The sequence below is a fragment of the Mus caroli genome, unplaced genomic scaffold, assembly GCF_978045245.1.
Source record: "Mus caroli unplaced genomic scaffold, Mus_caroli_1 scaffold_16, whole genome shotgun sequence".
In the NCBI taxonomy this organism is placed as follows: domain Eukaryota; kingdom Metazoa; phylum Chordata; class Mammalia; order Rodentia; family Muridae; genus Mus; species Mus caroli.
In genome coordinates this window covers 23,220,005-23,498,090 of record NW_028227271.1, presented here as the reverse complement: position 1 = coordinate 23,498,090, position 278,086 = coordinate 23,220,005, and the positions used below count along the sequence as shown (strand labels likewise).

Below are 278,086 nucleotides of genomic sequence, written 5' to 3'. Positions count from 1 at the left end.
GACAAGGGATGAAGTAAATGTCTCTTTTTAAAAAGCAGTGGAGGAAATGGCAAGTGCATCTTTCCATGAAGACAAATAGAACTTGTGGAAATTCTGCCTTCTATTGGTAAAAACTTAAACTTCTTGAATTTTTGTTTGTCACTTGTTTGTTTTGAGACAGGATCTCATCATGTAGTCCTGTCTGGCTTGGAATTCTTCATGTAGACCAGGCTGCCCTCAAACTCAAAGAGATCAACACCTCCTCTACCTCTCCTGTTCTAGGATTAAAAAGTGAGCCACCAAGCTCTGTTAACTTCAAGGAATTTACATTTTAAGACCTTGGGGCTCTCTAGCTCCATGTCTGAACTTGGAATTTGGTTCTTTTTCCTTCTCTTTCTTTATATCTTTTTCTCTTTCTCTGCTTACTGGGTATGAAACTTAGGGCCTCATGCATATGAGGTGAGTGCTCTACCTCTACACCACATCCTCAGCTGCGTTAGTCTATTCTTGGTTTGTTGTTGTTGTTGTTGTTTGAGACAGGGCTTCTCTGTGTAACAGCCCTGGCTGTCTTGGAAATCCCTTTGTAGAGCAGGCTGACCTAGAACTCACAGAGATCCACCCGCCTCTGCCTCCAGAGTGCTGGGATTAAAGGCATGAGCCACCACCACCCTGGCTGCTTCACTGATTCTTATGCTCACCCCAAGAGACATTCCTCAGTTTCACACCAGTGTATCCGGTTTCAGGATGCTCATCAGGCCTTTCTCATCAGATATCTCATGGCACCTCCAATATTGCATGTTGTAGAGGGATCTACTGGTCCCTTTTTTCCAACATCCAAAATGCTTTTTACCATCATCTTCCTCTTCTCACAGTCACTGGACCAAAACAAAAAAAACAAAAACAAAAAAAACCTTCATCTGTATCTGTCTTGTCTTGTTCCCTTTGTCCCATCCATCCCTGATTCCACCCTTCTTCCCCACCGTTGCTATTCTGCATTATTTCAAGAGCTTCTTCACCAGTCTCTTGCTCCAACCCCCACCTCCGTGGCTCATTCTGCTGGATAATGTTCCCTATTGTCCTTGCTCAGAGAATCCTACTGTGAAAACACATTTCTTGCTTGTCTACTCGAGGCTCCCCAGGTCCTCTGTCCTCACCTAGTTGTCACTTTCTCCCAGGTGTCTTTCCTGAACTGGGTTTGGTCCCTTCCTGCATAGGTGCACTGTGTTAGTGCTCAGACAGCGGCTTGAAGGTCTGTGCCCCCAACAGCAAGGTGCAAGGTCCCTGTTAGCCTTGGGGACGGGATGTAGCTCGGCACTAGGGTGCATACCCACCTTGGTGAAAAGGTGGAAGGCAAACAACTCAACTGAATATATGTCTTTTTAGCCATTCAAGTGAACGATGAGACGTGTCTGTGTCTGGAGGGAGGGGGGTGCACACGCACATGTGTATTTATGAAAGTTGTGTTGTCAGAAATATGACATGGTGCACATTTTCAATCACTTTTTATAGAAAACAAAGTGCTGAGCAGATGGCTCACATCTGTAATCTCAGTACTTGGGAGAAAGAGGAAGAAGGGCGGGTGGCCATGAGTTTAAGCCCAGCCAGATACATCGAAACACAAAACAAAGAAGAAGAAAGGCAGCAAGCATTTGGAAGGCACAGACTAAATGAGGCCCTCTTCCAACTGATGGAGGAGGAACAGGACCAAAAAAGGACAGAGTGCTGCCTTTCTATGAATCTCCTGCCTCTGCCCCTCTCCCAGCCCAGATCCAGTCTTCTGTGAGAGTCGGCCCACCATGAAGGACCATGCAGGACCCGAACTGAGGTCTCACTAAAAGGAGATAAGCTATCAGCCTGAGATTCACCCCCCCCCTGGGGTGCTGTGCTTCTTATCTGGATACTGCTGCTGGCTGGGCATCGGGGTAGTGGGGAGGGTTACCATATGGTGAACGTGCCAATTGTCATAGAAAGTTATTTCAGAGAGCATTGGCTGTTACAGAACTCAAAAGAAGAAGAGCTACCAGGGGCCTGGGCATTTGGAAGGCTTTTCCAAGAAGGTGAACCTCAAGCTAGTTTAGTTAGTTAGTTAGTTAGTTAGTTAGTTAGTTGTTTTGAAACTGCAAAGTCCTGGCTGTCCTTGGAACTCAATTTCTAGACCAGACTGGCCTCGAACTCAGAGATCTGCCTGCCTCCATCTCCCAAGTGCTGGGATTAAAGGTGTGTGCTACCACCACTCCCCAGCACCCACCCATCCACCTACCCCCAATCCCCAGCACCATCTCAAGCTAGTTCTTAAAGGGCTTAGAGACTTGGAAGATAAGTGTTGGTCATTCTAGAGGGAGCTGAAGGTGAGGACGCAGAACATTCTGCCCAGCTATGGAACAGACATGGGGAATGACAGAGAGATGGTTCAGAGAGATTTGTTTGAATTCTGTGGGTGGTTGAGAGCTAGAAACGAACTGGCAGGTTAGAAATGGTGCTCGGTGGTGCTAGAGAGATGGCTCAGCAGTTAAGACTCCAGCACCCATGTCCAGGTACTTGGAACTGGGTGTGGTAGCACTCATCTATAATCCTACAACCTGGGAGACAAAGGCAAGAGGCTCACAAGTTCCAAGACCAGCCTGGGTTACATAATGAGTCTTAACCCAGAGCAACAGCAGCAACAACGGTGCCTAGGACCAGAACTGCGGAGTGTCTAAGACAGATGCTGGCAACTTTACTGGTAAACAACAACAAAAACAAGAAAGAGGGTGTCCCCCTTTCTGAGATTAGGGGACACTGGTTAGGAAGGAATCTTTAAGAGAGAAAGAGTCTTTTCTTCCCTCCTGTAGGCAGGAACACAAAACAGGCTCAGGGACAGAGCACTCTCATAAGCAGAGACCAGTCCGACCCCAATCTGGCAGACAGCCACTACAGTGGACTGTCTCCCCTCCCTGAAATCTGGTGGTCCCAGAGACATTTGAAAACAATTTCTAAAACAGCTCTGATCTCAGCTGTATTAGTTAATTATCTTGTCACTGTGACCACACACCTGGTAAAATCAACTTAAGGAAGGAGGGTTTACTCTGACTCATAGCTCCAGGGGACAACCTGTCATAACAGGGAATGCATGGCGGTGGGCGACTGTGGCAGTTGATTGCAATTCATTCATACTCAGGAGGCAAAGAGAAATGAATGCTGATGCTTATCCTTCCCACTTTTCTATTTTGTTTTCTCTCTCTCTCTTTCTTTCTTCCTTCCTTCCTTCCTTCCTTTCTTTCTTTCTTTCTTTCTTCCTTTCTTTCTTTCTTTCCTTTCTTCTCTTTCTTTCTTGTCTACAACAGCATCCCATTGGATGGTGTCCTACACATTCATGGTGGGTTTTCCCTCCTCAGTGAAACCTCTTTGAAAATGTCCTCAGAGGTATACCTAGAGAAGTGACTTCCTGGGTACAGTGATGATTAACAATCACCACACCAACTGAAGAGCCTGTGCCAGAATGATGACTTCCTGAGTGCTTGTTGATCCCTGTCCCGGTGACCTAGAGCCTGGATGTCACATGCTAGAGGCCCCTAGGTTAGGGCCAGCAGAGTACACTCCGGAAGAAGGGTCAGACGGAAGGGTGAGGGTAGAGGCAGAGGTGACTTTAGGAAGCCTTGGGAACTGGCTAGGATATAGATCAGCAGCTCTCAACCTATGGGACCCGACCCCTTTGGGGGTTGCCTGTCAAATATCCTGTACATCAGATATTTACATCATGACTCGTAACAGTGGCAAAGTTATAGTTATGAAGTAGAAATGAAGATAATTTTATGGTTGGGGGGGTCACTACAACATGCAGTATGAGAAAGGGTTGCAGCATTAGGAAGATGGAGAACTGCTGGTGTTGATGGAGGTAACTAGAAAGGAAGGTCACCTCCAGGTGGGGCGACCTGCCCAAGACAATCAGAAGAGCATTACGTGGCACTTCACAGCAAAGTTCTGGGGTCAAGCGAGAGTCATCCTGATGACCTGCCTCAACACAACCTAGTCTCTAGAAGGAGGCTTGACACTTAAGGGAGTGACAGGGGTAAGGTTGTCTAGGCAACAATGTTCTTGATCTGGGTGGGATGCTCTGTAAAACAATAGAGCCCGGGGGGGGGGGGGAAGTTCCCAGTGACCCAGGCTGGTGTGGTCTCTTTGAGAGTAATTCCTTCACTTGGTTGGTATCTGCTAAGGAAATCATCATTCACAGATGCGAGGTAAAGCATGCTGAGGGAGAATGCACTCACAGAGGAAGCAAGGATAACTACTGGGATAGAGTGATGGGGCTGAACTAAACAGACTGTAAAGGTGGGAACCTATAGAAAAGGACTAGTGTATGGGGGTGTGGCAGGCACAAAAACATCGAAGAGGAAATGATTTAGTAGTATGTGTATAGGGCGAGGGTGTCCTGGAGAAAACCAGCCTGACAGGATTATTGGTAAATGCAGACCAAGGTCATCACCAGAGGATTGGTGAAGGGTAATGAGATATCTGGTATGTGGGATTCTGGTTGCATGTATACCTATGCACACAAAAGGTCATTCCCCCTCCCAGTGGATAGCCAAAAGTTTTAGGGGCAGGTGAGAGGTCTCCATGTATTTGTTTCTTGGAGCTGCAGAGAGGGTGAGGGGACAAGGTTACTCCACTGTGGTCCCGGGATCTGTGTTCCTCTGGATATAAGAGAACCTCTTCCCTCACTCTCTCTCACCTTCTCTGGGAACAGCAGCAAAGGAAAAAAAAAATTTTTTTTACCAAGGTGTGAGTGAGTCCCCAAAGTTTTATAACAGGCGTTCGTGACACAAATTGCTACAGAGGAAAAAAAGTCACCCCTGGGAAGCTTATCTAAGAATATATCATGAGATGGGTTATTTTGGGACTCAAATTACACAGGAGGGCCTAGCAAAATAGACATGCATGGGGCTGAACACAGCTACAATTAATGTTAACTATAAGGTGTCATATCTTTACAAAATGCAGAAGGCGCAGCCTGCAGCGAGTGCTGTGGAGGGTGAGAGGAAGGTGACTTGGAGCCAAGTATCTAGGGGGAGGGAGTTAGTCCTCCAGAGGAAGGGGGGAGGGACAGCAGGAAGAGACTTGTTAGGGGAAGCAGAATTCTCAGAGGGCAGCAGTCACCTTGGTCAAGGTGGCCTGTGGAGTTGGAAATGCCACCAGGTGGAAATTCCCACCTAACTCAGGGAAACTCTAGACCCAGACCTAGAGGGACCAACAGAGTATCAGGGGTTTTCCCTGGGAGTCCCTGGGTCTAGGGGGACCCAAATTATATAGCTATGAAGATTACTACAGGTACCTAAAGGAAATCAGGGTATTTGGTTGCTGTTTGACTGTTTGTTTTCTTTCATTTTATCTGTACAGGAATCTACAGTGTTTAGCTACAGGTTAGGGTGAAGGTCTGGAGGTGAAGCCATATGACTAAGTGTCCCAACATTTCCAGTTGGCAGCATTGACCTCAAAGGGGACATCTCACTTCTAAAAGCCTCAGTTTTCCCACCTGTAGCATCTCACTACCATCCCTTTCAGAGCCAGCTTTAACAGATTCCGGGAGAGGAGGCCAGATGCAATTTCCTAATTGTACATTCTGCCTCCCTATGCACAGCCCTTCTGCCACTATGTCCCCTTACTGCCCACCTTATGAAGATCAGGGCTGGGGATTGAGCTTGGGGCCTCACACATGCACAGTAAGTGATCTACACTGAGCGACCACCCCAGCTTCTTGTTCTTGGGAATATTTACGGCCTATCTGAACTGCATACAGGAGGCACCAGAGAAGCCACTCGTGATGCCCCAGTCTTCTTTCTTATTCCTTGTGTCAAGCATGTTGCCTGGTACTTATTAACCTCTCAAAACTGTGGAGCGTACGAGTATGTCTTAGGTATGTAAAAGTGAGTGTTACTAAATAACCACCATGATTCCCATCAGATGTAGAAAGATCTGTTCCAATGTAAGCTGTTTCTAAAATATTCTAACCTTCTGCCCAAATCCAAGTCCTTGCCACATAATATTTGTGGCCCTTGAACTGGGGGAAACATGTTTTAATTCTTCTACTTCAATGTAGGCCTGGGGTGAGCTTGGCTTGGCTTGTAGCTGCTTCCCTGTTCTACAGGGCCTGATGCTCAGTCAGGGTCCATAAAGAGTTGGGAGAGTTGGTGGGCTGACCAATTCAGTTACCACCAAGCAGGCCCAGATCCAGGGCTTTGAGTTGGCCCGCCCTAACATCTATCCCATCCACGAACTGCTGGAGTGCATGAAGGGCTGGTCCAAAGCTGCAGGATCTCCATGACACAGGACAAGAACAGGATACCCAAGAGGAGTCCCAGTGAGAATCCAGCACTGACAGCGTGGCAGAAGCCAGAAGCTTCAAACCACCCCAGGACTCATGAACATTTGCAGGTGAAGATGTGTGGTCAAAGGGGTGTACTGGGGGACACACTGTGACACACTACAGCTTCCATGACAAGATTTTATTTTTATTCTTTTTTTTTTCTTTTGAAAGAAATTGGGGGAGGTTGCAAGGGTGGAGGGGCCATATGAAGGGACTGGGAGATGAGTGGGATTGGGATGCATGATGGGAAATTCACAAAGAAGCAATACAAAGTTAAAAAACAAAAAAAGAGCTGGTAATTAGAAGCACAATGCTAAGCTCTTAGCAAGTGTCTACTGAAGGGGTAAATTGCCAGACAAAGCAAACATGTTTTCTACTCTCCTTTTCTCATATCTTCAACTAAGGCAGCAGAGCAACCTGAGGAGGTGGGCAGCCTTTGAAGTCAGCCAGTCTGGCTCTGAACTCTGGCTCCCCTCCTTACTACGTGGACGAGCTAAAGTGAGCGCTAAACTTCTCTGTGTTCCCTTAATTAGCATAGAGAACACAAGGATGGGAGATTTTCCAATGGGACTTACAGTTCATTTGAAGAAAACATCAAATGCTTATTTAGCATGGTGTCTGGCAGAGCAATTGCTGCTGTATTGTTAGCAGCCCTATCAGTCTCTGGAGCCTCAGTGGCTCCATGGTCGCTATAGCATAGAGACTACTAAGGTCAGGTCCCAGACAGAGGTGGCTTACCTGTATGTAACCCACTCAATCAGTTTGGAGGCCGAGACAAGAGGATCTTGGGTTCAAGGCCAGCTAGGGCCACATAGCAAAGCCCTAACTCAAATCAATAAACAAAGCTGAGGTCTCTATTGCTTGTCCCCCTCTATCTACTCTCCTCTTCCCAGGCTCCCTGGCACTCTAAAAGTCTTGGAGCATCACTATAAATCACTTTCTGCCAGTAAAAGTACTAATTTCATCAACTATGTGGCCTTGTTTCATCCCTAGGTCATGAAAGGTCAGCATCATCACCCTATTGTTCCGGTGCCGAGCAGGCCTCTCTCTCATAAAGGCTGCTAGTCTCCTTACTATTTATTGCAGCTTCTCTCCCAGCAGCCCCTTGGCTGCAACACTAAGCTTCCTGGTGCTCCCCTTACTTCTGAACTGTACATTTTGTATTCCTTTCTACCCCTTGCTTTTTGTCATTATAGACTTGTATAAGTCTTATCAGTAACAACTATTCCACAGTGTTGAAATTTTTTCTACCACACGCTGGAGAGATGGCTCAGTGGGTAAGAGCACTGATGGCTCATCCAGAGATATGAATCTAACCCCCATATGGCAGCTCACAACTGTCTATAACTCAGTCACAAGGCCCACTACATTCTCCTGGCCTCCCAGGGCTCTCTGCCTATATACATGGTACACATACACACATGGTATAAACACTCAAACCCACAAAGTAATAAAACAATTTTTAAAATATTTTAAAGAAATTTCCTGTGACAAGTAAATTAGTCAGTCCATTGCTTTAAAATTTAGGCTCAGGCAAGTTCTTAGGACAAGGGCAGAAGGTAGCCAGACTCTCTATAGCTCATTGCTAATGTTGTTCCCATCTGAAATCTCTTGAGCCAAGTCTCTGCCATCCTCATTACTATCGACCCTGCTGTCTTCCAGGATCCCATGAGAATAGACCACTAAACTACACCTACAGCATTCACCTGCTTTTCTTGTCTAAAGTTCCAGAGTCTTCCAAATTTCTCCAAAACTCAACATGGCCAGGTTCTTTCCAGCAACAAGACACTCTCAGTACTGTTGCAGTAAATCTCCAACCCAAATATGCCCCGGCAATGAAAACACAACTCAATTAATATGAATACAAGCTGTGCACCTAAATTGGGCAGATCTACCACTATACTACCATCTTCCCCATCTATGAGACCCCTTATAACTTGTGGTTTCGCTTCTGTTCCACTTTCCTTCTTTTTCCTCCTCTGTCCTCCTTTGTCCTCTTTTCCTTTCTCTCCCAAAACCTTCAGCTCCACCTTCCTCTCTTTCTCCACACAATCGCCAGCTCTAGCCTTTATTTTATACATTAAGTGGGAAGCAGGTTTACAGGAAATCACCTGAGTGCTGACTCATTCCTTGTTCGCAGCCCCTCACAGGAGAACGGAATTAACATCAAATATAATTAGCCCCAGGGCTGTCCACAACACAGGACCAACTTTTGTATATGTTATTTTTCTGGTTTGTTTTGCTTTTGTCTACAAATTGCCACGATAAAGGCAACTTATAGAAAAGAGAGTTTATTGGTGCTTACCAGTCCAGAGGAGTAAGAGTCCATTGTGGCAGGGGCCCATGGCAGGAAGTAGCAGGCCTGTCAGCCAGATGAGGAAGCTGAGAGATCCCATCTCAGCCACAACCACAAAGCAGGGAGGGTCATCTTGAAGTAGGGAGAGGTTGTGAATTCTCAAAGTCCACCCTCAGTAATATACTTCTTCCAGCAAGTCTCTATGTGATAGTTAGAATGAGATGTCTCCCATAGTCTTGGACATTTGAAAACTTGAGTTTCAAAGAGTATCTAGTTGGTACTCTTTGGGGAGCCTTAGGAGATGTGGCCTTGCTGGAGGAGGCGTGGCCTTGCTGGAGAAGGTGTGGTCTTGCTAGAGGAGGTGTGGCCTTGCTGGGGAGGCGTGGCCTTGCTGGAAGAGGCGTGGCCTTGCTGGAGGAGGCGTGTCACTGGGGGCAGGCTCTGAAAGACTGGCATCATTTCTATCTTGATCTGTTTCATGTTTTCAGTTAAAGATGAGCTCTCAGCTTCCCGCTCCTGTTGCCGAGCCTTTGCTCTTCCATCATGAACACTAACCCTCTGTAACCACAATTTCAAATAAACTCTTCTGTAAGTTGTCTTGGTCATGGTGTCTTACCACAGCAAAATAGAAATAGAAAACAACACTATATCACACCTTCTAAAGGTTTCATAACCTCCCCAAACGGTGCGACCAACTGAGGACCAAGTGTTTGAGTCCACATATTGGGGACGGGGACATTTCTTCATCAAACAGCCCCCAGTAGTAGCCCAATGTTTGCCTTCAATTCCTGCCTCAGCCCCTCAAGTGCTAAAAATACAGGCATGAGCCACCATGCCCAGATCCTTGGTTCATTCTCTTAGGAAATATACACTGAACTTGGGAGGGTGACAGAAGCCTATAATCCTAATATTTGGGAGGTGGCGGCAGGAGGATCGGGAATTCAAGGCAAGTCTCCTCTACTTACAATGTGTTTGAGGTCCTGGGCTGAGACTCTCTCAAGAGATAAAATAAAATGAAATTAAATGCTGAGCCTGAATTGTACTAGGCACACAGTAAGCACCAAGTAAGTGCTCATTAAATCAGTTTCCCCTCTAAGCGTACGATTGCCTTTTGTGGCAGTAGTGGTTTATTTTTTGAAACAGGGCCTTGTCGTGTTGCCCAGGCTGGCTTCTAACTCACCATCCTCCTATCTCAGTTTCTCTGGTGTTGGGTGACAGGTGCATGACATCTGGCTTGCCCGCAGTTACAAACGCACATTTGCTACACTCAGGCTGTCCTCCTCAGCTGTATTAGACTTGGCTGTCTTTCCCTCCCCTTTACTGCTTCAAGCACCTCTGTATTCCCTAAGCAGAGGGCCTGGCCTCCAAAGCAAGCAAGCGCTCTCCTAACTAATGGTAGACTGTGCCTATCGTACTTTTAGAGTGGAGTGTTAGCAGCGGGAGACCATCTGGTTCTCATGAGTGGTGAAGGACATTTGAGGGAACAGGCATGTTTGCTGTTACTCGCCATCCCCAATGCCAGCAGTGACTATTGTCACAAACCCTGAGGTTTTTTTTTATTAATTTTTAAAAAAATGTTATGTGTATGGATGTTTTGTTTGCAATTATGTCTATGTACCATATGCATAGCAAGTGCCTGAAGAGGACAGAAGAGAGTATCAGAGATGCTCTGGGACTTGAGGTATTGGTTGTGTGCCACCATACAGGCCCACGTCCTCTGGGCAAGCATCCAGTGCTCTTAACCATGTCTCCAGTCCCTGCAGACAATCTAAACACTCATTTCTCCAGACCATCAACGGGGCTGTGGGGTATAGATCAATGAAAGAGCCCTTTCCTAATTTTCCAAAGCCCTGCGTTTTATCCCAAGCACAGAGGAGAAAGGGAGGGAGGGAGAGAGGGAGAGAGAGAGAGAGAGAGAGAGAGAGAGAAGGAAGGAGTGAGAGAGAGAAGGAAGGAGTGAGAGAGAGAGAAGGAAGGCGTGAGAGAGAGAGAGAGAAATGCCTATTGACTCCTTCATACACACCCCTAATAACCCCAATAACCTCTGTTTCTTTATAAGAACAAGCAAAGGAGGCCACATGTTGGGAAAGGACCTCCCTCACCGCAGAGAGCGTAGCAGTTCCTTTGCTTAGCCTCTCCTTTCTCGGGAGATATAGAAAAGCATTTATTTCTAGGCCTCAATTTCCTCGTTTGTGAAATGAGGGGGTTGGACTCATTTCTAAAGCTCCTTCCAGCTCCAAGTCGCTGTGCTACAAAATGAGAGAAATGTGAACCTTTGGTTGCTATGATCTGAAAATATTTTGAATGTGGAGAATCAAAATTGTACAGCAGCACACGAACAAAATAATATGTTAATGACTAAGAAGATTGTATTTAATCCAATGGGAAACAGCAGATCCTCTTGTGGTGGTGGTGTGCACGCGCGTGTCTGTGCTCAGCTTCCTTCCTTAGGCTCAAACATGTATTTTGAATCGCTAATATAGTAATCAGGCCTCTGGCAGCCTATCAGGCCCAAACACACGCACACACCACTTCAAATTAAAATGAGGGGCAAATCCACTGCCTCCTGCTTACATCTTTGCTATTTGGGTGATTCTTTTAGGAGAAAAAAATTTTGTAGTGACGGTGTTGGCGTTGAATTGACAGCCCCTGGAGGCCTCTGATCTCAGAACTGGGACGCGTGGGCGGGAGAACTAGGGATTTCATTAGCATCTTTCCTTTCCCACACAGACTGCCCCCTACACAGTCCGACAATCTAACCCAACAGCACACATACTTGGACCCTGAAGGCCGGAGGGGGTCAGGATGCTACTAAACCCCGCAGGCGTCCGGACTAGAACACGTGCTCTGGGCCCTACCTGCGGGAAGATGAGGCTGGACCCGCGGGGCTGAGTCCCGAGGGTGCTGGAGGCGTAAAGGGGTCAGATCGCCGACCTGCTCTCCATGGATGGGTCGCAGCTAGGAGGCGGGCGTGGCTCAAAGGCCGCACGTGCCTCTGACCACAGCCCGGCTCCAAGTTCACTTCCACGCTGGGACTCTGCACCCCAGCCGGGCTAGGTAGGCCAGAGACACAGGGTGTCGGCTGAGCCGCCCGTGAGGTCCCCGCAAGCCCTGCAGAGGCGGAGGTCCCTCTCCGCCCGACGGCCGCGCCCGCACCGGGGCCCGCGCCGATTGGCCGGCTGGCGATCGCTGGGCGGGCCGAGGCGGACCTCGCGGCCAGGTGAGGCGCCCCGCCCCTCGAGCGCTCCAGGTGCGGCGGTGGGGACAGCAGGGTCCGAGCCCGGGGCCCCGGGACAGGGCTGGGGCGTCATGGCCGAGTCCCAGCTGAGCTGCCTGGACGAGGCGCACGTGAACGAGAAGGTGACCGAGGCACATGCAGCCTTCTACTACTGCGAGAGGCGGCGGGCCGCGCTGGAGGCGCTGCTGGGTGGAGGCGAGCAGGCCTACCGCGAACTGGTCAAGAAGGAGCGGCTGCGGGACTTCCTCTCCAGCCAGGAGCGCCAGGCCCTCTGCGCCGCCTGGAGCCCCTACGAGGAAGCAGTCTCCAGCACCCGTGCCAAGGCCAAGGCCAAGGCCAAGGTCCCGGCCCAGCCCACTGAGTCCCTGGCCTACTGGCCAGATCGCTCGGACACCGAAGTGCCCCCACTGGACCTGGGGTGGACGGACTCCAACTTCTACCGCGGTGTGAGCCGAGTCACGCTCTTCACCCACCCGCCCAAAGAAGAGAAGGCACCGCACCTGAAGCAGGTGGTCAGGCAGATGATCCAGCAGGCCCAGAAGGTAGGCCTCGGGCCCAATCCTGCACCAGTGGGACCCCACACACACTCCCCTGCCTGGTCTCACTTGCTGGCCACTCTCACCATCCCCTGGGAAATGGACCCCCGCTGGCGCTCACTTTGTGCAGCTGTGGTGAGACCTTTTGAGAGATGGATGTGTAAGTTTGTGGCAGAGCACTGGTCTTTCTTACTATAGTGTCCAGGTGTGCTAGCCTTGTGTTGGTATACCTCTGTGTCACATCCATCTTCCTTGGGCAGTGTGACAGTTGTGAGGCCCTGTGCTAAACTAGCCACTCAAAGGGCTTGATCATGACCTATCACCAGGGATTTATTTACAAGGTGTATCCTCGGCCGTTTCCCTATTTGATCTTCACAACCTCATGAAGTAGGTTGTTGGTAATGACCTCCCTTCCCCTCCGGGCCAGATGAGCTTTTCTTAGGAGCCTTTCTCCCCCCAAACAACCATTATCATCCTCTCCTGGGCTTGGTACTAGAGCCCAAGCAGGCTCGAATGAATGAGGAACGCTATTTTAAGCTCTAGCAGTGGCTTGGCCCAGTGTTGGGTGCTCCCACAAAGCACTGGACCAAGCTCAGGAAGAGGCTCCTACTTAGCCCATCTGCTCTGCTTGGGTGTCGAGAGAAGATGTTTCCAAGGAGCCTGGTTAGGATACCAGTTGGACAGCTGGCTGTGGGGTAGGTGAAAGACTAATGTTTTCCTCCGTGCCCTTGGGTACTTGGGTAGTTTCCAGATAAAATGTGGGCTATTGCATTAAATTCAAACTTCAAATAGGTCTTTTTGTATCAGTTTATTCCAAATAAGCTGCACGGGGCGCATTGATGCTAAAAGTGACTTTCCATTTACCTAAATTCAGATTTAATGGGACAGATATTATTTTACCTTCTAAAGACTGAGAGGTGATAGACGTACTTTTATCCCACACATGTAGTGTGTTTGGGGTGTCCTGGCACATATGGATGTCAAAGGACATCTTTGGGGAGTCTGTTCTCTCCTGCTACCATGTATGTGGGTTCTTGAAGTTGAATGCAGGTAGTCAGGGTTGAGGGCAAGCATTCCTCACCCCCCAGGCCACTGGGATTTATTAAGCAACACCAACAACCTTTGATGCCCAGATCAGAATGTGCAACTAGAGGCTTGGGTCCACTGTCGTTACCTAACTTTGTGAGTGTAATTACAGCCATCTTTATCCTGGAGGCCAAACAGAAGAAAGAGATGCTAGGAAGGACAGTGAAGGCCTCTTCTTCCTGGGAGGTGTGGCCTAGGCTGCGGACGAGATGCTTGCCAGAGAAGTTAGCTTTTCACCGTCCTTCCTTCCACCGTCCCTCTAGATAATTGTTCCTTGTGTGACTAAGCTTTCTTTGTGTGCTACACTCTGCTGAAAAAGAAAAAAAGGCAAGACTGAACACACACACACACAGGATAAGGAAGTGGGTGGCAGGGGATTGTAGCTGGAGTCAAGGGTCAGGACTGATGGCGTAACATTCTGTAACATTCACCAAACTAATTTACTTAGCTTGTGATATGTCACCCACTGTGTTTTTGGTCATTTGCTTTCAGAAATTGACCGAAATTGTGTGTGTGTGTGTGTGTGTGTGTGTGTGTGTGTGTTGGTAGGTCAGAGGATAGCTTGCAGGAATCTATCTCTCTTTTCTCTTAGTGGGAGGTGAGTTGTAGGTTAGGAATGGCAGATTTAAAAAAAAAAAAAAAAACCTGGGATGGGCAGTCTCAGTGGAGTACTGAGTGGGAAATGAGAGAGTTCTTTTATTTCAAAATGCAAAGCAGTTTGTTTGTTGGGAGCTGAGCCTTGTGTACGTCGCTCTCTTTTATAGTAAGGAAACTGAAGCTCAGAGCACAGATAGCATCTAGGCTGTCAAGTTTAGCAGCAAACCTTCACTGCCCAAGCCCAGTCTCATGCTCTGGGCAAGACAGACGTTTTCCTTATATTTGGAGAAAAAACAAACAACCAACAAAATGCAGGACAGTTTGTTTTTAATGTATATGAGTACACTGTAGCTGTCCTCAGACACACCAGAAGAAGAGGACATCAGATCCCATTACAGATGGTTGTGAGCCACCACGTGGTTGCTGGGAATTGAACTCAGGACCTCTGGGGAGAGCAGTCAGTGCTCTTAACTGCTGAGCCATCTCTGCATCCCCATTGCAGGGCAGTTAAGTTACTAGGACAGTTAAGTTATTTGCCTAACTTAGTAAACAGCAGAGCCAGAATCCAAACACTGAAGCCCTTGCTCTGAACCACTGCACTACCCTAACCTGCTGTCCTTTGTCACGGTATGGTGGGATTCTGCATGGAGTTTGAATGGATATAGTACAGTCCACAAGCTGTGGTATCCATCCTGTTACCCCAGTTAGAAGGCAGACACCAGGCCCTGCTCCACAGTGCCTTCCATGACCTGTATGGTAGGGTTTTCTTAACTCTTTAAATAAATATTTAACAGATTATTTTGCCAGTGAACCCATACTGTATGTGCAGATTGACCTGATAACATGTTTCCAGAGAGCCTTCTGTGTGCTGGGCACTAGCCATAAAGATCCAAGCTGTGGACTTTGTCCTTCAAGTATTTGTGTAAACGCTGAAGCTTCTGCTAGAAAGAAAAGGGAGTTTTGAGGCTGTACCTGGGAGGCTGGCCGCCTGTGGCAGGTGGGTTGCAGGTTTGGAGGGAGGACTGAGAGGAAACTGGGCTGTCAGTCTCTCCCTTAGAGACTGCTGAGCAGGAAGTGGGAAGTTGCTCTTGCTTCAAAATGCAAAGCAGTTCGATTGGAGGGAGCCGAGGACTTTGTGGGGTGTGGTAGGGGTATGTACAGGAGAGGAAACTGAGGCACAGAGCGGGAAGGAAGTTTGCTTAAAGGTCACCTGTGTACTTATTGGAAGACCCAGATCTCTACCCTGCACTCCAAATGCAGCAGCATGTCCTGACCACTGCCTGACCCTGCCCCTTGCTCATCCTACTGGCAAGCCGATTTCCTTGGCAATCAAATCAGATTCTCTTCCCTGCTGGCCCTGAGGGAGGGAGTTTCCCATGTTTCCTAGGAGTGTCTGGCAGCCTCAAGGCTGAGAGATGATAGGTGGTGTGCTGAGATCTCATGGCCTTGGAGGGAAGGCAGTCCACTTGGGTGCTAGGGATTCTGGGTTTTATTTCATTTAATCCTCAGAATAACCTTATAAGATGCTATTATTTTTGTTCCCAAAAGACAGGTAAGAAAGAGGGAGTTGCCGTGACTTGATCACACAAGGGATTCTCCCACTCCAGTAAAGAGAAAGGGAAACGGAAAAAGGAGCCTAAGGGGGCACTTTGAAAACAATTTTGCCTTTATTTCCAGCACTCTCAAGGCAGAGACAGAAGGATCTCTGAGTTAGAGGCCAGCCTGGTCCAAGAGAGAGAGTTCCAGTACAGCCAGGGCTACACAGAGAAACTCTGTCTCCAAAACCAACCAACTAACCAAACAAACAAACAAAAACAGAACAAGAAAACACAATTTTGGTTTGGGGAGGAAGACCCAGGTATGACCCCAGTGAGGGTGTGGGTCAGTATGGTGGTGGTCCCTGTCCATGGAAGAAAAGCCTCCGAGGAGTTCAGCTTTCACTAGCCACTCTACGGACTTCTGAAAATGGCAGAAAAGCTTTCCCAAGCTGTGCTGCTACCCAGCATTCAAAGATCCAGCTGTGTTTGCTTGTGGGGTGGTTTCTGTTGCTTTTCTGCCTCGAGAGATCTGCTTATTCTGGCATCATTAATGATGTCCTTTGTCTACGTAAACTCTAAGCCTTTTAGAACCCCTGACCTGTGCCATGCTAACAAGGAAGAGCAGGACAAGCAAGCTTCTGCTGCATGGGCAGCTCGGACATTCAGAACTGCCAGGGAGTATCTATCCTGCAGCAAGACTCCTTGGAAAACTGGGAAGCCAGAGTCAGAGGCGCAAACCACCTCACTCCACTGGGCTGGCTGCTACGAGGCCTTGCATGCCTTCGATCATGGAGGTCTCCTGAGTGTTACAGTGCATTAGTGGAAAAGAGGTGGACGAGACTTGCCCCTGCTCTTAAGTAGTAATAGCCTGCTAATCCATCCTTATAATTCAGTATGACAAATGCTTGAGAGAAGGTGTGGCGGGGGAGACACCAGTCCCACCCCTAAGCCAGGTTAGCAAAGGCTCTTTGAAGCTGTCCGAACATCTCATCTAGACAGAAGAAGGGTGAGGTGGCACCAAGCCTGGGCTTGTCCTTATGACCAGTGGAATCCATTTGACTCCTGACTCCAATATTCCCGGATCTCACATTCTAACTACACCAGCTTCCCACTACTCCGTGAACTGTTGATTTCCTTCTTATCATAAGACAGGCATTATTCTCATGGAGAGAGGCTCCAGGCTCCAAAGCACATGGTATGGTAGATAAAGCAGCTTTGGCCAGACAGGTGTCGGGAAGCAAGGGTGAACAGCTGGGATGCCGTGCCCAAGGAATATGCAAAGTCTTGGCCATGTCATCAAGAGACCTGGTGACAGGCTTATCTTCTCCCATGGCCATCAGTCTCCAGCCATACTCAGTAAATGGTACCAAGTTGAGTGTCTTGTCTGCACTCGGTTCTGTGCTAGCGGTTGACATACAGAGAAGTAGACGATGTCACTCCCTAGGGGAGCAGGGGACAGGCAGGGAGATGTCTATGGTCAAAGTACTTACTGGGCAAGCATGAGGACCAGAGTTCAAACCACTGGAGTCCATGTAAAAGTGGGTGACTGTAGTGGCTTACATGTACATTTCAATCAAAGAAGGTAGAGACAGGCGATCCCAGAACAAGCTGGCTAGCATGACTAGCGTTTGATGTGCTCTGAGTTCAATTGAGAGACCTTGCCTCAAAGACTAAAAGTGGAAGAGTTGTCAAGCATGATTCCCAGCATCCACATGCATGTGCACCTACACATGTGTGCAAATAACATGCATGCCACATATGTGTGGAAACTGAAAAAGGAAGAAGAGACGTCCATGATAACATTGGAGAGTTGGATACCATGCTCACTTACACTGCCCTCACCGCTGGTCCTGTGCCCAGCTCCCTGTCTCATCCTTTTCCCTTTCTACCTCAGCAGGGCAATTGATTAGCTGAGCTGCCCCTCTCCCCCACTTTTCAAAACAACCCAGTCTCTCTATGTAGCCCAGGTTGTACTACTACATAGTACAAGCTGGCCCAAACCTGCAGTGATCCTTCCACGTCGGCCTCCTAAATATAGGCATGTGCCACCATGCCCCAGCCTGAGCTGCTCTTAGAAGCTAATTTAAATGCCCAGAGCCAAAGGCAGCCTCTCCGAGCAGCCCAGGGGTCTGCGGTTCACACATACTGCTCCCTCTCTCAACTCTTCTGCCTTCCCACAAGTGACTATTCTACATGGTTGTCTCAGACACACGTGGGCAGTTCTGGGGTCCTTGTTTCATGAGGGCTCATGGGTAGTGGCCCTTCTACATTTCCAGTTCTAGCTCCACGGGCCTCTGGTTCTTGCCCCAGCTTGTCTGGGCTTCCTCTGAAATCTCTAGGCATGTTGGCTGTGGAATTTTAAGTCTGTCTTTGTGCTCAGTCATTGTTTTGGGGAGCTGGGATCTGTGAGTAATGGAGCCCCGACTTCCATGACAGTGACAGAAGCCAGGCTTTGAAGTTGAAGGATCTTATCTTCTGTCTTGATCCAGCCATCCTCTTAGGAGCTGGGCTCCTTTGGACAGATCTCTTCCCAGTTGAGTCTGCTAACCAATAAAATAGATGGGACAGTGTCTAGGTTTCTAGATACTTTAAAAAAGGAGGGGATGTCTGTGGGAGCTAAGCTTACCAGCAGCAGAAATTAATTAATTAATTAATTAATTAATTGTCCTGAGAAATAGCTGCTGCTTTCTGTGAGCAAGAGAGGGGAGCTGCACCGAGAGCTGCCAGACTCAGGGCCTGGGACTCTGGGGAGATACAGTTTCTGTTTCTATATAGAAACTCAGCACCTGCCTCTCAGTCCCCCTTTTAGTGTATCCCCTGGCCTTGCTTTGGTGGAGGCAGAGGGAGTTGGCTGTTAGCCTGTGGCACCCAAACCCTTAGGCTGGGATCCCTTTGGACTCCGCTGTGAGTAGGGAGTAATGAGACAGAAAAGCAAGGAAACACCCACCCTACCCTCTCCTAAACTGGGAAGAGATGGCGTACTTGAGGTAGTCCCTGGAAGGGCCTGACTACCTGCACAGGCTCAGCCAGGGTCTAGCAACAGCCTTCAGACCCTTTGACTATAGAGACCTACAGCTTCCGGGGAGAGGAGTCACCAGCCAGGAGTGAGCTAGGCTGCTAAGCTGATTGTAGCTTGGTTCATTTCTCTCTTTGGGGAGAGTAGGGTAGCCTCTTAGAAATCTTACACTATGGGTTCCTAAAATTTGGACAGAAGTGTGTACCCTTCCACTAGTCCCAGAATAGAACATAGGAAATGGGGCTTTAGTAAGCATATTCGTGATCTCTGGGATTCCTGGTTGTAAAGCAGGGTCTGCTGGGTAGAGATCTCAGATGATCCAAGCCATCACCGGAGAGAGGCATCTGATGACGGAAGCCGGGGTTGGGAGACTCCTCGTTCTTGCTCCCTGTGGCCGTCTCTTTCTCTTGCTTGTCCCAGGGCAAATCACTTAACCTAGCTGGGCCTTTATTTCTACATCTGTAACATGGGAGTGATTTTTGCTGTGTTGTTTACAAGATTGTGCTAAGAATCACCAAGGACTATGTCCTGAGAAAAGTGAGTGATACGGGCAGACAAAAGGGTTTCTGTGAGGCAAGGTTATAACTGTTGAGAAAGGAGAGGGCCTGCTTCCTTTATCTAATCCTGAGGCTCCTGGGACATATGAGATCCTAAGACTGAAATCCCACCCAGATATGTCCTTGGGCAAGTGTCCGTTATTCTAGGGAACTGTACTTTGGAAACAACATTTCTTCCCTCTGAAACTTCTAGAAACAGTGAAAATGTATTTGTCATCAGTATGCTTTGCAGTCGGATCCTGGAGGCTTGTAAACTGGCTTTGGAGACAGACAAGCCCATACTGTTAGCTGCCCTGATCTGGGCTGAGTCAGGGAGACAAGACAGTGTTGGGGCAGGTAACACAGGCATAAGGGGTGTGGGTAGATCCTCCATATTGTCCTCTTTGGGGTCATAGCCCCTGGTCTTGTGGGTTCCCTAAAAGGCAAGGACCCTTTTAGGAATTCCCATACTAACACTCCTCCCCCTCCACATTCTCATCCCTCTGGATGCTGCCTCCTTTTGGCTGGCTACTGGCCAGCCCTTCCTCCCTCATAGAGTGTACAAAGCAGAGCCTGTTCTGGGGCTAGCTGCCAATCTGAGCTGGGAGAAAGCAGGGAAGAGAATAGAGGTCTTGCAGGGCTGCTCGCCTGCCCTGGCTCTTGGCACTGACTAGCAAACCCTAGGTACCCCCTGCTGCAATCCCCCAGGTGCGCTGAGCAGTCAGCCTTCCTTGGAGTTCTGGCTTTCTCCAAATGCCCCTTTCCTTCTCTCCATGGAGTCCGCACTGGCTAATGATCCCAGACTCTTAGCCCTGGAAGAGAGCCGATGACTTTCTAATGATTGGTGTCTCTGGCCTGGCTTCCTGATGATCTGCGCTCTCATCCTGGGTACTGTGTTGGCTGGTCATCGTTGTGCTGGGCACGTGGGAGGCTCTGGATAAGTCCCTCTCCCTCTCCCTCTCCCTCTCCCTCTCCCTCTCCCTCTCCCTCTCCCTCTTTCATAATGAGTCAGAGAGGTGGTGGGTTGGAAGTAGAGACCAGGACTCTTCCTTCCCGTGGCTCCTGGAGGGCAGAGTGGGAAAGACCTCAGCTTCCCACGAGGGGTTTTCAGACTGTCCTGAGAATCTTCCTATGGGTACCTCTGCTCAGCGTGTCTTATTATGCGCCAACTACCAGAAATTGACAGGTGAATTAAATGTGAACTTTGCCTAGGTCTAATGGGTGAGGCCAAAAGAAAGTAAATTTTGGTACAGTGAGGAGTGGGATATGGTATCAGTAGCTATTATTTACAGAGTACTTAAGCTAGAAGTTTGGTTTTTATAAAGCTGAAGATGTAACCCAGGGCTGTGTGTGTTAGGAACATGCTTTACTCACCAAACCCCATCTGCAGCCCAACAGGCCTTTTAGACTGTGTAGTAACAGTCCAGCAATGTACTATATTATAGACGAGGGAACCAAGGGTCAGAGAGGATGAGGTCACACTGCTGGTCAGTAGTGGAGCTGGATGGTAACTGAGACAAGGCTTGCCTGTGTCTGCTGAGTTCCCAGTGAGCCTAGGCTCACTGGGGGCTAACTCAGCTCTTTGTGCAGGGCAGGGTAGGCAGTCGATGGGCTGACACGGCTGAAGGCCTTAAGGACTGAGTGACCAGCTCTCCTCCTCCGAGTATATGGCTGACTGCCTTCACGGCCAGCCCATCCCTGAGTCTACCCCTTACTTCAGCCAGGCACCTCCCTTTGCACACACCCCACCTCTCTGGGGAAGCCCTCCCAAGACCATATCACCTGACTGTGGCCTCAGATCACTCCTGTTGCTTCTCAGGACCTTCCAGGCAAGCTGCCAACCTGTTGACCCACTCTGGCAGGTCCATCAGGAAACACCTAGTCAGGCATTTCATGAGCTGTGCCTTGCTCTCAGTACCTTGCTCTCAGTGCCTTGCTCTCAGTGCCTTGCTCTCAGTGCCTTGCTCTCAGTACCTTGCTTTCAGTGCCTTGCAGGAGGGCCTGGGTGCAAGGACATAACCCAGACTAGTAGATGATCCAAAAGCTCGTTTGTGAATCTTCATTGGATTTTTTTTTAGTAGCTGATTTATCTTCCTAATTATGTTTGGCTTTAAGCTAATGTTAAAATGAGCTTGCATTAGATCATTTTCACTAATTAACACCAACTTAGTGCAGGGGAAGTCATCCCAGAAGCATGCCTTGGGGCAGAGAAAAGCTGGCCTAGGATCTTAAGTAGAACTGCTGCACTCACGCCCCAGCAGGTCACACATGCTTCATGGTGGGAGAATGAGTTGATCTTGCTCGTGTGGGTATATATGTCCTCTTTCTCTGGAGAGCCGGCTTGGGTCAGGTCTCCTTTGTATGTCCCCTTCATTCAGCCCATGTCCAGTACAGATGTCATAGGGTTAGATGAGTAGAAAGTGAGTCCCAGCATGCAGCAGTGAGCTCCACCCTGCAGGAGCACAGACAGGGTTCTGAACTGAGGCTGAGGCATCCAGAGAGGAAGTGGCTTGCCTGGGCACAGTTGGCTTCCTGTGTCTGCCAGTGCAACCAGGGAGCCTCCTGTTTAATGATGTCTAATTAGTGAGCCCAAAACATTGTAATATGGCTCCAGACAGCTGGGAAGCTGAGGCTGACAAAGCTCAGAAGTCCCACTGGTCGGGTGGCAGCAGCCTGGCAGCCACACAGGGAACAGGACCTTGTTGAAAGCCTGGTGTTGGTTCTGCCTTCTTGGTGGGTAGAATTCAGGCCCTAACCACATCATCCGCTCTGGAGGGAATCCCCTGTGTGGAGATCCCCTGCTTAGTAAGTCTGCTGTGTGCACATGGAAACACCAGCATGGGCCTAGCAGGGATAGGCCTGAGCAGACATGCATCCAAGGGAGGCTGCATGCTGCACTGGGGACTAGGGACAGAGAATGATCCTGGAACAGCCTCTGTAAGGGCAGACCAGGGACCTGGATGGAGCAGGACCAACATCACAAGGACAGAGTGCTGAGAGCCTGAGTTGAGGTGTAAGGTCCCAAGCCTGCTCAAGTGTTTGGAGAGCAGAGTCGTCTCTGTGAACTTATTGTTGGGGTGGGGGTATAAGAAGAACAAGCTTGCTTTGGGTCCAGAAAATGTGGGATACCTTCAGCCTGCCCGAGGGACTGTGGCTTGCTTCTGTAGGCACTTGGAAGCCATGGAGTAGTTGGGTCAAGATAGGGCTTCCTTGGGTTGTGTTATAAGATCCATACGCAGGAAGGGAGAATGACCTGGACAGGGTAAGCTTGTATCCAGTTAGTCAATGCTGAGAACCTCGTGTGTTAGACCCCATCAAGGAGGAAGGGTAGAGGGAGGCCATCTGGGGAGGATAACATATGCAGCTCTGTCCGGATAGTATTGCATTTCTTTTCTAAGGACCGTGAAATAGCCACATTTTCCAGATGGATGTCAGAGAAATGAAGCAACTTGTCTCTATCTCACAGCCAATATGGAACTCCAAATTCCAAAGTCTGTTTTCCCTACTGTACTTTTGGACTATGCGGATTTAGGTCAGGGTGGAAGCAAACAAAAGAGGTTGTGGTTCAGACTGGGGAGTGTTCTTGTATGAGGTAGGTCCTGCAGCCTGAATCCCTTCCTCCTAGGGTTACCTTGTCCGCTTTACCATCTTTATAGCTGGCTGCCCTCGGTTAGTGCTGAGACTCCTCATTCACATGGAGCCCTTTGCAGTGTTGGTGACAAAGAAGGCCCTTGCCGTGCGGCCAGAGCTTCCACTGGGGAGAATCATTTCCATACTCTGGGAGCTTCTTAACTGTGTGCAGTGAGCTCTCCAGGCTCTGGGCATGCACACACTCGCGTGCGTATACCACGCACAGACCAGAAGAGCCCTGTGAAGATGTGCCCTTCCCCTTTAACAGTGAGTAAGTGGTTCCAAGCCACACAGCAGAAAGGCTTCCTGCCTTGGGGTTATGTATTCTCTTTCCAACAGCAGCCTTCACTCAAGGTGATCCACCCACCTTGCCCTCAGACTACCTAGGGGAGGGTAGAGGTGCTGATCTGATGCGTTTTTGGGGGGAGCCAGGTATCATAATCTTTGGTCATGGAATCCACGTTCTCAACAGCACCGCTCCCATCCCCCATCCTTGGCATGGCTCCCAGTGATTTTTACGTGCTAAAAGCTGGTGACTCTGAGTGCAGCCCTGTAAACCTTGACTTCTTGAGGGATAGCACAGAAAGGGATTCCACAGTCAAAGGTGTTTGAGTACAGGCTATTTGGTCAGACGCAGCCAGCGTGGCCCTCGGCAGTGGGAAAGGGTAGGGCTGCTCTCTGAACCCTAGCAAACCTACCTCCCGCCCCATGTAGAATAACCAGACTGGTGGCTATGCTGGGAGGCAGCAGCTGGACCTGTTTGCCCAGGTTCTGCCTGTCTTAACCAGAAGGCTAAAGGTGTGGGGAGTTAGCCTGATAGCAAGTGAGTTTAATGATGCCTCATAACTGCACAGGTGATCTTGGAATTTCAGTCACGACCTTATCCAAACTCACAACAGCTCTGCAAGGCAGGCATGTGGGCTGTAAGTTGGACCCCAGGCTCAGACAGGGGCAAAGCACCCCGGGCTCTTTTTTCTTCCTCCACCAAGAGAAGTGGCTTTCACCAGCAGACATCTGAGGTCAGTTGTTGGATTTCCCTCTGCAGAGAAATGATGAAGATTGTGATCTTACAGGTACCTGCATCTACACCTGCCCACGGAGCCTTTAGATCCATATCACGTGAGCTAGGGAAGCTTGTGGGGAGAACTGTGTTATCTGTCTCCACCCACAGGCTCCATTGGCATCCTGGTTTTTGTGTTCCCTCAGGTGGCTTAGGGTTCTGTAGCTTGTTATGTCCATGTTGCCTGTGGGTAACAACTCCTGATGCAGAAAATCCCTGAGTCTGGAGTCAGAACCCTGAACTTCTTAGTCCCGGGTCATCCTAGGACCCCTCTGGATGCCTTGAACATTGGGACTGGGCTAATTGCTATCTGAGTCTCTCCCTTACTCTCAGAGATTCTTGAGTTTGAAATATTTCTGAACGTAGAGGCCACATACAATGGTGCCCTGCATGTGGACACGGTCAGGTGACCTTGTGGGGGCTGGCACTCACATTCTCTGTACTCCCTGACCTTGCATGCTGACTTAGAGAAAAGGCTGCCTTATAGAGTTGCACAAAGGCACTTGCTGTGTGCTGAAAAAGGCCCTGCCTCCTGGCCTGGTTTCCTTGATGTAGGAGCTCATTCTCTTGGATAATACTGTTCTCAGTCAGGGCTGGCTGCTCCTTCAGGATCTTTGGTAAGCAGAGTGAAAACAGAGCCACCAGGCTTGTGAGTGGTTGTTGAGGCTATCGCATCGTTCTCTCTGCCCCCGAGGAAGAACTGCAACTAAAGCGTCTCACCAAAAACCTTACTTGGTATCTTTTCTCTCAGTTTCTTGTCATTAATGAAATAAAGAAGGACACTGCAAAGCTGTAGCCATGCACAGCAGATATGCATATCTCCATTTAGATTCGGAGAACAGCCTGTCCTGCGCGCTTTTCTTTGCCAAGGGTGGAAATTCTGAAAGAAACCTGCTGGTGCCTGCTATCAGAAGCCCACAGTCTGAGAGGGGACAGAGAGATGACAGACAGACGTTACACTGGAGTGCCCTGAGCCTCTGTTGTTTGCTTAGAATACAGATGGGCAGGAAGCAGACTGTGGTTAACATTTCTGAGAGGAGGAGCTGAGGAAATTCTTGGAGTTTTAAAAGCTGTATAGATACTTCATTAGGTCATGGAAGGTCCAGATACAGAGGCTGAGCTGTGTGATATTACACACTCAAAGGAGACATTTATTTACTTGTTTTTAGCTAGAAATACTTGGTTTTCATCCCTGGGGCAGTGGTGCTGGTACGAGTGAGTGTCACCAAGGGTGCTGTCAAATCCCCTAAAGAGCCACAGCAAAGTGCTCCAGCGCCAGCTGTCACTAGTGCAACAGAGAGGCCCAGGATTAAGGTTACTGTAGGTCATGCTGAATGACCCAAAACAAATGGCAGGGTGAGACTTGCCCCACTGATGGACCCTGCTGATGCCAGCACTCTTTTTTTTTTTTTTTTTTTTTTTTTTTGGTTTTTTTTTTTCGAGACAGGGTTTCTCTGTATAACCCTGGCTGTCCTGGAACTCACTTTGTAGACCAGGCTGGCCTCGAACTCAGAAATCCGCCTGCCTCTGCCTCCTGAGTGCTGGGATTAAAGGCGTGCGCCACCATGCCCGGCGCCAGCACTCTTAAAAGTTTGAACCCTTTGAGGGTCATGGGACCAACTGTTTTATCAGCTTGTTTTAGGCTATGGAGGGAATCAGAGGGCAGAGGGGACAGAAGGGACCAGCCACAAAGCTTTTTCAGAAGTTAAACAAGAGGCGGGGTTCTGTGCTAGGGTGAGAGTATTCGGGAGAACAGCAAGAGGTTAGTGACCCAGAGAGGGTTCACTGAGCAAGCGCCGTGAGGAGTGAGGGCTGGTAGGATTTGGTCAGTGAGGAGGAAAGCCAGGACTCTGGCTTGGTCTGTGACCGGAAGGATGCTGAATTTGGAAGTGCCCGTAGAGCAGGCCAGAGGATAATTCCCAGCAGCCAGCAGCTCTGTGTGTGTGAACGTCTGTCAGAGCCTTCTGTAGCCTGGGTCATCTAAACATACAGGGACTGCAGGGCAAGGCAGAGCCCTCCTCATCTCTGTGCTCTGATGGCAATTAAGAAAAGAAGCTGGAAACTAGAGGAGTCATTAAAGTTGAATGGCAGATAGAAGGGCATCCTAGGGCTCCCTAACACCCTCCTCCCACTCCCCCACTCCTGCTGCCTGGGCAGGCTATCAAAGGAGGAGATGATGAGCTATGGAAACACCCCATGAGGAGTCCTGCAGCATCAGAGCCTCCTTGCCAGTATGCCTGCGACAGCTTCTAAACAACTGCCAGCTCGAATTAACCTCTCTCTCTCTCTCTCTCTCTCTCTCTCTCTCTCTCTCTCTCTCTCTCTCTCTCTCTCTCTCTCGGCCGCGTCTCGCCTCAGTAGGTGACCAGGTGAAGGATGCTGGATACGGAGCCAGCCAGAAGGGGCCGTGATTTTTCTCTCCTGACCAAATCTGTTTCCCTGGATTCTGAGTCTGTTGTAAATTTTTATTTTATTTTTAAGTTACACTTATTTATTTGTCTATTTTGTCAACCTCAACCTCCATCGTCACCAGAAGCCTTGAAGTTAGACTTGGCATGGAGAATCATGGGCTCATCCAGTGCTGTGGTGGAGGGGTAGGGAGTTGGTTTTCTGAGGCTTGATGCTGAGAATAAATGTCACGCTGGGGCCCTCTGAGACCAGAGCACAGGGTAATTATCACCCCTCCACAACTAGATTGCAAGAGTCAGTACACAATTGATTTTTTTCCCGACTCCAGATATTTCACTGTTTAATTGGTAGTGACACAGATGGCTGACTCTCACCAGGGTGTCTGAGACCCAGCCTCTTGCAATCTAGTCCTCGGAACTTGCTGCCTTTCACATTCTCAGGTGGTGGCTGGCACAAGTCTTAATGTTCTTGCTTGCTTTTTCAGTTATGAAAAAAGTCAAAGTGGGGCTCCCAGGCATGACATGGGATGACTCTGAGGTGGACACTGGGGACAGTTTAGAAATGATAGAAGGCAATGAACTGTGGCCTCAGACAGCGCTGGCATGAGGAGGTGTCATGGTAGGGATGTGGAGGTCAAACGTTCTCCCTGTCCACCTTTACCTGGATCCTAGGGTTCAAACTCAGGTCATCAAGACTGCATCCACTCCTGCAGGACCATTCACCTCCTCCGCAAAGGCCACCCTACCCTTCCCATTCACACCTACACTGGGCTGTGTCAGCCCCACTGGAGGACCTGGGCATCTGCTTTGTTTGTTTGGTTGGCCTTATATGCAGAACTGACATATTCCATAGTTCACAGTACACTACTGTCATCAGTTCACCAAAGGCCCTCTCCCATTCCCCTTCCTCACTTCTTCCTCATTCCTCTCTCCTGTGCTGTGTAAGTCCTTGACATGTTTGTATCTAGAAAAATACACAGTGTCATAAGACTACTCTATATACGTAGTATCCGCTGTAGATTTCAGTACAACATTTTCAGTGTGTATGCTGAGTGCCTCTTGTAGGCTAGGCTGTTATGGAACTTACTTTGTGGTCAAAGATGACCTCGAACTCCTGATTCTCCTCTGTGTGCATCCTGAAGCTGGGATTACAGAGATGAGCCACCCTTCTTTTGAGGAGAAGCACCTGGAGAGATGGCTCAGCAGCTAAGAGTGCTTGCTGCTCTTGCAGAAGACTTGGGTTCTTCCTGTTCCCAGCACCCACATCAGGCGATTCACAAGCACCGGTAACTCCAGTTCCAGGAGATCCTGTGCTCTCTCTGGCTTCCTCCAGCACTTGCATGGATGTGGTGCATGTTTAGAGCCACACAGATACAAATAAAATAAGTCTTAGAAAAGACCTAAGATCTGAATGTGGAACTCATTCATTGCTTCAGTCAGCTAAGGAGCACCTACCCTGTGCCTCTTTCCTTACCTTGTCTCCCAGAGAAAGATATTGAAATTGATGCCAATTCTTTGATTCCCAAGGGAAGCTGCAGAGAGTGTCTGATTCCCTCTTCCTTTACAGACCCATGCTGAGATCCAAGAGGTTGCCCGGGTACTTGGCCTGGTGTGGTTCTATTGTCTCATAGCACACACACTTTAGTCTAGGCAGTTCTCCCACCTCACCTAGCTCATGTTTTACTATTCCTTAGAGCTCCACCATATCTGTAATTAATTCTTCTTTTCATTCTGCATTCTGTTTGTATCTCTTCTTTCTGTTAGTCTCTCTAGATATTTGTCTGACTTTAGTCCTTTCTAAGAATAGGTTTTTTTGATTCGATGTCTCTAAGATATCATGCATTGGTAAAATGTGGTCTTGGGTCAGACAGCCCTGCTTCTTGCTTTGCCGTGAGCCAGCTGTGTAGCTTTAGGGACATTCTTAGCTCCTGTGCATTTACTTTCCTCAGCTGTGAAATGGGAATTATAGTCCTTCCCAATAGAGCGCAAAGAATCAGATTTAAAAAGCTCTCCAAAGAGCATGAGAACTCGGGGAGTATTTTAGTGCGTGATCACCCCCATCCTCAGCCTGCATTCATCAGGGCTTTCCAGAGAATCAGAATCAGCAGTGTCTGCCTGCCTGCCTGCCTGTGTATGTGTGTGGCTATGTGGACAATGCCGATGATGACGATGCCACCTGGTTTCCTGCCTCCACCATCCAAGAGCTAGTACAGATATGCACCACCGCACCTTGCTACAGAGATTGCTTTTTAGACAAAAGTCTAAAACCTCTGGGTCAGCAAGAAGGCTAGAGAGCTAGGGGAAAGTTGTAGTCCAAGTTCAGAGGCATGAGGCTTGCCGAATTTCTTCCTGTTCAGGAGAAGTCAGTCTTGTCTATGAAGGCCTTGGACTGATTGGAGATGCCACACACACACACACACACGCAATAGAAGACAGTCTACTTATTTGAAGCCTAAAATATACCTTTATGGAAATATCCAGAATGGTATTACACTAAATATCTGGACTCTGTGGCCCAGCCAAGTTAGTGTAGAATTAAGGACCATGGTGTTCCGTAGTGTCTATGCTGGAGCTGTGCCTCTTGTCAGCAATTTTCATGTTGTCGGTTCCTCAAAGCAAGGAAGGCACATTCTCTCAGCTCAGCTGGGGTGCTCCTTGCCAGGAACCCAGCCAGGTTCCCTGCTTCGTCCTCACCCTGTGCCTTCCTAGTGCCCAGGACATCCTAGTCACTGTAATGCTTGTTTTATTCTTCCCTTTGCCTAGCTGGAAGCAGAGCTGCCTATCTCTCCCTGCATATCACATGTCATTTGTGTAACTCTTAAGGCCTTTATCTCTTTCACCTTATGCCTTAGTTACTTTGTATAAGAGGCTTATCATCCTGGTGACAACTGTAACTTATCTGTCTTTAGATCCTCATGTGCCTATGGGGGCCCAGTCATCATCCTGTGGACGTTAATGATTGGCAAAGGAAAGAGCTAGGGAGAGCAGTAAGTGATATTGTAGGAAGTGGGAGGATAGGGAGACCTCAAAGGCTGGACTCATGGCGAGCTGTAGTGTGACAATGCTGACGTGCGGTGACAGTGTTGTAGGTGATAGAAGCCCAGCATTGTTCCAAGTGTCAATGTGTGTATTGAGTCATCAACACACTGAGGTAGATACCATTATTAGCTCCATTTTCCTGCCAGAGTTGGCCCGGCTGAAGAGTCTGTATTTAGAACTACTGTTGACTGAGGACTTACTGTGTACTAGGATGTGTGGCATCTCACATGCCTTATCTCTAATTCTCATGGCAAATGTACAAGGTTCAGGGCATCTCCACTCTGCAGATAAGGAAGCAGGCTTACTGAGGAATAGTGTCTTGCCCAGGGTCGTATATAAGTAGAAATGGTGGGTCTACAGGTCTACAGTGTTAGGAGCCCACAAGAAAACCCTTAGGGCTGGGACAGGGGAAAGTTTGTGTAGAAAAATGGAAGCAGCTCAAGTTAGAAAACTAGGTCTTCCCTGGGGCAAAAAGTATACCTGCTTCTAAGGGGGACCAATCAAGGCTGCTTTTTGTATGTGTGGGTTCCTGAGCACTGTTCTTAATTTGATGATGGGTTGAGGGGGTGCTGAACATTAGAGGTCGGGGTGCCCGGCCAACTCTAGCTCTACCAGCGTCAGGACTGGAGATGTCCAGGACTTTGCACAGCTGCTGGGAGATAGTGTGCCTAGGCCTGCTGTTCATGCAGATCTGTGGCTGATGGGCCCCTTGCACCTCTCCATAGCATCTCCTCACATCTGCTCTTTCCAGACTCCCAGTCCTCTTCTGAATGGCTTTTGAAGAGTTCTGGAAATTTCCAGAGCAAGCTGGGGTTTATCCATAATGAAGTACCTGCAGCCGAACCTGCACCCTCGGGCCCTTCACCTGAATTCAGTATGTTCTAAACTGTGGGTAGACTTTTGGAGAATCTAGGAGTAGTGGTAGGTAGGGTTTTTGACTCCTGGCCATCAGTTGTCCCAAAGCAAGGTGGTCCTCTCTGGACAGGTGTGTCTCAGAACATGTATCAGTGACAGCACGTCTCAGCAGCACCTTCTCTGTCCAGGTCATTGCTGTGGTCATGGATCTTTTCACTGATGGGGATATATTCCAAGACATTGTGGATGCTGCCTGTAAACGCCGGGTTCCTGTATACATCATCCTGGATGAGGGTGGAGTGAAATACTTTTTGGAGATGTGTCAGGGCCTAGAGCTTGCAGACTTCCGCATTCGGGTGAGTTCACCACTGGAACAGGTTGTGGGTCCTCCTCCTGCCTCCTACTAAGCTCAGGGGCTCAGACTGAAGTTCAAGATCCCAATATTTTTCCTTCTATGTGAAGCCAAGCCTCAGGAGCGTGTAACTGCTTACTTGTATATCCTAAATGTTGTCCTAGTGCTGCTGAGGCTGAAGGAGGCAGCTGTGACCCAGCCTCAGGGCGGTCAGTCTGTAGAATCATTGACTTCACGGTCAGGTTCAACATAAGGCTGCAGCTCTTCAGGGGGGAGCTTTAAGCAAGAACTCTCTTGTACAAAGTAAAATATGTAAAGCTTAAGCAAGCAGAGAATTTTGGAAAGACTCAGGCAGCAGTAAGGGTCTGTGGACCTCTCCCAAAGCAAGGCCTTGGTACAGAGCCTCGAGATCTCCCAAAACAGGGCAATATGTCTTTCTCCTCTTCTCAACAGAACATCCGTGTCCGCTCTGTGACAGGAATTGGGTTCTACATGCCCATGGGGAAGATCAAGGGGACTCTCTCATCGAAGTTCCTGATGGTCGATGGGGACAAAGTAGCTACCGGCTCTTTCAGGTATGTTGGGCCAGCTCAGGGGAGGGCCCAGGGGACCTGTATTCATGGAAATTGTTCAGGAATATGCTAGCCTGGAGCTTCCATGGGTATGATTTTTAAGAGGCATTGTCTGTGTCCTGATCGCAAAAGCCTCCTGCCCAGTTCCTTTCCTAAGACTTTCTGTTGACAGATTAGTCATTCCAGACAGAGGATCAGCTCTTCCGAGGCATTAAACAATGCCAGCTCGTCACGGTCCTCTGGCAGCCCATTGTACTTTGAGAGTGGTTTTGGGGTGAGATAAGCAGGAAGTAGAGAGGACAAGATCTGGGAAAGGGTATAAGATCCTGTCTTAGTTACTTTTCTATTCCTGTGACCAAACACCATGACCAAGGCGACTGAAGAGAAAGCTTTAGTTTGGGGGGATCATGGATCCAGAGGGTTAGAGTTCATGATCATCATAGCAGAGAGCATGGCAGCAGGCAGGCAGGTGTGGCGCTGGAGCAGTAGCTGAGGGCTTACATCTTATCCACACGCACATGGCAAAGAAAGCTGATAAGGAATGACATGGGTTTCTGAAACTTCAAATCCCATCCACAGTGGCACACCTCCAACAAGAAGGCCATGGTCCTCATCCTTCCCCAAAGTTCTACCAAATGGGGACTAAGCGTTCAAACAGACGAGGCTATGGGGGCCATTTTCATTCACACTGCTATAGGGTTAGCACAGAGCGATGGCCCCAGAATTTGAATAGAAAGGCAAAGTACCAGGTGCATGAGAGCCTGTATCTGAGTCATCTATTTCCTCTGAAAAAGTCAAAGTCAGGGTGAGTCTTGAGTACATTGTAGCCATGAGTAAGTGATCTGAGTCCTCTCCTGCAGTTGAAGTAAGAGTTTTGCAGGCACTGTACACTCTAGGAAGGGTCAGCAGCAAGTTGGCGACGGTGCAGTTTAGTTCCCATGCACTGCATGCATCTGTACCAGGTATTTAGCTGGCTCTTTCATTTGAGCCTCAAAGTCTTGAGTTAAGAACTTGCTACCTTCCTGTGGCGTGTTCTACCTTCTTAGATCCTATAAGCCCCACTGTACAGGACAGGGTAGATGTGGCTCCGGGTCTGACTTCTCAAGCCCCAATGGAAAGGAAAGGAGAATCTGGCCTAGTGGAAGGAGAGTGGTCCAGTGTGAGGGCCAGGGGCACCTTTCTCCAGACATCAGGCAGTGTGCCCACGGGGCAGGCTGAGGCTGGCAGTGAAGGAGCTGCTGGTAGGACACTGGAGAAAGAGGTCTGGGCCCATCCATGTCTCTGCTTTTCTGTCCCCAGCTTTACCTGGAGCTCCTCCTATGTGGACCGGAATCTCCTCTTGCTCCTGACAGGACAGAACATGGAGCCCTTTGACGTAGAGTTTCGGGAATTGTATGCCATCTCGGAGGAAGTGAACTTGTACCAGCACCTGGGCCTGGCAGGCAGGATTGGCCTCAACTACTCCTCCACGGTAGCGCGAAAGCTTATCAACCCCAAGTACGCATTAGTGGCAGGCACCCGCCCTCCTCCAGGAGAGATGATGCGCTGGGCGGCCCGGCAGCAGCAGGAAGCTGGTGGCAACCTAGAGGGGCAGGAGGAGGGCAGTGGCGGTGGTGAGTCTGCCCGGCGTCTGGAGAGCTTTCTGAATGACCTGGTCACAGTAAAGCAGATATTGCCCACTGTGGAGTCCATTTCCCCAAGATTGCAGAGACCTACCAATGGCAGAGCGGTCTCTCATGCACACACAGATGCGAAGCACAGGTCCCGAGAGGCATTGCCCCAGAATGGCAAGGGAGAAACTGCCAATGGGGAGGCCACCCCAGCCAAGGAGGGCAAACGCTTCAGCAGTAGGCTCTTCAGCCGTCGAGTGAAGAGGCCTGCAGTGCCCAGCAGCATGGCCAGCTCCCCCTCCACTGAGACGTTTGCCGATGTGGAGTTTCCTCTGGGAAAGAGGCACAATGAGGGTTCCAGTGCCAACATATCAGGTGAGCTCCTGGCCGCACACATGGCCCTTATGGGCTGTCTGCCTCCCAGCCACAGGGTACAGTTTGCTGGCAGGAAGCAGGAAGGCCCTCCTGGGTATGAAGGGCCTCCCTCCAGTCCTGGTCTGTCTCATTGAACCTGGGGACCCTGGGCAAGTCTGCAGGTCGCAGTTTCAGATCCTGGTCTCTGAGGGAAGAGTGATGTGTAGTTTGCTTAGTGTTGAGCACAGCAGTGGGTCTGGACGGCCCTTGAGGACTCTTACCTCCATGTTTTCAGATCACCTTCACAGGAACGCAGTAAAAGAAGGAAACAGGACAAGCTTTTCTATTATAAATAAACAGAGTCTAGGGCTCTTTCTGGCCACCTTGTTCCTTGCTGTCATCAGGATCTAGCCAAACCAGACATACCCCACCTTTACCTGGTCTCACCGATGCCCTGACCCAGCCTCCCAGTGTCTGTGGTAATATGTAGAACTGTTTTCCCCCATGTCTATTTGAAAAGTGGATTTGCCCTCTGGGAGAGATTGCTGATGTGGTGACAACGTTTCTAACCATCAATCTGGGATCTCCTTGAAGCCCTGTCTTTTTTCTCTCTGGAGCAGTCTCCGTTATCATCTTTCAGGAGTCTGGTGATGACGCCAGACAGAGCAGGTCTGGGGTTGCTAGGATGTGACACAGGATGAGCACCAGGACACCCCTCCCTCTTCCCCTGCCTCTAGTGGGTCCGCGCTCTCTGAGCAGCAAGGCAGGCCAGATTCGGCATGGGCACGTTCCTTCCCTCACCCTCATGACCAGGGAGGCAAGATGCAGGTGGAAACTGGGGGAACGTGGGAAATGACTGTAAGCCTGACTCAAAGCCAGGCCTGGACCTCTTCCTGTCAAGGAGGAGTGCTTGGTCTCTCATTCCCATTCCCCCTGGGCTTCCCTAGCTCCCCAGCACCAGATGCTGATGTGCTGTGCCTCTTATTTGGAAGGAGGGTTGCCATGGTGAACACCTGGCAAGAAAGAGGAGGGGGTGAGGCCAACCACAAAGGGGCTGTTTCCCAACTCCTGACTGGGAGTGAGGTGGAAGCTCTCTCTTCCCTTGCCCCTCACCCTGAGGTGCTGTTTCCATAGAAACCCAAAGCCCATTGTCTTGTCCCTTCCTGCTGCCTCTCCTGTCAGATTCCCCAGCTTAGATGACTTGGGCAGTTAGCGTTTGCCACTGCCGCCTATCTCTGAGCATTTGTACATGGTGCTCTGGAGCCAACAAGCAGACCCCATTGTGCGCCTTTGGGAGCTCTGAGCAGAAGGGCTGGTGAGAGTGGCTGACACTCATAGGAAAGTCTGAAGTGTCCAGCTTCAACCTTGGGAAGAACATAGAGGTGGCACGCACACACACACAGACACACACACACACACACACGTACACGCACCCCGCCACTCTCATCAAGTCCCTGAAGTCCCAGCGCTCTAAAGACCTCTGGCCCCTGCTTCATTCTTGCTCAAAGGCAGAGTTGAGACAGAGTTTCTCCTCCCAAAGGCTCTTCCTAACCCTCCTCTGCCCCCCAACCCCAGGCTGAGGAACCTCCAGTTCCCTTCTTCAGGGTGGCAGCAGCTGAGCAGCTGACTACACACCTCACAACACAGCATGGCCCAGCCCTGGGGGAGCTGGAGCCGGGGTTGGATTGGAACCACTTCAGCTTCTTCCTCAGAGAAAGAATCCGTCCAGGGAGGGAATCCCCTTCCCACAGGGAGCATTCAAGCGACAACAGACAGTGGTGGCACAATCGCTGCCCTCCCCTCTCCCGGGCTGTCTCCTTTTCTGGAGGAGGAGGGGTAAGCTGGGCTTCTGAGGTCCCTTTGAGTTGATGCTGACTGTCCTATCTGTCTCTGCACCCTCTTGTCAGAGAACGTGGGTGGATGACAGGGTGGGCGAAAGAGGGAGAGATAGGAAAAGCCGAGAGCTGACAGCCTGTAAAATTGCTTGATAAGAAGTATATAGTTGTCAAACAGCATGCAAATTTTTGCAAACCCAGGTGTGGCCCTGGGGAGAATCTCACAGAATTTGGGGCTGAGGGGGCGGGGGGGGGGGTGCATAATGGAATCAGCCTGGCGGTTTGAAGACCCAGAGCCCCCTCTAGTGGCTGAAGCTGGTTGTCCTTTGCAGTTTTTCTTTTTCTCTAAGCCTTGCTCCTGCACTGCTATTAGCTGCTGCCTTCCTGGCCACTTGCCACCACCTGCACCTACACAGGCTCTCTGGGACAGAGATTTCATAGTCTCAGGAAGGCACAGCCAGGGGCATCCTTGTTTAGAAATTCTGTGAACAGAGTCTGAACTGCTGGGCTGGGCTCAGAAATCTGCAGTTAAAAAAAAAAAAAAAAAGAAACAGTATGAAACAGGATTAAGTCAAATAAATCCACCATTCTCTGGATGACATTCTCCATAGAGGTAAAAACTAAGGGACTGATAGCGTTCAGCAAATGTGGAATGCTGGTGATGCTGACTGATAAATAAGCTTTGGAAACCAAAGCTTTAATCGCAGCTATTGCCATGAGGATCCAGTTCATCTTTTAGCCAATCCCCACTGCAAGTATTTAACATTAAACAGTGAATTAAATCAGAAACAAGGCACGGAATGCCAGTATCAAAGAAATTCATGTAACAAAATGTGGATTCCAGTGTCTCCAACGCATGAATACTCTCGCTGTTGTTTGCTTAGACTATGCTGGCTCCGGGGCTTCAGTGGAAGAAGACCTTTTCCTGGTTAGACCACATAGTAACAGATACATTAGCAGCGCATGAAGCACTGAATGTAGATATCTGCATTTTGAATAGGAACCCTGGTTTCCCCCAGAGCTGTCCTACACATGGGGGTCTTCAGATCAACACCAATGCAGGAGACTTAGGCCAAGCTCTGTCCTTGGGAGTCGCTAGGTTTGAGGAGGGAACCCCTAGGGGATCAATTGGAAATGAAGACTGGTTTTCAAGTGTTAAAGAGATATAGTGTGAAATTCTGTCACGCAGAACTCAGGTGGTTTTCCCAAGTGTTTCCCTGATGGTGGTACCCATGAACAGGATTCTTGCACTCCGGTAGAGCCAATCCCTGTGTCCCCAGACAGGCTGTGAGGGAGAGGCAGCATAGTCTCTCTCCTAGATTCCTCAAAGCAGCTGCAGGACATCTTTGATGTCCTTCCTGGAGATCTGAGTCCTCATCAGGGTGGACTGGTGGGGAAGTACTTCCAGAGCTGAGGGTCTGTGACTGCATTCTTGGGAATATCACTCAAGTGCTGCTTCTAGGAGCATGGCTCAGACCCCAGCTGGCGTGTGGAACCTGTAGTCAGGTCTGTTTATTCTGGCCTCTGACCAGCAGAGAGGCCGAGGTAAGCTAACTCTGCCCCAGATGAGGTGGCTGTACTGTTCACACATGTATCATTTACTTCATTTTATGTGTATGAGTATCTCGTCTGCATGTATGTATGTGCACTGTATGCATGCCTGGTGCCTTTATGGTTCAAAAGGAGGCACTGTGTCCCCTGTAACTGGAGTTACAGGTGTTTGTGACCCGCCATGTGGTGCTGTGAACGGAGCTCAGGTCCTCTGAACGAGCAACAGTGTCTTTAGCTGCTGAATCGTTCCTCCAGCTCAGCTGTGCTGCCCTCCCAGTTCCTCTGAGGCTGCTTGGGCCCTGGCTACTCTCTCAGTAAGGTGTTAGGTAAGCGTGCTTCACTCAGCGCTGCTTGTATTGGTCTGAACTCCAAATATCTAGTCATTGCCTACTTGTTTCGAAGTGTTTGCTCTGTGGGGCACTGTTCTAAATTGAGCAGGGAGTGGAATGAACTAAAGCCCTTACTTGTGGTGCCATTGCCTTAGGGACAGTTGGAGGCAGGGAGTGTCGTCACTGCTATACAGGTGCCCAGGGTATGCATCACTGGTTAAGGAACACTGGAGCAGAGCCTAAGATGGACACATGGACATCAGAGGAAGAATGTTCCAGATAAAGAATGTGACGCCCTAAAAGTTATAAAAAGAGGGGACTTACTGTCACCGCAGTGCTGTGGTGACTTTCCGTGTTGCTGCCACTGCCCCTCTCCTGAGGCACCTTCCAGCTGGCTGTCATCCATGTGCCCCAGGCTGTGGTATTCCCAGTCCTCCTGCTCGCCAGCCAGCTTGCATGCCTTGTCCCCTCCCTGCTGCCCTTCATTCCTCTTCGCAGGCTGCAGGATGAAGATCCTCTTTTGGGTTGGTTTAGTTTTTTGGTTTGGTTGGTTGGTTTGAGACAGGGTATTGTCCTGGAACTCGCTCTGTAGACCAGGCTGGCCTTGAACTCGGAGATCCACCAGCGTCTGCTTGCCGAGTGCTGGGATTGAAGGTGTGCGCCACCACGCCTCAACAGTACTAATCCTCCTGTAGCTTGGCTTTCTCCCATAAGTCGTCTTTGGTCATTCACTACCCTGCCGACATACTTTATAAAAAGAAATAGTTTGGGTCGTTGGTGTCATTCTTCCACATTAATCTGCATGGGTCCGAGGCGCCTGCCCTTGGCAGTCTCCTAGTAAAATGAATGTGGAAGGAATGATGGGACACAGATGATTTTCCCTCAAGCCTGTTTCCTCTGTCAGAGTCATGGCAGTGAACCCTGAGGGATATCATCAGGCTGCCATCCAAACCCAGTAAACCAAAGGGTCAGGTCCTGCTAAAGACTAGCTTCTCAGCCGGGCAGTGGTGGCGCATGCCTTTAATCCCAGCACTTGGGAGGCAGAGACAGGCGGGTTTCTGAATTCGAGGACAGCCTGGTCTACAAAGTGAGTTCCAGGACAGCCAGGGCTATACAGAGAAACCCTGTCTCAGAAAACCAAAAAAAAAAAAAAAAAAAAAAAAAAAAAAAAAAAAAAAAAAAAGACTAGTTTCTCTGGGAAGGAGCTGGCAGGGCACAGGCTCCGTCAGTGCCCCTGTGCCCCTGGCACTCTACTGCCTCATTTCTGGATCCAGAGATTGATTTTGCTTACCTGTCTTCAAAGTGCTGCTGCCTCTGGAGAAGTGCTGGGTATCTGCTTGCTGGGCCAAAACAAACAGAAAAAGCCGCTGAGGGAAGGAAGTGGGAACTGCGCATCCGCTGTTGCTGCTGCAGCAAGGGGCTCAGGGTGGTAGAATTTAATGACTTTCACAGAGTCGTACCAGACACAGCCCTCAGCAGCACCACACAAGGCTGCTGGTTTCCTGTTCTACCTCCCCCTGGGCAGTCATCTGCCCGAGTCTATGGGACACCCAGGAGGGAGGGGCTCAGGCAGTGTTTTGCAGTAGGTCCTGAGGTGTGAGTTCATTATCACCCCAGTGAGGCAGTGTCTAGTGGAGCAAAGACAGCAGACCTGGGCAGTGTGGCCTTCAAAAGGCATAGGGACTCACAAAGGGGCTGAAGCAGCCCTGCCTAGCCTAGGCTCTGCCCAGTGCCTCTCCTGCTACTACAACTCACAAGAGGCAGTGTCACCTTAATTAAATTCACAGTTGAAGTGATACAGAGGGTGGTGTGAGCGGGGAGATTGTCTTTACTGTGTAAGGGGGATAGGCAGGAAGTAACACAGTGGCTTCCACCTGGGAAAAGCAGCCAGCAGGCATCTGAGGAAGTGGACTCTGCCCCCAGGGCCAGCCGAGGTGTCAGGGCTGCCTCGCAGCTCCCCTTCCCCAGAGTTCAGAGCAGGGTTCAACCATGAAAACTGCCCGGGCCTTTTCCTAGGATTATGAGAGAGGTAGAAAGGCTGGAGAGGGGACAAGGGGGCGCTCTAGAGAAAGGCAGCTCTCCCAACCTCAGGGCCTATGCTGTTCCATCATCTCCCTGGGTCACCCCATAGCACTGTGACCACCCTGCACACTGGGACAGCTGGCCCTCGCCAGGGCACTTCTATAACTTAGCTATAGAATGGCTGAGTGGCAGACAGACAGGAGGCTGGACTGGAAGGCCAGGGCCTGGCTCTGACCAATGAGGAACAGGGCTACTCCTTGCTTCAGCCCTGCAGTAAGGCAAATAGTTGTGGCTCTCATGCTTGCTACCCCCATACCTGTGACTGCCTTTGATCTCACTTTGAGAGCTTGAAGCTGCCTACAACATTTAGCTGCTAGTGACAGGAATCTTTAAGTCATTGGTATCTGACTCTAGAGTCCCCTGTCTTTTTTTGGTCAGAAGACATAGATCACTTGATGTCTCCAATCATGGGGATCCTGTGATCATGGTGAGGCCACCAAAGTATGTTTGCTTTCCTGGGTTTCCTGTTGGCCTAGATTCCAGATCAGCAGCATGGAGGTATTAGCCCTGAACACCAAACTCATAGTATGGATGGTTCAAGGTTGGACTTGCTACTTATGCCCTTCATGTCTGCACTGTCTCCACAGGTAAAGGAATCACCAAGGCCAGCAACTGTGTGATCTCCTGAGCTGCAGGGCATTGGTGGGCAGGACCTGCAGATGCCCACCCATCCTGTCCTATGCTGAGGAGAACATGGCCTCTTCCCTGTACTAGGTCACACATCACACCCTCAGCAGGCCTCCTACCCTGTAGCCTCCATTCCAGTCTTAGTGCTGGAATTCCAAACAGCAGAATTTGAATCTCTTCTCAGCATCTAAACCGTCGCACGCCTGCCGCAGACCGCGGTGGCCTGACAAGGAACACCGCTACCTTGTTTACATGAAGTAGACGCCTGCCTAGTGTCTGCTTTCCTTGTTGCCATCCTGTCATCCTGTCCTCCACTGGGCCAGCCCTCCCTACAGGTCCTCGGTGGGACAAGGGCCATTCTTTCTGCCTTGGTAGGACAGAATGTCCGAAGCAGCCCCAGCCACTTGGACATCTGGTGCTGTCTAGTTCTCCATACCCCAGAGGTTGGTGGGAAAAATGGAAGAAGGTGGGACTCTGAGCCAGTCTTGCTCCAGGTGGACTATGCAGCTGGAATGGCTGGAATATTGTCTATTATGGTCTTCAGATGCTCATTCCTGATGGCTCCTGAACTAGTCTGCTCCTGGAATTGCGGTGAGGATAGGAAGACTTCTGCCTCCCTCCAGTCTGGGGCAGGATCTGACCGTGCTGGCAAAGAACCCCTTTCCTTTCTACACTGTAGCCTGCCTGAGTGCCCTGGGACTCCCTGGCTGGTGCTGTTGAAAGCTAGAGCTTGTAGAGTGCCTTTCTCGGGCCTGCTCCTTTCAGTAGGCTTTTGTTTACAGACCCTGTGGAGGATGGGAGGAGGCTGGTCCCTAAGGACAAGAACATTTGTGGTTCCTCCCAGCCCACTCCCCTTTACCCACTAGGGCTTCCTTCATGAAACTTCAGCTGAAGATTAGCCATAGCCTCTTTCAGAATTGCAAGCTGTTCTCAGAAGCCTCCGTTTCTCTAAATCAGGTTGGCTTAATTTCCAGGACAAGCAGCCACCTCCCCTTACAGTGACCTGTCCAGGCAGAGGGAGAATGAGTGTGACATAGAAGACATCTCCGACTGTAGACTCTGGTCAACCCTCTTGAACAGGCAGAATGACAGAGGGGCAGAAGGCCACACAGAAGCCCTTCTAGGCCTCCAAGCCAAAATCTTCTCCCCTTTCCTTTCTGAAAAGACCTTGGGTACCACTAGTACCAGGGAGGTACAGGGGCATCTGCAGAGGCAACCGGTGAGAGGCAGGGAGGAGGCACTGTGGACTACAGAAGTGGGCAACACATGGCAGCCTGTTCCTGTATCTGGCCTCCCTGCTGGTGGGGAGGGAGAAGGAAAATAATGGATGGCCTCAGTCCAGAGTCCCCTCTGCCCACCCCAAGGTTAGCCCCACCGTGGCTTCCCAAGCCTTTGTGAGGATTAAACACTTCTGGTAAGTGCTTCCTGATACAAGGCTGGCAGTGTGGTGTGTGCTTATTCTGGAGGGGTGGCAGGGAGGCCTGGGTGACATGGGAAGCCTCTACTGTGGTGGTCACCTTGAAGATGTGGGATACAAGATACTTCAACCATGGGGAAAGATGTAGAGAGAATGTATTGTATGGGTGGATGCGTCACCTGCCAATTAAAAAAAAAAAAAAAACCTATAGAAAATGATAGGAGGTAGGACATCCAGGAGGCAGAAAGAATTCTGGGACAGAGCCAGGCACAGGAGATGCACCAGGGAAGATGTGATGAGACGGACACATGGTACCTGAGCACAGATAACGTGGGAGAATGTAGGTTAAAATAAATGGGATAATTTTTGATGTAATAAGAGTAGAGCCTAGCTAGCTATATGGCCAGGGTATTTACAAATATATTTTGAGTCTGAGTCTTATTTCTGGGAGCATGGAGCTGAGAGGAAGAACTGGACTAAACATTTACAAATGGTGCCTCTTTGGGTGCCAATTATAGATCATTAATAGTCTATATATAAATTCTGGAAATTGATAGGTGGCAATTATTCCTTAACCCCCAGCTTTTTCCCAAATAGCCACACAGAGACCTTTTAGTATTTCAAAGCCCATGCAGCCATGTGGCTGGCTTTATCTTCCAGGCTTGTAATCACGTCTGTCGTCTGTCGACTCCATGTCTCCTGGCTAAAGGGCTTTCCTCCTCCTCTTTCCCACAGTTCCTTTCTCCTTCCCAGGAAGTCCTACCTTCAACTTCCTGCCTAGCTAATTAGCCATCAGATTTTTATTAAAGCCAATCAGAGAATGCCTTGGATAGGTGAGGAAGGACAGAGACAATTTCACACAGCGTACCCCAACAGAAAGAAATGAGACTCCATGTAGAGTGGTGACCTGAGACTAGGAAAGAGCTGCTCCAAGCCATTCTGCTCAGGCCATCTTCTCTCTCCCCAGTGAGTGAGTGACGCTACCCTCTCTCACCCTGTCCCTGGATCAGGCCTCCTGGACAGGCAGGCAGAGGGAGAGTGATCTTCTCTACCGTGCTGCATTTCTCTCACTCCAGTCATGAAGCTTTGAAAGAGGAGCTCAGGAGTGAGTCCAAGTGAAGGCCACGGGCCCCAAGCCCCACCTCACAGTCAGCAGTGGCCAGCACTGCAGCGTCTGTTTGGGGAGGGGCTGTGCTGTGTGCTGTAGGATGTGGCCCAGGCTGACCTCCAACTGCCACTCCTGTTCTCCTGAATCCTGGGGTTACAGGTGCGTGCCGCCACACCCAGTTTACCTTGTGTAGCCTTGGCATGGGCCTGTGGCTCTAAGATTGGCTGACTTGCCTAAGATTTTCCATCCTGGGGCAACTTCCCCCTCCTAGTTACCTTGGTTAACACTTCACTGTCTCGATCTCCCCAGAACAGGTGTGTTTTATGTGCACACATCTGCCTTCTTTCACTTAGCTCTCTGTCAGATTTCCTCCCAAGATGTTCCCCCCCTTTTTTTCTGTCTCAGCCATAGAAAGCACCATGGGACATACTTCTGTGTGCCCTGGAGTGCCCTCCCCCCTCCAAAAAAGAGCCAGAGAAAACAGCAAGAGAACCTTCAAACTCAAGTGAGGCAGGGCGGAAATTCCTATCCAGCTGTCATGGTCGTAGTCTGAGTAAACAGGACAAGGTGCCCCTCTGCAGCTAATAAGCCCTGTCTGTGCCATGGCTGTGGTTTCTCACCTGGCACTCCCTACACTCAGCTCCTCTTGCCTATGGGGCCCAGTGGCTGGCATGAATCACCTGTGCTGATTTTCCAGAGGCACAAGGTTTGCTTCCGCATGGCACCCTAGGCTCAATGAGTGGAGCCTGATCTAGGTGGAAAGAACGCACTCTAGAGAAGAGCTAGGGGCAGTGGGTGCAGAGACACAAGTGCTCACACGTGAAGTAATTGCAGGACGACGCACCGGCCTCACAGAAGTAACCCCAGACTTCCACCCCTCCCATCGATGCTTCTGCCTGCCTTCCCAGCTGTGAAACAGGGACGACACTGCTTCCAGATAGCATGCTCTGCTGTCTGGCATGATGGGTGCCCATTCTTCCTTGGCCAGGCTCTGAGCCAAAGCAAAGACCAAATCTGTCTGGCTCAGTGCCATAAACCACAGTATCCTCTCAATATCTGTGGGCTAAAGGGTTGAAAATTGGACGGCAGGGGCCAGCAAGATGGGTCAGTGGATAAAGTCACTTGCTGTACAAGGATGGCGACCTAGGTTCAATCCCAGAACTAAGGGTGAAAAAGAACCAACTCCCAAAAGTTATTCTTTAAATCTCCATATATACACACACAGTGTATATGTGGACGTCGTCATTCACATATACATATCCGTGTCCTTTCAAAGGGAAGCTAAGAATGACCTTGAGATTGGCAGGTTAGTACAAAGTTCCTGTAAAGTCATGGCTGGGGTCCAGTCATGGGGACATTCTAGTTAGTGCACTGTGTCTCTGCCTTTCCACAAAGGCCATTCAGACAGAAATTTTTATCCAGGAAAGTGGTTAGATGCTACGGCAGCGTCTAAAGATACCCAAAAGCAGCTTTGGGAACAGGAGCCTGTGTCATCGGAGATAAGCTAGGACCTGCCATGGAAGCCAGCAAACATGTGGGAGCCTGCAGGAGGAGAAGCACAAAAGACAAGAACAGAAGGCATGCCCACAGTGCCCATGGCTCTAAAAGGGGAAAATCCATTGTATGCCAAGAATCTTGCTTTATGGTTTAAATTTCTCCACCAGCAGCTTTGACTCCCTTGGATATGGCCTGGAGCTTAGGAGACTAGATAAGGAAAGGCAGCTCACTGCTTGTCTGCGGTGAATTGTTTAGTAAGTAGATGGTTCCTGGGTGCCAGGCGTGGGGACCCAGGGAGACAGAAGAAGGCAATGTTTGAAAGCAGAGTGGCTCAAGCCAGGTGATGGTGATGAATGTCTTTAATCCCAGCACTTGGGAGGCAAAGGGAGGCAGACCTCTGTGAGTTCGAGGTCAGCCTGGTCCACAGAGTGAGTTCCAGGACTGCCAGAACTACAGAAAGAGACTCTGTCTCAAAAACAACAACAAAAAAGAAAAAGAAATGAAAGCCAAGTGGACTTGTGCTGTTTGTGGTGTCTTTGGTGGGACACAAAGTAGAATAGGTTGGCCCAGGCACTGTCTGCTGAGGACCCAGCAGGCCCTACTTCTAGAATTTGGGTTTCTTTATATGTCACATGGAGAACACCCACCTGGGGCAAAGCACCGAGCATGAGAAGCTACAGGCTTGGAGCTGCCACAAGTATTTTCTGACAGATTCTCCTGTGCACCTACCTACCCTGGCAGTTAGTCAAATTGATGGTTCTTGGCTGCACACTGGACTCAGTACTCGTTCACCTGGAGGGAGTTTCAAGGCCCAGGTTCTGAAAGTAGGGAAGAGAAAACCTGCCGAAGTCACTCAGTTGGACAGGGACCTGTGCTCTCCATGTGTATCATGCCCCCACCTCAGAAGGCAGCAAACGTAGCTGGTCTCCTGAAAAAAATCTCACTTTTCTAGAGTGAGATGGGTGAGATGGACAATTTTAACTTCTTGTCTGGAGAGAATTCTATAAGTACAAAATACAGCTTAAACAAAAGTCAGGCTTCTGTACTGTGGAGAAGCCAGCCAACTCGGTGACACACCAGCGCGGCATTCTCTCCCCCCCCCCCTCCTGCCCCATGCCACTCCCTGCCCCCCCCCCACTCCTCCAATAAACTTCAAGCTCCCTCAGGTGTGCTCACCGATCTTCTCTGCCAGTGGCTTCCTGATTTACCCTCACAGCTACTATACTTGGAGGAGCCTCCAGCCTTCCCCAGGAGTCCTGGATGCTGAGGCTCCTGAGGAGCCCGTGTGGATAGAGGCATTGGTGGAGAACGGCTGACACCTTGTGGCCAGCTCCCAGCTTGCAGCATCCCTCTCTGTGTGCAAGCTCTTTCTACAAAGGGTCAGAGGAATTAATACTCTGAACTTGGACCAAACCTGACTGTGCACACTTCTAATCCCATTACTTGAGAGGCTGAAGCAGAGAGGATTGCTGCCACTCTGCATAGTGAGACTGTGTTCCACACTTAAAAAAAAAAAAAAAAGCTTTAGGCATTGGAGACATGTGGTGCCTGTCCTGACCTCAGAGCGACACTGAAGCAGCCACACACCATACATAAATAAGTGTTCACAGTTGAGTTTCTATAAAACTCATGGGTACTGGAGATGTCCGCACGTACTTGCCGAGTATGCCAAGACGTGTTAGTATTGTGATTCTTTTTTTTTTTTTTTTTTTTTTGGTTTTTCGAGACAGGGTTTCTCTGTGTAGCCCTGGCTGTCCTGGCACTCACTTTGTAGACCAGGCTGGCCTCGAACTCAGAAATCCGCCTGCCTCTGCCTCCCGAGTGCTGGGATTAAAGGCGTACGCCACCACGCCCGGCTTATTGTGATTCTTTTAATCATTTAAAACTGAAATCTCAGGGCTGGGGTGGCGGCTCATTTGTTAAGAGCATTTGCTGCTCTTCAAGAAGAGTCAAGGTTGATTTCAGCTCCCACATCAGGCAACTCCCAGTCACCTGTAACTACAGCTCCAGGGGCTTGGACCCCTTCTGGCCACTGCAGGCGCATGCACCTGCATATACATATATGTAACTAAGACCAAAAAAAAAGTTCTAAATAAAAATGTAAAAACTCAAGCTGAAGATATAAAAGTTGCAGACTGTGAGCCTAGTGTTCTAAGTCCTCGGTCCAATTCGTGCCACTAGAAATCTAATGAAAATGGAAAAACCATCCTGGACTCATAGGCTGTAGTGACAGGTGGCAAGTTGGATGGGGACAGCACACTCCACTTTGCTGGCATCTCCCCTAGGACACTCCTTCACACCTGTGTTCCCACGGACTCTCAGTCATCGCTGATGACACGTGTCGTTGTTCTGCTGTGAGGGATCCTGACATCTCCTCCCAAGGAAAACTCCGAAGCAGGGGCTGATTTTCCTTTATTTCATAGGTTATGAGATGTGCCCATTGGGTGCCCAGAGCGAAAGGGGCATGCGAGAGCCTAGAGTTTTAATATTTACTTGTAGCTGTTCACTTATTGGTTAAAGACAAAGCAACTCGCCGAGAACTCATCGGATCTGAGGTACTATGTTAGGTATGGCCTGTATCCCAAGGACAGAGGGAGACAGGTCAGGGACGCTGATGGAATATAGACACCCAGAGAAGGCATTTGACCTGGGCGTGGAGTTCAAGGGGAATCGTGATGGAAGAGGCAGTTCCTGAGATACCCTCTGGGGAAACCGTGGAAAAGCCTAGAGAGAAATATTTTAGAATTGGAAGCATTAAAGATGGAGCAATTAAGGACACAACTGAAGACTCAGATGCAACATCTGTCCCCAAGACCTCTCTGTTCTTGACAGCAAGTTGTTTTGGATCTGTGGTGGGCATGTGAGGAGGCCATTTTCTTTCAAGTCTCGTGGGGTCTAGCGAACACCTGTGGCCAGCCTGTGTATGGGATTGCTTTCACCTAGGACTAGAAAGAATTCGGGGACCAGGGGCAGGGGTGGGGGGAGCTGGAGTGTGTGGGAGAAGGGTAGAGGTGAAGGAGCTTAGACAGTGCTTCGAAGAAAGGGCAGATTCACAGAACAAAGAGGATGGAGTGTGCTGAGCTACAGATTAAAAAAACACAACACAACACAACACAACAGGAAGGGATGGCATGGCCAGGCTGAAGGCTTCTGGGGAGGGAGCCATGCTTCGCAGGATGTTTTCTTGTGAGTTTCACACAACCTCGACAGGCAGACATGGTAAATCTGTTTTGTTTTGGGTGACAATGGTTGTTGTTTTCCAGCTTCGTCATTGTCGATTTAAAACAATATGTCCCTTGGCAATTACTCCCTCTGCTATCTTACTTTCCTCAAAAGGACAAAGAAACTAATACATGCATGCTTGCCATGACAGCCAGCTTCATGTCCCACACAGCCACATATCCAGAAAGTGACGTGTCCATATTTAATATTCTGCTAGTACCCCATCTTGGAAATCTTAATAATTTAAAAATAAGAATCCTTGAGTTTTTCCGTCCATACCAGCCTTATAAATTATGTAGGCAACCATGACTGGCAGAAATCTTTGCTTTAAAATGTTATATTTGGGGCTAGAGATGAAGCTTGGTGGAGTGCTTGCCTGCCATGCATGGAGCCTTGGGTTTGACCCCCCCAGCACTTCATAAACTGGACATGATGGCTCGAGCACATAATCTCAGTACTCAGGCAGTAGACAAGAAGATCGGAAGTCCAGGACAGCCAGGGCTATACAGAGAAACCCTGTCTTGAAAAAAAAAAAAAGAAGAAGAGGAAGAAGAGGAAGAAGAGGAAGAAGAAGGAGGAGGAGGAGGAGGAGGAGGAGAAGTAGTTGTTCAAGGTCATTCTTAGTAGCTACAAAAGGAATCAAGGGCATCTTGGGATACATGAGACCATGTTTTTTGTTTTCTTGAGACAGGGTTTCTCTGTATAGTCCTGGCTGTCCTAGAACTCTGTAGACCAGGCTGGCCTGGAACTCAGAAATCCGCCTGCCCCTGCCTCCCAAGTGCTGGGATTAAAGGCATGTGCCACCACTGCCCAGCTGAGACCCTGTATTTAAAAATAAAAAAAGTTAGGTCGTATCATTGTCTTAGGGTCAAGAGTAACAGATTGGACTTAATATATATATTCCTGCACAAAGAGGCTAGTGGCCTTAGAGGCGAAGGAAGGATAAGGACCTAGCGCTTCCCCATGAAAAGCCTGAAGAACACGCAGGTCCTTGGAAAGGGCCTACCGAAAGAGATGGCAAGGCAAGTTCATGAACAGTTGTGGAGGTAGGAGGGAAGCTGGCTATTTTGGGAAGCAAAGAAAGAGCGAAATCTCAGAGTAAGACGTAGTGGGGGAGTCATGGAAACGGGCCTGGGAAAGTCTCTTGGATCTTGGCCACAAAACAGGTTAGAGAAAAGCTTAGAGAAACCGGCTTCAGTCGAATTAATGAAAGCCTGGGCTAGAGAAGGAGGGTACAGTGACCGAGGTGGAGAGAGCCACAGGCTATTTATTATCTAAGAAGTTGGGACGAGGGCCCGGAGGGAAGGAAGGCTCTTTGAAGAAAACCCGGTCCCAGTTGGAATGCAAGGAAAGGCCACCAGAGGGCGTAACTTAGCCAGGAAGATGCCTGCCTTTTTCACCTGAGTTTGTAGGGAAACAACAGCGTGACTGGGAGTTAGTGCTGCGGTGGGGGATGGGGGTGGATGGGTCCAGTCAACTGTTCCAGTAGGGACTTATCTCTCCAGCGGCACGCGAGTTCTCTGGCCACCGTAGCTTCATGAGCAAGAGTTCACTCGTTTTGAGTCAGACTGCCTAGTTTCAGCCGCTCCCTGTGGTAACCTGGAACAAATTGGCTAACCTCTATTTTTCTATCTGGAAAGTGAGAACTACTATTGTGGGAAAGATTGACCGCTGTAATCCAAGCAAAGCTCGCAGTACAGTGTCTAACATACAGCGTGTGTCAACGACAGGGATGGGGGAGTGGGGTGGGGGAGGGGTGTGTGTGAACTGCTCTTTTGTGTCTTAGAAGCGGCTAACACACCAAAAGGGTCAAATGTCCACTGCTCAGCGGAGTCGCTTTTCAGGAAACGCAGTCATAAAAACCTACAGGTGATTTGGAAGTGACACAGCGTCTATCTCAAGGGCTTTTGTTGCATAATAAATGCTACCACACATGTAATAAAAGCCTGTGAGCATGTCCTCTGTCATCTACACCCTCCAGCTTGTTCCCTTCCCCTCATTGCTCCTGGTTATTGGTCACCAATACGCCCATGCTCCGGTAATCGGCATCAGCTGTCAGCTGTCACCTTGACTTTTGGGTTAGAATCCCTTACGGGGATCACCTCATTGCTACGAGCTTTGAGAATTAACGAACTCTTTTACACATCTTGCCAAAAGTCTCAGAGCATTGAAAGGCCAAAGTATGGAGGGTGTTCGCTTGTGCCGCAGAAGTCAGAACTGGAATCGATCCAGCTGGCTATAACTGCCCCAGGCCTATGGGTCATTGCAGAATCCTTTGCAAAAGTTCCTATTGGTTTGGCTCTTGTCCAGGCTAAGGGCAGAGACCGAAGCACAGTCTCTCAAGGGAGATAAAGGAAGTCTGTTGCTGGGGATGGCTGGGAAGCTTTTGGTCGCCATCCAAGGCGGCTATCACTCATTAAATCTGCCTTCTCCTCCAGCAGAAAGCCAACTTACAGAACACCATATACAAAGCTCCCAGAATAGTACAGGGCTCCAGGAACACGGTGCACGTGGTCAGTGTACAAATGTACAGGGGCTGAGGACTCTTTTTTCCTTCAAATCTGGGTGGGTTTGAGCAAACTAAAGAGCATTTCTCCATGTGGCATCCTGTGAGGAAATGAGAATATACTAGCCTGGACTGCCTTTCTGGATTCCAGTTGATTCTGCCGTCACCAAAGCATGCTAGGAAGCCGCTGACAATGACAGTGAGGGAGCTCAGAAAGCACCTTGGACCAATTCATTAGCTTTACTGTCCCACCAGGCCTAGCAAGCCTATAAATCCTGACATTGACTCCAGCAGGAATTTGAAACCTTTGCCTCCCATCATAAATATGTTATTGATTTGTTGGCTTCCTTCCTATCTGTATAGGATCAGAGGAGAAATTCTGGCCAAAGCCGTAGTTTGTGGGAATGAGGGATCTCAGCTCCCAGACAAGACTGCATCACATCCCACTGTTTGCTGGAGGATGAAACCTATGTGTGTTTCTATTCCTGAAAGACTGCAGGAAGGCACGCTCCTCTGTGTGTGTGTGGGGGGGGGGGGGGGCTATAGGATAGCATTGTGGGAAATGTTTATTTCCTACTTTAAAACATCCTGTAGTGTTGTATTGAACAAATGTTCCATTTACTCAGTGCTACTTTTTAGATTTTTTTTTCTTAGACCCAAGTCTTACTATATATCCTAGGCTGGCTCTGAACTCTACGCCTCCCCCCCATGCTGGGATTACAGGTCGATGTCCTCTTTTTTTTTTTTTTAAGATTTATTTTATGTATATGAGTACACTGTAGCTGTACAGATGGTTGTGAGCCTTTATGTGGTTGTTGGGAATTGAATTTTTAGGACCTCTGCTTGCTCTGGTTGGCCCCATTCACTCAGTCCCTGCTCGCTCCAGCCCAAAGATTTATTATTATAAATAAGTACACTGTAGCTGTCTTCAGATGCACCAGAAGAGGGCGTCATATCCCATTACCGATGGTTGTGAGCCACGATGTGATTGCTGGGATTTGAACTCAGGACCTTCAGAAGAGCAGTCAGTGCTCTTACCTGCTGAGCAGTCTTCAACCAGACCACAAGTCTATATCCTTATACTGGGCTTTTCAACATTAATAATGTTGTCAGAAAAACAATCTTATATGGAAACAGCAAAGACATGGATTATAGGAAGAGCAGACTTGGGGCCACTCCTCGATGTACCTATGGTTTTCCTGATCCTCTTCCTCTCCTTACCAGGTCACCACCTGTCACCAATCTCTCCCTGGCTAACCACACATGTCCTGTAGTTCTTAGAGATGTAACTTCTACTTGAAAGTCAAGAACCACATCCTTCCCAGACTGGGTCCCCAGTCCTTTGACATTCTCCCAGGACACAGTCTCCAGCAGTTCACTGTGATTGCTCTACCTGCTGCCCACTCCACAACAGTGAGGTCCCTGGCACAAAGGAGATTTTATTTTTCTTAATCTGTGGAGCCACCCTTGGACCTTAGGAAAGTGCTTAAAATAAACTCACAATGTAATTACTGAACAATAAGTTATTGGGGGGAATCTTTTATAGACAGATCGATATCAAGGGACACAAAGATGAAGAAAAAAAAACTATTTCAAAGAACTTATAACAGGGATTTGCCCAATAATTCATATAAAACCAACCATTATCTTGAGGGTTAAGTCTGAGGTGATGGAGACAGTGGCTTAGCGGTTAAAAAACATTTGCTGTGTTTCCAGAGGACCTAAGTCTGAGTCTCAACATCAGTGCTGGAGGCCGTTCATAATGGTCTCTATCCCAGTTCCAGGACACCCAGAGTCATCTTCTGGCTTCCATGGGCAACACACACACATACACACACAGACTCAACATAGATACAAATGTACATACATGTGAATAAACATAGAAGTAAATATTTTTAAGTAATATAAAAACAATCAACTCTGAAGGCTGGGACGGTCTGAACCCTTAACATTTCTCACTGTGTTTTTTGGTTCCTGATCTCTGTTTTGAACGCTAGTGTGAACTCTGTGCTTGGAGTCATCAGATTTCACCTCTTTAGGTCCTTTATTAGACTTTGACTTATGATTTCCCTCCTGCCCTTGAATTATCCTAGGAATACCTGCCATTTGCTCTTAGTTGATGCTTGTGAAATACCTTGTCTTCCTCTGCTGGGTGGCTTCCTCTGCTAGAAGGGTGTAAGTGCTGAGCCTACTGCTACGTTACAATGGCTGTTTCATTGTTAAGCCAGTGCCAGTGAGATTACACAACAGCTTGGATAGCGATGGGAAACAAGGGCTATGAACCCCCTCACCTATAAGGGACAGGGATTTGGATGGTAATACGCTAACATGCCCAGGTGTGGGTTAGAGTCCAGCAGTAGGTTCCTGGAGATCGTTTAGGTCCAGAGGCTGGAGGCTGGTACTCTGGCAGTAGTAGGTCTTAAGCATTCTGCCCTCCCCTGGCTGAAATGTGGATTCGCTTCCATTAAAGCTGTCACAGAGAAAGAATCCAGTGGCCAGAAGCCAGGAGCACACACATGGCTTGCTCGACATCAGCGGCTCTGGAAGCTTTCCTGGAGGCAGAGGACTGTTCCATTTGCATGCAATCAATTATTTCTAAAGGGATGGATTCTTTTATCTCACTCTAGACTTAATTTCTCCTAATTTCAAATTCTCGGGTATTCTTTCAAAGGAACAAGCTAAAGATGGTCAGAGGTGTGTATGAGTGTTGCTTGGGCACATAAGGATGGTGAAAAATGGCCATTTACAAAGACGAAGAAACAATATAGATTTTTATACGTGCTTCTTGTCAGGAAAAACATACTGTTTAACTTAGGAAGAATGGTGCCTAGGAGGATATCATGACAATCTTTCTAAAGTTAGTCTCCAATAATGTTAATGACAAGGTTTCTAATTGCCAGAAACTGAGTAATTTGGGTTCTGAAGGAAACAGTTATAAGATGCTGGGTTGACGGACAGATACTATTCAGAGATACTAAGGCATGTATAGAAACGAGTCAGACAGGCCTTGAAACCACCTTATGTCCCAAAACTTCTTTTTTTTTTAAAAAAAAAAAAGATTTATTTATTTATTATATATAAGTACACTGTAGCTGTCTTCAGACACTCCAGAAAGGGAGTCAGATCTCGTTACGGATGGTTGTGAGCCACCATGTGGGTGCTGGGATTTGAACTCCGGACCTACGGAAGAGCAGTCGGGTGCTCTTACCCACTGAGCCATCTCACTAGCCCCCCAAAACTTCTTTCTAAATGGGTGACCTTGGATAAGTCTCTTAACCTCTTTTGGCTTTGCTTCCTGTAAAATTACTGTTTAATCAGAATAGTTTCTGTAAAGAATTGGGCACTGTATTTGGAATAAAATACAATAAATGATAGTAGTTATCATTGTCAACTTCCAATGACCAAAGACGCTCCACTCCTCAGCCAAAACATAGTGTGGAGAATCCGGATCTGACGGACAACACCGAAGTGCCCAATAAGATGCCCGGGTAGGGAGGGTGGGGGAAACAGTGGAATCAAACCAATGGCATGGGCCCTTGTTGTTGGCCGCTTTCTGGCTGATCCACCAATAGCTTAAGGATGTGACTTGGGAGCGACACCCTGACAGTCCAATGACGCACAACCAACCCACACTCAGCAATTCGGAGGGGATAAATCAAGGAGCCTGCACGTATAGATTCCGTTATTAGTGCAGTCTCGAATGGTGAAAGGAGCTTGGGAGAAACAGCCCCTGAGAGAGGCATTAGTGAGCTAAAAAAGGGGGAAGAGATGACTGCGCTAGGCGATCTCGGCCGCCATCATGCTCTAGTTTCCCCTTCGTCTCTCTGGGTCCGCGACCGAGGAAGCGGCCTCTGGGATGCTGAGGGGGTGTGTCCCCTCATGATTGGCGCAGGCCGCTCAGCCAATCCCAGCTCGGCAAACGGGAAGCACTTAGCCAATGAGGGGAGACGGCAGCGGCGAGGACTTAAGGGAGGAGGACCAGCGGCTTGACGGGCACGAAAGCTAACCAGTGAAAGCTAGAGGCATCCTGCCTGCGGCCAATGGAGCGGGGCTGTGGGCGGGCGCCAGAGTGTTTGTGTTGTGGTTTTGGGGGAGGGAGGCGGAGGGGAAAGTTTGTTTATTTTGTTTTTAGTTTCTGGGGTCCCCGAGCTTCGGGAAGGTGAAGCGAGCGACCGTGACCCCCCTCGCCTCTCTGCCTCGCCGCGACGTCGCCTCCACAGCTTGCGGAGGAGCGGAGACCGCGGTCACCGCTGGGCTCCACAGCGGAACGCCGCGCACTCGGAGCCGGCGCGGCTCAGCGGTGAGTGAGGATCGTGGGCCGCGCGGGCCTTCTCCTTTCTCGGGAGCCGCCAGGCGGAGCGGAGCGGGGCGACCCAGGGTGGGCGACTGAGGACGCCCTCGGGGGCGCGCGGCACGGCCCGCTGAGGTGCAGCGTGTGCGTGTCCTCGCGCGAGCGCGCGCGACGGGAGCGAGCCGGGCGGGAGGGGCGGGTTGGGGGGGGGCGGGTGGAGAGAGCGCGCGCGACCCGAGTGGGCCGCGGCGGGCCCGGGCGCTTGGCCCGGGCGCGCTGTGGGATCGCGATGTGCAGACGTGAGGCGGGGGAGGGGTGTGTGAGGGACGCGCGGTCACGTCGGTCGCGAGGGCCTGGGTGTCCCCAAGTATTGGGGCCGGGACAGACCGGCGTCACGCGCCTGCAGGTGTGAGCCGAGGAAAGGGCTTCCGGGTGGGCCGGCGGCTGTCCGAGCGCTTCGTGTCACCTAGGGCCCTCGGAGCTGCAAATGCCAGGCGGTGGGGCGCGAGCATCCGGTATCCCCGCGCGGCGGGCGTGCAGGCTCATGTGCTGGACCCCGATAGCGGGGTTCCACGGGCATCCCGCGAGAGCTGCGTGCGGGGTTGGGGGGAGGGTGCTGTGGTGAGGCGATGCTCACTTTGGATGAGGAAACAGATGAGGGGCGAGGGGCCTGGAGGGATGACAGAGTTGGAAAGAGCCTTGGGAAGGGTTTGCTACCTAATGCTGGTCCGTGGCCTTTAATTCCAAACTAACGGATTTGTTAGTCCATGATGGCTAAATAAATATCTGGTCCAGTGAAATTCACTACAGTGGCTATCGCGACACCCAAGAACAGCAGCGTCTCATCCATCCTTAGTCTTGGACGCAGGTCACCCGTCTGAGACTTTGAGCTTCAAGCTTTCTCCTGTGTCTTTTGGCTGCTTGGATTCTGAGTAGAGAGTACCAACCAAGACTCCGTGAATAAAAACATCATTTGTACCTCCTTCACAGTTAAACATAGCAGTAAGCTGTACAAAAATCACACATCCTAGCCTTTTGTGAAATGTTTCTCTTCGCTTGTGGGAGATTTCAGTTCTTGACTTTAAAACTATGTGTTCGCGGTGGTTTTTGAACGCTCCTTAAAGAGCAGAGCATGGAGACACTTGTATAGTGTGAGTATCGATGTAGTAAGTGGAAGGGATCTCTACAGGTAGGCATATACTGGATAACCAGTATCCAGAATACAGATTAGACTGGTTTGTCCCACTTGGAATGCATGCCTCCGTGTGTTTTGTTTTGTTTTGTTTTGTTTTGTTTTGTTTTGTTTTGTTTTTGAGACAAAGTCTCATCATGTAGCCTCCGCTGGCCTCGAACTGCTTTGTAGACCAGGCTGGCCTGGAACTTAACAGAGATCCACCACCTGCCTCTTTCCAGAATGCTGAGTTAAAGAGGCTCAGCTTGTTCTTCATGGTTTTTAAGGGCTTGTCTTAAACTTGATTATCTGAGTATGTAGTTTCTAATAGTACTTAAAGGAGTAAAAAAACAAAACAAAATAAACTGTCCGTGCTACATGGCTCTTTTAACCCATCATATCCTTGGAATCTTCCCTACAAACAGAAACTCTTCTTTTTTGTTTGTTTGGTTTTTGGTTTTTTGGTTTTTTCGAGACAGGGTTTCTCTGTGTAGCCCTGGCTGTCCTGGAACTCATTTTGTAGACCAGGCTGGCCTCGTACTCAGAAATCCGCCTGCCTCTGCCTCCCGAGTGCTGGGACTAAAGGCGTGCGCCACCACGCCCGGCCAAACTCTTAAATGGTTTTTGGTTTTTATTTTTGTCTTATAAGACAGGGTTTTTAAAATGTTTTAGAATCAAAACAATACTTTTGCTCCCTGTTAGTACTGGCTTACGCTGTGCATGTCTTCCTCTCTGTTGATTTTTAAATCCTTGCTTGAAGCCTGTAGGGCAGAAACTCTCATTGTGGGAGGGATGAGGACAGGGCTCCCAAGAGCCATGCAGCTAGGTTTAATCTCCGGTCTCTTTGGTGTTTTGTCTTTGGCTTGTCCTATTTTCACCTACTGAATCATCCAGAGGGAGAGAAGCATAAAGACCACCGAGAAGCAGAGAAAGGGAGGGAAGGAGAATCCACTGACTTCACTGCCTGAACCCGGCTTAAGAAAGAAATGTTAAATGGAGACTATTCTTGTTTTAGAACTAAGCACCTTTCATAAAATATGTCCAATCTTTGGTTGCTTTTTTTTTTTTAATTGACATACTCATTGTACATAGTACTGCAAAGCTCTGTTTTTGTTTGAATTTTTACATTTCTTTCTTCCTTAGGTCTTGTTATGTGGCCTACCTGGTCTCGTACTCGTGATCCTTGTGTCTTGACTTCCCCAGTGGAGGAATTACAGACCTTTGCCACCTCAAAAGAATCAGTCCATCACCTTCTCCCTTTTTGGGTGGTTTTTTTGTTTTGTTTTGTGTTGAGATTTCACTCTGGACCAGGATACCCTGGAGTTCATTATGTTGCCCAGGCTGGACTTGAACTCTTGGCCTGCCTTAGCCTCTTGAATGCTGGGATTATAGGAGTAAGCCACAGCGCCCAGCTTCTGAAGACTTTTTCTTTCTGATTTGTCCACTAGTTCCTTATTCCCATTCAGGTCTCTTAGAGCTCCTTTTTATTTTGTAGTTACCAGCCTGTGATTCAGGGCCATGTCTGTTTTGTTTGCCACGAATGCCAGAGCCTATTCAAGTGTCAGGTGTACAGCAGACTCCTAGAAAATATTTGTTGACTTTGTTATGAATTTAACTTTTATTATTTATTGTTATTTTTAAATTTCTTCTAGCCTTGGCTGCCTCCCTCCCTCCTGAGAGTGTCTGAGATTTGATGCCACTCTTAAGAGAGCTTTCCACATAAAGATAGGTCTGAAATCACTGTGGAGCTTTCCACTGAACGAGTATTACACCCTGGTTGTTCAGGCTGGCCTAGCGTTGCACCTGTTACTCTTCTCTGTCTCAGCTGCTCTTGATTTCTCTCTCCTCTCTGCAGCATGTTGATTCTAGAGACCTTGTATAGGTTCCAGCCCAGCAGCCTGCTTGCCCTTTGACATTTGCTGCCTTTGACATTGACAACTGCCTCTAGTGTTTCACCCCTACACATTGCCCCCACACTGATCTTCCTGAAAGATTGCTTTATGTTTTGTGCTCCTTCCCAAATCTACCACAAACACTTAGGTTGGAAATCCTCAATGGTGTTGGATTGCCTAAAGAGTTTAAGTGCCTTTGCCTGTTATTTACAGATCTTTGCACTGGTACTGTCCAATAGAAATAGAAAGCAAACCACAAACGTGGACCACATATGTAATTTAAAATTTTCTAGTAGACACATTAAAAAGTAAAAAGAAAGGGTGAAATTGATTTTTGTAACATTTTACTCACTTCAATATATTCAAAACCTTAGTATTTAAATATGTTATCAGTAACAAAACAAAAGTACTAGTAGGGTATTTTAAAAGTCTTTTTTTCATGTTAAGTTTTTCAAATCTAGAATGTATTTTTCACTTGAAACATCTCAAGCCATACTAAGCAGGTTTCAAGTGTTCTATAGCCATGTGTTGTTTGTGGCACCTTATATTGGACAGAACAGATCTTAAGTATGTTTTCAGCTTAGTGGAAGGACCAGACCTAGGTAATTGCAGCCACTGTCCTTTGTACAAATCAGTTTCTCTCACCTAGAAACATCTTTATAATCCAAACATGCTAAATCTCTTTGAGGGAAACACAAGGAAAACTGAGAGCTCTAATCTTTAATTCTTATCATCTCTGGAACTCTGTGTGTGTGTGTGTGTGTGTATACATATGTTCCAACAGAGACCAGAAGAGAGAGAGCACATTAGAGTCCCAGAAGCTAGGCAGAGGTGGTTGTGAACCACATGTGGGTGCTGGAATCTGAGTACTGGGGAGGCTGCTCTTAATCTCTTAGCCATCTCTCCAGCCACTTCTCTAGAGATTTTTAACATTGTTTTTATTAAAGATGCATTCTTCTTTGTTGTCCAGGCTGGCCTGGAACATCTGGGTTCAAGTGATTCTTCATCCTTAGTCTGCTGACTAGCTAGGAGTACAAGTAACAGGACACTGTATCAGATTTAATGTCATTTCTTCTCATATTATTTTATATTGTAACAGTTTACAGTCAATTTGTGTTGTAATCACGGGTGATAAGGCACAAGCACTGACTAATGGTTATCTGATGAATTAGAGCCAGTGACAGTAGTACATAGCCTCCCTCTTCTTGTCAGCGTGTGCCTGCCGAGCCGAGTAACAGCTTGGTTGTCCTGGACTGTGTGTGTTGACATCTTCCTCCTTGGATGCTCTGAGAACAGAGCTTTGCCTTCCTCATTTTTGCTCCTGACCTGGCTTGTGCTAGGAAATCTATAGATCTATATGCTGATTTTTGTGTGTTTTGTTGTTTTCAAGACAGGGTTTCTCTGTGTAGCCTTCCCTGGCTGTGTTTGAACTCACTTTGTAGACCATGCTGGCCTCAAATTCAAAGACCCACCTACCTCTGCCTCTTGAGTGCTGTGATTAAAGGTGTGCACCACTGTGCCTAGCCCACATGTACTATTTAAATATTTCTAGTTAGATAGTAGTTAACACTCTGTCCTCTGAAGACAGAAGATCATAAATTGTGAGAGGCTTTGGGTCAGTGCTAAGGATTGATTGAATCTGGGGCTTTGTAAATGCTGAGCACTGACGTTTTGCCATTAGGCTAAATCTCAAGCTCTCCAGCATATTTTTATAGTCCTCCTTTTTTTTTTTGAGTGTACATTTATGTTTTCCCCCTTTTTTGAGGTATTAACTGATGTTCAGGAAGCTAAGGATATGTAGTGTATGTAACTTGTATATTTGGAGTAGATTTGCTTCTTAAAACAAAACTGTTCATACTGGGCATGGTGACAGATGCCTTTAATCCCAGCACCCAGGAGACAGAGGCAAACAGATCTATGAATTTGAGGCCAGCCTGGTCTATGTAGTGAGTTCTAGGATATCTGGACTATACATTGAGACTTTTATCTTAAAAAAAAAAAGGTTAAAATTAAAAATAACTGTGATAGTCAGGCATTAGTGGTACATAACTTTAATCCTAGAATTTGGGAGACAGGCAGAGAATCTCTGTGAGTTCAAGGCCAGCCTGATCTACAAAGTGAGTTCCAGGACAGCCAGGGCTACAAAGAGAAACCCGGTCTCAAAAAGCAAGCAAGCAACTGTGCAGGGCTGGGCGATGACTCATTTAGTAAGGAACCTTTATAAGCATGAGGGCTTGACTTTGGATCTAGAACTCATGTAAACAATTGGGCTTGGCTGTGCATGCTGTAACCCCAGCCTCGGAGGGAAGTTGAGAAGAAGCTTTGCTGAAACTCACTGGCCAACAGCCAGCTTAGCTGAGTCAGTGAGCCTCAGTGGAGACCCTGTCAGAAAAATAATGGGGGCAGGCAAGAGAGGCCTGATATTGGCCTTTGGCGCGCGCACGCACATACTACACATATATACCACATGCATACACAGTCTCCTCACACAAAATAAAAAATGCAGAAACAAATAACTGCTTAGATGTTACAGTTTTCAGGTTGGATCAGATATAAAGTTTGCAAGTGTCCATATAAAGTTTGGTGGTCCATGTCTTTAATCCCAGCACTCATGAGGCAGAGACAGGAGGATCTCTGTGAGTTCTAGGCCAGCTTGGTCTACAGAGCAAGTTCAAGTCCAGCCAGAGCTGCATAGTGAGACCCTGTCTCAAAACGAACAAACAAACAAATGTATTAATAAATAAATAAATAAATAAACAATTAGAAAGTAGTAGTAATTTTTATTTGCATCCTGGCATGGTGATCCACATCTGTAATCCTAGTACTCTGAGGGGGAGGCAGGAGGGTTGCAAGTTGCTCTGGGCCTATACAATGAGACCTTGTCTCAGCCACCATCCCAAAAAAGATGTTTAACTTTCCTGAGACTTGGTTTCCTTGTGGTCTGTAAACTGGCTGTGAAAGCAGCTTCAGAAACAGGGCTCCAGCGCAGCTCCCTGAGTATTGGCACCCATGCACATGCCTGTGCAGAGCCACAGCCAAGATGCAAAGTCAGAACCAGGAGCCAGAAGCCAGAAGCCCTCAGTTTGTTTGTGTTGCTGATACTTGCTTTTGTGCCAGCTGTGTTCCAGGCACAGAAATGACTGAGAATTCAAAAACTACAGTGAAAAAAGTTTTTAAAGCCCTTTTCAGAGAGAGGTGAAGTGATTCATTCTTCCTAGGAAGACTTCATTTCTCACTGTTCCTTGATACTTTACTTGTTTATACGTTAACATATATTCTGTTTCTAGGTCTGTCTATCTAACTAAATTGTAAGCGTTAAATAAAAAAAAAAATGTTTCCTGCATGTTTGTGAATGTGCCTTTGCTAACGTGTGCGTGGAGGTCCGAGGAAGCCTTCTAGATGTAGAGTTGGTTCTTCTCTTCTACCTTTATGTCGCTTCTAGGGATTGAGCTCATTTGTCCACGCTTGTACAGCAATCACTTTACCCACAAACCCTTCTCACCAGCCCAGAGTTTAAGCTTCCGAAAACCAAGACTATTTATTTATCCCTGCATTTCCAAGTACACACTGTACTATGCCTGCCATATTTTAGGCAATCAGAATTCTAGTGAATGCCTCAGACAAATTACTTAGTTCTGCGGCTGTACATAGCTTAGTTGGTAGGGTGCTTGTCTAGCATACACAAAGCCCTGGATTTGATCCTTAGCACTTTCTTAAACTAAGTGTGGGGAGTGGAGAGATGGTGCAGTGGTTACTCTCCTAAAGAGCCTGGGTTTAATTTCCAGCACCTACATAGTGGCTCACAGCAGTCTTTAACGCCAGTTTCATAGGCTCAAACAAGACCTTCTGGCCTCTGTGGGCAATGCATACACGTGTACAAACCTACACAAACAAACTCACAAAATAAAAAAAATTAAGACCCATATGTGGTAGTGGTTTATATTTGTAATCCCATGCATCCTGGCATGGCGCTCCACATCATTAATCTCAGCACTCTTAAGGCAAAGGCAGTGGGGCTGCAGGGTGCTCGGGTGGAGGCAGTGGGGCTGCAGGGTGCTCGGGTGGAGGCAGTGGGGTTGCAGGGTGCTCTTAAGGCAGAGGCGGTGGGGCTGCAGGGTGCTCAGGTGGAGGCAGAGGCAGTGGGGCTGCAGGGTACTTTTGGTTTGTTTTGTTTTTCGAGACAGGGTTTCTCTGTGTTGCCCTGGCTGTCCTGGAACTCACTCTGTAGACCAGGCTGGCCTTGAACTCAGAAATCCACCTGCCTCTGCCCCCCGAGTGCTGGGATTAAAGGTGTTGCGCCACCATGCCCGGCTCCATGGTACTCTTAAGGCAGAGGCAGTGGGGCTGCAGGGTGCTCTTAAGGCAGAGGCAGTGGGGCTGCAGGGTGCTCTTAAGGCAGAGGCAGTGGGGCTGCAGGGTGCTCGCTCGGGTGGAGGCAGAGAGGTTAAAGCTCAAGGTCATCCTAGATTAGCCTAGGAAACATGGGGATCCTACTTCAAAACCAAAACCAATAACCACATTACTTAGCTTTATAATGCCTTCATTTATTTTTGTACCAGCTAAAGAATCAAGACAGCCTGGTCTACAAAGTGAGTTCCAGGACAGCCAGGGCTATACAGAGAAACCCTGTCTCGAAAAGCCAAAACAAACAAACTAACAAACAAACAAACAAACAAATGCAAAATCAAAACCAAAAAACCCTACAGATCTAGTCTGTTATGTGTTTTACCTCAATAGAAAACATTTACTTAGTAAAACAAATATACTTAGGAATAGGAGTGCATGCTTGTGACAGGACTTTTCCTGGGGGGATGTAACACACAACCCCAGATAAAGATCCCACCGCAGACCAATGTATGGATACCACCCAAATCTAACTTGGTGAGCCAGTGAGTTTTATTGGTTTTATGGGAACACAAATGATGAAAGTACAGCTGCATTACCAAGGCTCACCCCAGCATGGGTAACAGCTCACAAAAGCTGGAAACCTGGCACACACTGCAACCTGCAGGCGGTTGTACAGGTTGGAGAATGTCCTATCTAAGTGACTGTTGAAACCTCTTCTAGGGAACTCAGCTGGTTTCTACTGCTTCCAGGCAACAGGAGGGACTTTCCACATTAAATAGATAGATCCATCCTCCTTCCCTTTCTCCCTCTCTCCCTCTCTCCTTCCTTCCTTCCTTCTTTCTTTTCTCTTTCATTCAGTCAACATTGTCATTATTTTTATTTATCTGTTTTCACGTTGAATGCATGTGGAGTCAGAGAACAAGCTCCAGGAGTTGTTTTCTCTTCCACCATGTGAGTCCCAGAGATGAAGTTTGGCAGCAAGGATCTTCAACTGTTGAGACATCTCTAACTCCTCTTTGTTTTTGAGCAGGGTTTGACTACATAGCACAAGCTGGCTTCAAACTGGTAATCTTGCTTTGGCCTTCTAAATGCTGGGATTATGCACATGGGTCACCATGCCTAGGTCCCAAGTTCTTTTATTATTACTACTTTTAAAATAAAAATTTAAAGATTTATTTATGTGTATGAATGTTTTGCCTACATGTATGTTTGTGCACACATATCTTCCTGATACTCATGGAGGTCAGCAAAGGCATCAGACCTCCTGGAACTCAAGTCATGGGTGTTAATGAGCCACTATGCAGGTTCTGGGAACTGAACCCAAGTCCTTTGCAAAAACAACAAATGCTTTCAACTGATGAACCATCTCTTCAGTCCTTTCATTACTTCTTTAATGCTGGGATCAAACCCAGCATGTTGTACATGCAAAGCAAGCATCTACCAACTAGCCTTACCCTGAATCAACTTTTATGTCTGCGTATGTATGTACATGTGAGTGTTGGTACCCATGGAGGCCAGAAGAGGCATTAGATCCCTTGGAACTAGAGTTAAAGGCAACTGTGAGCCACCTGATGTGGGTGCTGGGAACTGAACTTAGGTCCTTCACGGGAGCAGCAAGTGCTCTAAACTGCCAATCCATCTCTCCAGCCCCTCCTCCCAAATATTAGAACACTTAAAGTCATTCTGAAGTTCTCTCCAGGGAAGCCAGGCATCACAAGTCAGAATGGAGCTCATCTCTTCTGGCTAATGCACTTGTCGGAGACGAGTACCTGTAAACTGTGCAAAAGCTGTCAGGTGGAATTAGAAAGTGATGACTCACGCCAGCTTATCTGTGAGAGCTGTGCAGCACAAGTGACCTCTAGGTCACCTGAGTGAGTGCTGATGCCATCTCTGAAGGGCCAGAGACTGAGCAGTGAAAAGGAGAAAGGTGGAACAGGAGGGACTGCCCAGAAGGGCCTCTGGGCACATGTCTCGGAGAAGATGATTCCTATAGCTTGGCAGGCTTTGTGTAGTTCCTTCATCTCCCAAGCCAGTGTGAGTTTGATTTGATTCTCAGGCAGAGGTGGAGAAAGGGAGTTGACAGTAGAAAGTCAGCCTGCTTTCTGTCAGCTACTCCTCTGTAATTTCAACAGCTCTTTCCTTTCTGTCCTCTTCTGTGTTAGTCTGCTTTAAATTGCTGTAACAGACTTGAGATAAATCAACCCCCCCCAAAAAAAAAAGAAAAAAGAAAAGAAAGAAAGAGAAAAGAAAAGAAGAAAGGGTTGAACCTAGAGGATACTTACCTAGCATTCGTGAAGTCCTGAGTTAGATGTTTAACACTGAAGCAAACTAAAATGTGTTTTATCTCACATTCTCATCGTTTGGGTGGTTTGGGTCCATGATCTGTTGGGTTGATGCTTTTGGTCTGAGGCAAGACTGCACATTATGGAGAGTTTATATGATAGAGGAAAACTTCACCAAGTGAGAAGCAGAAAGTAAGGAAGAAAAGGGGCCAGTACCATAGTGTACCCTTCCAGGGAACATTCCTCATGACCTAGTTTACTTCCACACCTATTCAGAGTGTTGTGAGCTGGGCATGGAGGCACACATCTTTGATCCCAGCACTCAGGAGGCAGAGGCAGGGGACCTCTGTGTTCCTGGCCAGTCTGGTCTACAAAGCAAGTTCCAGGACAGCTAGGGCTACACAGAGAAACCCTGCCTTGGAGAACAAATCAAACCAAGACAAAAAGCATTCTGTGTTAGAGACAGTCCTCAACAGGATCCAGACTGTAGTACTATAGACTGCCTTCCTTTCCTGTACCACTCCTTCCGTGGCCATACCATATTTTGCTTCTTTCAATAATCACTAAGCTTTTTAAAGGAACAACCATGGTGTGGGATGTGGTGCACACATGTACAATCTTAGCGTTTGTGGGATAAGAATTCTTTTCAGGACGGTAGGTTATTAAACACTGGTGGTACTGATTCACTCATATGATGCTATGTGGCTGATATTAGGTAAATGTGTGTGTGGTCTGGGTACTTACTTATTGTCCCAGATTGAAAAGGACTGAAGAGATGCTAGATAGGCACAATGTGTGTGATTTATTCTGTAACACGGTTCTGGAGTATCTTATTTTTTAAAAATATAATATGCAATCTGGGAACTCAAAGCTAAGAAGATGGCTCAGTTGATAAAGTTCTTGCTGTGCAGTTATAAGGACCTGAGTTCACATCACCAGCACCCAGGTAAGAGAGAGACAGGCATGGCAGCATACTCCTTTAACTTAGATGGGGAGGAGGAAGCCGGAGGATCCTGGACCTCACTGCCAGGCAGTAAACAAAAAAGTGAGAGACTGTGTCTCAAAATGAGGTGGAGTATGATAGAGGAAGACACCCATAGTTGACCTTTGGTTTCCATAGGCACATCGAAGAGGTCACCACTCACACGTGCACATACCACTAACGTTCAAAGTAGAAAGTGGGTCTGTCTTGCTAACATTCACAGCAGAGCAGGAGAAATGTCTAAAGCAGTTGCTAGGTACAGGGTTCTGGTCTGGAGGAAGAAATCCAGATAAGAACAGAGACTACTGCTCTGAAAGAATTGTCACTCTCCTGCACAAGCCCTGTTGATGGTGCATCAGGCTCAGCGACAGTCTTTTCATGGGATGTTTTTTACCCAGGGGTATGTGTCTGTCCTAATATATAAGTCTCTGAGTAGATGAACTGTGAACTACTGACTTTAAAATACTTGTTCACCATCTTCTCTATCGTGTTTTACTCCAAAAATTTTGTATTTTTACAACAATATGCTTAACATTTATGATGATTTATTTGCATTTTGGCATAGTTCCTTTAAAAAACAAAAACCCCAGCACATTCATTATTGCAATTAACCAGTGTGGGAAGCTGGGAGACACAAGTCTCCACAGAGAGGGGGCTATGCACTCCCCATGCTCCTGATTTACATGGCTGGCTGGCTGGCCAAGGGGAAAGTGTTACTTGTAAAAATACACACACACACATACACACACACACACCAGAAAATACTCTTTCCCCACTCCCTCCCTCTCCTCCCCCCTTTACCTCTCTCCAAATCACAGTGAAAGGCTCTTTGTAAGACTAACAAAAACAAAACTAGAATGAAAATGTGAAAGGCATCACATTTTAAACCAGCGAGGGCTGGCTTGCAATGTTTAAACAGGGGACCCTGTGCTCCCTGCATGGCTTGTGACTCTGCCGCAGCACTTTGTGCCAGGGCCTGTGCTGATGCCCTGTTTGCTTTGGAAGCTGATGCACTCCGCTTCTTTGCTGCCCTGAGGAGTGTGTACGACACTTTCTTGTTTGCCTTTAACCTCCCCATCCTTGAGGCCGAGGACTCATTCAGGTGGCTTCTTAGAAAAGTGACCCCAGAGGCTGTAGCACACTCTGCCTTACTTGCTTACAAATTGTCGACTTTCTTGGATACCCTCACCAGTCATTTCTCTCTACCTGGATCCTAAAATCTGCTGATACTGATCTTGAAATGGTGTCCTGTTCTTTAGTTATTTTTGCTGTGGCTTCGAGCTGTATTTATGTTTGTTCTGCTTTGGTTTTTGTTTGTTGGCTTGCTTGTTTGAGACTGGGTTTCGCTGTGTTGACCGGGTTGGCTTTGAACTTGAGGTCTTCCTGCCTCGGCCTCAAAGGTGGCTCAGATTGTACACTCCATACTCTCGAAGCTTTGTGGACTTCTGGCTTCTGTTTCCAAGCCACCAGGCTGATTTGAAGTCATCCTCAGTCTGTGTCTATAGATTGCTGAAGTAGCTGTCTGCCAGTTGTCCCATTTCTCTTTGCTCAGAAAACATTTCCTACCCATTGTTTTCTTTTCCCTCATTGAAAACCGCGTGCTTTCTTATTCTAGGAAATTAATTCTTGCCTGAGCCAGGTGCCTTTACTTTTCCAAATCTACCAACTCCCATTCCCAGTTTTTTATCCCTGACTTATCTGGTACAATCTTTACTTCATTTTCCATATGATTTTTTTTCCTTTTGGCTCTCTCTTTTTTTGAAGGTTTGATTTATGTAAAAATTCTCTCTGCATCTGCCTACCAGTTTATTTTTTTCTCTTACTGTCAGAATTTCCTGGGCTAAAGAGACAGTGGCTTAGTGGGTAAAGTGCTTGCTCTGCAAGCCTGGGGACCTGAGTTGAGATGTGCAGTGCATGTCTGTAACTCCAGGAATAGGGGTCAGAGATAGGCAGGCCCTGGGGCTTACCAGCCAACCAGTCTAGGAGACACAACAGCCCCAGGTTCAATGAGAGACCATGTCTCAGAAAGGACAGTGGAAAGCAATGGAGTAAGACACCTAGTGTTACTCTTTGGCACATATGGCCTAGTGCAAACATATATACACATACACAAAGGTTTCTGTAAACATTATCTTCCTTGAAATATTTCTTAGCCAAAGGCCCTCCACATTGTGCATCCAGAGGTGCTCTTTTAGGCAAAATAATAGGTGCAGTTTATTATTACTATTAATTATTATTACTATTATTATTATTAAATGTGCAAAAATATAATTTTATAAAAGAATACAAAAGTGATAGATACTATATGTTGAGGTCACTACATTAGGCCAGTATGAAGAGCCTGTTCAATGTCAAGATGAGAAGACAGTTCACATACTCGAAAGAATAGTGAAAAAAGAAACTAGCATATGGCAGTTTTGCTCAAAATTGAATATTTGAATTCTAATTTTTTATGTGGTACAGAGGATTGAACCCAAGGTCTACCACTTGCTGGTCAATGACTCAATACCGAGCTGTATCCAAAGGGGCTGGTGGCCTTTTCCCCTCCTCCTTTTTCTTCCTCTTCCTCCTTCCTTTTTTCTTTTCTTCTTTTTCTCCTCTTCCTTCTCCCTTTTTCCTCCCCCTCCTCCTTCTTCCTTCTTCTGTTTTTTGAGACAGAGTTTCTCTTTGTAACCCTGACTGTCCTGGAACTTTCCAGGCTGGCCTCAAACTCACAGAGATCTGCCTGCCTTGACCTTCCAAGTGCTGGGGTTAAAGACGTGGAAACCACACCCAGTTCCAGAGGCTTTCAAAAATACTTTATTTTTTAAGTGTGTGTGTGTGTGTGTGTGTGTGTGTGTACATGAATGGAATGCCTGGTGAAGATCAGAAGAAAGTGTTAGGTCCTCTGGAGCTGAAGTGTTAGGCAGTTAATAGGCAGCTATGTGTTGCTCCAGTGAATACTCGGAACCAAACTTGGTTCTCTGCAGGAGCATTATGGGTACTTAACTGCTGAGTTATTTCTCCAGTCTCACTTGTTTGTTTGTTTTTAAATTGATATAATGAGAGTATATTGAACTAGGCAAACTTTGTTCATTTCATTTACTGGTTCTAGTGACATTTTACTATATATACTTTATATGTACATTTTACTATATTTTTTTACTATCTACCTACCTATATTTAAAAGATACATTTTTTTCTGTATTTGTGAGTGCCTGCATGTTTGTCGGTGTGCTACATACAGGCTGTGCCCATGGAGGCCAGAAGAGGGAATTTGATCTTCCTGGGACTAGAGTTACAGATGTTGTGAGCTGTGCTATGTGGATTCTGGGAACCAAACACAGGTTATCTAGAAGAGCAACCCATGGTTTTATTCACAAATCCATCTCTCCTGCCCCTGCAGATATTTATATTTTAAATATAAATATTGGGTCAGCAAAACTGGTAGGTAAAGTCACTTGCCGTCAAGCCTGACGATCTCAGGCAGTCTCTGGGTCCCACATAGCTGAAGGAGAAAATTGACTCCCACAGGTTGCCCTCCATACTGGCACCTAACATAATAAATACAATAAAACTTTAAAAAAAATATATAGACTGGGTGTTGGGGACACAGCCTGTAATCCCAGCACTTGAGAGGCAGAGGCAAGTGGATCTCTTAGTTTGAGGTCAGTATGGTCTACAGAGTGAGTTCCTTAACAGCCAGAAATACACAGAAAAACCCTGTCTAGAAGCTCACACACACACACACACACACACACACACACACACACGTACACAATTGACAAAGAACGACACTTTTATTTTTTATTTCTCAAGTCTGATCCATTCCTTAGTCAACTGGCTTAGACTTCAGGTATTATATTGAGCAGAAGTGATGAGATTGATCATCCTTTCTTTTACAGGGTAGGAAAAGAACGTTTAATTTTGTACTAATAAATCCTTTACCAGATTACAATATATTCATTCATTCATTCATTCATTCACTCATTCATTTTTTTTTTTTTTTTGAGAAAGGGTCTCATGCAACCCAGGTTGGCCTTGAAGCTACTGTGTTCAAGTCCAAGGCTGGACTTGAACTCTTGACACCCCTGCCATCGCTGCCTGACTGTAGTCTGAGTATAGGCACAGGCCTCTTGCCCCAAAGAATTACTTTACCTTTCCTTCTACAACCCCCCTCTCATTCCCTCTAGCCTCTTTCTCTAACTCTCTTTTACTCTTTCACTGTTTTTAAGAGCTCCCCTTAAAGCTGTCTTAACATGGTAGTTTCTTTGTGGGAATGTTTTGGTACCAAATTCAGATTATCTAGCAGTTATATTACTGTTCATGTTCTCCATCTTCAGCGAGCCTTAGTGATTTTCTGTCTTACTGAAGTTGTCAACTTTACTGGTATAACACTGCTTATAATTTTCTCTTACCACTCTTTTCCCCCCTTTGAGATTTATTTTGTTTATAATTGTGTATGGTTTTGTGCATATGAGTGCAGGTACTCACAGAGGCCAGGGGATGAACGTCAAATTCTTTGGCGCCTGAGTTTTAAGCAGTTGTGAGCCACCCAACCTGAGTGTTAGAAACTGAACTCAGGTCCTCTGCAGTGCACTATGCACTCTTAGCTGCAGAGCCATCTCCAGACCTACCTGTCTCTTAATATATCAGTACAGTTTGCAGAGGTGTGGCACCCTTTATTCTTGTATTGGTAATTTACAGTTCTGTATTTTTGTCTTTAACTGGATGGGCAGTAATTTTATTGTTCTTCACAAAGAAGCAGATTTGACTTTCATTTGATTTAATTTATTAAATGTTTGTTTATTTAAGTTTTGGTTTATGATACAGGTTCTTATAGTCCAGATGAGCCTTGAACTCAGCACTCTCCTGCCTGTACTCCTGGAAGTGTACCCCCACATTTGTTTACATTTTTTTAATTTAACCAAAGGTTTAATGTGAAAATGTACCTGACCTGAGTTCCTTGTCACAGTAAACAGATGCACTGAGGAGAGGACGTGTTGAAGTGTCTGCTGTTTCAGCTGAACACATCCATTTATTTTCCTGTCCCAAGATTTCCTCATCCCATCCCAGCAAGTGCTCTGTTGCTCATGGCTGTCATCTCCATGTGGTCAGTCATACACCAGGATCCTTCATAAAGAAATACTTACCGGACATGTCTGCCATCATTTAATTCAATGATAAAGTATTTTTTTGTTATTACTTGTTTTGTTTTCATTTGTATTGGGGATTGGACCTAGAGCTCCAAGTTATATTTCCAGTTATTTTTTAATTAAGATTTTTTTTATTTAGTGTATCTGTGCTTTTGTAGGCGAATAGCATGTGTGTGCAGGTGCCCAGGAAGGCCAGAATAGAGTGTCTGGTCCCTTGGAGCTGGAATTGAGGTGGTTGTGAGCAACCACCCACTGTGGGTTCTGGGATCTGAACTTAGCCTTTAGAAAACAGCAAGTGCTCTTAATCACTGAGCCATCTCTCCATCCCCTTCTTTTTAATTTTTATTTTGAGAAGTTCTCATTAAATTATCTAAAGTATCTTTGAACTCTTCTACTAAGACAGGCCTTGAACTTGTGATCCTCCGAAGTAGCTGAGTGGTAGAGCTGTGAAAGCAGGCCAGCTTCAGTGTGAACTTCTTACCCACAAGTATTAACTCAGCAGGGTGACTTTGTTATACAGGGCATCACATTAGTGGACCAAGAACTTGGATCCAGGTTTTTCCTATTATGTTTCTATGTTTTATTTTATTAATTTCCACTCTGGTATTTAATATCTTAATTTTTGTGATTGAATTAGTTTCCGTTTGTCTCTCATTTTTCTGGGTAGACACTGAAGTTAATTGAGAACTCACATTGAGCATGCTATAAATCACCCTTTAATTTTTGCTTTAGCTGCATCCCCAAAAATATGAGTTTTCATTTTCATTAGTTTAAAATCTTCCTAATCTTTTTCTTCCCAAAGAGTTGTTTGCCTTTGAGAATATTTGGAAGTTTCTACACGCCTTTCTACGATTGATTTATAAACCCACTGTGGTTAGAAAGCATCCTGTGTGTATGTGGAGTCTTCCAAGTGTACCTCCAGCTTTGGTACCGTCTGGAAGAGCCCACAAGACTAAGCCTGCAGTTATATTCATTATCAAGATTCAGTTAGGTCAAAGATGGAAAGCATAATCAGTGCAGGGAAAACAGGCGTAGGCTCCAAGAGTGGATTCAGATAAAGCGCACTTTAAAGTTTAAAGTTCTAGGATCAGATTGTGTGAGGTATGGTTTACCTAGGAGCTCGTCCTATGTTTTAAAAAAAGAAAACAACCTGGGGATTTTAATCAGGACTCTATCAGGTAGGAGTCGTCTATCTAGTATGTTGGAGACCAGCTTGGGTTATAGAGTTGAGAACTCTACCCCCTCTTTGGTTTGTCAAGATAAGAGTTTCTCTGTGTCTAATAAGTCCTAGAACTTTCTCTGCAGACCAGGCTGGCCTCAAACTCAAAGATCTGCCTGTGTTTGCTTTCCAAGTGCTGGGATTAAAAGTGTGCACCACCACTCCCCAGCCAAAATATTGTCTCAGTCTTTTTTAAATTTTGTATTCAATTCTTACATACCAAGTCTGGTATTTTCCCCAGCAGTCTGAATTCATGACCTCTACATGGTAAGGAAGTGTTCTGCCACTGGGCTAACCCCTTATCGTGTTGCCTTTCTTTAAAATGAGTACTGGGGAGCAAGGCATAGTGGCTCACACCTTTAATTCCATCATTTAATTTTGCTTTAGCTGCATCCCCCAAGTCCCCAAAATCAGAGGCAAGTGGATCTTTGAGTTAGAGGCCAGCTGTCCTGGAACTCAGAAATCTGCCTGCCTCTGCCTCCCAAGTGCTGGGATTAAAGGCATGTGCCACCACTGCCCAGCTTAGCTTTTCTTAATAAAATGGATAGACTATAAATAGTCTGATATCAGTTAAGGTCAAATTATGTAGCTAATTAAATTCACATTGAGTTTTGCCAACAACAAGTAAATTTACAGAAAGCATTTCTGTAATTTCCACAATTTTTTTCATTTGGAAATTATGAATAGGGGAGATTCTGTGGACTGCGTTCACCTTCTTAGCTCTCACGTTCAGTTACATTTGTCGCCTTCAGAAAGTAAAGCCTGTATTCCTCTCCTTTCTTCAAGAGGACGAGGTTAAATCTGTTCTCTACAGTCCACTTAGGGTTCCTGGGACCCCTTCCCAGCTCCTTCCTGACAAGGCAGGCTCAAGCAAGGACTGCTACTGCACTCTTCTGCATCCTCCTCTCAGAGGCCCTCCTCGATAATAGGTAGTCAGAAACAAAGACCTTAAATACTCATGCATCATCTACTAGATCTCCTTTCTCATTGTTAGTCTATGTAGTAGCTTAAAAATAAATCTTTGTGGGCTCTGAGAGGTAGCTTTCTGGCATAGTGCTTGCCTAGCATGTGAGAGGCCCTGGATTAACCATAGTCTGCAAATAAACAAATGTTAGTTAAAGAAATTCATGCTGGGGTAAGATTCCAAGTAGTGTAGAAGTATAATAATAATAATAATAATAATAATACCATACTTTTTTGTTTGTTTTTTCAAGATAAGGTTTCTTTGTGTAGTCCTGGCTGTCCTGGAACTCAGACATCTGCCTGCTCCTGCCTCCTGAGTGCTGAGATTAAGGGCATGTGTCACCAAGGCTGACTTTACCCCATTCATTATTGACCACTTGTTTTTGTAGCAGTTTGGATTTTTTGTAACTGTTTGAGGGATTTTTTTTTTGTAACAGTTTGAGGGGAAAAAAAAACTTTTAAAAGACTTAATTATTTAATAGGAGATAACAACTCAGGCCTTTAATCCCAGCACTTAGGAGGCAGAGGCAGGCAGATCTAGTTCTAGAACAGCGAGGGCAACACAGAGAATTCCTGTCTTGAGAAAATAAATAATTATTTATTTTAATTGTATAACTGTTTTGCCTGCCAGTATGTATGTGTACCAAGTGTATGCCTAGTGCCTGTGGAGATCAGAAAAGTATGTAAGATGCCCTGAAACTGGAGTTACACACCATGTTGGTGCTTGGAACCAAATCCAGGTCCACTGCATGAGCAACAAGTGTCTTAATTGCTAGATCCAATTCTTCACCCCCAAGAAAATTTTTATTGTTTTTATTTATTTTGTGTATGAGAGAGAGAGAGAGAATATGACTATGAATGGGCTTACACGTGCCACAGTTACCAGTGGAGTTCAGAGGCCAACTTGCAGGAGTCCATCCTTTCCTGCTGCCGCATGGGTCCTGTAGATTGAAGGCAGGTCCTCAGGCTTAGCAGCAGGTGCTTTTACCTGCTGAGCCATCTTCTCAGCCCAACAGTCTGGGTAGGGATTATAATCCCTACGTCGATTTTGTGTTCATTTTATAGGTTAAACTATGGAGATACCTTTTCCAACACCCAAAATAAACAAAGCTAAAAACATCTACCTTGTTGATGATGCAAAGCTTAACCATAATTCTTTTGTTTTATTTTTTTAATGTTGGTGCTATTGAACCCAATGTCTTATTACATGCTAAACATGTGTTCAACCACTGTGCAACACTCTCAGCTAAAATTAATTTAGGAGAAATAAGACTATTTAGTGAGACAAGTACAAGAGCAGTGTGTTTGCTTCCTTTCTACTGTTGTTTCTACTGTTATAAATCACTAGTCCATGAAAAAGAGGAGGGTGGCATAGTGGCGCACAGCCGTAATCTTAGCACACTTGTGTGGAGGCTCTGAGTAGCAGAGCTCAGGCCGGCCTGGCTATGGGAGACTGTCCTTAAAAAAAAAAAAAAAAAAAAAAGTTCATTGAGCTCACAGTTTTAGGGTTTAGTTTTAGTTTTTTGGGTTTTGAAAACCCAAGAGTCCAGCACTTTGATTTATGCTCTCCCCTGTGTCCTTGCTGTGTCATACTGGCAGATGGTAGGTACTGATGGATGAGAACATGTGGGGAAAGAGAACATGGTAAGACTGAAGACCAGAGAGGAGGAGGGCCAGAAAGGTCATCCCATCAAGTCTTCCTCCTTTAGAATTACATTTTATTTAATAACAGTAATAGCAATAATAATAATAATATCATCATTATTATTATTGGATGGGGGCCCTTCCAGTGCTGGGATTACAAGAGTGGGCAAATATGCTCACTCTTTAAAACTTAGGTTGAAAGACAAGGGAGATGGCTCAGTGATTCTCTTCCCACAACCCAGGCTTGATTCCCACGCACCCACACAGTGGCTCACAACTGTCTGTAGCTCCAGTTTCAAGGTATCTGATGCCGTCTTCTGGCCTGCATTGGTATCAGGCACGGATGTGGTGCATAGATGTACATGCAGACAAAATACCCATGTCCATAAAATAATCAACGGAAGTAAGTTAGACTGGGTATTTCTAAGCGCCTGGGTGTCTGATCCTCCCTAAGTGCCTGCATGCTGTTCTGCATATTCTGTGTCCCTGCATAAACTTCCGAGGCTCAGCTCAGTGCCCTGTGGAGGAGCCTTCTTGTCTTGTCTCCTCATCAGACTTCTCTGCTTCTTTCCACTGTGTGTAAACACCCGTGTCAGTGCACCCACATTTCTCATAGTGGTCTGCAGTACAATGTACCTGGAGGTTCAAATGCCTTATAGCTTGGCATTCAAATTGCATTACCTAAGTGCTCAACCTGGCTGTATTTCATTACACTTTGTGACCTGCCACCATTATTTAACATTTCTAAGCCTCAGTTTCCATAGGTACAAAATTGGGATAATAATTGTGGGTCCTTTTTTGTAAGTTTATTGTGAGAACTAGATGAGACAGGGCCTCTGGAATGCTTATTCCTCTTTCAGCACACAGAGCCCCTCAATAAAAGCTCCCCGTTATATCTGCTGCCACTAGACCTTGTCTAAGACTTGCTTTTATTTATCTCTGGAATTTAATCCCTCGTTCGCCCAGAGTCTGGCAGGGAGTAGACTGATGAATAAATTACCAGTTGTCCTCAAAACTCTCCCCTTCTTGTGTCACCTCTCAGTGCTACCATCCTGCTCTTCAGCGATATCTTTATATTTTCTTCGTATCAAAACAAAATTTTACTGTTTATCATGAACCAGGCACTGTGCCAAGCCCTGGGTCAGTGAAGAGAAACATATTCTCTACCCACTGGACCTTGCAATAAAACAGGGAGAGTCATTTAAAAAAGAAAATAAAAACCTTCCTGGCCCTACTTCTCTGCATATTTATAACTTTTCAAAATATGTTTTAGGTAAATATGTAAAAAATATTGTATGTTGTGAACAGAGTAAACACAAGCCGTGTTTGGAGCTATCAGGGAGCCACATCAGAGAGTGGTCAGGAAAACCCTGGAAGCTTACCTTAAAGCCGAGACTGGAAATTGAGAAGCAGCAGCCAGAGGGAGGGGGTTTCTGACAGAAGGAGTAGCAAGTACCAAGCCACAGAGGGAGCCTTGGCTGAGCCAAGGACCTGGAGGTGTGGCCAGGGGGTGAAGAAGGTGGAGAGGTGAGAGGTGCTGAAGAGCAGGGAAACATGTATACCGCCCTGGAAGACCAAGGGAAAGGGCCAGGGGGTTGGCTCAGGTTCAGGATGCTGGAAGATTCTTTGTCTTCTTTTGGTCTTGGGAATGGAACCCAGGTCCTTGGGCATGTTAAGAGTTTGCTGTACCACAGAACTGTACCCCAATTCTACTGGAGAATTTTTTTTTTTTTTTTTTTTTTTTTGGTTTTTTCGATACAGGGTTTCTCTGTATAGCCCTGGCTGTCCTGTAACTCACTTTGTAGACCAGGCTGGCCTCGAACTCAGAAATCCGCCTGCCTCTGCCTCCCGAGTGCTGGGATTAAAGGCGTGCGCCACCACGCCCGGCTCTACTGGAGAATTTTAAGTAAAGAGTAAGCCAGGCTATATATTTTTTGTTTTTTTGAGACAGGGTTTCTCTGTGTAGCCCTGGCTGTCCTGGAACTCACTCTGTAGACCAGGCTGGCCTCGAACTCACTGCCCGGCCAGTCTATATATTCTAAAGGTATGCGTCCAAAAGACTGGAGGGCTACAAAGGTTTGGAGAAGAGCAGTTTAGGGAAGAAACTATAAGAGTGAGAGAGATGGCCGGGCAGTGGTGGCATACACCTTTAATCCCAGCACTGGGGAGGCAGAGGCAGGTGGATTTCTGAGTTCGAGGCCAGCCTGGTCTACAAAGTGAATTCCAGGACAGCCAGGGCTATACGTCTCGAAAAAACCAAAACCAAACCAAAACAAAAAACCAAACAAACAAAAAAGAGTGAGAGAGATGAATATATCGAGATATGTTTTGGGAATAGACTCAGCGAGACTTACTGATAGAAAGTAAGAGAAGATGGGATAGGAATCAGGTATCTTGCCTGAGAGTACTGTGTGATGGAGTGTGCCCGAAATCCCACTACTTGGTGGTGAAGGCAAGATGCTGACGATGTCATGATCACCCTTTATTATACAGTAGATTTGAGACTATGTAATAGAAGACCCTGCCTCAGACCCACAAATTATCAAGATTTCTGGCTTGAAATGCTGTGTATTGTATTATTTACTGAGATTAGTAAAGCAAATCGCTTGTTTGGGATGAAATCAGAATTAAAATTTGATCATGTTAAGTCTGAGATGCTCTGAGGCACCTGGTGGAAATGTCCAGTAAGTAAGTGAACATAAGAGGACTCGAGGTCCAAAGTTCCCTTCGACAGATACAGGGGTGAAAGGTTTCATGAGGAAAAAGCACAAGACCACAGGAGTGGATGATGGATGCTATTTAATGAGAAAGTAAGTAAAAAGGGGCTTGGTACTGAGTTCTGAATTATTAAAGTTCAGGGATGAGGTCAGAGGAGAGTGAAACAGAGAAGAGAAATAAAAAAAACATGAGGAAAAATCAGGAGAATGAAGGATCAGAGAAGCCGCTGTATTCCCAGCCAGTGCCTGGAGCAGCGCCTGGCCAGGGCTGCTGTTAATACTTTTTGATTGAATGAAATAAAGAGTGATCATTTAAAGAAAAGGGAACAATTCACAGAATGTATTGCTACTAGATGAGGGCATGAACTATTCATTGGCTTGACTGCCTGGGTGTTGCTAGAGATGGAGGCAGGATTCTTGCTAGAATTCATTGAACATAGTGTGCATGGGCGGTAAGAAGGTGCAGATAGCAGCAGACTTCTAACGCTTGACAGTTTGGCTGTGAAGGGAGCAGAGAAACAGTGTTAGCTGAAGGTGATGTGGGGTGAGAGAGGGCCAAAGATTTTCCCCAAGTAGGCATTCTCACTACTCATATTCACCCCTCTTTTTTATAGACACCTCTCTCCTTCCTTTCTTTTTCCCTCTATGCCCGCCTCTTTCCTCCCTTTTTTGACTGGATCTAACTTGGTAGCCCAGTTTGACTTCAAGCTCTCAGTCCTGCTTCTGCCTCCCTACTCTTTGGATTACAGGTATGTGATGCAGTATCTGTCTAGGGAGACATTCTTGAGCTTCAGAGTTGTTGAGAAGAATGTTCTAAGACAGAGGGAGTTATGGCTGGTTGCAGAATTGGAGTTTATAAGGAGAAGGCAGGATTATCTTCAGAAGGAGGAGGGTCCCTTTTGTGGTATGGATAAGAAGGGGAGGGTAGATACATATTTGGGCAGGTTTAAAGAACTGGTCAGAAGTAGAAGACAGGGTACTAGTTGTGTTATATTATGACCTTTTAGTTCTCGGTGAAGGATCAAGAATATTAGCTGATAGGCCAAGGAGGTATAGGGAAGTGTGGTACAGGGAGGGGAATGGATAAGAAGTAGCCTTTTTGGGAGAATGAGGAGTTGGAAAGCCATCTTTCTAGAGAAATTTGGTAAGACTGCAAGATAAGATTGGCACCCTTTAGTAGCCTTGAGTTAACACTGAACCGTGTCGTCAGTTTTAGAGTAGACATGCTGAATCGAGTGTTCATCCTGCCCTTGGCATGGAGAAAACAGTTTCCTGAGATTGCGATTGTGGGGCTGGGGATGTAGCAAAGCAGAGCACTTGCTGGTATGCATGAGGCCCAGGGTTCAATCTCAGCATTGAGAAAGAAAGGGAAAAAAATTAACCTTAACTCACTAAGTCCAGAATTTTGGTATTTGAGAGGAGGAACCTTGGAAGAGAGTGGAGTGTTCCTTCATGGGAATGGATCTTTGATTAACTGACATTTAAGAAAAAGTTAAGTGAAAGAAGAGGAAAGTGAGGCCCAGACGTAGCCAGCATCATGGCAGTTACAAAGTTGTTTTCAGGGGCACTTCAGTGAGTTGGCCAGAAGAGCCAAAGGGCAGACTGGGGGTCAGAGAGGGTCGTTGTTGACAACGACTCCACTTTCATTCTTTTACACTGACTTTAAACTATAACTTCTCTTTTGAGTTAAGGTTTCCCAGTCACTGTTACATAAAGTCTTCTTTACAGCATCACATTGGTAGGAGCTGGAGGAAAAGTACTTGTTGCACAAGCTTCATACAAGTCAAGTGTGCCCATGTGCATCTGCAACTTCAGTGCTTGGATGCAAGGGAGAGACAAGTGGGTTCTGGAGAGGCTCAGACTCAGGTTAGTCTGGTTAAGCCAGTGAGCTCCAGGACCAGTGAGAGATGTCTCAAAAAATATGGTGGAGAAGGCAGAGGAAAGACACCCAAAGTTGACCTCCAGCTTCTACCCACTTGTACTCACACATACAACATTTTAAAAAATGGGGGAAAACCCATTACATTAGAAAGCAGCTCATGCAAAGCCAGATGGTGAACATGGAACATAGTTGACCTGCCGGAAGTTTACTATGCAGTCAGGATAGCTGCCTTCTGCAGGTGTCTTCTTGGATGCTTTCTATTTCATTTTCACTCAGTTTTGATTACTATGTCCGTGTAGTTAAGAAATTTTTGCTAACTTTATGTGAGCACGGATGTTGATCTGTTTTAGTTGGTCTTATTGCTTATGACACTAAAATATGTGCTAGAGGGTATAAGCATAAACACTCTTTCCAAACCTTTTGATTTGGTTAGAACATCTTAAATCATTTCCGAGATGCTAACTAGAGTGTTGTCAGTTAATGACATCATGTACTCCAGAAGTCATTACCACTTACACTACCACAAAAGCTGATGACCACTTGTTGTTAGTGAAAAGGAGATGCTCTTTGGCTTATTACAGCAGCCTCAGACTCTCTTTCTCACTTTTGTGTGCTTTTATCAAGGAGGTATGCATTAGACAATTTATAATGAAAATATAACTTTAGCCAATTGCTTTTCTCTTGCACATCAAAAAACTGAGAAGCAAGTAGTAAAGGAAGATGCAGGAATTCCAGTGTGCTGCTGCCTCTGTTCTTTAATTCATCCTTAGAGATGCATCTCCTGTGGTGGGAAGGCCATTTCTCTTCTTCACTCTCAGTACCACCTCACCTTCTCAGTGTGCCTTGTCAAATATGCATCTCACTGCCAAAGCTGTGACTGGTGGCCATACCTATTAATAAAAAAGTTGTGAAATGTGAAAGGTTCTGACTTCATTGAGATGTGATTTACATACTATAAATTTCACCAATTTAGGTGTAAAATTAAAAAGTTTAAAGGCCAGGTATGATGCCACATGCCTTTAATCCCAGCACATGGGAGACATAGGCAGGCAGATTTCTGTGAGTTTGAGGCCAGTCTAGGCTATGAAGTGAGTTCAGGACAGCCAGGGCTACACAGAAAAACCTGTCTTGAAAACCTCCCAGTTTTTTTTAGATTTTATTTATTGTTGTATATTATGGGTGTCTCCCCTACATGTATGCCTGTGTACCTTGTTTGTGCAGTACCCCAGAGGCCAGAAGAGGGCATTGGGTTCTTTGAAACTGGAGTTACAGTTGTGAGCCACATAGTGAGACTGTCTCAACAAAGACAAAATAAAGATTCTCCCTAAGTCTAGCTTAGTGAATAAGCTAGTTTATGGGCTTGCTTATAAGAACAAAGATGGCTTTCCAGGACAGCCCCATCACCAGAAGGTCTCACCTCAGCCAGCATGGATGACAATTTCCCCATAGTTGCATAGCAGGAGTCCTTCCTCAGTTAACTTCCAGCCCACGGTGTGCTAACACCTCCCACGAGTAGGCACAGGAGTACAGGATTCCATACAGTCGGGAGAGGAGCTGGAGGCTGGAGTCTCTGTTGAGGGTTTCTTGTGGTGATCACAGCTGTTCTGGTTAAGATGGAGTTGGCTGTTATGTTTTGAGGATAGGGTTCCACAATACCTATGTCCTTCCTTAAAGGTGTATGCCACCATGCTTTTACCCACAGTCACACAGCTAGAAAATGGCAGATCTGGAATTTGGACAGGGCAGTCTGAATCAGTCCCTGGCACAGAGATTTCCAGTAGGAAAGAGAGCGGCAGGAACATGATTGCTAGGCCTGCATGGTTTTTTGTCAAGACTGGAAGTGAAGAAAGCAAGTGGTTGGGAGTGAGTGCGGCAGACAAGGTGAAAAAAGTGAGTGGCAAAGGTCTGGGCACCTGAAGGAAGAGCGCAGCTGGAGAGTCTAGGCTCTGTGGTTTAATTTGTACAATTTTATCATGCACACCACTTACCCTTCATTTGTTTGTTTCTCTGTTGAGGAAGGTTGCTCAGGCAGTCCTTACATTGTCATCCCTCTGCCCCAGACTTCAAGAAGTATATTTTGTTATTTATTTATTTATTTATTTATTTATTTATTTATTTATTTATATTTTATTGTAAAGTATATCACACAATCAGAAATGTGCAAAAGGGCATGGGGTAGCTTAGTGGTAGAGGCTTTCATGGCATGCAGAAGGCACCACGTGAATTCCTAGCACCCTCGCATCAAAGTATGTAGGATGCAAATGTAAAATTTAGTGAATTACTTTAAAGTTATTTTTTAGACTGATTTGTAACCTTTGTCAGTCATAGTGGTTGCCCTCTGCCCTACATAATAACTTTTTTTTCTTGTTTTATTTCCCTTTCTACTTCTATCACTTATTACCTCTGTACAAAAATAAACACTTCTGATTAGATTGGAGCACATGGAGACATATGCTGTGCATGGCTTTCTCTAGTCACCGTGCTTTCAGGTTCACTCATGTTGTAGTGTGCCTACATTTTATGTCAGGATGTGTGGTGCCCCGTGGTGTCAACACCCCACAGTGCATTCCTGTTTGTCTGTTGAGAATATTTGGGATAATCACAGCTGCGGGTGTCAAAGGACAAAAATCATGTCAGTGTAATGCAAAGATAATAATAAGCTTCATTTTATTTTGGCTTTTTTTTTTTTTCGGTTTTTCGAGACAAGGTTTCTCTGTGTAGCCCTGGCTGTCCTGGAACTCACTCTGTAGACCAGGCTGGCCTTGAACTCAGAAATCTGCCTGCCTCTGCCTCCCGAGTGCTGGGACTAAAGTTGTGCACCACCACGCCTGGCTTTTTTATTTTTTGGTTTTACTTTGCTTTTTAACTTCCCTTTATGCTAGGAATGTAGCCCAGAGCTTCATGCATGTTAGATAAGCTATACTCCCCCCCCCCACTTTAGTTCCAGCCCATATCTGTTTATAGTAATTGGTACCTTTTATGTCCTATTTTGAAAATTCCTTTTCTATCTCTAAATTTAAAAATCATTATTCTTTTTTTTTTTTAAAGATTTATTTATTTATTATTATTTTTTTAAAGATTTATTTATTTATTACAGTGTAAGTACACTGTAGCTGTCTTCAGACACTCCAGAAGAGGGCGCCAGATCTTGTTATGGATGGTTGTTAGCCACCATGTGGTTGCTGGGATTTGAACTCTGGACCTTTGGAAGAGCAGTCGGGTGCTCTTACCCACTGAGCCATCTCACCAGCCCCTAAAAATCATTATTCTATAATACTTCTAAAGGCATTATTATTTATATTTCATATTTAAGTATGTAGCTTCTCTGGAATTGTTTTTTTTTTTCCTTTTTTTTACTACTGTTAAATTCCATGTATCTGTGTGTCTTCTGTGAGTCTGTGCTTGGAGTGCAGCTGCCCATGGAATCCAGAAGCGTGTTGGGTCCTCTGGAGCTGGACTTACAGACTACTGTGAGCCTTTTGGTGTGGGTGCTGGGAACATAATCAGGTTTCTGCAAGTGCCATATGTGCTCTTAATGACTGAGAAGTCTCCCGCTCCTGGCTACTATATATATTTGGCAATTCTTGAGTCATTTATTAGTGCTTACCTAACTAATAAATCAGGGCTTGCTTTTTATTTTATGTTTTGTCCAGATTTTCTGGCTGTCCTTAACAGGGCAGTTGATCTAAATCATCTAGCTTATATTCCCAGTATCTTTTGAAGTTTTGGTTTCATTTTGACTTAAAAAATGATCTGTTCTTGTGCAAGGCCCACTCTGCAGCATATACCCATCCCCCAAATCTGTTCTGTCTTGCTAAGGAACCTCATTTGATATGTTTACTAAAAAATGTTTACAGGCCTGAAAAACTATTTAATAGATTAATGCCACTTTCTATTTTTGTATATTACTTTTTTATTTAAGAGACCAAAAGAGGTTTCCTTTTCTTCAGTTCTTCTACTGGGTTTAAAATTCTGTTAGGAGAGAACTTGCTACATTAACTGGACATGTATGGCGGGATAATTTCAGAACCCTAATCGTGATGGAAATTGAAAAATAAGCTCTCAAACATGGACTTGACGGCTACAGCAGTTTAACCATTACCCCATCACAGCCGTAAGCCCCCTTTCTCTGTTTATTTGGAATTTAAACTTTTCTTTTGGCCAGAGATGGACTGTATGCAAACCATATCCAGAATGTTTTTAGTTTGTACCACAAAGTATGAAGACAATGTTTTTGGTTGATGGCAACTAGATCAGTGACATATGATGCTCCAGGAACTGTTTTTACAGCGCTCAAGATGTACAGGGATGGAATAGCAAACTCACATGATCCTTGGCAAGGAAAAACTGGCTACGTGGCTGATGTTAAATTTGCTTTTGAAGGCAGTAAGACCAACAAATATCCAAAGACCTGGAGGCTACAGTGGGGAGAGGATTTTGCAGTTAGTAAACAGTAGCAGGAACCTATAGCAAGGCAGCTGTTGGTAAGCCATTTGCAGCTTCTAGCAACCCAACACGGAGACTAGAGAGGAAAAGCTGCCACGGCCTTCAGGGAATGTTGTTCAAGGCAGTGAAGGCAAAGAGGCTCTCATTTTACAGACTTCCTTTCTGGCCCATCTTGCTGTCAGTGTGACCCTGGCATTCTTATGCTGTGAGATTTACCAGGGACTGAGTTAGCTTTGTTGATGTTGAGCTGCCCTTAGATGTTAGGCTGTACCATTGACCACACACTTCCTTCTTGCTCAGCCCTTGCTTAGATTATACTCATTACCTTCTCAAAGTGTGGCCCAGGGACATCCTCTTGCTCATTGTTAGAGTTAGGGTTCCTGTTACTATGATGACTACCATGACCAAAAGCAGCTGTGAGAAGAAAGGCTTTATCTCATCTTCCAGCTTGTTGTCCCTCATCCAGGGGAGTGCTGGGCTCATGGTAGAAACCTGGAGGCAAGAACTGAATGAAGCAGAGGCCATGGAGGAATGGAGCTTATGGTCTGCTTCTCATGTCTGTCTCAGCCTGCTTTCTTATATACCCTAGCACTACCTGCTCAGTGGTGGTACATCCTATAGTGGGCTGGGCCTTCTCACATCAATCAGTAAATGGATAACTGACTTGCCCATGGGCTAGTCTAGTAGGGGCATTTTCTCATTTGACATTCTTTCTTCCCAAATGTCTTTAACCTGTATTAAGTTGGCATAAAAGTAGTCAATACACTGAACATCAGAGTCTTTCAAGGGGTCCTCCAGGCACAACTAAATCATTTTTCTACTGGGATGCAGCCTGCCTTAGACATTCTTTCCTTAGGGCACAATAGAATTTTCTAGAGAATCCAGGACATTCTCTGCTGCCCAAGACCAAGAAAAAAAAAGCACACATTAGTGTATGTACACACACACACACACACACACACACACATATATATATAGCTGCTGTATCTTTTTTTTTTTTTTTTTTTTGGCTTTTCGAGACAGGGTTTCTCTGTGTAGCCCTGGCTGTTCTGGAACTCACTTTGTAGACCAGGCTGGCCTCAAACTCAGAAATCCTCCTGCCTCTGCCTTCCAAGTGCTGGGATTAAAGGCGTGTGCCACCACGCCCAGCATAGCTGCTGTATCTTAAGCCAAGCTTTAAAGAACCTTGCTTAAATATAAGGCACTGGTCCTTTCTCATATTAGTAATTCCTTGAAATGTGATAATTTCAATTTTGAAAATATAATGATTTATTGTTGATACCCTTCCTCCTCTCCTCTCCTCTCCTCTCCTCTCCTCTCCTCTCCTCTCCTCTCCTCTCCTCTCCTCTCCTCTCCTCTCCTCTCCTCTCCTCTCCTCTCCTCTCCTCTCCTCTCCTCTCCTCTCCTCTCCTCTCCTCCTCTCCTCTCCTCTCCCCCTCCCCTCTCCCCCTCCCCCTCCCTCTCTCCCCTCCCCCTCTCTTCTCTCTTCTCCCCTCTCTTCTCCCCTCTCTCCCCTCTCTCTTCTTTTCTCTTTCTCTTTCTCTTCTCTTCTCTTCTCTTCTCTTCTCTTCTCTTCTCCTCTCTCCTCTCCTCTTCTCTTCTTCTCTCCTCTCCCCATCTCTCCCCTCTCCCCCTCTCTCCCCTCTCCCCTTCTCTTCTTCTCCCCTCTCCCCCTCTCTCCCCTCTCCCCCTCTCTCCCCTCTCCCCTTCTCTTCTTCTCCCCTCTCCCCCTCTCTCCCCTCTCCCCCTCTCTCCCCTCTCCCCTTCTCTTCTTCTCCCCTCTCCCCCTCTCTCCCCTCTCCCCCTCTCTCCCCTCTCCCCCTCTCTCCCCTCTCCCCTCTCTCCCCCCTCCCCCCTCCCCTCCCCTCCCCACCACTCTCTTCTCTTCTCTTCTCTTCTCTTCTCTTCTCTTCTCTTCTCTTCTCTTCTTTTTTTTTTTGAGAAAAGAATCTCACTATGTAGCCCTGGCTGGACAAGAACTCACTGTGTAGAACAGGCTGGCCTGTAATTCAGAGATCTGCCTGCTTTACTCTAGAGTGCTGGAATCAAAGGTGTAGACCACACACCTGGCCTTGTTGTTGGTATCTTTTAATAAACTAACAAATTTATAAGTAATTCATACTTTTAAATGTTTGGTATGATATGTATTGGTGGTTTTAATAACATAAAATCATTTTGAAGTCCTCTAATTTTTTGGAATGAAGTGAGATCCTCGGATGAATAGGTTTGAGAACTACTGTTTTAAATTCTATCATTTTCAATTGGAATCAGTTTTTCTTTCTGAAGGTGTCATAGGTCGCCCCTCCACTTTCTGTACATTCTGTGAACTTCTGTGTGATGTGAGTGGCAGGCTGTGTATTTGGTGAGATTTGTTCGTGGTCATTTGCCTCATTATCATCCATGTCAATGTCCAGTTCACTGGTTTATCTCAGAGGCAGTACACATTTAACAACTTGCCAACAATTGGGCACGGTGGCATATACCCATAATCCAGGTACTCCAGAGGCTGAGACAGGAGGATCACAATGAGTTAGAGGCCAATCTGGGCTGTGTGAGACCTGCCTCTCAAAAAACAAAAACAAAACAAAACCAAGGGAGCAGGATGTAGCCCAGCTGGTAGATTGCTTACATATCCTGAACAAAGTGCACGCACGCACGCACGCACGCACGCACGCACGTGCACACACAGAGCCTTGTATAATGTGGCTCATGCTGTAATCTCAGCATTGGAAAGCAAATGACAAGAGAATGATGTGACTTTGAAGGTCAGCCTGGTGCATGTAGCAAACCTTGCCTCAAGGAACTCAAATAAACAATTAATGTACAGCGTGGAAGGAGAATAAAGGCCTTTCTTTTCCGTTATAAATGGGTTACAAAAGCATTTATCTGAGACACCTGTAATCTGCACCAACCTGGGCTGCACAGTATGAGGTGAGAGGTTAGGATATATAGTGAGACTGTTTTCCCCTAAACAAAACAAACAAGCAAAGTGTCAGAGCTGAAGGGATGGCACAGTCAGTAAAGTGCTTGCAAGAGGACCTGAGTTCAGTGCCTAGACCCCGAGGCTGGGTGTGGTGGCATGGGTTTGTAATATGGATAGAGGACAGAAGATCCCTGAGGCTTCCAGATGTCCAGATAGTCTAGGTTCATTGATGGGCTCCAGGCAATGGAGGACCTTGTCTCCAGAGAAGTAGACAGTGATCTTGAAGATGACACCCAAGGTTGTCCTCTGACAACCATGTGGGTACACACACACAGAGCGAGAGCGAGAGAGATCGATGGATCCAGGCATGACAAATAAGTGGAACTTGTTAATGTGACCAACAGTTACAGTGAAGCCTGCCTCCAGGCTCTTGTGTGTCGATCCCACAAGGATTTATTGAGAATGTCTCTTGGGCAGACACTGTATTTAATAATACTGATGAAGTATTAAGTGATCCCTCTGATGCAGACTGTCTTAGTTACTGTCCTATTGCTGTGAAGAGACACCAACCACAACCAAGGCTCACAAAATAAAGCATTTAGGTGGGGCTTGCTTACAGATTCAGAGGTTTGTCCCATTGTCATCATGTCAAGGAGCATGGTGGCACACAGGCAGACGTGGTGCTGGAGAAGTAACTGAGAGGTCTACATCCTGCTCTAGAGGCATGGATCTGACTGCGACCTTTGAAACTTCAAAGCCCATCTCCAGGTGACACATCTACAAGGCCACACCTCCTAATCTTTCTCAAGCAGTGCCACTCCCTAATGACTAAGCATTCAGATCTATGAGCCTATGGGGACATTCTTATTGAAAGCGTGACACAGACCAGACCTCAGGAGCTTATAAGCAGTAGTCCACACAGAAGGAAGCCTGGGGAGTAGTGCATGTACAGTTTACTAACTCAGAAGGAGGACACATTGAGATTGCCTGTGAGGTAAGATGCTGTCAGGGATTTCACAGAAAAGATTGCCTAACCTGCATCTGTCTTCATATTGAGAAGTTTGGCCTGTGGGTACTTCCAAGAGGAAATAGCTTGCACAAAGGCACATGAAACCACTGTGGGTGCTCTAGGGAAATTGAATACAGTGTAGCTTTGTAAGATAAAACAGGAGAACTGAGCAGGTACTGGGCCAGGTATAGCATGGAGTGGAGATTATATTTTCTTACTCAAGAGTTTGTACTTTCTAAATATCATTCTTATGTTAAAGGTAGTGGGTATTGAGGCTAAGAAAACCAAATTCTAAAAACTAGTGAAACTAGTAAAAATGGATGAAGTCAAAGTCGGTGGCAGCAGACATAGGTAAGAAGAGCACACTGATTAGAATTGATAGGCTTTGCTGCGAGGCAGGAGCTGATGATGTAGTCAGATTTCTGATCTGAGGGGGTGATGTTGTTTCAGATGAGGTAGAGGGGACACCCGTTGGGGACAGGATGTTTGAGTTGTAGTTGCACTGAGTCTTAGGCACCAGTGGCACAGGAGGTAGCGAAGTCTGTTGGCGTAGGCAGCAATGCATCTGATTCTAGAGGCTGGTAAGAACGCTCAGCACTGGCATTGGGGATCGTCAGCACAGAGGTGGTAGTTACATTTGTGAAAAAAAGATAGGGACATTGGAACTACAAATGCAAGCTGCGTTAGGAAGTTGAGGCAGGAAGACCACAAATTCAAGGCCAGCCTAGATTATATAGTGACACCCTCACTCAAATTAAAAGAAAAAAACTTTCAGGACAGCCAGGGCTACACAGAAAAACTCTTGTTTCAGAAAACAAAAACAAAAATGAAGTCCTGGGTTCAGTCCCCAGCAACTGGGAGGTTAGAAGCAAGAGGATCAGAAACTGAAGGTCCTTTTCCCTGATGGAGAGCAGGCCAGACTGAGTTATGTGAAACCCATCTCAAAAAATAAACCAAGCAAATATGTAGTTACAGAAATGTGTGGTGTTGCCTTTTGCTGTTGTTTTGGTGGTTTTATTTGGCTGGTTTTTGTTTGTTGCTTGTACAATGCTGGAGTATAGTATATTCCTTAACAGTCTGCATTCCAAGATGATATGAGAAATGCTGGTGACGGCAGGGAGAACTAAGGAGGGTTGTGAGGGAAGAGACTGAGTGATCAAGGGTTTTTTTCTGTGCTGCTTGAAGTTTTAAACTGAGAATTAAAATGAATCACACTGAATAGTTAAGTTTGAAAATTAAAACCCTGTCACATCAGAGTTGATACTAGAAAAGTAAGTGTCATTTGTTGAATATATATGCCTTTCAGCTTGCCATATTCTCTAGGAAACACTTAGCTGTAATTACATTGTGTGAGTTTAGTTAAATACTTGACTGTAGTCTATTTCAGTTTGGCAAAACCTGGGGATGGATGAGTCTGAGGTCTTCAGAATCTCATTCTAAGTCCCAAGATGACTCTGGTTGTTCCGTAAGAGAGTAGAGGAAGCTGCTGGGGTTGGTGGCTTACCACCCTAACAATGCATGACCAGGTGGTAGGGTTAGATTACTTCTGAGCATTTAAAAATAGTCATTTGAAGGCATTTTCCTGGTATTCATCTCTTAGAAGAAAAATACTGCTGTAGATAACTTAAGCTGTTAGAATAATCAGTGTTTATGCTTATCTTCAATATGCCAGTACTTGGTTCAGAGCAAGAAAGAAGCTTTTTTTTTTTTTTTTTTTTTTTTTGAGAAACCCAGTTTGAGAATACCTAGAAGCCAGGCCCGATCGAGCACCCAGGTAATCTCAGCTACTTGGGAGGCTAAGGTGGCACAGTCACTTGATCCTAGGAGTGCAGAGATACTCTGTCCCTTTTAAGGAAAATATGCACCTGGAAAAAAATACCTAGTTTCCCTTGCTCATCTGTCCTCTGCCATAGTGTCTTTTTGTCCTCATTAAATGCCAGCAAGTGTCTAGGATGACAGTGAAACAGAAAAAGGTCCCACCTCTTTGGTTATCATCTCCGCCTTAAGTTTGCTGTCAAGAGTGTATGTAATAATGAGCTACATTATGACATTGGTGTAGAATTTGGACTGATGATATATCTAGAAAGATCAGCCTGGGCAGAAACTCATCAGAATAAAGAACTAAGGTTAGGCAGTGTTGCTCTCTCGATAATCAGAGACTGACAACAAATTAAAGACTCTGACGATTCTCTGAAATGCCAAGGGTCGCGTGTAACTACGGAGCCCTGAGTCCTCCAGAACAACCAGATCTGTCTCGAAGGTGCATCCAGCTCCTTTAACTTTATACCCAGTGCCATTTGATGGGGAACTGCCAGCATATGTATTAAATTCCTGGGATGCAGTTGGGGTTCGCTTCAGCATGTTTGTTAGACATCTCACCAAATTAAAATATATGTAAGACTTAATCTTTGCTGTCAAGGAGCTCATGTTGCATGCATAAGACAGACCCGTGTATATTACCAATAGAGCATGCTATATCTCAGAGGAGGGCCAGGAAAGTTTATGGAGAGGACGCCAGTGGTAGAGCAGTGGAAGGGAATCAGTGAGGGTCTTCAGCATAAATCACAGCCGGTGTGGTGAACAGAGACCAGGTCACAGTGGAGGAGAAATACATCTAGAAAATCCTTTTTTTAAAAAACTGCACTGAAGGTAGTAGGTACTTACTGACTCAATTTAAGCCACAACATACACAAAGGTCAGATTTGCTTTTGAGATAGTTGTAACATCAGTGTGGCATAGCAGAAGGATGAGGGAGTGATGGAGATAGTCCTAATTCTGTTTGCAACATCATTGGTGTATTGATTTCAACAGTTAAGTGCAGTAAACAGAGGTAATGGCAAATGTGGTCATTCAGTAAAGTACCACTTTAACTGTTGTGACATACTGGGGACTTAAAGCTATCCCTTATACTGCATAGCCACGGGAATGGCAAACCCTCTCATAGATAGAGCACAAACTTGCAGATAGAGACAGTTTTCTGACAGCCTGGCCTGGTACTTGTTTTGCCTATCTCCAAACACAAAGTAGGTGCATCCTGAGCAGGAGAGAGACTTGTCATCAGAAAATAAAGTCACCTCTGCATTTACTAGCTGCTGGTAATAAAACTAAATTTGTCAGTGAGTTAGGGAGGAGTGAGAGTGGAACAGCACCTTTGAAGGGGAAGCCATGATGACAGTGAAAATGAAGAATTGTGGGTGGATCTGAGATGCAGATGTTGAAAGCATAAATGCCAGCACTCATGGCTGGGCCTGTGTGAGGGGGTGGGCAAGGTGAGATTACTTGAGGTGAATTAAGGATGAGAAATCTGGGCCTTGGTAAAGACAGTGAAGGAGAGGAACAGTCTAGGCAGGGTAAAGGTGGAGTTTGGGCCAAGTTCAGTCTGAAGTGATTATGAGACATCAAGATGGAGACATTGAAAGGGCAGTTTGGTATTTTTGAGGTAGCAGGAACAGATAAAATAAGAAATAGTAAAAATTTGTTTATGGCATACCTGTAATCCTAGCACCTGGGAGACTGAAATAAGAGGATTGTGAATTTTTGGCCAGTGTGGCTTCATAGAGAGACAGTATCTTTTTAAATTTTATTTTTGAAATTATAATATAAATGTATCATTTCCCACCTTTTCCTTTTTCCTCTCAGTCTATCCTATGCATACTTGTACTCCTTCACACAAACACATCAGGCACACAATAATAATAAAACATCAGTTTGTTTAAAAGGAAAGTCATAAAGATTGAATCTAGATTTTAATGTCACTTCAGAAACTGTTCTCTTTTCATGTGTTGCTAGGATGGGACCCAGAGCCTCACACAGTAGTCAAGTGCTGCGCTGGGAATGAGAGTATCATCCCCAGCCTTTACTGCACTTTTTTTTTTATTATGACCTGGCCTTTATTGAATGGGTCTTTGGCACCTTGCATTATATGTGGATTTTACTCATATTTCATTTAACTTGACCCTTGAGGAAGAGGTTTTCAGAGTTAGGCCACTGGCCCACAAACACTAAGCAGAGAAAGAGTCGGATCAGATAAAGCTGTCTGCGGCCTGCTTGGCTGCTGCTTTGGGCATCTTACATCATCATATCTATGGCTCAGTGTAACTCTTTTTCTCTTCAGGGTTTTGGCTTTTTGCACTGAATGTAACCAAGACTGATCGTCTCAGTTCCCCCAGGATACTGTCAGAGGTAAGTTTTTATCATTGGCAGTAAATCAGGAGTCGTCATCTTAAAAAGAAGGAAAGCGTATAGGAGAACATCCATCTATCTATCTATCTATCTTTCTTTCTTTCTTTCTTTCTTTCTTTCTTTCTTTCTTTCTTTCTTTCTTTCTTTCTTTCTTTCTTTCTTTCTTGTTTTTTTGTTTTTTGTTTTTAGAGACAGGCTTTCTCTGTACAGCCCTGACTGTTCTGGAACTCACTTTGTAGACCAGGCTGGCCTCGAACTCAGAAATCCACCTGCCTCTGCCTCCCAAATGCTGGGATTAAAGGCGTGCACCACCACGCCCGGCTGGAGAACATCTTTCTTGAATTCCTTTTTTTTTTTTTAAGAAAAAAAAAAAGATTTATTTAGGAGATGGAGATATAGTTCACAGATTAATAGCACTAGCTGCTCTTCCAGAGGACCTGGCTTTGATTCCTTGCACCCACACTGTAGCTCACAACTGTCTGTAACTCTGGTACAGAGGACCTGATGCCCTCTTCTGAAGATCTCTGGCACCAGGCACACATGTGCACAGATGAACATGTAGGCAAACATTCATACACAGAGACAAACACACACACACACATATATATAATTCAGGATTAAAAGATTTATTTAATTTTTTTAATTTATGGTTTCTTTCAGACTAGGCCTCTTTATATAACCCTGGCTGTCCTAGAACTCAACTATGTAGACTGAGCCAGCCTCAAACTTACAAAGAAGTGCTCAGATTAAAGACGCACACTACCACTTCTGGCAATTTATTTTTATAACATGTATATGGGTGTTTTTACCAGCATATTTGTCTGTAAACATGTATGCAGTGCCCATGGAGTGTGTTGAATCCTCTGGAACTGGAGTTACAGATGGTTGTTAGCTGCCATGTGGGAACTGGGGACTGAGCCTTTGTCCTCTGTAACAAGAGCAACCAATGCTGTTAACTACTCAGCTACCTTTCCAGCCCCAGATTTTCTGCATCCTTTCAGAGGACAAACTGTGGCCACAACATCAGCTTTTTTGCATTATTACTTTAGCTGTTTTCTTTAAAATATATTGGTATCGAGACTGGGGATATAGCTCAGTCGTAGAGTGCTTGCCTGATTTCTGGGTTCAACCCCCAGCACCACACTCAGACTCACCAACTGCACTAGCATTCATATTGATACTGATTTTGGATGCCTCATCCTGTAGTGAGCAGTTAGTCATTAGGATTAGCAGTTGCAGATTGAAGTTCTTACTGCTCCAGCCCACATTTGCTGTCTTAAAGGGACTTAACAGTCACTCTACTGAATCTGCTCCTGTGACATCTTGGGGCCTATAGAAACCTTCAAAACGTCATTTCAGTCTGAGTCTGCTCTCCTTTACAGATGGAGAATTCCTCTCTGTAAGCCTTGTCTTTAGTTGGCTTTTCTTTGGTGGTGCTGGCATCAAACTCAAGGCTCTCCTCCTGCTAGACAAACTCCATACCAGCAGCATTGCCCAACTCTCCTGTAAGACCTTTTGTTGTTATTTCTAGATAAGCAGTGGTTTGTTGTAGCTTTGTGTCTTGGTTGCTGCTGTCTTCTTCCGTCAGCGTTTAGACGATAGAAGAGACATTCTGCTGCTTTAGCTCCTGCTGGCCTTCCTCCTGGTTCCTCTGTGGGATCTTTCTTGTCCAGATTGAAAGGCCCTGCTGCTAGTGCACTGCTAGTCATCCATTGTTTTACACTAGTGCAGTTTAGCATCTACAGTCTTGTCTATAAACTCTGAGACTTCTTAAAAACTTTGAAGAGGTTTTTAAAAACAGATAGATAAAAATAGGAAAATCTTATGTACTTGCAAAGGTACATGTGCTGTTCTGACACACATATATACATTGTGTAATGTTTAAGTTGGGGTAAGCAAGCTTGTCTCCTCAAACAGTTCTCATTGTCTTTGTCTCATTGAAATCTTTCTTTTTAGATTTTTCTTTTTAGATTTAGTTTTATTTTTGTGTGTGAGAGGGATATATAAGTTTAGCACAGGTGCTCATAGCTAGACAAGTGCTGCAGTTACAAGTGCTTGTGAGCTGCACGTAGGAATTGGGAACTTAACTTCTTTCTTCAGCAGGAGCAATGGACACTCTTACCTTCTGAGCCACCTTTGTGGCCCCTGTCAAGTTTTTAAAACTACAGTGCATTGCATTCTCTGCAGTTCCCTGTAGTACAATAGCAAATCAGAGCTAGGAAATAACATTTTAAGACTTTTTATTCTATATGTGTAGGTGTTTTGCTTGTCAATATAGAATGTGTGGGCCTTGTGTCCACAAGGCCCAGGAGGGCATCTGTTCCTCTGGAACTAGTTACAGCTGGTTGTGAGTTGCTACATGGGTGCTCTTAACTGCTGAACCCTATTTCTAGCCCAAATATTGCATTTTTCATAAAAAGCGCTTCAGTTGGTTAATTCATTTATTTCTACATAGAAAGTCATTGAATATCCATTATATGGCTGGTGCATATTTTTTGCTGTTTTGGTTTGTTTGTTTGTTTTTCAAGATGGGGTTTCTCTGTGGAGCTCTGGTTGTCCTGTAACTCTCTGTAGACTGGGCTGACCTTGAATTTAGAGATCCACCTGCCTCTGCCTCTGTGCTGGGATTAATAAAGGTATGCACCACTCTGCCCTGCTGCAGGTGCACAGTTTTGAGTAAAGTGAATACAGAGATGAACGAGATCTAATATCTGATATCAAGGGTTCAGGAATACATAGAGAGTTACTGTGAGCAAATAAATCCAGAAAGGTGCTAAGGGTTCACAGTGGAGTTCAGGCAGGCCCCACTGAGGAAACAGTCTCTTCTGCTTGGAGATGGGTCAGGGAATACTTGACACGAGCTGACCTTTGAGTGATAAGTAATGTGTTCCTTGGTGACACTACAGGAGAGAGACAGAGGGAAGAAGATAAACAGCAATGTGGAAGCCTGAGCCATATTGCTGAAGCAGGAAGTAGTTCAGTATGGCAGGAACAATGAAAGCAAACGGGTAAGGTGGGGAGAGCAGGGCTGGAGCCTAGAAGGCTTTGAAAACTCCAGCATTGTTTCTGTTTTATAGAGGAAATTCACAGAATGTATGATTTTATTCACATGGTAATTAACAGTTACTAAGTTGTTGTCCTTTAGTGCTAAGCACAGTATCAGGTTAAGACTATCTAAATGTAAGACAAAATGGTAGACTGTTCTGCTGAAACCAGTTGAACAAACACTACACGACTTAGGGCAGTTTGTGTGGTATGGTTTGGTTTGGTTTGGTTTGGTTTTTGTGATACAGGGTACAGCTCTGGCTGTCCTGGAACTCACTTTGTAGACCAGGCTGGCCTCGAACTCTCTGAGATCCACCTACCCCCAAGTGCTGGGATTAAAGCCGTGGCACCATCACCTGGCTTTCAGTGAATGTTTATATTGACTTTTTCATTACTTTTCCAGCACTGACACCTTACACACTCCTTCGCAGTCCCCAAGTAACACTTAAGTTTACTGTATACTTCAGTATTGCCTATGTTATTCTTTTTTGTCAAAATGTCAGTAAAACTGAACTGGATCCTTAAGAATGATTGTAAGCCATATTTTGAAACAAGAATCTCATCATATTTGCAGATAGACTTTTTCTAAAGACTTATTTTTATTTTTAATTATGAGTATGTTTGTGTGCCAGTGTGTGTGTATATGTATGTGAATACACACCAATAGCCAAAGGTGTAGGTTTGCCTGCAGCTGGAGTTACAGGTGGCTGTCAGCCACCCAGTTCTGGCTGAGAGTCAAACTTGGGTTCTCTGCACTTCTAAACACTGAGCCATCTCTTCAGCCCAGTGTGCAGATTTTTTAGGGGCAGGGTTTGTTTGGATTCTGGGGATTGAGTACTAAGCACATACTTTACTTTTGAGCTGCACCCCTAGCCTGTCAAGACTGAAAAGGAAACACTTGTTTTTTTTTCTTTGGTTGGTTTGGGTTTGGGTTTTGAGGCATGGTCTCATTCTGTGTAGCCCTAGATGCCCTGGAACTAGCTATGTAGACCAGGCTGGCCTGGAACTTACAGACATTTGTCTGCCTCTGTCTCTGCCCCTCTGCACCTCTGTGCCTCTGCCCCTCTGCCTCTGCCTCCTGATAACTGTGATTAAAGATGTGCGCTACTACACTCGACTAAAGGAGACACATTTAAAACTGCTACGATTAATTCCACAGGAACATCAAAAGTTGAGAGAGAATAAGGGCAAGGAGGTAAACAGGTTACCCATGGCTCACAGTAAGCAGGCACACCACTGGGAAAATTAGGGACGAGTCTTAGAAATACAATCAAGTGGATAGCAGAAGGAAAGAATATGGATAAATGCAGGGGGTTCTCTTGGGGTATTGTTAGCTGTCTGCCACCATACAAATACACAAGGTAATGAAGAAAAACGATTTGTTTTGACTCAGGGTTTCCTAGGTGTAAGCCCACAGCTTCTGAGTACAGCAGTATATTGTGGCAATAGTGCATATCAGAACAAAACTGTTTACCTGTGGTAGTAAAAGAAGGAAGAAACCAGCAACCCTCATTCCACTCCAAGAGCATGTTCTCAAAGACCCAGAGATGTATAGGCCTGAACACCTTCCAGGTCAGGCTCTGGGGATGGGCTTCTTACTTCATTGGGGCCATGTAAGATCGAAATGGCAGGTGTGGCCTGGGAATGTGCATCGAGATGCTAGTATGCTATGTGGAAAGAATAGAGAAGCTTGCCTGAGTGACTTGCGGAAGAGGACATATGTGGGAAGAAACAAGGTTAGTGAAGAGTTTGGTAAGAAAAGGTTTGCTACTAATTCCAAGGTAAAGGACTGTCGGGAAGAGAACCCAATAAATAATACTCTCCCTACCAAGTCTTGAACTAACAGGCATAGAACAAAGGGGTGAGACAAGTAGGGATCAAAACTTTCCTTCTATTATCAATACATTTGTCTCTAGAGAGCTGGCTTATATCTGAGGGCAAGCAGGCTTTTATTATGAACTCTAAGACCTAACAAGTATATTGAGATGGCAGCCCTCATCTGAGGTAAGTCTCCTCTTAGAGGAGTGGGGAGCAGAGCAGAATGGGTCTCAGTGAGGTAAAGGTGCAGCAGAGGGGCTGAATTGTGTGAGTCCAGGTTGAGTTTCTTATAGATACACTAATCGGATAAGCCCTTTACCCTGTCAGGGATTTACATCCCTAATATTAAAACATGGCACTATATTGTGAGGAAGGAAACATCGAGTGTTGGGGGAGGGCCTTTCTTTCTGTAGCATGCCCTTTTGTCTTTCAGTGTACTAGTCGTAACCAGTAAGAAGGTCTAGGTCTGCCAGGGTATGCCCAGACCCTTCCTTCCTTTCTCTCACTAGGTACAGTCAGAAACCTCCTAATTTTCATTTTCTCTTTGAAACACCTACATATTTGTAGCACAAACAATTTAAACATAGACCTTCACTTGCTTTGTAATACATGTGCTGTTTGAAGTTTAGCTGCCTTGTAGCTTATAGACAGCTAATAATTGTCTCACCTTCTGATGTCTAAAAGGCCTGAGTGAAGGAGTCTCTTCTCTATCGTCCAATCTTTGCTTCAGCCATGCCAGCTTAGGAAAAGTTGGGCAGGCAGAATTCAAGGTCAAGCAGCAATCTCAGTACGTGCAGCCACCCAAGCCTGCTAAAGCTCTGTTCTTTTGCTGAGGCCAACACAGCTGGCATTTGCTTGCTAGTCCAGAGTGGTCAGTGTATGTGAGGCTACCTGCACAGATGACATTTAGTATACATGAGCTTTCAGTACCACCAACCACTGTGACAAGCTGTGGCTTATTCTTAGCGAGACCTGCAAACCCCTAAGCTTTTACTAAGGCTTCTGAGCCTAATGCATGCAGCCTTGTCTCTATAGAAACAGCCACTTACCTAACGACAAAGTTGCCATAACTACAGTCACTGCTGAGGTCAAAATGCTGGGTGGCCTATAGTTTATTAGGCTCAGTAGCTAAAAGCTAGTATACAGCTTTCGTTTAATGTACAAGAAAACACTTTGTCCCTCTCTAAAACCAAGCTTGTAACAGAAGCCTCAAAATCCCAAATGTAAAATGTTCTAAAAATTTTACTTTACGTCATTTTATCAAGATTTTAGTCTCAGGGTTTGGAAGTTGGCTCAGTGGTTAAAAACATTTGTTGTTCTTGTTGAGAACCCGGGTTTGATTTTCAGCACTTACATGGCAATTTATTACCATCTGCAACTCTAGTCCCCGTGGAGCTAATCCAGTCCTGACCTCTGAGGACACCAGACAAAAATGAAAAATAATAATAAAAAAATTCAGTTCAATACACTGGAGGTTAGAGTTGTTGAGACAGAGAAATGGCACTGCCTTTCTCCTGCTGGAAAGTGAGATAAAAGAGGGTGTCATCCACAGGGCCATGGTGATGCTTCTGCTATTAAACCTGTATACGTGGCAGTGAGTTTCTCAGCACTAGACTTCAGCACTCCCCAGACTTGGTGGGTGAAGGCAACATGATCAGGAGTTCGAGACCAGTGTTGGCTACATAATTTTAAAAACAAACAAACAAACAAACAACCAGAACTCAGTTGACTTTGCCTTCTGTGGGGAATTGTGAAGATGTCCCACATTCATGAGGAACCAAGAAGAATGCTGTCTCCTGGGCAGCTTGAACAGAAAAGTGTTGAGTGCCATATGTCTTTGTTTCTGAGCTCTCAGGCAAATTGCCCTTATCTACTCTTGGGCAGCTAGACTTGAAGGAGCAGAAAGATGAAGAAGCCTTCTTCTCAGGTGCACAGTAACAGGGAAAGGGCTAAGAGGTAACTGAGAATGTGAACCTGTAGTAAGCCTTAGAGTAGAGGGGATACCAGATGGACCGTCAATATTGGGTACCAGGTACAAATGATTGACATTAATCCTCAGAAATAATTATTCTTCCCAGGTTTCTTTAAGGACACCAAGCCTGAGAAAAGCAGTAATTTTCTCAAGGTCACACATAAATAAAGCATTAGTGATTGAGTCTGTGGTTATAGCTACAGCTATCTCTGCAGGTTTGTTACTGCTCCTTGCCCCTTCATGCTTAGTAACAGTAAGTCTGTTATTGCCAGCCACTGGGTGGTTCAGTGTCCTCTGTTGGTCAGCTTTAACCATTTCTGCTCTAACAAGACATCAGACTTAATTGACCATTATGAATGGGTAAGAACTTCTGAAGAAGTAGTGGATTAAGAAGTGAGTATAGAGGCAAAAGTTGAGGTTAAAGCCTTGAAGGTTGAGAGTAGTAGGAAGATCAGAAGACAGATGTATGTTTATTTCTAGGGACAGGGACGAGGAGTCACTGAAGGGGAAGAGCAGTGACTGACAGAGAAGGCAGAACTGATAAAGTCAAGCAAGTCAGACTGGAACAAGATGTTTAATAACAAAAAAAGAAGGTCAAGTAGGAGAACCTAAAAGGTAGGCTAGTAGCTTAAGTTTACCTGATAAGAACAAGTGCCATAGACTAGCTCCTGCTGGGGTTCCTGTCTACTGTCAGTGAGCATCACTGTTAGCTGAGACAGTGGCCAGTAGATAAAAGATGGCTAAGGGTTAAAAGCATTTGTTCATGCAAAGGACCTAGGTTTGAGTCCCAGGACCCACATGATAGCTCACACCCATCTGTAACCCCATTTCCAGAGGTTACAACAGGCACACATATGGTGCATACACATGCATTCAGGCAAAACATTTATACACATAAAATAAAAATAAAACAAATCTTTTATTTAAAGTGGTAAAGATAATACCTCCTAGATGGGGCTAGAAAGAGAGCTTAGCAGTTAAGAACCTTTGTTTCTCTTTCCAGAAGACCAGGGTTCAATTCTCAGCACCTACATGGCAACTGACAACCATCTGTAATTCTAAGTCAAGGGAATCTGATAGATTCTTCTGGCTTCCTTGGGCACCAGGCACACATGTGGTGGGTGCACAGACATACAGAATCAAAATGCCATACATGTTAAGTGTTTTTTAAAAGAGAAGCCAGAGATAGAGTCTTTTCGGAAGGAGCAGGGACCTAGAGCCGAAGGGGAGTAACAGTGAGCACCGAGGCCTGGGAGCAGGAAGAAGCTCTGAGGTGTGCCAGTAGTGATACATGGTCTATGAATGTGATCTGCACTTCAGCCAAGAAGGGAACACTTTGCATGGAAATCATGTCTTTCTGGACAGATTATTAAATATTTCCAATGTTGTCAGGGTTTTTTTCTCTCTCTCTTTTCTCTTTTGCTTTTGAGGCAGGGCCTTATTCTGTCTCCTAGGATGGCTTTAAATTTAAAGCATCCTCCTGCCTCAGTCTTTCAAGTGCTTGGATTATAGGTGTGCATACCACATCTAATTTTATAATGTACTGGGGATCAAACTCAGGACCTCAAAAATGCTAAGCAAGCACTGTACCAACTGATCTGCATCACGCCCCACCAACTTAATTTTCATAGAAAGAACAATTCTATTTATACATAATTGCCATAAAAAGTGATGGACATGATCAACCCCAAGAAGCTTATCTCACTGTGAACACAGAGAGGTTGAACAATGTTTGTTCATCTGGGCCTGAGTGAACAGAGATTTATAAATACAACTATGCCAGTTTTACTTTTCTTGGTACATAAATATACATTTGTTTCTTAAAAACTGTATTAGTGATCACAGTAGATGTTTTGATTCCCTTTGCCACATAACCTGTGGAAATGCAGAAGTCCCTTCTTGGCCTCAGGTTTTATGGCTTGGCTATAGAGAGGCCTACACCAGAGCAGATCTCCAGGCCTGGGTCCATTCCTAATGAGTTTCTTTGCACAGAAGCATGCATTGTGAGCATCTTTTTAGCTGTTACATAGTGGCCACTCTACTGGTCAGTTGTACTGTCCACTGTGATGGTCATCCGTAATGGTAACAGTCATGGGCACTGTGGTGGTGTTCACTTGCAGTGTCCACAGTGGTGCTCAGTTGTAGTGTTCCCTGTGGTGGTCACTTGTAGTGTTAGCTGTGGTGTTCAGGTGGTTTGAATGAAAATGGCCCCCATAGACTCATGAGAGTAGCATTATTGGAGGTGTGGTCTTGTTGGAGTAAGTATGGCCTTGTTGGAGGAAATGGGTCACTGGGGGATGGGTGTTGAGATTTCAGAAGCTCAAGCTAGGCCTAGTAGCTCACTGTCTCTTCTTGCTGCCTATGAATCCTGATAGAGAACTCTCAGACACTTCCCAGCATCATGTCTGCCTCCACACTGCTATCCTTCCTGCCAAGATGATAATGGACTAAACCTCTGAACTGTAAGCCAGCCCCAGTTAAATGTTTTTCTTTCTAAGAGTTGCTGTGGTCATGGTGTCTCTTCACAGCAATAAAGCCCTAAGTAAGTCAGCCATGATGGTACTACTGTGGTTACTGTGGTGGCCATGTGTAGTGTTCATTGTTATGGTTAGTCGGGTATTCATTGTGGTGTTATCAACTGCAGTGGTCACTGTCATTACTGTGGTAGTCACTTGTATTGTTCTCCGTGATAGTAGTCTTAGTGCTCCCTGATGGTTAGTTGTAGTTCTCACTGTGATGGTCAGTGTTGGTCATCGATGTGGGCAGCCATAGTAGTTATTGCTGTGGTTGCTGTGGTAGTAGATTTTATTCACTGTGATCCTCAGTTATAGTGGCCACTGTGTGGTCAGTGTGGTCACTTGTAGTGTCCACTGTGATGGTCACTCAGAGTAATTCCTTCCAGTTGGTCTGACTAATTATTGTTTAATAATTACATATTTGAAGGTATTAAAATATAAGCTAGATATTTAAGACAGATACTGCATATATTCTCTCTTTGGGGAAATCTAGGTTTAAAAAAAAAAAAAGACAAAGAGAGAAGGAATAGGGCCAGGATGAATGAGAGAGTTTTGAGGAAAATTGCAAAAATAAAAAGTGCCAAGGAAACTTTAAAAACTTAGCTTTGAGGGGCTTGAGCCATGATTCAGTAGTTAAGAGCACTTACTGCTCTTACAGGGGAATGGGGTTCCATTCCCATTGCATGCATAGCAGCTCATATCGTTCATAAATAGCTGTAGTCCAGAGGAGCTGACTCCCTCTCTGAGCTCCGAAGGCACTAGGCACACATGTGTACACAGACATGCACGCAGGCAAAACACTCATGTGCATAAAAATAGATAAAGCTTTGTTAAAAATTATAGGTTTTCCCACACACCTATGGTCACTTGATCTTCGACAAGGGAGCTAAAAACATCCAGTGGAAGAAAGACAGCATTTTCAACAAATGGTGCTGGCACAACTGGTTGTTAACATGTAGAAGAATGCGAATCGATCCATTCCTATCTCCTTGTACTAAGGTCAAGTCTAAGTGGATCAAGGAACTTCACATAAAACCAGAGACACTGAAACTTATAGAGGAGAAAGTGGGGAAAAGCCTTGAAGATATGGGCACAGGAGAAAAATTCCTGAATAGAACAGTAATGGCTTGTGCTGTAAGATCGAGAATTGACAAGTGGGACCTCATGAAACTACAAAGCTTCTGCAAGGCTAAAGACACCATCAATAAGACAAAAAAACCACCAACAGATTGGGAAAGGATCTTCACCTATCCTAAATCAGATAAGGGACTAATATCCAATATATATAAAGAACTCAAGAAGGTGGACTCCAGAAAGTCAAATAACCCCATTAGAAAATGGGGCTCAGAACTGAACAAAGAATTCTCACCTGAGGAATACCGAATGGCAGAGAAACACCTGAAAAAATGTTCAACATCCTTAATCATCAGGGAAATGCAAATCAAAACAACCCTGAGATTCCACCTCACACCAGTCAGAATGGCTAAGATCAAAAATTCAGGTGACAGCAGATGCTGGCGAGGATGTGGAGAAAGAGGAACACTCCTCCATTGTTGGTGGGATTGCAAGCTTGTACAACCACTCTGGAAATCAGTCTGGCGGTTCCTCAGAAAATTGGACATAGTACTACCGGAGGATCCAGCAATACCTCTCCTGGGCATATATCCAGAAGATGTCCCAACCGGTAAAAAGGACACATGCTCCACTATGTTCATAGCAGCCCTATTTATAATAGCCAGAAGCTGGAAAGAACCCAGATGTCCCTCAACAGAGGAATGGATACAGAAATTATGGTACATTTACACAATGGAGTACTACTCAGCTATTAAAAAGAATGAATTTATGAAATTCCTAGCCAAATGGATGGACCTGGAGGGCATCATCTTGAGTGAAATAACACAATCACAAAAGAACTCACACAATATGTATTCACTGATAAGTGGATATTAGCCCAAAACTTAGGATACCCAAGATATAAGATACAATTTGATAAACGCATGAAACTCAAGAAGAATGAAGACCAAAGTGTGGACACTGTGCACCTTCTTAGAATTGGGAACAAAACACCCAGGGAAGGAGTTACAGAGACAAAGTTCGTAGCTGTGATGAAAGGATGGACCATTTAGAGACTGCCGTATCCAGGGATCCATCCCATAATCAGCTTCTAAATGCTGACACCATTGCATACACTAGCAAGATTTTGCTGAAAGGACCCAAATATAGCTGTCTCTTGTGAGACGATGCCGGGGCCTAGCAAACACAGGAGTGGATGTTCACAGTCAGCTATTGGATGTATCACAGGGCTCCCAATGGAGAAGCTAGAGAAAGTACCCAAGGAGCTAAAGGGATCTGCAACCCTATTGTTGGAACAACATGATGTACTAACCAGAACCCCGGAGCTCTTGTCTCTAGCTGCATATGTATCGAAAGATGGCCTAGTCGGCCATCAATGGAAAGAGAGGCCCATTGGACTTGCAAACTTTATATGCCCCAATATAGGGGAATGCCAGGGCCAAAAGAATGGGAATGGGTGGGTAGGGAAGTGGGGGGTGCTATGGGGGACTTTTGGGATAGCATTGGAAATGTAATTGAGGAAAATATGTAATAAAAATCAAAAAAAAATTATAGGTTTTAAAATTTAGCACTATTTTTTGTTTTGTTTTTTCAATGCTAGTCATAGAACCCAGGGCAAATTGTGTGTATATCAGACAAGTGCTCTCTATATAGCCCTGGCTGGCCTGGAAGTCATCATGCAAGCCAAAATTCTCCTGTCTTTACCATCTAAGTGCTAGGATTAAAGATGTGCGCCACCATACCTGGCACCTCCAGCCTTCTTAATATATGACATTTTAATAGATTTCTTGATGCATACTCTTTAAATATTTTTTCACATTTATTGATTGATTGTGTGCACATACTACATGATATGTGTGTGGAGGTCAGAGCACAATTTTGGAGAATTGTCCTTCCATCATGTGGGTTCCAGGAATTGATCTTAGGTGTCAGGCTTGGAAGCAGTGTCACTGGTCTCAGGTCTTATTATTAGAGGAGACATTGCTACGTTTATTGTACTAGTCTATAAAAAGTCAATTTGTATGAAATAAATGAGATGACATTTAGTTTCTTAGGCATATTTTCCTTAGAAAGTATACTTCATAATTAAAGTACCTCAGTTACTGTCTTTGTTTTGGTTTTATTGCTGTGAAGAGATACTATGACCAAGGCAACTCTTATAAAAGAAAACATTTAATTGGGGCTGAGTTACAGTTGAGAGGTTGAGTTCATTGTCATCATGGCAGGAAGTATGGTAGCACATAGGCAGACATGGTGCTGGAGGAGCCAGGAGTTCTATGTTTTGATCTGAAGACAGTGAGAAGACTGGACATGTTTCACACTGGGTGTAGCTTGAGCATTTAAGTCCTCAAAGCCCCACCTCCACAGTGACATATTTCCTCTAACAAGGCCGCATCTCCTAATAGTGCCATTCCCTATGGACCGGACATTCAAATACATGAAGTCTATGGGGACCATACCTATTCAAACAACCAGTTACAAAAGCCAAGGATGTTAAACATAGTTATAATCCAAGAAATGCAATCAATTCCAAGGGAAACTCACTGTGGCATCCTTTTTGGCAGGTATCTACTGTAAGAGTCATTGAAGAGTTCCATTATCATCTTTGCCAAAAGCAAACAAATGGGTCTAGAAGTGTAAAACTATTTAATACCCCAGTGCCTTGAACCTTTCCAGCTGCCCTCTAAGATGGGGAAGCTTCCTGCTCCCCTCTCCCTCCTTTTCCTCTTCTCAGATGCCTTATGATACATACATACACACTGAGAGGTCCACCTAGTTAAAATCATTGGATATCCATGACAGATTCTTATCTAAGTATTTGAAAAAGCAAACTTTTGCCTTGACGTTCTTACCCGTGTTTTCTCTTTTTACTTCCCAGGCAGTGTTTGTGTGTGTCTGCAGAGTTTTGCACAGAGTCTGTTCCCATGCAAACCAATGAGGGAGAAGTAGAGGAAGAAAGCAGCTCCCAGGTCAGTACACTGCTCGGCAGAGCAACAGCTGGAGTAGACGCTGAGCAGCAGTGGCGGTGGATGGACTGAGCGCGTGTTTTGGTGTAGGTAAATTTAGAAACTAGACTGATGAGGTCTGTCTTCTCAGTTTTCCTCTTCATCATGCTACATGATAACTTAAAAGTAAGTCTTACTGAAGTGTGTGTGTGTGTCCATGGATTAAACCTAAGGTCTAGCTTATGCTAGATAAATTCTCTAAATAAATAAATAAATTCTGAGCTATACTCTTATCCCTTTTAAAATTTTTATTTTGAGTCAGGCTCTGGCTAAGTTGCCTAGGCTGTCCATGGACTTACGTGGCAGCCTAGCAAGTCTTGAATTCATGATCCTAAAACCTCAGCCTCCTAAGAGGCTGGGTAATGGTGATTTATTCTTAGAATACTAGCACTGTAGTGTAAATTATACTATGAAAATTGCATATACTTATGAAAGTTTGAAACTAACCAGAAATATATAATGCAAATTTTGCTTTGTGGGATGGAAGGAAACATTGGCTTTCTTGGTTTTTAGTTATTTAATGACATAATAGTTCAAAATCAGACTAAAAATGAGAGAACACAGCTAGAGAACAACAGCACATGCTTTTAATCTTCTTGAGACACTGAGACAGGAGAATTGCCTTGAAATTGAGGCCAGCCTGGTCTATCAAATGAATAGCAATTCATCTAAGCCTATCTAGCAAGTCCTTGCCTCAAATTAACAAAAAGAGAAATTGGACTTTAACTTCATTGTCATCAGTCTTTTTAATTAAAAAAATTATCTCCCTGTCTTGATTTTTTTAATGTAAAATCTTGTATTTGTAATGATTTTTGTTAATATAAAACTTTATCACAGTACTATCTTACCTTAATTTTGGATATCTGTGAATAGAAGGCTTGGAGGATAAGTGGAACATACTCTGTATAATGTGGTTTTGAGCTAAGTCTATTTCTTTTTTAATAATAACTTTTTAATGTTTTGCCTGCATGTGTATATGTGCACTCCTAGTGTACATGGAACATAAGCATGTCAGGAGAGGGTGTGGAACCCCCCCGGGAACTGGAGTTAGGGATGGTTGTGAACCACCGTGTCAGTGCTGGGAACCAATCCTGAGTTCTCTGCAAGAGCAGTGAGTGCTCTTAGTGACTGAGCCATCTTTCCAGTCGACAATAAATAATTCTTAATTGTAGGTTATAAGGTGATATAACAGAGAGTAGTTATTCTCATGATGGTCGCATTTTAAAGAGAGACCAATAAATATAAAGGTAGTAATTATAAACCACTGTGAGTAAGTACTATGAAGAACAGAAAATAATACAGAGAGTAAAAAGTGACTAGGAAGAATAGCCGGGACGGTGGAGGACGGCCTCCGAGACAGATACTAGCTAAAGGACTAGGAGGCCAGCCACGTGAAAAGTGAGGAAGGCAGTGTTCTAGACAGAAGAGAAGGCTGAAGAGCCCCGCCTGTTCCAGGAACGATCAGGTGCCCAGGTGGCCCAGTGTGATAGCAGATTAAAAAAGGGCGTAGAGCCTGTGCTCCTCAAAGGCCACGTGTGGGCCTGTTCTCTGGACTGGGCAGCCATTTACAGCTGTTTCCTCTGGGAAGAACAAAATAAATGAGTGTTTGAGCGATCAGCTTTACCATCTGGAGACTGCTGGAGAGAGGTAGGAGAGGGATTGGAACCCTGAGTTGTAGCTGTCAGGGGAGAGGGAAGCCCATGTTCCTGGGACAGTGCTGGAGACAAAGGAAAGGCAGGCTTGCAGTGGGCTTTAAAGTTAACTGATTTCACCTTAGGAGGGCTTAAGGTCCTTTACATCACAGATCAACAGGGGAGTTTCCAGAAAGAGGGAGATGGCTCAGCTGGCAAAGTCCTTGCCATGCAAATACAAGGGACACACACAATTCTTTCTCCAAACCAGTGAAGTGCTGGGATTATAGATACATTTGGTTTAGGTGGTACTGGAGAGCAAACTGAGAGCTTCCTTTATGCTGGGCAAGCACCCTACAAATTGATAAATATTTATAAGTTTTTAGGTTTACACCCATAATTCCATCACTTAGGAGGCTGAGGTAGGATTGCAAGTTTGAGCTATCCTGAACTATATAGAAAGTCTGTATCAATCTCAGCTACATAGCAAGACCTTGTCTCAGGGCACAAACAAAAATAGTGGTGGGCACATCACTGTGGACGATGCCTGCAGTCCAGTCCCTGCCTGTAATCTTAGCACTGAAGGGGCTGATAACTTGCATCCAGAAGTTTGAGGCCAGCCTCACAAGAACCCATCTATTAAAACATCAGCAAATGACTTATTAAAGTGACAGGGCACGAGAAAACCTATGAGAGATGGCTTTGCTGCAAATGCTCTTGTGTTTGATAGGATGCTGTAATTTATAATAATAAAAATTACAAATAGACACAGATCAATTGTATCCACTAGTTTGTGAAGTAATAGTCATTGAATACGGGGATGGATGAGTTGAGGTATAGATGAGACAAAAAGAACAGATTCTGGACAACTGTTGAAGCCTGGAGATGGCTGTGTAGAGGTTCATTCACATTTATTTTATACATACATAATAATTTCTCTAATAAAACATTTTAAAAGCTTTGTACATCTTTGTTTCTTTTTTTAAAAAGGTTTATTTTATTTGTATGAGTATTGTGCCTTCATGCATATACATGTACACCATGTGTATGCCTTTTGCCATGGATCTCCTGGAACTGCAGTCACAGACAGTTGTAAGCTGCGTGTGGGTGCTAGGAATGGAACTCTAGTGGAACATCCAGCGCTTCTAACCGCTGAACCATTTCTCCAGCTCCTGTTTCTGTTTCTTGAGACAGGGTCTCCTTAAGTCATCCTGGCTGCCCTGGAACTTGCTCTATAGACCAGGTTGGTCTCAAACTCAGAGACTGCCTGCTTCTGCCTCCCAAGTGCCGGGATTAAAGACGTGCACTCCCACTGCCACCCAACTCAAGCACATTCTTTTTTTAAGACTAGAGAAGGCCATGATTGCTTGAGAAAAGAAAAGAATGAGTGGAAGGATCGGAGTTGAAATATAAAATGGGCTGCAGATTTACAAGGTTGATGGAAGCTAGGAACCAGTGAGTCGTGGGATCTGAGCTCAGGCCAGTTCCTGTTCCCAAGGGTCAGGGAGGAAGAAGTTAGAGTACAGAGAGTGAGTTCAGCTTCTCTTTGTATCGTCTTAAAGGTGGAGTCACTGATCTAGAGAGTGGGCTGAGTAATCGAGAATATGAATAACAAGATTTCCTCTTGAAGGGAAAGGTTTAGAGTTGCAACTGTGGAGCAGATACAAGGATATTAAAAACAAGAATGCTGGTTATTACATTTACAAGACACCAAGAGAACATTAGATAGAAAACAACGATGCCTCAGGGTGCCCTGGGGAAGGGCAGCTTCTTGGAGCATGATGTTCCTCATGAAGGGAATCTCTGCACTTTTTCCTGGAGAGAAATGCTCACGTTCAGAGAGGATTAGAGATTATGTGTTTGTCCAGAGTTGGGAACTGTAGATTCTGATTTTTTTCTCTGCCAGAAAGAGATGAAGTTGGCAGTAACTTCCAAAATCCACAGTAGGTAAATCATAGATAATTCTAAAATTATGTGTGTACTTTCTATTGTTGCTTTCTTACTACTTTTTGATTTTTAAAACTATTCTTATTATTGATGATGTGTGGACACACATGCCACACATTATACCTGTGGAGGTCAGAACACAACTTTATGTAGTCCGCTTTTTTATGGGTTCCTTGGGCTTCAACTCAAGTCATCAAGTTTACACAAAAAGCAAGTTTGATTTGTCTCACCCACTCTATTATTACCCTTCTTTTCCTGTTGGTTTTTTGAGGGTTTCTCTGTGTAGCCCTGACAGTCCAGGCTGTCTGTTGACCAGGCTGGCCTTGAACTCAGAGATCCACCTGCCTCTGCCTCCAGAGCACCACCCAGAGTGCCTGGGTTCCTTGCTTAGTTTTACCTTTGCCTTTTTCTTTCCTCCTCTTCTCTCTCTCTCTATCAATTCAGCAAATGTTTATTGATCATTGTTGTGTCCAGGTGCTGGCACAGAGTTGTTTATTATATTGTGATGTTTGTTTTCTTTTCTTTTGGTGATTGGTATGCCAGTGTTTTAAGTGGAAACAAGAATGTTAGTTTCACGTTAGTTTAGGACTGTTGCCTAGCTTCACCTTGAATGGCCACTGGAATGCAATTTTATATGGCCAGTGAGTCTCGGAAATTTAGTGTATTTACTTGTAGGGAAGTACATATTATAAATACTAAAGATATACACATCAACAGAGTTGTCACTGCAAAACTCTAGAAGTCCTCTAAATATTTCTTTCAGAGGCACAGTGCTATTCCTTATATTTTTACCAAGGACCATTTCTTAGTTAATTTCCCCACTGTATATAAGAAAGAACCCTGAATGCATCCAACACAGCCCCACGAGTCAGTCTTTGTTCCACACTTGCCGAGGTTAAGTATGAGGAGTATGTGCGGTAAGGTGTTACTGGCACGTCCTGAAGGTAGGAGGTATGCACTGGATTCCTCATCCCCTTAGGGGCTCATGTGACCTACTTCATTTGACATTTATGTGCCTGTTGACCTGAATATATTTTATCTGTCACAGTGGCTCTCATTGAATGTAGTGATCTTTCTTTTCTGGTGCCTTGCCTAGCTACAGCAGAGTGGAGCTGTGTATTAACAGAGAGGATTAGAACTGTTGTACATTTACTGACATAGTTTAGACCTTAGCTGTTTGGTATTATCCTTTCTTTTATTGAGATATTATCAAAAATGGTTTACTTCTATAGGCATCTAATTAATTAGGTTTACAAATACTTATTGGGTACTTAGGATTCACGGTATCCTAGCTATAGGTGTAGCAAGTGAGGCATAGTGTTTGCACACTGGGGACTTGAGTCTACCTGAGAGTCAAATGTAGTGTGTGGTACTGTCATTAAATGTGTATCTACCTTAAAGCATTGTATTCTTCCTTAGAGGAAGCTTCACGGTGAAGAGGGAACGCGTGGACTGAGCTTTGAAGGAAGAATATTAGGTTTCTAGTTTACCCGATTGTGTGGAGGTGGGTAGAGACTGAGCAGTGTGATAAGTAGAAGGACCTGTGTGGATACTCCACTCTGAAGGATGCATCTAGTAACTTCCCATTCCTTTATCGTGGCTTCACATAGTAGAAAAACCTGGCAAGGGTCAGCCAGAGGATCAAGTTCAACATTATCAGTGCTGCCATGTTTCCATTATGTGCCGTTGATATAGTGTGAAGTAGCACTTCTTTCTTATGCCCACTGTCCTACTCTACTCAGAAAAATACTGCAGTGATCCCGTTGTGAGGGCATTCTACAAAATTCCTGACTACAGGTATCAAGGAAAATGAAAAGGTCTGAGAAACAGCCAAGAGGAGCCTAAGGAGACACAATGACTGCATGCAGTGTGCTATCCTAAGTGGGATCCAGGGACATGTGTAAATACTAATGAGATCTCAGTGGAATACACACTTCAGTAAATGATAATGTGTCATTATGGTTCTTTAATTGTGACAAATGGGCCAGGTTAGGATCAGGGTAATAATGAGCAGAGACTGGGTTCAGGGTATGTTTAGAAAAGCCCCATCTTTGCAATTTTCTTGTAACTCTTAATTTGCTCAAAAAAAATGCAGTTTTTTTTTAACATATATTAAGTTCCCACACCAGCTTTGTGCTGTCGTTAATGACTTGGTGGTAGTTGGCTGAGCTCAGTAGGGCAGTTCTTTTGCTCCAATATTATATTGGCTGGCTCTGCAATCAGCTGGATGCCCAGTTGTCCAGAAATGTCCAGACAACTCAACCCATGGCTGGCAGCCAGTGTCAGCTGCCAGCTGGGAGCTCAGCTTGAGGCTGTTGACTAAGCATTGAGGTGCATCTCCATGTGACCTTTCTATTTGCCTTAAGGTGGCTGGGATCCACCAGGGTATGTTCCAAGAATGCAGAAGCCACAGATATCTTAAGGCCCAGCCTCAGAAGTCCTCCATGTTCTGTCAGCTTAAACCAAGTCACAGAAGGACTCCAGAATTAAAGGGCAAAGGCAACATTACTACCTGTCAGTGGGAAGTTTGGCAAAATACTCAAGGCTGTCTTTAATCTCCTACACAGCAAGTAGAATGCTAGATGCCAGAATGAACAAGATGGTGTCAAGAGACTGGATTATTTTAGACTGCAGGGTTTCCAGATTATGGAAAAGGAAATGAAATCCTCATTTCACTTTACAGTTTTCTTTGATTAGTCTTGTTGGAGGAGATAAACTAAAATATTTGTATGACCTTGAGGTTTCCAAAGAAAGAGAATCTGAATTCCACATGGTGGCACATAACCATAACACTCAGGCTGAGACAGGAGAATTATAAATTCAAGGTCAGCCTGGGTAACACAGTCAGACTCTGTTCCAGAAAATCAGGGAGGAAGGAAGAATAACAGAGCCAACCCAACCCTGCACATCCATTTCCTTTGGGTCTTGAGCTTTCAGTGTAGGTTCTAATGGGAGGAGGGGAACCCACCACCTGCCTGGGGTAGTCTCCTGATGTGTGTGCACGCATGTATTCCCCCACACACACCCCAAAAGCATATTTGTGGAGGTCAGAGGACAACTTCACAGAGTCATCTTTCTCCTTTAGTCATACAGGTTCCAGGGATGGAACTCCGGCCATCAGGCTAGGTGGAAAATTTCTTTACTAGCTGAGTCATCTTACCAGCCCTGTATTTCTTTTTCTTTGTCCTCCCCTCCCCTCCTCTCCCCTCCCCTCCATTTATTTTTTATTTTATTTATTTATTTGGTTTTTCGATACAGGGTTTCTCTACATAGCCCTGGCTGTCCTGGAACTCACTCTGTAGACCAGGCTGTCCTCAAACTCACAGAGATCCACCTGCTTCCCAAGTGCTGGGACTAAAGGGGTGTGCCACCACTGCATGGCTATTTATTTATAAGAAAAGACTTCATTATATATCCTTGGCTGGCCTGAAATCCACTATGTAGACCAGGCTGGCTTTGAACACCTGTGTCTGCTTCCTGGGTGCAGCTGAGATTAAAGTCTGGCTCCTCCTTTATGTTTCTTTTTTTTTTTTTTAAGATTTATTTATTATTTTATTTAAGCACACTGTAGCTGTCTTCAGACACACTCTAGAAGAGGGCATCAGATCTCATTACAGATAGTTGTGAGCCACCATGTGGTTGCTGGGATTTGAACTCAGGACCTTTGGAAGAGTAGTCGGTGCTCTTAACCGCTGAGCCATCTCACCAGCCCCTCCTTTATGTTTCTTATAAAGAACGAATTGTGATAATCATTTTCAACTTCCTGCCTACTTTTGTGTAAATCATATTTTCTTCCATTTTCTTATACTAAAGATTGGAAGCCTGGACCTCATGCATTCCAGACAACTATTGTACCACTGAGTTATGTCACCAGACTTCTTCCTACTTTTCTATTTTGAGTCAGTCTCACAGTTACCCAGGCAGGCCCTGCATTTACAGTCCTCTTGCCTCATCGAGGCATTAGCAAACTACAACAAGGTTTCATGGCTCTTGAAATCAGGTAATAATGGTGGGTCTCACACAGACATGTTTAGGAGTGGGGTGGGAGCAGCTGAGGCAAGTGTGGGAAGGAGGATGCTTGGATGGTAAGAGGCAATAGAAAGGAGGAAGCATTTGTTGTAGTTGGTGTGACTAATGTTATTTCTGCAGTTCAGTTTGGTTGATCTTTTCTTTTCATGGTCGTGGCTTACAATTCCAATTCATTTTCCATCATTGAGGGAAGTCAAGGCAGGATCTTGAAAGAAGGCCTGCTTGCTATCCCTTATAGCATTGCTTCTCACTAAGGAACTTACTTCAAAGGCATAGTGGAGCAGGAACCATGCAGGATGCTGCTTACTGTCTGACAGGCAAGTTTATGCTTAGCCAGCTTTCTTTTAGGGCCTCCTGCCTAGTGATTGCTGCTACCCACAGTGGGCATCGGTTAACAGTCAAGACAATCTCCCACAGACAATCTCAGGCACAAATGTGATATAGGTGTGTAGGATTTTACTGCTATAGACAGACACAATGACCAAGGCAACTCTTATAAGAACATTTAACTGGGGCTGGCTTACAGGTTCAGAGGTTCAGTCCATTATCATCAGGGCAGGAACATGGCAGCATCCAGTCAGGCATGGGGCAGGAGGAACTGAGAGTTCTACATCTTCATCTGAAGGCTGTCAGGAGAAGACTGACTTCCTTGCAGCTAGGATGAGGGTCTTAAAGCCTGCGCCCATAGCACTGTACCTAACCCTTCAAGTAGCAGGAGAATCCATGAGAAAATCAAGTTTAGAAATGAAGAGAATGAATGTCGTTTCCTGTATAAGGTTTGAGATGCTGTATACTACCCTTATCTCTAACTCTGCCCTCCAGGTGAAGGTACCTGACTGAATGACAGGATACTTCAGGATGCAGGACAGTATTTGGAATCACCCAAATGTAATAGATGAACTTGTGAGATTATACTACATTGCTGTGACAGATGTGGAGAGAGAAGTTCAGGGACAGATGCTGGGAGAAATGCATGCTTAGGGAACAGGGGAACAAGAAGCTGTATTCATCCCTTTAGCTTTATCAGATATTTTATTTGTGCCAGGCTTACAGTGAAGAAGACATTCAAAGTGTCTGACTCATGAATTTGCATTGTTGATGTGGAGCCAAACAGAAAAACACATGAACAAATAAGAGGTCCTTCTGGAGTGATCTGTGTTACTCAAGGGAATGACTGAATATGGAAGATGCTTCAGGGAAGCTCTGCTCAAAGAGATGATACCCGAGCGGGTGTCTAAATGATGGAAAGAAAGTTTTCATGTAACAATATTGGAAAAAAAGCATTCTAAGTAATAAATCCACAGGCCCCAATATTGAGTGAGGGAGACAAAAGGAAATAAAATGGAAATCTATATGAAAGCACAAGGCAGAAAAGAATTTCAAAAGGGTAGTGGTGGCTACTCTGTTCAATGTTGGTAGAGATTAGGGAATAACAAAAGTAATAAAAATTTATTGGGGAGCCTGCAAGATGGCTCAGTGGGTAAAGGTGCTTCCACCCTGCCTGGTAACCCACATACAAGCAGAACAGAGAACTGACTCTGCAGAGTCGCCTCTGAGCTCTAAATATACACCATGGTATGCACACACACACACACTCACACTCACACTCGTATGCACTCAGACATGCAAGTGAGTACATACACATATACACACAGTAATCATTTTCATATAAATTTATTGAAAGGTGAAAGCAAGGATACAAATATTTGTCTACTTGTGTTGGTAAAAGTATCGTTCACAAGATCTAAAAGGTGGAAAGCAATCAAAATGTTTCTTAATGGGTGAATGGATAAAAATGTGTATATATAGATATATGTGTGTGTATATGTATATGTATGTATGTATGTGTGTATATGGAACGTGTTTCATCCTCAAAAAGGAAGAAAATCTGGACACATGTTACAACATAGATGAGCTTGGTAATACTATGCTAAGTGAAATAAGCAATTAGAAAAAGAAGCGTATCATCTCACTTACCTGGCGTTGTCCTGTCATGAGACACAAAGCACAGTGACCAAGAGTGGGGAATAAGGACCTGTTCTTAAGGACCACTGGAGTTCAGGTGACACACTTCTTTTGAAGTGATAGAGTATGCTGGTTACACAGCAGTGGGCTCAGTGCCAGTGTGTTCAGTTAATGGTTGTGAGGGCAAGGATGTCATCCTATAGTCCTAGTGTGTTTCAGATTCTGGATTCCTTCTTCAGAACCATGTACAAAACATTCATTTGTTCTAAGTGTTGGGAGATAAAGTTAAGAGAATCCTCAGAAAATAAGGTGAAAACTACTGGTGAGAGAGACATGGATAAATTAAAAAAGAAATTAGTGAGTCAACCCCAGGACTGAACATTATTAAATAATAGGACTTGGAGGAGGAGAAATCAGAGGGGAGAAAATTGTCAAGAACATAGAGGAAGCAAGGCAGTGGTGGTGCACGCCTTTAATCCCAGCACCGCGGAGGCAGAGGCAGGTGGATTTCTGAGTTCGAGGCCAGCCTGGTCTACAGAGTGAGTTCCAGGACAGCCAGGGCTACACAGAGAAACCCTGTCTCAAACCCCCCACCCCACAAAAAAGAAAAGAAAAGAAAAGAAAAGACCATAGAGGGAAAGCCTGGCACCTGAAGGAGCTGTTGCTTGACTGCAGGGCCTGCCCTGTACAAGCAGCCAGTGAAGAGAGCTGTACTTAGTGGTTTGCGTTTTAAGAAAAGTAAACATAATAGAAAATTGCAGAATATTTTAGAAAAACAACAGAGTACCCCCAAGCAGAATTTAGAATGACATGTAGCTTCCGTGTGGCAACTGTGGCAGCGTGCAAGCTTACTCTGCTGCTTCTAGGGGGGAAATACTTTACAAAAAAGAAAGTTGAGTTCTACCACTCCCTGTGATTCGGCTGTATGTTATTTACTTTCTAATAACACTGTTTGAAGTCAATATTGATATAAAGAAAATGATGACTCAGATTGGGAGAATAGAAAAGGAAGGGAAATAAGGATTGAGGAGGAGATATTATTCAGTATTTAAAACCGTGTATGTAAGACCTGGGCTGTAGCTGAGTGAGTGAGCACTGCCTACCTTTATAGAAACCAGTTAATCAGGCAGTCAGTCTTCATTGCAGATTCCAAAATTAAACAGTCATGTTACAAGTGAGAAATGCAAATACAGATTGTAGTTTACTCTTTAAAATTTGGGCAGTAAGAGCAGGCAGGGGGCCTAGAGAGGTCACTCAGCAGTTAGGACCACTTACTGCTCTAGTAGAGGACAAGCAGTTTGTTTCAGCACCATGGCAGCTTACAGCTGACTAACTCCTGCTCCAGAGGCTCCGACACTGTCTTTTGGCCTCTACAGGCACTGCACCATATAGTATACTTACATATGGGCAAAACACGCATACACATAAAGTAAACGTAAAAATAAGTAAATCTTAAGAAAATAAAAAAGCAGGCTGGAGAGACGGCTCAGTGGCTCAGAACACTAGCTGCTCTGCCAGAGGACCAGGATTCAGATCCCAGCACCCATATTGGCAGCTTACAACTGTCTGTAATTCCAAACTCTGACAGCCTCATACAGACATACATATGCAGGCAAAACACTGATACACATGAAATAAAAACAAATAATTCAAAATCTGGCCATGGTGGCGCACACCTGTAATCACCACACTTGGAAGGCTGGAGATTTGAGGTGCAGGTGGTTAAAGATGGGGTAGTTTAAAAAACAACAACAACAACAACAACAACAACAACAACAACAACAACAACAGGGAGATATTTGAGACCACAAAGCCAAAAATAAATCTTAGATTAAGAAAGATTACAAAATATATGTTAGTTGAAGAGACAGACTTACTGAAAATGGGCATTGGGTACAAGAGAAAAAAGAATTCCTTAGGCCGGGCGTGGTGGCGCACGCCTTTAATCCCAGCACTCGGGAGGCAGAGGCAGGTGGATTTCTGAGTTCGAGGCCAGCCTGGTCTACAGAGTGAGTTCCAGGACAGCTAGGGCTATACAGAGAAACCCTGTCTCCAAAAAACCAAAAAAAAAAAAAAAAAAGAATTCCTTAGAACCCAAGCTGCCTGTTTCCGGCTAAGGTAAAGGAGAGATAGGCCACTTGTTTCAGACAGGTGAAGAATGTGGGGTTATGAAAATTTGACAAAAAATTTCTAAACATGTATCAACCAAAAATTAATACAAAATCAAGTGTCTCATTAACACAAGGTGTTTTGGGCAGTGCATGGATTACCCAGCTTCAGGGCAGCTTGGTGACCCACAACGTGCGTGCTTTGCATTGCAGGTGCTGTCAGGTCATGCATCACCAAGGGTTACTGACCACCATCTGACCTGGGATGGAAACTGTTACAGTGTTAGGTACTCAGTGTCTTGCTTTTGTGTGTGCACATATGAAGACAGCTGTCACTGTTGAGGTGATGACTACCTTTTCCTGTTGTTTCTGTCCATGTGTGTGGTGTATGGATATGCATGTGTTCCTGTGTGTGCAGCTCAGCCTACCCACTGCTCAGTTCTGCCTTTTATTTGGCTACTTGTGGCCTCTCCACTCTGTGTTCCAGCTGTTCTGCTATTGCTGCCTCTCTGCTGCCTCTGCCACTGCTTCACTGTTGTTTCTTTTATTTCCAACTGAGCTGGAAAAGGCAGAGAAAAATTACTTGAGGAAAGTCATTTATTGAGTATAATGTTACAATCATTCCTCCTTGCTTATATAGTCATAGCAAACATCTTGTGCAAATGAGGGTTTGTGTTTGCACTAGTCAGCAGTGTCTCTTTCTAGACCAGTCACAGAATTCCTTCTAGTAGGCCATAGGGAAAGTGCACCTTCTCTGGCTGCAGAGTCACCTCGAGTTCATAATAGGTTTCTAATAGCAAAACATCTGGTACTTTGAAACAGTCCTCCCTGGGCCTTGTACTTTCAGGAGTGAAAGCAGGCAGCTGGATCATCATGTGTTTTCCTGAATGTGTCAGAGGAGTGTTTAAAGCAGCTGGTGCTAGAATAAGAGCGGGCATCTGGCTGTTTGACTGGCAGTCTCTTTGCTCAGGGAAGGTGGGGCAGCAAGGGAGAGTGCAATAGCTCAACAATGCTGAGTCAACACACTGCCTCCCTCCATATGTGCTTATTTACAAGAATGTTCTTATCAGAAGATAAGAACTTGAAGAACTCATCAACAACACCAGTAGTGATTTTAGCAGTTTTTAAAGTTCTTTAACAATGCCTAACACCTGCTCAGTGCCCCAGGTACAAGTTCCACTTGGAATCTCATTGAATGTGAGATTAAGGGAGAGAGATTAAGGAGCTCATGTATAGTACAGATTTCTTGCTAAGGGGTCTTAGTGAATTGTGATACTATTTACATAAGAATTAGAAGATGCATTGCTGGGTGGCAGTTGCTCATGCCTTTAGGGGCAGAGGCAAGCATATCTCTAGTAAGTTTGGGGCTAGCCTGGTCTATAGAACGAGTTCTGGGACAGCCAGGGCTTCACAGAGAAACCCTATCTTGAAAAACAAAAACAAAACAAAAAAAGAATTAGGAGATATAGAAGGCTAGGGAGATGGTGGCTTAGTGGCTACACAATCAAGAGAACAGGAGTTTGGTTTCCAGAACACACATACGTGCCAGATGGGTGTGGCAGCCCATTTGTAATTCCAACCTTGGAAGATAGAAATAGGGGAATCTCATAGAAAGCTGACTAATGAGACTAATCATATCAACAGATTCAGGGTTTGATTGAGAAGAGACCCTGCCTCAACGATTAAGGTAAAGAGTGATCTAGGATGATTCCTGACTTGGGCTTTCATATGAATGTACACACATTACATGTATACCTACACATGCAGATACCACACATGTGTGCTCACTGTGCACATGGAAGCATGCAAAAATGGACAACGGAAAATTGGGGGATAAAAATAGGAAAAGAAATTTAGGAAATAAGATATTGTCTAATTTTGAGTCTGTTGGGCCAGCCAGCTAGAACACAAGGGCTGGACTTGAAGATCTGGGACTGATACTAAGGATTTTGTGAGATTTTTCAGTTATTGCTGCTTAGTGTTATTATGATATTGTAGTATTGGTTACTAGTAAAACACTCGTCTGGACTTTTCTCTGGTAGTAAACAGTGGTCACAATTGAGAGGTTTGTTTTTTTTTTTTTAAACTGGAGAATACCATTTAGGAAGACAGTTTTGTGATCTAAGTGGGAAACTAGGTCTTTAAGGAAACAATTTAGGCCAAAAGTTCCCAGAAACATTACATTTCAGAGTTTTCCTTTTCTTTCTTTGTTTTTTTTTAACCCTTTTTCCACCTGATTAAAGGTGACATTTATATGGTCAAGTGTATAAAATACACAGCTCAGTACTACTTTTGTTTGTTTTTTTGAGATAAGGTCTTGCTGTATAGCCATGGCTGTCCTGAAACTCATTGTGTAGTCCAGGCTGGCCTTGAACTTGCATTGATACTCCTGCATTTATACTATGATTACAATGATTACATGAGCCACCGTACCAGTGTGATGGCTATTCCAGGTTGTCAACTTGATTACATCTGGAATGAACTACAGTCCAGATATGTAGGGCACACCTGTGAACCAGATCTTGAGGCTGGAAGACAGGTTTCTGACCTGGATCTTGACATAGAGATCTTGAGGCATAGTGGCCATGAAAATCTTAGACCTAGTACATGTCTTTAATTCCAGGAGACTGAGGCAAGCAAATCTCTGAGTTCAAGGTCAGCCTGGAACAAAGCAAGTTTTAGATCTAGGCATGGTGGTATACACCATTAATCTGAGCCATACCTTCTGCTGGAGACCTACATAAGCACATTAGAAGAAGGAAGGTTTACTTGCCAGCACATCTGTTAGCGCTTACTTCTACAGAAGACCAGCTTAGACAGCTAACCTGGTGAGACTGAGCAACTGCTAGATTCCAGGACGTCCCATTCACAGATAACCAATGTTAGGTTCATTGGACTACAGACTGTAAGTCATTACAGTAAATTCCATTAATATGGATAGAAACATTCTGTAAGTTCAGAGACCCCTGAGATACCAGCTAGTGATTTGTGATACATGTGTGCTACTGTGTATGTGTGGAAATCAGAGGACAATTTACTGAAGTCAGTTCTCTGTTTCCTCCATGTGGGTTCCAGGGGTCAAACTCATTTTGTCATGCTTTGTGCAAGTGCCTAACCCTGAGCATACCATGGTACTTGTCTGTCTTCCACATAACTGGAACCTATAGGAAAATTTTTTATTTCCTCTTTAAACTGTGATCCCAGCTCCTTGGACCTGTCTGTTGTAAGGGTCCATGATTCACCCAAGAATGATAACCCTAACTCAAATAGTATACAAAAGCAAAGAACATTCATTTTATTTTGCAGACGTCCAGCACGCTGGGGTCTACCATTAACAAGATGGAGACGCCCAGGTGAGCTCGCAGGCCCAATTTAAAGCACATTAGGGGAATTCCAGAGATGGGTAATTGGTTGACTCTACATCTAGGGACATTTCAGAACTATTGCTGGGGCTGGGGACTTGGGCGTTGGGTGGGGTTGGAAACTGTGGCTGAGGAAGCCTGGAAACTGTTGCTGACCCATTGCTCTTACCACAGGCAAGGTGGTAGGGCAGCTACTGGTGGCTGGGCAGTTTCTGATTGGCTGCCTGAAGCCTGGGGTCTTTTCAGTAACTGACTTGCCCGGACTTGCCCTGTTTTTGGAAACAGAGATTAAGGCCTAGTCTCCTTAACTGCCAATTTGAAATCTGTCATGGAGTCAGTCTGTCTCAGTCCTCTCAATTCTCACTTCAATAATGGGCCATCTTGAATGTTTGTTGTTTCTATGGGCTGGTATTATTGTTTGAGAATCATCAATTGAACAGTAGAAATCCATTCTTAACAAACTTAACTAAGCATTTCCATATCTGCAAGTCAAGGCCAACTTCTGTAGGATAAGAGGACCTGTCAGGGTGGGCAGCCAAGGAGACAGTCGAAGAGAATCATACCAATCCTGATACTGTTCTCTATTCTTCTGTCCTTACCACCCCTGAGAGGTCAACATAGAAACAACATTTCTCACCTAGGGCTGCACAGAGTCCTCCCTGCTAGAAGAATAGCAAGTCTGGGCGTCTTCTGTTCTATAAGAGTACTTCTGGGGGCTGTAGAGATGGCTCAGCGGTTAAGAGCACTGACTGCTCTTTCAGGGGTCCTGAGTTCAGTTTCCAGCAACCACATGGTGGCTCACTACCATCTGTAATGGGATCCGACACCCTCTCCTGGTGTATCTGAAGACAGCTACAGTATACTTATACATACAAAATAAATAGATTTTTTTTTTAAAGAATACTTCTTTCAGGAAGGATAGGAATCCTGCAGGGCCATGATGGACTTTTCCATCTCCTGTATATCTGCATCCATAGGGCCCTGTAATTTTTATCTTGGAGTATTAAGGCTGAGGCCCCTACGTTAGCAGCTCTGGCCAGGCCTATGCCAAGGAAAGAACCTAGAAACATAGTGAGAATGGCCATCCTTTTTACCTGATTGTTTGGAGTTACTAGCTGGTTGAAGACATCTTCCCCAGAGTAATAAATCACGCTGGATACAAGCTATACTAGGACACAAAAATTCTCAGTCATATTTACAACCAGGCCATAAATGCATGGGGTAAACCCTAAGGTAAAGCCCACCAAATATTCTCTGGAGGAAGCATATATCTTACAATAGTAGGGGTTACAGTGCAGTTGCAGAGGTAGGAATAGACTGAAAGATACCTTATTTCCAATACAGAATCCCTTTTGTGTTATTGACTGCAGGGTCAGCTTACCTCTATCTTGTTGCTACCATCTACATTGAATGCTATATGTAGTCTGTGAATAGTCTCCAGGGATAGCAATTCCTTCATAGTAGGGGGGCTGAGCATTTAAGCATCTGGAAGACTTCTCTGATGGAACCTTAACTGCTGGATTCTCTCTCCTGGCAGGCTTAACGTGGGAGTGGTATATCCATGTTCTGATTTTGTCCACCTTAACAGTCATAGGCATGGTCAGGATCATGGTGTGAAGTTCTTTCCAACGAGGTTCCAGAGTCTTGTGGTTATGTCTCTTAATCCAGACTTCGTCACCTGGTTCAAAGCAGTGGGGGTCAAGGGGTAGGAGCAGACTCATAAATCTGGGAGATGGCAGCCAGAGTTGCTTCTGGACCCTATGGAGGGCTTCCAGGGATTTTAAAAAAACTTATGTTGGTCATATTCAACTACGATATCAGACAAGAGGTTAGGCAGCAAGGGAGGGGGTCTCCTATATAGGATCCAAAGGAGTAAGCCCTGAAGTATAGAAAGTGTTCCTAGCGCTATATAAGGCATAAAGTAGGAGGGACACCCAGTCACCCCCAGTTTCAAGGGTTAATTTGGTCAAGGCCGCCTTTAGGGGATGATTCATCTTTTCTACTTGCCCTGAACTCAGGGGTCTATATGCACTAAGTAATTTCCAGTTGGCCTCAAGAACCTGTGCTAGAGATTAAGCTACCTGAGAGATGAATGCTGGTCCACTGTCAGACATAAGCACAGTAGGCAAACCATACCTGGGTATGATGTCCTCCAAATACTTCCTTTTCACTACATTGGCTGTCTCCTCCTTGGTAGGCTTATACCCATCTTGAAAAGGTATATATAAAAACTAGCCAATTCTTGTATCCATATATTCCTGGTTTTATTTTTGTATATTCTCAATTAGCCCCTGGTCGTTGACCCTCTGATTTTGGTTCCTGGAGCAGTTCCTTGATTGCGGCCCAAGGGGTTCACAGCCTGACAGGTGGGACTGTGTGAGATTACCTGATCAGCCAAGTGTCCTAAGCCAAATATTTTATATGTTGCCCTCACAGCAGTTTTTTCAGTTTTCAGTGACCCAGGTGTGAAGTTTGATGAATCTGGTGGAAGAGTTGCTTAGCAGACTCCTTAGGTAGGATGGTGCAGCCTTCAGATGTCAGCAACCATCTATCTCTTCAATAAATTCCTTGTCATTTTGCCTGATTTTGTCTTCAGAAATATATTCAGAGATGGCTGGGAGCACAGGGGGTGGCAAAGCTACCAGGATGTTGGCAGAAGAATCTTGGATGGCCTTCCTTAAGGCTTTATCAGCTAGCCTGTTCCCTCAAGCTATTTTTGATATCCCTTTCTGATGCCTGGGGCAATGAAATATGGCCATTTTGAAAGGAAACCATAATGCCTTCAGTAAAGCAAGTATTTCTTCTTTATTTTTGATATTGTTTCCTTCAGTAGCCAATAATCCCCTCTCTTTGTATATGGGTCCATGTACATGAACCATAGCAATGGCATATCTGTTGTCAGTGTAGATGTTAGATATGGCCCCTTTTGCCGGTATTAAAGCCTGGGTTAGAGCCTTTAGTTCAACTTTCAGGGCTGAAGTTCCCAGCAACAAAGCAGTTGCCAAAATAACAGAGTCCAAGTCCATTAACCACTGCCCCTGTATACCTGATTCCATTCTGGATAAAGCTGTTCCCATCCATGAAGTAGATACATTCATTCCTCGGGCCCAGGGTATGTCAGTCAAGTTTGGCGTGATGTTTTGGACATGCTGCAGGACTATAGAGCAATCAAGCTGCACAACTGAGGACAGATCAGGTACCAGGGTGGCTGGGTTTAGGGCAGAAGATGGGTTATAGCTTATGTGAGGGGGACTCAAAAGTAGAGCCTGAAAGTGTACCAGGCTGGCATTGGACAGCCATCAGTTGTGGAATCTTGAGAACTCCAACCTACTGGGGGGGGGGGTTGATAACAAGTTACTGCCCCATGTTTTGTTTGGTTTGGTTTGGTTTGGTTTGGTTTGGTCTGCATCCTTGACTAGCAGCTATGATCTGGAGGTAGGCCAGCCATCCTTGGGCTATTGGGTTCAGCTTCTTTTTCAATGGCCCCAAAGTTTAAATGAGCACCTCCTTTGCTATCCCCTTTTTCTCAACCACATACAAGTGGAAAGGTTTGTGAATGTCCAGGAGAGCCAGTCCAGCACTAACAATAAGGCTTTTCTTAAAGTCTTAAAAGCCATCTCTATCTCAGGGGTCCATTCTATTTTTTCTTCTTGGCCCCTGGGGGCCTCATCTAGTGGTTTGGCTATCTCAGTGAACCCTGGCACCCAGAGTCTGCAAAACCTGGCAGATCCCAGAAATTCCCGTGCTTGCCTTCAGGTTCATGGAACTGGGATGCTAAGGCTGGTTTGCTTCCAGGCTTCCGACAGCATGCATTGGCCAGCCCCGCCCCCTTGAGTATGTACCCCAGGTAGGTGACCTCAAGTTGACAAATCTGGGCCTGATTAGCAGATACTCAGTAGCCAAGTTGACTCAGCTCCTATAGCAGAGCTCATGCGGCCTCCTGGCATGCTTCCGAGTCTGGGGCTGCAATCAGGATATCATCTACATACTGGAACATATGTACTTGGGGGTGGGGAGATGGGTCCATTGGTACTTATCCAAGTCCTCATAGATAAAGATTGTCAAAGATGGTGGATGAGTTCTTGAATCCCTGAGGCAGGCATGTCCAAGTCAGTTGTCCTTTGAAACCTCTTTCCAAATCTTGCCATTTTAAGGCAAATAGAGGCAGGCTTTTGGATGCCAGAGGCAAGCTTTTTCCCTTCCTTGAGCTAGGCTCTTAAGCTCTCTCTCATGAGGACCATCATGGCTTATGGTAGCAATTAAGTAGCACTTTCACCAGTCCTCTGCTCTATCCATCCTTGGGGTGTCTTGGTTGTTGAAAACCTTCTCAGCTATGGCTACTAACACAGTCAGTTGCTTACCTGCAAAGTTGTCCGGATAGTGAAGCTTTTGATGGGTGTCTGGGCCGGCTTGGTTAACAAAACTGTTTACAGATGATTGGTGCTCTCTGGCTTCTGGGTCAAAAGGAGTAGAGGTGCTATAGGCTTCAAAAAGTCTTCTTAGATATTCCCTGGGGCTCTCATTCTTTCCCAGCATCACCTGGCTCACCTTAGATAAATTTGTGGGCTGTCTGGCAGCCTCTCAGAGTCCCCCATCAGAATCTGGCAGTAGATCTGGAGCCTCTCCTTACCTTCAGCAGTGTTAAAAGTCTGGATCAGGCTGAGTCAAAAGAAGGACTGCATCAATATTAGTCTGGACTTGGGTGGGGAGTCTGTTTGCTCCCAGAACCAATTTCCAGGCAGCTCCTATGATCCTCTTTTTCTCTTGTTTTTGTTTGTTTGTTTGTTTTGTTTTTTTTGAGACAGGGTTTCTCTGTGTAGCCCTGGCTGTCCTGAAACTCACTCTGTAGACCAAGCTGGCCTCAAACTCAGAGATCCGCCTGCCTCTGCCTCCCAAGTGCTGGTATTAAAGGCATGCACTACCACTGCCCGGCTCTCTCCTCTGTTGTGAAGAGTATCTGGAGCATTTGCTGACAGCCATCCGAAGTGGACAGGTAAGTTAGCATTATTCAGTCTAGAAGACCTGTGAGAGCTCATGGTCTTTCTGAAAATGGGGAGTTCTGTGACTTCCTGTTTTAAAGATCATTATTGGCAAATATGTCATGAACTATCTCCCTGAGCATCTGGGGGTCCTGTAGTCCAGAGGGATTGGCCTTAGTAGAGTTAGCCCTATGGGCAGTAAGGGTCTGAGTGTGAGGGGAACTCCAAGCAGAGTCAGGGCAGTCAGGGGCTGCTCCTCCCTCTGCCTTTGCTGCCTGGGCAGAGGCAGTGGTGGTGGCAGGAACAGGAACAGGAGGGGACAGAGATGCTCCTCTGCAGCAGAAGGGTGGAGCAAGGCACAGGGCTGAGGCCAACAGTCCTTTAAAGAAAGAAGGTCAGTGAGCAGGGAGAGGCTGGTGTCAAAAAAGGTCTCATCCAGGGGCTTTTTGACCAGGTATTGTCACATGGTGATATGTGGCACTTGGTTCTGGTGGCCCCGGATTCATAGACTATAACCTTTACCCTATAAATGGTGGGGAGATGAAAAGTCTCCTCTTCAGGCTATCCTGCTTTATAGTGGGCTGTTTGGTACTGCAAAGGATGTTTAGTTTGAGGGGACAAACAACTAGATCTGAGTCCTCTATGACTCAGTGAAAATCCTTAAAATGGTTCAGGACCAAGCTCAGTGGGGTGCTCTGTGCCTGACCCATCCTAGGAATCAAAGAAAAGTTTGTAGGAGAGAACAAAAAGCACAAACTGACTGTATACAGGCAGACACAGAAGGGTGTTCCCAGGAAAATAAAAACAAAATGAAATGGTTGTCTCAGACAGTCTTCCTCCCTGCGCATGGGAGGCCCATAGACTTGTGTTGCCCCTGGCTGGGTGACAAAATACACACGGCTTTGTCCCTCTTGGCCTCCAAATTAAAACAGAAACAAACAGAGATGGACAAGACAAAAGACAACTGGATGCCTGGACTTAGCCATCAGAAAAACACTCCACTATTTGGGTCATGGGGTCTCCAGCAAACCCAGGACAAGAGCCCCCAAATATGAGGGTACATGATTCACCGAAGAATGATACCCTTGACTCAAATAGTATGCGAAAGCAAAGAGCATTAGTTTTATTCTGCAGAAGTTCAGCATACTGGGGTCTACCATTTACCAAGATGGAGATGCTCAAGTAAGCTTGTAGGCCTAATTTAAAGCATATTAGGGGAATTCCAGAGAAGGGTAACCTTTATCTTAATTGGTTGGCTCTATATCTAGGGAAATTCTAGAATCTTTGCTTGAGCGTTGGGGGCTAGATGACCCATTGCTCTTGCCTCAGGCCAGGTGGTAGGGCAGCTACTGATGGCTGGGCAGTTTCTGATTGGCTGCCTGAAGCCTGGGGGTTTTCCAGTAACTAATTTGCCTGCATTTACCCAGTTCTTGGAAATAGAGATGGAGGCCTAGTCTTTTGAACTGCCAATTTGAAGGCTGTCATGGAGTCAGCCAGTCTCAGTCATCACTGTTTGTTTTATAAAGATTGATTGCTTTATTCTGCATATGAATATTTTGCCTAAATGTCTGCATGTATACCATGTGAGTTCCTTTGGTTTGCACAGGTCAGAAGAGGATATCAGAGCCTAATGGAATGGTTCTAGGCCACCATATTGGTAGTGGACACAAACCCTGCTTCTCTACAGAAACATCAGTGCTTTTAACCACTGGACCATCACCCATTCATTGATTTTTAAATTATCCTTTGGGGTAATTTTCATTAGGACTGATAAGCCCATTAGCAAAGGTATTCTTTATGACCAGTAAACACCTGGCAGTAAAAATGCCTCTTTTCCTTAGGAATTTACTACTAATCCTAAATGACATAGTAATCACTTTCTTTCTTAAGAGTCAAAGCTTTCTTTATATAGATTTATCTGTGTGTGTGTGTGTGTGTATATATATATATATATATCTATACGGGTCAAATTTTCATTATCTTTTTTTTTAAGATTTATTTATGTGAGTACACTGTAGCTATTCTCGGACACACCAGAAGAGGGCATCAGATCTCATTAGATGAGATGTTGTGAGCCACCATGTAGTTGCTGGGAATTGAACTCAGGACTTCTGGAAGAGCAATCAGTGCTCTTAACCGTTGAGCCATCTCTTCAGCCCAATTTTCACTAACTTTAAATGCTCAGAACCAGCAGTATCTCAGATTTTTAAACTTTTGGGTTTTGTGATTTTTGCATACATTTACAGATCATATATCTCTAATCTAGAAATCTGAAATCTAAAATGCTTTCAACACTGAAACTTCAAGTACAAGTATAATAAAACTTTCTGGTTGGGAATGTTCAACCTGTAAGTGTTTAAAACTGTAAGAATGGTAGAGAAATGCCCAGTTTAAGAACACTAGCTGCTCTTCCAGAGGACCCAGGTTTGATTCCCCGAACCTACATGGAAGCTCACAACCGGATGGAAATACAATTTTCAGGAAATCCGGTGCCGCCTTCTGGCCTGCATGGGCATCAGACACTAATGCGATACGCAGACATAAATGTAGGCACAGCACCTATACACATAAAGTAAAAATAAATCCTTAAATAATTGTATATAGGCTGAGGAAGGAGGACTGTGAGTTTGAAGCCAACCTGGATGTACTGGCTAGTTTTGTGTCAACTTGACACAGCTAGAATTATCACAGATAAAGGAGCTTCAGTTGAGGAAATGCCTCCATGAGATCCAACTGTAAGGCGTTTTCTCAATTAGTGATCAAGGGGGAAAGGCCCCTTGTGGGTGGAACCATCTCTGGGCTGGTAGTCTTGGTTCTATAAGAGAGCAGGCTGAGCAAGCCAGAGGAGGCAAGCCAGTAAAGAACATCCCTCCATGGCCTCTGCATCAGCTCCTGCTTTCTGACCTGCTTGAGTTCCAGTCCTGACTTCCTTTGGTGATGAACAGCAGTATGGAAGTGGAAGCCGAATAAACCCTTTCCTCCCCAACTTGCTTCTTGGTCATGATGTTTGTGCAGGAATAGAAACCCTGACTAAGACACTGGACTACTATAGCAAGAGTTTATATATACATATGTGTTTGTACATATTCATAAGTAAAGTCATAGCGTATTTGTTTAGACCATCCACCCTGTATGAGTTCCTCACCCAAAACACTCAACCACGTAGAGCTAGAAAATCCTTGAGGTCAGGGGAAATAGGTAAAGGCTCTAGCTCAGTCATAGAATTCTTGTCTACCAAGGATGAGATACTGAATTCTACTCTTTGTGTTAAGAAAAAAATACTAGAAAGCATTGTCCTTACACTGAGCACGTACAGCTGTTTGGTTATCCCATAAACAATGCACTATGACAGCAATTCACATAGCATTCATTTTGTATTAGATGTTAAAAAAAATCTAGTGCTGGGCATAGGGGTTGCATGTTATCCCAGCACTTGAGTGGTAAGAACAGGAAGATTAAAAGTTCAAGGCCAACCTCAAGTCCATAATAGCAAGTTCAGTTCTAGCCAGGACTACATGAGATCCTATTCCAAACAAAAACATTTTGGTCTAGTGAGATGTCTCAGTGGTTAAAAACTCTTGTTAACAAGGCTGACCACCTGAGTTCAATTCCCATGACCCACATGGTAGAAGGAGATAGCCAATTCCCACAGATTGTCTGTCCTCTGCCCTCCCCATGTATTTATGGACATACATGCATATATGTATATATATGCACATAAATAAATAATATGTTAAAGTAAAAAATACATTCTGGGCCCAGTGATACAAACTATGTTATCTAGCATAGGCTGTGTGCAAATTCTGCACTACTTTGTACTGCGCCTCCTCGGATTTTGGTATCCTTAAGAGTCCTGGAGTCGGGCTGGTGAGATGGCTCAATGGGTAAGAGCACCCGACTGCTCTTTCGAAGGTCCAGAGTTCAAATCCCAGCAACCACATGGTGGCTCACAACCATCCGTAATGAGATCTGGCGCCCTCTTCTGGAGTGTCTGAAGACAGCTACAGTGTACTTACATATAATAAATAAATAAATCTTTAAAAAAAAAAAAAAAGAGTCCTGGAGTCAGTCCTCTATAGATACCTGGAGTCAGTCCTCTATAGATACCAAGGAATGAAGGTATTCTTTCAACAAAGGTTAGATTTTTGTAACTTAGCTAAAAGTGTCTTAACCTATTTATTCTGTTGTCAGTGATATTCCTTTTTGTATTTCTTCTGTTAAAAATGTCACTGTTCTGCTGGATGTTGGTGGTTCATGCCTTTTTTAAAATTTAATTCTTTTACTTATTTACTTCCCACCCCACTCACTGAGAGAGAGGGGAGAGAGGAGAGAGGAGACTTTTGAGCACATCCCTAGAAATGTATTGGAAGTTTGTGTGGTGAGTCTGTATTCAGATGTACCAAGTGAGGACAAACTTTCTCAAAGTTGTTGTACCAGTTTTCCCTCCCACTAGGAGTAGAGAGCTGCCATGCTCCTCACTCCAGGTTGATGGGCTCGGTCATTTTACCCAATCTGTAGGTTGTGAAATGGTATCTCTTTGTGGTTTTAATTTGCATTTTTCTGATTGACATGAATTTAAGCAGCTTCTCATGTGTTTAAGGACCATATATGTGTTCTTCTCTTCAGTGGCGGGTTTTCACGGGCTGATCTTTTCTCATTGGTTCTTAGACGCTAGTCCTTTGTCACAGTTGCATGAGTTGCCGATCTTCTTTTTCATCCTGTAAACCTATCCACCGAGGGAGAAGGGCCGCGAGCAAACCTAGAAAATGAAAGTCTCACCTTCTAGACGCTGTAGTGACACCCTGTGGGTGTGCACAGGCAGGGCCTGGCACTGGAGTAAGTCACATCATGGTACTGACTGCGCTGACCTGTGGTGCTTGCCTTTGCAGGTGGAACAGGAGGATTTTGTAATGGAAGGGCATGGCAAGACTCCACCTCCTGGAGAAGAAAGCAAACAGTGAGTCACAGTTTATTAAAAGGGTCCTGTTACAGATCCCCAGAAGCAGTTGGTTCAGTGTGCTGAGAGCATGGTGGCTGGGCTGTGTAGACGGCGGAGATCCTGCAGCGCATACCAGTTGCTTTGTTGATGCATTACTTCTATTTATAGATTAACTAGAGGGACAAGAAAGTTGGCTTTGTTGTTTTTCACACTTGGCTAATCAAAATTTATGTTATGCTTAAGCAAAGGCTTTACGGCTCAGGATGTTCCAAATTGAACTAATTAAGTTTGGGTGTTTTCCAAAGAAAGTATGAAATGGTGCTTCCTCTCCTGAGCAATGTCTTCATGGAGGAGGCTCAATTAATGGGCTGTCTGCACACTCCGAGTGTGGTGCACACTCCGAGTGTGGATTTGTCTGCATATTACTTCCTGAAATTCAATTCCAGTGATAATTGAAACTTCTGATCACTATTAAAATGAAGTTCTTATCTGATGAAACAGAGGCTAAAAATATTATAACTTAGCCAACATTCTTAGTAATTCAGGATTTATCTCTTTCCACTTCTGAAAAGGCAGCTGGCTTTAAACTTCAATATGGGACCTTTGGTATAGCTCTTTAGTGGCTGTAAATAGATCGTATTTTCCCTTAATCTGTCATAGAATTGAGAAAACGGTGTTTCAAAGCAGACTGGGTTTTCATTTGCCCTTTTAAAGGAAAAACACTTGAGATGGACTTAGAGCACTGACGTCACTCTCACTCCAAGTTTCATTTAGACAGTAGTTTCCTAAATTGAATGGGATGGTGATTCATGAGATTTACCAAAATCTGTAAAGAAAACTCCTCTTCTCTGTCCGTCTCCCTCTTTTTTTTTTCCTAGAAAATAGTTTATTTTGGTGGATCTTAAGAAAATGATGTTTCCTAAACCCTGAGGAATGAATTATGCAGAATAGACTGCTGCCAGGAGGCCAGATTCATTAAAGGGGAGTGCCTTGTCTTGTGTTTGTTGTGAATGGAAACCAGGAGATCTTCACAGCCCTTTAATTTGCTAAGCTAACAGTTTTAAAAATAGCTCACAGTATAATCCTAACTTTGCTCTATTCTGTCTACTGCACTTTCATTTTAGATGAGCTGGTGGCATCAATTCCTCTTTAGGGAATTAGAATGCCAGACACCTATTTGGTTCCGTGAAAAGAGAGTAGAAATACTTCAGATGATTTTCTCATGGTTCCCACCCAACCCTTCTACCCCACAATATTGTCCTATAAAAATCACAGCTCCATTTGTCAAGGGCTTTCTGTAGTCACAGTAGATACATGTCACCTTACTGGCTCAGTTTTTTTGTTTTGTTTTTGTTTTTTGCTTTTTCTTTAAAGATGTACTTATTTTATATGTATGGGTGTTTTGCCTGCATGTATGTCTGTGCACCACATGTATGCTTGATACCCACAGAGGCCAAAGAGGGTATCAGATTCCCTGCAAGCAGAGTTACACATGGTTGTGAGCTGCTCTGTGGATGCTGGGAATCAAACTTCTATCCTCCGGAAGAGCAGTCGGGGCTCTTTACCACTGAGCCACCTCTCCAGCTCCAGAGTCATTCCCACCTGGAGTATATTGTCTCTATTTTAGTCAAAGATCTACCTGTGTCAGTACAACTCAAAGTGGAATTTAAGATTTAGTCCCAGATCTTGCTGACTGTAAGGTGCTTATAGTATTATTCTGTCAGTTCTTGAGCTGTCCCTGAGCAGTGCTCCTGAAGGGACTGTGGTTAACACAGTAACAGAAGTCAAGGCCAAGGCCTTATGAAGAATAGGAAGTTGGGGGGAAAAAAACAGTGAAAGGGCACGAAGACTTCTTCCAGGATACTAAGGAAAGTCCTGTTCTTTACAGGTCTAGCGTCCATGTCCTAAACAAACCTGTCTTTGTCTTCAAAGGCCTCTTTGGTAATTGTAACCTGTCCTGAGCTGGCTTTTTCCAGTGGTCAGGAATCCTTGAGGAGTAGATTATGCACATGTGTGTTCTGCTTTTAGAGAATTTCCAACAGCACATTAAACTTGAGTATCTTATGTGATATCTTTACCATTCTCTAGAAGCCCTCTAAACCTTGAAGCTTTGTGTGTGGTTTGGTTCGGTGCTAAAGATGGAATCAAGGGTCTTGCACTTGTTAGGTGAGCACTAAAGTAGAGTCCCTACCTTTGTTTGTTTGTTTTTGTTCATTCATTCTTTAGTTGACTCATTCATTCTGGGTCTACTCTGTTACCCTATATTGAAATAATTAGGCAGAAATGTATCTTTTCTCCTAAATATGTTTATGCTCTGTGATGTCAGGAGCAAAGTAGCTATGTTCTTTTGTTTGAGGAAAAATGGAGTTTTCATTTCTTTGTTTTGTGGGGTGTTGTTGTTGTTGTTGTTGTTTTGTTTCCTGTGGTACTTGTGATAGGACCCAGGGCTTTGCAAATGCCAGGTAAATGCTCTGCCACTGCGGTCTGTCAAAAGTACTTGGCAAAAGCAGTTTAAGGAAGAAAGGATTTATTTAGGATCATAGTTTGAGGGAGTCCATTATGGTGTGTGGAGGGAGAGTGTGAGGCAGCTGGTCACATCATGTCACACAACAGAACGATGAAAGCCAATGCTCTTGTTGTCACCCATTGTCATTTACACTCAGTGTAAGACCTTAGCCCATGGGATAAGGCCACCCGCATTCAGTGTGGATTTTCCCTCAGCTAAACATCTCTGGAAACACCTTCACAGACACACCCTAAGTGTGTCTCCTAGGTAATACTAAATCCAGTCAACCTGATGAAGGGTGAACTTGCCAGGCAGGTACTTGGTCACAGCAGTGAAGAGTAGCAACTACTACACATGGTGCAGCACAATGTCTGAGCAAGTGTCTGCTTGTGCTGTGTTTTAAAGTCATCATGCAGGGCATGGGGGTGCACCCCTTTGATCCCAGCAGAGGCAGGTGGATCTCCGAATTCCAGGCTAGACAATTTTCATCATGCTTTTGGAAAGCTTATTTTGGATAAATGTTTCATTCACAAAGGCTTTTGATTTAGTTTTTTTTTGTTTGTTTGTTTTTGTTTCTTTTTGTTTTTTTTAAAAGATTTTATTTATTTATTTATTCATTATATGTAAGTACACTGTCATTGTCTTCAGACACTCCAGAAGAGGGCATCAGATCTCATTACAGATGGTTGTGAGCCACCATGTGGTTGCTGGGATTTGAACTCTGGACCTTTGGAAGAGCAGTCGGGTGCTCTTACCCACTGAGCCATCTCACCAGCGCCCCTTGATTTAGTTTTGATACTGTTTTCTTTGACACATGGGAAGAACATTTATTACAAGTGATTTTCAAGCTAAGTGTTGGTTTTCATGTGTTAATGGGTTTGGCCTCTTTCATTTCCTTTTTCTGTTTCACTTTCTAACAAATCTACACTTTGAACCTCCATGCTGAAAATGACTCTCATCTTCAAAAGATAGGTGATACATGCCTTTAGTCTATTAAAGTCACTAAAGTGATCCAGTTTTTCTAGCAAATATTTATTGAATCTATTGATTCTTCATTTGATTTTTTGAGAGCACAAATATCTGAAAGCACGGTCTGTTGAAGAGGTTTTTGCATAATTGTGTTCAATTCAGATTGCTGTATTGCTCAGTGTTCAAAAGGCTAGTGATGGCAAAGCAGAGCTTGGCTAGTGATGGCAAGGCAGAGCTTGGCTAGTGATGGCAAGGCAGAGCTTGGCTAGTGATGGCAAAGCAGAGCTTGGCTAGTGATGGCAAGGCAGAGCTTGGCTAGTGATGGCAAGGCAGAGCTTGGCTAGTGATGGCAAGGCAGAGCTTGGCTAGTGATGGCAAGGCAGAGCTTGGCTAGTGATGGCAAGGCAGAGCTTGGCTAGTGATGGCAAAGCAGAGCGTGGCTAGTGATGGCAAGGCAGAGCTTGGCTAGTGTTGGCAAGGCAGAGCTTGGCTAGTGATGGCAAGGCAGAGCTTGGCTAGCATGTGCAGAGCCGTGGGTTTGAGCCCTAGAACCACATAACAACCTGGCCACGGCAATGCATCATGCATGAGCCCCAGCACTCAAAGTTCAATGTCATCCTCAAGTCTACAGTGAGCTCAGTCATTTTAGGACACAAAAGAACCTGTCTCCAACAACAAAAGAGTATCAGCCTACAAATAGATTCATCTTATAACAAAGAACAACTCATAAAAATATATTCGTGGTCCTACCAGGGGCCTGAGTAGATAAAAGCCCTCGCCACACAATTCCTGTAACCTGAATGTGATCCCTGAAACCCATAGAGAGGTGAAAGGAAGGAATGGCCTCCTAAGTGTTGTTCTCCAAACTCCATAGAGTTGTTCATGTGCGCACCCACAGTCACTCACATATCATTACATTTTAATAAATAGATACCCTGGATCACACTAGGCTAGCCTTGGAGCACAGTAGTAGAGCACTTACTACTTGCAAACACAAGGTCCTCACTTAGTCTCAAGCAAGGCAAAGGGGGGAAAAAGATTCCTTTTGCTGTCCTATTCCTTGCTCTGTATTTGACCGCTCTATTTAACACTATGCAGACACCCATACAAAGGTATGTACACAGACACAAAATAATAATAAAGCTGGCCACGGTGTTGTTGCCCTCCATCCCAGCAGTTAGGAGGTAGAGGCATGACTTTGAGGCCAGCCTGGTCTTTATACCGAGTTACAGGATAGCCAAGACTACATAGAGAGATCCTTTCTCAAACAAACAAAAAAAAAAAAAAAAAAGGAAAAAAAGAAGAAAAGAAAGGAAGAGAGACAAAAAGAAAAGAAAAAAGTAGTAGAACAAGCCTCTTTAAAGTTCTAATTTATAAATATAACAGTATGATAGTAGCATTCTAATTTCCAACAGTAATCTGAAGATTATTGGATTCAAGTTGTATCGGGGATTCCCAGGTAGTTTGGGATACTATTCTGCCTTCCAAGACCACAGAAACAGAACTCACAATTACATTTTTCTTCTCCTCCTTCTCCTCAATTGCATTGTTTGGTAGCATTGAAGTTAGAAACTTTAGAAAAGCCTTTGCTTTTGTGTCTATAATTTCCTTTACCTGGCAAATGGCAACCCTCCTCCTTTAGGACTGCGTTTAAGGGACTGGAGACATAGCTAAACTGGAATAGTGCCTACCTACCACATGCAGAGCCCCTGCTTCAATCCCTAGCACCTCGTAAAACTAGGCTTGGTGGCCTGCCTCCATAACTTCAGCACTCAGGAGACAGAGGAAGGAGGACCACACTCAACCACCCAGTCAATGTGACCAGACCTGGGACTTAAAAGAGAGAGAGAGAGAATGAGGGAGGAAAAAATAAAAAGAGGAAGAGAAAATGGAAACCTAGATCAGAATTTTAAATCTCACCTCTGCTGTGAAATTTTTTCTCTCATTTTCATTATAACACCACGATTGATTGATTGATTGATTGATTGATTGATTGATTGAATCTGTAGTGCTAGATATTGAAACCAGGACCTCACACAGAATAGTCAAGTGTTTAACCACTGTCTTTCCAGATGATAATAAACAGTTTTACAGCTTCCTGGACCTGGAAAATAACCTGCTACACAGTGGATATTCAAATAGTGACTGTTGAACCCAGAGCCTAAAGCCTGCCTCTCTGTATGATTTGAGGTTTTATGTGTATGTGTGTGTGTGTTGGGGGGAGTAGAAGGGTAGATATGATTAACTTTATTTAAATATTATACAGGATGCACATGCAATGAAACAGGCTATACTGCAAATGTGTAATTTTTTATGTTTTGTGTAACAGAAGAAAATGAATGTAATGTAAAATAAAATAATGAAAACAATTTTTTTCAAATAAAATAATCAGATGTTATCAATGCAATAATCAAGATAATAATTTATCAACACCAAAACAGAAACTATAAATCATGGAACAATTAGAGGCCAGGAATAAGCTCTCACGTATATGGGTAAAAAAGCTTTGACAAAGATGCAAGAATAAAATTATAAGGCATTTCCAGAAATACTGAGAAACTGGAATATCTATATGCAAAGTATGAGTTTTAATCCATAACTCACACACACATTTCTCAAAGTAGTGACTAGACTGGACTGAGCCTCGCTCTGTCTGCCTCCACCTCCAAATGCCTGCGATTAAGGTGTGCATCATTATACCCAGCTGATAAATTGTGTATATTTGAATCATTCATCCCTTATTCTTCTCCTAACTCCTAGATCTGTCCTACCATTTGTTTCCAACCTTATGTCGTATTTGTGTTACCTATCAATGCATGGATGTTGAACCATCTCCTGGAATATGGTTGACCTATGAGGGGCCACACTGCTAAAGAAAACGAATTCTTTCCCTTCTCTAACACCCATCAACTACCAGTAGCTCCTTGGCTAGGGTGAGGGCTTATGAGGCCTTTCCTTCTCTCTGCTAGAATGTTGAAAGACTTGACCTTGAATAGACACCCTAGCTGATAGAAGGTCAAGGGTGTATTGACACAGTCATGTCCAGGAGCCACTGCTTTCCCTGATCTGCCTCGATCTTCCCAACCTCGGCCTCTTAAAATCTTTTTACTCCCTCTCCCAAGATTTTCTCTGAGCCAGGAGGCTGGGGGAGCTGTATTGTATAGATATCCTATTTATAGCTGAGAACTCTACAGACATATATTCTTTACACTTTGATTACGTATGTTTCTACAGTAGCCACTGTCTACTGCACAAATGAGCTTTGACGAGAGCTGAGAACTGTAGAACTCATCTAAGTAAAGATGCAGGTCTTTAGAGAGTAATTTGATGCCATGTCAGTTTAGAAAAATAATGATAGTAGTTAAGCCCATAGAGCCTATGGTTTCCTCACCCATAGGTTCTGGATCAGTTTACAGTACCAAGTCTGTGTTTCCTCTCATAGGATGTCAGGCCTTAAATCCAACCAGAAAAGACTTGGCTACTTTTATACCATTTGTGCCACTATTTCGGCAATTCTCCTATCTTGCCAATCTGGTCCTAATGGTAGCTTGCAAGAATCACAGGTGGGTGAGACCGTTGATGACTTTCCTTCCCCAACAGGCAGCAGAGCACCTTCTAGGACTTTGAAAGCCAGCCAGCAAGAGAAGAAACTTCCCTATAGGATCAACTTGATTTCTTCATGTCCTGTGACCAAAGTATGTGGTATATTGAGCAATAGGATCTTACCATCAAGACCTGGTGTGCAATCAAGAGCAGTGCCAGTAGCCTGTATTGTTTTGGGGGTCCTTAGGAAATCTGACCAACACCTTGAGGGGCAGATGTCTCTCTTAGCACTAGACCTTTTGTTTTCTTTTTGTTTTTTCTCTCTCTTTCTCTCTCTCTCTTTCCCTTTATTTTTCTCTTTCTTTCTCTCTCTTTTTTCTTTTCTTTTCGTTCTTTTCTTTTCTTTTCTTTTCTTTTCTTTTCTTTTCTTTTCTTTTCTTTTCTTTTCTTTTCTTTTCTTTTCTTTTCTTTTCTTTTCTTTTCTTTTCTTTTCTTTTCTTTTCTTTTCTTCCAAGGTTTCTGTGTAGCCCTGGCTGTCCTGGAACTCACTCTGTAGACCAGACTGACCTCAAACTCAGACATCCACCTGCCTCTGCCTATTGAGTGCTGGGATTAAAAGTGTGTACCGCTACCACCCATCAGTACTAGACTTTCTAAATTTGGCAGTCTGTAGCTTCTGGGAGGAACATTATCCTCTGTTTAGGGTCATTCCAATTTCTCTTTCTCCCTCCCTTCCGCCTCCCCTGCACACTTCTCCCCCTCTCCCCACAGCCCATTTACGAAACAGTAAGTTTACATTTGGGTTTTTTTTTCCTTGTTTTAGATTGATTTTTATGTATATGAGCATTTGCTTGCATGTATGTTTATGCACCATGCATGTACCTAGTTCCTTCAGAGACCAGGAAATGGTGTCAGATCACCTTGAATTGGAGTTATAGACAGTTGTAAGCCACCATGTAGATGCTGGAAACTGATCCCAGGTCCTATTCAAGAGTAGCCAGTGCTCTTAACCACTAACTCATCTCTTTGGACCTATGGCTTTTCTAAATATCCCTAGTGTTGGGTGTCCTTTTCTCTTCCCTTCCTTCCCACCACCAGCCCCTCTTAACACTTCCCATAATTCCCATTCATATGTGTTCTATGGTCACTTCTACCTTAAAATCTTTCCTCCCCTCCCCTTGGTCCCTTTCTAGTTTCCTGACTTCTATAGCAGTCTAGAACACTGAGCCCGGGATCTCAGGCATGCTAAGGAAAGTTGGAGGAAGATAGCACTATTTAGGGACTGTGGCAGATCTGGAAAGTGGTAAAGGAAGCAAATGGCTTTTACCCTAGAGCACTGGGTTCTCAACCTTCCTAATGCTGCAATCCCTTAATACAGTTCCTCATGTGGTGCTGACCCCCAGCCATAAAATTATTTTAGTTGCTACTTGATAACTGTAATTTTGCTACTGTTATGTATATAACATAGTGTGTTTTTGGAGATAGAGGATTGCCAAAGGGGTTGTAACCCACAAGTTGAGAAGACTGATCAAGGGTGTGTTCTCAATAAAAAGGCAGGGAGAGCTGGAAACAATCTCACTCCATGTCTCCCGGTGCAGCTGTAAGACTGCCTAGGTTCATGGTCCTTGTGTTTGCAGACTTTGAAGGCTCTGTCCCATATTACAGAAACGATAAGAGACATGTTCTGTATAAATTCTTGATTTGATTTATTATTGCTCTCATATTTTAAAAGAATTTTTAGAATTTTGATTCTGAAATTCTTTGGCTAAAAGCAACTGATTTAATTGATAATAATCTAGGACTTTTGCTGGATTTTTTTGCTGCTGTTTTGTTTTGCTTGTTTGTTGGGAGTCAGGGTCTTCCCATTGCCTGTTCTGACTTTGAAGTCAGTGAGCCTGAAGTTGGCCTTTAATCCCTTCTTCCTTTTAGGTGCTAGTATTACTTTTGTGCTTTAGCACAGTGAGTGCCTTAATTTTTCTTTAGTTGATTTTTGATATTTTGTATTTTCCCTACCATCCATTAAATTGAATCTATTTCCCTTCATAATTTCTGACAGGACTGTGTAGCTATATAGCTCCAGCTGGCTTTTAGATCTTTTTATTTCTCTCTGCTGCAGGTATGTGCTGTAGGTAATAGTTATTGACTCCAGGGTCTCATGTATGCTAGGCACTAGCTTCTTTTTAAAATTATTATTATATTACTTTTTATGTGTATGGGTGTTTTGCCTCCATGTACATCTGTGAATCATGTATGGAAGCCAGAAAAAGGTGTGGGAGCATTTGGAACTAGAGTTAAAAATGGCTGTGAGTTGTCCTGTAGGTGCTAGGACTCAAGTCAAGGCCCTCTGGAAAAGCAGCAGCTACTCTTAACCACTGATCCCTGTCTTCAGTGCCAAGCCCCAGCTTCTCGGCTCTGTGGACTGTGGCCTTGTGTACCTGAATGGGAGGGTTGTAAAAATACTGGGCAGAGGTAAAACATTTCTGTATGCAGAATGACTAAAAATTGATTCAAAAATCAAATGCATACTGAATGTGACGTGTTTGCAGCAGCCCTCACCTGTGCCCATCATAGGGCTTCACTGTAGCCCTGCTGCTGAACACACAGCACATGCACGTTGCACTACACAGGCTTTTACACAGTACAGTGCCAGCAGATGTTGCCTGAAACACCTTGGCTCAGACTCAAGACTATTGTATGTTCTGATGGCAGTGTTTTCCCTTTCATACAAACTGTTGAACTCTTATAGGAACATAATGGTTTAATTATGGAAAACAAAGACTTAGCACTCTCTTCCTATGTCATTCTTCAGCATTAACTATAAATTGGTGTATCTCTGGATTGTATTGTTAGATTTTAAAGATTGCTGTTTAAGTCGCTGTTAATAATATATATCTGAATGAATTTTGGCTTGAATTAGAAGAGAATTCTAAGAGTTTCTAAAATGGCCCTAAATGCATCTCTGCCATTTTGTACTATGTGTCTATGAGAAGCAGTATTCTCAGTGTTGGTGATTATAAAATCAAAATATTGATCAGCTCTGAAAATATTAAAGGTTCCCCATGTCCTGCAGTATCAAATATTTAGGCAAGATTTAATTCATGTAAAACTAAGTCAGCACACGAATCTCATTAGTATGAGTATTTATTTTTATAATAAACAGTGATGTTACAGTTATACCATAGAATTATTTTAAAATATTTTTCATGATCTATTATCAATCATTTTATTTGCATACTTTTAATTTCTTTTGGGTATGTTCATACATGTGCCAGTGGATGTGGAGGCTAGTGGCCCCGGCCTCTACTGGTCAGGTGCTGTTTTCACATAGGTGATTATGGATGGCGAATGATTTACTGACAGACAGAGCTCTCCTCTCAGCCTTTTTTTTTGGGGGGGGGGCAGCGAGGGGGTTGAGACAGAGTTCATGTAACACAGGCTGGCCTCAGATTCACTGTGTTGCCAGAGGCTAGCCTTGAACTTCTGAATGTTGGAATTATAGGTGTTCCCCACCAGCATATGTTCTATATAACGATATATCTATAGACCTAGGTTGTATAAACATTGGTCAGGTGAGAAGAAAGGTTATAAGAGGGAACAGTGTAAGAAGCTCTATGTTGTAGTAAATAAAACAGGAAACAGATTTAGATATCTGTATAAGAATTGAGCATACTAAGGTTTCCGTAACTCATCTGGAAGGTACTGGAAGGATATAAATAGATTAATGTTCAGAGTTTCCAGCCTGGGAGTCTCCTGCCTCTGCCTGAATCTGCTGTCAGTCCAGGTCTCTGCACCCTTCTCAGTGCAGTGCAGACAGTGGAAGCACTTTACACCACAGAGCATCAGAGCTGCCAGACTGACTGGGCAGTGTCTCTGCTTGCCCGGAAGCAGCTCCTTTCCTGTTCTTTTCTGAGTGGAAAAGTGGAGGGGCATAGCGTAAAGGCATTAAAAGCCAGAAAGACAAACACTTAGCGTTTCGATGGATTTAACAGATTCTTTTGCGAGGCAAGCCTGCCTTTAGAGTCCTTGGTTCTCTGCTGACTGGCCACTCAGCCTAGTTTGTTTGGGAGAAGCACCTTGGCCAGCTTACTATTTCTGCTTCTTTATGTCTGGAAAGAATCCTTAAAATAGATAGAATGGATAAGGATTCCTGGAGATTTCTGGCATTCATTCCCCTAAAGTACTTATATTTGTTTGTTATTTCTGTTTAGCCCAGCTCTTCTGAGTAGAGCTCTAGGTGATTTCATTGATAAATTCATTCAGCTGCTATTTGGAGTTCAGGGTAACACCTTACTGAAGATGGGGAAGACAGTTGAATGTTTGTAGGGAAAGACCAACATTAAGCAGTTTCTGTCATAAAATGAAACACTCTGCAGTAATAAAATGTGTACTAGGAATTTAGCAAGAAGGCCTGGCTTGGACTGGGAGGCTCAAAAGATGCTTGCTTGCCGGGCATGGTGGCACACGCCTTTAATCCCAGCACTTGGGAGGCAGAGGCAGGCGGATTTCTGAGTTTGAGGCCAGCCTGGTCTACAGAGTGAGTTCCAGGACAGCCAGGGCTACACAGAGAAACCCTGTCTCAAAAAAATTAAAAAAAAAAAAAGATGCTTGTTTTGGTAGTGACTGACTTTTGGGGGCAGAGTCACATGGTATCTCTGGCTTACCTGGAACTTGCTATATGTAGAACAGAGATCCATCTGCTCCTTATACTGGGATTAGAAGCGTGCACCACCACTCCTGGCTGGTGACTAACTTAACCAGAATAAAATGAACAGAGCCAGGAAGGCAAAGAAACCAGGGGCAGTAGTTTGAGCACTGGCTACTTTGCAGAGGACCTGTGTCCAATTCCCAGAACCCATAACCACAGCAGCTCACAACTGTTTGTAATTCCAATCCCAGGGAATTCATTCTCACACAGACAAATGCAGGCAAAACACTTTATATGTACATAACAAAAAAATTTACAGAAGAAACAAATAAACTAAGGTATCATGACTTCCCATCTCCACTGCACACCTGCCAAAACGGAGACAAGGTGGGGGTGGGATGAGGATTGGGGGCTGGATTTATACTTCAAGCCCAGTGAAGATGTCTCTGAGGAAGAGGGACTTGGGCAGCAGGAAGCTAGGCAGGCTTTAATTGAGTGCCTAGTCTCTGAGCGCCTTCCTCAGCAGAGAAGGGATTAAAGATGACTCAGAGCTGCCCAGCCTGGAGGAATCCAGTGGTGAAGCCCTGGCTTAGTCTTTACTTAGGTTTGGGGGAGAGGCTACGGAGTGCTGTACTCACACAATAGGCGCCAAGTTCAGGCTCTCCCGCTCTCCCTTTGCAGAGCGTTCAGATATCAGGTGCTGCTTAAGCTCCCTGCACTGACACTCTGTTTATGAGTGGGTAGAGTAACTTCCTGTCTTTTAGAGGTAGGTAGAAATCAGCTGTGTCCTGTTTCGTTTTAATTTAAAAACTAAATTCTCTTTTTGTTTAGGTAAAGCTTTGTTTAAGCCCCCTTTTAAAGAGCAGTTTGCCAGTCTGTTCTTGCCCAAACATCTAGAGAATAACTAGCAAGGGAGCCAAGATCAGATCCAGGATCTGCAAGCATCGTTAGCAACTGAGCATATTTCTATAAACCAATAAAGGTTTTTCTATTTTGTTCATCTGCTACCCTTATGGTGTTGCCGCTTTCACATGCAGTATCTGTAGGCGGGAGTATAAGTAACAGCATTGCACAAATGAAAGCCGGTGGAAAGGGGCTGCTTTCACTTTAAGGCAGCTTCAACTCCAATTCCCTCCCCTTTCCTGATTGACAAACCTACCCGAAGTCACGTGATCCGCCTCTATTTGAAGGTCACAAAAAGCTGCTTCCTTTAGAGACAGAGAGGGAGAGAGAGAGCAGGAGGGAGAGTGAGCGAGAGAGTTAGTTCAAGCCAAAATGGCCGACAGAGTCTCTGCTGGTTTCTGAATATTTAAAATACAAAATACAGATAGACAAAAAGAATTCATTTTTTGGACCTTTTTTTCATTTCCATTTCTACCTTGTATGCCTCAATTTGCTGGATTTAAGCACTGCTGCACTTTATGAGGTTGGTAAATATTTTCAATTTTTAAAAACCAATTGATTTATATGGATCGTGTCTAACCGTTTGCACTAGTGGTGTTGCAAATCGACATTTCTCTAGCATGGAGACTGGCTTCAGACATTTCGCGAATCTGTAAATCATACTCGGGATGTACTTTTGGTTCAGCATTTTAGAAATGGAAAAGACTTGGTAAAATATTTATATTTTGAAGTGATTTAATTGCACTTTTAGTTTATATGTAGCTTTTTATCGTTTCTATCGTGCAAATAAACGAAGCTGTGAGTAATTGAAATTTGATATTTAGAAAGAGGTTTTTTAAAAACACAAGCCTCTCCCTCCCCCCTTAAATCTGCTGCAAAAATTTGCATAAATATAAATGGGTTTGCATTCTTTCCGCTGCTAAGGCCGACAAAGGATCAGGGAGGACTAGCCCTAGAATGGGAAAGCTTCTCTCTCTCTCTCTCTCTCTCTCTCTCTCTCTCTCTCTCTCTCTCTCTCTCTCTCTCTCTCTCAGACCAGGCTATCCTTCTTGGAGATGTGAAGAGCCTAAAGTGAGATACATTTTAAAATAGGGCCAGCGGGTTACTGAACACACCAGGTTTGGGGTTCTAAATTCCCCTTCTTGAAATGCAGGCAGAATGTGGCTCACCCCTCTCTTCTGCGCGCGCTCCTTTGCACTGGGTCCCAGTGTGTGTTCTCAAATGTGCAGCCAGATGCGCTTTTATTTTGATCGTGGCTTCAACCAAATGGTAGGACTGTCTTGTAAACACGATTATTTTAAAGATATAAATGGCTCTTTACTCTGTTTAGAAATTGTTTCTTTACCAGTTCTTCATGTACATTGGTCTCCATTTCACATGAAATAAAATATTTTGTTTAATGTTAGATTTTCAATGCCAGCTGAGTGTTCGACGTGTGCCTTTTGGACATATATTTGTTGTAAAGTGGTCATTTGGGATCATAAAACCGAGTGTCTGTGTGATTGTTAGTAACCCTGAAAGTGCGGTGCCTCAAGTTAAATTCCATTACTCCTAATGCAGGATTCTAGAAGCCTGCGAGCAGGCTGGAAAGAAAGCCGAAAACTTGCTTTCTCAGGGCCGCCTCCCCCTATCATTGTGAGAGTGTGATGTAATGCCTCTCGCTCTGTGTGCTGAAAAGACTGTAGTTTGTGATGTGGCGGGTAAATTACCCCCACCCCTGACAAACCCCTCCCCCTCCCCCAGCAGATCCTTGGCTCTGCGAAGCCTTGTTTTCTTCCCTCTCTTCTCCTAATTTGTGTCCCCTTTGATTTGTGCTGTGGCATATTGGCAAGAGAAAGATACCATTCTTCTAAGTCTGCTACAAAGTATAGTTTAGAAAAGACATTTAAAATATGCAAACGGTCATATCCCCATTAAATGTGTAGACTTGGATTAAAGCTAATTAAGCATAAATGGAATAATTTTGATCAGAAGGGTTTTTTTGGTTTTTTGTTGTTGTTGTTGTTGTTTCCCTTTTAATTAATCTAATTATGATATGCTAACCAGCTGGGCCTTAAAGTGTTCAAAAAATAAAATGGGGAAACTGCTGGACCAATTTGAAAATTTTGACTGTGGAAGAGGGTGTGTAGTGCTTTCAAAAGCTTTATTCACTGTTAAAATGGGTTGGCCTCTCGTGCTGAAAATGGCCTGTTTCTTTGGGCCAATTGTGTGTAGATGAAGGGACTTTTCACGCTAATTTAACAAAAAGACTTTCCATTTGAATACGTAAGGATAATTAGTCTTCTGTCTCGGAAGAGCCATCATTTTATTATTTTTTAAAGTAATGTTGTTGTTATATTAGTAATGGCTAGAAACCGAGAAGTGCCTGGAGTGCTAAAGGCTTCCATGTAAATTTTATGGTGACATAAATTCAGCTTTTGTGTGAGAGGAATTGGAAACATTACATTAAACAGGAAGACACGCTTGACCCTGAAATATCTTTACAGTTTGGATTAGTAGAATTCACCTCAGTGACAGGAAGGGTTGCATTGTGCTGGGTCTGAGGAAAATTAGAGCTGGTTCTTGTTGTTGTTTTCTCTGAAAATGAAAGCAGTCATTTGGAGCGTCACTTGCTGGGTGATTCATTTTACCCCTGTTTCCTAAGTAGTGGCTGAAGATGAGAAAAAACTCAGCTTGCCATGTTTTGCCTTCTGCTGCTTTTTGTGGACTGTAAACACGTGAATGGCAGGTTTATTCCCTCTTGCAGAGAGGAGCCAGAGCAGTGCCCGCTCCCCTGGGCAGAGAGGAGAATGATATTAAGCACATTAGCAGAATGCCATCAGAGGCACCGACAGGGTATAGTGGGGACCCTTTCCCAGAGACAGTGCAGAGGTGAGCTAAACAAGACCCGCTCTCTTGAAGGGTGAGCATGGTGCTCTGGGGAGGTTTTAAAGCTCAGCTGCCATTTTGGGTCCAAGTTTTTTCGGAGCCAATTCTTACTCTCACCAAATTGTGATAATTCAGAGCAAATAAATGAGTAGCACAGGAGTGCGCCGATGACTAAGTACTATGTCCCTGTGTCTTTAAGGTTTCCTGCTCATAGTATGAATTGTCGGGTTAAAAACTTTAAAGATGTGTTTGGTATGAGGAGCAAACCCCAGCTGTATTAGAACTCAAATATTGTGGTTATGTTTTAAATGACACGATGTATGCAGAGGAAGGGTCTCACTAGAAAAAGTTAACATAATTCTTAAGCCCCACCTCCATTCATTTGTTTCCTTATGCTACTTGTGGCCTGAAACCTTAAGTCATTATTCTCTGCTCTCTCTCTCTCTCTCTCTCTCTCTCTCTCTCTCTCTCTCTCTCAAGAGATGTCTTAGGCTCACCACTGAACCATCACAGCCTTTGATAATGTTTATCAGAAGTTTGTCTGGCCTTCCATCTGGTCTGCACAAAGCCTTGGCTTCTTTGATAGATGTGCAAATGTAGCTCTGAGTGGCCTTTTGCTATTTGCTATCACTGCTAGGACAGTCCTTTAAAAAAGAAACTTCTGGAAATTGAAGCCAAGACTTCTCCACCTCTGTCTTTACCAGATGCTGAAATGTGAGCAGGTCAGGGCTTCCGGTGCAGGCTGACCAGTAACAGTGGTGGGATGACCCTCACCCCACCACCTACCCAGGACTGAGAAGTTGAGAGAAATTTGTCTTTTATAGGGGTGAATTTACTTTGGTTAAGTGACACAGGTGACTGTAGACCATCCTTTGTTCCTCTCTACTAGTAAGGTTACTAAACCTGGTTGCATGTGGAGCATTCAGAGCAAGCACCTGGTCACAAAGGTGCCCCAGGTGTTTTCATTGAGAGCCCTTATGTGGAGAACTCAAATAATCGCTCCCCTTTGTTAGTTTTTAGTCATCATTTAGATATTAGACTTTAAGTGGAATTTACTATTTCAAGATGGGATCTTTGAGCATTGGTTAAGAGGTAACACCATAAGCTAATTGTTTCCTAGTATAGTATTGTTCCTGGGTTTAGTCTAATCCCCCTTGTCTCACCTCCTTCTTATGATTAGACCACAGAGTGGCTGGAGAGAATTGAAGTCACTTGGCCTAAAGAGGGATTTAACCCATGTTTATGTTGAGGGTTAAATGTTCTTTTCCTTCTTTTATTTATTTCTTCAGCAATCATTCATTATATTCTGATGTACATGCTAAGAGAATCTAAGAATTTTGACCCACTATTCACTCTGAACAGCCAGCCACTTGGTTTTTGTGGGAATACTCGATATCTGGTGACTGTGGTGACTAATAAATAGCCTTGGGATGAAATTCTATAATTCTATAATTTCCTTTACTGATAATCTGGGATTGAATAGTAATTTTTGTTTCTGATAGTCCTAGAGAGTGGACTTCCTAATGCTGCAATCCTTTAATACAGTTCCTCATGTTGTGGTAACCCCCAACCACAAAACTAGTTTATTGCTACTTCATAACTGTGATTTTGTTGCCATTAAGAATTGTAATGTAAATAACTGTGTTTTCAGATGGTCTTAGGTGACCTCAGTGAAAAGGTTATTTGAGACACACACACTCACACACACACCCCGGAGGGATCTCATCGCACAGGTTGACAACTGCTGTTCTAGAGGTTTTCATTTAAGGTTTGACATGATAATCTTTCCCCTTTGTTTCCAGTAGCCCTGCAGACTCTCTTTAAGCTCACCTTTAGAGTTACCTCTGAGAGCCTTACGGCCTCTGTTGCCTCCCTAGTAACTCTGTAACATTCCTTGCTTTTACTTTTTTAATTCCCCCTAATCATTTCACTGAGTATAATTACATACTACTTGTGTATGGAACCGTATACACAAATTAACCTTTTCCAGAACAGTAAGTATAGAGAAACCTGCCTCCTGTTCTGTTCCCAGGGCTTGAACCAAGAGGAAGCGCTCATGATTAAATGGATTTGAGTGCAGGGCACAATGGCACAGAGGTAAGGTAGGAGGAGCAAAGGTTTAGAGGCAGCTGCTGTAGCATCCTCATGGAGACAGATTCTGGCTTGGTTTTTGTTTGTTTACTTGTTATTGTAATTATTTGAGCTAGACCAAGTGTAAGGGTCGCTCTTCCTGTATAAAATGGGGAGAGTAGGTTGCTGTGAAGTACAAGAACATGCTGTGTGACAGCAGGTACCTAATCTTGTTGCTTTCACCTAAACAGAATCTACCTTAGTTGAGAAACCAGAAAGGCTGTTTTATAAAAGCAGGGTGACAGTCTGAGGCCCAGGCTGACTAGGAACTTGGGGCAGCCTTCCTGCCATGGCCTCCACAGTGCATGGATTCCAGGTGTGAGACATCACGGCCCAAATAAACCAGAAGACTCTTAGAGCCTGAGAAGGCTCTGGTCTTCTGTGACCCCCAGGGTCGTGAAGGAGTAGAGGAGGACAGGAACAGGCTGGTGCCTTTTTACTTTTCATAAAGCCCCCAGAGGCCCACGCTTTCATCTTATTTCCTCCTCCTCTTTCTTAAGATAATCTGTTACTTATATTTTATGGATAGACCGCATTTATTTATTTATTTATTTATTTAAAGACAGGGTCTAAGTATACAGCTCTTGCTGACTTGGAACTTGTTATGTAGACCAGTCTGGCCTTAAACTCAAAGATCTGCCTTCCTCTTTTTAAAGATTGCTTGGATTACAGGAGTCTGCTACCATACTTGGCTAATGCAGTCTCCATACTCATTCTCTCCCAGCTCTAGCCATAATAATGATTTCCTGTCTCCTTTTCATATGTTCTGTTTCGTATCAAAAGTTTCTAGGTAATTTTACCTGAACTATTATTAGAGTAGACAAAACAAAGGAGAATGTAGAATACAGTATTTCCTCCCATTTTAAATATTTGGGCCCATATATAAGTTATATGTAATCAAATTATTATTTTTTTTACTCAGATGTGTTTAATAATAATAATAAAACAGGTCAGTTGTCCACTTTACAAAATGCTGTTGAATTTATAGACATGGCTTTTGCTCTCTAAGCTTGTTTTTTTAAAAACATAATAATATTATCTACTTGATCATTAATACAGCAAATAATTAGTGAAAGCATGACAATATTAAGTATTAGCATTAGAGAAAGTATGGACTTACCAGTTGCTTTCTGATTGATTTGATTGATGCCTGTTCGGGTCCACAGGGGAGGAATTCATATCTGGTCCTGTAAACTTGGTCAAAGGAATGTGGTTGGGAACGTCATAGTCACTGCTGTTGCTTGCTAAATGGACATGGTATGCCTGTCAACCTGCCTTCCAGTGGCTGTGCTCATGCTTATAGATAGATGAGTGCTGCCATCAGCTGTGGGCAGAGAACCTGCTTTTCTTACAGTGGTCTGTAGTGACTGCAGAGACTGGCCAAAGTACCGAGAATAAGTGACTATTGAATGCGGAGACATGAATGGGAATCTGCATCTCCCCCTCCCCCCCTAAAGTTTAGGAAGCCTCTTGGAAAAGGGGGCAAAAGAATATAAGAGCTGGAGGAAGCAAAAGGGGGTGTGGGATGCTATGGCTGTCTACCTGTTGAACTCACCGAGTGGATGGGCATCTGCTTCCCCATACAAGCTTTGATCTGAGCTCTTCCTGGCATAGGACTGGGAGAGGCTTTTCAGGGCACCACCCTTCCCTGAAGACTTATGTGCATACACATACATATCCCTCCTCCCTCCCTCTCTCTCTCTCTCTCTCTCTCTCTGTGTGTGTGTGTGTGTGTGTGTGTGTGTGAGAGAGAGAGAGAGAGAGAGCGCGAGCGCCCCACTGGTAAGCTCCTGTAAATCTCTATACTCCTGTAAATAAATGCTCCCTCACACATGTTCCTGTGAGAAATCCAAGTAAAATTCATTGGTTCTCAAAGCAGAACAGCTCATGAAAATAGATAGAGAGATAGTTGGGAAGAGGAAGGGAATTATATCTGGAGCAAGATGAGAGGGTGGTGAATATGGTTAGAATACATCGTGAACATGTGTGAAACCCATTAGTAAACATAACAGTATGTTTTAATAAAAAACAAAAATGTGATATGACCATTTTCTCTAGGCACTATTGCTGAATTAGAAATTAGAATATAAATGTGAGGAGGCTGGCCAGTTCAGGATGTCGCTCAGTTACTAAGGAAGATCACCCAACTCAAATGGAAGTCAGCTTGTACAAAGGCCCTACCTGCAGCAAGAGCAGACAGTGGCACATTTGGGGAGCTTCATTGTATCATATGTGGTCATTATTGTTGGGGTGTAATTGTGCTTAAGGAAAGAGATGATCTGGGAAATAGAGAATGAAAGTTTAAACCTTGGCAGGAAGCAGTGGAGTCTGTCAGCCATCAGAGAAGTCCTTTTCTTCAGAGCACTTGGAAAGGGTTTATGCAGGAATGTCACTTGTTTAGATTGGATTTGGGGAATGGCTGAGAGGGTAGAGTATGTGACCATTCTGACCACTTGATACAATAGTGTTCTCAGATGGTGTTAGCCAGAATTGTCCGCAAAGTTAGGAGTAGATGATTCCCAGGGACGTTTGGGAAGCCGTCACAGCCTCTGGGCTGGGCTCCTGTGAGGAATAGTGAGTACCCTCACTGAGTCAGGCCATTTAGATGAGAGGTAGATGTGGGGTTCACGCCATGAGTTTAGTTTGGAGTTATGAATGTTGCGACTTTCAAATAAAGATCTGCAGAAGTTAGAGACCAGGGGCTGGTGAGATGGCTCAGTGGTTAAGAGCACTGACTGCTCTTCGGAAGGTCCGGAGTTCAAATCCCAACAACCACATGGTGGCTCACAACCATCCGTAATGAGATATGATTCCCTCTTCTGGTGTGTACTTACATATAATAAATAAATAAATCTTAAAAAAAAAAAGAAGAAGTTAGAGACCTAGTCTGGGGTAGATTTAAGAATTCGTTGTAGTTTCAAGTTTTCAAAATTCTCCTTAAATTAGTTTTCCTGGTAAGGTGTCCAAAGATGGCTTACCCATTATATGTATTATAAGGGGCAGTGGTGGTAGGAAACATTGTTTTATAAAGAAGATAAAAACCAGCCAGGAAGTGGTAGCACATACCTTTAACCCAAGGCAGGGGCAGGTGTATCTTAGAGTTTGAGGACAGCTTGGTCTGCAGAGTTAGTTCTAGGATAGCCAGGGCTACACAGTAAAACCCTTTCCTTTCTTAAGGGGGGTGGAGGGGGAAACGATTAAAAACTATATAGTTCTATTACCATTACAGTGGTGGTAGTAGTACCAGGGTTTATTTTGTTTTGTTTTTCAAGGCAAGGTTTCTCTGTGTATCCCCATTCCTGATGGCCAAAGGCATTTGGAGAAGAGAAACACTGGTTTGAGCTGGATTGATTGATCAGGAAATGCTCTGTGAAGACTTGGCATATAGGCAGGGCCTAAAGACTGGGCATTCTAGCTTGAGGGACAGGAGCAGGACTGTCCAAGAAAACTAATTGAAAGTTAGTGAGGTGAGGAGGAACCGGGTGCCTTCTGTGAGTGGTTCACATCCATGTTAGGCCACGAATGGAGGTCTGTAAGCTTGGAGACAGTGTAAACAGAGTTGCCTTTGGGGACTAGGAAAACAGCAGTAGGCTGGAGAGGAAGGACAGTGCTGAGTGTAAGGGGTTCAGAGTCCAGCAGGCCAATTAGAGTTGAACCAGGCAATGGTAGCGCATGCCTTTGATCCCAGAACTCAAGAGGCAGAGCCAGGTACATCTCTGTGAATTTGAGGTCAGCTTGGTCTGCACAGAGAAATCCTGTCATAGAAAAACTTTTTTAAAAAATGAGTTTGGTGTAAGGACTGTGGTGAAAAGACCTTGCTCTGAGTGAGGCTGACTTTGGACTACAAAAGAGCAGACGCTAGGTTTTCTAGGTGAGAGCATGGAGTCCTCTGCATATGCACTTCTCCTCATACATACAGAGTTCTTCAGGTAGAACTGTTGGGCAGAAAACTGGCTCTGTGGAGCTGCAGCCTGGAATGAGGTCAGAATGGAGATAGTAGGACAGCTTCCTGTTGAAGTGATAGTGGATGCCTAGGGGTGGATGAGGTCACCGGGACTCTACACAATAGAAGAAAATGAGAATGGGGACAGGAAGAGAAAGAAGACCTGGGAAGAATGAAAAAGAAAGGTAGAGTCAGTCACAGACACCAAGGATGAGGGAAGGACTTTTCAGTTCATTGTGGGCGTGACCAGCAGTTTCAGGTGCTGGGCAGGAAAGAAGGTATCTGGTAATGGCGCTATTCCCGAGCTGGTGTTGAGAGGGGCTCCAGCAGGCACACCAGGGGAATCATTAGATGATGCCAGCACAGTTCAAGGGAAATAGAAAACAAACCTTGTAAGGATGAAGTTATTTTGAACGGTGTTTTATTTAACTAGGTATGTGTAAAATATTATCAGTAATTGTGTAATTGATCTACAGCTAGAGAAGTATTTTACTTTCATATTGAGTCTGAAATCTGGTGTGTACTTAACAGTTAGAACACATTGTAGTTTGAACATAACATTTTCGTTGGAAATCCTTGGTTTGTATTTACATTCCATAAAATTGACTACTTTCTCAAGAAGAAGTAAGTTCGTGTACACAAGTCTTCTCCAGGCATATGAAGTTTGTCCAGTAATACAGAGAACTCTCAGTGTTTGTGCTAAGTTTGAGCGGCACTAGCCACATGTTGCTATCACAGTGGAGGCCGGAGCAGCTACTGCAGGGTTATGCAAAGTAAAGCAGGTTGTTTGTGGTGCTGTACAAAATGGCTTCCCCCGCACAGAGCCTTTCACGGGGTAAGCACCACTCTGAACACCATTTGGCTTGGCCTGTCGGGAAACTTAAGATGAAAGAGTCTGATCTTTTACATTTCTTGTGAAAAGGCAGACTTTTTATCAGCACACACAAATTTCAAATTTAAAAACACTGTTTTAGTTAAGGTCAACAGAATGGTACACTGGTAGAGGTATCTAAACACACCAGTTTGTGTCATATGTCTGAATGCCCCATGTGGAAGGCCTGTATCTTGGAACAGACTTGGGGAAGGGTATGAACATTCCTACCCCTTTCTGTAAGTTTCCTCTGAATCTGGCCGAGATGGGGAAATAGGCATCAAATAAGGACACACACACACACACACACACACACACACACACAGACACCCTCTCCCTTCTTGACTGTTGTGGTATATGAGGGAGAAAGGTGTCACAGGGTAATTTGTACTTGTGCCTGACTTCCCTTCAACAACATGCAGGTTGTTTTTTGTATTCTTGGTGCCCACCTGGGTCAGTAGAACTAATATTTACTGGAGATGGGCAGTTCTTAAGAGTTTATAAAAACGAGGTTCAGAGACTTACATTCGTCATCTGTCAGCTTAAGCTGCTTTATAGCCACAAACTACGCAGAGCTTCTAAGTAATGATCAGGAATGGTAAAAAATAGTCTTGAATTCTTCCTGGAACTGAATCTTGTTCATGCTGGAAAGTAATTGTTCTTTGGTTACTCTTCATAATTTTGTATGTATGTGTGTCTTACTGTTTTTGTTGTTGTTGTTTAAGATGGGGAGGGGTGTCTTTTTATGTAACCCTTGATTTCCTGGAACTCACTATGTAGACCAGGCCAGCCTTGAACTCAGAGATCCTCCTGCCTCTGTCTCCTTGGTGCTGGGATTAAAGACATGCACCACCATCCCTAACTCTGCACAATTTTCTTGTTGAAACAAAAGAGTTTATTTTTCTACCAAGTGTTCAGTAAGAGTTTGGGGTGTCAGCTATTAAATATTAGTTTGTTTAATTAAATTTTTTTTTTAATTAAAAGAAAGAATCTCATCCTGTTGTCCATTTTGGCCTTGAACTTCTGGGTATAGGGCTTGTTACCTTAACCTTGAAGTGCCTCGATTACAGACAAGGACTCCCACACTAAGCCATTTGTTTTTTAAAGTCAATTTGGAGAATAATCTTTTACATTTTTAAAAAAAATAGATGTATTTATTTATTATTTTATGTAAGTACACTGTTGCCGCTTCAGACACACCAAAAGAGGGTTGTCATATCTCATTACAGATGGTTGTGAGCCACTATGTGTTGCTGGGAATTGAACTCGGGACCTCTGGAAGAGTAGTCAGTGCTCTTAACCGCTGAGCCATCTCTCCAGCCCAATCTTTTACAATTTTGCTTCCCTTTAGAAGGACATTTTGGTTATCCAATTATGCCTTTGTTAAGATTGTCAATGGTGGGCTTAAATAAAGCCTTTTATTGCTGTAAGGGTGGAGGCCTAGCAAATGATTGCTGCCTTTCAGGAGTCCAGAGCAGCGGGCTTATGTTAGTAGTGGCCTTTCTAGGCCATTGTTTCTCTTACTGTGCTTACAGAAATCATTGCTGTTCTTTTTATGCTGTGTAGATTCATTCAGTGTAGACACATTTAAAAGAGGGACAAAGAGACCCAGTGACCTCTTCTGTCCACAGTCCCTCTTCTGGGGTCCTGGCATGAGTGTAGGTCTAGGTAGAGGAGCAGAGGAGGTATACATACATAGTTCAGCAGTCCTGGCCAGGGCATGGCCATGGCCCTCATCTCAGCCTCTGCTGTAAAAGTTGTCTGGCTAGTTCTGTGTGAACTCTCTTCCTAGGAGGTAGGTTCCCATCTGGCTTCCCCTGGCTTTAGCTCTTTCCTTCTCTCAGCATGAGCTTTGGAGTGCCTTATTTTTAATAGTTGAAGGGAAGGTCATACTTGTCTCCTTAAAATATCTTCATTCCTGCCAGGCAGGCCATTTCCAAGACATGGAACTACAAATAGATATTCCTTTGGAGCAGTGGATGCCACACCTGTGGATTCAGTAGTCTGTGTGTCCAAATGATTTTTAAAGAAAGTGCATTTAAGCAAGTGTGTAATCCAGAGGTGGTTCACTAGGATATGTGAGTATGATGTAGGTTATATATAAACCCATCATTATATGAGTTGTAAGTGAACATCCATGGATTTTTGGTAGCTGAAGGGGATCCTGTATCTACCAGCTATATTTTTAAAGAAATTTAAGTAGGAAACATTTTTCAAACCCTTCTTGGAAAACCTCACAAAAAACACTGCTGTGGTTTTGGGAAGAGAGAAGATACTGTTGCTGCCTTTCCCAGAGTTCATGAGAACACATCTCTCAGGAGGAAGACTTCTTCAGATGCTTTCAAGATGACTGTTTTTCTCTACTAGTTTATTTTTGTTGTTGTAGGTACTAATAGATCTGCTTGTGTCTTCCCCAAGGAGGGAGGCTCTCAGTTAACCTGCATTAAAAGCCTTTGGTTGCTGCAAGCTAACATGTTTATAATGGCAGTGTATAGATAAAGTATAAGTGTTGTCATTTTTAAAGTACTCATAATTTTTCCATTTTGTTTTCATTTTCGAAGACAGGGATTTCTCTATGTAGTCCTGGCTGTCCTGGAACTCACTCTGTAGACCAGGCTGGCCTCGAACTCAGAAATCCGCCTGCATCTCTCTCTCCCGAGTGCTGGGATTAAAGGCGTGCGCCACCATCACCCAGCATGACTAGCATTTTTTAAAAGTTTTATCTTTAACTTAGGTATATGTGTGACTTTTCCTGAGTATATGTGCAGTCACGCTTGGAGGCCAGAAGACATCAGATCCCCTGAAACTGAAGTTACAAATGGTTGTTGAGCTGCCTGTGGATATTAAGAACCAAATTCAGGTCCTCTGCAAGAGTAGTAGTGCTCTCAACCACTGAGCCTTCTCCCTCACCTAGCATCCCATTCCTAGTATTCTTCTCTAAAACTTACACTGTAGCGAAGCAAGCTGGATTTGGTATTTCCTGAGTCACCTCAACATTTTAATATGATAGTCCCCAGCTTTAGGTGTCTTAGAATTCTTTTTTTTTTTTTTTTTTTTTTTTTTTCTGTGTTGTCCTGGAACTTACTCTACAAACCAGGCTGGCCTCAAACTTAGAGATCCACCTGCCTCTACCTCTGGAGTGCTGGGATTAAAGGGGTGTGTGTGTGTGTCCCCTGGCTTTTGAATTGGAATTTTTAAGAAGACAATTTTGGAGCCTTGAGTGATGGTTCATGCCAGCAGTCCTAGCACTCCAGATATTGTTGCAAGATTAAGGCCTTGTCTCAAAACAAAGGGAAGGGAAAGGAAAAGAGGGAGAGGGAAAAGGGCATGCTAAACTCCCACATAAGTCACTGGTATTAAATTTGTTAAGTCAAGTTCACCACGATTATCATCTCAAAGTAAATAATACTAACAAAAACTGACAGATAATCTCAGACTAAGAGGCATACCATTAAATTGAATATAAATGTATAATATAGCAATATAAAGAAATCTACATTGCTTACTTTTTTTCTACTTTGCCTCTATTGGTCAGCATAGATGCTCAAATTTAGTATTTGGGAACTGCATCTTAATTACAGGTGAACTCAAGATGTATCACAGTTAACTATGTGCTTGGTCGTTTTATTAGCCTCACTCACAGGAATAAACCTTTTTTCAAGTTCTAGGACTCCTTTCATTCTTTCTTAGTGACTAAAATAGTGATTTCATTGAGTCACACTTAACAAAAGGTTTTTTGAAGGAAATTACAAGCCATAGATGTAACTCTGTAGAACAGTGACTGCTAAGAGTACACAGTCCTCAGTGCCCCAAGAACAATGCTATAGGTTTTTTTTTAATTACTTTGCTCTGTCTTAAATAAACAGATAATAGGGAGCAGATAACTATTAATGTTTGTGTAAGACAGAAAGGGAGACAGTGAACCCTATTACCTATGGAGCAAGTAGAACCTAGAGAAAAATGAGGAAACTGTGGCAGAGTTGATCTGACCCGGCAAGCGGTGATTATATAAGAGTGGCAAGTGGTGGGCTGCAGTGATGACTCAGTGGTTAAGAGTACCAGCTGCTCTTCCAAAGGTCCTGAGTTCAATTCCCAGCAACCACATGGTAGCTCACAACCATCTGTAATAAGATCAGATGCCCTCTTCTGGTGTGTCTGAAGACCGCTACTATGTACTCATATACATTAAATACATACATACATACATACATACATACATACATACATCATCTTTAAAAAGGAGTGGCAAGTAGATTGTTAAGTCATATTACAGACATTTCTTTTTTTGTTGTTGTTTCATTTATTTTGTTTGCATATGTGCACACAGGCAAACATATATGTCTGCCATGGCATGCATGTGGGGTCAGGGGACAACTTGCAGGAATCAATTCTAGGGATCCAACTCAGTTGGTGAGGCTTGACAAGCACGTGCCTTTACCTGCTGGACTGTTTCACCAACTCAAGTTTTTATTTTTGGGACATGGTCTGTATCCCGGGCAGGGCTCCTGATTTCTTCCAGTCTCAGCTTCCTGAGTGCTAGGATTAAATACTATACCTTATGTATGGTTTAGCTGGCCTGCTTGTCAGCCTTTATGAGTTATGGATAATGGCACGGCAAAATTTCTAAAATGCTACAATTTAATTTTAATTTTCACCTTCTACTGTTGTATTTTAAATGACAAAGTTTTTAATTCTGGCAACTGGACATCATTTGTCGCTGTATCCCTCTGAAAGATAAAATGTTCACTCTACTCCAGTAACTGAGGCCCTAGCTAGCAGCTCACTGGCCTACTCTGCCATGCTGACCCTATCAGCACTTGGGGGAGGAGGTGCTTCTCAGCTACCCTGAACTTACAATCCTCCTGCCTGGCCCTTTCCAGGACTTAGGCATAAATGAGCTTCTGAAGTCAGGGCTGTTGTATGTGCAGTTGGCCCAGTCACATTGCTGGGTAATACCTCAGCTTTTTTCTAAGTTACTGACTGGGCAGTGATACCTTTCTCAGGAAGTTGCTCTAGGGGTTGTCTGAGTTTGTTTTAAAGTGTTTAGCATATTGTTGGCTCTCAGTTTTTGTTTATTAGTGTTTCAGGATAGTGTTGTTGGATAGCATTGGCTATCTGGAAGAGTGGAAGAGTTGTTTAGTTTTTCTTCCTGTTCCCATTTATTTTTGAGACAGTATCTTAGCACTACAGATCAGGCTTCCCTAGCTAGCTGGAATTTGTGAGTGACTCTCCTACCTCAGTCTCCTGAGTGCTGAGATTACAAGCATATACCACCTCACCCAGCTAGAGTTGTATCTTGATGTGTTTTATAATTAAAAAACAAACAACAATAACAACAACAACAAAAACCTGGATTTTGCCAGATGGTGGTGCACACCTTTAATTTTAGCACTTGGGAGGCAGAGGCAGGTGGATCTCTGAGTTAAGGACAGCCTGCTCTACAGAGCGAGGTACAGGACAGCCAGGGCTACACATATGTGTAGAGCATATGTGGACCTACTTAGCCCTGTCTCAAAAACACACACATAAAAACTGGGTTTTAAAGAAAGCAGGGGTGTGTTTGTTTGTTTAGCTTGCTTGATCTGACATCCATCTGAGGAAGTGGAGAGATTATGGATGGACAAGTCACAAAGCAAGAGGAGTGACTGGGCAGCAACTAGAAACATGAAAAGACTGTTTTCTAGAGGCTCTTGTGACGTGAAGTCTGTCTGGGAGAGTGAGGACAGGGGTATGGTGTGCATACTCCAGGCCCCGGAAGAGTCAAGCCGGGATCTAGGGAAAGAGGTGTACAGTAAATTAAGCTTTGGGACATGGTCTACATTTGCTAGATGGTTAGTGTAACCCAAGGAAACAAAGGAAGGGGCTGGAGCTAGATCAGGCTTGGGAGCGTTCAGTTCATTCGAGACAGATGAAAACAGGAAAAAGGCTAGTGCAAGAGAAGCGCAGACAGGAAGTTGGGAAGGGCTAGGCCAAGGTAAGCCCTCTATTGCCGAGTGCCTGTCTATCACATCACCTTCTCATCTCTTCCTGCCATTACTTTAAGTAGGCTCAGAACCAGAACTTGTTCTGTTACCTACACAGCTTCCGATACCCAGTTAGTTCTCAGTGGTGTTGAGTGGGTAAGCAAGTTTATTGAGTATTGTATGTATGCAAGGAGCTTTGCTAGTATCTAGGGATAAAGCAGTGAGCAAAAATGGAGTTTTAAAAAAAACCCTGCCCTTTTATTCTCCTGAATGGGAATGCTGTCATTAAAAAGTGGACAGGGCTGAAGGCACCAAAGATACCTGTTCATCATCCATGAACTGAGCCTGTATCCCAAAAGGCACTTGTTAAAGTTACTAACTTGGAGCTAGAGAGATGACCCAGCGATTAAGAAGGCTTATTACTCTTCCAGAAGGCCGGAGTTCAGTTCTTAGCACTCCATATTGTATAGTTCTCAACCACCTGTAACTCCAGCAATCCAATGCATCACTTCTTCTGGTCAGTCTCTTCCCCTCCTTCTCCCCGCCCCCCTCTCTCCCCCTCCCTCTCCCCCTTTTCTCCCCCTCCCCCTCTCCTTCTCCCACTCCCTCTTCTCCCTTTTCTCCCCCTCCCGCTCCCCTCCCCCTGCCCCTCTCCTGCTCCCCTCCCCCTCCCCCTCCCCCTCTCCCTTTCTTTCCATTTGGAACCTGGGAAAGATTACTGGGGGGGAGGTGGAGTGTTCCCCCGGGAGGCATTCACTTGTAGCTTATCTTTTTGCTACTTTGTGGGTCCTTTCTTCTAACCTTCACCCCTTTTCTTCAACCATTTCAACCCCTAACTCTAGACTAGAGAGGAAGGAAAGAGATCCTATAATAGTCTCGGGTCAGAAAGGGGGTGATGTTATCACTAAACTATTTCCTGTTAATTAAGGGCACCAAGTTCCTTGGGGCAGGTTTGATCTTTGCAGTCAGGATATCTAATTTTTTCTTCTTCTGTTCTTTCTTTATTCACAACTACTTAACAAACTGCAACAAACCAACAACACAACAACCTCTCAGGGTCCTAGCATTTATATACCCTCTAAAAAGTCCCCAGTATTCCAAATGTCACATAATCACAGAAACTATCTGCAGCTGGGAAAATTACACTCCTGCTAGAGCGTGAGGCAAATCATAGTCAGCTGCTATGGGCAATTTGAAGCAGCCCCATATCCCATACCTAGAATTAAACGAAAAACATATTTCTATAATATTTCTGTGTCTTTTAAAGAAACCAAAATTCTCACTACATTCACTGGCTCTGTTAAATAGGAGGTAGAGTGTTAAATAGAAAAAGGGAGGCAGAGGAAGATATTTAAGAGTAGCTCCTCTCCCTGCCACAGCCCTGTTGAGAGGAGGGCAGGCTCTACTGGTAATTGCTGTGAACAGGTAAGGTTCTCTGCTGGTGTGTCAAGGTGAAAGACAGTTGGGGTTGTCTGAGTCTCAGTGAAGATCTGCTTGGGAAGATCTGCATAGGATAAGTGGGGTTGGGATGTGGGCATGTTCATGGGTGCTTAGGCCAAGTTTGGAATAAACTAAAAACCAGTATAGGAAACAGCCTGAAAGAAAAAGAAAACTTGCCCGAGGTTGCCCGAGGTAGAACTTCATATATTAGAAGGATAAGCTGAAGTGATTCTATCTTGTAATTGTTTTGTGAACCAGGCAGGCTGTTTCTAACAGATCTTTATATACTATAAATCCTTTGTTCTTACCAAAGATCTGGTGAGCTGTGCTAAGTGGTTAGATAGGAAGTGATCCTAACAGCCTTAGCTGTTGAGTTTGGGTGCTTAAGCACTGATATTTGGTGATGGGGAAGGTGGTTAGAAAGGACTTCTCTGGCCAAGGAACTTTGCAGTGGCGTATTAAAATTTTCTGAACCATCTTTTCTTATATCAAAGTAATGTTGAGAAGAATGAGGAAGGGGACCATAGGCTGTCCCCTTCCCCCAACCATCCCCCACCCCCGTATTTTAAAATATGTATTTATATTTTGTTTTTTTGAGATAGGATCTCAACTATGTAGCCTTGGCTAGCCTGGCACTCACTATGTAGACACTCTGAACTCAGAGATGACTGCCTGTGCCTCAGGAGTACTAGGATCTAAAGCCTGCACCACCACTCCAGGCTCAGTCTGCACTTACAACAACAGTGAGAATGTGGCCCTACTTAGCCATGGGAAACAAATCGAACAGCTGTATTGAACATGTGCTGAGCTTTTTGTTCTTTTTCATTATTTCCTAAACAATACAACAACTATTTACAGTTTACTTAGTAGTTATATTTTGTCAAGTATTGTAAGTAATTAAGATATGATTTGCTATAAGAAATCTAGAGATGTAAGAGGATGGGTTATGTCCAAGCACTACATCATAGGGTACACACAAGCACTACATTGTTGTCTCATTTGATTGTCCTTGGATTTGGGTGTAGGAACTAGTCCCCCACAGATACCTTCACCCAAGGGCTGACTGTGTACCCTATGTTGGGCTCTTTTTTTCCCAGCAGAAGCCTCTATCCTGTTCCAGGGAGAGTGCTCCTGGTTATTAGCTCAGACAGGCCCTCTGGAGAACTCTCGAACTTGACTAGTGGGTAAGGAGGGGATTCCCTGCCCTGTACTTTCATTTGTATCTGAAGCCTGTGCTTTGCCTCTAGACTCTCTGTAAATTCAGGGAGAACCTCTTTACGTTTTACCTAGAAGCTGTTCAGAAGCACAGAGGCTTTTTGTTGTTGTTGTTGTTTTGTTTTGTTTTTCGAGACAGGGTTTCTCTGTGTAGCCCTGGCTGTCCTAGAACTCACTCTGTAGACCAACCAGGCTGGCCTCGAACTCAGAAATCCACCTGCCTCTGCCTCCCGAGTGCTGGGATTAAAGGTGTGGGCCACCACTGCCCGGCAGCAGGGAGGCTTTTACAAGCTTTAGCTACCCAATGGCAAAAGAATGATTTATGGAGACCACAGTGGTTATTCTTGGTACCTCTGTATTTTGTATACATTTAAAAAAATACTTTAGTTTACTCTGTGGCTTTTGAAGGAACATTACTCTTCCTTCTGTCTTTCTAACATTAAAAAAAAAAAAATTGTACATGTGTCATTTCCCTTTCTGAAGACAGTGTCTACTATTGCTATCTAGCATTGGATGGCTCAGAACTCCTCTTATAAACCAGACTCGCCTTGAACTTGCAACTATAATATTGTCTCTGCCTCCTAGAGATTGCAGTCATGAGCCACCATTCCTAACTACATGGCTTTAAAAGAAACAACAAAGAGAGACTACTGTGTACTTTTTCTAAGAAACTTTAGTCAAATACTGAAAATATAGAGCAAACAGATGCCCAAGCCTGATTTGCTTACCATTTTTAGATATGCTTCAGACCCTGGTGCTTTCTGTTGAGATCGTGTGCTTGAAATCTCTTAGCTGCTTGGACTGTCCCTGTCCTGCTTTGTGCTTGTTTGTTTTTGTTTTATTTTTTTAAATCACTTATTTTTGGTTTTTGGAATAGGTTCTCACCCGTAGCCAAAGCTAGCCCAAAACTTACTATGTAGCCCATGCTGGCCTCAAATTTATAGCACTTGACCTGCCTGTCTCACAAGTACTGCAATTATAGTCATGAGCCTCCATGTTTGATGCTTCTAGAATGGTCTGTGGTACATTATATTCTAAATACCTTTGGTTTTTAAATTGCTTGCTTCTGCTGTGTTAAAGAGTTAATAGAAAATATCCCAGATGGTTGTGCATTGAGACTGCATCTTGTGGTCTGGAGACTCATAGGCTGGGATTTAATGGGTTGCTGGGACTAGTTGGCATCACCATGTGGAAGTCAGGGTAGAAAATGTAGCCTGTTTATTTCTCACCCACAACACCAGCTCTGTTCTCTTGGCTCATTTTAGGTCATGGAGCCTCTGTTGGCACTTTCCATGCCTCCCCTTGCCTTCATCAGTGATAAGATCTCCATGCTGGTGGTCATGAGATCTCTCTCAGTTTCTGAATCATGCTGTTTTCATGACACTGGTGGGGAAAGGACATTGAACAATATTCATTATTCATTCAAATAGCAGGTACTTCCCCTTACCAACCTTTCAGGGAGATTTTATCTTCATAAGGAAAAGGAGTGATGACGCTAGGAATTCAGCTGAGGCCCCACAAACAAGGAACTGGGGAAGCGGGTGCTGTAACTCCAAGGTATGCTCTTCTTCCAAGCCTTTCTTAGTTGGTTAAATATATCTTAATTGATTGGAGAAAATCCTGCTTTGTAAATGGGATGTCTTAGATAAAATAAGGATGTAAATGGTGGGAAGTAATAAGCCTTTAGGTACTGGTAGCTTTATAGGTACCGTCTTCACAGCATTCATGTAAATACTGGGGGGCGGGGGACTTGTGATGTTGGCATATAAAGGAGGTCTCAGGTACAGCCCTGTGTGTCATCCAAAGGCATTTCAGTACATTTTGTTTTTAGCGGCATGTCAGATTAAGAGAGAGACAGAGACAGAGACACAGAGATCTTTGGTGGGTTTAAAAAGAACACACAAAACTTTATTTTAGAGCATTAATTATAAAACCAAACTGATTAATGAATATTTTAAAAGATTTTTAACAGTATTGGGCTCGAGTTGCCACTCTTAATGTAATCAAATAGGGTTTATCAAAGCTATAATGAAGAAAATAGAAATTGTTTGTAATTAGACAATAATTAAAGGCCGGTACATGCCCAGTGATTTTTTAAAGTGCTTGAAAAACAATTAGTTTCTTTAAGTAGGTTAGACATCTGGGTTATAAGCTTGTGCGTAGTTAATTTACTTAGCAAACCTGTTCTTCATAGATGATGCAAAGGTGAACTTCATCTTGTCTCTAAACAATCACAAGTTCAAGTTTAATCGGTATCCTTTCATTTTCTTTCTTTTGCATTATTAGTGAGTTTTTTCTTTTAATTCTAAAAGTGGTCTTCTCTTCCTTTAAACCTCCTGAATCCTAAATTCTAGTAAGAAAGAAGAGAAAGCAAGATGCAAGAAGCCTAGACAGGACACAGGTAGTAGACCAAGAAGCCTCCCCATAGAGAAGTGTGCTGTGGCATCTCAGAATCCAAGAGATGGGGAGGCATCTGCGGTGGCTGCGCGGGTGTCAGCAGTGAAAGACTAGTTAAATGTGTTAACATGTTCAGATGAATGGGGGCCAGCAGCCATTTTTGTGGAGAAGAGTATTACAGAAACCATTGAAGAAACAACTTGAATGGACCCTACAGTGTTAAATAGTAAGCAGAAATGTTTGTGTGGAGGAATGGGGATGTAATCAGAGGTAGACCGTGTTTCCAAACGAATAAAAAGAGCCAATGAGATAGTTTGCTGGATAAAGGCGTTTGCTCCCAAGCCTATCTCTGTTCAAACCTCAGAATTCATGTGGTAGAAGAAGGGATTGAGTTACACAGGTTGGCCTCTAACTGCCACATGCACACATTTTTCACACAATAAATAATTGAAAATATATTTTTCTAATCTAGCCGGTGTTGTTACAGACATGACAGGTACCTCAAAACAAAACACATTTCCAGTCCTGTGCTACTGATACTCTTGAGCCGGGAGCCCAGGCACCTTAGTACATCATAAAGACCTCATATGTCACACAGCATGCCAACTTTCTCACCCACTCAGTGTCTGACTTGTCCCCTTAATGGATTCCCACCAGAGTCCTCTGGCTGTATGGCCCATCTTCCTCTTTGAAGGCTTTACCCATGTCTTCCCACCCAGTTGTCCTTCAGGTATGTCATAGAAATGCACACATGTAGAGTTGTCTGGTGGAATGGAATTGGAAGTCTTTGATGACTTTGGCATCCCTTTACAGTTCTAGCGGTCCTTTGGTTTTTCCTTGGCTTTTCTTTTTTTTTTTTTTTTTTTTCTTTTTCTTTCTTAGTTCTGGGAATTAAGGTCCTGGCTGAAACATGCTGGGCAATTACTTTACCACGAAGCCACACCCCTGGCCTTCTGTTACACGGAGTTCCATATTTAAGACATTTGAGACTCAGTATCTTCGTTTCTCATCTCCAGTTTAGCAGATCAGCTCGTGCTGTGAGGCCCTCTGCTGATGTTTTATTTCATTTTGTTTTCCCTTTTTTCCCACATGGCAGGGGCAGGTGAGAAGTACCTTTAAAATTTGCAGAAAATTCTATTCTCGTCTATCTTTATGTGGGTTCAGTGATGTAGAATCCAGAGGGGCCATTAGTCACAGAGTGGGAAGATAGCAGCCAGTATCAACCTCGGCCTCAGATGTGTCCTTCATTGTTCTCCGTGTGCCTCTCACCTTTCCTTCCAGGCTTGCTTCTTTCTAGCTTTCTGTCTAGAGTCCCTGTCTCTGATATTATCTTCTTTGGTCCCCTACTTCTCACTTATATTTGCCTCTACAGAAGTAAAAGAGAATTTAAGGAAAAAAGAAAGGAAATAACCAAGAAAGGAGAGAATAAACTTTATTTTTGGAGACAGGGCCTTGCTGTGTATTTCTGGTTGGCCTCAAACTCAAGGTCCTCCTACCTCAGCCTCCCAGGTGCACAGCCACACCTAACAGAAGATACATTTATAACGCAAAGTTTTTTAGCAAAATACTTTGTTTCATTTGAAACAAGACCTTTTGAAGATGAATTTTGTGTATGATCTGTGTGGGCTCATGTAGAGGTTGGAGTTGGCTCTTTCCACTGTTCTGTGGGTTATGGGCATCAGCTCAGTGTATTAGGCTTGCATCGTTAGGTAGCAAACACATTTACTTGCCTATCTAATTAGCCTGAGACAAGATGTTATGTAGCCCAGGCTCTTGAATTTACTATCTTCCTGACTCAGCCTCTCAGGTTTAACTGTTTTTTTGGTTTTGGGTTTAGACACCTGCCTATGTCTATGCATGCGCTTGCCTATGTATGTGGATACCAGAGGTTGATTTCAGGTGTCCTCCTCACTCTCTGCCTTAAATTTTTTGATATAAGATCTCAGTGAGCTCACTGATTCCAGCTAGACTGGCTTGCCAGCAAGCGGGAGGGATCCACCTGTCTCTGTCTCAGCATCCAGATTATAGGCAGTGATGGGTAAAGCCTCAACATGGGTGATTAGAATTAAACACAGGTCTTTATGCTTACATGGAAAATACTTTACAATAGAGCCATATCCCTGGTATCTTAACTGTCTTATGTTGCCTCCTATTTTATAAGCCATTAACTGTGGCTTTTTTGTTTTTTTAATCATGAGAAGTAGATAAAAGGATAGAAACTTTTATACTTAGGCTTTACTTGCAAATTCAGTCACTCTATGAAATGTTGCCATCTAGTATTTATTCATGGGTCACTAGGATAAATAAGGCATGTAAGTTGTACCTCCCCCACCTCCTACTCCCATACACATATACATATGAAGATGCTCTGGCCAGTAGCCAAACCAGTCCTTCCATAAGCACATTGCTTTCTGTAGATTGGCAGAGCCCAAGTAGTATATTTTCCTGGCTTAACCTGGTGTTTTGCTTCCTGTCCAGAGGGTGCTAAGAAATGATTAGATGGAGATTTTCCATATTGTAAAGCAGTTTGTGGAACCTGAGTTTTAATATTTGCAACATTGTGTGTGTGTCTCATTCATGGTAAGGGAGGCTGGTGGGGCAGAACTGTGGGGCCTTCTTGATACTCTTCTGTGGTGACTTCAGAGCTGCCTGACACCACCTGCTATTGTTCCCACTCATTGGTGGCTGCTGCTGCTGCTGCTGCTGCTGCTGCTGCTGCTTTTTCTGTTGTGCTAATTAGTTGATTGCTGTAGTGATGCCAGTAGTTCACTGAAATAGCACAGAAGAAAAACATAGTTGGTTCCTAACCTTTGTTCTCATTTACCAATGCAATTAACATGAAAGATTCTCATCAATTACTATTTTGAAAGCATGATGTATTTTTATCTTAGTACATAGCAGTGTTATGTTTATTGCATTCTTTTCACTGTTCTTTCAGCACCATTTAACAATGTTTGGTTAGCATACAAAATAATGGATTTCATGATGACATTTCCCATGTATGTCATGTACCTTGCTGTTATGACTACCCATCTCTGTCCTCTCGACCAAGTCCCTTTGTTGTTTCTATGCCACATATATGTATGTGTATAAATATTTGTCTGTACGTTTGTCTACATAGACATAGTCAAATCTAGATTCTACATGTGAGACAACATGCACTGTTTTGTTTGACCCTAGTACCTTCTCTTACTTTTTCCTTACCTTTAGACCAGCTCTTCTTCCCCACTCATAATCCCTGTTTTACTTTCATGTCACATATATATATGTGTATACATATATTCATACCTAAATCTGTGAGAGAAAGTTTTGTCTAGCTCATTTTACCTAGCATGTTCTCCAGTTCCATTTTCATCACCATTTTGAAGAGATTATAAACTATGTAGTTAAGAGATTTTCTTGGCATACATATTCATGTGTGGTGTATGCACGCGTTCTTGTAGGTCTGCACGGGTCTTCTTGTGTGTGCACATATGTGCATGTAGAGGCCTGAGCTCAGCATTGGATGTATTCCGTAGTTGCTCTCCACTTTGTTTTTTGTGACAGGGCCTCACTGGAGAGCATTTGTTTGGCTAGATTTGCTGGCCAGCAAGCTCCAGGACACTGCCTATCTCTCCTTCTCCAGCACTGGGATTGCATACGTGTGCCCCAGGGCCTGGCTTTTACATGAGTGCTAGAGAGCCAAACACAGGTCTTCATGCTTGTACGGCAAGCACTTTACAGCTGAGCCAGCTCTCGAACACTCTTCATAGGTTTTAACAGTTGTGTTAATTTCAAGTATCCTCAAATAGGAGCTGATAAACTGGCTGTTCTGACCACTCCAGGGATCACTGTGTCTGTTTTCTTCATTGCTTGGCATCTTGTTGTAGAATTTTTTAAATTGCTGTTAGGATTTTTAAACTGTTTGGTTCACTCATGTGTTCCAAGTCTTTAGTAGTAGTTTATAGTGTCATAGCAAGTAAACAAATGTTCTTAGTGTCTGTGAATAGTCCATGGTTTTGTATCAGTATGGGAAAGGACTATGTGATACTGATTAAAAGGCAGTTGCTGGTACTCTAGAGTGCTGATTCTGTATTTACTCATGATACAATAGTGTGATCAGTGAAAAATCATGAGCAGAGAGAGACAGAAGTCATAGCTGTCAGCCTGGGAGCTTAGGATTTGAATGAGCTCTCCTGGAGGATCGTGAACTCAGAAATTAACATTGAAGCATTGATTGTTTTTTTGTATTGTTTTGTTGGTTTTTTGACACAGCATTTTTCTGTGTAGCCCCTAGCTGGAACTCACTCTGTAGACCAAGCTGGCTTCAAACTCAGAGATCTGCCTGCCTCTTGTCTCCTGAGTACTGGGATTAAATGCATGTGACACCACTGCCTGGCAAGCATTGGGTAATTTTAAAAAATTAATTGTAGATGATCTGCAAACAACCGTTATTAGAAACAGAAATAAACGTGTGTTGTTTTGTGATACATGTAGGCATATACTCTACCATTAGAACTCTACCCTCAGCTCAGAAATGCTAGTCTTGTGGTGATTTCCATTTTCTATAGTATCTCATTATTTTTAAAATGTAATTGTCGCGGCTGGAGAGATTGCTTGGCCAGTTTCCAGCACCCATGTCAAGAAGCTATGGTTAGAAGCACTACTCTTTCAGAAGTAACTGGAGTTCAGATGTCAGTACCTATAGGTGCCTCACATCTGCCTATAAGACAAACCCAGGGAATCCAATGTACACACATACATTGAAATAAAAAAATTTTTTAAATTTGAATTTAAGAGGCTGAGCATGTTGGCATATACTTAAAATTGTAGTACTTAGGTAATAGAGACAGGAAGAGCTACCCTGAGCTACATAGTAAGCCCTCATCAAATAAATAAATAAATAAATAAATAAATAAATAAATAAATAAATAATAAGGGCTGGAGAGATGGCTCAGTGGTTAAGAGCACCGACTGCTCTTCCGAAGGTCCTGAGTTCAAATCCCAGCAACCACATGGTGGCTCACAACCGTCCGTAATGAGATCTGACGTCCTCTTCTGGTGCATGAAGACAGTTTAGATATAATAAGAAATCTTTAAAATAATAATAATAATAACTGCTATAGAAGTTGTATTCAGGAATTATTATGCATGAACTATTTCTAAAGATCAGCAAATTTGTCTTTTTTATTTAAACAATTCCCCATTTAAGTATGTAGTTTTTATGTGTCAGTAAGATGGCTCAGCAGGTAAAAAGCACTTGCCATACAAGCCTGGTGACCTTTATGAGTTTGATGCCTAGAACTCATAGTGTGAGCTGTCCTCTGACACCCCACGTGTGTACACACACACACACATACACCATGACATGTGAATAGCTATACAGATAAAACAATAATGAATAAAACCCAACAGAATAATATCCGAAGGGATCTGAGAAATACATTTGGGATTAAACTTAATAGGACATCTATGGAGAAATGTATAAAAAGATTAGAAAATACTAAATTTAGGCCTAAATAGTAGTAGTAAGTTATTAGCTCAAGAGTAAAGAAGAGTCACTGATGTAAAGATGTCAGTTTTCCTAGATATGGTGTATAAACTCAAACCCATTTTTATAGTTCCAATAACCTTTTTGAAACTTGATGAGGTGATTAAAAATTTATATGGAAGAGAGGGGAAAGGAATGAAGGGAGGAGAGCTGAGTCTGCTATATCTCAAAAGCTCCAGTGCATAGGCAGTGGTGGGTCAGTGTCAGAGTAAGCAAGTCGAAACTTTGGGGCCCCGTGGGTATGGAATCTTGCTACATGACAGAACTAGCCCCACCCACTGTTCCCTGGGGAGAGGTGACAGTTGACACCAAAGATTCGGGAGCAAAGGAATAACAGACTTCCCAGCAAATACTACACAAGCTGCACTTGTGTCTCAGGGCTGTCATACAGTGTACCACAAAGAGGGTGATTAAAGCATCCAAAGTTTACACTCTTGACAGTTTTGCCAATTAGCAGTCAAAAATTCTGCTCCCTCTGAAGTCTGGGAAGGTCGTCTTCTCTTTCTGAAATCTAGTCTGCCTGGTGCTTCTGGTGTTCCTTGGCTTATAACTGCATCACTTCAGTTTCTGTCTCCATTGACAGGAATGTCTTCCTCTCTGTGTGTGGATCAAGTCAGGCACCATATAAATAACAAGTAAATACCATCTAGATGGAGAGAATATGAAATTTTCTGTTAGTTATAGAGTAAATGTGGAAACGATTTTTATAATTCGGAGTAGGGATTACTTAAATACAATAACAAGCAAACTGAGTGAAAGAAAGTAATCCATTTATGTTCATTATCATTAAGTCACTAAATTGCACTGATGAGAGTGATAGAGAAATGAGGAGAAAATATTTCCAGCACATAGAGTCAGCAAAGGAGTTGTAGCTGTATCTGTATACAAGAAGGAACTCCAAACTGATGGTTAAAAAGAACCAGTAGGAAACACAAAGTTAAACAGTCATTTCAAAGCAGAGGAACTGCAAATGACAAAATAAACTAGGGTGGAGAAAGTCAACTTAATTAGTAACCAAAGAAATGCAAGTTCAACCACAATGAATGCCTTTATACCCACCAATCTGGCAAAAACTGAAAAGTGTTAAAATAACGTTTTGTTTGAGACCCTGGAGCAATGAAAACTCACACTCTGGTAGGAGTATTTGAAAAATAGCATAGGATGTGTTAGAAGGGAAGCGAAGTTGGACAGTGTGGGTGCTTTGTGTCTAGCATCTTCAGTTGTTGGCATGGACCTGTCCCCCAGAAGGTGAACTTCTCTGCACATAGATACAAAGGTCGTGTAGTAGGTTATTTGTGGCATAGTGGTAAAGACTGAAAACCTAGAAGCCCATCAAAGGAGTGAGACCGGTGGGGTCCTCTGCAGTATTAGTCCACGTGAGCCTTGAGCTATCTGTCTGGCTAGGAATGACTTTGAGCACATGAGACTTCTGACTCCGTCTGGCCAGTACACCTCCATGCGCACCTTCACCATGGTCTCTTTACTGTGACAGTTACGTGAACGATCAAAAGAGGATTAGGGAAAGCTAATTGTAGAAGAATAAAGTAATGTAACTCCATTGATAAAAGTGAAAATACTAGGATACAAAGTATTCCGGTACATCAAAGGGGATGCAACTAGGGTGGTAAAGGTAGATTGTAGAAGGGCTTCTGTGTGCTGGAAACATTCTGTTCCTTAAGCTCAGTAGACTTTGCATAAGCTTCTCTTGTATGCATTAAATTCTTAATAAAAATGTTTACAAAATTGTTTTCAAGAATGAGAGAATAATACAAATGTCCATCTCAAACCAGAAAAGTAGTTCAGGTGCTGAATACTTAATTTAAAATGTGTTTTGAATTCTTTATAGATGAGAGAAATTTAAAACAGGAAGGAGAAAGGCCTGGCAATTGTGGTTTGTCCTGTGCTTTGCCATTGAAGTACTTCCCACTACTATATACGTGACAGTGTCCCAGAAGCCAGTTGTAGGGTGTTTTAGCTGGACTCGAAGTTTATTCACATTTTCATTAGAGCAATATGCCCATCTCCTGTTCATTTTATGTTTCCTTGGCATTTAAGTAACTGAGCCAGACGGAACACCGTCCAACATTAGATTCTCATGTCAGCCTTTTAATTTAATACTTCAAAATGTGAGTAGTTGACTAAAATTCCAATTTATTTTAGTCAAAGTTGATTATAGGCTATTCTCAGGGCAGCCTTGCTTTAGAACATTGACTTTCCCATGAAATTCTCTTAATGATAGCTTATACTTGACCATTTCTATTGAAATCACATAGTTGATAGATAGAAATAAATAAAACTAGCTTTTGTTTCATCCAAGCCTATCTGAATACAGTATTCACAGTATTTATCAAGTTAGTAGTTGAAAAACCCCAAACCTTTACCACAGAAGACAACATGGATAACTCACTGTGAATCCTAGTTAAGATAAAAAGCCAGGAGGGAAGGGACTTGGAGCTAATGCATGTCAGCCTCTCAGTATCCAGAATCACTTTCAAACACACTGAGAAAAAAGGCATTTTGAGAGTTGGTAGGAGTTGATATGGTAGGACTGAGATGTAGTTCAGTTAGTAGAGTGCTTGTGTAACATGCATGAAGCCTTGGGTTCAATCCCTAGCACTGAGTAAACTGGACATAACACCTGTAATCTTAGAAATTAAAAAATGGAAGCAAGAGGATCAGATATTTGGGTCATCACCATAGAAAGTTAAGAGGCCAGCCTGTGTCTTCCCCACCTCACGCCAGAAAAGAGTTGACATGATTTAAAAAAAAAAAAAAGAAAAGAAAGAAAAGTACAGTCAGGGACCAGAGGGATGGCTCAGTGGTTAAGAGCACCCCGTTGCTCTTCTACAGGACCCAGGTTCAGCTCCCAGTATCCACGTGGCTACTCACAACTGTCTGTAATTTAGGTACAGAGGATCTGACATCTGTGGGCACCCAGACATACTCTCAGACAGAACACTGATACACATACATCTAAAAAGAAAAGAACAGAGTTTAAAATGTACACTTCGTCTGACCATATGAGGTACTAAGTTTGATTACCTGTTTCAGCTCACAGTTCCAGGTTGCAGTCAGTTCATCATTGTGGAGAGGGAAGCCAGGGCAGCAAATTTGAATTAGCTAGTCACAGTCACAGTCATGAGCAGAGTGAGAATACATACCTGCTTGGGTTCTGGCTTGCTCTCTCCTTTTGACCAAATCTAGGGACCTGCCCAAGAGTCGATGCCACATTAGAGTCGTTCTTTTCATCCCAATTAATTTAGTTTAAAAAAAATCCCTCCCAGGCATGCCCACAGACCCACATCATTCTAGTCATTTAAAACCAACCACCAGTATACACATCCGTTCTAGCCACAATCTTTTGTTTTTTTGAGACAGGGTTTCTCTGTGTAGCCCTGGCTGTCCTGGAACTCACTCTGTAGACCAGGCTGGCCTCAAACTCAGAAATCCGCCTGCCTCTGCCTCCCCAGTGCTGGGATTAAAGGCGTGCGCCGCCAAGCTTCCAGTCTAGCCACAATCTTTTGATTAGCCAGCCTACACAGGAAGACCTGATAAACTGTTTTGCTTTTAGCAGACAGACTTCTCAGAACACAAAAACACAAACAAACAACAACAAAAAAAACAAAACCAGGACAAACAGGAAAGCAGCATCAGTCTATAAGAGAGAATCACTACAGAGCTGTGAATTTAGAATACGTAGTAACGATAACTCTAATTCTAAGTGATCTACCTTAAGATGTTTTGGCATTTTTTGTAAAGTACTCGTTTTTTGTCCTTTTTTTGTAAGTAGTTGTAGGTTGAGGTCTAGTGTGCTTACCCCTTTTTTAAAAGGGTGGGGAGCAAACATAGCCATTTTAAAGGGTACCTCTCAGAGATTGGAGTTTAAGGATTAGATGCCACAGAGCTGGGTGGTGACATGTTTTCACAGTGTACCTATTATATTTGTTCCTGCTGGATGGCCTAATGTCAACGAGCACATTTTGTGCCTTAATTATTTGTGTTTAGCAATGTATTTGTAGTAGTGAGCTTCCAATACCTCTTGCATGCTTAACTGTCCATCCTTAGGTTATAGCTTTCTCTCAGAAATTCCTTTGACCAATTATAATATTCCAGGTTCTCTGACCCACATACCTAAGGCGTCTGTAACCTAAGCAGGCAAGAAAAAGTAACAACAAAGATAGAAACAGATTTCTTGGGAATTCTGAAAAGGCTAGCTGGAACTTGCTTCTTGCAGGGATAACCCCAAGGAATACTTTTCAGTAAGAAGTCTCAAGATTCTTTCTCTGCAATTCCCTTTCCTGGTAGCTCTGTACTTTCTTCAGGGTCAGACTAATTCTGCATTTCAAAGGCAGCAGAGAAAGAGAGGTGTTTTCTACTCAGGGGCTGGACACCATAAGGGAGACCGAAGCTCACTCTGTCAGAGTCAGTGCACCTTAGCATTGTCTTTTCTGTCTCCTTGTCAGTCACCAGAACTCTCAAAAGACAAGATTAAGCTGTGATATGGAGATGATGATGGTGGCTGCACACCTGTAATGCTAGCCCTTGGGAGGCTGAAGCTGAAGGAGAATGATGTTGAAACTCGTCTAGGCATAGCAAGACTCTAACCGGAAGAGAAGAAAAAGAGTGATCGCATCAAATTTAAAGATCTTGCTTAGCTCTTTTTCATGATTCTAGAATCAGCAATACTGCATTCCATAAAATAGAATGAGCCTGGTGAGCTAAGCAGAGGTTGGTTCATAATCTGAAGGCAACAGGAGAGCAAAATGCTCTGTTAGGATCCAGACTTGGGACAAGGGACATATTTTACATACCACAGCAGACTTGACCTCCATGTTCTCCCAGCATCCCTCAGTTCCTACCTGTTACAGGGAATGGCTGGCATATCCTATCCTTTCTGCTGAACTTTCCAGCCCAGGGGCTAGGGCTTCCCTTCCCCCAGAAGTTTTCCTCTATATAATTCAGATATTTTGGTCTCTCTTCTTTCTTCTCCCTTCCTTCTTCTCCCCCCTGCACCCCCCACCCATGTCCATGTCTGCGTGTGTGTGTTCACTTCCCCAATGGCAACTTACCTGACCTTGTTCCTTGAGAACAGTAAACCCACCAGAGAGCTGCTTCCCAATAAACCTGCCTTTATATACTTTAATTTGGCTTGAATTGGCTTATTTCATCAGTGGAGAATACCTATCAAGCACATTGGTTACTTCAAAGTTATTTTCCCTGTAGAGGTTAAGTTGGAAGGACAGGAGGCTGATACAAAAGCATTGCTGGATGTTAAATGTCAGCCTAAGTTCGAGACCAGCCTGGGCAACAGTGAAGTCCTGTCTCCAAAAAATAAAGTACAGGGTATTCTCTTATTACGCCAACTAATACTAGCTTATTTGAAGATTTAACTACTAACGTCTTACTCTCTGACTTCTCAGGTCAAAAAATAGACTTAATTAGGGTCTTGAACTGTGGCGAAACTGACTTCATGTTGTATTGGCCAGGTTGGTTACGTACAAGAGTTCAGTCTGTTGTAAGTTGTACTTAATACTAAGTGCCCTGAATTCCTATGCTGTATTTGTAAGTTGTGCTCAGTATGGTTTACTCCAAGGCTACTTTTCCTTACCAGTCCTTCATCCTAGAGAAGGACAGCAAGAGGGCACACCAGAACACAGTAGGGCTTGCGTGGTTATTCCTTCACTTCTAACAAAAATGTGTAGCTACGTTCTCCCTTTTACACATAAGGAAACAAAGGGTCTTAGAGGGTAACTCAGGGTCCAGGTTATATTAGGATGAATGGAGTAAACTCTGGCTCCAAAGCCTTAAGTTCTTGCCATTAAGTTTTTGAGTTTCATCTTTCACCCCATAGCTTAGCTTTTCTTCACTCTCTAAAGTATAAATTGTACTGCCCAATTACTTTTTTAGTAGATCCCCTTAGTGCTTCCTGCCTAAGGTAAAGTTCAAATTCACTGAGAGACAAGCCCTGCTATCTGAACATTGGAGTCTTGGCTTCCTTCCTTTATGGGCATCCACTCAACACTTTAACCCTTCACACTTCTGCAACTGCCTGGGCCTAGGAGAGCAATCAGGATCATGTACCCTGAGAAACAGGAGTTAAATTTTTGTTGTTTGAGACCAGGCTAGCCTCGAACTCAGATATCTGCCTGCCTATGCCCCACAAGTGCTGGGATTAAATCCTGGACATTGCATGCAGATAACTTGAGCATTTGAAATGTGACTAGTGTGACTGAGGAACCCATTTTTTAACTTCAGTTTTAGTTACCACATTTGGTTACTAACCACCATAATGGATACTTAGGTCTTAAATAGATTTTGGGGTTGTTTGTTTGTTTTTGTTTTGAGATATGCCTTGCTTTGGGGGATCATAGGTAAAAAGCCTATATGCCTTGCTTTTTGTTTATTTTTGCCAGGTTTTTTTGTTTGTTTGTTTGTTTGATTGTTTTGTTTTTTGAGACAGGGTCTTACTATGGCTGGCTATCCTACACTACATCACTTCAGATGATCAGGCTGGCCTTGAACTCAAGAGATCTGCCTGCCTCTATCTCCTAAATGCTGGGATCAAATGCTGTGCCACCATGCCTCTCATTAAATGATAGTCCATATTTTCTAGTTTTTTAACTTCAACTGTTCTTGTTCCTCTGTAGAAAATATAGCCTGCTGCACCTAGATATGGTCAGCTGAGAGAGGAATTGGATAAGCACAGTGGCCCTTCAGATCCATGGGTTCCCCACCCCTAGATTCAACCAATCAAACGGTGATAGAAAATAATTTGGGTAGGGTGGTGGGAACTGCATCTGTACTGAGCATGCATAGGCTTTTGGGGTCATTATTCTATAAGCAATACAGTAGTGACTTACATACCCTTTACAGTGGGTTAAAGATATCAATAATCTAGAGATTATTTGGAATATGCAGGATACCCATATATCATGCAAAGACTATAGCATTTTATATGAGATTTGTTCATCCTGTTTCTATATTTCCCAGGGGGCTCTTGAAACCAGTTTCCACAAATAGTGAGAAATGACTCTTGGTGATTTGAAATACACTGAAATAGTTAAACGATAAAAGTTTTGTCATATTTTATCACAGTAGAGGTGTGCATACATGGTGAGGGAACAAAACCTGTGGTGAAAAACCATAAAGAGGCTTTTTTGAAGGAGGCAGTATCCTGAGTCTTAGTGATCAGCAAACATCCTAGAAAACAGATAGTGTATAGCTAGCCAGTTTCTTGGTGTGGGCTTGAGGGGATCTGAGAGCAGGCATGAAGGTGACAGGCCATGAAGACCCTGCCTGCTATTGCAGGCCAAGTATAGAAGACTTGGTTAGGAAAGCCATGCACAGGCATAAGAGATCTTAAAGTAAGCACATTCCTTCATTTTATAACGGTCACTAGCTACTATGTGGCAAATCTGTCAGACAGTGGCAACTTCAGAACAGATAGGCTAATAAGTCACATGATTAACAGCAGCAGCTGGCATGCAGAGAAAGCTACAGTCCTTAGGAAATATGGGCCTCACAGAGATTTCCTCATTTGGAGAAATCTTTCCATTGGATTGCATTGCTAACATAGAAGTAGTTATCCCAAAGCTGAGTAAGAAATCTTGGTCATTAGTTACTCTTTATATTGGAAAAAAAAAAAAAAGATGCTGGGGTCCATGTGACAAATAATGGCATAATAAGATAAACCCTTTTGGGGAGGGGGCAAAAGGTGGGCAAGTCTTGGAAAGAGAGGTGACTGTGGTATGGAAGGGCAGCACGTGATGAACCTGTACTATGTGGTTGTGTTATGTGAGTGTACACAAGAGAATGTACAGAAGGGCAGCACACCAGTGAGTACGTGTACATGTGAAATCTGAACACTACCTGACTGATCACTCAAGTCATTTGGCCACAGTGCTGTACTGTAATTAGGTTACTCTTGGGAGAGCCTAAGCAATGTCATTTGTGTGCTCGATTCTAGTATTTCCTAAAATTGCATGCGTTTTATCAGTTTTCTCAAAGTAAAAAGTTAAACAAGCAAAATAATTGTATTTGGAGCTCCTATTTTACAATATTTTTCACCTCTTTTTTTTTTTTTTTTCCTCTTGGGGTTGAACCTTACACAAGAACATGTTAATACCTTCAAGTGATAATTCTCATTTCAAATCTTTTTCTCCAACCTGTTTCTTTAATAAAATTTTATGTAGAATGTGTGATGAGTTTTGTTTATTTGATTGTTTTAAGATGGATTTTATATATCATGGGCTGGCCTTTGACCCACTAGGTAGCCAAGGATGGCCTTCAACATTTGGTATTGTGCTCTTCAACTGGAATTACAAGTGTGCATTACCCCACCTGATTTGTGTGGTACTGGGCATCCAACCCAAGGTTATGTATATGCCAAGCATTTGCTCTGCTAACAGAGCTACATCCCCAGCTCCAGAAATTACATTTTGTTTGCTCTTTTGTTGCAGAATATGTGGTTGTTTTGTCCTTCAATCTTTTAGCAGTTTTGAAATATGGATATTTCTTACAGTTCATGTCATAGCATCAAGCCAGTATATTTGATGTCATCTTTTTTTTCTCATTGGTGTATAAAATACTGAGGCCTCACTACCTTTGGTTTCCCAGATTTGATTTCTTTGCTGTGATACATTTGATTAGCAAGTTGTTGGTAACATTGGAAAAGAAGAATAGATGCTGAAACTGGGCTCCTGCCCAATTTGTCACCTGGCTCTTGGCTGTGCAGTACTGACTGGGAAGGGGTATAGCTAGAGAAGAAGGAAGGCCTTTGCTCTTTCCTGGGCCCATGAGAGGCAATTGGCTAACATTTCTTTGGTCCAGCAACATCAGTTCCTTCCTGTATCATCAGCTGAATCCAGTTTCTAGTTTTCCCCACTTGTGGGATCAATACCATGGCACTGAACTAAAGTTCCCTGTTCACAGGTACTTGGCCCTGCCTCACAACCTCTTCCCTTTGTTTCCCCTAGCCTGGGAAGTTCTGATTTATCTCTCCTCATCTCCGTCAGCGACTAATAACTTTATACCTAGTTATAAATTCTTTATATTACCCTTTATGCTACAGTTTCACTGCTAACATGAGTGTGGTTCCTGTCTCCTGGGTGGACCTTAACTGATAGCTATTCCATGGGCCCACCAGTTTGAACGTGTCCTACATCTGTGCATCTCTCAAATGTACCCTGTTCCCTGCTGCCATTGACCTTTTGAAATGTAAACGTGAGATTCGCCCACTTAACCATCAGTAGGCTCCTGTGCTCACAGTAAAAGAACATTCTTAATGAGGCCTACAGAGCCATGAGTTGTCTAGGCCCTTCTACTAGACCTAAGGGACCTGTCTCATCTCATAGTTGCCTGGGAATGAAACCATGAGAAAGAGACCACTTATTAAGGAAGTCATGATGTGTCAGTGTGCTGCCTTCTGTAATAATTAAGTGAAAAGAACTATGAAACTTTATACACCCTCTGAAACTGTATTGTCATCTTTAAATAATCGGCACAAAGTCATCTGGCTTGCTTCTTGGGAGTTGCCAGTAGTCCCAAGTGAAACCTTTTACTATAGCACTAACACAGTGTGCAGGTGCTGTGAGGCATTGCTAAAAGCAGATGATGCATGTGATTATGTAAATTATTTCTAGAGCTGACTTGCCCCCTCCCTCCAGATTACTGTAAAAGGTGTCCTAATATTATGTGGTCTAACAGGGGGAGCAGGGTGCCAGGAACTGAGCCAGGAAAAGTATTACAGGAATAAGCTTACAAGACAACTAATTAGGAAGAAACCAACCTCACTTCAATAAAATCTACTATAGCTACTGTAGCATAAACACTTAGCAGGAGTCTGCTCTCCGCCAAAGTTTAGTGTGCATTACAGTTAACTAGCAATGGGCACAGTGCATCTTGCCTGTACAGTTAACTAGCAATGGGCACAGTGCATCTCGCCTGTACAGTTAACTAGCAATGGGCACAGTGCATCTCGCCTGTACAGCTAACTAGCAATGGGCACAGTGCATCTCGCCTGTACAGTTAACTAGCAATAGGCACAGTGCATCTCGCCTGTACAGTTAACTAGCAATAGGCATAGTGCATCTCGCCTGTACAGTTAACTAGCAATAGGCATAGTGCATCTCGCCTGTACAGTTAACTAGCAATGGGCACAGTGCATCTCGCCTGTACAGTTCTAGCAATGGGCACAGTGCATCTCGCCTGTACAGTTAACTAGCAATGGGCACAGTGCATCTCGCCTGTACAGTTAACTAGCAATGGGCACAGTGCATCTCGCCTGTACAGTTAACTAGCAATAGGCACAGTGCATCTCGCCTGTACAGTTAACTAGCAATGGGCACAGTGCATCTCGCCTGTACAGTTCTAGCAATGGGCACAGTGCATCTCGCCTGTACAGTTCTAGCAATGGGCGCAGTGCATCTCGCCTGTACAGTTCTAGCAATGGGCACAGTGCATCTCGCCTGTACAGTTCTAGCAATGGGCACAGTGCATCTCGCCTGTACAGTTCTAGCAATGGGCACAGTGCATCTCGCCTGTACAGTTAACTAGCAATGGGCACAGTGCATCTCGCCTGTACAGTTCTAGCAATGGGCGCAGTGCATCTCGCCTGTACAGTTCTAGCAACCACCATCTATCTCACTTTGGTGGTTGCTTTATGGATTTACCCATGGCACTTGAATCATGCCATATGTTTTACTGTGCTGAGCTTATTTCACTTAGCATTGTGCCACTTAGCAAGTTTTACCCAAGTTTTTGCCTATTGTACATTTTAATGTACATTTTACAGACTTATTTCTGTATACTTTAGCTTAAGAATGTAGGGTTTTGAGGTTCCTTATAATATTCCTAGCGACAGTGACTTAACACACTAGAACCACCACTACCCCCACCACCACCTGCCTAGGGCTCCAACTTTGGACCATGTGCATGTTTGGCAAGTACTTTAACACTGAGATACACCCTGGCCCCTGAGATAATATTTCACTCCTGTTGATACTTTTGATTTTGAGTGGTAGTGGATGTATAGAGAGAGGAAGTGCTGTTGGCAGAGCTTTGTAGGTGAAAAACTTATATCCCAAGTAGACTTGGATGGAAATTGCCCCTTTTTCCTTTGCTTTAGCAAGCAAGTACTTTTCATGACTCAAACTTGAATTTGTGACTGGAAGAGGGCAGTAATTAATCTAAAGTTTGTTCTTTTGTTTTATTTAGTTTTTGTTTTTTGGTACAGGGTTTTTCTGTGTGGCCCTGGCTGTTCTGGAGCTCTCTTGTAGACCAGGCTGGCCATGAACTCACAGATATCCACCTGCCTCTGCCTGCTGAGTGCTGAGATTAAAGGCTTATGCCACTTCATTCAGCCTGTAGTTGAGTTTTGATAATAGTGGTTGAAGGTCTCTTCAGGGAGACATGGTAGAGGAGATGAGGGTGTGAGTCAGGAACTGAGCTTGGGAGCAGAGGCTGGGGTTTTCGTTTTGATGGGGAAGACAATGTTGTTGTTTAGCTCTGGCTGTTTCAGAGGAGCCGCAGGTGTAAATCTGATCTTGGAAGGCATTCTGGGAAGAAGCTCAACCTGTCATTTGGGCTTTCAAGCTGGTTTGGGCAAATGACATCACAAGCTGGAGTGAAGTTGCTGACAAAGGCAGTTATCTGATGAAAAATCAATGCACCTATGTTATTACAGTCACCAGTTGTAGAGGATGTGTTTAGTTACCTGTCCTTCCAGGGAAATCAGGCTGAGCCTCTTAAATATGGCTGTGTCTGGTTCACCTTCTATCCCCAGACCCTGGAAACCACCTGGCAGTTAGTAGGTAGGCATTGAATATTTTCTTAAAAGGGGAGTTAGCACTCTGGTCCTCACGCACACCTTTTGAAGAAAAGTGGGTCTTGGATGGGAGGAACTCCAGCGAAGAGGGCTGGGGAGTGAGGAGGGGGTGATCCAGCAGGCGGCCAGAGACGACCTCCGCTGTTGCTCAAGAAAAGTAAATAATCTTGAAAATGACGACAGGAACTTAGACCCTTTACACTGGTTAGGCATGACAGCAACATCCTGCACCACTAATTTTCTAACAGCAGCTGTCTGCTCTGTAGACTGTGGCTAGAAAGCTGATGTCACCAACAGGGTTTACTTCTGTTCTTTGTCTGGAATTTAAGCCCAGTTTCTGTCGTGTTCTACTCATGTTGTACTGTGTGCAAGTTGTGGCCTGCAGACTCTAGGAGGCACTGAGAGTATCAGGGTGGGGAACGGTCACTAGACAGTCACTACCTTTGTTGTAAGCACTGTTTGTAAACTTTAGGAACCTTGAAGCTCACAGCTGAAGTCTTGAGGACTGCTGTAGCAGGCAAGTGTGGATCATCACCCCATGTAACTGAATGTGGATGTTGGGGAAAACTTAGCAACAGTAAAGGGGACCTGAAGATTGAGTGACCAAAAATTAGCTTAAAACCAAAAGTTACATTTTTCAAGTGTTTGTGCAATGTTCACCGATGTTGGATGTTGCATTACACAGCTTGGTCAGAACTGCAGCCTTGGTTCTGATTTGCACCGAGCATGTCATTACACCTTCAGATGCTGCCTAAAACACCTCAGCTTCTATTTGAGACTGTTTGTTATGAATTACAGTATTTTACTGTGTAGACAGTTTCCTGCTCTTACAGAAACATAATAGCGTAATTACAGAAAAAGACTTCTGATATTTTCCTTACCATTATTTCCCAGTAAAATGTCAAGTTAGTATGCCTTTGAATTGTAGTATTTTAGAATGTTTGACTTTTTTTTTTTATTTTTTAATTGCTGTTTGAAAGCTGGGGAGGATAGTTTACACCTGTAATCCCTAGTACTCAGGGGCCGAGGCAAGAGGATTGCCATGAGTTCTGGACCAACCTGGGACACAGAGTAAGGCCCTGTTTCAGTCCCTAACCTTGGTTTTATAAGAACTGGTTAAATTGGGGTCTGGGAAGATGGCTCAGAGATCAAGAGTACTTCCTATGAAAGCATGCAGACTTGTTTGAATCCCTATCATCTGCCTAGATCACAGGACATGGCCATTCATATTTATGAATGCAAGGGACATTCAGGAGAATTGCTGTAGTCTGTTTGTCTGCCAGCTTAGCTCCAGGTTCAATGACAGATCCTGTCTCAGTGGAATAAGGTGGAGAGAAAGAGTGAGACACCTGATGTTCTCATCTGGCCTCTAGAGTATTTGTATGGGCACGTGTACCCACACATGTGTGTATATACACCATATACACAATACACTCATACACACACTGAATCAATAGGTGAATTTTGATTTGTAACTTAGACAGCTTCCCACAATTTCTGAAATAATGCTAAGTATACCTCTGGCGTTTTGAATATGTATTTATGCAAAGTAGCATTCTCAGCTTTACTGCTTGTAAAGTCTAGATATCAGTCAGTGCTGAAAAACAGTGATGTTTTGCATCTATGTTCTGCATCATCAAGTAACACCAAGATTTAATTCATTTTATAAAAATAAATAAGCACAGCCATCTTGTAAATATGCAATTTTGCTTTGTTTCTTTTTTTTTTTTCCTTTAAAAAAAAAAAACCCTCCTAAGTGTCAGAGACTGCTCTTTGGATAAAGGTGTAGGCCACTAAGCCTGACAACTTGAGTTTGATTACTGGAACTCAGATAGTGGTGGGAGAGAATAGAGTCCTGCAAGCTGTCCTCTGACCACCACACTCTCTCCATGGTATGTGTATACCTAGCCTCAGTAAATAATAAGTGTTTTTAAAATGCCCAAAGAGTTGTTTTTAAATGCATTTTACTATGATTTGCTACCTGTAAATGTTTTTTTTGGGGGGGTGCGTGTGTGTATCTTCTGGGTTCCATAACAATTCTCCTGCAAAAAGATACAAGTGGAAAGGATTTTTAAGATCTTAAGTTCTCTTAAGCTCTGCCCTAATTGGCCACCTACCACCTGCGCTTTGGTAATTGTGAGGGCCATGGGGTTTCTAGTAGAAGTGCTCACTGAAGGAGCCCCACATTGTTGGTGGCTACACACAGGTTGCAGTCTGAACCATGGTCCAAAATAACAATGTGACCTGGAGCTAGGCTTGAAGGCACACCTGTGAGCGTATTGGATGCATCTCTTCAGGGGGCTTGAGGGACACTGTGCTCTTTTGCTCTTGACACCTCCCACCCTCAGTGAGAAGCCTTTGCACTCTCAGCTTGAGAGTAAATGAGAAGGAAGGCAGGTGGGGGTTGGGATGAGACTTTGATTCTGCTCAGCTGGAGGCAGTAAATAGTTTTCAGTGTAAGAACACTCTACACCGTGTCTTAGAAATTGTTTAGCTTTTTTGGCTGTTCCTTTATGGCTTCATTTTAGTGCTTGGTGTCAAATTTCTTGTTGCCATTCTTTTAAAATTTTTTATAAACAGCAAAAAATGTACACACAGAAGTGGAGAGCAGTATTGTGGAAACCCTAAGTTGGCCAGAATTGGTAGGCCAAGCTCACTTTCTTTCTTCACTTTCCCTTCCCTTTTAAAGCCTTTGTTTTAGGGAAAAGGAGATTGATATATTTGGAGAGCAGTTGTTGGCTTTCCATGACGGGACTTACTAGTCTCATTTGGCAAGAGCCTAGAGCTGCAAATGAAGTGGATGGGAAGGATAGAGCAGGCTTATTGGGAGGAAGCAAAGCCATCTTTTAGGACAGCAGCTTCCAAGTGCCTGGGAACCTCCCACTCCCCATGCTCCCAGATTAGCACAGGGAACATGCTAGGTTTTGTTGTGGTCATTTTCTGTGGTACATTGTCTTAGTTTGTGTTTTATTGCTGTGAAGGGACAACATGACCAAAGCAACTCTTACAGACATTTAGTTGGGGGCTTGCTTACAGTTTCAGAGGTTCTGTCCATTATCACCATGGTGGGAAGCATGGCATCATGCAGGCATCTTGGTGCTAGAGGAGCTGATAAGTCTACATCTTGATCTGCAGGCAGCCAGGAAGAGACTCTTACTCTCCTGGCAAAGCTTAAGCACCAGGAACCCTCAGAGCCCGCCTACACAGAGACACACCTCCTCTAACAAGGCCACACCTCCTAATAATGCCACTTAAGCATATTCAAACCACCACATACACATGACAAGAGTTTCCTTTATGACAGAGCCCCTCTTTACTTCTTTGTCTAGTACACACTTAGACTCCTCACTCTCAAGTGTCCAGTGTGAGGGTCCAACTGGTGTTTCAGGAACAGTGTTCTGCCTCAGCAAAGGCTAGGGAGGCAGGTACATGTGCAGACTTAGCTAATTAGATTTCTTCAATCTGGCTCAGCCAGCTGAAGGAGGGAAAGGAGGAGGCTGCCTTCTTGAGGTTACTTACTCTCTCCCTTCCTGTTGTCTCCTACGCAGACTGGGCATTTTGCCCGTGCCTGTCCAGGTGTACTGTGCTGGAGAATTAGATGTTGCGTGGTGAGCAGGATGCCCTTTTACGGGCTGGTTTAATTGAAGGATCTTAATAGTATCCTGATGTGAAGGTGTCCTGGCCCAACCAACTCTTTCCATTTTAAGATCTATCCAGGAGGCAGGTGATTCACACCAAGTAATATAGACACTTTCTACCCCAGGGACAGTGGAGACACCAACAGTCTTGCTCTGAAGAGATGCGTTGAGCCTCTGACTGCCTCCTGTGTGTGCTGCTCCATTCTCACACTTCCTCATGACCCCTCTTGGAGGTGATTCAGGGAGACCCTGGAACTTCTTAGGCTCTGTTGGCTCTTGTTGCAGAAGAGGACTTACCTCTCTCATGGCTGACCCGGTCAATGGTCTGCATTTCTGTGTTCCAGTCACTTCCGTTTACCTCTGAATCACTCACTAGACAGAGAACTGAGATGGGGAGATGAATGGTCCCTTCGTGGTTATTTGGCATTTTGAATGTGATAAGAATAAAGGGGGGAAAACCTCAGGGTCTTAGGAACGTGGCGTGTCTGTTCTGACTACTCCTTTGGCTTCCTCCCAGATTTCCTCGCACATACCATGGCATATGTATGCATAAATGGCACAATGCATAAATTTAAAAATATATTTAAGGAGCTGGAGAGATGGCTCAGTGGGTAATTAAGAGCACTAGCTGCTCTTGTAGGCAACCTGGGTTCAATTCCCAGCATTCATATGATGGCTTATAACCATCTTTAACTCCAGTTCTAGCAGATCCAGTGTCCTCTTCTGTCTCACAGGTACCAGGCACACATGTAGTACACACATATACATGCACACAGAGCACACACACAAACACATAAGATTAAAAAGTATTTTTCATATTTTTGAGAAAAATATTTTCAAAAATAATGAGAAAAGTAAAAACCAATCATACCAACTATAAAAAATTTGTACACACTGGCATTTGGCAATGTGGCTCATCTGTTAGAAGGACTTTGATGCAGGCCTGACGCTGGTTCCCACAAGATGGCAGGAGAAACCCTACTCTGGGAAGCTGGCCTTTGACTTCCACACTGTGCACTGTGGCATGCCTAAGGTACCTTCTCTGGTATAGCAGCAGTAGTAATTCCCTTCCAAAGGATGTATACCCCGATGTAAAGATTATAAATGCCCTTCTACTTATATATACTATAGCATGAATTATATTTTGCATCTTGCATTTTAAATTCAACTAAATCTTGAAGATTTAGCTTTATTAACATAGTAAAAGCTTCTTTATACAATTACATCGTATCCCCTAAGTAGATAAGATATAATTATTTATCTTTGATATTACACACATTGTTGCAATGGGTATTCTTTACATACACAGTTCTCCACATGTGTAATCGTGGGTAATTATTTTTCCATGATAAATAACAAAAAAATAAGATAGCTGAGTCAAAGAGTGGACTGTGATTTTGATAAATAACTGCTGGATTGTTTTTCATAGAGATTCAACAGCTTACATTCTCACCAATAGTGTTGTCTGTGGATGGTTTCACTGTTGACAGTACCTTTATCCCCAAGTGTTTCCTTTTCTGGTGGGCGCTTCCTTCATCCATTTCCCCACGAGGTTCTCTCCCCGTTGGTTTGTAGGAGCTCATGTAATGTGAACTCTAGCTCTTGGCAATATAAAATAGTGACATTGTTTTCTCACAGTACTGATTTTGTTCACAGAGAACACAGTAATTGTGTAAAAGGTTTTCTATGGTCAGATATGTTGTCATTTGTTGTGGCTTCTGAGTTTGTATCATAGAAGCTTATCCCCAAATTCTATTCTTAGAATCATGTGCTGTTTCCAGAGTGGTTCCCAGGAGATTCTCCTTCCTTTCTCTTCCCTGTTCACCCATTCAGTGTCAGTTCTTTGGTGCAAAGAGTGAGATGTAGATCTCATTTTATAGAGGCATGCTTTCTTAGGAGATGAGTGTTTCATACACTGGCCGCTTCTCTATTGACTGATGCAGGTGAGTGTGTGATGTGGGAGAGCCTGTGGCAGTGTTAGCTCGTCAGCACCAGCTATCTTCACAGTCAGTACTTTATACACACTCCATAGATACAAAACTGACTTAAAAGTGGAATAATTTGCCTGAATTCTTGCCATTAATGTCCAAAGTACATTAACTTTTTATATCACATTTTGTTTAATTATTCTTTGTGGTATATGTGTATGTTTGTGTGGGTGAACAGTGTCATGGCACACACTGTACAGGTTATAGGATAACCTGCCAGAGTTTGTTCTCCCTTCCATTATGTGGGTACTGGAGGTCAAACTGATCATCAGGCTTGGCACAAGCACCATTACCCCTGAGCCATCCCTCTTGCCCTACACTGTGATCTTAAACTCTTTGTTTCCTCCTTATCCTTGGCTGCAGTAGAGAAGAGAAGCGTGTACTTGGTAGAGGGACTGTTTGTCATGACTGGCTGCTCTGTTTGTGTGTAGGGGTGTGAGACAGGAATTCAAAGAACTTGGAAGAGTCATCCTTGGAGACTGAAAGTCCTGAAATACTTCTGAATTAAAGAAGTGTGCATTCACTAATAGAATCCCTAGATTCAAGCAATACATAGTGTACTAGCTAGCTTTTATGTCAGCTTGACACAACTTAGGGTCATCTGAGAAGGAACCTCAAAAAATACTTTTATAAGAATGGCCTGTTTGGGGCTATTTTCTTGGTTGATGATTGATGTGGAAAGGCCTAGCACACTGGAGGGTAATACAGCCCACGGGGCAAGTGATTCTGGGGTGTTATAAGAAAGTAGGCTGAGCAAGCTATGGGGAGCAAGCCAGTAAATAGCACTCCCCCTTGGTCTCTGCAGTAGCTTCTGCCTTCAGGTTCCTGCTTTAAGTTCCTGCTCTGACTTCTCTGGATGATGAACTACAGAATGTAAGATAAAACAAGTCCTTTCCTCCCCAAATCACTTTTGGTCAAGTATTTACCATAGTAGTAGGCAAGCAATTAATGTACACAGCAGGAAGACTTCTCTCAAAAGAGGGAAAAGTCCTTTCAGTAGCATAAACGTACCTCTCAGAAAAACATAAAAGTTACACAAAGCTTTGACAGAGACTGGATACTTACAAGGTTTGCTCATTTATTTTAAACATTTACCTAGGCAGAAATTAAGAGATCTACACTAACCAGATGATTACTACACTACCAAACACTCTGCCTCAGCAGACACTCGGGTGTCATTTTGAGTGGGCTGGGCATCTTCTATCTGACCTCACAGATTGAGTGTTGCCATGGTGTTACAAAAGGCTATATATAATTCATATTTTAGAGTTTGAGTCATTTTCCCATCGGTGTGTAATTTTAGTTGAAGAACTGGATCATTTGAGTTCACAAGTCAGTCTTATTCTGTAGTTCATTACTTATTACTATTAAACATGCTTATCTTTCAGAAATATACATTTCCTTCAGAGTAATTCAATTATCATTCAGTTTTCTAAATTTACATAACAACTACTGGCGCACAAGAACATGGCTTTCCATTTTTACCATTCTGAAAATAGAGTAGAAATTACAAGCACTGAGAAGTAGGGCACAACTGTCACCTGTGGAGTAGGGCACAACTGTCACCTGTGGAGTAGGGCACAACTGTCACCTGTGGAGTAGGGTACACTGTCACCTGTGGAGTAGGGTACACTGTCACCTGTGGAGTAGGGTACACTGTCACCTGTGGAGTAGGGTACACTGTCACCTGTGGAGTAGGGCACAACTGTCACCTGTGGAGTAGGGCACAACTGTCACCTGTGGAGTAGGGCACAACTGTCACCTGTGGAGTAGGGTACACTGTCACCTGTGGAGTAGGGTACACTGTCACCTGTGGAGTAGGGCACAACTGTCACCTGTGGAGTAGGGTACACTGTCACCTGTGGAGTAGGGCACAACTGTCACCTGTGGAGTAGGGCACAACTGTCACCTGTGGAGTAGGGCACAACTGTCACCTGTGGAGTAGGGCACAACTGTCACCTGTGGAGTAGGGTACACTGTCACCTGTGGAGTAGGGTACACTGTCACCTGTGGAGTAGGGTACACTGTCACCTGTGGAGTAGGGTACACTGTCACCTGTGGAGTAGGGTACACTGTCACCTGTGGAGTAGGGCACAACTGTCACCTGTGGAGTAGGGCACAACTGTCACCTGTGGAGTAGGGTACACTGTCACCTGTGGAGTAGGGTACACTGTCACCTGTGCAGTTTTGAATTCAGAGTTGCTTTCTTCCGTGCTCATTTTTTTTTTAATACCAAGATAAGTGTCACAAATAGCACCCTTTCTCGTAGCATTTCCAGAATTAGAATAACAGACACAAACTAAATGGGAATGGTGCAGTACTGATAGGAACGAGCTGTGACTGAGTTTGTCTTTGGAAAGTTAAAGGGGTAAGGAGATCGTTCACAAGACACTTTGCTTTCTCTTCTCTTCATTTTCTGGCATAAAAACCACATGTATGTGTGTGTGTGTGTGTGTGTATATATATATATATATATACATATATATATATATATATATATTATACATATATGTATGTATGTTTGTTTGTTGATTTTTCCTAAAGGCATAAACCTACAGGACTATGTAAATTACTTTATAGGCCATACATAATTGGACTCTTCTGATCATCTCTGTGACTGTTATATGGTACCTGTCAGGGCTATATGGAGGACATATAGTGGTGCACTTTATGACACGAGTGCAGCATACTGTTTAAATTTTCTTCACATGGATTCCATAAATTGTAATGTTGCTTTAAAAGTCTCTTACAATATTATTAAGCCCTCATTTCTTCTGTGTGCAAGTGTAGCCCTTGGGAGAGGGAGTGGCTTAGTGGTAGAGGAGGGCCAAGGCTCCTTCCTCTGTTGGCAAGAGGTTCCCTAGGACCATAGACCTCTTTCTCCCTTGGGCATGCTCAGCTCCTAGCTTCCAGTCAGCATCTGAAGAGAAGAGACCTTTGTGTGTGTGGCCTTGGTAAAGCACTTCTGTTTTTTCAGATCTTGGCCACTGATGCGTTTGGATACCATAAAGTTAGTCAGACTCCATGCTTGAATTGCTTTGCAATAACCACAGAGTGGAGTTTCAACTTAATTTAATTTTGGTATGAAATTGCTAACAGTCTTAACGTATTTCAAAAGCAAGTTATTACTGTTGCTGTTATTTGAGGCAAGATCTTACTCTGTGGCTCAGACTGGCTTCGAACTGTGGCCATCTTCCTTTGTTAGCTTCCCAAATGCTGAGATTACAAGCATAAGTCACCACACTCAGCTATTTAATCTTTTGTAAACTAATTAGTTTATTATTCTTGTGTTTGTGGGCATATATGTGCCACAGAAAGGGTGTGAAAGTCAGAAGACAACTTTTGGGAGCTTTCCTTTCCTCTCACCTTAATGTTGGTTCATTTAATTGCTAAGTCACCTCACCAGCCCAATATATTCTTTTAATATAAAATAATAAATACATTTGGTCATTCCCAGACGCAACAGATAACAGCACAGAAATGACCACACTTGAGTATGTGTGCCTGCATCCCATCTAATGTTAATGTGTTCCTCGGTCTTCTAGGTATGTGTGCTTGGTGCTGTTGGTTTGAAGAGATGAGTTCAGCTTCTTGCCTGGCTAGGACTATAATTATTCTTGTAGTGAGTAGTTCTTCCCAGAGCTTTCTTTTCAGTTTCTTGCTGTCAAATGTAGAAGGGAGAGGGTTTCTCTGAATTGTGGGGTTTTGTGTTTGTGGGGTTTTCTGGTCCCTGAGGTCTAAACAGGTCTTAATATTAAATTATAATATTTAATTATAAATATTAGAGTATATGGCCTTTATCACAGTCCTATTCCTTAGCCTGCTTGGATATCAGTAAAACTGCTGTTATTGGGCTGACCTAAGGAGCCTGCCATAATCATCATGTATGGGAAAGAGCTTGGGGAGTGAAATGGGAGGTAATATTAGCAGAGTTTCATTCACCAGATTTTACCTTAAAACCTGAGGTTAGGTCCTCCATCTGTGTGTATGTCTGTTTCCCTCTCTCCCTCACAACTCCTTTTCTCTGGCTAGCCCAGATCTTGATATGTTACTGGCTGGCCTTGAACTCCTAGAGATCTGTCTGCCTCTCTCCACCATACCTGTCATAGGGGGTCTTTTGAATTTAAAGAACCTTAGTATTTTAAGACAATCAAATCCACAAGAATGAAAAATAAACAGCTTTGATATACTTCATGTAGACATTGCTGATTGAATGCAAGCTAAAAATCCAGAGGGGTTAAAACAGTGACATAGGAAGGTAAAGATGGAGAGAGGAGAGGTCATTCCATTAAAAGATGGGAATTTATTATCCCCATCACCTCTGATGATGCTGCTAGTGCACAAAGTCTATGTTAGAGGTTTGTGATCTTGGCAAATAGTGTGCACACTGAAGGCAGGCTCTCACTTGATGAGATGAGACCTTGTTCATAGGACTAGAGGAGTTATTGCTCTGTCATGAAAGAAGCCATTTAGGAATTTCTTTTTAAAAAGACCTCTTTTATTTTTCTTGTATATAAGATAAAATTGACATATAATAAACCCTTTGTATTTAAGCAGTACAAGTTGATACATCTTGATGTTTATACAAAAGACAGTGAATACATTCTTTACCACTAAAGTCTTCTTTTGCCCATTTATTTCCCTGCCTTTGCCCAAATCTGTTACCCCTGTATGTGCCTACCTTCTATTACTATAGATCAATTTGCATTTCCTGATATTTTTAGGCAAGTGGACTCATACTTGTCATCATTTTGAAGTTTATTTGTGTTGTATAATCAGTACGTCATTCCTGTTATTGCTGAGTAGTCTGTTGTATTCTGTATCATAATTTATCCATTCACTTCTTGAAGTATATTTGGACAGCTCTAGTTTTCAGTAATTACAGAGAAAGCTGTCATGAATGTTTATTTGAAAGTCTTTTCCCTGGTGCACGTTTCTCTGGGAGTGCAATGGCTGCCCATAAGCCAATGCACTCTTTCAGAGCTTGCCAGACTGCTTTGCAGAGTGATCGTACCATTGCATAGCCCCACCGTGAGACAGTCCAGTTGCTAGTGCTTAACCAAGTATGATCAGAATATCGTACTAGTGGAGAGCTGCTGTGTGATGCTTTGACACATAAAATATTGTTGTTTATTATTATTATTTTACACAGTTTCCAAAAAAAGCTAAATGTTGCATGTTACTGACATATTGCCTGTCATGTCACAAGACACAGCTGAAGGCAGGAGAAATGTTTGTACCTGGCTGGATTAAAGAGAAATGGACTACTAAAGTTTTGTGGCTACAATGTTATAATTTCTTCCTGTGAATCACTTAGTCTCAAAATTATTTCTATCTCCTAGCAGTGTCTGGCCTTGTCTTCTAATTTAATATCATGTACAAATTACATTAGCATCCCATTAAATTCCCTCAGTCAGATCCAACAAATGAAAAAAATGTTAAGAACAAATCCAACACAGATATTTGGAGTACCCTACTATATAATTTCCTCTGCCTAAATGGATGTATTCCAGCAGGCTCTTTCTTATGCATTTGAAATGAAAAACACTTTCAGTGAGTACTTGGAGCACCATTTAACTCTTTTCACTGCACTTCTTTTGTTACTTTTTCTCTTCCCAAGTATTCATGTGGTATCATTAATCCTTAATTGGATTTGATTGGAAATGGTTTGTGCCTAGTTATTTTCTTTGTGTTTTATAAATTGCAAGGATTACCTTTTGTCTTTTAAGGAAGTACATACTTGACAAATCACAGGTATTAGATGTGTTTTGAAAATTGTGTTTAAATCTGTGTTGTAGAGTTCTCGGTGGGCAGACGGTGAGTGGCATGCACTCCCTTGATGAGCAGAGATAATTAAATGGTGATGTCATCTCCTGGGTCCTCCAGGAGCTGTAAGACAGGCTCCAGGGGAGCACCTTCCTCCTCATGCACAGTAAGGAGACTGCAGTGACATTTGTAAACCTCATCAGGACCACATTATTTCTGGCCTGCTCTCTGACAGGATATGAACCTGTATGTTCCCCATTGAAGTTGTACATCCATGCTCTTTATGGCAACATTAAATGACTGTCTTTGGTCATAAGAAAGTCTAGGAAATAAAGCCAAAAAGGGACTTGGAATTGATGTTGGTGTCAACAGAGCTGAGGTACATACCAGCACAAAGTGGTAGCAACTGGAAGTTACTGTGGACAGTGTGGTAGAGAAGTGTTCTAAATGTCCTTAGGGCATCTGAAATGCTTAAGACAGGAAGCACTTGGTTAATGTAAAAATGTTTGGAACATGATAGGATGAAATGTAGATTCTAGAATTTTATTTATTTATTTATTTATTTATTTTGGTTTTTCGAGACAGGGTTTCTCTGTATAGCCCTGGCCGTCCTGGAACTCACTTTGTAGACCGGGCTGGCCCTGAACTCAGAAATCTGCCTGCCTCTGCCTCCCGAGTGCTGGGATTAAAGGCGTGCGCCACCACGCCCGGCTCTAGAATATTTTTAGAAGTGAGTATCTAGGACTATTGACTAAAATTTTTCTAAAGTTCTCAGATACAACTTTTATAAATAGCTATTTCCAAAATGGTTTAAAGTAGTGGTTCTCAACCTGTGGGCTGAGACCTCTTGTGGGGGAAAACAGATCAGAAGTCCTAAATATTAGATATCTATATTAAGTTCATAATAGTAGTAAAATAACAGCTATAAAATAATGACAAAAATAATGTTATGGTTGGGGTCACCACACCATGAGGAACTGTATCAAAGGGTCGAAGCATTAGGAAGGTTGAGAAGCGCTGGTTTAAAGTTTGGGTCCTGAGGTTAGAGAGATAGCTCAGTAGTTAAGAGCACTTGTGATTCATGCGGAGGACCAGGGTTCAATTCCCAGCACCCACATAATGGCCCACAACCATCTGTAACTCCAATTCTTTGAGGTCAGTGCCCTCTTTGGATCTCTGTGAACACCAAGCATGCCCATAGTACATATATATCTATACATACTTGCAAACCATACATGAAACAGAGTAAATCTTTTCTTTTTCTTTTTCTAAGTATAGGTTCTTGGAAATGTGTTAATTAGACTAAAAGATAAGTCTGTGTTTGAAGTTCTTTTTCTTAATTGATTTTTTTGTTGAGATAATTGTAGATTCGTGTGCAGTATAAGAAACAATACAAAAGAATTCCATATGCTCTGTAGCCCAGTTTCAACCAGTGGTAACTGTGTGTAAAACTATAGTACAACATCACAGCCAAGATTATGACACTGATACAACCCAAGAATCTTATCAAGGTTCTCATTTTATTTATATTTGTGTACATGTGCACATATGTAGTTCTACACAGTTCTGTCACATCTCCATCATTATTGAGACAGAGCATCTCTTTAATGTCATCTGCCTCACCCTCACCTGCAGCCTATGGCCGCCAACCACTTGGTCTTTCAGAGATGTTACATAGAAGCCATGAGATAATACTTGAGACTGTATCTGTTCAGATCTGTCCACTAGTCTATGGTGTTGTTTGCAAACTCTGTGACTAGAAGAACTGCCACTTAGCTCAGGTGTCTGAGTTGTCTTGGAGGCTACTGATGGCCAGTTACTCAGACCTTCAAGAAGATGATTCTCCCGAATATATGCAGCAGTTTCCTGTCTAATGGAACCTTGCTCATTAGTCTAAACTGAGCTGTTCATCATTTTACTCTAGCTACCACAGCCAAGACACTGATAGTCTCTCCTTTTCTCTCCTTCATGGGTGGATTCATACAGTGTGGCTGCATGTGTGTCAGCACATAGTATTGGCTTCGTCCTCCCTGGCAGTGTATCTAGGTGGCTTGGTGTACTTTCTTTCTTCTCATGCTTCACCAAAGGCACTTCAAGCTCTCATCAGAGTACTCCATAGCGCGTTAGGAGATGAGATGTGAACATAAAAGACATAGGCTCCTACCCTGTGCGCCTCTCTGGCAAGGCAAGCCACAACAGGTTCACAAGTCTGGTTGAGAGCTCCAGCAAGGCCAAAAGCACTAGCTCTCTTTGCTGCGCAACTCTTGGCCTCTGCATAGTCCTCAGCATCAAGTGAGTACCACAGAAATAAACGAATGAGGCAAAGGAGAAGGGGTTTGGGGGGTTTTGGTTTGTTTGTTTGTTTGTTTTAATGGTGGCCTGGGACTTTTGGGGTGTCCCATAGTAAGCTCAAGAAACTGACATGAGAGAATGTCCGTAGGAGACTGGTTGTGGCTCTCTGCCTCTCAACAAAATAAGCCCCTAAACAAACAGCAGACACTCCACTGTGTCTTACACTTGTCACCTCTTCTCCCCACTCCTTTTCCTCCTCCCTCTGACACTCACAGTGATGGCCAGGCTCTCCTCAGACTCCAATGTGTTCCCACCCCGAGTGGCTACACTGCTAGCACACCCCTGTGCTCTCACATGGGATTCTTTGCATTTACATCTCTGTTCAGATGCTACTACCTCAACAGCAGCAGCAAATGTCTCCTGTTCCCTGTCCCTCCACCCAGCTTTATTCACGGTATTTCTCATGATTTCCTGGCATTGTGTTTCTTCTGTCTCTTTGTCTAGGGTGTCAGCACTCAGAAGGCTCTCTTGCTTACTGTTACGGGTCAGTAACTGGTGCGTCACAGTTACAGAGTGTGCTTATTAGATTTTCTCCATTATGCTTGAGGCTTTTCTTTAAATGAATCTCCCATCTGAAGGATAGGAAGCATTGTTTACTCTTTGGTGTTTTTTTCAGCGCTCTCTCTCTCTCTCTCTCGTTTTATTCTTTCAACAACACGTATTTACATGGAGCCCCTCTGGTGTTCTCAGTACCTGTATGAAGCAAGTGACAAGAAGAGCCAGGCTGATGCCACCTCCATACCCATTGCTGTGTTGTGCAGTGCAGTGTGCTGTAGATAAGCCCTGCTATAGGAGGTCTCAGTATTGATATCTAACGGGAGAGGGAGCCTTTTGGTTGGACGTAAGGATACTACAGGGTATTGTGAATCTGATGCTGTGTCCTGTGTAGGAAGATGTCTGCTGTCTAATTTGAAAATGCCTTTATTCTGAGCATTCATTCCTCTTATCTTGCTCCTTAATACTTGCTATTCCCGGACAGATGAGTGCCTTGCCTCAATGACCTCTGTTCCTAGGCTACCGTATCAGAGGCCTTTCCCAACCATGCCAGATAAGGCAGTACCCTCTTCTTCTGGTCTCCATCAGTTCAGCTTGCCCTGCTGCCACCCGAAGCATGTATCTTAGGCACGTATGTTGTTGTGTGCCCTGCTTATTCCCTATGCCTTCTGCAGGCTGAAGCTTGGCTTTGTTTCTTCCTTTTCCCATGCTTGGAAAAGTGCCTGGCTCATGTTAGACACCTAGTATTTGTTAAAGAGCAAGATCTGTTTCTAGGCCTCTGGGTAGGAAGGGAGGGTTGTGTAAAAATGCAGAGATGTCATGACCAGAAATGCTACATGAGGCCATCTTATGGTCTCTGAGGCTAATGATGGTGGTGGCATGATGTCTGCCATAATGCCTGTAGAGCCACACAAGAGGCAGGGCAATGGTAGTGTTGTGTACAGAAAAGTGCAAATTTCTTTGGATTTTGAGTTGGTAAGGAAGATTTCATTGAAGCAAATAGGCACGAGGGCTTGAATTTGGTGGATTTTTTTGTTGGTGGTAGTAGGTTTGCAGAATGGATGAGTTGGAAGTAGAGGTTGAATTTGCACACTTAGTGCCAGCACTGGAGAGTTGTAGTCCAGATCAGCTGTTCTTAGCTTTTCTCTGCTTAATGTCAAGAATGCCGGCTCCATTGCTCTTCAGTGCTGTGAACTTGTATGCAGAGCAGAATTCTTGCTGGGCCACAGCTCAGGCACTATCATCATATGTTTTCCTTTTTATTCAAGTACTGCCTGTTGAGGGTGTGTGTCTGTGTGTGTGTGTGTGTTGCATATGCAGCTTTACATGAGTATGCTAGTGTGTGTCTATCTAGAAGCCAGAGGTGAGCCTCAAGAATCATTCTTTAAGAGCCATCCAACTTGGTTTTGGAATGGACTCCTGTTGAAACCTTGAGCTTGCCCATTAGGCTAGGCTACCTCACCAGCCCAGGAGCACAGCTGTGAGTTCTAATGTGAGTCAGCACACGCAGGTCCTCAAGCTTGTACAGCAGGCACTCTGATGACTCAGCTACCCCAGCCATCAAGCACTGCCTTTGTGTTTGTCTTGGTTTTACTTATTCTTTGTTTTTTGAGACAGGGTCTCTCTGTAGTCCTGGCTGTCTTAGAACTTGATCTATACACAAGATGGCCTAGCGCTCACAAGATCTGCCTGTCTCTGCCTCTCAAGCACTGGAATTCAGAGTGAGTTCCAGGACAGCCAGAGCTATACAGAGAAACCTTGTCTCGAAAAACAAACAAACAAACAAAAAAAACCAACTAAACAAACAAAAAAAAGTCAACTAAATAACTAAATGGATAAATAAATTGTAACGGCTCATGAAGGTGTACCACCACTACAGTCCCCTGTAGCAGGTCTACTAACATTTATAAGGAATTTGCTAATATTCATAAATATCTTTGTCTGCTATGCTAGCCATGGTTTGGTCATCCTCTGCTGTGATTTAAAAAGTTAGGGTTCTTTACATAGATAAGTCAATCAAACTTCATGTCCTTTGGTCTGTTTGTCTTTTCAAGACAGGGTTTCTCTGTAGCCCTGGCTGTCCTGGCACTCACTCTGTAGTCCTGGCTGTCCTAGAACTTGATCTGTACACAAGGATGGCCTAGCACTCACAAGATCTGCCTGTTTCTGCCTCTCAAGCACTGGAATTCAGAGTGAGTTCCAGGACAGCCAGAGCTATACAGAGAAACCCTGTATTGGGGGAGGGGGGTGTCAAGTGCCGGGATTCAAGGTGTGAGCCACCACTGCCCAGCCTTGTTTGTGTTTGTGTTTTTTAAATAAACAATACATTTTATTTTGTGTGTTTGTGTGTGCAAGTGTGGAGGCTAGAGGACAGTTTGCTAGAGTGGGGCCTGTTCTTTCACCACAGGCACCCAGGGGGCAAGCTCAGCTGGTCACATTTGGCAGTTGTGTGCCTTTTACTTACTGAGACATCTTACAACTAACTGCCTTTTTTTTTTTTTTTTTTTTTAAAGATTTATTTATTTATTATATGTAAGTACACTGTAGCTGTCTTCAGACTCTCCAGAAGAGGGCGTCAGATCTCGTTGTGGGTGGTTGTGAGCCACCATGTGGTGGCTGGGATTTGAACTCTGGACCTTCGGAAGAGCAGTCGGGTGCTCTTACCCACTGAGCCATCTCACCAGCCCCTAACTGCCTTTCTTAAAAGTTCAACTTGGGGCTGGAGAAATGACTCAGCGATTAAGAGCACTGACTGCTCTTCTGAGGTCCTGAGTTCAAATCCCAGCAACCACATGGTGGCTCCCAACCATCCATAATGAGATCTGGCGCCCTCTTCTGGAGTGTCTGAGGACAGCTACAGTGTACTTACATATAATAAATAAATAAATCTTTAAAAAAATTAAAAATAAAAAAATAAAGTTTCAACTCATAACTGTAAAAGCCAAGATTTTCCTCCCAACCCTAGGCTCCCAGGATAATGACTCTGAAACTCAAATATATTTACAGATACCTAGGCCATAGCTTTGCCTGTTCCCCAATATCATTACCTAATATCCCATTTATTCTAATCTTAAATTCTTCCATGTGTCTACTTATGCTTCTGCATTTTTCCATGTTCCCAGTGAATTCTTGCTTCCTACCAGAACTCCCACCTTCTATTTCCTGCCTCAGCTACAGGTCAGTCGACTTTATTTGACAGGTGAAGCTTCCTGACAGTAAGAGATTTCTACAGGAAGGAATTCTGGGTTACCTTTTTAGAAGCTTTTCTAGTTTGGGGCTGGAGTAGCAGGAGCCTGTGCTTAGCATTCAGTTGGCCTTGGAGTCCATCATCGTGACAAGGGCCAGTGGGAGTATAATTTGACTTTTTACCATTCTAGATTTATTCTAGATTGTAATATCCCTGTTGTATCTTTTGTTTACTTATATATATGCTTGGGAAGACATATACTTCAGTTCTTCTAGTACTAACAAAGGAATGACAAATGACAAAAATTTGCCACCTACAGAGGCAAGTGCTGGGACCTGGTTGTACACCCAGCTCCTAGACAATGCCCCTTCACCTTCCCTGTCCAATCCCACGTGAAAGAGATGTGGGCGCAGAACATTAGAGTAAATAGATGAGGTGCACTGGGGTGGCAGCCCCAGTTTTAGCCAGGAGTCCCTAGGGTCTGTGAAGGACTTGAGGGGCCCATGATTCCATACGTATTTGGAAACAAACCTGGAGATATTACCTGGCAAACAGTAGGAACTCTTACTGTATCTTACTGAGCTGAAGCTTGGAGGGGAAAGGGAGGTGCAAGAAGACAGATCCACCTGCTCTTCATATGTAGAAACTCAGTGGTTACGTGGGACTCACCTCTCACCTGGCATTTACATTTGTGTTGTGTTGTGTTGGGTTGGTTTGAGTGTGTGTGTGTACATTGGTGTTTGACTTGCATGAATGTCTGTGTGAGTGTCAGATCCCTTGGAGTTAGAGTTATAGACTGTTGTGAGCTACCATGTGGGTGCTAGAAATTGAACCCTGTTCTTCTGGAAGAGCATACAATGCTCTTAACTGCTGAACTGCTGAGCCATCTCTCCAACTCCATCATTTGGTAAAGGGTTTTTTGTTTTTGTTTTTTAAGATTTATTTACTTATTATATGTAAGTACACTGTAGCTGTCTTCAGACACTCCAGAAGAGGGAGCCAGATTTTGTTAAGGATGGTTGTGAGCCACCATGTGGTTGCTGGGATTTGAACTCAGGTACTTTGAAAGAGCAGTCTGTGCTCTTAACCACTGAGCTACCTCTCCAGCCAAAAGTGTGAATTTTAAGGAATGCATTTGTATGGGCAGTTTTCAAGCATAGCTACATGTTAAAATCCTTGGGAATGGGGGAGGCAGGGGGTAAACAGTCCCTAGTGATTGCGGTCTCACTGAACTGGAACGCTCGCTGCCTGGGTGATATGATAGCTTTGTGTTTGTTGTTTGGGGAAACAGTCTCGAATTTAGAAGTCAAATCTGTATGGTTTTCCGAGTTGTTAGAGAATAAGCCAGTGACCTGGTGCCCAGGCATACACATGCAACTCTTTTGCCAATGCTGTAGTGCTTCTGGCAAACAGAACATTCTATACTCCTGCAGTATAACCACTAGAAAGAAGCAAAGATCTAGCCCTGCACCATGACTCATACCTGTAATTGCCATTATCTGGAGGCTGAGGCAGGAGAATTGCCTGGAATTTGAGGCCAGTCTATATAGTGCCTCAGAACAGCCTTAGGTGCTTTAGTGAGACACTGCCTCAAAATAAACCAAAACAAAATGCAGAGTCAGTATTGGAGCCTTGGTGGTAGAAGGAGACTGCCTGATGCCTCTGGCCCTGTCTCCTTAGTTCCCCTCTATTCACAGTAGGTTTTCAAATCTGCCTTGACTTTGATGCCTTGAAACCTGGGAAGCTTTTAAGCCATTTATTCTGTAGTTTGCCTCTTAGCTCTCAAGGTGCAGTTGTCTGATAGAGCCCCAACCAATCCCATATGTTAAACAGGCTATAGAATCCTTGATCGCGGTTGTATATCTAGTCTCCTATTACTCTTTTCCCTTTTAAAATTGAAAAGTATTTTGTGCGTAGGTGTTTTTAAACTCTTTGAATGTTCCATTCCCCTCTCTCATAATTTATTCATTTCTTAGGAAATCCTTTGTCCTTTGTGTTTTACTAATTTATAGAATGGTTTATACCCTCTACTAGCATTATTTACAGTGATCTTATGTTGTCCCAGATAGTTGGATCCCTTCAGTCCTTTTTAAGGACTTCCTGCTTTATGCAAGCAGTCTGTTTTCTTATTAGACTTTCCTGGCCCTAGCCCCTGAATTAGCATTTTGGTTCCCCACTGTCAGATAACTGGTTCTTTTTACTAAAGAATGGTGTTTAAAAGCTGCAAATCTTTGGCTCATTACTGTTTGAGTATTCCTTGTTTTGTAGCCTCATGGTTACAGACATGGGGTGGGTAGGAATAGGTAGCTAGATCAGCAAACAGTTTGTATATGTGTTTGTATTTATTAAAATCAATGAGTACTTGCTGATAACCAATTTACATCCAACTCCCCGTGTTTGTTTGTTTGTTTGTCTGTCTGTTTTCCCTTTGCATTTTTGTAACTTTTTTTGAGGCTTGAGAAACCTGGCCGCCGCTGTCTTCCTCCCCCCTGACTGACTGGTGCTTTCCCTTTACCACTACAGTGTGAGTCCTCCTCACCCTGCTTGGGTTCTGAGTCAGCACAGGGATGTCTCAGAGCTCCCCAATGATATTTCTGTACAGCCTAGCTAGGGAAATACCTGAATTAAGAGGCAAGTGAGCGAGCGCCATACTGGTTGGTTCAAGCAGGTCAGTGGCAGGCGAGGGAAATTAACTTCCCTAAGGAAGTGAACATAAGAGAGGGCTTTGTACCAAGACGCTGTTTGAAAATGAAATGAAAGAAAAAATCAGGGAGAAATCAAAGCTTGTCTCCTGGAAAGCTTTGAAAATATTTTCTTTGGAAATAAATGTCCTTCTAGAAAGCATGAATTTCATTCTCTTTCCCTGAATTAGCTGTTCATAGGAAAAGAATTTGAAAAAGATGAGGTTTTTTTTTTTTTTTTGAGAATGTGTCTTTTTAATGAACTTTTTTTAAGTGGGGGCATTTTTAATATGAATTTAATTTAGGAAATTTTAGACTTAGGAAAAAAAAAAAAAACAACCTGTTTTATCAGAGCACTGAATATTTAAGCAGGAGATGCCCAGACTTTGGCTGCTCCTTTTCTGTAACCAGTTTCACTATAAAATGTGGGAGCTTCGTGGTAATGACAGGGAACCTCGGCTGCTTTTGCTTGAGAGAGAAAGCACAGTGCCCCAAAGCCATCTAAATGGGGACTGTGGCCAGCTCTTTAGGTTGTCAGCACTTAACCTGTCCCACTTTTTTCTCTTTTAAAAAAAAATTATAATTTTTTATGTATAGATGTCTTGTCTGCATATATGTCTGTGCATTGTATGAGTGCCTGGTGCCCACAAAGGCCAAAAAAGGACACTGTTTGAGCTGCCCATGTGAGCACTAGGAATTGAACCTCAGGTCTTCTGCACTAAGCAGTTAGCACTCTTCCCCCACCCCCAATTTTTCCAATTTTTTATTAGGTAATTTCTTCATTTACATTTCAAATGCTATCCCGAAAGTCCTTAATCCTCAAACCCTCTCTCCAGCCCTGGCCAAAGTGGACTGCTACAGACTCACATCAGTAGTGCACACTATGCTGGTTAGGGACGCATTGCTGGACCTATAGGAGTTGGAGACAAACTTGCCTTCGGTTGTATTTTTCACATGGAAGTTAGGATTGGAGCTTGTTTTGCACATAAAACTTTTATATATTTATGTCCAGGGGTAGAGGAGAAAGTCTGATGTTTGTATCTGTGGATTCAGTTACAGCTTAACAGGAAAATAAATTTTTTTAAAAATATTACAGCTTGGGTTGGGTTTGTTTGTCTTTTTGGTTTGTCTTGGTTTTGACTTGATTGTGTTTTTGGTGTTGTTGTTGTTGTTGTCTGTTTGTTTGTTTTCGCCAGTGCTGGTTTATAGCTCAGTAATTCTCCTCACTCCCTTTCCCAAAGCATCCCCACATGCTGGGATTGCCCACTGCCACTTCTGGTATAGAAAATTCTTGGTTTTGTAGGTAAAGCATTTATTACCTATTCATGAGTGCCCACTTTAGTTCTTCCCCTGTTTCTTTTGTGTAGGCTGATTGTATCTGACTAGGCCTGCCTTCTTACCCACACTTAAGTCCCTCTATAATCATTTTTGTGTTTTGCCATTTGCAGACCTGTTAGTTCCTTAATTGTTTCTTTAGTTTCTTTTATCTTGGTCACATTTAGATGATGTCTGTGAAGTCACGATTTGATGTGTTATTACCTAAAATCCCAATTGCCATAGGCTGTGTCTGTTGTCTCTGACTGCTCTCCCCACTAAGGTTCAATAAGCTATCTGGAGCTTGTTACTAGTGCGAACCCTCTATTTGAGGTTATACTCTTGGTGAGTTGGCCTTGTTTCTCAGTGGATACATAGATTGAACTTTGGATTTGTAATATAAATTGTATGTCTTAAGATTTAGTACAATTATTAGTGTGTATAGTTTTCATGCTAACGAGTGGAGCAGATCAATTGACCTAATTTGTATTTGTAGGAGAAAGATGCAATTGTGAACCCACCCACCAGAGAGCACTTTGATTTCTAGGACTCTTAGTACCTTTCTTAAAAACATGGATATTGGGGTTAGAGAGATGGCCGGGTGTAAGTAAAGGACTTGCTGTGCAAGCATGAGGACCTGAGCTAGATTCCAGCACTGCGGTTTTTAGTGGCGGTGGTTATTATTGTTGTTGTTAAGTCCAGGTAGTGGTCCCCAACTGTAATCCCAGCTCTAGGGCATGGGATTAGGGGTGAGAGACAAGTACATCCCTGGGGCTTGCCAGCCACCCAGTCTACTAGAAACCTAGAGCTCTAGGATCAGCTTCAAAACAAACAAACCAACCAACCAATCAGGTGGAGGGGCTTACGAGTACTTGTTGCTCTTTCAGAGGACCCAGGTCAATTCCTGGCACTCACAAAGTGGCTCACAGGCACCTACAACTCCGGTACTAGAGATCCAGTGCCTTCTTCTGGCCTGCTCAGGCACCAGGTACACATAGAATACAAACAAAACACCCAACCACTAAAATAAAGTGAAATTTAACAAAAGAAAAAGATACAGTGATGGAGGAAGAAACCCAAGGTTTATGTGTACACACACACTCATAGGAAGTATGTGCAGCACATGGTTATCTATACCACAACTGAATTAAAACATATCTGTATTATTTGTTTTAAATGTTACTAGAAGTCAGCTATATACTATAGTCAAAACATCCATTACTAAACAAAAGTGCACTAATCCTGTGAGTGTGTGTATACAGATATTATAGAAATGCTTTTAGGCATCTTTGAAACCAAGCCTATGTGATGAATAGTTTGTGAAAGAGATGGCAAACTCTGATGGGGGATACCTAAGGGTCCTGGGTTTTGCTTTGGTGTAAATAAGGTATTAATACTTTGATTTTTGCTACAGAAGTGGGGTGTGAATATACATGTATAACCTTTCTGGCATGTCATTTCTTTTTACAGAGAGAAGGAGCAAGAAAGGGAAGAACAGTTAATGGAAGACAAGAAAAGGAAGAAAGAGGATAAAAAGAAAAAAGAAGCCACCCAGAAGGTGAGTTGAGCATTGGGCTTATCTTTCTGTTTGCCAGCCATCCATCAGTGACTGCCTTACTTGAATATCTGACACAGGAAGACACACCTGAGGCACTCATTAGTATATTTGAAAGTTAAAAAATTTGAAATTTGAAATTAGAAAATGTTTGAAATTTGTACATATTACTATACAAGGGATGATAAATAGTGTTGCAGCTTATTGTATGATTACATAAGTAAACAAGTATGAAGAAAGTCTCAACTCATGTCGTTTTGCTATCTGAACCATAATTTAGTATCATCTTCTCTCCAGGTTTATAAACAAACTTTTTAAAACTTGCTTGAGTATGCCCTATTGGTTTTTTGGCCTACCCATGGTGCTATAGTTTAGGAAAGTTTGCTTTTTAATAATCCTATCAGTAACTGCCCTCAGACAGGTTCTAGTAGGCCAGAGACATGGTGGCCTGTGTTTGTAATCTCATCACTAGGGAGGCAGGAAGATGCTCAGTTTGAGGTTATCCTGGGTTACATAGCTAGTTCGAGACCAGCTTGAGCTGTATAGTGTGGCCCTGCCTCAAAAATGATGAAACAAATGGTATCTTGCATAGTGCCTTGGGGGCTAGAGCATCACATAGCTTGAGGAATGTGCTTGGAGGGAAAAAGAGATACTAAATGAAAAGGCAGAGTTGACAGCTGTCAAGTCCTGATCAAAATGTTTGTGTGATGGAGCTGTTGGAAGCAGACAGCACAGCCTTCTGCATCACCCCTATCCCAGCACGCAGGCCCGGCTCCTGACTTGGCCAGGCTTGCTTTCCCTGCTCCCCTGTTCCATTAGGAATATGTAACTTGCTCTGGCTCTGCAGGGTCCCTGTGTATCTTTTTCTGGTGTCAAGCTTTGCTGGCAAGGTCTAGTGTGGTTATGTGGAGATTCAGCAAGCAGGGCCTTATTGCAGGTCAGTCAGCTTAGAGGGTCCCTGCTGTAGCACTGGTTTCAAAGCTTAAGTTTATGGAGGGTCAGAGAGAACCATTCACATAGAATAGTAAAGGCTGTCAGACCTAAAGTGAAGCAGAAGGGATGCACTGCAGGGTTTTCCCAGAATCACTGAATATGCATGCCCTGTGATTTCATTATTTGAAGTAATATATAAATAGATCGTTTATGAGGAGACCAGCATTTGAAAATTCTTGGAAATATTCTCAGAATTGGGCGGCAGATAGCCCTGCTATATTAAGTGTATGAATGTAATTTATTCTTTGTGACTTAATTAAAAGGAACAGAGACAATTATTTAGTGCTGTGTCAGACTGCTATGTGGTTTAAAATTTTGTCTGTATTAATGGTGTTTCTATCATGTTGATAGTGGTAAATCTTCTATCATATCTTCATGCTGTCAGAGCTTTTGCTTCCGATCTTAGCCTATCAGAACTGCCTATGATTCCAGAATAAAGAATGTAAATAGAAAGAGCAGGTGATGAGCCTGGTGTGGTCATGTGTACTTGTAATCCCACCATTTGGTATAGAGGCAGAATGGTTGAAGTTCAGATGTTCCTCAGCTACATAATGAGTGAGTTCTATACAAAGTGGGCTACATAAAACTTTTCTCACAGGAGATGAAGGGTGGGCCTGTAGTCCTTCACTTTGGATACATAGCCATCTTCCCTGTCAGACTGAAGAGAAGTACAGGTGCACTAGTGTTGGCTTGCTCCTATTGCCCTGTGACCTTTGAGCTCCTGCCCCATGCCTTGCTGATCCCCCAACCCCCAAAAGTCTCAAATGAACTTCGAATATTTTCCTTTCAGCCACTCACATTTCATCTACTAAATTGGTACACAAACTTCACCATCTGTGGGAATGAAGCTAATAGGGACCTGAAGAGTCTGGAGCAGGGGTTGTTGACTAGATGACAAGTAGAGAATGATTGTTTTAGTCAGTATATATTCTGTCTTGATTCTTAACATAGACAAGTTAAAATATTAATGTCGCTCTCTTTAAGCCCTCACCTTTCTCACTCTCTAGCCCTCCTTCTCTCTCCCTTCTCCCTTCTCTCCTCATGGCCATGGCCGGCCTCTCTCTTTCTACCTTCTCTCTTTCCCCCTGTCTTTCTACAATAAAGCTCTAAAACCATAAAAAAAAAATATTAATGTCACTGGGAAGGCAGAGATGGGCAAATCCCTCTGAGTTTGAGGACTTCAAAATGAGTTCCAGGACATATATAATGTCTTGTGTTTATAAATCAGATTTACTGTGGACTTTTATTATGAATTCTACAAATAGGAAATTTATTGGAAATAAAGGAGAATGTGGCTACACTGAGAGTAAATTGGGAGTATTTATATAGAGCACGTAGTTTATACAGCTGGGTGCTCTGTGTGTGCATCTGCACTGAAGACCGAGTAAGAAGTAATAACAAAGGACAAACCTGAGAATTTCAAGGGATTAATTATGACTAATATAAGAATTCAGACATCTTGGTTGGGCAGGATGATGCCTGCCTATAACCCAATTCTTGGCAAGGAGATTGGAAGTTCCAAGTGAGCCGGGGCTGCTGAAAGAGAGGAAGAGTGAGAAAGGATCAGCGAACAGAGTCTGGGCTCACACAGGTTGGCACTTGTCTTTGACAGCACTTTGTTGTACTAAGCCACTGTATAATTTTAGAATTAAATTTCAATTTAGCAATTTTAAGGAAAGAGCCCAAAGCTTACTTCATGGTCCCAGTATTATTATAAAGACAGCTAGAAGGCATAAAGTGTGCTCTAGTGGAAAGGATTGTAGAGAATGTACCACAAGTTGTGTTCTGTGGCCATTATACAGCTTTCATGGCTTGCTTGCTTTCCTCATTGTTTTTCAACCATCTCTTTGTGTCTGTCTTCTTCCTTAAACTGGATATAAATTTTTTGACGTCATATTTATATTTATGTCAACAGCATCCCTGTGTCTGTGTGTGGTAGCCAGTAGTTGCTCAGAATGCTTGTTTAGTAAGTGAATGGTCATGAATGGTGGTGGTGGGCTGAGTGTGTAACTTGGTAGAAGACTGTTCTGGGCTCCATCCTCAGCACTGGATATAGAACAAGCATGAATGATACCAGTGTCATTTTATTAAAACATTGACTTTCATTTAGGGCTAAAATTAAATTTCTCCCCCACAGAAATTAAACATGAGCCCCTTTCCACTGTGTTCCATGGCAGTTTGCTCTTTCCAGAACCATCCCTGAGTAAACCATGTTAAATGCCCATTCACCAGAGAGATGTAAAGAAGGACTCCATTCATTCATTAGGCTGACACTGCAAAAGGAGCATTGTGCAGTGTTGGCAGGACATAGGCTCTTGCTGTCCAGCTTTTCACCATCTGAGAATCGGCTGTGGCAACAGCACCCACATTATAAGACATATTGAACATGATTTAGATTTGTTGCTTACAAGTGGGGAAAGCATTGACTAATCTTCAAAGTGGCATTTCAAGAAATAGTTACAATGTAATAAAACCTAAATTGCCTTCAGGAATTGTTATGTGGATCAAACCCATTCATTCTTGGATAATTGGGGATTATAGAAAAATGCACAAGGGTGTTTCACTAGAATTGAGCTCTGTAGCAATTAGTAGTGGGGAGCGGGTTCATTTTAAGACACTTCCACAGATTTCGGTGTAGTACGGTTAGCCTGTCCTTTAATGCAAAAACGTAAGAAACACACTAGGGAATCCTAAGAATAGATGGTTTAGGTTAGACTCGGAGTCTAAGTGTGCTCAAATCTGTTTTGAGTACTGGCCAGCTACAGGGCATACCCTCCAAAGATGACCACATTTTCATGGATAATAGTAATCCCGAATGATTACTAGCCACATATGTCTTTTAGAGAAGATTGTGGCGTTCATTTTTAAATTATTTAACTATGTATTTAATTACATTTTGGATAATATATTGAAAGTATATAAAATATGCCAAATAAAAAAAGTTACTTTTATGAGTTTATCTCTCACCATATTTTTGTTGAATTTATTTTTAGTGCTTTTGAGAATTCCATACAAAACATGCACTACGTACTTTGATTATATTCACTCCTCCAGCTCCTCCCTCAGCTCCTCCCAACCCCGGCCCCAGCCCCAGCCCCGGCCCCAGCCTCCTGTCTTTCCCATTCTTTTATAGCCTCTGATTGTAATTTGTGCTGCTCATGTTGTCAGGGTGGATGGCCATCTCCTACTATGCCGATCGATTAAAGACCTACCATGGCCTCACCCTTAAGGAAAGCCACTCTAACTCTGAGCTGTTAAGTCCTGGGCTCAGGGCGGGGTCCCAAGGCGCCTCCGTCCTTCATGCTCAATTGCTAACTGGGTTGAGTTTGTTCAGGTCTTTTCTAGCTGCTGTGAAATTGTGAGTGCATTGGTTCTGTCGGTTTCAGAACAGTTTTGATCCTCATGACTCCTAGCTGTTACGGTCTTTCTGTCCCTCTTTCTCTGTGGTCCCTGGGCATTGAGGGCTTGGAGTTCATTTTTAACAACTCTTCCTACACAGTTAGATAATCAGTGTAAATGTGCTTTAGCAGGCTGACAGCTTGGAAAAGTGGGTCAGAATCTCATAGTCTTAATGCTGTAACCGTCCACAGCTAGGATTCTGGCTTACCTGCTTCGGGATGTTTTTCTTTTGTGGCTTTTTATTATAAGGAGTATTTGATGAGTATCTCCCCCACCCTATAGAAATATCAGAAGCAATTTCCATCTGGCTTCAAAAGATTTCCAACCACCCCCCCTCAAGTTCATTATTATATTTAGCCACCCATCATGTTAAGAGGTTTTCATAAAAGCTTAGTTATGACATAAAGAAATACTTTCTTTAATAAAGCATTCATAAAAATTTGTTCAAATTTTGCCCAGTTCAGTCTTACCACTTTGCTTTATGGTATACATTTTGATGATGGCAGCAGATTTCAGTTGAACTTTGGGATTGCTATCTGATTTTACCCTTAACCAAACAAAACCCTGTTGGGAGAGATGACTGTCTCTACCGAGTAAGTGAGTAACTGAGTCACATGGGCTTGGTTTGAGATCTCTCTTTGCAACTGAAATTCATGATGAGTCCCTCAGGCTTTTTAGGTTTGATCTCAGAAGTCTTTGAGTTCATACTCGGGAAGGATTTTTGTATTTATGGTGAATTGAGTTTCTGGCCACATCTATTTGACTTTCTAAAATTAGAGCAATCAAAATGGCTAACATTTCCAATACAGGGTCTATGTCATTTAGGGAGTGGAATGGTGTGGTGGCTGTTGTTGTTTTAATTTAGATTTCCTCCAAATCCTAGGTGTGTGAGTATGGCTGAACAGCTCAAGAAGGATGTCCCAGCTGTTTTGGGATTTAACTAAGCCTGCGTATACTGACAACTTAGATTGCCTGAGTTAGTAAAATTAAAATGATTGTACAATACAGTACTGAACTAAAAAGAAATTTTATTTATTTATGTCTGTTATTTCTTTTGCAGGTCACGGAACAAAAAACCAAAGGTAAGATTTCCCTTCTCTGTGTGTAGACTTCACAGTGCTGCTGACTCAGCCTGTGTCCACTCAGGAGAGTGGGTGTGCAGTAATCACGGTGGGTTGTCTGCAGTCACTGCAGAGCAGGAATGACAGACTAAAAGCACTTGGAACTGTGTTTCCAGTTGGCCTTACATTTTTAGGAAACAAAAGATTAAATAACTTTGTTTTAAAAGTGTGTGAATCATGATTTTGATTAGTAGAACAGTAACAAATTATCAACTCCTAGTTTCAGATGGAAATTACAAGAGCACTTCCCAGTCTTGGTCCACGGGATACAGTATGCATTTTGTCTGAAAATGGAATGTCACATGTAGAATGTTCACACTCTTCTGCACTACAGCCTGGAGTGTTCGTTTTTAAAAGATGCCAGATTTTGAATAAGTTAACTCAGCTTGAAAAGAGAAGCGGGTGACCCTTAGGCCTCTCAGTGTAATAGTCTGTCTGTTCTGTGGTTCTCTCTGCTTTCCTGTTTCTGTTATGTAGTTTATTTGATAATGGTCACTTTGAGTTAACAGGCCTTAAGAGCGAGAGATAGAATTCCTTTAGATAATACTTATATTTGAGCACCTTAATTTGTGGTTCTCAATTAGGTATATATTAGAATAATATGCAGAGTTGTTAGAGTGCACAAGCCCAGGCTGCTGCCAGACCTTGACGAGAGGCCACATGACATGAAAACCTTTGCCCTGTATTTTAAAAGAAAAAAAAAAAAAAAAAAACAGATAAGAATAATAGAGACTTGGACTTGATTCAGGTCCTTCTAATGATGAGTTTGGTTTTAGTTTGGTCAGTTTGACCAACAGGCCGAAGCATGTCATTCGGTGATAGACAGAAGGGTCAGTCAAGGTTGGCAGTCTTCATAGGTGTGTCATCTCTGATAGCTTGCTTAGGAAATAGAATTACGAAAATACATTGTTAGATGATTACACATTAGTGTATTGTATTTCTTCTACTCAGAGGTATTTCAAAGAAGATTGTGCCCCGGGACTTTGTAGTGATTTTAAACTGAGAAATTGTTGTTATAATTATCTTAATTGCTTTGTAGGAGAGCATTCTTCCTCATGTCCAGCTCAGCAGTTCACAACCCACAAGTACGCTTTCTTTTAGGAAAGTCCCAACAAATTCATTCTTTTCTAAGCCTATTTAGAAATAGACTATGCAAATGGACTTGGAACTAAATATTTACAGGATTTTGTGTGTTTGTGTGTATACTCGCATGGACACATGTATGCATACACATACCAGAGGAAGATAGAGACAAACAAAATTTCAGTGTCTAGCTATAGCTAATCTGAACCTCTTGGTGTTGACCTTACAGTGATCATCCTGTCTCTGCTGCCTGCGGACTGGAGTTACGGGCATGTGCTACTGGCCTATTAAAGGACTCTTGGGTGGGGAAATTGGTGTTTCCTTGACAAGCCAGGCTCTGTGTTGGTACAACATGGAGACCATGGTAGAATTTGGGGTCCTAAGCCTGGCTACTTAAGCCATGACCAGTGGTGTTTCCATCAAAAAACAAAGTTCATTACACATTCTTTCTCAAATAAAATAAATACCACATCTGTTCTCAAACAAATTAGTCTATCTTATGCCAAAGTCTGAGAGAGAGAGAGAGAGAGAGAGAGAGAGAGAGAGAGAGAGAGAGAGAGAGAGAGAGAGAGAGAGGAAAATCAAGCTTTCCTTTCTGTGCACTGCTTTCTACCTTTCTACTTTGGTCATTTTCATGCCTATTGTAGATGAAATTCACTTCCCTGTCTCCTTATTCTTCCTACTCCCCCAATCAGAAAATCAAGTCAGATAATCCTAAAGTAGCTGAGGGTGTATGTAGCTCAGGTCTCCAAGGAGAAGACAGGAATTTAAAAGAAGAAAAAGCATATACATATTTATAGTTTGAGGTGTGTCAGACTCACCAGCCTTGAGGTTTGTTTTTTTTCTTGGTCAAATCTTTGTCTGTTGGGCACTCTCCTCCTCATTCCTTTCCCTGAGCTGACATTTCTGCTCATGGTCCTCTCCCCAGCAATAGTTATCTTCCTTAAGCGAGCTCCCCTTAACTATGAATCTACTCTTTCCCCAGCAGAGAAAAAAGAAAAGACTGTGTTGGTGCCAAGTCTTGGGTTGTACAAGGACTGAAGTAAGATTTTTCTGTATTTCAGAAAAGCAGTAGATTGGTTATATGTTCTTCCTTTATCTTCCACCATTACAAACAGTATGGTGATATCTTAGTTAGGATTTTTATCGCTGTAACAAAACGCCATAACCAAAAAGCAAGTTGAGGAGGAAAGGCCTTTTTCAGCTTACACTTCCATATTCATCACTCACACAGGGCAGGAACCTAGAGTCAAGAGCTGATGTAGAGGCCATGAAGGGGTGCTACTTACTGGCTTGCTTCTCATAGCTTGCTTAGCTTACCTGATAGAACCCAGGAACATCAGCCCAGGGATGGCCCCACCCACAATAGGCTTGGCCCTCTCCCATTGATCACTAATTGAGGAAATGCCTTACAGCTGGATCTCATGGAGGCATTTCCTCACTGAGGTTCCATCCTCTCTAGCTTGTGTCAAGTTGTCACAAAAACCAGCCAGTGCAGATCAGAATTCCAGAGAGGAAAGTAGGATGGAGATGGGGGTAGGGGTTTCAACTGGAAGTTCTATGAGCATGTGCGGTGCCTACTACTCAGTGAAAAGGAAGAATAGGGACTTAGGCAAAAGTTTAGATTCTCTTTTATGGATAGTAGGCAGAAGCAAAAATGGTTTCCAGAATCATGCAATAGCTCAGGTTAAAGTGAAACTTAACAGGGAGGGTTAAGCTAACGTTAAAAAGCCCCAATTACACAAACTACATGATAGCAGAATTTGGCCATTGCAGTTTAGCCTTGTTGACGAGTGCTATAGGATAATGGTTGGCTTAATGAAAGCTATCAGTATGCAATGAAATGACTAAATACTAATGTGACCTTTAGCTGCTAGAAAGTATCCAGGGTGAGAATTGCAGGTTTGTAATAGACATCAGTATGGAAGGGGACCATGCAGGGATTGGGTCATGTCAGCCAAGGAATTTATCATTTCAGACAGGTTTAAATACATAGGTTGTGTAGCTTTCATGTCTTCCTAACTGGGGATCCTCAGATGGGGCTCTGGTAGCTAGAATTGAACATGTCCACAGGAAATACCCACTTTGTTTTTGTTTTCAGTGAAGCTTACTTTGACCCCAGAAATACCAACTCTGAGTCAAAGAAGTGGGAAAACTTGCAGATCAGTGGATCAGTTTTCAGATACTCTGGTTCAAAGCATTAAATCATAGCCTTGCCCCACACTTCATTGGCTCACATCGGAAGGAAAGCATTCCCCATCAGCATATCTGGGATTCTAAGTCATTTTACTACACTAGCTTCTGAGCTTATTCCAAGAAACATACAGGTGAGTGGATGACAGTGGCTCAGATAATTTAGCATACCCGCAGGGCCCCTGCACTAGAGGGGTTTGTATGTTCTAATAGGTGGGGACATTTGGTTGGAAATGGAAGTAGGGCCAGTGAGATGACTCAGTGAGTAAAAGTTCTTTGCCATTCAAACTTGATGGTCTGGGTTTGATCCCTAGGTTTATGATGGAAGGAGAAAACAAACTCAGAAGTTGTCCTCTGACGTCTACACGTTTTGTGGCATGTACATGCCAATATGATCTCTCTCACATCAATATATACACACACACAAATAAATAGGGCGGTAGAGAAAGCTGGTATCTGTAAGATGAATGAGTATGAGCTGTCATAAAGCGTGCACGGAGACAAGCGAGCACAGAGTTTTCATGTGGGAGGGAAGGAGAGTGGACAGCCTGGATAGAACTGCTGATAAAGAGGAGGGAGGGAAGTTCAGCTCTGGGGTCCTGGGGAATCGTGTGAGTGTGGGTGAGCACAGACGTCCTAAATAGCTCTACCAAGTTGAGTGATGCCTTCATTGTGCTATGAGATAATGGAGCTTAGGGTTGGGGGAACAAGTTTGAGGGGAAGGGAAAGGATAAAAGAGACCCAAGGTGGAGATAATGGTTTGGCAAACAATTACACACCGATAGTGAAAGCCTCAGAAGAAGTTTATTCCCAAGTAACTCAATGTTAGCAGTAGGCAGGCCCCACAGCTGATTAAGTTTTAAATGATTAAATGTGTAATTTTCTAAAAAGTAGACATAAACTCAATGCCAGGTGTGTGTGGTGACGTGTACCTGTTATCCCACCCAGCACTTGAGAGACTCAGCTGGGAAGATGGTTCTGAGTTGGAAACTGGTCTAAATAAAACTTCAGAATAAAACCCTGTTTCGAGTGTGGTATGTACATCCATAGTAGCTAATGGCCAAATTATCTGCTATTTTGGAATTATAACTAAAAGGGTGTTTAAAAGCAGAAGCTGCTAATGTCCTACACACCACATCTGACCTGCTTATTTTTTATGCTACCTGTAAGCAAAAAGAGCAAAACGAATTCTTAGGGGTTTTTTTGTTTGTTTGCTTGTTTTGTTTTTGTTTTTGTTTTTTAGTATTTTAAATAACAGTGTCTGAGAATGTAAAATTCCTGGCTCACTGTCCTTAAGTAAAGTCTTGAACCACAGCCACTTTCTATGGCTGCTTTCACTCTCCTAGTACCCAGTTGGTTTGTTGAAACCAAAACCTTATGTCCATTGAGTGCTAAACAACCACTGTTTAACCCTTGCTCCACAGTGTGGAGGACCCCAAAGGGAATGAGGGAAGACTGAAGAGCTAGGCAGAGTGAATGGCAGAAGAACCAGTAGTCGGGGGCTGCAGGCGTGATGGCCAGTGCCAGATGCCCTCTAGGCTAGCAGTGAAGACATTGGTGACTGCAGGAGGGAGATGGTGAGTGCAGAAGCCAGTGTGAGTAGAAGGTAAAGAAGTAGAGACAGTGATAGGCAGCACTGAGAATCACATAATATGGGCTAGTCACCTGTGCATAGGTTAGTCTTTGAGATTTCTAAGTTGTCATCCTAAAATAGTATATTTCCTAAGGTTTTAACTGGTTTTGCTTTAACTGGTTTTAGTTTTGGTTTTCTAGTACTGGGAATTGAATCTAGAGCCTCTTGCTCACCACAGAACTATATCCCTAGCCCTCTTACAAGTATATGTAGATGAAAAGGGTGTGTGTGTGTGTGTGTGTGTGTGTGTTTGTGTGTGTGTGTGTTTGGTCCCATTAAGATAAAGGAACCTTCCAGTCTGGGCCAGTGCCCTGAGAAGACCTTGAGTGAGAGCTTCGTAGTGAGTCCCACAACACCCAGAGGAGGCTCCACTCCCAGGTGCTCTAACATGCCCAGGATCACAGAATAACAGGATCCCAGGAGCTTGATCACACCAGGATCTCAGGATCACAGAGACAGCTGAACTGGAATCACAGGAAGGACAGGCTCTAGTCAGATATAACAAGGGCAGGTAGCACTAGAGATATCAGATGGCAGGAGGCAAGCACAAGAACATGAGCAACAGAAACCAAGGTTACTTGGCATCATCAGAACCCAATTCTCCCACCAAAGCAAGTCCTGGATACAGCATCACACTGGAAAAGCAAGATATGGATCTAAAAAATCACTTCTCATGATGGTGATAGAGGACTTGACATAAATGACTCCCTTAAAGAACTACAGGAGAACACAGGTAAACAGCTAGAATCCCTTAAAGAGGAAACAACAACAAAAATCCCTTAAAGAATTACAAGAAAACACAAACAGGCAAAGGAAATGAACAAAACCATCCAAGATCTAAAAGTGGAAATAGAAACAATAAAGAAATCACAAAGGGAGACAACCCTGGTGTTAGAAAACCTAGGAAAGGGGCTGGAGAGATGGCTCAGCAGTTAAGAGCACTGACTGCTCTTTCAAAGGTCTTAAGTTCAAATCCCAGCAACCACATGGTGGCTCACAACCATCCATAATGAGATCTGATGCCCTCTTCTGGTGTTTCTGAAAACAGCTACAGTGTACTTACATATAATAAATAAATAAATTATAATAAATAAATCTTTAAAAAAAAGAAAACCTAGGAAAGAGATTAGGAGTCAGAGATGCAAACATCACCAACAGAATACAAGAGATAGAAAAGAGAATCTTAGGTGCAAAAGATACCATAGAAAACATTAACACAATAGTCAAAATACAAAAAGCAAATGGCCCCTAACCCAAAACATCCAGGAAATCCAAGACACAATGAGAAGAAGAAACCTAAGGATAATAGGTATAGAAGAGAGCAAAAATTTCCAACTTAAAGGGCCAGTAAATATCTTCAACAAAATTATAGACAAAAACTTCCCTAACCTAAATAAAGATATGCCCATGAACATACAAAAAGCCTACAGAACTCCAAATAGACTGGACCAGAAAAGAAATTCCTCCTGTTACATAATAATCAAAACACCAAATGCACAAAACAAAGAAAGAATATTAAAAGCAGTAAGGGAAAAAGGACAAGTAACACATAAAGGCAGACCTATCAGAATTACACCAGACTTCTCACCAGAGACTATGAGAGCTAGAAGATCCTGGGAAGCTCTCATACAGACCCTAAGAGAACAAAATGCCAACCCAGACTACTATACCCAGCAAAACTCTCAATTACCATAGACGGAGAAAACAAGATATTCTATAACAAAACCAAATTTACATAATGCCTTTCCATAGATCCAGCCCTACAAAGGATAATAGATAGAAAACACCAATACAAGGAGGGAAACTGCACCCTAGAAAAAGCAAGAAAGTAATCTGCTTTCAACAAACCCAAAAGAAGATAGCCACACACACATAATTCCACCTCTGACAACAAAAATAACAGGAAGTAACAATCACTTTTCTTTAATATCTCTTAACATCAATGGACTCAATTCCCCAATAAAAAGACATAGACTAACAGACTGAGTATGTATACAGGACCAAGCATTTTGCTGCATACAGGAAATGCACCTCAGTGACAAAGACAGACACTACCTCAGAGTAAAAGGTTGGAAAACAATTTTCCAAGCAAATGGTCCCAAGAAACAAGCTGGAGTAGCCATTCTAATACTGAATAAAATCAACTTTCAACCAAAAGTTATCAAAAAAGTTAAGGAAGGACACTGCATACTGGTCAAAGGAAGAATCTACCAAGGTGAAATCTCAATTCTGAACATGTATGCTCCAAATGCAAGGGCACACACATTCATAAAAGAAACTTTTCTAAAGCTCAAAGCACACATCACACCCTCACACAATAATAGTGGGAGACTTCAACACCCCACTCTCAGCAGTGGACAGATCATGGAAACAGAAACTAAACAGAGACACAGTGAAATTAACAGAAGTTATGAACCAAATGAATCTAAAAGATACTTATAGAACATTTCATCCAAAAGCAAAAGAATATACCTTCTGCTCAGCACATCATGGTACTTTCTCCAAAATTGGCCATATAATTGGTCATAAAACAGGCCTCAACAGATACAAGAAGATGGAAATAATCCCATGCACCCAATCAGATCACCACATACTAAGGCTGGTCTTAGATACCAACAAAAACAACGGAAAGCACACATACACATGGAAGCTGAACATTTCTCTCTCTACTCAATGATAACTTGGTCAAGGAAGAAATTAAGACAGAAATTAAAGCCTTTTTAAAATTTAATGAAAATGAAGACTCATCATACCAAACGTATGGAACACAGTGAAAGCATTGGTAAAATCAACAAGATAAGGTAAACCCTTAGCCAGACTATCCAGAGAGCACAGAGACAGTACCCAAATCAATAAAATCAGAAATGAAAAGGGAGACATAACAATGAAATATATCTTAAAATTATTATTGTTTGTTGAATATTAACAGTTGAAAACATTAAAATCGTGTTCTACAAACAAACAATAAAAAAATTACAAAAATAAAAACATTTAAAGTCATTTAAAAAAACAAGATGAAGGAACTGGCAGCTTCTAATGGTCTGTGCAGTTGTTTGGTCTCCTGCACAAATGCAGAAGCTTGCCAAGTCCAGACACTTCTTAAAGAGCACTTTTCCTGAAGAAGAAGAAAAAAACCAAAAACAAACCTGGCACCTTGCTTCCACTTTCAGAAATGAGGACAATTAGAAGTTGAAAAGCAAAGTAAGAGAGTGTAGAAGTGTGGTGGAAGTTAACAGATTGGGAGTGGGAAAGCCTGGGTCAATAGTGTAGCTTTTGAAGGTGCTTGAGTAGAAATTAGAAAATGGGGCACATCGTATTTTACAGTGTTTTCATTTCCTGTGAGACAGAGACTGTTTATTTTAAAGCATAGACTTTGGTTTGTTTTGGTTTCTTTTGTTTTGTTGTTGTTGTTGTTGGTTTGGTGGGATTGAATCCAGGGGTCAGAAGCCAGGCAGCCACACCACTCCCTAAAACCTACATAGATTCTCTCTGGCAAAGACACTGAGGCCTTGAGGCTTTTGAACCAAATAAACACAGTTTGATGGCTAGAGTAGCTCTTTTTAGAGGTATTTATGCTTCAGCCTACAAATCATTAACACTGAAAAGAGAGGCCTAAAAGGCAGCACACCTGGGACTGGTAGTCTGTAACAGCTCACATCTGGATGGACACCAAGTCTGAATGCCTTTTAAAAATTTTTTTTTTAATTTAAAAAAAAAAGATTAATTTATTTATTTTATGTATATGAATACATGTAGTTGTGCAGATGGTTGTGAGCCGTCATGTCGTTGGGACCTCGGCTTTCTTGGGCCCTGCTCACTTGGCCCCGCTCGCTCCAACCCAAAGATTTATTTATTATTATATGTAAGTACACTGCAGCTGTCTTCAGACACTCCAGAATAGGGAGGACATCAGATCTCATTACAGATGGTAGTGAGCCACCATGTGGTTGCTGGGATTTGAACTCAGGACCTTCGGAAGAACAGTCAGGGCTCTTAACCACTGAGCCATCTCACCAGCCCCAATTCTTATGTCTTGACTTTGAATTTGGAACTTTAAAACTGTCTGCTCCTACCTAACAGTTGCTTTATCTCCAGTAGGTGTCAAGAGTCTTGCTTGCCTTTAAGGTGTTTTATGTTCACATTTATTTATTATGTGTGTATGTGCGGTCAGAAGACAACTTGGCAATAGTCATTTCTCTCATTCCAGCATTTTAGGGATTTTAGGCTTGGTTGAAAGCACCTCTACCTAGTGAGCCATCTTGCTGTTTCTTGTTTGCTTAAAGTTCATAAAGAAGAAGAATAAAGAAAAAAACCAAGAAGCCTCTGGCCAGGCACTCCAACACAGTTAGCTTCTCTAACAAAGCCCCAGAATTTTCAGCACCTGAGCTCTAGATCCACCACCAAGTCAGAAGAAAGGTAGTGGAGCTGTGTTCTCCTTACCATATCCATCCTGTCTTTAATATGACTGGGAGAAAATGCCACAACGGGTTGTACAAGGATTCTGGCACAATGTACAGCACCGACCAGAGTTTGGGGTTGAAGCAGCTGTGTGTATTATAAAGTTAGTCAGAGAGTTACTCTTTTTTTTTAATTTTTAATATTTTTTATTACGTATTTTCCTCAATTACATTTCCAGTGCTATCCCAAAAGTCCCCCATAACCTCCCCCCACTTCCCTACCCACCCATTCCCATTTTTTTGGCCCTGGCGTTCCCCTGTACTGGGGCATATAAAGTTTGTGTGTCCAATGGGCGAGAGTTACTCTTATTAGGCTGTGCTGTCACCATCTTATTTAAGAAAGAGCGTTAAGGCATGTGGCCAACTTTACATAGAATGCCTAACTCACTTGTAGAAGGGCAACATCACAAACTAGCTAGGAAGATTCCACCCAGCTTTATTCTCATAAGAGAAAAGATGATTAGTAAATGACATGTGGAATATTCCAGAAACAAATATTTACTAGTTATTTGTCCATCATCTGCTATATGTTCTGCAGACGGTACTGTGTTAATATTAGACAATGACTGGTTTAAGTCTTTATTCTGTTCGTCATCACGTTACAGTCATCACCCTTTTACTGGGAGGCCAATACTGTCTTGTGATTGGCTAAGAATAGATGGCATATGAGTTGCCTGGAACTTACTTGAGCCAACTATTCTTTTCTCCTGTCACTCACAGTATTCAGTAGTGGCCAGTGGTGGCTAGTCTGGGCCCCTGTTTTCTGATGATGTATCTCTCTCCTCATAAAGGAGGCAGTTAAATGGCAACATGCTGGCCCAGCATCATTTCAGCAGTCAAAGCAATACTGCTACCAGAGTTGCTTGGCAGGAATTCAGGCCTCAGATTATTCCTGTAGTATGCCTCAGTGTGCTGGGCAGATTTTCTTGGGAGGAATGGATGATTTTTTTTTTCATGAAAGTATTCAAAACTATTGTTCAAGCCTAAGTACTGAGTTTACAATAGAGAAACACACAGTGGTGGTCTTTTGCTAAGATGGTGACAGGAAGTAGAGAGTAGGAACCTCTGCAGTCAGGGTTGAGGTGGGGAGCAGCAGGTCCACCAGGGTGTAGTGATTTCAGGGTTGCTGTGCACATTTCTGTACTATTTGCCATTTTATATCGATGAAAGAGCTAAGACAGATATTTCATAAGTAAAAGCTAAACGATTCCTCATATTTTTGTTATGTAAACAGTCACAGACAAATCTTTGTGTGCGAGTGGCTGTAGCAACCAAAGTCCAGTGAAATACTGTGATTCTCTAGGCCTGTAGTCCTCTGTGGGTGCCAGTTCTGTTTCTGTTCTCGAGGAGCTTAAGGCCAATGAGAGAGAGGCCTGTAAGTAGAGACTTTAACTATAATTCAGTATTGTTGAACATAGGCAAAGTGCGCTTCCTGTGCCTAGTCAGGAACTTGAGAAAGAGTTCCCAAAGGACTTCAGTGAACTAGGATAATTGTCTACAAAGTAGCTCAGGAAGTAAAAACACCTGCTGCGAAAGCTGACGGCCTACAGCCCAGCCCCAGGACCCGCCACCTCCCCCAGACTGTCCTACCCCAGCATGTGTACACAGGACAAAAAAGTAAATACAGAACCTGCTGTGGTAGCGCATGCCTTTAATCCTAGCACTTGAGATGCAGAGGCAGGCAGATCTCTGAGTTGGATGGCAGCCAGAACTACATTAAAGGAACCCTGTCTTGGTGAAAGAAGAAAAAAGTAAATGTAAATAAATGCTTTTTTTTTTTTTAATTAAGAAGTTAGAGGAAGGAAAAGTCCTCTGCACTGCTGAGTGCTTGGCTACAGCCATCGAGGGTTTGGTGCAGTGAGTGCTGGTTGCTTAATTTTCCCCATTTAGATAAGACATTATTGTTATTTTTGATTATTTATCAGTCACCTGTTACCACCACCACGCCTACCCTAGTAAAGTGAACATCCTACAGGAATTTTAAAAAGCCTGTCCTTTGAGTGCAAAATGTAAGCTTTCTTAAAAACAGACTTTTAATTTAAAAGACTTTCCCAATTCCTGTCTTTCAGTGCCCGAAGTGACGAAACCAAGTTTAAGCCAACCAACGGCCGCCAGCCCAATTGGCAGCTCTCCATCGCCACCAGTCAATGGTGGCAACAATGCCAAAAGGGTGGCAGTGCCGAACGGACAACCGCCAAGCGCCGCCCGCTACATGCCTCGGGAGGTGCCACCGCGATTCCGTTGCCAGCAGGACCATAAAGTGTTACTAAAACGTGGGCAGCCCCCTCCACCGTCCTGCATGCTCCTCGGGGGTGGGGCGGGGCCTCCTCCCTGCACAGCACCTGGAGCAAACCCCAACAACAATGCACAAGTGACAGGAGCGCTGCTGCAGAGTGAGAGTGGGACTGCACCAGGTAAGCCCCGAGCAGGAGAGCGTTCCTTTGTTTGTTTCCTGGTATCAATTGTTAATGCAGAGATAGTACCACACAGCAGATGGGAGAGGGCCCCAACATAAAATTTGCATGGACCCTTCTCTAAGCTGGGTTGTGCTGTCTTGACATGAAAGCATAGATTGTGTCATTCCTCAGCTGTGTTCAGGAAGTGAGACTGGCATGGGGCTTTTTCTAAATCTTCCAGAATCCTATGCTTCCAGAATGGTCACTTAAGATGTTGTATAGATTCTTCAGAGAATACCAGATGATACTAATACCATTCTATTGGTTTTGGTTTGGTTTTGGTTTTGGTTTTGTTTAGTTGGTTGGTTTTGGTTTTTCTAGACAGGGTTTCTCTGTGTAGCCCTGGCTGTCCTGGAACTCACTTTGTAGACCAGGCTGGCCTCGAACTCAGAAATCCGCCTGTCTTTGCCTCCCAAGTGCAGGGATTAAAGGCATGCGCCACCACCGCCCGGCTCATTCTACTGTTTTTAAATTAGGGTTTTTGTTTTTTTTTTAATTAGTGTTTAATTTTAGAGCCCTGGATTTTGAACTATGCTAGACATTGCAATATACACATGAGGGAGTTTGCTTAAGGAGTTTCATTAGAAGTCTTGAGAGGTTCTTTCTGTCTTATCTTTTGAAACAGGATCTCAGGTATAGCCTAGGTTAGTGTCAGGCCCATGATCCTCCTGCCTCAGGTTTGTGAGATCATGTGCCACCAAGAGTTTAAGTAGCAAAGACTTTCCAGCCCCGTTTAAAAAAACTAATGTGCCTTTTTAGGTTCTATTAAAACTTTGAGCTTAAGCTAGAGAGCTAGAGAGAGATGAACAGGCAAAGGTGACCACCAGGCTTGATGCCTGAGCCCCACCCACATAGTGGAAAGAAAGGACTGACTCCTAGAAGTTGTCCTCTGACCTCCATATGTACCGCATAGCACGCATACAAATAAGTAAAAAACAAATTTTAAAGAAAAACAACTAGACTTTGAATATCATCAAGCATAGGAAAGACCAGCATAGTCTCAAGGTATTAGGATTCTGTGCTTTCTCATTTTATATGTGTTGGTTTTAATGTGTATTAATTAAAAATGCAGAAATTAGAAATTTTTTTCATTAAAACACATTATTTTTACCCTAATACATACCAGATATGCTAATTTTTTAACTCTATGTTGTGCAGTACTGATTTATCATATTTAATCCCCTTGGGAGTCTAAGCCTATCTGATGCATACTCCAGTATCTCAGGAGCTAGCTAAGGGACATTCAGAGAAGGCTTACTGAGCAGATTTGCACCGGCCACTATGTGGAATTCACACGTTAGCAAGATAGGCTCACAGTGAAAAGCACAATGTGGGGAAGGAAGGACAGGAACAGAGGCTACCGTGTGAGGAAATGGCTCCGACAGTTCCTAGGGACAGACAGTTTTTCAGTTGACAAGCTCAGAAGTAGCTGCATAGATAAAGTGGCACTTGAGGTATGTCTAAAAAGATGAATATATTTCACTGTGTGGAGTTGGGAGGAGAAAACAGCAGGTGCCAGCCTTAAATGGTAAGACTGTAGACATCTTTGTAAAAAGTTATAAAAGATACAACTGGAAAGACTGGTTGGCCTTAAGTCATAGAACATCTTAATGAAACTAACCAACGGGTTTTGTTTTTCTGTGCACTAGGGAATTGTTAAACACTCTCAGAGAGCAGTAATGGAACCAAAAAACAGCTCCAGCCTTGAGTGTTAGAATAGATTAAAGAAACATAGCATGGCTTGTTGCATTTTCTCAGGATACAAGAAGGTCCTTCTGTTTCAGTAAGAATGGCAAATAGGTAGCTTTGAGAGTGGATACAGAGTTGGATGTTGCACATGCAGCACTAGCTAGTGACAAAGAGGAAACTCTAGCATCTCCTCAAAGGCCTGATGACCTAAATTTTAGTCCCTAAGACTCACATGGTAGAAGGAGAACAAATTGTCCTCTAACCTCCACACTGGCACTACAGCATGGGCTACACAGTTAGATACTGTGCTAAAATCACTCAAGAAAATCAACTAGGTAAACAAGATAGTCTAGGGACTGCACTAAGCTTTCCAGAGGCAGGCAGAGCCCCAGATGTTGATGTACAGCTGTGGTAACAGATTATCTCTTTCCCAGAGTCAACCCTTGGAGGTGCTGCTGCTTCAAATTATGCAAATTCCACTTGGGGCCCGGGAGCCTCCTCCAACAACTGCGCCTCCCCCAACCCAATTCACATCTGGGACAAGGTGATTGTAGACGGGTCTGACATGGAAGAGTGGCCTTGTATTGCCAGCAAAGACACTGAATCTTCTTCCGAAAACACCACCGATAACAACAGTGCCTCGAACCCTGGCTCTGAGAAGAGCAGTCTGCCAGGAAGCACCACTAGTAACAAAGGCAAAGGGAGCCAATGCCAGTCTGCAAGTTCTGGGAACGAATGTAATCTTGGGGTCTGGAAATCTGACCCCAAGGCTAAGTCTGTTCAATCTCCCAACTCTACTTCAGAGAGCAACAACGGACTAGGAAACTGGAGGAGTACGAGTGGTCAGGATAGAATTGGACCTGGCTCTGGCTTCAGCAACTTTAACCCAAATAGCAACCCATCTGCCTGGCCAGCATTGGTCCAAGAAGGGACTTCTAGGAAAGGGGCATTGGAAACAGAAAGTAGTAGTTCCAGTGCACAAGTTAGCACAGTAGGTCAGGCATCCAGGGAACAGCAGTCAAAGATGGAAAATGCGGGTGTTAATTTTGTTGTCTCTGGCAGAGAACAGGCTCAAATTCATAACACTGATGGACCAAAAAATGGAAACACTAACTCCTTGAACTTAAGTTCACCAAACCCCATGGAAAATAAGGGAATGCCCTTTGGAATGGGCTTGGGGAACACCTCCAGGAGCACTGATGCCCCTTCACAAAGCACTGGAGATCGAAAGACTGGGAGTGTTGGGTCTTGGGGTGCAGCTAGGGGGCCTTCTGGAACTGACACAGTCTCTGGACAAAGCAATTCTGGAAATAATGGGAACAATGGAAAAGACAGAGAGGACTCCTGGAAAGGAGCTTCTGTTCCAAAACCAACTGGGTCAAAAAGTGACTCTTGGGACAACAATAACAGGTCTACGGGTGGGTCCTGGAACTTTGGCCCTCAGGACTCTAATGACAACAAATGGGGTGAAGGGAACAAAATGACATCTGGGGTCTCTCAGGGAGAATGGAAACAGCCGACTGGGTCTGATGAGTTGAAAATTGGAGAATGGAGTGGTCCAAACCAACCAAATTCTAGCACTGGAGCATGGGACAATCAAAAGGGCCACCCCCTCCCTGAAAACCAAGGCAATGCCCAGGCTCCCTGTTGGGGAAGATCTTCCAGCTCCGCAGGAAGTGAAGTTGGAGGTCAAAGCACTGGAAGCAACCACAAAGCAGGAAGTAGTGACAGTCATAATTCTGGTCGTCGGTCATATAGGCCCACGCATCCTGATTGCCAGGCTGTCTTGCAGACTCTTTTGAGCCGGACTGATTTGGACCCTAGGGTGCTCTCAAACACTGGCTGGGGCCAAACTCAAATTAAGCAGGACACAGTGTGGGATATTGAAGAGGTGCCAAGGCCTGAGGGGAAATCTGACAAAGGAACTGAGGGGTGGGAGAGCGCTGCCACACAGACCAAGAACTCAGGGGGCTGGGGAGATGCACCCAGCCAAAGCAATCAAATGAAGTCTGGATGGGGGGAGCTCTCAGCCTCGACAGAGTGGAAAGACCCCAAGAGCGCAGGAGGCTGGAATGACTATAAGAACAACAACTCTTCTAACTGGGGAGGAGGCCGAGCCGATGAAAAGACACCTTCCTCTTGGAATGAGAGTTCTTGTAAGGATCAGGGGTGGGGCGGTGGGCGCCAGCCCAACCAAGGATGGACTTCTGGGAAGAATGGTTGGGGCGAGGAGGTGGATCAAGTGAAAAATAATAATTGGGAAAGTTCTGCCAATAAGCCTGTGTCTGGGTGGGGTGAAGGAGGGCAGAATGAGATTGGAACTTGGGGTAATGGTGGGAATACAAACCTAGCTTCAAAAGGTGGGTGGGAAGATTGCAAACGATCCCCTGCGTGGAATGAGACAGGCAGGCAACCCAATTCGTGGAATAAACAACACCAACCGCAGCAGCAGCCACCGCCACCACAGCCAGAGGCTTCTGGTTCTTGGGGAGGCCCACCCCCGCCACCTCAAGGCAATGTTCGACCTTCTAATTCCAACTGGAGCAGTGGACCCCAGCCTACAACCCCTAAGGATGATGAACCCAGTGGTTGGGAGGAGCCATCCCCACAGTCAATTAGTCGGAAAATGGACATTGATGATGGCACTTCAGCTTGGGGAGACCCTAACAGTTATAACTACAAGAATGTGAACCTTTGGGATAAAAATTCTCAAGGGGGCCCAGCACCTCGAGAACCAAACCTGCCTACCCCGATGACCGGAAAATCAGCATCAGGTAGGTACCAACTCTTTTCTCATAGGTCCTAGTAAAATAAAAGAAATTCTGGTCTACACCCTATCTGTCAAGGTGCATCTATTTAACTTACTCTGAGGATCGTTCCTCCAGTTCCAGCTTTCTTGCTCTGAGAACCTTTCTGTGGTGCACTGGAGATGGCACCTGCTCTCATACATTACAGTGTTTTCCTTGGTACAAGGAAAAGATGATAACACTCTTGGTACCCGGAATTATTTTTCTGCAATTATATTGGCCTGTATAATTTTTAAAATAACAACAAAAAAAGTCACCAAATAAGCTTATTTCCTGCAGAACAAACTACTCTAGGTTTAAAAATAAAGAACTAAGGTAGAAAAAGACTGGCTTTCTTTCCTTCCTGGCTCTACCTATGGAAAATCCCCCTGCCCTTGTGCTTCTCTTCCTCTGCAAAGGAGAGCACTCTGGTGTTCTTCCTGAGACTGTCACAATGCTGTATCTCAGCTGGTATCTGGACAGTTGGGGTCTCCAAACTTACTTTATTTTTATAGTGTTAGGGCTGAAACCCAGAGATTTGAACATGCTAAGCAAGTGCTCTAACTCAGGCTACATTCCCACCTCATTCCAAGTGACTTAATTGTTGACTATAGCAGGTAATATGCATACAAGGATGTTCTAAGGACAGTCAGATACCCAAAAGTCAACTGTTGCAACAGTGCTTAATTCTCTTCTCAGTTTGGCATAAATGTCCCTGTAAAAGACTCACCAATTAAGAAAATGCACCTTTCAGGGTTATTAGATTATTTTTGATTTTATTTAAAATTAATCATAATGTTAAGTTTTCCAGCATTCAAAGTAGAATAATTAGGAACACTAATTAACATGCAAAGTGACTGTTTTTAACTAGCTCTTTTTTTCTAGTATTTAAAAAAAAAAATGAGGACAAAAATAGAGGCTACTCTTTAACTGCTTATCCAGAGTCACACTTCCTCGTGCTTTAAGATCCTGTGTTCAGAGAAAACTCTCCAAACTGTACAGGAAAGCAAAGGACGGTAGATGAGCCTCCAGCCTCTGGGGCTTCCCACCATAATGCATGGAAGTTTGTTTCCTTCATAAGCCTTGCTCTTATGGGTCACAAATATACCTAAGCTTTAAATATTCTTAACAGGGAAGAGCTTATACTTCTGCAGTGTTCATCTTACCTTTTTTTTTTTTTCTCAGCTTTTTTAGTGGGGAAGAGTCAGGGAGCCTGAAAGTGGATCCCAGGGCCTTTCCCTGGTAGGCAGGCAGTAGTCCTGTACCTCTTTATTCTCATATATATTACACTTTCTGTAGCACAGACAGTTCTTTTGCTTAATTGTTTCATATGGAGCTCATTTTATGAACTCAATTTTGTCTAACTGTCTCCTCTGGTAGATATTTAAGTTATACTTTATCTACGCTTGATATACTCTATCTCCTTCTGATATTGAAATTGATTCCATTTTTTTTCTAGAGTAATACAGTGAATACTGCTGTACATATAATTTCATCACTTCAGTACATTTTTTTAGGGTAAATTTTCCTGACAGTGAGTTTACTGGGTCAGAAGTCATGTACATTGGAACTTTGGAAAGTGACTTAACCAAATGCTCTCCATGAAGGTTGAATTTGTTTCTCCCAAGAAAGTATAACTGTGCCTGCTTCCTTCACTCCACTGGATCTTAAGTATTCAATGGATCCTTAAAGACACACATTTCTTTTTTGCAGTCTGGAGCAAAAGCACACCACCTGCTCCAGATAATGGGACTTCAGCCTGGGGTGAGCCAAATGAAAGCAGTCCTGGGTGGGGTGAAATGGATGATGCAGGAGCATCAACCACAGGCTGGGGAAACACACCTGCCAACGCTCCCAATGCCATGAAACCCAGTAAGTAGACTTGGCTTGCAAGTGGCAACTTGTCTCATAGGCCTGGTCATTGGAAGTAGTACAGAGAAAAGCCACTCCCAGCTCCCTACTCTACATGAAGGCAAATCCAGTTCCATACAGTATTTTTGGAGGGAAATGAATGTTTTCTTGCAAGTTTCATAGTAACAATATTTGTTAAAAGGGTGTGGTAGTAGAACCGACTGGAGACTGGTGTCCAGTGCCTTCCTCTCTAGTTGTCCCATCTGTCTTTTCTTCTCCATCTGCCCTCTACATTTTTCCTCCTTTCTTATCAAAGCCACATCTAGGATCCTCCTCAGTACCTAATGCATTTCAAATACGTTTGTGGACCTAATAAGCTTCAAGTTTCCATGGCCTTGTGGGGGTTTTTGTTGGTTGGTTGGGTTTTTTTTTTTTTTTTTTTGGTTGGTTTTTTTAAGACAGTCTTTCTGTGTAGCCTTGGCCGTCCTAGAACCAAGCTGGCCTCAAAATCAGAGATCCAAGTGCAAGGATTAACAGGCATGTACTGCAGCCATCCGGTGGCCTTGTGGTTTTTATTCCCATTTTTATTTCTGCTTCACCCCAAACAAGGTAGACAGTTGTGTTTTAGTCATACCTACTTGAAATGCCTGCATTTTGGAGTGTAAAGAAAGACTTGACACTCAGCTGCCATGCTCACTAAGGGCAACCATTTTCTTATCAATGAAATGCAACATTCATATTCACTCATTCACATAGACACACACAATTTTTGTTGAAATAGTGTCTGAGTAGTGTCTGAAATAGTTGATAACTGGCCTCAAATTCATGGTAATCTTCCTGCCTTAGTTTCCCAAGTGCTGGGATTACAGGTGTGCACCACTACCCAGTTCTGAAATTTCTTAGAATAGGGATGAGATTTTTGAGTTTTGAAACACTATCTCCTTGGTTCCCAGAAGAACCATAGAAGCAGTCCAAAGATCTTGATTGTAAGGTCTGTTGTCTGCTCTCTTAAGTATGAGTAATGCGTTTGCCTTGTGTGTAGATGGAACAGACAAAACTGCAAAGATATTCAAATGCTGCATTTGCAAGAAATCTCTCTGTTTGTTACATGTATTTACTGCAAAGAATTGATTAACTCTTTCCTTAAAGATTCCAAATCTATGCAAGACGGCTGGGGGGAGAGTGACGGACCAGTCACAGGAGCTCGCCATCCTAGCTGGGAAGAGGAGGATGACGGAGGAGTCTGGAACACCGCCGGCTCTCAGGGAAGCACTTCCTCCCACAACTCAGCAAGCTGGGGACAAGGAGGAAAGAAACAAATGAAGGTAGTGCTTTAGAAAGGCTTTAGAAAGGCTTCAGTTTGCTTACTCAATCCTAGAAGGTAAAACTGGGACTTGGTTCATGGAGGAAATGAGGCAACTGGAGTCACCGAGTATTTCCTTATAAATTAATAACTACTTCCCTTGTGTCCCCTAATCTTCCTATCCCATGACCTTGAAATCCTGAACAATTAGAAGTAGCACTATGAGTAAAATGAAATTTGTAAGGTAGAGGTAATTGAGTTTAGATTTCCATGTTATGATTGTTTTCAGCAGTTCCTGAGGCCTACTTTTAAAATGCCTTATGCTTTTGATTCTAAGACAAAAAAAAAGTCCTATGGGCAAATCTCCACAAAAAGGTAGAAAAGACACCAAAATAGTATTGGCTTTCCCAGTGGTCGTTAGTGGGTCTTGATTTTACCTGACTCATCCCAAGGCCCTTCTCCCAGTAAACTGAAAGCCCCATTTTTAGCACTGCTATAACTAGATTCTTTCCTCACGTCCTGGGCCAGGCTGTGCCTTCCAGACAACTCACTTTCCGTATAACAAGTTTCCTCTTGGAATGTTGTGGTTTATTACTTATTTTACAGTCCTGGGGAAGGAGCCCAGAACGCTGAGAATGCTAGACAAGCACTCTGCTGCTGCTGCTGCTGCTGCTGCTGCTGCTGCTGCTGCTTTTACATAGGACCACTAGTACTTTATCTGTAGCCATGATGTGTGTACCCAAGCCACTGTCTTGACAGATGCTGCTGCTGTTCTTCCTCCTCCTCCTCCTCCTCCTTCTTCTTCTTCTTTCTCTCTTTCTCTCTCTCTCTCTCTCACACACACACACACTACAGAGTAGAAAAAAGGAAGATACACCTGTATGCTTCATTTTAACCTGAAAACCCTGCCCTGTGAAATGCTTTCTAATCCTCCCAGGCTTCGGATTCCTGATACTGTCTCACAAGACCATCCCCTGACCATCACCCTGTGTCCTGAAGCTGTGGGTTTCAGGACCCTGATTTCTTCTGTAGGATAGAACAGTTGCTTTCTGTGGAAACTTTGGTTGAAGGAATTCTTCCTGGGTTTCCCCTTCCCTAATGACTTGCCTTCCTCCACTCTCGCAACTAAAAAAGTCTCACTACACTGCTCAGCATCTTGGTACTCTAATGGTATCTGGCCTGCTTTGGCAGTCTTTTGGTCATTTACAAATTAGCAGTGGATCGAAATTAACTGAGAAAAAGATCCTAATTGAATCCTCCCAACTCAGATGGCAACCAAGATTTGCTTAATTGGAAGTTGAGTATTTCAATTCCGATACCAGATGTTCTGACCATCAGCACTAAGGACTTCATTTGTTGTTGTTGTTGGTGGTGGTGGTGGTGGTGGTTTTGTTTGTTTGTTTGTTTGTTTTTTGAGACAGGGTTTCTCTGTGTAGCCCTGGCTGTCCTGGAACTCACTTTGTAGACCAGGCTGGCCTCGAACTCAGAAATCCACCTGCCTCTGCCTCCCGAGTGCTGGGATTAAAGGCGTGCGCCACCACGCCCAGCCTAGGACTTCATTTTTTAATGTGATAAAATACACATAATGTAAAAATTGTCATCTTAACCATTTTTCAATATGCAGGTCAGTGCCACTGAGTGTGCTCACATGCAGTTTGTTTTCTTCTAAAGCTGAAAGCTCTGTACTAATAAACTCAGTATCTCTCATGCTTTCCAGGACTCTTCTTTAATCTTAATGAAATATATATCCTGCCAGCCTGGTCTACAAAGTGAGTGCCAGGACAGCCAGGGCTACACAGAGGAACCCTGTCTCGGGGGGGAAAAAAAAAAAAAAAAAAATATATATATATATATATATATATATATATATATATATATATATATACACACACACACATATATATCTCCTATCACCATAATATATATTATTAATTATCAATTTATATATTATATAATTAAAATAGTTAAAATTATTTATTTATCTAACATGATATAATATGCAATGTTGTAATATATAGATATATTTGTATATAAGTATATAATATTATATACATTTATTTATGGAGCAGGCTGGTTGTGGTGGCTCATATCTGTAATCACAACCCTCGAAGACAGAGGCAAAAGGATCAAGAGTTCAAGATATTCTAGGCTTTAGTGAGTGAGGACATCCTGTCTCAACTAACACCAACAATAATAATAAGTATGACATATCGTAGCACATGGAATGTTTACCAATAGAATGTGCAGGCCCACAAAGCTCATCCCCCATCCCATTAATCCCTGCCTTCTACTGTCCCAGAGCTCAAGGATAGTGGCTTCCTCCGGGCCTCTTTCTCACTGAGAACTGATGGCCTCCATGCTGTGAACCATATGAAGAGCTCTCTGGATGCATTCCACATTGCCCCCACACAGAGTGATGTCGTGTTCAAAAAGGCTCCTTTCCAAACAACATGCACCAGTAGCAATTCTTTCCCTGTTACAAGCCTGCTGGGGTCACAGAAGAGCATCTTATGGGAGGTGGCAGTGGCAGCATGTAGACATCTTGCACAATCTGATACCACTTCTTCGCATGTAAAAAGTAAACTTCGTTTTTCCAGTTCACTATGATAAGTAGGAGTAAAAGCATGACTGGACCTAGGGCTTACTAGTCATTTAAAGCTATCAGGTTCAGGAAGGTGAACTCTCAGCTTTGCATTTTCAGTGTGGTTTGTAGTTTGGGAGATTGTGATGAGCTCTGTGACTGAGGTCATGTATTTCATTCTGTAGTGCTCACTAAAAGGAGGAAACAATGATTCATGGATGAATCCTCTTGCCAAACAGTTTTCAAATATGGGATTGCTGGTAAGTTTCATTTTTCTTCGTGTATAAACATAATCTCAAATTTCAGGCATAGTAAGTACACATGTACAGTACAAAATTACAGATTTAAATATGGGTTAAACAGTGTTCTTGGCCCTCTGAGCTAAACAGTATTTCTATTTTATTAAGTGATATATACCAACATTAAAGGTGAATTGTCTTTATATCTTTTCTCTTGGAAAGGTGGAAACAAAAGACACTTAAATGGACACTTGTTACTAGTGTTTGCATCATCATTTTTAAAAATAAAAATAATCAGAATCACTATACTGGGATTCATTATGTAGAGAAAAATGTATGCTGTATCTTTAATTTCCTTATCTCTTGGGAACACTGTGAAGACATCTGGTCATGGTTGTCAAAAGACAAATGATTTGACTACACAGTTCAAGATTTGCTCACTGACACGTCATAAGAAGATATTATCACCATTTAGCTACACTTGTGAAATTTGACTATGCATACTTAAGAAGGAGTTTATTTCTCCAGGCAGCTGTTGAACTAGTCCTCTGTCCATAGCCGTTGCTTACATGTGTAATTGGATGTTAGACATTTAATTAAGCCTGGATGGCTATCAAATTGTGATTGCAAAAATGTTACAGCCTACACTCCAGTTTCAAGGTCACAGTAGAGGCTCTTGTGGAGTGCCTGTGGTCGTGAGGCTCTCACGTGAGCAGAAGCGCCTCTTCTCTGATTACAACGTGTATCCTCCCTTTATCCTTACTCACTTGTGTTTGCTTTGTTTTGTTCAGAGTCAAACTGAGGATAACCCAAGCAGCAAAATGGATTTGTCTGTAGGTATGTGTCTCTACAAACAGGAGCGGAATGTTTTCATGGCTCTGCCAAGGCCCATGGGATCTCCAGCCCTGCTTGGGTTGAGGCAGACATGCTTGATGCTAAATGCTTTACTTTATATAAGATTTCATGCACTAAAGCAGTATAGAGGTTGAAAATTCAAATGACTGAAGATCCAGGAGAATGTGAAGGAATGTTAAATGCTAGGTTTAACTGTGAAGAGGTATGTCCACCTCAGAAGCCAAGCTTATTCTACTACATGAAAAGTGCAAACTTCACTGCACCATCCCTTATTAGCATCCAGATTTTTTTCCCAAGTACTGGGAGCTAGATTCAGATTATTTTAATATGTCTGTGATACTAGTAAACTAAACCATCAAATTGACTCTCTGTACCCCAAGGTTTTCATCTTTGTCCTACTTTTCCATTGTGACCAGAGCAAATGCAGGGATCAGCCCATCGCCTGTGAGATTTTTCTCAGGAATGCTTTTGCTCACCCCGAGGAACATAAAAAGAATCAAACTAAGAGTAAGAGGGAACAATCCTGGGTAGCAGTGGTTATGTGTAATTTGAGCTGCAACCCAGTTGTGGCATCATATAACAGATTTATAGGGCTAAGGAGAGGGAGGAGGAGATCATCATGCCTGCAGAGAGGAGAGTACATCACACGTGCAGATGAAGCTTGAGCCAGTACTGTAGAAATGCTCAACTGTGTTAAAGTCTTAAGCTTTAAATTTTTAGGCAACAGGAGTGCCTCTGATCTTTCTGTTCCCGTAATTGCTTTAAAACTCTAACAATGTAGTTAACAAGTGCTAACATAGCAAGACAGACTGGTCTCTCACTGAGATTTGATTTCATGAACCCATCACATCACACACAGTATTCTCACCCAGCACATCAATTTTAACCTAAATATTTGCTTAATCAGTTTTGCTTCAAGTCTCTCAAGTGTTCCATGGTAGACAAGCTACAGCAGATATATATTTAATTTTTGAAAAACGGTTCAGGAACAGAACAAGCACCCTGAGCCAGTGAGAATTCCTCCTAGTCTCATTCCAAAGAGTAGAGAGGCTTTGTCCCCAGGACCCTAGAGAACAGACGGGCCAGGTTACACGTGGCTCTTGAGGGAGACATTGATTCCTGACATTTTTATTTATATCCTTTCAGATAAGAAATTTGATGTGGACAAGAGAACAATGAATCTCGGGGATTTTAATGATATCATGAGGAAGGATCGACCTGGGTTCCGTCCACCTAATCCCAAAGACTTGGGCACCACAGACAGTGGGCCTTATTTTGAGAAGGTGAGTTGAATGCTTTGTTTCAAATAATCGTTTGAGAGTCACTGTGTTCTTAGTTTGTCTGTGATAGCTAATTCTAGAGAAAGCATAAACTTACAAACTCAGAGTAAAACATGAATGTCCCCTATATTAATATGGTGACAGGAAAGTAACTGACGTCAACAGGTGATTGCGCAGGAACAAGAGCCATCTGTCCTTAATGTTTTTGTGATGGAGCTCTAAGTTTTGAAGGGAGATCATGGGCATGTAGAACATGGAGAAGAAACTTTGGAGATAAATTTACTCTTCAGTCTTCTTGTTCCTGCCGCTGTGCCAGCTGCAGACAAAATTTGGACTTTGTGCAAACATTTGTATCTTGTACGAGCTTGGTGCTAGGTCTGGAGAAGCTCTCTGTCTTTCCTACTTGCCTGGTGGTCTGTGTTTAGGTAAATCAAATTCTCACTCCTGATTGAAGCAAGTAATTTTTACTTACTTGTTCTGATTTTTTTAACATTTCTAATGAAACTATTGATTCAAAATACTGTTTTATAGTATTCCTGGGCCCCACAAGACATTTAAAACCAAAACATGGACATCTGGGCCAATAGCATTGCTGCCGGTCTAGGTGACACCATATTCATAGGAAGATTGCCTGGCTTCTGCTTCAGGAGCCACACCACTAGAGTAGTGGAAATTAGACTCATAAACAGTGTCTGGCAACCCTTGTCCTGATGCAATGAATAACTGGTTTCTAATGTAGAGGAAAAGAAAGTCTCTATGGAAGAGGTTGACAGATGGTGTCCGCTGGGCAACGAACGTGTGATGATTATTATCCGATCCAAATTTCTTCCTGGGTTATTGCTAATCCACTCTCGCTTTGTTTATTCCTAGTGTGTCTCTCTTTCCCTTCTTGCATTCTGTTGCTTCACTAACCAACACTCATTGTGATTGGCTAACTCCTACTACCTTTCAGCTGACTTTGCCTTTCTCCAATCAAGATGGGTGCCTTGGGGATGAGGCTCCCTGCTCTCCCTTCTCCCCTTCTCCCAGCTACAAGCTGTCTCCCTCTGGTTCCACACTACCCAACGTCAGCCTTGGAGCAATCGGCACAGGGCTCAACCCCCAAAACTTCGCTGCTAGACAAGTAAGGAGGCCTCTCAGATTTGTAATTGCTTGGCTGTGGCCTCACCTTGGCCCTGGTCTTCTTCAGCTTATTGCATCTTGTCTGTCTTGGGAAACTTGTTGATTACTGAATGCACAGAATGATATTAAGTGTAGGTTTTTACATCTTTCAGCCCATAGTCCATCTCTCTTCATGTTTCTTAACATGGAATTTACTTTAAATCTGTTTCTTTTATCTTTTCATTTTTGGTTATAACTAACTTAGGGAATTATGAATGAGACAATAATATAATCTAGTTATACATTTGCCATTTTAATATTAAATTATATATTTTCCTGGAGAGATGACACAGAAAGCAATTAAGAACACTGCTGTTCTTGTACAGGATTTAGGCACCCATATAGCAGCTCACAGCCTCCTATAACTCCTGTTCCAGGAGATCAGACACGCTTCTGCAGTCACCAGACACACACATGAAGCACAGACTGTTCATATATGTAAACTAAAAGTAAATTTTTAAAGCCATTAGAATATATAATAAGGAGTATTTCAAGAATCTCTTTAGTATATCTGCTAATCAAAAATTAGTAAAACTAGTAAGAATAAATAAAGGTTTAAGGGTTACAGTGTTTTAAAAATCTGGCTTCTTGGGGCTGAGGAGTTGAGTGTCTTCTTTAGAAATTAAACCACAGTATTTACATAGAGAAGGAGATCTTTAATAGCGAGGCTTTAAAGAGTAACTATTACTCAAGCATTGGTGGTTGCCAAAATTAGTCCTCTAAGCAAGGGCCACACAGTAGCATCAGAACTGGCAGGGCCAATCAGGCTCTTACAAGCCTGAGGGGACACAAGGTCTGTTGTAGTTTCATGAAGAAACCCAGGAATCTGGAGCCATCAGTGCTGTTACAGCCACAGTTCCAACAGTAGTGCTTCCCTAGCTATAGTCCTGTGACTCCTCACTTGCCACTGTGCCTTTTACCTCAGGATGAGCACAAGAGCACAGTGTATGGTTGAATCCGTTCTGTTTCGTGTGGTGACTTTCACATGAATATTAAAGGCTCAGGTAAAGCAGGGCCACTTAGACCATGCATAGTCAAGTTGTATACAGCCTCTCATATGCAGATTACAGTAGATTGTGCTTTGTTCACATATTCAAATTAGTCATCTCCAGATTGGGGTCATAAGGCAGTTTTTCTGTTTCCTTCCTTTAATTTCAGCATTTTGTTTGTTTGTTTGCTTGTATGTAGTTTCCTAAACGGGGTGGGTATGTATTGCTTATGTGCACAGAGAAAAACAGTGTTTTGCAAATGCTAATTCTATATTGAGGTATAAAATATAAAATAAAAATGTGGTTCCAGGCTTGCATAAATACCTAATGCTAATAGTAGGTAAACTCAAGTTTAACAGACCAGCTACCAGCTTGGCATTGGATTTTAAGAAAAGACAATTCCAGCCGGGCGTGGTGGCGCACGCCTTTAATCCCAGCACTCGGGAGGCAGAGGCAGGCGGATTTCTGAGTTCGAGGCCAGCCTGGTCTACAAAGTGAGTGCCAGGACAGCCAGGGCTACACAGAGAAACCCTGTCTCGAAAAACCAAAAAAAAAAAAAAAAAAGAAAAGACAATTCCTCAATATCTTTGTAATGGTTAGATTACTGCAAAGTCCATTGGTATCAAATTGGTGCATATGTCCTACCCAATAGGTTCCACATATTTCAAACTGCTATCATACGGAGTTCATTAAATTTACTTCATAATTAAAAGATAAAACTTAAGCCAGACATGGTAGCATATCTTTAATCCCAGTACTTGAGAGGCCAAGGCAGAAGGATCATGAGGCAGGAGTTTGAAGCCAGCTTAGCTATAATGTGAGATTCTGTCTCTAATAATAAGAAATAATAATAATTTTTGCCAAATCACAGAACATTTCAATCAGTTCACTTTTTTATTTTAATTTTATATTCTTTTCTAAATTAAACCCTAGGGTTGGGACATAAATCCCCAATAATTCGGAGGACAGACACAGGTCATCTTAGACCTTCCACATATACCTGAAAAGCTTGAACAATACTCAGATATTGACATGTGTACAGCCTTTGAGTCACTGTCTTCATAATTCCTAGACCTAATGTTTTTGAAGGCCACATATTGCTGCCTTCAGCAAACCTGAGCCAAGAAAATGAACTGAAGTACCACGTTAGGGTGGCAGGAAAGCATTTGTATAGACTGCTATCGGCTTGCTTGTATTATCTTCAGAAACATCAGAATGCTATGTGGTAGCTTCAGACACCCTTGAATTTTGGCAGGAAGCTGAGAGTCTTCTTATCAAAGGAAAGGCTGAAGTTTAAAATAACTCTAGCTAGGTGTGGTAGCTCATAGAGGTGGATCACTCAGTTCAAGGCCAGACTGCTCTTCAAAGTGAGCTATATAGAGAAACCCTGTCTCGAAAAACCAAAAATAAAATAAATGACTCTAAGCTGGGTGCAGTGATGTAAGTTAAACAACCCTTGGGAAAATAAAGTCTGTGGTAGATCTTTTTCTGATATATACATATTTTAATTGCCATTTCTACTTTCTGTTTTTAATCATTTTTAGTTTTGGTGCTTTTTAAGTTCATTAATTTGCCTCTAGCAGTCTCTTAATCTAATTTTGAATCATTTAAGCCATCAGTGTCTTGAGTGTTCTGGAACTTAATGATGTTATGTAAATTCTTTAAGATTACCTTATCCCTGTGTTCAACTGGGAATAATAACCTCAGTTGACAAAGGCATTGACTGCTGTCTCTGCTGAAGATGTTTAGTGGGATGTTTTCAAATGAATGGTCTTGGGTCATAGATATATGCAAATGATATATGCATCCTGTAGCCCAAGGCTTTTTGGAGTTCTGAGAATTCCAGAAGGAAGGATTGAACTGATACAGACAAAAAAAAAAAAAAAAAAATAGAGAATGACTGAATCATTGTTCTAGTGAACATCGGCAGAGTCCCTTCGGGTGTAATGTTAACACAGGGGAATTCGGTCACTTTGTCCATGGATGAGGAGGCGGTGTGGGGGAAGATACCCTTGGTGGGCTCTTTAATTCAGGCCTTGAGTAGGCCAAGAGTACACAGCATAGAGAACCTTAGGATGCCGGTGTGAAGGGTGGTGCATGCCTCCAGTGCCAGCTTGAGATACTTAGTAAGGCACTGTTGGGAGTAGGGCAATCCTCAGACAGAGGAAACGGTGACAAGTTCTTTACTGAAGAACTTTCTATAAATGATTTATTTATTGGGAATCGTGGAATTAAGCTTTATTTTATATCTATAACTAGGCTGATATTTATACTTTTGAATGTGAAGTTACAGGTGAGTAATGTTATTTCCATAACCTAGAGTAATATGTAATGTGTCCCTTCCTTCTTATTTTGATGTGAGGTTGATGAACATTTTCTCATTTAGCAAAGAAAGCCAACAGATTCAGGACGGGGAAGGATGCGCAGCTAGATCAGGGTCCTTGTGAGTGGCTGATTGGCTAAGCCAGCTAGGAGAAGAAAGTGATACCCACATTACTTACACTGATAGTTTGGTTATAGTATGTGTTTTTACCCAGGTTTCTTTTAAAATGAATCTTATAAAGTCTTGAGAATTAAATTTGATAAACCCAAACTTATAAAAAGAGGGTTCTTAAGCCGGTTGTGGTTGCGCATGCCTGTAATCCCAGCACTTAAGAGGCTCACCTCAGCTGATCACAGGATGACACCCTGTCTCAAATAAGCAGTCCAGAAATCTTGCACAGCCAGTTCCTCTCAGTCACAAGAAATGTAACACTACCTCTAACATCTTGTTAAATGTAACCCTTTCAGTTTATACTTTATCAGACCACCTGTAGTAAATGACCCAGTTCTAGTAACTGTCCACCAACCTCCCAATACAAAGAGCTCCTCGATTCTAAAATGAATGCTGTCATTCCATGCAGTAGAGATCTTCATTCTTAAGGATAGAAATGAGAACTATTGCTTCATCGTCTTCTTGAATTGATAAGATGTCCTGACTGGTATGGTTCTCTCTGCAGGGCGGCAGTCATGGTTTGTTTGGAAACAGCACAGCACAATCGAGAGGCCTGCACACTCCAGTGCAGCCACTAAGTTCTTCTCCTGGTCTCCGGGCGCAAGTGCCTCCCCAGTTTATCTCCCCCCAGGTAAGAAATTTTGTGTCCCTGCCTTTTAGAGTTAAAAGACCATTCAGGTAGCAGCCCATTGTTACTGCCTGGTTGATGCACAGGAAAGGATTGGTTACAGTTGGACATTTGACAGATCCAGGTGTCAAGTGCAAGATTATTACAACAGAATATCAGCTCCCTTTTTAAATTGCATTAAGAATATAAAACAGATGCTTTGCAACAACTGATTGTCTAGTATATTGTTTTTTATTGTGACTAATTAAAAGAAATTCATAAATTCTAAGGTGACAGTATTCAAAAGCAGATTGCCCTCAAGTATTTGCCTGAAGACAAACAGAATTATGAGATTCTGAATTTTTCTGTAGAACTCTGAGGAGCTGCCTGCTAGAGTACTGACTGGCTTCCTACTCTGAGAGCCCTAGAGCTGATGAAGAGACCAGTGCGACAGGACACTGACGGAAAGGCAGCAGTTAGTGGGATAAATGGCATAGGTGGTCAACAAAGTCTGAGGGCCAAAGTGACGTTTCACTCAATTAAATGCTGCAAGCATCACTAGCAGTGACATTTAAACTGGGTCTTGAAGAGTAAGTTTAAATTTTCTATGCACGGCCACATTAAAGAGGCCTTCCCAACCACAGAAGCCTCTCACTGGTGCGATAATAGCTGGCACTTGGCATGAGGAAAGGCAGTGGTTTGAGTGAATGATTAGTGTGAACAGGTTTGGGAAGCAAATAGACAAGGAATTAGGGGTGAATGCGGCGAAAACGATGTTTGCATCTTTCAGAAGTTTGGATCTTGTACTGTAGGCCACTTTGTAAGCTTGCTCATTACTATGATCTGGGCTGCTGCTTTTAAAGATCTCTCTCCCTCTGTTAAGGCAGTTCCTGGGATTTGGGACCTGCTCGACCATAGGTAGTTTTTTTTTTTTTTTTTAAATATGTATACACTATATTTAAGCTAATTTAATAATACAAAATACACAGATATTTTGCGAGTAATCAAGTGTGCGTGTGTGAGTATGTGTATGTACAGTGCCCATGGATGCCAGAGGAGGGCATAAGATCCTCTTGAACTTGAATTACCGACCACCAGGACCTTTGTGCTGGGAACCAAACCCCAGCTGCATGTGTCCACCTCCATCCTGTCTGTCCCATCTTGTCCTTCCTCCCCAGCCTCACTGGGTTGTTTTGTGTGGTGATTACTGTAGACAATAGAATGTTAAGCAAGGTTTTTCAGGGATGGCAGAAAAGTCTGAGAGATGACACTGGAAGTAAGATGGAGTATGTTTACATGGTGGAGTTACCAGAGCTTCAGAGAGCAGGGCTAGCCCAAGGACACAAGCAAAGCAGTGGCAGTGGAGGTCAAACCCACTTGGAAAAGTCACCTCCTATCTTTGTATGACATCCCATCCTTCCTCTGAAACACTTAGGTCATTTGGCTCTTGATCAAGCACCTTACAGTGGTTCTCTGCCTTTCCCCCACCTCTCAGCACTGATCATCAGACTGTCCTGGTGCTCAGTGCTCATCCCTCTCACAGCAAACAGCCACCACTAGGTGACCTCATCTGCCTCAGTGACCTTAATATTGAGAGTTACAAAATTGTGCCTGCTGTCAACATGTTCTTTTCAGTGTCATATACTGCTAGATATGTTCAGATTTAAAAACAAAACAAAAATTCCAGTTAGACATGCTCCTATTCTGTAGTTGTTCACACCAAAGACCCACAAGCTAAAGTATGATCCTCCTGCATCACAGCCACATTCAGTTCAGGAAATGTTCCCTTCAGAACTGGAGTTACCTTTGGGAAACCTTAATAAGTTCCTTGAGAATAACTCAAGGGCACACATCTGCATGTGCAAACACACACACACACACACACACACAATGTTTTTTTTTAAAAAAAAAAAAAAAATCTTGATCCAGGCTCTGACTGTTATCACTACTGATGTAGTCCCTAAGTCCCTAGAAGGCTGCCATCATAGATAGTGTAGAGCCTTCTTGTGTCTGCCCCATTCTTCTTCATTCAGGTGTTGATGTCTGTAGTCTGAGTCACACTTGTCCTCTTCATAGCCACATTGTCCACTCTGGTAGCTATTAGCAGAAGATCACTTGAAATTTAGCTATTATTTCATCATCATTAAATTTAAGTAGATGCACCTAGTTTGTGTCTGCTTAGGCATGACAGAAAGATCTGTGACGCTCTGCTGTAAAACATACAGTACACCATGATGTCCCTTGGCTGCAGATCCTCTCCTGGCTTGCTCACCCACCTGCAGTACAGTGTTAACTGCCATTTTTAGGGTTCTTGGTGATCTCACCCAACTTATACCTTATGTCTTTCCAACCAAGTGACCCCAAAACCCCAGTCGTATTTAGACCGCTGCTGTCTGGGGCTGCCAGTCGGCATGACCTTTACTTCCTTGGCTCTCTACTTCAGAGCGCTTTAGCCAGGACACTGTCTGGAGCTCAGCTCTGAAGCTGCAGTGCTCCCCCACTACTCTTGCCGTCCCACCCTCCCGAGGTTCCTTGTCTTTCCTTCCTCCTCCACCCCTTGAGTCAAGTTTCACAGCCACAGGGGTGACAGCAGTTGTGTTGCACACATCCCGTTGACTTTGTGCACGTGCAGGCATGCTGTTCATCTCTGTACCCACCATTGTTAACACTGTGTCTTAGTGTTTTCCTCTGTTGCCAAATAGTCTTCTTACCCTCTCTTTTGATTCTTGGGATGGAACCCAGGGTTTGTGTGCTAGGTACATAAGTGAGCTATGCCCCAGCCCATATTGATCATTCTTCTGGTTTTTCATTCTTTTGTTTTTAGGGTTTTGTTTTTGGTTTTGTTTTATTATGAAACAGGGTCTTACTATAACCCAGGCTAGCCTTAAAATCATCTAGATCCTCTTTCTTTTCTGTCTCTCCAGTGCTGGGATTAAAGGAATATCCTGGCATTGTTAATTATAATCAGAAACTTGTTTCATTAAATACATTTACCTTGATTTACTTAACACTCTCTTCCCCTTTTATTGGATATTAAATTGTTTCTACTTTTTTGCTATTATAAGTAATTTGCAGAGAAAGCCTTATACAAAAACCTTCATCAATATTAGGTGCTTTGTTTCTGTGGCCTTAAATTTGATCCTTCTGCCTTAGCCTTCTTAGTGGGGACCCATGTGTGGTTCTACATTATTTCTAAACCTAGTTGTCCAGAATGAAGTGTTGGAGAATTTTTTTCTAAAGCATAAACACTGAAACTTAACATTTAACATTTATTACAAGGCTGGGAATGTCATTCAATGATAGAAAAGTCATGTTTGAAACCCTAGGTTCTTTTCCCAACACAGCCAGAAAAAAAACAAAAACAAAAAGAAGGAAGAGTTGTTAAAGCCTTTGTTTCTGCTGTTGCTTTCCCTCCTTCACTGGAGGATTCAGAAAGTAAGATTCTGGTGGCTTTTGTCATGCCTTTACATTTCTGTCATTTTCCACCTGCAATGCTTTGTTAAAAGCCATATTGATTGCTTCAAGATATTCACTTTCTCCAGCCCAGCTGGAGACTGAGGGCTTTTAAGCCTGCATAATTAACTCTCCATAATAGGAGTATGCAAACCTGCACTTTAATTACTTTGCATCCTAGGTTTGAGCAGCCATTTGCCAGGAGCATCTTGGTGTTACTTTTTGATCCTTTTGTAATTCTTGTAAGGAGCTGCTGTATCTGCAGCCTAAAGAGGCAAGGGTAAATAGAAAGACCTCGTGGGTATTGACTCTTAGAGTCTAAAACCGTCAACTTAAGGGGCATATGCACAGGTGCAGTGTAAATATAAGAATGCCTGCCAGGTGGCACAAGCCTTTAATCCCAGCACTTGGAAGGCAGAGGCAGGAAGATTTCTGAGTTCGAAGCCAGTCTGGTCTATAGAGTGAGTTCCAGGACAGCTAGGGCTACACAGAGAAACCCTGTCTTGAAAAACCAAAAAAAAAAAAAAAAAAAAAGGAATGCCTTGTGTTGGTGTACTTTTCTATATCCAGACATCTTTAAATATGTGTGGTTAATTTTGCCTTTTTTTATTTCAGACAATGAAATTATACAGTATATATGAAACAATTCACAAAGCCAGGGCTTTAATCCCAGCACTCAGGAGGCAAACAGATCTCTGAGTTCTAGCCAGCCTGGTCTACAGAGCAAGTTCCAGGACAGCCAGGGCTACTCAGAGAAACCCTGTCTCAAGGGGGGGAAAAGGAAGAAGCTATATACTATATGTAGTAATATATGAACTATATAGGAAAATTGTAGAAGGTGTATTCCACATACCTGTCTTAAGACTGGGATGGGAGCCAAATCCCGTGATTGTGATATGCTCATACTGTGCTGTGAATTTAGAAGCTCAAAGAGAGGTCAAACAAGTTTTTAAGTTGATTGGTAACACTCAGCACCATTAGTATCTCTTAGATGGAGTGGAGGCAACCAGTCTCACCTTAGAATTGATTGGGTAACTGGATGTGGCTGAAATAATGGAAAAACTGAGGTGATGGGCCACATATATAGCAAGTTTGAACTTGACCAGATAGTTCTAGATTAGAGAGTGTCAAGGAGAAGATAGATAGCCGTGCATTCTTGAGGATGTTCAGAGGTGGGGACTTGAAATGAATGCAGAACTCCCAGGTATGGTCTTTAGCACATGCCTTTAATCCCAGCAGTCAGGCAGAGACAGGCAACTCTCCAGCCTGGTCCAGCCTGGTCTACATACGTTACAGGACAACTGGCGGGGGAGGGGGTGCTACACAGAGAAGTCCTGTCTCAAACAAAACAAAACAAAAACTGAAAGGAAACTAGCCAATTTGACTTTGACCAAGATGCTGAAGAAAGTTAAAGATTGGAATACTCCATAGAAAGCAACATATTGAGCTATAGAATGGGAGATGAAGTTAAAGAGAGACAGAGACACTGGTTAGAACACAAGACTCGGAGTGGGGGAAGTAAGCAGATAATAAAAGCCTTTCAAGTTCATTTTTGTATGTGACTTAGTTCTTTGCTTATACTAGTTGTGTAGAACCAACTGGTGACTAAGGAGTACTTCTGCTTTCGTCTTGAGTATAGGGAGGACTGGAAAGAAAGATTGCTCAGCAGCACTGCACTCCCATGGTAGTTACAATTGCCTGTACTCTAGCATGGGATCTGCCACCCTCTTATGATGCACATACATACACTCAGATGTACACACATACGCATGAAATAGACTCACTTGGGTTAAAGTTAAAAGTATACACTACCAGGCCAGGCCCAGCCCAAAAAGCCTTCTGTATTTAAAAAAGGGGGGAAGGGGGAGCTAATCTGATCTACATAACTCATTCCATACCGTCCAGGGCTATACAGTGAGGTTTGGAGCCCAGTGATAGAGTGCTTGCCTAAAATCTGTAAGGCCCTGTTTTATCCTTAGCACTAAAGCTGAATAGGAGGACAACCAGAAAAGCTAATGGACTTATAACAAATTAAATCTTGTAGCAGAGGATGAATTTATGAAAAGAAAGTTAAATGTTAAGACATCTCTTTGTGGGACTATAGAGATGACTCAGTGGTTGGGAGTGCTGGCTGCTCTTATAGAGGACCAGAGTTCAATTCCCAACAACCACACGACAGCTCACAACTGTCTCTGACTCAAGTTCCAGAGCATCTGAAACCCTCACACAGACATGCATACAGGCAAAACGCCAATGTAAAGACATTTGTTTGGCTTAGTTATTAATGGGCTCGTTTCAGGGTAGGCAGAGATTTTAGTCTCATCCTCCTAGATTATTCTCAGCTCTATGTAGTTGGTTCTGCATTTCCATCCATGGTCCCAGGGGTAGCACAGAGTGGCAATAAGTAGATAAAAAGATCAGAGAATTACATGGTGAATGACTCTTCAGTTAGAATAATAATGGTGGTTTGTTCATTTAATAAGCATTTATGGAGTATCTACTTTGTGCCCCCTACATACAGATAAATGTAAGAGACCCATTTGCCTGGGTTCACTCTTACCTTGTGGGAGGATGGAAGCAGGCTTGTGTGTCTCTCTCGGTGAAGTGCTTCACTGTCACTGATTCCTCCTCACTGCAAATGTCAAACAGCTGGTTCTGATCGGTACTGAGCTTGGGGTTGAATAGTTAGAAGGTTATCACCAGACATACAGACCTGAGGCTTTGCTTGAGGACGCCAGGCCTTGACAAAGGGGTGACCACATCCACTTCGTGTAAGACTCAACTAGAAAATGACTTTCTGTTCTTGGTCTGTGTTGGGAAGCAGGTAGAGGTTGCAGAATCAGTTACGTTAGCCTGACGATGTGAGACTAAGGAACTCCCACCCTGTGACACAAGAACAAATACTTAGGAAATGCCTTTCCAGCACTCGGGAGGCAGAGGCAGGCGGATTTCTGAGTTCGAGGCCAGCCTGGTCTACAAAGTGAGTTCCAGGACAGCCAGAGCTATACAGAGAAACCCTGTCTTGAAAAACCAAAAAAAAAAAAAAAAAAAAAGGAAATGCCTTTCTAAGTGTTGGTGTTCATCTACATTAACTCAGATGTCTCAAACATTGAACTTTCTATTGGCTAGTTTAGTTTATTAGTCACTTTCTGTTATTCCTATTTTAAAAAGTTAAATAAGGTACTTGTTCTGAGTCACACAGGTTAGGAATAATAGAGACTGAGATACATGCCTAGGCATGTAGTCAGTTTTTTTTGTTTTTTTTTAATGGGGGACTCTATATATTGCCAGAATGGTCCAGAATTCCAGAGCTTAAGAGATATGTCTGCTTCCCAAGGACTTATGACAAGGCATGTGTTACCTCACCCCATCAACACAGTGTAAGCTCTTAACTCCTGTGCTATGTGGAGAGGGTTACAATTGTTCTCTGTGACCCAAATGTCACCACCGCCAAGAATAAAAGTATCACCACAACTACTGGGCTTTTAATCCCAACAATCAGGAGCAGAGGCAGGAGGATCTCTGTGAGTTTGAGGCCATCCAAGGCTACATAGTAAGACCTTGTCTCCCCCTCCAAAAAAACAAACAAAACCGTATATACATATATGCATACATATTGTCTAATAAGTGGCTTCTAGTACATATCTATTAGCTCTAAGCAGTTTCGTATGTATTTTTTGTTGTTGTTTTGTTTTTGTTTTCTGAGACAGGGTTCGCTGTCTCTATAGCCCTGGCTGTCCTGGAACTCATTCTGTAGACCAGGCTGGCCTCAAACTCAGAAATCCGCCAGCCTCTACCTCTGCCCCTCTCAAGTGCTGGGATTAAAGGAGTGCGCCACCACTGCCCAGCTCAGTTTAGCATATCTTGTATGGAATATTTCCAGTACTAATCTCTCAACTAGACAGAAGCCAATGTTATCATTTTTTTCTTAAAGATTTTTTTTCCTGATTTAAAATTTCATCATTTTTATTGCAGGAAATTAGAAAGTCTTAGAATTAAAAGGTTCTTAATGGCTTTACAGCCCAGAGCTAGATGCCATTGTTAAGACTCGGGAGTAGTTCTTGCAGATAGTTTTCAAGAAAATGGCAGTCCTTGATTTAGAGCCATCTAGTTTTTTTCACGAGGGGTCAGGGGTATTTGAATAAGTTCTAAGGATTTTCCCTCTGTCTTCTGGCTAGGTTTCTGCCTCAATGCTCAAGCAGTTCCCCAACAGTGGCCTGAATCCAGGTCTCTTTAATGTGGGGCCCCAGTTATCTCCTCAACAGATTGCCATGCTGAGCCAGCTTCCACAGATCCCCCAGTTTCAGTTGGTAAGTGGCACGTTTCCTTCCTGTTGCTGAAGAGGTCATTTGCTTCTCTTTTTACCTTTGCATTCACTTCCTTCTTTCTGTCACTTGGTGTTCAAACTTTTATGCAGATGGTTAATTATGACTAAAAGTTGATAGATCAGTTTGCCTGAAGGTAACCTTAGCTGTAGACCAAGAACTTGGCTACGGATGCTTTTGACATACTGACCTGCCCTGTAGCATGCAGTCTTTCCATGCCGGTCTTAGAAAGCTGTGGTTTCCTCATTGTTTTATAGGCATGTCAGCTTCTCCTGCAGCAGCAGCAGCAACAGCAGCAGTTGCTACAGAACCAGAGAAAGATTTCTCAAGCAATGCGCCAGCAGCAAGAACAGCAGGTATGTGGGTGGAGAAGGTTCCCCTAGTGCTCGGGGTGAGAAACACCTTTTGGCTTAACAGCTAATTTGGGATACTGGCTTATCATCTGTCCATTTCTCTTGGGTCCTTTCTTAATGGATGCTGCACCCTCAGCTGGCAAGGATGGTGAGTGCTCTCCAGCAGCAGCAGCAGCAGCAGCAGCAGCAGCAGAGGCAGCCTAGCATGAAGCATTCACCTTCTCATCCTGTTGGGCCTAAGCCACATTTGGACAACATGGTACCCAATGCGCTGAATGTGGGGCTCCCAGACCTTCCAACCAAAGGGCCAATCCCTGGATATGGTTCTGGTATGTTCTATGTTGCGTGCTTGTCCAATCCTATAGTAGTGTTTGGCTTTGTATTACCTCCTTTTTTTCTTTTTCCTTTCTTTCTTTTCTTTTTCTTTTTTTTTTTTTAAGATTTATTTATTTTATGTATGTGAATACACCATCATTGTCTTCAGACACACCAGAAGAGGGCATCAGATCTTATCACAGATGGTTGTGAGCCACCATGTGGTTGCTGGGAATTGAACTCAGGACCTCTGGAAGAACAGTCAGTGCATTTAACCACTGAGCCATCTCTCCTGCTCCCTTTTCTTATTAATGTTATTTAATTTATTATTTTTTTTTAATTTCTGAAGCTGGCAGTGGTGGTACACACCTCTAATTCCAGCACTTTGGAAGCAGAGGCAGGGAGTTTCTGTGAGTTTGAGGCCAGGCCTGGTATACAGAATGAGTTCCAGGACAGCCAGGGCTACACAGATAAATACTGTCTTGGAAAAATTTTTTTTAATTAAAAAAAAAAGTATATATTTTTTTAATATATTTTGCCAGTGTGTATGTCTGTGCACCACATATGTGCAATGCCCTCAGAGTCTGGAAGAGGCTGTTGAATCGCTTAGAACTGGAATTACAAATGGTTATTAGCCACCATGTAGGTGCTAGAAATCAAACTGTCCTCTGGAAGATAGTCAGGGGTATTAAGTGCTAAGCCATCTCCCCAGCCCCTCTATTTTCATAATATATGGTACGTGCCTATAGTCCTAGAGAAGATAGTCCTTGGCACTCACTGGTCCCCTAGTATAGCATAGTCTCTGATCTACAAGCCAGGGAGAAGCCCTATCCTTAAAAAAAAAACAAAACAAAACAAAAAAAGAAACAAGGTTGAAGCCGGGCGTGGTGGCGCACGCCTTTAATCCCAGCACTCCGGAGGCAGAGGCAGGCGGATTTCTGAGTTCAAGGCCAGCCTGGTCTACAAAGTGAGCTCCAGGACAGCCAGGGCTACACAGAGAAACCCTGTCTCGAAAAACCAAAAAAAAAAAAAAAAAGAAACAAGGTTGATATCTCCTAAGAAACAATACCAAAGGTTAATACCTGACCCCACGTATGCACATAGTAACACACATGTAAGCATGCATGTAATTTTACATGGCATGTACTCAAACAAACCAACTGAGTTTCCTTTAAATGCTGCACATGGCCGAGGTTGTATCTATGAAAGGATAACAAGGTTAAGTGTTTTACTTCACTAATGAAGCTGCCTTCTCAATGTACACAAAAATTTTAAGGCCATGCCTTTTTAAAGGCAGGTGGGGCACATGTAAGGACATTTTTGACATTGAAATTTTTTTTGTCCAGTAAATTTTCTCATTAGAAGTGGGCAACATGCTGTAATTAAAGTTCAGTCAGTGAGACAACCATGCTTTAAAAAACAATAGCTTTGAGACAGCATAGGAACATAAAATATGACATCTTATCCTTCTGCCTCCCCTGTCTGTTTTGTTTTGTTTGGGGTTATTGGTAGACTAGGCCAGCCTTAAATTCCCAGAGATCTGCCTGCCTCTGTCTCCTAAGTGCTGGGATTAAAGATGGGTGCTGCTACCACCCGGCTTACCTTAACCTCCCTTGTCAGAAGGTACAAGGGAGAGTCAAAGGCGACTTTTTCATTTTTCAATCCATGTCCATTACTCACCCCAAATGCACTTGGGAAAGAAACTGACTTCCATGACCAGGGTAGTTTAGCTTGGTGACTCTTGATACTTTTACATGCGTGAGTAAAGAACATATCACTGTGGTTGGGATGTAGCTTAGTGGTAGAAGATTTGCCTACTCAGTTCTGGGTTCATCTTCAGTAGCAGTCAGAAAGAAAGGCAAGGAGCAAGGCATGTTTATAATCACAGCACCCAAGAAAAGAGGCAGAGGGATCACAGCCAGTTGAAAGCTATCTGGTCTACTTATCACCTTCCAGGTCAGCCCGAGCTCCATAGATAGACCCTATCTCAGAAAAGAAAGGGAAAGGAAAACTAGAGTATCCGGCAACCGATGGTAGGCAAAACAAGCCTTTCATTTCCGCATATAAAACCCAGGAAATAGATCCAGAAGGATCATGAATTTGAAGTCAGCCTGGAATACATGAGACCCTGTCACTAAAAATAAATGAATAAATGAATGGATGCAGGTTTATCCCAGTGATTGTCATCATAAGATCTGCAGTGTTTGCTGTCTGCTAAGAAGTGATGTGTTAGCGATGAGCCTGCTCGGTTTTGGTTTTGGTTTTTTGTTTTGTTTTGTTTTAAACAGCATATACCTTTTCTTATTTAAACACAGTTTTTTTCTATTATTTTGTGTTTGTGTTGTGCCTGAATGCATATCTGTACACCATACCATATGTTCACAATGCCTCTGGAGACCAAAAGAAAATACTGGAACCCCTAGAATTGGAGTTACAGATGGTTGTGAGCCATCATATAGGTGCTGGGAATTGAACTCAGGTCCTCTGCAAGAACAGCCAGTGCTCCTACCTGCTGAGCCATGGCTTCAAGCCTAAACACAAAAATGTTACCAGTGTCTTATTAGGTAGTTATGCTATTTGTGATTATTTTGCTGATTCCTAATTGTTTATAAATACTAAAGATCAGAGTTCACCAGACAAAAACACGTTTTTACTTTCTCATTTTACTGAAATTTTGTGATTTGGATTCTATTCCTGTTAATTTTCTGGAGGCGGGGGCAGGATCTCATTCAACTCACTGTGTAGACCAGGCTGACCTCAAACTCACAAGAGAGCCTCTGCCTCCCAATGCTGGGATTAAAGGTGTGCGCCACACCTGATCTACTTCTTTTTCTTAAATAATGAGTGTGTTTTATGACAAGCCTTGCTACTTCACCTAGAACTTGCTCCATAACTTACTGCCCTTGAACTTGACCCCACCCCAGTGTCCCAACTGTTGGCACGATATCACTATGCCTACATGCCTGCCTGTTGTGAGCAATGTACTAAGCCTGCAACAATAAGATTTTACTGAAAATAGCTTTTAAATATAACATAGGGCTTGAGTTTTTATAAAAATATTAAATATTAGCCGGGCATGGTGGCGCATGCCTTTAATCCCAGCACTCGGGAGGCAGAGGCAGGCGGATTTCTGAGTTCGAGGCCAGCCTGGTCTACAAAGTGAGTGCCAGGACAGCCAGGGCTACACAGAGAAACCCTGTCTCGAAAAAACCAAAAAAAAAAAAAAATATATATTAAATATTAACGGTAAAGATCACAAAAAAATACTGAGCATGATGATGCATGCCTTTAATGCCAGCCTGGTCTGTATAGCAAGCTCCAGGACAGCCAGGACTACATGAAGAACAAACAAGCAAAAAAAAAAAAACAAATGCTTTAGGCTTTCTGATGCTGAGTATTTTAAATTATATGCAGAGCCAGGCGGTGGTGGCGCACGCCTTTAACCCCAGCACTTGGGAGGCAGAGGCAGGAGGGTCAGGAGCTACATGAGATCCATTTCTTTTTTTTAAGATTTATTTATTTATTTATTATATGTAAGACACTGTAGCTGTCTTCAGACACTCCAGAAGAGGAGTCAGATCTCACTATGGATGGTTGTGAGCCACCATGTGGTTGCTGGGATTTGAACTTAAGACCTTCGGAAGAGCAGTCAGGTGCTCTTACCCACTGAGCCATCTCACCAGCCCGAGATCCTTTTCAAAAACAAACAAACAAACAAAAAAAAAAAAAAATAGGACTGACAAGATGGCTCAGCAGGTAAAGTCACTTGCCACCCCTACTGCCCTAAGTGTAACCACTGTCTGACTCAGACGGTACAAAGAGATAATCAACTCCTGCATCCTCGGACCACACACATGCAAGGTGTGCAGGCACCTGTACACCATGATGAATCCATGAATGATGGCTGTTTAATCCTCACTGCCTTTTCTGAAATAAATAGTTTCTAATTCTATGCTTTAAGCAAAATTTAAAATATTCCTAGTTGGATTTTCGGGTGATAATGACCCATCTACAGTTTGTGTTGCATTCTCAGTCCAGAGGGAAGGGCCTATGTTGCGGTAAATCTCCAACCAAATATTCCCCGGCAATGAAAGCCCGACTCAGTATGAATACATACTGTATGCCTAGATTGGGCAGATCTACCACTACACTGCCCTCTTGCACATCTATGAGACCCCTTAGAACTTGTGGATTCTCCAGGCCCAGTGCTTCTGCTCAGCTTTTCTCCCTCTTCCATTTTCTCCTTCTCTCTCTCACCTTCTTCTCCACCTTTCCTTTATCTGCCTAGTCATCAGCTCTCCTTTATTTTACAAATTAAGGTGGGAAGCAGGTTTACAGGAAATCACCTTAGTGCTGACTCATTCCCTGTTCAAAGCCACTCACTGGAGAACAAAATTAACATCAAATATAATTAGCCCCAGGGCTATCCACAACATTTCCCCCTTTCTGTCCAATTAAAAGACTATTTTATCTCAGATATAATTGAACATAACTATTACTATTTTGTAATTTACAAAGTACGAGAGACCTAACACCCAGTCCATCATGTTTGTTAATTAAACAGAACCTCTGTCATCTATCCTTACTTAAAAGACTTATAATTCTACATCTGGTTATGTCTTGGCTTTAGATTGAATGCCATCTGAAAACCATCCTCTCAAAACTGTTCCTCTCAAAATAGAAAGCCTAGGTTGGCTAGGAAACTGTGTAGTTTTTCAACCCCATCAGAAATCCAAGAACAACTGATATTAACTGAAAATATATAGGAAGCCTAACACAGCTTCCAAAACTTAGCCAATCCATAAAGACGACTGATCACGTGGACAGTCCCTTACTTCAGCATGTTGGAGCATCAGCCTTCAGCCTGCTGGCCAGGGTCATCTGACAGACTTAGAGAAACAGGAATATTAAGGACTAGCCTACTCTGTCTTGGCAGAATCAAGCTGTCCTAACTTGTAACTGTGTCCTTTCTTTGGACAGTATGATGTCTGTAGATGAATGAGGCAGTTCTTGCCTAGTGGCTGTTTCTCCACAACTGGAGTAACTCAAAGATGCTCAGTTTCTTCTTTGAATCCAAGACAGGGAAAGCTGTGAGGAGCAGACTGGTCTCAGCAACAAGTGAATAAATAATAAATAATAAATAATCATTAAACATTCTGTGGACTTCTGACTTTTTTGAAAGCCGACTATCTTTGTGAAGTAATCTAGACTGTTCTCTGTTACCTACTCAGCCATTTCTAATTAAAATAACTGAAAAGTCCCTAACAATAAACTCAGAGCCATGAATTTCCTATTTGGCCCTTAACTCACAGGCTTAAACATCTCAACCCCCCCCCCAAAAAAAAAACAGCACCACCCCAAAATATGGTTTCTAAGTAAAATTCCCTCCTTAAGTTTCAGATTTATCTAATTTTATTTAAATGTTTATTTAATGTATTGTTAATATTAAACTATTTGTAATATTTATATACTAAGCCAATCGAAGGGTAGAGCTGTACATTATGGAAATTATGAAGATGAAAGTATGGCCACCAAGATGGTGAAGTGACTAGAAGTGCTGCCAGCCCACCTGGCAATCTGCATTGTTCCCTGGGACCTCCAGGTGGTAGTACAGAACAGACTCAGTTGGTTCTCTCTTACCCTCTCCCTCTCTTTCTTACTTCCTGTCCCTCCTTCCCTTTCTATATCATACACTCACACACATTTTCTCTGTCTAAGTGTATAATTTTTAAATTTTTAATGAAAGCAGAGAAATTTGTGTCCATAATCAAATACCAGTTGTGTTGGGCTCACTTTGTGGGTGACAGTTTCTCTTACAGTTATGGTGAAACAGTAGATTCTTGTATGTATTTATCTTCAGTATTGGTGGCGTCGCCCAAGATCTTACACTTGCAGTCAGATACTCTCACTTTCTAATCTATAGTGAACTGAATGGAGAATCTAAGAACGGGAGTGAAGACAGTTAGCTTAAGGACAAGTTAATTTGAGAGAGTTTCCTCCAGGATAAATGAGCCTGACCAAATGGTAATGGTGCAGTGCTGTGGGCAGAGGCAGGAAGGGATGATTCTGGCAGATGATAAGGGAGGTTGGTAATGGTGCAGTGCTGTGGGCAGAGGCAGGAAGGGATGATTCTGGCAGATGAGGGAGGTAAAGGGTTGTATTTGCAAGGGTGACAAGAAGTAAGAGGCGAAAGGAGTCCCAGGCAAGAACTGGACCAGGTCTTATCTCCACTGTACCTCGGCCTCTAATACAGGGACAGGCTTGAATTAGACTCTTTATAAATATTCATTAAGCTGAACTCAGTTGCCTCTTTGACCAGGTTTAAGGCTCTGTGTGTCAGTTGGAGAATCAGAAGAAAGCTACCATGGACTAAGGAAGTTTGGTCTTGATGAGTTCACAAGTAGGTAGAGGTCACCTGAGTGCAGCCATTAGGGCATGGTCCACATCCCAGTGCCATACCACTTACTACATGACAGCAAGAGGAGTCCTTGCTGGTGAGTTTGGTGCCTTGGCACGCCGAGCAAGCACAGGGCTGTGGACTCCATGCAGTCCCCCACGTGCCTGTCCTCACTAGGCTTTTCTTTACAGCCCTGGGTTAGAGGATGGACCTTCCCAGGGCTTGTTGAATCTCATGTGCTTACTCTGTGATGGCATTGTGCTGGCACAGACGTCCCATTTAAGCTTGGTGCGATCTGCTCAGTTCTTCCCTTTTCTACACTTGATGAGTCACAGAAAAACTCAACAGCTTAAATTAAATATCATTAATTTGCTGAGTTAAAAGACAGTTTAGAACAACTTCAAAGAAAAGGATTATATGAGGACAGCCTTCTGCTCTCCTTACCAATCCTCATGTCTTTTGTTATCCTTGCCAAAAGCCATCCTTCCAGAAGCCTGCAGCTGCTCACCTTCACTACTTTCCTTTCAGAGGCAGAAGTGTCATGTGTTTAGGCCACAAGGACTCTCAGACAACCCTCTGCCTCCCAGTGCCTCTGGTCTCCAGGCTCATTTTCTTTCCATTGTTGAAGATGAGTTTGGTGGGATGATTATCTAATCTCCAGGCTGGAGAGCTGGCCCAGAGTGCAGATTGCTCTTAGAGAGCACCTGAGGCTGAGTCCCAGCACCCAGAGCCAGCAGCACTTCAGCTTCAGGTCTCACACACTTTCTATGGCCTGTGCAGGCACTTAGACCCACACACAGATAAATGCAGTTAAAAATTAAAAAAAAATTTAAAGCTCAATTCTACTTACCACCCTTACCCTCCAACCAACCAGCTAGGCTAGTAATTTCAGTTATAAATGTGTATCTTCATAGAAATAAGTATCATTTTAGATGAAGGGAAAGTTTCAGATCCCCACGCCACCCCACCCCTGTCTGTGCATGAGTAAAACTAAGCCAGACAGTAGGATAAACCCTCAGGGGAAGCAGACCATGACGTGGGCCTCGTAGGACTTGGATCAGTAGAGCTTGAGGGAGAACCAGTCTAAGGCATCCTTTTACACTGGAAAGCAAGTGGCAACAGCTGGGCTGAGGCCTGACTGGAACCCCAAAGCCTGTTGACTGAGGTGGAATGGGGACTAGTGTTTGTCCCCACTCACCCACAGTCCCTTATCCCCAGACTCCTGTGGCTATGTAGACCCATTTTGTTGGTTGGCTTTAATCTGCAACTTACCTGTTTTGAGAGTTCATTTGAAAACTGTGTTATACCCAGGGGAGAACAGGTGACTAGCCCTGTGATACTGTGCTGGCAAGACTCTCAGGTTGTATGTGGCTTTTAGTTCTCTGGTGCTCCGTAGTAGTGGGAGAACCTGATGCTTGGGGCTCACAGCACTGTGAATTCAGAATCTCTCTCTTTTAAAAAAAAAAAAAAAAAAAAAGCTTCCTGTACCTTTGAGGGTGTTCCTCTCTGTGCGGAAAAAACTGCTCCCTCTCCCTCCCTTTCCTCCTCCCCTACCCCCCCCCCATACTACATTGGAGTATCAGTGGGCTTCTTGCCCTTCTCTAGGCACAGCTGAATGTCACGAGTCAGACCTTGTACTGGCTCCTAAACCATAGATGGTGAGGTTCCTTTGTGTAGCCTTTCCTCTCTCCCACTGGAATCCATAACAACTCATTCTCCCATGTTGGTGTCAGATGTGGTCAGAGAATGGTTGAATCCCCCTAATTGTCTGGCACAAATGATTGCTTAGAAAAATGTGGGTGCAGGTAAGCACTGAGATATACCTAATTAGATGACCCATTTTCATGCCATAAAAAAGAGACAACAGTTTTTAATCCAGAAGGACCCAGAATTAGAGTTTTGAATCAAGCGGCTGTTTCTGTATAGAGACTATGTCAAAAGGCATCCTTGGGCTCCTCCTCGAGTATTTAGTTTCTGATGGAAGAAACGTATAGACATGTTGTGATCTCTTTGCAGGCTTCAGCTCTGGTGGCATGGACTATGGTATGGTTGGTGGCAAGGAGGCTGGGACCGAGTCTCGCTTCAAACAGTGGACCTCGATGATGGAAGGGCTGCCATCTGTGGCCACACAAGAAGCCACCATGCACAAAAACGGTGAGAGAGCAGCCTCATGTTAGTAGCAGAAACTTCTGATCCCTACTCAGGCCTTGACCAAGTACCCTGCATGTTTTGTTGGCTTTTGTATGTGTGTTTGTGTTTCCTTTTTGAGACTGGGTCTTTCTCTGTATTCTAGGCTGGCCTGGAACTCCCAGAAACCTGCTACCTCGGCCTCCATAGTGCAGACATTAAGGCATGTCCCACCACACTTTTAAGGCAATATCTCAGGCAGGCTTAGTATGTAATCCCACCACTCAGGAGGCAGAGGCAGGTGGATCTCTCTGAGTTCAAGTCAAGCAAATTCCAGACCAACATAAAGAGACCCTGTCCCTCCCAGAAATGTTATTTAGTTAAGTAAAAGAATAACTGCACTGTCTTGTAGCCCATACTGCCTTGAACTCAAAAAGTTTTGTTGCCTTCATCTCCTATGTCCTGAGATTAACAGTGTATACTACCATGCCTTCTTTTATGATTTTTTAACTCTTATATGTATGCATATTTTGTGTATGTCTGTGCAGCACATGCATGCAATACCCTCAGAGGCCAAGAGAGTGTGTTGGACTGCTGGGAACTGCAGTTAAGCACCATGTGGGTGCTGGGAAGCAAACCTATGTTCTATAGAAGAGCGGTCAGTGCCCTTAAGTACTGAGCCATCTCTATAGCCTTCCCTTTTGTGAATTTTTATTTATTTATTCTTTAAGCACAAATCTTTAGCTTTTGGTAATGAGTCTCTTGGTTATTTTTCCTAAGTTTTATGATCACCTATCAGAGGAGGGCTTGGCTTAATTCATCTTTCAAGGCATTTAAAGGGTTCTAATTAAGGCTGGCATAACGTCCCACTTCCCATGGGATTGAGAATAGTTACTGTGCACCCATAAGATTAAAGCCCTGTTTAAGTGTCTTAAGAGAACATGGGAGGCAGAGGCAGGGTGATTTCTGAGTTCGAGGCCAGGCTGGTCTACAAAGTGAGTTCCAGGACAGCCAGGGCTACACAGAGAAACCCTGTCTCAAAAAACCAAAAGAGAGAGAGAACAGAATCCTCTTGCTAAGGTGTTGGTTGGTTTCGTTAGCTGAGAATTTGTGGTCCGTGCTAATCTCAAATTCCTGGCTCTGTGCTTTTTGGGAGCTCAGAGATCAGTATCAGATTTTTTTTTTTTTTTTTTTTTTTCGAGACAGGGTTTCTCTGTGTAACCCTGGCTGTCCTGGCACTCACTTTGTAGACCAGGCTGGCCTCGAACTCAGAAATCCGCCTGCCTCTGCCTCCCGAGTGCTGGGATTAAAGGCGTGCGCCACCACGCCCGGCTCAGTATCAGATTTTTAAAAACTCCTGCCCTAACCTGGGTATTGTTGTGCATGCAAGTTGCTATACTTAGTTCAAGGTTGTATTGGGAAGATAGAGTGAAACCCTGTCTCAGAAAAAGAAGAAAGATTCCCTAAGCTTCAGAAGATTGCTAGTAGATGAGAATTCTTTTTGTTTGTTTGGTTGGTTGGTTTTTTTGTTTTTTGTTTTCAAGACAGGGTTTCTCTGTATAGCCCTGGCTGTCCTGGAACTTACTCTGTAGACCAGGCTGGCCTCGAACTCAGAAATCACCCTGCCTCTACCTCCCATGTTCTCTTAAGACACTTAAATAGGGCTTTAATCTTATGGGTGCAAAACTAATAGCTAATAACTGCCTGCCTCTGCCTCCCAAGTGCTAGGATTAAAGGTGTGCGCCACCATGCCTGGCATAGATGAGAATTCTTAAGGTTTGAACTTTGTTCAGAGCCCCTTGTTCTCTGTGAGTTAGTGTCCCTCCAGACAGCATCTGAGTCATACTGTGAGTGTGGATTAGCCTTGCCTGTCCATTATTTCTTTTCAGAGTTTCTTCATTTCCCTAGAAAACAGATAAGAAGTCTAGCCCTTCTTCCAGCCTTCAGTGCAGTGCTTGTTTCATTTGTCAATATTTCATTTGGATTCAGAGTTGTCTCCATGAGAATCAATATAGATAAGTGTCTGGTGTTCCTGCTGCAGAGCCTCAGCAGGCTTAACCCAGCCAGCTCATTCAGGTTTCCGTTATAAACCCTCTTTAATAAGCCCATTATAAAACTTCTTTAATAACCCCATGCAGAGACTGGGAAAGAAGCCACCCAGAGCTCTCTGCCTGTTCCATTAAGCATGATCAAAATCAAGAATAATTTACTGAAATTATAAAGACTGTTTGTTTTATGGACTGAGTAACCCCCTAGTCTTGGGTCATCCATAGCTCTGGGCACTTTAATAACTTCCTCAGCCTAATGATTTGCCAGGTCTGGATAATAAATATAAATAAAATGGCATGCTAAAAGATACCTCAGTACAGTATCCTCTTTCCTTATCAGAGAATGTAGATCATGTTTTCCCCATTTCCTTGGCAATCCCCAAGACAATTGAGCATTTCATTCTGCACTCCCTCACTGTGCTGTACCTCAGGGTGTGAGCCACACTGTCCACAGAAAAGCAAATGTCCTCTTAGCAAAGGATGGAGACACTGATAATATTCCTTTAGTCTAAACCAGATTGCTTACTCAGTATTTATATAAGCGTTTTATTATCCTGAAAATCATTCTAGTGCTCACGATTCACCACTCTAAGACTATGCTCAAATTAAAGTAAAAAATTATGGCTTTCAACTTTTCCTCCATGAAAATGCTTCAAGGAGGTACTAACAAAGCCACAGGAATACCCTGGGGAACACAGTGACAGAGGATTTTCTCTTCTCTGTATGTGAGGCCCTGGGCTCAGAAATGCAGAGTTCATTGCTGGCGTGCTGGCAAAGACCTTGTGCAGGAATTCCACTTCATTGCCTTGGAATTTAAAGCAATTGCAGATGGCTTTCTCTCCAGTGGACTCTGCACACTGCCAATTCCAGATAACCCAAGCTCAACCAGCCTTTAAGAGCTGGGGTAAGAAGCATCAATAGAAAGATCACTAAAAACTGCCCAAGACTCTAAATTTGTTCAGTTTTTCTCATTTCCTACTTTTGAATAATTAGCTTAGAAACCTCTTAGATACTGTGCTTTGTACTTCTGTATATGTTTCACTGATTTTATAGGACTATAGAATTTCAGATTGAAAGGGCTTTTCTAGAATGAGAACACTCGTGTGGGCTTAGGTGAGAAATGGAGAAGCTCAGAGAGGTGAGGAGTCATCACGGCCAGGCTTCTATTAATGGTTGCCCAAAGTTCTTTTTTTTTTTTTTTAAAGATTTATTTATTTATTATATGTAAGTACACTGTAGCTGTCTTCAGACACTCCAGAAGAGGGCACCAGATCTCATTACGGATGGTTGTGAGCCACCATGTGGTTGCTGGGATTTGAACTCTGGACCTTCGGAAGAGCAGTCGGGTGCTCTTACCCACTGAGCCATCTCACCAGCCCTTTTTTTTTTTTTTTTCCCAAAGTTCTTTATTCCTATGTATGTGAGTGGTTTTTAGTTTTTGTGTATGTCTGTGCACATGTGCATGCCTATTCCCAACACAGGTCATAAGAGGGCATCAGACCCCCTGGAACTGGTGTTACAGACAGCTGGGAGCTGCCATGTAGGGTGTTGGAATCAAACCTGGGCCCTCTGAAGAACAGCCAGTGGTCTGAACTTTTGAGCCAACTCTCTACCCCTGGCGCTCTCTCTTAGTCAATTATGTCTTTCTTTTCTCAGGCGCTATAGTGGCCCCTGGTAAGACCCGAGGAGGTTCACCATACAACCAGTTTGATATAATCCCAGGTGACACACTGGGTGGCCATACGGGTCCTGCTGGTGATAGCTGGTTACCTGCCAAATCTCCACCGACTAATAAAATCGGAAGTAAATCCAGCAATGCCAGTTGGCCTCCAGGTATTGTTCATAAACTGCCTTTCCTAGAATAGTTCAATGACATTCCGGCTCTGAACACACCTCTTGTGCAGCTCACTGTACTGAGGAAGGCCCATGCTTTCTTTCTGCATTTAGTAGCTACTGTCTGATAAAGGTAAGGCATGAACCTTGAGACGTGTGCTACGGCAAAAGTAAAGTTCTTCAAGAAACGTGGAGTTAAGGAGAAAGGAGGTGGCCTTGTAGCTAGGATTTGGCATTTATCCTGTATGTAGAGTACCTTGGAAGATTAGCTCTTTTAAAGTGGCATTGAATTGATTGACATGCTCATCAGTCAGATCCGACGTTTATCTGTCTCCCCAGGTACACGGTGATGAGTTTGGTAAGACTCACCTCTCTCTTCTTCTCCCTTCCTTGCTCTCTCCTTCCTCTGTCCCCTCCCTGTCTCTATATTCTGTTTTCAATATAGAAAATTTAATAAAAGTCAGTAATTTTCCTTCTCTTCACATATAATTCTGACATTAATGTATATAACTACATTTTATTAGTGTGAAATGAAATAATGCCTCTTGTTCATATAATACAATTATACATATAGTACAGTCTTCTCAACACAATTAGAGGTTAATATTACATGTAGCTTTAAATATAGCTTTAACCGATCAATAAACACAGGATAAGCCTTCATTATATAGTCTATGTTTTCTCATGAACACTTAAATTATTCCCAGCTATCCCCAGACAGACTGAGAAATAATGGTCACTTATTATATTTCATTTTATTATGGCCTTGCTTCCTTAGGCCACACGTACTTTTCCTTACAACCTGGCTTCCTCTAATATCATGTATGGAGCAATGTATGATCCAGTGCACACAGAGAAGTGAATGAACAGACAGTATGCTAATAGACATGCTACTGACAAGAGTGTTTGTTCATGGTAAATTTTATTTCATGATGAAAATCTGATGCATAGTAGATTTCATTGTTTAAACTTTTCATGGGACCATGTTTTTTTCTACTAAACAGTTATTTTAACATAATAATAAAATAGTAAATGTTTAAGTTGTTTTTAACACTCTCCTATCCCTATCATTTCTTCTTATCACAGAATTCCAACCAGGAGTGCCATGGAAAGGTATCCAAAATATTGACCCTGAATCTGACCCCTATGTCACCCCAGGAAGTGTGCTAGGGGGTACAACCACATCTCCCATTGTAGATACTGACCACCAACTGCTGCGGGATAACACCACAGGTAAGTGCGGGCTGCAGGCTGCATGTAATACTACCCAGCGTTGTCATAGTTATTCGCCTGTGGCCTTGTTTCTATTTGTAATACCTGATAATTTAAGCAGAAAATAGAAGCATATTTTTTTATATGTGTATTGTTTGGTTACATTTTGTTTTTCCTTCCATTTGAGTTTAAATAAAAACACTTGCCGGGCGTGGTGACACACACCTTTAATCCTAGCACTTGGGAGGCAGAGGCAGGTGGATTTCTGAGTTCGAGGCCAGCCTGGTCTACAAAGTGAGTTCCAGGACAGCCAGGGCTACACAGAGAAACCCTGTCTCAAAAAAACAAAAAAAAAAAGAAAGAAAGAAAGAAAAAAATTACAAAGTTTCCCTGGTTATACTGACATTTGTCTCTAATATTTTCTTCCTCTTCCTCTTTTGTTACAAGGGTCTAATTCTTCCCTCAACACCTCGCTGCCTTCACCTGGTGCCTGGCCCTACAGTGCCTCTGACAACTCCTTTACCAACGTTCATAGCACTTCAGGTACTCGGTGGCGTTTCCCCTCTTGCTTAGCAGCTGACTGTGAGGCTCCTCTTTCTTACTAGCATTTACTTTCTAAGGGGTACCACTTAAGGATGGGAAACACCTAAGTCAGCACAGATGGACACACAACCTTTCTTTGCATTCAGCATCTACTGGACTCACAGAGATAGGATAGGTAACACAGGACTATATTGGACCAAGGCCAGTGGGAATAGAATCTCTCATAACTGCAGTTCTTCAGAGGGCAGAGCCCATGACCTGATGACCAAATGTTTCTGTTAACTAGCCAGCCAAGAAACCAAGGGCTATACAGAGAGCCATTTCAACCCATATTAACATTGAGGCAGCCCGTGGTAGCTCACCGACCTAAATCTGACCTAGAGACATAATGACGGTAAAAGGCAGAGTAAAAGAGAGGACCTTGGTTAATTTGCCAATAGTACTTGTTGAGTTCCTATGGTTGGTTGGTTGGTTTTTGCATTTATTTGCTTATTGAGACCTAAGAAGGAATAGAAAAGTTAATAGGAGCTGGAGAGATGGTTTGGTGGGTAAAATGCTATGCAAACATGGAGACCTAAGTTCAGTCCCCATGCCCACATTTAAAAAAAAAAAAAAAAATCAGGCACAACTGGGCATACCTTTAATCCCAGCACTCAGGAGACAGAGATAGGTATGTAGCTCCACCCTATCTCAAAAGAGAAAATGATGGCATACAAGTGTAACGCCAGTGCTGGGGAGGCAGAGACAAAAAGATCCCTGGGCCTTGCTAGCTAGCCAGTCCCTCCAGCCCACCAGAGCTACAAGCCAAGGGAGAGACACCTCCCCACCCTTACCCCCTCCACCCCCACCACACACACTCACATATTTTTGTTAGTTATTTGGAAATTTCATACAATGCACCCTGATCATAGTTGATTCCTATTTCTCCCAGGTCTACCCTCTCTCCCTTGCACTACTACCACACCTGGCATCACTTCTCCATCTCTGCTCTCTCTAGCACTCTAAGCTCAGGTTGACCCACTCAGCTGCTGCTGCTGCTGCTCTTGGTGATCATCCCATGGCACTGGCATATCTTATACACTGGGGTCTGCTGCAGCTAGACTTCACCCATAGCCTCTCATAGGCTCTCTTCATGGTGTCAAGCCTCAACTCCTTTATACTACCCCTTAAGTCCTGGGCCACCAACTGCAACTAAGGCTACATCTTTACCATTGGCCTTCCCTGGCCGCTCACAGTGCCAAGCCTCAGCAGTTCTTCATGATGCCTTCAAGTCTTCAAAACCAGTACCAGGGTGACTCTTACATATTACCAAGTCCAGCCACACAGCACGAGGTACAACCTTGGCTATCTCTGGAACACAGCTGTTTGTGCTCTCAGAAAATACTTCCCAGAAGATTTCACCTCAGCAATGCTGGTCTCTTCTTAATCACTGCTAATTTCTTAGCTCCAGCTAACCAGCAGTTGTCCCAGGAGACCCTTGTATTTTTCACTCTAAAGCCAGAGCTACATGGCCAAAGCTGCCGTTTTCTGCTGCTTACTGGGGCTAAAACATTCCCCTTCCCACCCCTCTCCAACCCCTCTGTTTCTGTTTTCTGACTCCCTCTCTCTGCCTGATTGACCTTGAACTCAGAGATCTGCATGCCTGTCTCCTGAGCACTGGGATTAAAGGTGTGGTCCACCAAGGCTGGATTTAAGATTTTCCTCACCTAGAACTTGCTCTGTCTCAGGCTGGCCTGAACTCAGAGATCTGCTTGGCTTTATCTCCTGGGATTAAAGGTGTGCACCACTATGCCTTGATCAAAATTTAGCTGGGTAGGATCTTGCCCCAAAGTCCCACTCACTTAATTCAATTTAATCTCCTTGAACACAGGATTCTGCTCCATTTCACTTCTTGGTGCCCTTTAATACTCAAACCATATATATTAGATGTTTCCTTTCTGCGCTTACTACGCTTGTTCAATATGTTCTTCATGAGTCTTAACCAGAGAATAAAGTTTCTGCTGAGCTTTTTTGAGACGTCCTTTGTCAATGCAATTAATATAAATTTCACTACCTTAGCCTCAAGTAGACTCTTCAGACTAGTGCAAAAAGCAGCCATATTCTTCACCATAAAACCAGTCTCCAGGCCACACACTGAAATTCTCCTCTGAAACCTCATGGGCCAGGTCTGCACAGTTCAAACCACTCTCAGCAACAAAGTCGTCCATATTCCTACTAGAGAGCCCATTAAGCCCCATTTAAAGCATTCCACCACTTTCTGAATCCATCTACATTCTTCTCAGGCCTATCACAGCAATACCCCAGTCCCTGGTACCAACTTCTGTCTTAGTTAGGGTTTTACTGCTGTGAACAGACACCATGACCATGGCAAGTCTTAAAAATGACAACATTTAATTGGGGCTGACTTACAAGTTCAGAGGTTCAGTCCATTATCATCAAGGTGGCTGCATGGCAGCATCCAGACAGGCATGGTGCATGCAGAGCCACGAGTTTACATCTTCATCTGAAGGCTCCTAGTGGAAGACTGACTTCCAGGCAGCTAGGATGAAGGTCTTAAGGCCACGCCCACAGTGACACGCCTACTCCAACAAGGCCACACCTCCTCTCCTAATGGTGCGACTTCCTGAGACAAGCATATACAAACCATCACAGTGTTTTTCACCACATTTTCTCTCTCCCTTACTCCCTGGACCCCAGGCCCTGTCTCTCCACAGATGAAAATCATATTTTTCATCTCCACTCCTCTTGGTCCACTCTCACCCTAGGTTTTGTTTTGTTTTTGAAGACAAAGTTTCTTTGTGTAGCTCTGGCTGTCCTAGAACTCATTCTATAGACTAGGCTGGCCTCTAACTCAGAGATACATCTGCTTCTGCTGGGATTAAAGGTATGGCCCACCTCCACCAGGCAATTTATCTTTTCTTTTCCTCTCCTCTCTTTTTATTTGGGGGGAGGGGGGGTTGCAACTCTACTGCAGCTTGCTTAGCCACGCTCCATGAAAATTCTAAAGGGATGTACTCTCACACGGAGCATATATTGAGCCTGAATTTCCTTTTCCCTGCTTTCCTGAGCCTGTCCCTATATGTGTTGTTACCAAGGTTACTTATTCTGTCTCCCTCTGAACCAGAGGCTCCACAAGATAATTACCTATAGTCTGTCCAGTGACTGAAGCTTAGTAAGAAGTAGTGATCATTTGATGGTTTTTTTAGATTTATTTATTGCTGTGTAGACAGACAGACAGACAGACAGACAGAGTCTGCGTGTATGTGTACTATATACTTGTCTGGTGCTCACAGATGACAAAAGAAAGTACGGGACCCCCTGGAGTTTGGAATGGTTGTGAACTACTCTGTAGGTGATGGAAATTGAACCCAGATCCTTTGCAAGAACAAAGCCATGGCTCCCAGCCTTATTGGTTATATTTAAAATCGATGTTGGTGTCTAATGTATCAAGGCACAAGCAATACATAGTTTTCTAGTGGTTCAGTGCTTGCGAGGGGAGTCAGTGAGCATTTATAGAGTACTCTAGTTCCGTTGGTGTTAACATTGTAGCCCTGTCTTCTTCTCGTGTTTACCCAAAAAGGAAGTAGGAGATTAGTTATATTACTGAATTTTCAATTCACAACATGATTTATCAGTTTAGAGTCATTTTTAAAATTTTACATTCAGCATGCTCAGAGGAAATTTATTTTCATACTGCTGCTATTAAAATGTATGCTTCCTGCTACTTTTTTTTTTTTTTGAAACAAAGTACAAGGAGCCCAGGGTTACCTCATCCTTAACACTGTGACTTTATAAAATATAAATATACTTGTGTTTATAAACAAACAGAATTTGTGTCTGTTGGTGGGCAGATGCCCATCTAACCCTAACTTCTTTCTAACGTTTCTCTTACAGCAAAGTTCCCTGATTATAAATCCACGTGGTCCCCAGATCCCATAGGACACAACCCCACTCATCTCTCCAATAAGATGTGGAAAAATCACATCTCCTCCAGGAACACTACACCGCTGCCCCGCCCACCTCCTGGCCTGACCAACCCCAAACCGGCATCTCCTTGGAGCAGCACAGCACCACGATCGGTCAGGGGGTGGGGGACACAGGACTCCCGGATTGCCTCGGGTGAGGATGGTCTGCTGTGGAGGAGCAGGAGCGTCTGTTTAGCACCCTGGAAGGACATGGCTAGGCCTCAGCATGGAGGAGTGTGTTGTTATCTGGTAGAGGAAAAAATCATCTTTTGACTGCAAAGTTGCAGTTAATACAGATGAAGGAACCAGGACCCCTCGAGGGCACAAGAAGTAAAAATGAGCAATTATAGAGGAAGGGGGGGGGCATTGTCCTACAAATATGCAAATTAGTTCACTGGGGTCAGGAACTAGAAAAGACCATGAAGGTCAGGATTAGGTTAAAAAAAAAAAAAAAAGAGGCCTATGGTCTGCATGGCCTGTGTGGTCCTCTGAGAGTCTGGGTTTGGGTGTGCATTAGTCTTCTCTCTCCCTCATCCTTCCCCTGTTGTCTACAGCCTCTACCTGGAGTGATGGGGGCTCTGTCCGTCCTAGTTACTGGCTGGTTCTCCACAATCTCACCCCACAGGTAACCGTGCTTTCTTGTGGATTTCTAGATAAGAGTTTGATTTTATTTAAAGAGAGAGCTGAACATATTGGCACATACCTTTAGTCTCCAGCACTTAAGGCAAAGGCAGGTAGATGTCTCGGAGTTCAAGGCCAGCCCGTTAGCAGGTTCTTAGGTTACATGGGACTCTTGTCTAAAATAAAAGGGGAGAGACAGAATGGAGGATGTTGACAGACATGAAAGCTCTTTTCTCATTGAAGTTTTTTGGTTTTTTGTTTGTTTTCATTTGTTTTGGCCCCACCCACCCCAGTGGTTTCTCTGTGTAGCCCTGGCTGTCATAGAACTCACTCTGTAGACCATGTAGACCAAGTTGGCCTTAAACTTACAGAGATCTGCCTGCCTCTCAAATGCAGAGATTGAAGGCATTTGCCACCACTGCTCGGCCATGAAAGCTCATTTATGGGACTAGAGAAATGATTCAGCAGTTAAGGAAGCTTGCTGCTAGCCGGTCGTGGTGGCGCACGCCTTTAATCCCAGCACTCGGGAGGCAGAGGCAGGCGGAGTTCTGAGTTCCAGGACAGCCAGAGCTACACAGAGAAACCCTGTCTCGAAAAACCAAAAAAAAAAAAGGAAACTTGCTGCTTAGGCAGAGCACCCAAGTTTAGTTCCCAGCACCCATAGGAGATCTGGTGTAGGAGATCTGATGCTCTCTTAGGGCCTATAAAGAAAGCTCTCTTATTTCATGGCCACTAGGCCTCACATTCACACTCATGATGCTAGAGATGAGAAGATGCTATAAAGCATCAAGAGTGGCATCATGTGGCCTGCCGATAAGACAGTGTGTTTCATAGATATGCCTGTTGGAATCTGGAACCAAATAAGACAATACATTGGAAAAAGACGTTCCCAACGGGGGCTTGGAAGATCGGTCAGTTGATAAAGTGGTAGTGTGAGGTCCTCAGATCTGTAACATACTAGTATCTGCTAGGACTCTCTGTGAGCAAATACAGTTTGCTATAAACTTATCTGCCCAGTGAACCTATTTGTGGCGAGTAAATCACAAGGTTCCTCCTATTTCTAGGCTTAAATAGTCTCTCAAAATACATAAAAGTCCCAGTTTATTTCCTTAGCTAATAGTTGACTAAACTGTAAAGTCTTGTGTGGGAGCAGGAGTGATACTGATACTGGGATCAAACCTGGGGCTCACATGCAGTAAACAAATATTCCGTGTACATCTGAACACAGCTCCAATATGAAAAATCAAATATAATAATGCTCAAAACTATATATGCCTTAGGGGGGTTGTTTGTTTGTTTTGTTTTGTTTTTTTGAGACAGGGTTTCTCTGTATAGCCCTGGTTGTCCTGGAACTCACTCTGTAGACCAGGCTGGACTCAAACTCAGAAATCCCCATGCCTCTGCCTCCCGAGTGCTAGGATTAAAGGCATATGCTACCATTGCCTGTCTGTGCCTGAGGGTTTTTTTTTGGGGGGGTGGTGGTTTTTTTTGTTTTTTGATTTTTCGAAACAGGGTTTCTCTGTATAGCCCTGGCTGTCCTGGAACTCACTTTGTAGACCAGGCTGGCCTTGAACTCAGAAATCTGCCTGCCTCTGCCTCTTGAGTGCTGGGATTAAAGGAGTGTGCCACAGCGCCCGGCTATGCCTGAGTTTTTAAGAGTTATCACACTATGTAGTGGTTATAATGTGGATAGGATGAGAGCCAATAAGAGGTACCCAGTTTTGAAATGAGCCTGGAGCCGGGCATGGTGGCGCACGCCTTTAATCCCAGCACTCGGGAAGCAGAGGCAGGCGGATTTCTGAGTTCGAGGCCAGCCTGGTCTACAAAGTGAGCTCTAGGACAGCCAGAGCTACACAGAGAAACCCTGTCTCCAAAAACCAAAAAAAAAAAAAAAAAGAGAAAGAAAAGAAAAGAGCCTGGGCATGCTAGCTAACTATTTACTCCATCCACTAAAAAAAAAAAAAGTATGCATATATTACATGTATAATAAAATTAACGTGATCCTGGCTGGGTTTGTATCAGAAAATAATTGATTTCTTTAAATATTAGAGCTGCTGGGGCTAGAGAGATGGGTTAGCAGTTAAGAGCATTGTCTGCTTTTCCAGAGGTCCTGAGTTCAATCCCCAGCAACCACATGGTGGCTCACAACCATATATAATATATAGTGTGATCTGGTGCCCTCATTTGGCATGCAGATGTACATGCAGATAGAGCACTCATACATAAAATAAATGAATATTTAGGAAAAATGTTAGAGCTGTCTTGTAAGTAGACCAGTGTTACTCCCAGTTTAAGTTGTTGGTGGAGCAAAGTGATACATGGGGCAGTGGATTTTCCATCACCAAAAATGTCTCCTGAAAAGTCATTTGTGCCATATAATGATTTATTCATGTAGGTGATGTCCCTTACTAGCGTGCCAGCAGCATTTTCTTTGATTTTGGGGGAGGAGCTAACAGGAGCTGCTGGCTTTCACCCTGGCTTCCCACTGGTGCTGAGAGTGGAACCCAGGGCCTTGTGCCTCTTACCTGCTCCACCAAGGGCTATGAAACATTCCACAGCTTTTTAAGTCTTTCCCAATCATAGCATAGCTTTTCCAACAAGGTGAAATGAAGTATTCGGATGAAGGCTTAAATGATTTTGTTGGAAAATTCATCCGGAGTAAATAGGTTTGTTCATATTACTCCTAGATTGGAGAAATTACCCATAATCCCCCATAGCCCTTGGTGAACTGGGTTAAGTGAAAAGGAGGTAAAAGTAGCTCTCCCTTTATATGTTGTCTGGGGTAGGACAGTGTTGGAGCGAGGCGTTTTAACTGCCTGGTGTTCAGGGCGCTCTTCTTGTCTGGTCTGTCTCTGTGAGAGTATTTATTGGGGAGGCAGAAAAAACAAAATCTTAGTAATGAAGTTGAGAGCTTTGCATGGTAACTTTATTTCTCATTTTCTGCCTTTTTGAGCTCTACAAATATGCACATGCTTGTTCATCTTTCTTTCTTTTTTTTTTAAATATTTATTTATTATATGTAAGTGAACTGTAGCTGTCTTAGACACTCCAGAAGAGGCATCCGATTTCGTTACGGATGGTTGTGAGCCACCATGTGGTTGCTGGGATTTGAACTCAGGACCTTTGGAAGAGCAGTCGTTGCTCTTAACCCCTGAGCCATCTCACCAGCCCCTCATCTTTCTTTAAAAAAAAAAAACAGACCATATATTAGATTTTAAGTTTTTACTTTAAGCTAATTTTATACAGAAACATCTTATTTATAAAATAGAAATAGTGGGTCTCAGTCTCATTCTCTCAGTGTCTTAGAATTTACCTTTCCCATGCCTCATCTACTTCTTAGCTCACATGTGTTGTTACCTCTTAGATTGATGGGTCAACCTTGAGAACGATCTGCATGCAGCATGGCCCACTGCTGACATTCCATCTGAATCTAACCCAGGGCACTGCCCTGATCCGATACAGCACCAAACAAGAGGCAGCCAAGGCCCAGACTGCACTGCACATGTAAGTACTGCATCCAGCATCTAGACAGGCGCACATGATTACACAAAGGCGTGTTCTGGTGCTGCTCAATTTAACAGTGACGTAAGCATGCTCAGGAGCCTCAGCTCAGTCACATACATACTTGCAAATACTGAGGTGTCGGCCTTTTCTACATTTGTTATGAAAAACATTCTAAATGCTATTGTTTTTCTTGTTAGAATCTTGCTGTTTACTGTTGCAGATGTAAATAAGAAATTTTTGGTTTTTTTAGTTGGTTGGTTGGTTGGTTTGAGACAGGGTCTCTCTATATAGACCTGGCTCTCCCAGTCCTCACTGTAGAGACCAGGCTGGCTTTGAACTCACAGAGATCCACCTGCCCCACCTTCCTAGTGCTGGGATTAAAGGTGTGCATCACTACACCCAGCCCAGAGAAGAAATTAATATCCTTGTGGGTAGCAGGGTTTTTGCATGAAGTAGACAGAGTAGGTCAGACTCTCACCAATTCTCTTTTCCACCCACTGTCAAACTGGTGGACAAAAAAGTGTAAACTCCATTTGGCCATAGCTGCCATGACAAAAATCCAGAGAGAGCACAGACAAATGATAGCAGGCCCAGCCACAAGTCCATGCTCAGACAGAATGGGGTCTGGGTGTTGGCTTGCCTGCAGTTATGAATGGGATTCTTTGCCTCATGTGGATTTAAGGAAGGAAGGGAGGGAGGAAGGGAGGGAGGGGAAGAAAGAAAGCTGACATTTTCTTCTTGCTTTTGTAAAACTTCAAATTTTTAAAAACTAGTTTAGAATCACAGCAAAATTGAGATGATGGGACAGCAACTTCCTGAGTGCTCCTTCCTGACTCCTCAGCCCACTGTCATCACTCCTACAGTTTCCAAGATCCATTAGCACCTAATTCACCAGAGTTCACAGTTCACCTTAGGGTTCTGTTCACTTTCTGGGTCACTGGTGGTGGTGGGTGTGGTGGGTGTGAACAAACAAGTGCTGATCTCCTCACCTCACACCCGTGTCTGGATCTGGCTGGATCGTTCAGGGTTGTAAGGTTGCCCTAAATATCCTCCGCTGCCTCCCTCCCTCCTTCCTTCCCTCAGGCCCTCTCTACAGGCACACGCACACGCACAGGCTGGAGACATAGCTCAGGTGTTCTTGCTTGGCATGAATAAATCCCTAGTCAGTCCCCAGTACTGCAAAAACCAAGCATGAATGCCCACACCTGTCGTCAGGCATGCAGACAACACAGTAGCAGAGGGCTGACAGCTGTACACCACCCCACCCCCACCCCCATTGCTGGTGATCCCTTGGATCACGTGACTCTCTTCTCCTTTCTCTAGGTGTGTGTTGGGAAACACTACCATCCTGGCTGAGTTTGCCACTGAGGATGAAGTCAGCCGCTTTCTGGCTCAAGCTCAGCCCCCTACACCTGCAGCAACCCCGAGTGCACCTGCCACAGGGTGGCAGTCACTGGAGACCAGCCAGAACCAAGCAGACCCCGTTGGACCTGCGCTGAACCTTTTTGGTGGGTCCACCGGGCTCGGGCAGTGGAGCAGCAGTGCTGGTGGCAGCAGTGGGGCCGATCTTGCCGGCACTTCCTTGTGGGGCCCCCCAAACTATTCTTCTAGCTTGTGGGGAGTCCCGACGGTGGAAGATCCCCATAGGATGGGCAGCCCTGCTCCTTTACTACCTGGTGACCTTCTGGGAGGAGGGTCGGATTCAATCTGAACTTAGAACTTTCAACTCTGACCTCGTGACCTTTTTTGGAACAGCAGCAGCACTAACTTGACCTTTTCGTTTTTTTTTTCAACTTGCAATAAATACATTTTTAAAAGGAAAAAAGAAAACGGAGAGAGAAAAAAGGTGGGTCATTGACAGACTGTCTGAGCACATAGTTGCCTCCCTTAAAACTTCAGTTTTTTCGTTTGGAATATGAATCCAAAAAGAGAACATATCACTCTTGAAATACTTGAATCATGAACGCCAACCTAGAAAGACAATGTGAAGCAAGTACACATACCATTTAAATTTAAACACAAAAAAATTAAAAAAATTAGTTTCTAGTTTTTCACTTTTTTCATGTTATATGGAAGTTGTTGCTAAGAAACATATATACTGAAAAAATAGCTTTTTAACTTTGTTTGCACTGGGTGTGTTTCCGTCCTTAGGTCTACCATGTTTGGGTGGGAGGGAAATTCAAAAGAATTGTTGGGGGAGGGGGGAGGGAAGACTTGACGGAGCCTCACTTTAAAAACAAAAACAAAAAAACTTTAAAAAAAAAAAAAAAAGGAAAAATTTTGTGATTGGCTGGTTGATAAATACCAGTGTGTTCTGGCACATGTAACTGCCCAGGCATGCTCGTTCTGGTATGTGTGTGCACGTGTGTTCATGTGCATTTGCGTGCATCCTTCTCTCTGTCTCTCTTTGTGTGCCTGCGTCCTGCCCTCCTCGTCCCGCCCCGCCCAGCCCCGCCCCCACCCTGATTTCTCAGAAAGCTGCATTGCTGACAGTTCCGAAGGCTGGCTGGCCGGCCATCCGCTTTTAATTATTTTTGACTATGAGAACACAGGAGCACAGGGAGCCGCTGCAACTCAAGCCACTTCTTCTGGCTGCCTTTAGATGAAGGGTGCTTTTCAGTGACAGAGCAGCAGCCAGAACGCAGGGGGGCTGGGTCCCCAGCTTCTGTCGACCCAGCTGCAGAGCAGAGCACTGCCAAGGCCAGCCAGAGGTGTGACAGAAGGCCCCTCCCTCCGAGAAGCTGCTGCTCACCTCTGTGCTGTGAAGTAAGCAGTTGCCTACCCTGCAGGCCGCTGAGCAGCAGGAGTCTAAGGACTGAGCTGGACGGTTGGCTACTTTGAGTGAGAACAGACGATTCAATAATTTTTAAATCGTGTGATGTTTTAAAAGATGAAAAACTGTTCCCACTTTGCTGTGTCATCAGGTGTGAGAATTTTTTTAAAAGGATTCAGGTAATGCAAATTCAATTACTTCTATCAGTTCTCATTATCAATGTGAGGAAGACAGTAAGTTATGAGCAGCCTCCTGGAAGCATCGCAGCGCCTCCCTCTCTGCTCCCCTCTTTCTCTCTCGCTGAGCATTACCTGTGCCAGGCCGTGGCGTGTTACAGCACCAGGCCATCACTGACAGAAACGTTTACTTAACGAATGTTCTTAAACCAGTGTGTACTTCAAGTGTCTCCCTTTGTTTCTCTGTGTTGTTTCCTGTGTATGTGGTTTTGCTTAGGCAGAAATAACTTAGCAAAGTATTGCACCTTGTTTTGGTTTTGACCTCTTTTTTTTCTTTCCTTGTAATGTTGGTTTTTTTTATTTTGGTATTTAAAGACTTTTTTAAAAAAGCATCAATGTAGTAGTTCTCTGGGCCGAACAGGAGGCAATGTTTAATCCACAGTTATCACCAATACGTATGTACTATGTTGGAATCAAAATATATCAAATTTCTTATTGTGAAGAGAGTGAAAGTAAACCCGAAGGGGATCCTCACATACTAAATAGCTGGCGGGCGGGCGGGCTGGGCGGGTGGGCGGGCGTGATGTGTGCGGGGAACATGCTAGCACTTGTGTGATATCCCAGTCTGCATTGTACTGTCTGTTCAACATGAAGTGCCGACATTCTGTACCAGCAATTACCTGCCCATTCCAACCCCTGACGGGAGCAGACCTCTGCTGTCCTCTGTGACTTGCTGCTATTGAGGACAAGGGAGTTTTTCTTTCTTTAGCATCTTCAGTGAAGGATACAACAATGCCTAATGTATTTAACTTTCAGCTTGTGTCTTTTGTGTAGGTGGGTAGAGGGGTATGGATAGGAAAAAGCAAACAGACAAAAAACCCAAAATTGCATGTAAGTGGCTTTGTAAGACAGTGAGTGGGAAATTCTGTAGTCGTCTTGGCTTACCTTGTTGGATATAAACCTACCTTCAGAGGAGGCTGACAGGGCACCATTCCCATGAGCACCTGTGCTTGCCAATCTGGGCGCCCTTGGCAGGTGGGTGGGCAAATGAGCGAGCGTGCAGTTCTGGTTTGTTCCTGCAACACCTTGTTCTCATGGACTCTGCCTTCCTCCTGCTCTCTGGTTTCCATCACCACCACCCCCTCTCACCTCTGCCCTGCAAAATGTCTCCTTCCAGCCCCACTGACTCTCAGTGTTGGAGCAGAGCTCTGTCACAGGTGATGACGTCCAGGTGAAGCGCCGCTTATATTCAGACATCTGCAGACTGAAGGCTGAACTTGAGCGTCCCCAGACTCCTGGGAGCCTGTGGGGACTGTCCACTGCCGCTCTTGGTTCATGGCCCTGCCTATCCTCTCCTCTGCCCCTGCTCCTCTTTCTGCCTGTTGGGTCCTTGACCTGCACTATGGCTTAGTTGAGTTCCTTACGATACTACGGTGAAAGCCGGGTGCTAGAGCCCCTCTTGTTTACAAGACATAAATGAGGGATTTGAAATATGTAAAAATAAACATGAGAAGCTAAAATGTTCTTCCATCATAAGCTTAAAGGGAAAAAAAAAACTAAAAACTTAAAAAAAAAAGACCAAAAAGTGTGTGTGTGTGTGTATATATATATATATATATATATATATATATATGTATGTACATATATATATGCACATACACACATACATATAAATATATATTTTAGATGAAGACTAACTCTGGGAGCATTTAACAGTGTTTTTGTTTTTTATTTTTAACATTATTTTCCTGCTTTAAAAATTTGCAAGCATTCTCAGGAATTCTAGGGTAGGAAGCCAGTTTTTTGAAGATGGTTTATTTAATCGTATCTTATCCTAGATAGACAGCTGTTTCTTTCCTGTTAGTAAACTTTTACAAGTTCCTGAAACTTCAAAAAGTTTAAACAATTTTTACTTATAAAAATGTAAAAAGAAAAGTCTCCAAACGTTATTATCATTACAGGGGATCACACATTTTAAAATACATAGAAATATTTTTTAAAAATTACCAATTTAGCAGCAACAGGTAAATTCATTATCTTAACAACTGTGGGAGAAGGCTCAGCCATTCTGAGTGTTGTCACCGCCTTGCTTGACATTGTGCATGGCTTACTGGGAGAGTGACTGTTGAGCTCGTAGGAGTGACACCACACTGTTCCCTCTGTATGAGGCTGGACTGACATCTCCCCGTCATGTTTCTGTTCTCCAGTGCAGCCCTTCTTCTCCCTGGCTCTCCAGCCCCATCAATAAAAGCAAGGAATAAAGAAAGAAACAGTAGCTTAAGCAAAAGGATCGGCTCTAAACTGTGGCAGTGCGGTTGCTGGATTGCTGAGAATCTCTGTAAAGAGTTAGGAAATATAGGTTAATAATTTTTAAACGAATTTTAAATATGAGCATTACTAAAGGAAAATTACCTATGGACTGTTCTGTTGGTGAAAAGTGTGTGTTTCACCTCCATCTGTTACAGGAGGAGGAAACAGAAGAGTCTAATAAGGAACAAGTGGTTTTACTTTTTTTTTTTTAATTTAGCTCCCAGCTACTGTTTGCTTGTTTTAAATGCTGTTTTGAAGATCTGCTGCTTACTCTCCCCATCCTGGGAGGCAGAGACGTGGAGGGTTTCCTTTTGATTTGGGTGATGTTGAATTCTGCTTTTGTATTCATTCCCTCCTGGGGCCAGAGGTCTTGGCCACAGCTTCTTTCAAACTTTAAGCTTCCCAGTGGGAAAGAAACTCCAGCTCCACAGGTAAAGTGAATGGGTGGGGTTGTTGCCTGCATTCTCTAAAACCGCTTTAGTGCCTTCGTACATACACCGACATCCTAAGCAGGGGATGCGTGTGCGTGTGCATGTGGTCCAGTCACTCCACGGTCCACGGTCGGTATGATGCTTGCCTGTAAGGGAAATTGGAGTGGTTCTGGACAGGCCCCAAAGGCAGTGGGCTAAATCAAAATAAACATTGAGGAAGTTAAATACGTTGTTTTGTCTCCATAATGCGGGATGCCAAGTTCCTTCCTGTGTCGTGTGCCCTCCATAGGTGCTGACCTCTCCATGTGTAGAAGGGTGACAGTTAACAGCCATGGGGAAAGTCTTTTTGTGCCGGGCCAGTGGAGGAAGGCTCCTGCTTCTCAGCTCCTGTTTCTGTCTTCTCTCTGCCTCTCCCCTTTGCCCATTTGTCATCTTGCTGGAAGCTTTTGTGATTGATAGGCAATGACCTAAGAAGAAGATGTGGTGAGGGGGTGTCTTGAAGGTGGAAAGCCCTTCCCTCCCCGTGGGTATTAAGCAAGAACCCTGTCCACTAAGGCATTAGGCGACTTTGTCCTACATGGAAAAATTCAGTAAGCATATAGTTCCAGCCGATTCTGGCATATATACAGAGGCTTGCTAGTCACCACTATATAGATTTGTTTTATACACATTATAAGCATGTAAGTGTAAGCTTTCTGTTTTATTCTAGTTTCTTTCTAACTCTTGATTAGTAGTAGGTAGAGGTATATATGTCTCATGAGATCAAAGCTTGTCTGTCTAACCCCCCCATGGATAGCCAAAAGAAAGCACAGGTGTAGGAAAGAGTCTTCTGTCACTGGGGAGCCTCTGCTGCCGATGAGACCCAGTGCCATGACCCCATTTAAGGGTTGAAAAAACAGGTCTCTGACACCCTCTTTAAAACCAACAGAAGAAAAAGGGCAGTCCGTACAGCATCTCTCCTCTCAGCCCCCAGTTCTTGAATTTATTTTCCATTTCCAGCATTTATAGGAATAAACTTAGCCATGCAGCAGTGCTGGTCCACAAAACAACAGCTCAAAACCATATCCCCCCCTCAGCGTCCCCATGAAGCACCCCCTGTGCTTTGCCATTCAGCCAGTTACTTTGTATTGCAGTGGCTTGTGTTCTGAGAAATGTCCCACTTCTGTTATGAATGTGGCATTGAGGATTGAGTCAAAATTCAGTGTGATGTGGAAGATAATGTTTAAGGGGGAGAAAGAAAGAATTTGGAAGGGCTTTACTAGTGTGCCTACCAAAAACTGAAAGTTCACTTACTGCAGACACTTCACTCCCTGCTTGGAGTTCACTGTGCTGGGGTTGAAACCCAGGACTTTGCCCATGGCAGTGAGCACTCTCTGTGCCTGAGCCACACAGTTCTTCCAGCCCTATGCTGTTGCTGTCCGTGCCCCCTTTTTCTTGTAAGGGAAATGGTTTTGTAGGGTTAACAGCCAGGTTCTACTTTGACCTCAGATGCTGTGTACTTTTCAATTACTTTCTCATCTTCTGCCATTTTGACTCGCGTTTCTGTGTAGAGTAAAATGCTTAAGACAAGCCCGCTTCCCTCTCCAGTATCAGCAGGATGTTCTCAGCAGATGTGGCTGAGATAGCCATCTCTAAGGTTGAGGCACAACTGAGTGGTCCCATTCTTCCCTGCCCTCAGAGGTAAAATTCAGCATAAACTGCTCTGACATGTTACTTTGAGTTAGTGTTTTGTTTTGTTTTGTTTATTATAACTATAAGGTCTTCAACTAGGAGAAGAGATACATTTTAGCTGTCCCCAAACTTTATTCTCCATGTTTTTGCCAAGTTGTGTCACAGTTTTGTGTCCATGAATTAGCTACATGTCTTAATATCACTGCAAAGAGAAACCTTGTTCTGTGATCATGTTTATCTTCGCTGAGTGCATCTAGGACTATTCTAGCCTGTGTGTAAGTGAACTGACCACCCTTAGACTCTGAAGACCACACAGAGCCCCTTTGCTCTTTACCTACAAGGACAGGGCTGTAAGAAAAACAAAACAACCCCAGAATATCCCCAGAGTTTGTTTCACCCTATAAGAATGGTCTATAGGCTTGCAGCCAGTGCCAAAGGTACATTGTATCAGAGATGGCTCCAGTTGTCAGCAATAGTATTCTTATTCTTGACCTTAACTTTGACAAAGGGAGTAGCCATACTGCAGTCTTTAGATTTGAAATCATTGTCAACTCCAGGAATCTAAACAAAAGACTGAGTATTGGACTAGACTTGGTGGCACATGCCTTTTATCCCAGCACTTGAGAGGCAGAAGCAAGTGGACCTCTGTGAGTTCAAGGCCAGCCTGTTCTACATAGCAAGTTTCAGAGAGACCCTGTCTCATAAAGCAAAATCTGAATATGAATCCTCTCTAAACGTCCCACAACATCGCCCCCACTTCCCACTGCCACAAGGAGGACATGAACAAGATACAAGATGGTGAAAGAGGAGTTCTAGTCAGAGAGGCACTCTGCCTCCCATGTATGTGGTCCTCCTGACCAGGTCCCGACAGATGGCTAGTATTTTCATCTTTTGAATGATTTTTTAAATAGTAACTGAGTGGCAGAGAATGCCAATGTTTGCCTCTGGGATTTGAAATGGGCCATACCAGGAACCGGGGTACTATCTGGACCAGAAGGCTCTTCAGAGTTCAGCACTGTTCCTCATGGTGACAGACTTACCTTTCCACCAGAGGGGAAAGGATATCCTTTCTTAAGCCAGAAGTGTTCTATTTTAAATAAGAAAGAAATAGTATTTCCCTAGGGCACTACCTGCTTCCCTTAGTGCTTAGGTTTCACGCGTGAATCAGCGCACTGGAAACAAACTCTCCATTACAGTTGACCCATTTCCAGTCAGTATCCGGAAGTTGAGATGACCTCTTCTAACAGGGAAATCCCTTCTTCTTATATCTCTCGCCCTTCTCCCTGGCTTCCTGGACCTTCTGGTGGGGCATGAAGTTTTTCTTGGGCCACTCCTGGAGGTTGTAAAAGGGACTTGAGGTGGATGGAACAGCCTTACATTCTGTGCCTGGCCTTACAGCAGGAAAAGGTGGTGGAGTGCTGAATGTGTATGCCAAAACCAAACGGGCTTATTTATGCAAAACAAAACAAACCCTTGGGGATCTTTCAAGAGGTTACGTACCTTGTAAAGGTAGGATGTTCGCTCACCAAGTGATGGCTTTTAGCATGAAACTTCTTTTTGCCAGAAGTTTGGGGTTATGTTACAATGCTTGTGTTTAAAACACTACCCCCCTTTAATTCTTTCCAAGGAATCTCTTAAGTGTAGTACTTCTGAATGTGCCTTTGTCAGCCCAGAGACCAACTGTGGTCTGTCAGAGGTTCTCCTGGCAGCCCCAGGGGCAGCTGTTGGATTTCCATGAGCACCCATTTTGCACAGTGTGAGTTGTATGGAAGAGAGTCTGGGTCTTGGACCAGGAGGTTATAAGCAAGGCCAGGGCCCAGCGGATTCCACTGTAGTCAGCTGTCGACATCTGCATTCCTTAGTGTTTTCTCTCTCTCTCTCTCTCTCTCTCTCTCTCTCTCTCTCTCTCTCTCTCTCTCTCTCTCTGTGTGTGTGTGTGTGTGTGTGTGTGTGTGTGTGTGTGTGTGTGTGTTGTAAGCACTAGAGATTTGGGATTGGGAAAGAGTGACTTTTGTGACCCATTCACTCATGTAAAGAAGGCATTTCTGGCTTTGTGCTGCGGAAGGTGCTTTTTTTTTTTTTTTTTTTTTAGTTTAATTTTATTTAATTTTTACCCTCTCTGCCTTAGAAGGTCATGATTTTCCCAAATGCAAGTCACATCAATGTTGCTATTTCTGTGAACAGGGTATTTATTGCACATAAAGGATAGGTTTTTGAAAGAATTGAGACCGGTGTTTAAAAAAGAAGAAAACCTCTGAAATCACGTTGTAGTTTTTGAGAACTGTTGTAGTTAAACTCGGAAGTCTATGGTCTTTTCATGTTTCATGTTTGTTTTCAACGACCCCACCTCTACTCCTACTTCCAGTTTCTAAAGAAGCATCTTAGTGGATGCCCAGGGCCCTGTCCACCATCCTCAGTGCTCCCTGCTCCCAGGAAAGTGCT

The 278,086-nt window shown here is 43.6% G+C and overlaps 2 protein-coding genes across 9 annotated transcripts; both read left to right on the top strand.

Moving 5' to 3' along the window:
- The first annotated feature begins 11,612 nt into the window (after positions 1–11,612).
- Sack1f (scaffolding CK1 anchoring protein F) lies at positions 11,613–40,903 on the top strand. 3 transcript variants are annotated; one of them, XM_021183322.3, is made up of 5 exons: positions 11,613–12,398; positions 30,346–30,513; positions 30,963–31,084; positions 32,381–33,066; positions 39,430–40,903. In XM_021183322.3, the coding sequence occupies exons 1-5, from the start codon at positions 11,928–11,930 to the stop codon at positions 39,468–39,470; spliced, it is 1,488 nt and encodes a 495-aa protein (XP_021038981.1). In that variant the 5' UTR covers positions 11,613–11,927; the 3' UTR covers positions 39,471–40,903. The 3 variants fall into 3 exon arrangements, with proteins under 3 accessions (XP_021038981.1, XP_085687702.1, XP_085687701.1); XM_085831576.1 differs by lacking the exon at positions 11,613–12,398 and adding an exon at positions 22,729–22,757; XM_085831575.1 differs by lacking the exon at positions 11,613–12,398 and adding an exon at positions 22,775–23,062.
- Positions 40,904–53,302: 12,399 nt separating this feature from the next.
- Tnrc6b (trinucleotide repeat containing adaptor 6B) lies at positions 53,303–270,117 on the top strand. Of its 6 annotated transcripts, XM_021182978.3 has the most exons (26): positions 53,303–53,519; positions 90,237–90,304; positions 103,608–103,698; positions 128,645–128,712; positions 202,333–202,420; positions 207,870–207,891; positions 219,366–219,710; positions 221,876–224,215; positions 225,941–226,099; positions 227,228–227,403; positions 230,148–230,222; positions 230,993–231,038; positions 232,203–232,339; positions 233,289–233,459; positions 237,486–237,611; positions 245,219–245,350; positions 245,623–245,721; positions 245,855–246,047; positions 254,447–254,584; positions 258,262–258,438; positions 259,525–259,671; positions 260,098–260,193; positions 264,088–264,312; positions 264,713–264,783; positions 268,144–268,283; positions 269,607–270,117. In XM_021182978.3, the coding sequence occupies exons 3-26, from the start codon at positions 103,654–103,656 to the stop codon at positions 269,992–269,994; spliced, it is 5,604 nt and encodes a 1,867-aa protein (XP_021038637.1). In that variant the 5' UTR covers positions 53,303–53,519; positions 90,237–90,304; positions 103,608–103,653; the 3' UTR covers positions 269,995–270,117. The 6 variants fall into 6 exon arrangements, with proteins under 6 accessions (XP_021038637.1, XP_085687940.1, XP_085687941.1 ...); XM_085831814.1 differs by lacking the exon at positions 90,237–90,304; XM_085831815.1 differs by lacking the exon at positions 225,941–226,099.
- Positions 270,118–278,086: the final 7,969 nt, after the last annotated feature.

What these genes read in the sequence shown, in the direction of transcription:
- Sack1f (XM_021183322.3), top strand. Translation starts at nt 11,928, where the DNA reads ATGGCCGAGTCCCAGCTGAGCTGCCTGGACGAGGCGCACGTGAACGAG. An exon ending in TTGCAGACTTCCGCATTCGG is followed by an intron (nt 30,514 to 30,962) that starts GTGAGTTCACCA and finishes TCTTCTCAACAG; the next exon opens with AACATCCGTGTCCGCTCTGT. An exon ending in TTCCAGTGCCAACATATCAG is followed by an intron (nt 33,067 to 39,429) that starts GTGAGCTCCTGG and finishes CTGTCTCCACAG; the next exon opens with GTAAAGGAATCACCAAGGCC.
- Tnrc6b (XM_085831814.1), top strand. Translation starts at nt 103,654, where the DNA reads ATGCAAACCAATGAGGGAGAAGTAGAGGAAGAAAGCAGCTCCCAG. An exon ending in TCCCAATGCCATGAAACCCA is followed by an intron (nt 226,100 to 227,227) that starts GTAAGTAGACTT and finishes CTTTCCTTAAAG; the next exon opens with ATTCCAAATCTATGCAAGAC. An exon ending in GCCCAGACTGCACTGCACAT is followed by an intron (nt 268,284 to 269,606) that starts GTAAGTACTGCA and finishes TCCTTTCTCTAG; the next exon opens with GTGTGTGTTGGGAAACACTA.